Here is a 288,358-nt window from a genome sequence, read left to right as displayed (position 1 = left end):
ACACTTTTTGACTGTGAAGTAAATTATGCATTTTGATTTCCCCATGGCTGAATGATCAAAGAATCTAACCCAATCCTTCAGGTTTCAACATCCGATGACAGATTTTCACGTGGGATCTCCAGATGATCACTGATAATCAAATGTGACATTACCAACATTCCCAAGAATGAGTAGGGGGCTTTTCTGGGAATGTAATCACATTACAAATGCTATCAGTTTATAGTTAAGAGCCCAGGGCCACAAAATTGGAAAGGACCTACAAACAGGCGCAGATATTGCAATGTGCAATTAAACCGCAGTCATTGTTCTGATGCGGGCAGCATGCCTCAGCAGGGGTGCCCAAGTCTGTGCTTTGCTAGCACCACTTAAAGCTAGCTTGCACTACTTAAAGCCAGCCTGCACTTTTTAAAGAGGAGGTGCATTCTGGCTAGTGCAGGTGCTGGAACGGGTTGCAGCAGAGATGGTGAGTAAAAAGAACACTGAATTATGGAGCAACTGGACAGACAGAGTGCTTCAAGTTCTCTGACATTGCACTAGATGCTTTGGGGGAGTAGGTGAACAGGAAAAGGGAAGCTCTCTATCCACAAGGGGCCAGGAGGTCTTCCAGACAAACTGTGAGAAGGCAGTGGGACAAGATAGCGATAGCAGCAGTCTAGCTCTGAGGACCTGGATGCAGTGCCTCATGAAGTTCAATAATCTCTCATGAATGTTCAAGGGCAGTGAGTTCATCTTTAAATGTCATATCATTTGAGCAACCATGAATGAGACCATTGAAGATGATAGTACGCTTGTGCCTAATCCTCCTTCTCACATCCCATTTCCCTCTCATACCACAGCCTTTTCTGATTTACAAGATTCAGATGACATAAGCAAACACTTCTTGCTTTACCCTTCCAGCCACCCCTGGCCTAACCTTGTGCCTTTCATTTTTCAGATACCCAAGAATTGCAACCTGACCAGGTCGTGGTAGAAGAGCGAAAGGTGGAACAAGGAATAAGGTGGGTGAGCTTGCAGCATGGGTTGGTACCTGGGATCTCGATGTTGTGGCCATTTCGGAGACATGGGTAGAGCAGGGACAGGAATGGATGTTGGAGGTTCCGGGATTTAGATGTTTCAGTAAGAACAGAGAAGATGGTAAAAGAGGGCGGGGTGTGGCATTGTTAATCAAGGAGAGTGTTACGGCGGCAGGAAGGACGTTTGAGGACTCGTCTACTCAGGTAGTATGGGCCGAGGTTAGAAACAGGAGAGGAGAGGTCACCCTGTTGGGAGTTTTCTATAGACCTCCGAATAGTTCCAGAGATGTAGAGGAAAGGATAGTGAAGATGATTCTCGACAGGAGCGAGAGTAACAGGGTAGTTGTTATGGGGGACTTTAACTTTCCAAATATTGACTGGAAATACGATAGTTCGAGTACTTTAGATGGGTCAGTTTTTGTCCAGTGTGTGCAGGAGGGTTTTCTGACACAGTATGTAGACAGGCCAACCAGGGGCGATGCCACATTGGATTTGGTACTGGGTAATGAACCCGGCCAGGTGTTAGATTTAGATGTAGGTGAGCAGTTTGGTGATAGTGATCATAATTCGGTTAGATTAGAGTAGATTAGAGATACAGCACTGAAACAGGCCCTTTGGCCCACCGAGTCTGTGCCGAACATCAACCACCCATTTATACTAATCCTACACTAATCCCATATTCCTACCAAACATCCCCACCTGTCCCGATATTTCCCTACCACCGACCTATACTAGTGACAATTTATAATGGCCAATTTACCTATCAACCTGCAAGTCTTTTGGCTTGTGGGAGGATACCGGAGCACCTGGAGAAAACCCACGCAGACACAGGGAGAACTTGCAAACTCCACACAGGCAGTACCCGGAATCGAACCCGGGTCCCTGGTAAACTAGGTTTACCTTAGCGATGGGCAGGGACAGGTATATACTGCAGGGCAAGAATTATAGCTGGGGGAAAGGAAATTATGATGCAATTAGGCAAGATTTAGGATGCATAGGATGGGGAAGGAAACTGCAGGGGATGGGCACAATGGAAATGTGGAGCTTATTCAAGGAGCAGCTACTGCGTGTCCTTGATAAGTATGTACCTGTCAGGCAGGAAGGAAGTTGTCGAGCGAGGGAGCCGTGGTTTACTAAAGAAGTTGAAGCGCTTGTCAAGAGGAAGAAGAAGGCTTATGTTAGGATGAGACGTGAAGGCTCAGTTAGGGCGCTTGAGAGTTACAAGCTAGCCAGGAAGGACCTAAAGGGAGAGCTAAGAAGAGCGAGGAGAGGACACGAGAAGTCATTGGCGGATAGGATCAAGGAAAACCCTAAGGCTTTCTATAGGTATATCAGGAATAAAAGAATGACTAGAGTTAGATTAGGGCCAATCAAGGAAAGTAGTGGGAAGTTGTGTGTGGAATCAGAGGAGATAGGGGAAGCGTTAAATGAATATTTTTCGTCAGTATTTACAGTAGAGAAAGAAAATGTTGTCGAGGAGAATACTGAGATACAGACTACTAGGCTAGAAGGGATTGAGGTTCACAAGGAGGAGGTGTTAGCAATTTTGGAAAGTGTGAAAATAGATAGGTCCCCTGGGCCAGATGGGATTTATCCTAGGATTCTCTGGGAAGCCAGGGAGGAGATATTGCAGAGCCTTTGTCCTTGATCTTTATGTCGTCATTGTCGACAGGAATAGTGCCGGAAGACTGGAGGATAGCAAATGCTGTCCCCTTGTTCAAGAAGGGGAGTAGAGACAGCCCTGGTAATTATAGACCTGTGAGCCTTACTTCGGTTGTGGGTAAAATGTTGGAAAAGATTATAAGAGACAGGATTTATAATCATCTTGAAAAGAATAAGTTCATTAGCGATAGTCAGCACGGTTTTGTGAAGGGTAGGTCGTGCCTCACAAACCTTATTGAGTTTTTTGAGAAGGTGACCAAACAGGTGGATGAGGGTAAAGCCATGGATGTGGTGTATATGGATTTCAGTAAGGCGTTTGATAAGGTTCCCCATGGTAGGCTATTGCAGAAAATACGGAAGTATGGGATTGAAGGTGATTTAGTGCTTTGGATCAGAAATTGGCTAACTGAAAGAAGACAGAGGGTGGTGGTTGATGGCAAATGCTCATCCTGGAGTTTAGTTACTAGTGGTGTACCGCAAGGATCTGTTTTGGGGCCACTGCTGTTTGTCATTTTTATAAATGACCTGGATGAGCTTGTAGAAGGGTGGGTTAGTAAATTTGCGGATGACACGAAGGTCGGTGGAGTTGTGGATAGTGCCGAAGGATGTTGTAGGTTACAGAGGGACATAGATAGGCTGCAGAGCTGGGCTGAGAGATGGCAAATGGAGTTTAATGCGGAAAAGTGTGAGGTGATTCACTTTGGAAGGAGTAACAGGAATGCAGAGTACTGGGCTAATGGGAAGATTCTTGGTAGTGTAGATGAGCAGAGAGATCTTGGTGTCCAGGTACATAAATCCCTGAAAGTTGCCACCCAGGTTAATAGGGCTGTTAAGAATGCATATGGTGTGTTAGCTTTTATTAGTAGGGGGATCGAGTTTCGGAGCCACGAGGTCATGCTGCAGCTGTACAAAACTCTGGTGCGGCCGCACCTGGAGTATTGCGTGCAGTTCTGGTCACCACATTATAGGAAGGATGTGGAAGCTCTGGAGAGGGTGCAGAGGAGATTTACTAGGATGTTGCCTGGTATGGAGGGAAGGTCTTACGAGGAAAGGCTGAGGGACTTGAGGTTGTTTTCGTTAGAGAGAAGGAGGAGGAGAGGTGACTTAATAGAGACATATAAGATAATCAGAGGGTTAGATAGGGTGGATAGTGAGAGTCTTTTTCCTCGGATGGTGATGGCAAACACGAGGGGACATAGCTTTAAGTTGAGGGGTGATAGATATAGGACAGATGTTAGAGGTAGTTTCTTTACTCAGAGAGTAGTAGGGGCATGGAACGCCCTGCCTGCAACAGTAGTAGACTCGCCAACTTTAAAGGCATTTAAGTGGTCATTGGATAGACATATGGATGAAAATGGAATAGTGTAGGTCAGATGGTTTCACAGGTCGGCGCAACATCGAGGGCCGAAGGGCCTGTACTGCGCTGTAATGTTTTATGTTCTATAAGACAGTGATAATGAAGAAACACTATCATTTGCTCTCATGCTTGCAGCCACCAGCTCAGATATTAGCAATGCACATACTTTAGAGGATAGCTTTGAAGCTGGATTTGCACATGGTGAGACACTGGCCATGACTGGATAGCTGCTGGGATGGGGACAAGCATGGCACAGGTGCCAGCACGCCAAGGACGAGAGATCAACTCAGGGTTAAGCAGAATTCCAAGGTTGTAAACAGCCTGGTTCGGCTTCAGATAGTAGGCAGGGAAAGGGATAGCAGTCAATGGCTAGGGAACAGAGTTTGTGGATATACTTATACTTAAAGCAGGGTACAGTGCGACAGTAAATTATCTCTTCACTCAAAATAAAGCGTATTCGTTATATTGATTGTGACATTATACAACCTGTTTTATCAATTTTGCTCTTCAGTCAATGGGGTGGAGGGGGAATCGAGCCCTTCAGGATCATGTGCTACTGGCCAGCAAAATCACATGCTGCCATTGGGCTGGATTTAACAGGCCCTCCAGAGATGGTCTAGGAGGCGGGAAGGCCCATAGAATTGCATTGGGAGGAGGGGGGCAGAGGGCCTGTCACCTTCCCGTCGCACTGCAATTAAGTTGGGGGCAGGATGGGCCAACAACGGTCTTCCCATGCAGAAGCCAATTGTGGCCCTTAAGAAGCTTATTATAAGCCACTTCAGAGCCACTTGCCCCCGCCGCTGGCATTATGCCAGTGGCGGGGGTTGTGGGGGGTTCCTCTGCCACACAGGGAGGTCACCGTGTAAAGTGAGGTGACCTTCCCGCTGGCTTGGGGAGGGGACCCTCCTCTATGGGTAATCTGTGGCCGACGGAGGGCCCCCGGCAGAAAACAACCCATGTCCCTGAACCATCCCCCCCACCCCCCCCACGCACTCAATGCCCACCCTCCTTCTCTCCATTGCCTGGGCCTGCCGGACTGGCCCCTATGATCCCAACTCACCTACCTTTGGTCTGGGGCTCCAGCTCTGGGCCTGGTTCTCAGACCTCCTGCAGTACTGGCAGTGGCCACCACTTCCGGTAGTGTTGTCAATACTACTGAGCTGCCTGCTCTCTGATTGGCCAGCAGCTCTTGGAGGTAGGATCCCCGTCCTTAAAGGGGCATGGGATCCCGACACTGGGCAGTTAATTGCCCAAGTGTCATTAAATAGAGCCGTGGGGGGACTCTGAATGACTAAAGGGGATTTCCACCACCTTTTGGGCCAGCACCGGGAGCCCCGCTGGCTCCACTAAATCCTGTCCATTGTGTAAAACTCTCTGCCTGAAATGCAAAGTTAAAAAATCGCCTCTGTTATTGTTTGGTACACAGTTGTAATTTTGCTTTTTAAAATGTCTTTCACACTTCAGTTGCCCACTTAATGTAGGATCTATACTTAGGCCATTAATAGGACAAAGCTGTCTCTTAAATGACACTTCTAACAGCTCAATCTCGTATCATTTTTGATATGCTGATACTTATTTGTTGTAAATAGGACTGAAGAGCTTTTGCAAGGGATTATGCCCGGCTGCCTAAAGCAATTTGGCTGCTTTGTTTCATTTTAAACATGCATGCTCTTAAAGATATACATTTGCTTTGCAGCAGAATTATGAGCTTAATGATGTTAAGGTGTAGTGAGTCAAGTAACAGTATACTATGTAATGTGGAATGTTATCAGCTCAAAGCTGACTGCATTGTTTTCAAATATATGAGTAGAAATTATTATTGGTCATGCTATTTTACCAACACAGGAAGGGGTGACTTTCACATTCACTGCCTGGGTGGTATATGAGCAGAGAGGATCGCCTGTCCGCTATAGACCTACATCTGGCAACGAGTTTGTGGCATTCAGGATGACCGAGTATGCATGCAGCCCAAGCAGTTGTGTTTAAAGGGAGTACTGGAGGCCGTCACAAAAAAGGTATGTTTCTTAAAAGTTATTCACCTGAATGTAGAGCTGGGAGGAATGATAGTGTTTTTCCAGACTCCACAACGATCTCGAAGACTGTTACCAATTTCTGCTTAGCCTCCTCCCAATCACCTTCAGTCTCTCACTCTTGAATGCTGTCAGCAAACCCTCCCAGGAAATAGTGTAGGACCACTGCTGGCGACACAGTGACCAAAATTTACATCTGCTTGCTGGTCGAATTTAAACGAGGACAAAATCCATTGACTGTGCATCCTATAGATAGTACACACTGGAGGGGGTGAAGGTTTAGTCCGCTAGATTTCATGTTGATCAAGGATTAGTTTTTCCAGGTTACAAGCTTCTTAAGTGTTCTTGCAGCTACACCCATCCAGGCAAGTGGACAGTATTTAATCACACTCCTTATTTGTGTCAAGTGGCGAAGAGGCTTTGGGAGTCAGGTATTGGGTATCCAGCCTCTTACCTGCTGTAGGAGCTAGAGAATTTATGTCATTGGTCCAGTTGAGGTTTTGGTCAAAGGTAACCCCCAGGATGCTGATGGTGGGGGATTTGGCAACCGTAAGGCCACTGAATGTCGGGGGTGGCGGGGAGGTGGTTAGTCTCTTTCTTGTTGGAGATGGTCTTTGCCCAGCGTTTGCATGACACAAATATATCTGCACATATCAACCAAGCCTGGATGCTGAAATGAAAACGGAACATGCTGGAAATACTCACCAGATCTGGCAGCATCTGTGGAGAAAGAAACAGAGTTAATGTTTCAGGTCTGTGAACTTTCATCAGATCTGGCAAAGGTTAGAAATGTAATAGGCTTCGTGCAAGTGAAAAGGGAGAGGGGGGAAGCGGGAAGAAGAACAAAAGGGAAGATGTGTGATAACAAGGTTCTTACCTTCCGGGAGCGGAGCGGACCTGTGGGGAGAACGCCGGGAGCAGAGCGAAGCAGAGAGGAGAGGAGCTCTTCCAGCGCACTGGAGTTTTGAAAAAAAAGGCAAACAGTGACATCAGAGGAGAGCTGCAAGGTGATTGGTTTAGTTTTTAGAGATACAGCACTGAAACAGGCCCTTCGGCCCACCGAGTCTGTGCCGACCATCAACCGCCCACTTATACTAATCCTACACTAATCCCATATCCCTACCACATCCCCACATTTCCCTACCACCTACCTATACTAGGGGCAATTTATAATGGTCAATTAAGCTATCAACCTGCAAGTCTTTGGCATGTGGGAGGAAACCGGAGCACCCGGAGGAAACCCACGCAGACACAGGGAGAACTTGCAAACTCCACACAGGCAGGACCCAGAATTGAACCCAGGTTGCTGGAGCTGTGAGGCTGCAGTGCTAACCACTGCGCCACTGTGCCGCCTTGGCAGTTGGTGAGTAGCAGCTGTTAGAATATCTTAAAAAAATAAGGGGAAAGTTGTTTTTTTGTTGGAAAAAAATCCTCTGCTGATAAGGTGAGTTCGACTAAGTGTTTTTTTTTAAGGACTTTAGATTGGAGTGGGCAGAACAAGGCCCCTAGTGTAATTAGTATTTTTTAATTTAGGGAGTAACTAATTAACCTAAGGGTAGGTCATGGCAGGAGAGCTCAGCCCCATGATATGCTCCTCCTGTGCTATGTGGGAAATCAGGGACGCTTCCAGTGTCCCTGATGACCATGTGCGCAGGAAGTGTATCCAACTGCAACTACTGGCTACCCGCATTATGGAGCTGGAGCTGCGGCTGGATTCACTGTGGAGCATCCGCGATGCTGAGGACATCGTGGATAGCACGTTTAGTGAGGTGGTCACACCGCAGGTAATGGCTGCACAGGCAGAAAAGAGATGGGTGACCACCAGACGGAGTAGTAGGCGCAGGCAGGTAGTTCAGGAGTCCCCTGTGGCCATCCCCCTCTCAAACAGACATACCACTTTGGATACTGTTGAGGGGGATGACCTCCCAGGGGAAAGCAGCAACAGCCAAGTTCGTGGCACCACGGAGGGCTCTGCTGCACAGCAGGGTAGGAAAAGGGTTGGAAGAGCAATAGTGATAGGGGATTGTATCGTAAAGGGTGCAGATAGGCGTTTCTGTGGCCGCAAACGAGACTCCAGGATGGTATGTTGCCTGCCTGGTGCTAGGGTCAAGGATGTCTCAGAGCGGCTGCAGGACATTCTGAAAGGGGAGGGTGAGCAGCCAGAGGTCGTGGTCCATATTGGTACTAACAACATAATCAGGAAGAGCGATGAGGTCCTGCAAAGTGAATATAGGGAGTTAGGCAGAAGGTTAAAAAGCAGGACCTCTATGGTTGTAATCTCAGGATTACTCCCTGTGCCACGTGCTAGTAAGGGTAGGAATAGGAGGATTAGGCAAATGAATGCGTGGCTGAAGAGCTGGTGTAGGCAGGAGGGCTTCAGCTACTTGGATCATTGGGATCTCTTCTGGTGCAGAGGTGACCTGTACAAGAGGGACAGGTTGCATCTAAACTGGAGGGGGACCAATATCCTTGCGGGGAGGTTTGCTAGTAATACTCGGAAGGGTTTAAACTAGTCTTGCAGTGGGGTGGAACTCAAAGTAGTCGTCTCTCAGATGAGATGGTTGAGGAAAATGCAGAGGTTAAAGCAAGCAAGTCCAGTAGGCAGGCCGGGCAGAGGCAGGACAGGGAGAGTGGAAGGTCTGGTAGGCTAAACTGCATTTACTTTAATGCAAGAAGCCTTACAGGTAAGGCATATGAACTCAGAGCATGGATCGGTACATGGGATTGTGATATTATAGCTATTACGGAAACGTGATTGAGGGATGGGCAGGACTGGCAGCTCAATGTTCCGGGGTACCGATCCTTCCGGCGTGACAGAGGTGGAGGTAAGAGAGGAGGGAGAGTTGCACTATTGATTAGGGAGGACATCATGGCAGTACTAAGAGAGGATATCCCAGGAGGAATGTCCAGCGAGGCCATATGGGTAGAACTTAGAAATAAGAAAGGGGTGATCACTTTGATGGGATTATACTATAGGCCTCCCAATAGTCAGAGGGAAGTGGAGGAGCATATATGTAGGGAAATCACAGATAGGTGAAGGAATTATAGGGTTGTAATAGTTGGTGATTTTAACTTCCCTAAAATTGACTGGGATTGCCTTAGTGCTAAGGGATCAGATAGGGAAGAATTTATTAAGTGTGTCCAAGATAGTTTTCTGAAGCAGTATGTGGATGGCCCTACTAGAGAAGGGGCTACACTCGACCTCCTCTGAGGAAATGAGGATGGGCAGGTGGTTGATGTGTCAGTGGGGGAGCACTTTGGGACCAGTGACCATAACTCTATTCGCTTCAAGATAGTTATGGAAAAGGATAGGACTGGTCCTCAAGTTGAAGTCCTAAATTGGGGGAAGGCTAATTTCGATGGCATCAGACAGGAACTCTCCAAAGTTGAATGGGAGAGGCTGTTTACAGGTAAAGAGACGTCTGGCAAGTGGGAGGCTTTTAAAGATGATATGGGAAGAGTTCAGGGCCGGCATGTTCCTGTTCGATGGAAGGGCAATACTGGCAAGTTTAGGGAACCTTGGTTGACAAGGGATATTGAGGGTCTGGTCAGGACAAAGAAGGAGGCATATGTCAGGTATAGGCAGCTGGGATCGAGCGAGTCCTTCTAAGAGTATAAGGGATGCAAGAGTACACTTAAGAAGGAATTTCGGAGGACAAAAAGGGGCCATGAGATTTCCCTGGCAGATATGATAAAGGAGAATCCTAAAAGATTCTATAAGTATATTAAGAGAAAAAGGGTAGCTAGGGAGAGAGTAGGTCCCCTTAAGGATCAGTGTGGCAATCTATGTGTGGAGCCACGGGAAATGGCGAGGTCTTAAATGAATATTCACCATGGAGAAGGTCATGGAAGCTAGTGAGTTCAAGGGAGGGAACACCGATATCCAGGAGCATATCAACATTACAAAGGAGGATGTGTTGGAGGTTTTGAAGCGCATTAAGGTGGATAAATTCCCAGGGCTTGACCAGGTGTAACCGAGATTGCTGGGGCCCTGGCAGAGATTTTTGTATCATCGTTAGCCACGGATGAGGTACCGGAAGACTGGAGGATAGCTAATGTTGTGCTTTTATTTAAGAAGGGCAGCAGGGATAAGCCAGGGAACTACAGGCTGGTGAGCCTTACATCAGTGGTGGGAAAGTTATCGGAAGGGATTCTGAGAGACAGGATTTATATGCATCTGGAAAGGCATAGTCTGATTAGGGATAGTCAGCATGGCTTTGTGCGTGGGAAATCATGTCTCACGAATTTGATTGAGTTTTTTGAGGAGGTGACCAAGAGGATTGACGAGGGCAGGGTGATGGACGCTGTCTGCACGGACTTTAGCAAGGCCTTTGCCAAGGTCCCGCATGGTAGGCTGGTCTCGAAGGTTCAATCACATGGGATCCAGGGTGAGCTAGCAAATTGGATACAAAATTGGCTTGGTGATAGGAGGCAGAGGGTGTTAGTGGAGGGTTCTTTTTCAGATTGGAAACTGGTGACCAGTCGTGTGACGCAGAGATCGGTGCTGGGCCCTCTGTTGTTTGTCATATATATTAATGACTTGGATGTGAATGTAAAGGGCATGATTAGTTATTTTGCAGATGACACCAAAATTAGTAGTATAGTGGACAGTGAAGAAGGTTGTCTAAGGTTACAACAGGATATAGATAAACTGGGAAGTGGGCAAGGTAGCGGCAAATGGAATTTAACGCATACAAGTGTGAAGTGATGCATTTTGGGAAGTTAAACCAGGGCAGTACATATACAGTGAATGGCAGGGCCCTGGGGAGTGTTGTTGAGCAGAGAGACCTTGGGGTGCAAGTACATAGTTCCCTGAAAGTGGCAACACACGTAGACAGGGTGGTGAAGAAGGCATATGGCATGCTTGCCTTCATCGGCCGAGGCATTGAGTACAAGAGTTGGGACGTCATGTTACAGTTGTACATGACGTTGGTTAGGCCGCATTTGGAGTACCGTGTGCAGTTCTGGTCGCCGCAATACAGGAAAGATGTGATTAAGCTAGAGAGGGTGCAGAAAAGATTCACAAGGATGTTGGCTGGTTTGGAGGGCTTGAGTTATAAAGAAAGATTGGATAGGCTGGGTCTGTTTTCCCTGGAGCGAAGGAGGCTGAGAGGGGACATGATAGAGGTATATAAAATCATGAGAGGCATTGTAGGGTAGATAGCCAGAGTCTGTTTCCCATGGTAGGGGTGACTAAAACAAGAGGGCATAGATTTAAGGTGAGAGGGAGAAGGTTTAAAGGGGATCAAAGGGGTAAATTTTTCACACAAAGAATAGTGTGTATCTGGAATGAGCTGCCAGAGGAGGTGGTGGAGGCAGGAACAGTAATAACATTTAAGAGGCATCTGGACAGGTACTTGAAGGAGCACGGCATAGAGGGATATGGAATTAATGCAGGCAGGTGAGATTAGTATTGATAGGCATTATGGACGGCATGGACGCGGTGTGCCGAAGGGCCTGTTTCTATGCTGTACGACTCTATGACTCTTAGGTAAAAGAGACAAACAGAAATCCCGATGGTGAGAAGAGCAAAACTTCTTCAGCCTGGATGCTATCCCGCTCTTGCTGCATATAGGCATGAACTGTTTCATTATCGGAGGAATTGTGAATGGAACTGAACACTATGCAATTATAAGCAACTGGTACTATTTCTGACTTTATGACAGAAGAAAGGTCGTTAATGAACAGCTGAATCGAATCCAGCAGGCTGCACTGAGGAGCTCCTTCAATTATGTCCTTGAGTTAAGGTAATTGGACTCCAACAGCTACCATCATTTTTCTTTGTGCTCTGTCTAACTCCAGTCACCTACAAATTATCCCATGATTTTCACTGACAAATTTTACTAGGGCTCTTAGTGACACACTCACTTGAATGCTGCCTTGATATTAAGGGTAGTCACTTTCACCTTACCACTCAAATTCAGCGTCTATATCCATATTTGGAACAAGCCTTTAATGAGGTTTTGAGCTATGTGATCTGGTGAAATTTAAACAGTCGATAAGCATTCAGTGTCCTGTATGAATTAAGATTCAGCTTCCATAATGTGGTTCCTAATAAATATGATCCCACAAGATGAAATTTCTCCTAATTTACTAATAATTAGCACTCAATTTGTGGTACATAGATACAACAAAAGGATAATTCAGATAAGTGATGGAACAATGTTGCACTGATTCTGTCTGATGTAAGAGACCTTTTGGGTAGAAAAGTAAAGCTTTATTTTACACTTAACTTGATCAGGGAAATGTTGCTCCGACACTGGGAAAATGTTCCATATCCCATATCTCAGCATGAACATTGCTCACCCTCATCAGCATGAATTTACTGAAAAGAATCTCAATTTCTGTTCCCATATCATTGAATTTTTTCAATCAAACTTATTATGCTTATCTCTAAACTGTCCTGCATTTGGAGTGTGTCTCACAAATAACAGTCTGACTTGTCACCTCAAAATTGTGATCTCACACATATATATAATATACAAATATATATATAATATACAAATATACCTGGTTGTAAAGTTTACAGGAGGGACAGGGAAAATGGCAGAGGGAGTAGAATAGCCATTCTGATTAGAAATAATATCATCTCATTGGTGAGGGAGGATATAATGAGGGGAAAGCATCCAGGAACAGATAAGGATCTAAAACTGTAATAGGTGTTGTGTATAGACCCCCTGGTAGCAGTTCTGAGGTGTTAGATTGTATAAATGCACAAATTAGGCAGGTGACAGACATGCTGAACAATTACTTTGCCTCAGTATTTACAGTTGAAAAGAAGGATAACTTGCCGGAAGTCCCGAAAAAATTAATAGCCGATAGGGGTCAGGGACATAATACAATTAACGTAATGTAAATCATCAGTAACTAGGAAATTAATGGAACTAAAGAGTGAGAAATCCCCAGGACCTGACGGTTTCCATCCAAGGGTGTTAAAGGAAGTAGGGGAGCACATTGTAGATGCCAAAACTATAGTCTTTCAGAGTTCCCTAGATTCACGAGTGGTCCCTCTGGATTGGAAAGTTGCACATATCACTCCACTTTTTAAGAAGGGTGAAAGGAAATTACAGACCAGTTAGCCTGACATCTGTGGTGGGCAAGTTGCTGGAGTCTATAATCAAGGATAGGGTGACTGAACACCTAGAAACATTTCAGTTAATCAGGGACAGCCATCATGGATTCACAACGGGAAGGTCATGCCTGACAAATCTCATTGAATTTTTTGAAGAGGTGACTAAGATAGTGGACAGGGGAGTATCTATGGGTGTTATTTATATGGACTTCCAGAAGGCATTTGATAAAGTCCCACATAAGAGATTGTTAACTAAGGTAGATGCCCATGGAGTTGAGGGAAGATTATTGACATCGTTAGGAAGTTGGTTGAGTGGTAGGTGGCAGAGAGTGGGGATAATGGGTAAGTACTTCAGTTGGTGGGATGCAACTAGTGGTGTCCCACAGGGATCTGTGTTGGGGCCTCAATTATTCACATTATTCATTAACGACTAGGATGATGGCATAGTAAGTCATATATCCAAATTTGCTGATGATACAAAGTTAGGCAGCATTGTAGACAGTCTAGATGATAGCATAAAATTGCAAAGAGATATTGACAGACTAGGTGAGTGGGCAAAACTGTGGCAGATGGATTTCAATGCAGGAAAGGGTGAGATTATCCGTTTTGGACCAAAAAAGGATAAAGCAGGGTACTTTCTAAATGGGAAGAGGTTAAGTACAGTGGATGTCCAAAGAGACTTGGGGATTCAGGTGCACAGATCTTTAGAATGCCACGAGCAAGTGCAGAAAATATCAAAAAGGCTAATGGAATGCTAGCCTGTATATCTAGAGGATTGGAGTATAAAGACACAGAGGTTTTGCTGCAGCTGTACAAAACCCTGGTTAGACCCCACTTGGAGTACTGTGAGCAGTTCTGGGCACCACGACTTAGGAAGGATATATTGGCCTTGGAGGGAGTGCAACGTAGGTTTACAAGAATGATACCTGGACTACAGGGGTTAAGTTACGAGGAGAGATTACACAAACTCGACCTGTTTTTGCTAGAATTTAGAAGGTTAAGGGGTGATCTGATTGAAGTCTTCAAGATATTAACTGGAAAAGACAGGCTAGATAAAAATAAACTATTTCCACTGGTTGGAGATTCTAAAACTAGGGGGCATAGTCTAAAAATTAGGACCAGACCATTCAGGAGAGATGTTAGGAAGCACTTCTTCATGCAAAGGATGGTAGAGGTCCCACAAACAGCAGTTGAAGCTAGAACAGTTGTTAATTTTAAATCTGAGATAGATAGATTTTTGTTAAGCAAAGATATTAAGGGATATGGGCCAAAGGCAGGTATATGGACTTAGGCCGTGGATCAGCCATGATCTCATTGAATGGCGGGACAGGCTCGAGGGGCTGAATGGCCTACTCCTGTTCATATCTTCCTCTGTTCCTATGTTCCTATATGATGGACCATGCTGGTAATTCCAAGCACTTTTCTTGCTGTCTCTCTTAGGAGATGAAAAAACATTAGGGAAGCTACTTGCTGCCATGAAGTGTGAAAGATGGTCAGTTGAGCAGTGGGAGGACAGGTGGACTCTGTAGAATTGTACCCCAGTGCAAGTTGCCACCTTCAGTAGGCAGAGGAGAACTAAAAATTCTATTTGAAAAAAACTATTTGAATGTAGTTTTATACAGATAAAGTTTGCAGAATTGTGGTTCTACAACACTATTGCAATAATAATATCCAATAACAGAACTTGATGAAATTTTTATTTGTACAGTTTTAGTAACTGTTCCCTGTGGGGAGCTGAGTGAAAGAGAGTGTATCCATTTGTGAGGAATAATGTTGCATATAAATTTTTGGATCATTTTCACTGTGTGCAGTAATGACCGAATTTATTTTCAAGCCTGTAGAAAGAAATGATCCTATTAAATTATGCAGCCATCCCCCTCTAAAATGTAATTAATATTTCAGCACTGGAAATTAACCAAAATAAACTGAGCTGGATCAGCAGGGTGACCTTGTGCTTATCACTAATAAATAAAACATAATTTTAGCCCAATAACACCCTTAGTTGAAAGCACAGTGACATGCGAAAAGCCTTTGCAGTTTTTGGGGGAAAGGTTTGGGCTAGCTGAGAGGTCTTAAGTAATATGTTATGTTAGCCGAGGAAATAAAGTCCTCTTGTTCTCTGCAAAAATGACTGTCTCTTTGAAAGGGGGTGTGCATGGGACATGAATCTCCAAAGATAACTCACCAAGGTTACTTCCCTCCTCTGTGACCTGTACCACCTATACTGAACCATTTACCCATTTCATTGGTAGTCAACCAGGATGCTGCCTGGACTGGAAGGCATGTCTTACTAAGAAAGATTGAGGGAGCTAGGGCTTTTCTCATAGGAGCGAAGAAGGATGAGAGGTGACTTGATAGAGGGGTACAAGATGATGAGAGGCATCGATAGAGTGGATAGCCAGAGACTTTTTTCCAGGGCGGAAAGGGCTATCACCAGGGGGCATAATTTTAAGGTGATTGGAGGAAGGTTTCGGGGAGATGTCTGAGGTAGGTTCTTTACACAGAGAGTGGTGAGTGCGTGGAATGCGCTGCCAGCGGTGATCGTAGAAACAGATACATTAGGGACATTTAAGCGACTCTTGGATAGGTACATGGATGATAGTAGAATGAAGGGTAGGTAGGTAGTTTGATCTTAGAGAAGGTTAAAGGTTCGGCACAACAACGTGGGCCGAAGGGCCTGTACTGTGCTGTACTGTTCTATGTTCTACGTTCTATGTTCAGTTTCTTAACAACTTTTTTTTTGATTTGAAAAAACTTTAAAAACGTCCCTACTAGTACCGTTGCACCAAAGAAAACAATTCAATTTGAAGACCCTCCTCAAGCATCTGTAAATGGGCTCAACTGGTCGAAACACGGCATTCCAGGAACATAGGGACATTGGGGCAGGTGTAGGCCATTCAGCTCGTCGAGCCTGCTCTGCCATTCAATTAGATCATGGCTGATCTTCTACCTCAATGGCTCGTTCCCATACTATTGCCATATTCCTTGTTGTCAATCGTATCCAGATATATCGATTTTTGTCATGAACATGCTCAATGATTGAGCTTCCACAACCTCTAGGGTACAGAATGCTAAAAATTCGCCACCCTCTGAGTGAAGAAATTCCTCCTTATCTTAGTCTTAAATGGCCTACCCTTAATTCTGAGACCATGTCCCCTGGTTCTAGATTCACCAGCCAGGGGAAATATCCTGTCTACATCCACTCTGTCACGCACTGTAAGAATTTTCTAAGTTTCAATGAGATCGCCTCTCATCCTTTGAAACTCTAGAGAATGCAGACCCAGTTTCCTCAATCTTTCCTCATAAGACAATCCCGCCATCCCAGGGACTAGTCTGATGAACCTCCATTGCACTCCCTCTATGACAACTATTTCTTCCGTGGATGAGGAGACCAAAACTGTACACAATACTCCAGGTGTGATCTCACTATTTTGAGTGGGAGACATGGCTACAATTGTCAGCTTTGGCTGAAATGATTTTTAAACCAGCGTTAAAAATGGCGAGGACTCAATTTATGTGGATGTAATGTATAATATTCTGAGGGGGCTTGATAGGGTAGATGCTAAGAAGCTTATGGGGGACCTAGAACTCGGGAGCTTAGTTTCAGAATAAGGGATCGCCCATTTAAGACGGAGAAGGGGAGGAATTTCTTCTCTCAGAGGGTCGTGAATCTTTGGAATTCTCTACTCCAGAGAGCTGTGGAGGTTCAGTGATTGCATACATTCAAGGCCAAGGCAGACATATAGGGGAGTCAAGGGTTATGAGGAATAGGCAGGAAAGTGGAGTTGAGGCCAAGATCAGATCAGCCGATCTTAGTGAATGGCGGAGCAGGCTCGAGGGGGCGTATAGCGTACACCTGTTCCTATTTCTTATGTTTTATATAACTTGCACTTGAGTATCTGTTACCTTTTTTGCTGGTTTGGCTGATTTCATCCAGATTGCACTGATATAATTAAGGGAAACGCTGGGCCTTTTTGTCATTTTGTCTTCTCTTCATCGTTGCTGGGTCACTGAACCTACCACAATTGTGGGCGAACCATCATCACAAGAATCGCATTTGTTCAAGGAGAAGTCCCACCAACACCACCAACTTCTCAGGACAACTTAGGATTGGCTAATATGAATTTAGCCTGACCAGCATTGCCCATATCCTGAGAAAATAATTCAAAAAATAAGAGTTGCTTAAAGAAAGACTTGCACTCAGATAGCACCTTCATGACCTCATGATGTCCCAAAATAATTTACAGACAATGAAGTGCTTTTGAGGTGTAGCTACTGTTGCAATGTAGGAACACAGCATCCAATTTGTTCACAGCAAGTTTCTACTAACAGCAATGAAATAAGTGATCACATCATCTATTTTAGATGATGCTTGAGGGATAAATGGTGGATAGGATACTAGGAGAATTCCCCTGCTCTTCAAATAATGTTGCGGGAGCTTTATCATTCACCAGGGAGGCCTGATGGGACTTCGGTTTAAGATCTAAAAGATGGCATAATCGCACAGCATGGCCTCAGCGCTGAATTTAGTGTCACCCTAGATTATGTGCTCAAGTCTCTGGAGTGTGGCTTAAACTCAGAACCTTCTTAATTAGAGGTGAGAGTGCTACCGCTAGCCACGCCTGACACTATAGCCTGCATTTAACATGTCCACTACCTTAATCGGCAGAGGGCATAAACAATGGCGGTCCGCCGGCGCGGACTGCACATCGCAGAGCTGGTGCAATATTAAACACGACGGCTCAATTAAGTGGCCAGGGTGGACCGCACCCCCCTCCAATGACAAGGAGGGGGCAGACAGTCCATCCCCAGCACTGGCATCAGCAGCATTTATGCAGGCACTGATGCCATTTTTAAAGGGCTTCGAGCCTTTCCATTTAATTTCAACATTTAAAGATATGGTAATTTAAAATTGTTTTGAAAAAATTAAATAAATGTTTCTAGCCTCTCTTCCACCCCCCCCCAATAACCACAGAATTCATTCCTTTCCCTCTCCCCCTCCCCCACAAAATACTTACCTTTTGCACTGACCTGCCGCACCCGCCCCCCCCACACCCCGCCCCTCCATGTTCATAATCTGTGCATTTTACCCCTTCCCACCAACGCCTACACCAATCGGATGAGTTTGAATACACTCGCCCCCACTCCCCCCACCCCACACTGAAAAACATATCTGCTCCCCCCTCCCCACCAGTATTCTGCCTCAGTTTCCCAGACGGGGATCTGAAGGCGTGGGAGTGCTGGCCTCTGGCACCAATATCGCAGTGGGATGGAAGGCGGAGCCGAGCAGGTAATTATTTCCTTCATTTAAATGTATTTAAATATGTAAATTTTGCTCCTGTCACCAAACTGTGGGGGGGGGGGGGATGGGGAGCGGTGGGGGGGCACCAAGAGGCCTCGCCACCACAAGCAATATCAGGCCCGGCCTTCCTGCCGTCGAAGCCTATGACAGGCCTCTGATGGAGTCATGTTCCGTCATCTCCCCACCCCCTCCATGACCCCCGACATCAGGGTGGGCCTGTAAAATTCACCTCGATGTTGATTATTATTAGGGAAGGTAATAATGTCAATTGCAACCTTCAGGTTTGTTCTCAATTCATAAAGAAAAATATAAAAATGCACCGGTGACATGGATTTTTGACCTGAGTAAACTCTGTATCACTTTCTCGAGAACCAAAAGAACAAGCAAATTACACCACCTTCCAGGTTCTGCCCCGCACACGTTTCATTTTCATATATAGCAACTTCTCACATTACTGCTAATGAATTCAGAATGCTGACCTGCTATTGTGTCTCTATCTGAAAGAACAGATGAATTCCTCTTTGTGGAACCAGAATAAAGAATGTACTCACCCACAGGACAATTCCAGAGCCTTTTGGTGAGAGAGTTTTGAACAAATGTGCTGATCGAGCTAGTTACAGAAACCAAATTGGAGGCAAATCTATCATAATGGCATGGACAAAAGGGAAAAAGAAGAATTTAACTCATATTATTTGTTTGTGCACACATGCCTAATTTGACCATTTATTTTATCCACTCCCTCTTCAAATTTTCTGCCAACCTGAAGGTATTGACTCATGACGTACCTCGCTGAAGTAGCCATTCTATGTCATCAGGCAATTCTGCCATGGGGTGCATTATGATCAACCCAATCCTGGCGTTAACTGACATTCAAATACCTGTATTTTCTAGTAGTTGCACCTCATTTACTAGCTATCAGGAAAAGGAATAATGATCAGTTTTTTCCTCTCCCTTCTCCAGGAGCAGTGAAGCCAACTGTGACGGTCCCTGATGTTGAGATCACAAGATATTTATAAATTAGGAAGGCCAATCACCTCATCATAATTTTTCTATCCAGAAATATCTTACCATACTCCTGGTTCAGCATCCAATTATTTCTTAAAGGATTCCAGGGTTTTTGCCTCTGTTACTCTTACTGTGAGTCTATTCTAAACGTTGGTCACTTGTTCTGTGAAGAATTTCTCAATTGTCAGTCAGAAATTTGCCTTTCATTTTTTTTGGCCTATGTGCCTTCACTCTACTCTTGCAATATAATTTCTCGAGTCTTTTCTCATAACTCAGAGCTTTGACATGGGATCAGCCTCATGGCTCTTTTTATATTGCCTCGAGAATGAATATTGTGTCCTCGTGATGAGATGTTAAGACAAAGTATACTTCACCCATTGGTACCTGAAAATACTGTTATGGCCTTATAACCTGTATTGACCATCCATTTCAAAACTTACTCAAAAATCGATCCAGATCAGCCTTGGAGAGCTAGTGGATGGTAGGATTTTTAAACAAAGTCTGCTTACCCACCTATTTTACAATGTGCATAGGTCAATTTTACAATGGGAATGGGTAAATTAGCAGATGAAAATGTTTTGTTATCTATCAATCTATCCATCTATCTCACCATCTATTTATCTAGGACATCGATCATTTACCACTCATTTAACTATGTAACAATAGCAGCCAGAGATAACAAAATCCAATTATCAGAAAGATGTATATGTTTTGGTCTTTTGCTTTTTAAATTCATCACTTTTTTCTTGCTTCGTTGAATTCTCTTTAATAAGAGAGGCTAATGCTGCTAAGAGGATTTCTCACCCGAGGCTGAAATTTCCCCACGAAGGGGGGGAAACAGGAGTTGGGAGTGTTTTCGGGTTCGGAACTCAGCTCCAATGGGAAACTGAATAAAGTCATGATTTTCATGGGGGTAAGATCATAATTGATTTGGAGACGGGTTCCCTGTCCCATTAGAGCCAGTGGGGGTGGGGACAGAGGTGGGTCAGATGAAGTGAAGAATTGATATAGACTCCCCACAGCAGCCATCACTGAGGTTGCTGGTTGTCCTAAGGGAGAGATCTGCAGACTGTGTCAAAGCCTTCTACAGCACTAGAGGGAAGCAAGATGTCACAGGAGAGCCAGACACCTGACACCCAGGGCGGGGCTAGCCCCTTGCTTCATCAATGCTGACCTGGATCTAATGTTGGAAGCCATGAAAAAGAGGAGGGAGGACTTCTTCCCAAAGGGTGGCAGGAAGAGGCCACCAGCTGAAACCAAAGAGGCCTGGATCCAGATTGCTCTTATCGTCAGCTGCAGAATCGAGATTAGAAGAACCTGGATTCGGTACTGTAAAATATCCAACAACCTCATATGTTCTGGCAAGGTGAGTGCAACCCACAAGACTTCGGAAAGATCTCTGAGTTTCCACCCTCCAGCAGGCACACCACCTGAGGAGCCGTAGGGTGCATGCTGCTCCTGAACACGGGAAAGGTTTGTGCCCAAGCCACATACTGATCCCTCAAAATGGCTCATAACCATAGTGTCATAGAGTCATAGAGTTGTACAGCATAGAAACAGGCCCTTCGGCCCACCGCATCCATGCCTACCATAATGCCTATCTATACTAATCCCACCTGCCTGCATTAATTCCATATCCCTCTATGCCTTGATCACTCAATTACCTGTCCAGATGCCTCTTAAAAGTTCCTACTGTTCCTGCCTCCACCACCTCCTCTGGCAGCTCATTCCAGATACACACTATTCTTTGTGTGAAAAATGTACCCCTTTGATCCCCTTTAAACCTTCTCCCTCTCAACTTAAATCTATGCCCTCTAGTTTTAGTCATCCCTACCATGGGAAACAGACTCTGGCTACCTACCCTATCTATGCCTCTCATAATTTTATATATCTCTATCATGTCCCCTCTCAGCCTCCTTCACTCCAGGGAAAACAGACCCAGCCTATCTAATCTCTCTTTATAACTCAAGCCCTCCAAACCAGGTAACATCCTTGTGAATCTTTTCTGCACCCTCTCTAGCTTAATCACATCTTTCCTGTAGTGCGGCGACCAGAACTGCACACAGTACTCCAGGTGCGGCCTAACCAACTTTATGTACAACTGTAACATGACGCCCCAACTCTTGTACTCAATGCCTCGGCCGATGAAGGCAAGCATGCCATACGTCTTTTTCACCACCCTGTCTACCTGTGTTGCCACTTTCAGGAAACTATGTACTTGCACCCCAAGGTCTCTCTGCTCAACAGCACTCCCCAGGGCCCTGCCATTCACTGTATATGTCCTGCCCTGGTTTAACTTCCGAAAATGCATCACTTCGCACTTGTCTGCATGAGATTCCATTTGCCAATCCCTTGCCCAGTTTCCCAGTTGATCTATATCCTGTTGTAACCTTAGACAACCTTCTTCACTGTCCACTATATCACCAGTGGTCACCACTGGTCACCAGCTTCCAATCTAAAAAACAACCCTCCACTACCACCCTCTGCCTCCTATCACCAAGACAATTTTGTATCCAATTTGCTAGCACACCCTGGATCCCATGTGTTCAAACCTTCCAGATCAACCTACCATGCGGGACCTTGTCAAAGGCCTTGCTAAAGTCCATGTGGACAACTTCTATCGCCCTGCCCTCATCAATCCTCTTGGTCACCTCCTCACAAAACTCATCAAATTCGTGAGACATGATTTCCCATGCACTAAACCATGCTGACTATCCCTAACCAGACCTTGCCTTTCCAAATGCATATAAATCCTGTCTCTCAGAATCCCTTCCAATATCTTTCCCACCATTGATGTAAGGCTCACCGGCCTGTAGTTCCCTGGCTTATCCCTGCTGCCCTTCTTAAATAAAGGCACAACATTAGCTATCCTCTAGACTTCCAGTATCTCACTCGTTGGCTAACGATGATACAAAAATCTCTGCCAGGGCACCAGCAATCTCCTTCCTTGCTTCCCATAACATTCTAGGATACACCTGGTCAGGCCCTGGGGATTTATCCATCTTAATGCACTTCAAAACCTCCAACATCTCTTCCTTTGTAATGTTGATATGCTGCAGGATATCGCTGTTGCCACCCTTGAACTCATTAGCTTCCATGACCTTCTCCACGGTAAATGCAGACGAGAAGTATTCATTTAAGACCTCACCCATTTCCCGTGGCTTCACACATCGATTACCACACTGATCCTTAAGGGGACCTACTCTCTCCCTAGCTACCCCTTTACTTTTAATATACTATAGAATCTTTTAGGATTCTCCTTTATCTTATCTGCCAGGGAAATCTCATGGCCCCTTTTCGCCCTCCTAATTTCCTTCTTAAGTGTCTTCCTACATCCCTTATACTCCTCAAAGGACTCGCTCGATCCGAGCTGCATATACCTGACATATGCCTTCTTCTTTGTCCTGACCAGACCCGCAATATCCCTCGTCAACCAAGGTCCCCTAAACTTGCCAGCCTCGCCCTTCAATCTAACAGGAACATGCCGGCCCTGAACTCTTCCTATCTCACTTTTAAAAGCCTCCCACTTGCCAGACATCCCTTTACCTGTAAACAGCCTCTCCCAATCAACTTTTGAGAGTTCCTGTCTGATGCCATCAAAATTAGCCTTCCCCCAATTTAGGACTTCAACCTGAGGACCAGTCCTATCCTTTTCCATAACTTTCTTGAAGCGAATAGAGTTATGGTCACTGGTCCCAAAGTGCTCCCCCACTGACACATCAACCACCTGCCCAGCCTTATTTCTTAAGAGGAGGTCGAGTGTAGCCCCTTCTCTAGTAGGGCCATCCACATACTGCTTCAGAAAACTATCCTGGACACACTTAACAAATTCTTCCCCATCTGATCCCTTAGCACTAAGGCAGTCCCAGTCAATATTAGGGAAGTTAAAATCACCTACTATTACAACCCTATAATTTCTGCACCTATCTGGGATTTCCCTACATATATGCTCCTCCACTTCCCTCTGCCTACTGGGGGGCCTATAGTATAATCCCATCAAAGTGATCACCCCTTTCTTATTTCTAAGTTCTACCCATATGGCCTCGCTAGACATTCCCCCCGGGATATCCTCTTTAAGTACTGCTGTGATGTCCTTCCTAATCAATAGTGCAACTCCCCCGCCTCTTTTACCTCCATCTCTGACCTCTGTCACGCCAGAAGGATAGGTACGCCGGAACATTGAGCTGCCAGACCTGCCCATCCCTCAACCATGTTTCCGTAATAGTTGTAATATCACAATCCCATGTAACAATACATGCTCTGAGTTCATCTGCCTTACCTGTAAGGCTTCTTGCATTAAAGCAAATGCAGTTTAGCCTACCAGACCTTCCACACTCCCTGAGAACCTGTCACTACAGAGACAAGCAGCTCCTAATGGATAGGGGCAAATGACATTGGCCATAGAGGACATCACTGCTTACCTGCATTGACATCCATAGGCTGCATGAAGTGTTGGGTCGCGCGGACTGGTCAGTGGCACTGATGGCACAGAGATCTTTGGAGGGGTTGCCAGCTGCACCCCAACTGGTGTACTCAGCCAGGTATTTGGAGAGTTGGGCAAGGTCTGAGGATGTCACCAAGGAGGATGAGAGTGCTGCTCCTTCTGGGGTGCCTACATCACCCTCAGCCTCATTGGTCACGCTGACTGAGGGACAATCTGTGCAGCAGGGCCAAGTGACAGAGGATGCCCGTGCAATGAAGCAGGTGCAGCAGCCTCTGGAGATGCCCCCACGGGCAGCTCGACAATGAGGACAACCGCCACATGCATCTCTGCTGCAAGCCAAGACAAGTGAGCAGACTGCCTCCGCCTCCTCCGAGGCCACAAAGGGAGCACATAGTAGGAGTTGCCTAGTGCAGAGGCCACCGCCTTGCGCATTGCATTGAGTGGGTCACTGGAATGTCTTCTTACTGTCTCTGTCTACTGTCACGAAAACGTGCATTGTCGAGTGATGTTTTTTAATCCACTGGCTGGAAACCCAAAGTGAATTTAAAAAATCAGAGAATAAAGGTGACACGATGCTTGCATCTAAAGATGGCTACCCTAATTCGCATCACTGTACCTTCCACATTCCAATACATTGAGATGGAGACACTATGTCTGCAAAAAGCCATCAAGGACAATTACCTGGGAAATTTGAGTGAACCACGTATCCTAGTCCCATTAACAAGGTATCAAGGCCATCACCTGAGGTATTCAACTGGTGGAGACGAACCACTCAACCTAATTACTTGAACAATGGGATCCTAGCTATGAGACGGGGATTCCTAAACATGGACTAATTAAGTTGCAAGGGGAATACACTGGTAATGACTATGCTTGAATCAATGGGTGAAGGTCATGTGACAGGCCCACCTTTCGTGTGCTTAAGTTTCTGTTTACTCTGCAGCTAGACACTGATGAGAGAAGACCCGAGTGGGGTCCCTTCATCCTCCCTCTCTCGCTCCAACCCATCTTGCAAACTTTGAACCCTGTTTGCTGGCCGTGACGCCCCTGCTGCAGAAAATGATTCCTTGAATGAAATCAACCCTGCACTACTGTCTCCAGGAGAACAGCCAAATCAGCCATCTACATCTTCAAATTGGAAGCATTGGGCCCACCAAGGGAAAGTCGCATGACCACTGAATTCAGCCTGAAGCCAGCCAAGTCACCGACCTCCACAGACTGTATACTCCTTTTTATTGCTATGGACTCGAATTTGACCAAACTATCCTTCCCCTACCCTGAAAACTATTTGTGTGCATGCGTGAACTTTGAGTGTGTGCGTGCGAAAGTCAAAATAAATCTAACCTCTTTCTTTGTTAAATTCAAGAAAACTTATCTGATTGGTTCTTTTTATGGTCACAGTGCGAAAACAGTTAAAACTCACTGAATTGGCAAGTATATCTACTTCAAAAAGAAATAATCCTGTTGTGGTCAAAGAAGGACAGGGAAAAGAGGGGAACCATTCGACCCCTCCCCACCTGATCGTAGCCCTCCTCTTTGCCTGTCTTTGCACTGTATAAATGACGACACTTTAAGCCATACATAGGAGACTGCTTTTACTGCTGCTATGACAGGAAAAGTGTTATGAGGTGGTGAAAGCGATAAGAGGATTCTCAAGTGTGAGGGCAGATGTGCTTCCTTTATTGGCGGTAAATGATTCGATGTTCCAGCTGCATCTTCCACACATGTGGTAGTGCAGGTATCTCAGAGTCCCTTTCATGCCATGTCCCTCAACCTGAGTCAGAGGGGCTCAGTTGAAACCTTCCTGAATCAGGAGATCCTTGACGTTCATGGCATCCACATGAGCCTATCATGCCCAGGTTGTGTCCGGCCACTTCATTGTGCAGCAGGGGCACCTCTTCATTCAGTGTCATCTTTCTCTGCCTCCACACCCTCCTTTACTCTCACCTCCTACACTCTCACCTCCTACTCCTGCTCCTCCTCCAATGATCTGTCTCCTTCCAGGCCCTCACAATCTTCAAGGTCCACACCTGTCTGGAGGGCCATGTTATGGAGAATGCAGCAGACCACGACAATGACCGAGACCCTTGCAGGAGGGTATCGGAGGACCCGAAAGGTCCAGGCACTGGAATTGCATCTTCAGAAGCCCGATGGCCTGCTCAATGGTTGTCTGAGCGAGCAGGTGACATTGGTTGTATTTTCCCTGTGCCTCTGCCTGAGGCACCCTTAAGAGGGGTTAGTAGCCACCTAGGATCCATCCATGCACTTTTGGGGGTGGGAGGAAAGATCAGAGGCAGTGTGGACTGGAGGAAGATGGAGTCATGGCAGCCGCCAGGAAAGCAAGCGCATACATGGAGGAAGATCTTGTTGTGGTCTCAGACCAGTTAGCCATTAAGGGATCAGAAACATTTCCTGCTGGGGAATCTGATTGGGCAGTCATTGGGTGCCTTGATGGCCACATGGGTAAAATTGATGATGCCTGCACCTGGGGGAATCCAGCAATGGGTGGCGAAATCCAATGCCATCTGCGTCTGCACGGCCACACCTGTTGTGAAATGAATGTACTGTCCAGCTCTGGCAACGAGGACATCAGTGACCTGCGAGATTCAGTGGTGTGCTGCAATTTCCGAGATGCCGCAAAGGTCTGCAGCTGATCCTCGGAAGGAGCCAGAAGCGAAGAAGTTCAAGCCACAGTGACCTTGATGGCAAGCAGTGATGCAAGGTATGAGGTTCTCGGTGGTGAGGGCACAGATCTCTGTGACCATCTGCCTGGAAAGTTGCAGTCTCCTGTGGCAATGGATCTCAGTTATCTCCACGGAGCTCCATCTTCGACAGTAGATCCTGTGTCAAGGGTTTGGTTTTTGTTGCCTTCCTACCTTCTTTCATCTCTTGTGCCCTCCTGATGCCCAGGATTTCACCCTTCCTGTGAAGTGTGTTGCCCCTCATCACCACTGAGCCTAAAATCGAACAGTTCTGGCCCATTGCCAGCTGCAACCTTCCTTTTGGACTGGTGGCTGCCTTATTGTGATTATAGCCTTGTCCCCTGCTCTTCTGCCCCCATGATGCCAGGGTGGGAGTGATGACTCTGTTCAATGCCCAAGTGCTGAGTGCCCACTCTCCCTGTCACATGTGCAGCACCAAAGGCACCTCCTTTCCAAAGGCCAGGTTCCCCTCTGCCCTGCCAACTCTCCTATGGGGCTAGGGTAATTCCTTGGGGTGGCTTTGACTGGTTCCCCACTCTATATCCACCTCCCTTCAGCTGGTCAGCAACAGACAGCATGTTTAACCCATGCACCTCATCAAAATCTCGACCGGATACCTCTAACAAGATCTTAATGAGCTGCTTAAATACTTTAATTGGCCTCAGTCTGGAGGCGGGCAGGATTACTGTCCCGCTTTACGTCACACTGGTGAACATTGCTGCACCAGAAATGAAGTCTTGAACTGACACACCAGCTGGTGCCGGTATTTTCGGGTCCCGTCCACATCAGTTCCCTTGATGGGGGGGCCCAAAAATTCAGTATTTGTATCAAGCTCTCCTAACTCCATAGTGGTACTAGTTAGACGAGCAACAAAACTAACCTCTATGCTGCCCCACAACATATCTTGATGACAAGCTTTAGAAGATACCTCAGACTGTCACCCAATCATTTCACACATCAGTCATTCCTGTGGCCTTGCTGATTTAATTAACATAAGTTGATCTTAGAGACTTTATGCTCTTCAGTCATTTTCACCAAGAGCAGGATTGAAACTGACCAAACCCATCCACTTGAACCATTTTAGCTATAAGACCCATTAGTTTGTAGCAGATCCAGGCCCAGATACCAGGGGTGAAAAGATAAATGGTACCCATAAATTTGTGGAAACAAATCATTCTTTATGTGTTATATGAGACCACAGCACAGATTTTATTTGTAAGAGGAATTCAGGTAGGCGGTGGGGTGGGGTGGGGAGGGCTGAGTGTCAAATGTGTGTGAGGTCAGCAGCATGACGCCCGGCTGCTTTTAATGCCTGGACCTTATCTGCATGCTGCTGGTTAGCTGACTGCTTGGAAATGGCAACTGGTTGGTAGGTGGGAGTGGAAGTTTGTGTAGCAGAAGACTGACAGAAAGTATCAAAGAAAGGGTCACCAGCAATAGGGTAAGTGACAAGGAAGCAATTTTGTGAGGGTCTTGTGGGAAGGAAGGTAGAATACACCTGCTCCTCCTGGCCCCAAAACTTAAGTGGAAAAACTTATCTGTGTTTTGTAGTCCCAAGCTCCCTTCTCACTGTCTTTTCCTGATGGGAAAGCTACAGTGCCTTTCCCACTCAGGGCAGAGTTAAAATTGCAGTCAAGGCTTGATGATATTGTCTGACCCTGATCTGGATACATAAAGATGGGCCTCAATCTCTCAGAAGAGCAGGTTAAAATAGAAGATGGCAGGAACACAGTGTTATGGCCAGGCAAGGAGGGGGTCACAAGGCTCCCATCTTGTCTTTCCTCTTATTTGACAGCAACAGGGTTTTCTGGGAGACAGAATTGTAGGTGGCTTTCTTCCCTTGGTGTCTTTATCTTGCATTTAGCAACTGGCAGCTAGGCTTCGCATGCCCCACCAAGCCTTCAGGAGAGAGAAAGAGAGAGAGAGACAAACAGACAACCCTTCTGGCTCTGCCTAGTTTGAGTCACTGGTTTGTCTGTCTTTTCCCAGGGAAACTCCCAGCTTTCCTAGCAATGAACAGACTGCCTCAGTGTTTCTCTGGAACCTTCTAATGACATTCAAGTTCAGGAATTTCATTCTCTCAGGCCTCAGGATGTACTGTTTATGCCTGGAAGGATTGACCTTTTCAATGTTGTGTAATGCTTCAATTTTTTTTAATATTGCGTTTTTTTGAGGACTTGTGTTAAAACTGAAAAGATTCCATGGATGTGTTTTTTTAAATCAAGTTCACTGAAAGGACACTTGAGATGTTTATTTTTTTTATTTATAGATACAGCACTGAAACAGGCCCTTTGGCCCACCGAGTCTGTGCCGACCAAGAACCACCCATTTATACTAGCCCGACAGTAATCTCATATTCCCTACCACCTACTTACACTAGGGGCAATTTACAATGGCCAATTTACCTATCACTTGCAAGTCTTTGACTGTGGGAGGAAACCAGAGCACCCGGCGAAAACCCAAGCGGTCACAGGGAGAACTTGCAAACTCCACACAGGCAGCACCCAGAATTGAACCCGGGACCCTGTTGCTGTGAGGCTGCGGTGCTAACCACTGTGCCACCTGTGTTGGAAGTCATGTGCTTTGGGCTCAGTAAACTGCAGAACCCTTGGTGACCTGGGGAAAAATGATTACAGAGAAGCCACATGTCAAGGTTTATGAAGGTCTGGAATTCGACTCTCTGTTTGGAGTTTGGACATTGTTTCCAGTTTAGTTGATTGTGAACTGTTTCAAGACAGTTGGTGTTTTTCCTGCTAAGGAAAAAGAAACAACCCAGCTCACCTCTTTCTCTACCTCTTTGAAGAAATACTACGAAGATCCAGTGTGGGAGAACTAAAATCTCTGATGCTGCTTAGCTTCTGAGAAGCTGGAAAAAAACTTCCAATTCAAGTGTGTGCTGGCGGAAAACCCTGATGCCACATTTCTCTTTAGAAAGCTTACTATAATAATTCTCAACATCTGCAGAACAGACTGCATCTGAAACAATCCCAGTGACCCGTCTCCGTATACCCGGATGCCAGACCAATAAAAAGGACAACTGACATCCTTCCATATCTTGTCCTTTTTTTTCATCAAGAATTAGCAAGTATTTGGCCAAAGTTATTTTTTTTCGTAACAGACCTCTGCAGAGTGAATTTCTGTATTTTTTCCAGTGTGTGTGTGAGTGTAATTGGGGAATTTAAAAAGGGAACATTCATATTTCAATCAGTGTGTTAATGCATTGCTTCATTACTGGTTAAGCCTGGGTTCATAATAAACTGATAATTTTGTTGTTTATTAAAGAAACCTGGTTGGTGTATTTTATTCTGGGATAAAAATAGAGTATATGATTTGCTGTATCAGTAACCAGGTAAACATTTAAATATATTAGAACATTACAGCGCAGTACAGGCCCTTCGGCCCTCGATGTTGCACCGACCTGTGAAACCATCTGACCTACACTATTCCATTTTCATCCATATGTCTATCCAATGACCACTTAAATGCCCTTAAAGTTGGTGAGTCTACTACTGTTGCAGGCAGGGCCTGTGACCTGTGGAGAAGTGGAACTAAAAAAGGCAGTGCACTCCTCCTGCCTGGGTCGTAACAAATGTTAGTGTCCCAGGATGGTTTAGAATGTCTTGCTAATGAAAACAATCTCCGGTAGTTCAATCAATAGAGCAAATCATTGTTTTGGGTATAGACTCAGACATGCGTCTCCTCTTTTAATGCTTTGGAATGTGCAAGGTGTTCAAGTACAAATTGTGGTAGTCATCTTGGCTGCCAGAGTTTTAAAAATTTAACTGTAGGATTCCAGCTCTTTTGGTTTCATTAAAAGTTCAATGTAGGTGTCCAAGCGATGAATTAAAAGATTCCTCCTTTGGCATAGCAGGTTTACTTGACAACAGGCAGGTAAGTAAGACAGCCCCAGTCAAGGTCAGCTAACTGAACATAGACCAGGAATCAAATCTGTGATCTTGATGGCTTATATGACTTAGTTCCACTCCAAGCATTGCTTTTACCCATTGAGCCATCAGGAAAGCCAGTGACAGGAAAACCATTACCAGAGGAAAGCATTTTATCCATATTTTTATCCATCCAGACAGACACAAAACTCCTCCCTTGCAACATCCAATTGCTTCATAAATACTCCCAGAGTTTTCATTTCCACTTTATCCATTTTTGTATCGATCATGCTTTGTAACTTTGAAGTTAAAAGGCTGGGGTTGGACTCCAGTCAGTGATAACAAAATATGATTATCAAAGAGATACACCTTGCCTTTAATCATTTGCTTTTTTACTTCATCATTTATTCTTGCTGAGTTTAATTCTCTTCAATGAGAGATGTTAATGCCGGTGAAAGGATTTGTCACCCAGTATCTGTATCCTAGTTTCATTGTGGTATAGGTTAGATGAAGAACAAAGCTAACACCCTATTGTGCCCCAAAGTTTCCTGAAATTAATCCTAAATTTGCCTTTTACTTGTTTGAACCTGTGTTCTATACTTGCAATTTAATTTAAAGTAATATTCTGAATGTAACTTTCCCATTAATTTAACTATATTGCTTACATCAATGCAATCTCCTCTTAGGTGCCTCCTTTTTTTTATTTATTCAAGGGATGTGGGCATCGCTGGCCAGGCCAGCATTTATTGCCCATCCCTAATTTTCCTTGAGAAGGTGGTGGTGAGCTGCCTTCTTGAACCACTGCAGTCCATTTGGGGTAGGTATACCCACAGTGCTGTTAGAAAGGGAGTTCCAGGATTTTGACCCAGCGACAGTGAAGGAACGGCGATATAGTTCCAAGTCAGGATGGTGTGTGACTTGGAGGGGAACTTGCAGGTGATGGTGTTCTCATGCATTTGCTGTCCTTGTCCTTCTAGTTGGTAGAGGTCGCGAGTCTGGAAGGTTCTGTCTAAGGAGCCTTGGTGCATTGCTGTAGTGCATCTTGGAGATGGTACACACTGCTGTCACTGTGCATCGGTGGTGGAGGGAGTGAATGTTGTGCATGGTGTGCCAATCAAGCAGGTTGCTTTGTCCTAGATGGTGTCGAGCTTCTTGAGTGCTGTTGGAGCTGCACCCATCCAGGCAAGTGGAGAGTATTCCTTCACACTCCTGACTTGTGCCTTGTAGATGGTGGACACGCTTTGGGGAGTCAGGAGGTGAGTTACTCGCCGCAGGATTCCTAGCCTCTGACCTGCTCTTGTAGCCATGGTAAACGCCAGGGCATAAAAGTTCTCGAGTTTCTCTTACACAATAGCAATCAGCCTCATAATCTTAAGACTAAACTAGGCCATTCAGGAGCAAAATTAGAACAACAAAGAACAAAGAACAGTACAGCACAGGAACAGGCCATTCGGCCCTCCAAGCCTGCACCGATCTTGATGCCTGCCTAAACTAACACCTTCTGCACTTCCGGGGACGTATCCCTCTATTCCCATCCTATTCTTGTATTTGTCAAGATGCCTCTTAAACGTCGCTATCCTACCTACTTCCACCACCTCCCCTGGCAGTAAGTTCCAGGCACTCACCACCCTCTGTGTAAAGAACTTGCCTCGCACATCCCCTCTAAACTCTGCCCCTCACACCTTAAACCTATGTCCCCTAGTAACTGACTCTTTCACCCTGGGAAAAAGCTTCTGAAAATCCACTCTGTCCATGCCGCTCATAACTTTGTAAACCTCTATCATGTCGCCCCTCCACCTCCGTCGTTCCAGTGAAAACAATCTGCGTTTATTCAACCTCTCCTCACAGCTAATGCCCTCCAGACCAGGAAACACTTTTTCATACAAAGGGCAGTGGAAATTTGGAACCCTCCCCCAAAAGGCAGCGGATGATAGGATAATTGAAGACATTCAAGTCTAAGATCCATAGATTTTGTCAGGGAAGAGTGTCAAGGAATATGGAGCAAAAGCAAAAAAATTCAGTTGAGGTGCAAATCAGCAATGATCTAACTGAATGCCAGAATAGGCCTGACAGGCTGAATGGCCTACTCTTGTTCCGAATGTTTCTTCGGACCTTCTCTGTGCTGAGCTTGAATGGTTCCCTTGTATCTCAGTGATCTGAACTAGACACCATACTCAAGGGATGGCCTGACTGGGGCACTCTGCAGGTAGATTATAGCTTCCTCTGACTTGTGTTGTATCGACTTCTACTGTTTTGGTTACATAGTTTAACATTTTATTGTCTTTGGTGGGTACATTCAGGTTGAAACTACTAAGACTTTTAATTTTCTTTCAATGATCTTACTGAACCCTGAACGCATATTTCTGTTTCAGATGTTAATTGATTTGTAATGCATTTCTGTTTCTATTTTCAGATTGTCAGTAATTGCACTTCTCTAAAAGTAGATACTGGTGTCAATTATTAGATTGTAATCCCTGCTGTCATATATACAGCAAGTAACCAGCTCTGAAATACTGCTAGGGAAATGAGTACAACATAATTCATGACAGATTGTGAAGAGAGTAACATTTCTGCCAGCTAAGGTCTGAACAAATGCTTAATTATAGCTTTTACTTTTTTGATAAAACTATTGTGCTGCTAAAATAGCTTGGTTTCCTCTTTCTTAAATCCTCACTGAGCTGGGATGTTAGTGCTGGAAGCAGCTAAGTATAAGAACTGTCATCCATAGGAGCTAAAAAGGGAAATGCTAAACAGGCAGCATCTGACAGATTAACATTTCAGGTGGGATTTCTCATCGACAGAAATGTAAACTTTGTTTTGCCTTTCAGATACTGACTGACCCTCTGTGCTTTTGCAACATTTTTCATTTTTATTCCATCTTTTTTTTTTCATTTCTCTTACCAGTATTTGTTGGCAGCCTGTTTTCAAGAAGGAGTTAGATATAGCTCTTGGGTTTAAAGGGATCAAAGGGTATGGGGCGAAAGCGGGAACAGGTTACTGAGTTGGATGATCAGCCATGATCATAATGAATGGCGGAGCAGGCTCGAAGGGCCGAATGGACTACTCCTGCTCCAATTTTCTATGTACAGTGGTCCAGGTTTTTATCTTTGAGTCACAAAACTGGTCCTATTTCAAACTGGAGCAGAGAACTCCTCGTACAAAAGGTAGGTACCTGATAACATGAATTCGATTGCCTAAGGAGAATGGTGAGGAATTGTCCTGATTTTCTTCCTCCATTGCGCTTTTGTCTCTAAGTTAGAAAGATTTCAAGTCCCAATCGAGACTTTGGGAGAATAGAGTAGACTGATACTCCATAGATGCTTTGGATGAGACATTAAGAGCTGTTTTGGTTATTCAGGTGACATTAAATATCCCATGGCACCATTTGAAGAGGAGGAAGTTCCATGCGTCAGGAAGGCAATGGGAACTCCACCCGCTCCCCACCTTCCAACGCCATTTTATGCTCCCCTCTGCCTCTGAACCCATCCCTAGAGGGCTAGTAAAATCAGCCCAATGTTTATAAGAGATATGATAAAGCCTTATATAAATAAGTCTTTTTTCCAGGAAAGTGCCTGTGTGCGTTTAAAATTCTGCTTCACAGTTGAAGTTCCATCAGCTGAACATGGTCTCAAACCTCAATGGGGTGAAGGTCCATAGTGGAGTGGAGTGGAGGGGCGGGGCGGGGTGGGACGGTGTGGATGGAAAAAGGGCCTGCCCTAACTTTGTCAGGGAAAATGTGGAAACCTCTGAAAGACGGTATAAAGGCTGTTTTCCTGAGCTCTCTCCGACTTTCAAGTCGGAGCAATTCAGATCTCTTATTGTGCTAGCTGTAACTCCACAGTCGTATCATACTTTACAGCTCCTGTTGACACAAAACCAAAACCACTTTGCATGAAAAAAAATTGCCTAATACATTGGCCGAAGAGATGGAGATAAAATTGACAGCTATTTCTGCAATGTAACAACATGACCAGCTCATTTCCGCAAAGCAAGTGAGTCATATAGTGACAGTTAGTTCTGAAACTTGGGTTACAAATGCTGTAATTGCATGCTTTACGATATAATTTCATGCTTCCCAGAAAAAGGATTGAAACTGACCAAACTCATTTAAGTGAGGTCTCTTTCTCTCTATATCTGTGTCTTTATCTCCCCATTGCCAGTCCATGATCCTCCATTTGAAAATTGCCACAAACTTTCATACGAGCAGGAGTAGGCCACTCAACCCTTTGAGCCTGCTCCGTCATTCAATAAGATCACGGCTGAAATGATTACTCCACCTACCCCTGATAACTTTCAACCCCCTTGCTTATCAAGACTCCATCTAGCTCTGCCTTAAAAATATTCAAAGACTCTGCTTCCATCGCCTTTTGAGGCAGAGAATTCCAGGACTCACGACCCTCTGAGAGAAGAAATTACTCCTCATCTCTGGCTTAAATGGGCGACCCCTTATTTTAAACAGTGACCCCTAGTTCGAGATTCTCCCACAAGGGGAAACATCCTTTCCACATACAACCTGTCAAAACCCTTCAGGATCTTATATGTTTCAATCAAGCCGCCTCTTACTCTTCTAAATTTCAGGGGATACAAGCATAGCCTGTCCATTCTTTCCCTGTAAGACAGCCTGCTCATTTTAGGTATTAGTCTAGTAAACCTTCTCTCTACTGCCTCCAATGCAATTACATCCTTCCTTAAAAAAGGAGACCAGTACTGTACACAGTATTCCAGATGTGGTCTCACCAATGCCCTGTATAGCTGAAGCATAATGTCCCTACTTTTGTATTCAATTCCCCATACGATAAACAATAACATTCTATTAGCTTTCCTCATTACAAGCTGTACCTGCATACTAACCTTTTGCGATTCATGCACGAGGACACCCAGATTCCTTTGCATCTCAGAGCTCTGCAATCTCTCACCATTTAGATAATATGCTTCTTTTTTATTCTTCCTGCCAAAATAGACAATTCCCACTTTCCCACATTATATTCCATTTGCCAGGTCTTTGCCCATTCACTTAATCTATCTATATCCATTTGTAGCCTCCTTATGTCCTTGTCACAAGTTACTTTCCTGCCTATCTTTGTGTCATCAGCAAATTTAGCAACCATATCATCTGAGTCATTTATATAAATTGTAAAAAGTTGAGGCTCCAGCACAGATCCCTGCGGCAAACCACTCGTTACATCTTGCCAACCAGAAAATGTCCCATTTATGCCTATTCTCTGTTTCCTGTTAGCTAACCAATCTTCTATCCATGCCAATATGTTACCCCCTACACCATGAGCTTTTATCTTCTGCAATAATCTTTGATGTGCCACCTTAGCAAATGCCTTCTGGAAATCTAAGTACAATACATTCACCAGTTCCCCTTTATCCACAGCACATGTAACTCCCTCAAAGAACTCCAATAAATTGATTAAACATGATTTCCCTTTCAGAAAGACATGTCAAATCTGCCTGATTACCTTGAATTTTTCTAATTGCCCTGCTGTAACATATTTAATAATAGCTTCTAACATTTTCCCAAAGACAGATGTTAAGCAAACTGGCCTGTAGTTTCCTGCTTTCTGTCTCCCTCCCTTTTGGAATAAAAGAGTTACATTCGCTCTTTTCCAATCAAACGGAACCTTCCCCGAATCTAGTGAATTTTGGAAAATTAAAACTAACGCATCGACTGTCTCACAAGCCATTTCTTTTAACATCCTAGGATGAAGTCCATCAGGACCTGGAGACTTGTCAGCCCACAGCTCCAACAATTTGTTCAGTACCACTTCTCTGGTGATTGTAATTTTCTTGAGTTCCTCCCTCCCTTCCATTTCCTGACTTACAGCTAATACTGGGATGTTACTTGTATCCTCAATAGTGAAGACCGATGCAAAATATCTGTTAAATTCATCTGCCATCTTCTTATTATCCATTATTAATTCCCCAGACTCACTTTCTGTAGGACTAACACTCACTTTGTTAACTCTTTTCTTTTTTAAATATCTACAGAAACTCTTACTATCTGTCTTTATATTTCTAGCTAGCTTTCTCTCATAGTCTAATTTTACCTTCCTTATTAATCTTTTAGTCATTCTTTGCTGTTTTTTATATTCTGTCCAATCTTCTGACCTGCCTCCCATCGTTGCGCAATTATAAACTTTTTCTTTAACATTAGAACATTAGAATTAGAACATTACAGCGCAGTACAGACCCTTCGGCCCTCGATGTTGCGCCGACCTGTGAAACCATCTGACCTACACTATTCCATTTTCATCCATATGTCTATCCAATGACCACTTAAATGCCCTTAAAGTTGGCGAGTCTACTACTGTTGCAGGCAGGGCGTTCCACACCCCTACTACTCTCTGAGTAAATAAAGTACCTCTGACATCTGTCCTATATCTATCACCCCTCAACTTAAAGCTATGTCCCCTCGTGTTTGCCATCACTATCCGAGGAAAAAGACTCTCACTATCCACCCTATCTAACCCTCTGATTATCTTATATGTCTCTATTAAGTCACCTCTCCTCCTCCTTCTCTCCAACGAAAACAACCTCAAGTCCCTCAGCCTTTCCTCGTAAGACCTTCCCTCCATACCAGGCAACATCCTAGTAAATCTCCTCTGCACCCTTTCCATAGCTTCCACATCCTTCCAAAAATGCGGTGAACAGAACTGCACGCAATACTCCAGGTGCGGTCTCAACAGAGTTTTGTACAGCTGCAGCATGACCTCGTGGCTCCGAAACTCGATCCCCCTACTAATAAAAGCTAACACACTATATGCCTTCTTAACAGCCCTATTAACCTAGGTAGCAACCTTCAGGGATTTATGCACCTGGACACCAAGATCTCTCTGTTCATCTACACTACCAAGAATCTTCCCATTAGCCCAGTACTCTGCATTCCTGTTACTCCTTCCAAAGTGAATCACCTCGCACTTTTCCGCATTAAATTCCATTTGCCATCTCTCAGCCCAGCTCTGCAGCCTATGTATCCTACAACATCCTTCGGCACTATCCACAACTCCACCGACCTTAGTGTCATCCGCAAATTTACTAACCCACCCTTCTACACCCTCTTCCAGGTCATTTATAAAAATGACAAACAGCAGTGGCCCCAAAACAGATCCTTGCGGTACACCACTAGTAACTAAACTCCAGGATGAACATTTGCCATCAACCACCACCCTCTGTCTTCTTTCAGCTAGCCAATTTCTGATCCAAAGCTCTAAATCACCTTCAACCCCATACTTCCGTATTTTCTGCAATAGCCTACCATGGGGAACCTTATCAAACGCCTTACTGAAATCCATGTACACCACATACACTGCTTTACCCTCATCCACCTGTTTGATCACCTTCTCGAAAAACTCAATAAGGTTTGTGAGGCACGACCTACCCGTCACAAAACCGTGCTGACTATCGCTAATGAACTTATTCTTTTCAAGATGATTATAAATCCTGTCTCTTATAACCTTTTCCAACATTTTACCCACAACCGAAGTAAGGCTCACAGGTCTATAATTACCAGGGCTGTCTCTACTCCCCTTCTTGAACAAGGGGACAACATTTGCTCTCCTCCAGTCTTCCGGCACTATTCCTGTCGACAATGACGACATAAAGATCAAGGACAAAGGCTCTGCAATCTCCTCCCTAGCTTCCCATAGAATCCTCGGATAAATCCCATCTGGCCCAGCGGACTTATCTATTTTCACACTTTCCAAAATTGCTAACACCTCCTCCTTGTGAACCTCAATCCCATCTAGCCTAGTAGCCTGAATCTCAGTATTCTCCTCGACAACATTTTCTTTCTCTACTGTAAATACTGACGCAAAATATTCATTTAACACTTCCCCTACCTCCTCTGATTCCACACACAACTTCCCACTACTATCCTTGATTCGCCCTAATCTAACTCTAGTCATTCTTTTATTCCTGATACACCTATAGAAAGCCTTAGGGTTTTCCCTGATCCTATCCGCCAATGTCTTCTCATGTCCTCTCCTTGCTCTTCTTAGCTCTCCCTTTAGATTCTTCCTGGCTAGCTTGTAACTCTCAAGCGCCCTAACTGAGCCTTCACGTCTCATCCTAACATAAGCCTTCTTCTTCCTCTTGACAAGCGCTTCAACTTCTTTAGTAAAGCACGGCTCCCTTGCTCGACAACTTCCTCCCTGCCTCTTGAACCAAGGATGGCGGGTCCCACCCCTTGGAATTTTTCTTTCTCGTTGAAATGTAGCTATTCTGTGTATTCTGAAATATCCCCTTAAATGCCTTCCGCTGCATCTCTATTGACCAATCCCTTAACCTGATTTGCCAGTTTACTTTAGCTAGCTCTGCTTTCATGCCCTCATAATTGCCCTTATTTAACTTTAAAATACAAGTCTTGGATCCACTCTTCTCTCCCTCAAACTGAATGTAAAATTCAATCGTATTATGATCGCTGCTACCTAGGGGTGCCTTAACTATGAGGTCATTAATTAGTCCTATCTCATTACACAATACCAGGTCTAGTATAGCCTGCTCTCTGGTTGGCTCCAGAATGTATTGTTCGAAGAAATTATCCCAAAAACATTCTATGGACTCCTCATCTAGGCTGCCTCTGCCCATCTAATTTCTCCAGTCTATATGTAGGTTAAAATCCCCCATAATTATCGCTGTACCTTTCTGACAAGCTTCCATTATTTCTTCCTTTGTACACCGACAGTGTAGTTAATATTAGGTGGCCTGGACACCCCTCCCACAAGTGACTTCTTGCCTTTATGATTTTTCATTTTTACCCAAACAACTTCTACATCCTGGTCTCCTGTACAGAGGTCATCCCTCTCTATTGCGCTAATACCACCATTATTTAACAGAGCCAGCTCTCCACCTTTTCCTAGCTTCCTGTCCTTCCTAAATGCCATGTTCAATATTCAGGTCCCTATCTATGTCATTCTACAGCCATGACTCTGTAATGGCTATCATATCGTACTTATTTATTTCCATCTGCACTCTCAGTTCATCTGTTTTATTTCAAATTCTACGTGCATTCAGATACAGAGCTTTTAGTTGTGTCCTTTTTTTTAACCTCTTGCCTTATCTGTTGATTTACTCTTACATTTGTTCGCTCTGTTCCTTCCTGTCACAGACTGTTTATCATTTCCCATATTAATACTTTTCTCTCTTGCCTTGTCTTTACTCCTTGAATCACCATATCTTCCCAAATTTGATCCCTTACCCCACTATTCAGTTTAAAACCCTCACTACTAGCGGTTCACTCGCACACCAACCCCAGGTGTAGACTGTCCCAATGGTACAGCCATCACTTTCTGCAGTACTGGTGCCAGTGCCCCACGAACTGTAACACACTTCCACCACACCAGTCTTTGAGCCACGCATTAATTTCTCTAATCTTATTTGCCCTATGCCAATTTGCATGTGGCTCAGGCAATAATCCAGAGATTATTACCTTTGAGGCTCTGCTTCTTAATTTAGTACCTAGTTCCTCATACTGACTATGCAGAACCTCTTTCCTTGTCCTGCCTATGTCATTGGTACCGACATGAACCATGACGACTGGATCATCCCCCTCCCACTGTAAGCTCCTCTCCAGCCCTGAGCAGATGTTCCGAACCCGAGCACCAAGCAGGCAACACAGCCGTCTGAACTCTCGCTCTTTGCTGCAGAGAACAGTGTCACTCCCCCTAACTATACTGTCCCTTACTACCGCTACATTCCCTTTTTCTCCCTTCACTTGAATGGCTTCCTGTACCATGGTGCCATGGTCAGGTTGCACATCCACCCTGCAGCCCCCACTCTCATCCAAACAAGCTGAAAGAACCTCAAACCTGTTGGACAATCGCAAAGGCTGAGGCTCCTGCACTTCTGCCCTCTGTGTCCCTTACCTGCTTCAGCTGCAGTCATACTCTCCTCAGAGGTGTGATCGCCTCCTGGTACAAAATGTCCAGGTAACTTTTCCCTCCCGCTGTGTCGCAGTGTCTGCAGCTGGGACTCCAGTTCAATGAATTAGAGCCAAAGTGCTTCGAACCGCAAACACTTACTGCAGACGTGTTTGCCCTGGATCACACTGGCATCCAGGAGCTCCCACATGCTGCAGCCATGATGCATCACCTGTCCTGCCATCCTTAATGTGTTTTAATTAACTACTGAATTATTTTATTCAATTTTTTAAAATATATATATTAAGCTTGCCACTAGTTCCTTTACTAATTTAAACGTTAGGATTAGAATGGACCTTAATCACTTACCAGATACTTACCGAACAGGTAGCTTCTTCCCAAACTAATCACCTAACCTGCTTGCCTGTGATGTTTGATGCCATGTTTGATTTAAATTAAAATAAAATTAAAAGCTTACCTGTATACTCACCCCGACGGCTCTCTGATTTCCTGCTCTCACTGTTGTTTGTGATGTCACTTTGAGGTTACTTTTTGATTTTTTCCTGCTGCTCCCACTGTGCTCCCACCATGCTCCTCTCTCTCTTGTTCTGTCTCCAGTCTCCGACTCTGGGCTTCTGGCGTGCTTTTTAAACCTCCGTTCCCACCGTGCTCCTCTCTCTCTCGCTCTGTCTCTGGTCTCCGACTCTGGGCTTTTGACGCACTTTTTAAACCTCCGTTCCCACCGTGCTCCTCTCTCTCTTGCTCTGTCTCCAGTCCGGTTCCTGTTTATCCATCTGTAATTTGGTGGACTATATTCTCCTCAGGGATTTAATTCCCTTTCATAATAAGCAGCTGCATTAAAATAATGCATTCATTAAACCATTGTGGCAAAGTTAGCAGTAAAGTCTGTGGCCTGGGACTAATGTTGAACAGAGAGATGCATGAAGTCCTGAGATGTGGCTGGAAGGGAGAGAACTGCAAAGTTTGGGACTGATATTGGGAAGGAGAGTAAGGCAAGCTGGTGTGTAGGATAATAACAGACTTGGTGGAAGTGGGGTGCAAAGTCATTGTTGAAATGGAGTGACTGAGGCAGCGAGGAGTAGAGATGGTTCTGCATTGATTAAAGAAGCCCAGAAGCATGGGTTAGGAGTGGAACAATAGTCCTAAGAGCTTGATATACAGTATGGAATATTCATTGGTTGGAGAGGGAATTCTTCTTTGGCCTCCTTGTCTCGAGAGATGGTCAGTGGTTTGTGGAGCAGCGCCTGGAGTGGTTATAAAGGCCAATTCTAGAGTGACAGACTCTTCCACAGGCGCTGCAGATAAAATTGGTTGTCGGGGCTGTTACACAGTTGGCTCTCTCCTTGCACTTCTGTCTTTTTTCCTGCCAACTGCTAAGTCTCTTTGACTTGCCATTCTTTAGCCCCGCCTTTATGGCTTTCCGCCAGCTCTGGCGATCACTGGCAACTGACTCCCACAACTTGTGGTCAATGTCACAGGACTTCATATCACGTTTGCAGACGTCTTTAAAGTGGAGACATGGACGGCCGGTGGGTCTGATACCAGTGATGAGCTCGCTGTACAATGCATCCTTGGGGATCCTGCCATCTTCCCTGCAGCTCACAGAGAATTGATAAGGCCTAAGTGGGAAAGAAGTCACTTGGGCTTGTTGATTGAGCAGAAAGGAGCAGGGTCCAATTGAAATACATGGGGCAACTTGGGAGGAGGATAGTAGAACTTGAGATGAAGCAGTAAGAATGGACACAGAGGAAGCGAGCGGGGTGAAGTGGGAGCACAGGTGGCTTTAAGAGACAGCATGGGGGCTGTAAGTCAGAGAAAGGCTCTTTATAAAGCAATAAAGTAAGAGTTGAGATGAGGAGTGGGTTGAGAGAGCAAAAGGTTCACTTAGGAATTCATATCAGAATCAGAAACTATAAGAATCAGGAGAATTGCGGTGAACAAGAAAGCTCAAGTATGGGGGGAGACACACCGGCTAGGGAGAATGAGGAATTGAAGGAAATTAGTATTAGCAAAGAGGTTGCATTGGATAAATTAATGGGGCTGAAGGGTAATAAGTCCCCAGGACCAGATATTCCACATCCCAGAGTGCTGAAAGAGGTAGCTATGGTGATAATGGATGCATTAGTGATCACCTTCCAAAATTTTATAGATTCTGGAATGGTTCCTGCAGATTGGAAGGTAGCAAATGCTACCCCACTATTTAAGAATGGAGGGAGAGAGAAAACAGAGAACTACAGACCTGTTAGCCTTACATCAGTAGTAGGGAACATGTTAGAATCTATTCAAAAGGATATGATAAATGGACATCCTCTCTACGTCTACTTTGTCAATCCCCTTAATCATCTTATATACTTCAATTAGATCTAGAGAGTAAAGGCCTAAACTGCTCAATCTCTCTTCAGAAGACAAACCCTTCATCTCTGGAATAAATCCAGTGAACCTCCTTCGAACTGCCTCCAGTGCAACTACATCCCTCCTCAAGTAAGGGGACCAAAACTGTAAGCAATACTCCAGGTGCGGTCTCACTAATGCCTCTTACAGTTGCAGCAACACTTCCCTACATTTATACTCTATTCCTTTAGCAATAAATGCCAAAATTCCATTTGCCTTCCTTATTATCTGCTGCACCTGCATACTAGTTTTCTGCAGTTCATGCATGAGGACGCCCAGATACCTCTGTACCAAAGCACTCTGAAGTTTCTCTCCATTTAGATAATAATTTGCCTTTCTATTCTTCTAACTAAAATGGATAACCTCACACTTATCCACGTTAAACTTCATCTGCTAAATTTTGGTCCATTCACCTCACCTATCCATATCCATTTGTAATTTTCTTATTTCTTTATTGCAACTTACTATCCCACCTATTTTAGTGTCATCTGCAAATTTGGCTATAGTACCTTCTATCCCTGCATTCAAGTCATTAATATAGATTGTAATTAGTTGGGGCCCAAGGACCAAACTCTGTGGCACCCCACTAGTTACATCTTGCCAACCAGAAAAGGACCCATTTACCCTGACTCACTGTTTTCTGTTGGTTAGCCAATCCTCTATCCAAGCTAATAAATTGCCCCAACCCCATGTGATCTTACCTTGTGTATTAACCTTTTGTGTGGCACCTTATCAAATGCCTTCTAGAAGTCCAGATATACTACATCGACAGGATCCCCATTATCCACTTTACTTGTTACATCTTCGACGAACTCTAGCAAATTAGTCAAACATTTATTTTCATAAAACCATGCTGACTCTGATCTATTGCGTTTTGACTTTCTAAGTGTCCTGTTATTACTTCCTTAACAATGGTTTCTAACAATTTCCCAATGACAGATGTTAAACTAACTGGTCTATAGTTTCCTACTTTCTGCCTCCCTCCCTTTTTGAATAAGGGAGTTATATTAGCATTTTTCCAATCCACTGGAACTTTCCCTGCATCCAGGGAATTTTGGAATATTATAATCATTGAATTCACTATCTCCGCTGGCACTTCCTTTAAGACCCTAGGATGTACGCCATCAGGTACTAGGGACTTGTCTGCCTTCAATCCCAATAGTTTGCTTAGTACTTTTTCCCTAGCCCCAGCTGTTCACAATATCTATCAATGATTTGGATGTGGGGACCAAATGTATTATTTCCAAGTTCGCAGATGACACAAAACTAGGTGGGAATGTGTGTTGTGAGGAAGATGCAAAGCGGCTTCAAGGGGATTTGGACAGACTTAGTGAGTGAGCAAGAACGTGGCAGATGGAATATAATGTAGAAAAATGTGAGGTTATCCATTTTGGTAGGAGGAATAGATGTGCAGAGTATTTCTTAAATGGTAGGAGATTAGAAAGTGTAGATGTACAAAGGGACCTGGGTGTCCTCGTCAATATGTCACTGAAAGCTAACATGAAGATGCAGCAAGCAATTAGGAAGGCTAATGGTATGTTAGCCTTTATCACAAGAGGATTTGAGTACAAAGCCTTGCTTCAATTGTGTAGAACTTTGGTTAGACTGCACCTGGAGTACTGTGTGCAGTTTTTGCCCCCATACCTTAGGAACGATATTATTGTCACAGAGGGAGTGCAACAAAAGTTCACCAGACTTATTCCTGGGATGGCGGGACTGTCCTATAAAGAGAGACTGGGGAAACTGGGCCTGTATTCTCTAGAGTTTCGAAGAATTAGAGGTGACCTCCTTGAAACCTACAAAATACTGAAAGGGATAGACAGGGTAGATGCAGGTAAGATGTTTCTGCTGTTTGGGGAGTCTAGAACCAGGGGACATAATTTTAACATAAGGGAAAAGCCACTTAGGACAGAGATGAGTAGAAATTTCTTTACTCAGAGGGTTGTGAATCTTTGAAATTCTCTACCCCAGAGGGTTGTGGAAGCTGAGTCATTGAATATGCTGAAAGTAGAGATTGACAGATTTCTAATTTTTTTTAAATTCATTCATGGGATGTGGACGTTGCTGGCCATGCCAGCATTTTATTGTCCATCCCTAATTGCCCTTGAGAAGGTGGTGGTGAGTTGCCTTCTTGAACCACTGCAGTCCATTTGGGGTAGGTACACCCACAGTGCTGTTAGGAAGGGAGTTCCAGGATTTTGGCCCAGCGACAGTGAAGGAACGGTGATACAGTTCCAAGTCAGGATGGTGTGTGACTTGGAGAGGAACTTGCAGGTGTTCCCATGCATTTGCTGCCCTTGTCTTTCTAGTTGGTAGAGGTCGCGGGTTTGGAAGGTGCTGTCTAAGGAGCCTTGGTGCATTGCTGCAGTGCATTTTGTAGATGGTACACACTGCTGCCACTGTGCGTCGGTGGTGGAGGGAGTGAATGTTTGTAGGTGGGGTGCCAATCAAGTGGGCTGCTTTGTCCTGGATGGTGTTGAGCGACTTGAGTGTTGTTGGAGCTGCACCCAACCAGGCAAGTGGAGAGTATTCCATCACACTCCTGACTTGTGCCTTGTAGATGGTGAACAGGCTTTGGGGAGTCAGGAGGTGAGTTACTCGCCGCAGGATTCCTAGCCTCTGACCTGCTCTTGTAGCCACGGTATTTATGTAGCTACTCCAGTTCATTTTCTGGTCAATGATAGCCCCCTAGGATGCTGATAGTGGGGGATTCAGCAATGGTAATGCCATTGAATGTCAAGGGGAGATGGTTAGATTCTCTCTTGTTGGAGATGGTCATTGCCTGGCACTTGTGTGGTGCACAAGTAAATAACAATGACATAAAGAGATATGGGGATAGTGTGGGAAAAAGGAATTGAAGTGGGTGATCAGCCATGATCGTATTGAATGGTGGGGCAGGCTCGATGGGGTGAATGGCCTACTCCTGCTCGTGTGTTCCTATAGATAAGTGAAGGAGATCCATGTGAAGTTGTGCAGGAGGAAGAAATTGTAAATTATTCAGTGAATGATTAAAGGAATTTGCAGCTTTTTCATTACTTTGCTAATTGTTTGAAAATGTTTCTGCATTTAGACGTAGCTGACAGCACTTTGTTCTATCTGCTCTATATTTAAATTCAGGAAATAAAATCTGAATATGTGCTAATGAGCTGAAAGAAATTTGAGTCCAAACATATTAAACATGAGCCAATGTGCAGAAATTTAGGATTTTGACTATAAATAATTGGTACAAAACTGTGGTCAGAGAGTATTGTGTGATAGATAGCAGGTCCATCTCTGGCCAGGCATTAAACAGGAGTTAAATACCTAATGTGTGCTACCTGTGCCTAATCAGCCCCAGAATCACCAGAATTTCCTGTCTCAGTTCATTTCAATGCTCCAGGTGCAACCCTGGTGTATGCCTGATTCCTGCCAGCACCTAGCACTGATGGTAGGGACAGGAAAATTAGGGCAGCTGCAGATCTTGGATAGGGCAAACCCTGTAGCCATCGACCCAATCTGTACTCACCTTCCATTCATTGGCCAAGTTCTTGGACCTCTGTGGACCCTGCAGTCATAGGGGGTGTGGGGACAGGCTGTAGAGCTATCATTTCTAGGCAATACTGTGTTTCCTTCAATCCTTCAAACACAAACTCACCAATCACTCAGGTAGGACTGGCAAATTAAATTTATTTGAAGATTGCAATAGTATACACACATTGACAGAGAGCTCTTCCTAGTGCATCTTTCTTAGTCAACTAACACATTCCAACAATGGTGTCATGTGACAGACAATATTATATCCTGTCTGATGATGTATACAAATTATTGTCATATCCACTTGAAGACATATTACAACAGGTACCATAGAGGTTAGGAACATTTGTTCCTGCCTCATTCCGCAGATGTTTCAATTGTAGTTAAAAGATTCCCAGGATCTTCGCATTAACCATTGTGTTTGAATTGTTATTTGTTTTTTGTTATGAGATTTCTGAAGCAACATTTGAGGATGATAATGAAATTATTGGTCACAAGCTAATTATTTGTGTGAAATATCAAATGACATGGTAGTTGCAAGACACTTCAGTGCTTGATAAACTGCATTGCCTGGTTATTTAAATCTTAGATTGACATGGGTTTCATTATGGAACTATATAACACTTGTGATGAATGGATGCTTTGAAATAAATCAGACAGTTTGGGGTATATTTTGAGTTTATGTGATCGTGTAAAATGGGTGACAGCAAGCCAGCAGCCCATTTTACCTTTTTCCCAATTTTTATTTCCACTGAAGTCACTGGAATAGAAGCAAACATGCTCAGGCCAACTGGAAAACATGTTGGAAAGGTCTTAAAAACCAAACTTGGAACAATAAATTATGCCGTTGCCAGGTCATGAGCACCATTATTTTTCAGGCTAACTGGCAGCAGTTTCAACACTGGCATTAATCAATGGAAATCCCAAACACTATTGATTTTATTTGGGAGTGGAGCTATTAGGATTATCTTAAATTATTAGTCTCGGTGAGGGTAATTGCAGAGCGGTCTAAAAGTCCTAGGAAATTAATGATGCGGAGAAATTAATGGCATGACTCACGTACATCATATTTGCCACGGGATTTTGTGCCATAAATGGGCCCTGCAATGTAGATATGCGATTACAAGTGCAAAAGTCCAGGATATTCTTCGCTATTAACCCTAATTGGAAAAGGTGGGAGGAGGCAGTGTTCCACCAGGGACCTAGTGAGATCACTGAGTTTCTTTTATGTAGCGAGTGGTAATGACCTGGAACTTGCTGCTTATGAGGGTGGTGAAGTGGAGACGATTAATGATTTCAGAAGAACATGGATGGACACTTGAGGGGCATGGGGATAGAGCGGGAAAATAGGACTGACTGGATCATTCTACAGAGAGCCGGCATGGACTTGATAGGCCGAATGGCTTCCTTTTGTGTCACAATGACTCTATGATTCATTTTCTCGTCCTTGCACAGCTGATTCATTCTGGTGAGAAACTTGATGTGATTGTGTCCTCTGGCAACAACTATTATATTATATCAGAATTGGAATTTTGTCTTACACACATAGCCGAGATATTAGTGGAATAATGTTTAAAGTGTTTGTGGAACTTTGCTCTGCCCACTACTTCATATAGGCACGAGCCCATGACTTTAAGCAGGGTACACCTTAAAAAATATCAGAAGAATGTCGTACAAATCTGTAAGTGTTCATCCATTAATATTGGCAATATTATTTTTCATATGGTAAACTTGTGAAAGAAGGTATCAGAAATGGCCATTGAACTAGACTCAAACAGCAACCAGCTATGTTTCTGAAAATAGGGAGAATACACTGAGGTGGGCTTGAGATCAATCAAAAATGGACACGTTTGTGGATCCCCAACAGGAGAAAAGGAAAAATGGTGTAAATGGCTAGAAACAGCTGTTCTCGATTTCTCTCTGATTTTCTGCCGATCAAAGATCAAAGGAATAAAAGAACTAAGTCACAGTTTGAGGACAGTTCACTGGAAACATGGTCAAAATATGAGCTCTCCTGTGGCAATATTCACTGTGAATCCGACAATACACTGTGTTGTACAAAATAGTGTAAAATACATCGTCAGGGATTCTGATTTACAGTGATTGAATAGGTCACATGTGATTTGATTTTATTATAGAATATTGCAGAAGTGTTAATGATATTTATGCCTCATGTGATATGATTATGTGAATATTTACATGGAGACTGTAAATCACTGGTTTTAATTACCATGAGTAATTAGATTATCTATGTAGTTAATTTTATTTCATCTTTTCTTTAAAGTTCAGCATACAGTGAAAGCTGGGAGGATGTACGTTGTACACGTTCTGTATAGCAGAGGGTGGGGTTTATGTAGATTGGTAGTGTTGGAAGAGTGGTCCTAGGTTTTGGTAGTGGGATCATGAGGTGTGGGAGCATTGGCAGGAAAGTGGAAAAGTCTGGGAGAGCTAGGTAGTGGGAAGCAGGATGTGTAAGCACAGGAGAGACAGTCATGATTTCCAAGATCATTGGGAAGAGGTAGCAGTGTGCGAGGAGTGGAAGAGGGGTTTTAGGATTTGGGCAGAAATGCTAGGCATGGCAGTGGTGGGAGAGTAGATTTCGGGTGTAAAACCCATGTGGTTGTGGTGGAGGGAACATGGGCAGATTGGTCAAGGTTTGGGAGTATCGGGAGAGGGGTTGCTGCACTACAATGGGGGGAGTCTTTACAGATTGGTTTTCATCGGGCGGGTCAGCAGTGGGGAAGGCATGAGGATGGGAATGTGAGATGCCTAAGGAAGGAGTGGCGTAGGTTGGAAGGTACGGATGACACAGAGCCTAATCAAGGTAAGGGTTTGGCAGGGGAGGAGTCTGAGTCTGGATGGACGGGAGACTTTTAAAGGCTTTCCTGAGCAGTGAATTTAGGAAGCCTATGGTATTGCAAACACTGCTGAGTATTTTTTTAAATGATGCGATCTTACCCAGTTGACTGCAATCCTGCCCTGCTGTGGCACCCCTCCCCTTGCTATGACCAGTATGACTCCAGCTTTGATTTAGAGTGTCAGGGTTTGGTGGCTGGTGGTGCGGGAAGGGGTTTGGTTGCAGTGGGTTGCAGAGATTAGTGACTGAGGAAAACCTACATTATTTAAAATAAATAGTATTGAATATCTTAAGTAATACTGATAATGCCCCTCTTAAGAAATCTTATACCTGTGCATTTAGACTACCCTCCCCCACCACTGACACTCCCCTCATAAGGGCCATGCACTCTTGTGAGGTGACTGGATTCCAAACCATTCTCAAGATCATTGGGTGGTGGTCAGTGCCACATGTTGGGAGGGGAGAGGGTTCTGTTCAGTGGTGAAGGGATTGGCAGGGTTTGTATTTATTCTAACAGTCCTGAAATACTTGCATAAGGTTTCTGGCAACGGTTTGGAATATGTGCTTTTGCACTCCATGTGGGAGTCTGTCAGGCTTTGAGAGTTGACTTTTGAGATTAGACCTAGTTAGGTCGTAGCTGTGGAATGAGGTTGGCAGACTCAGGTCAAGTTGTTTGGATGTTGTTGTGGGAGAGGGTGCAGTGATCACAGTGTTGACAGAAAAGCATTCAGTTGAGGACAGGAGGTGGAGGCAATGGTGGTAGAGGATTTTGGCAGCAGTGACAGGAAGCAGCAGATGAGGGGTAGGGATTTATCTGTATTTTGGAGCTCCAAGTAGGATGGCATTGTGTGGAACAGTGGGAGGTGTTTGTTGTATCTTAGCAACAGTGCCATTTACCTTGGAGACCATGCTTGTAAGATTCAGTCAGCGGGTAAGTATAATTTTTGACAGATTAGCTACCCTGCAATTTAATGTCACAATAACAAATGTTAGGTAATGGTCGGGCCCCTTTGTAAATCAAAACACTTTTTTATTTTGTAATTATGGTTTATGAAATTTAATTATTGAAGCTGTTAATTTATTTTACGTCATTTTATTTGTCATGTTTGCTGTTTGTTTACCACAGTAGGAGATTTGGGATCAGTCAGAGAGGATTAAAGATGTATTCTTTAATTGGTGCTGTTGAATTGCTAATTTTGTAATTTTTTTCACCAGAAATCTGCCAGTTTGAAAAATAAAATTAAATTTTTTTTGTGTTAATTATTCTGTATGATTTTCCAACAAGGAAACAATGCAACTACTAGGTAGAACTGACACTTTTTCAGAGGCAACTTTCTCCCCTGTTGTTCTCCCATGAAGGTGTTGATTCTTTGCTGAGCTGTTATTCCCCAGTTAGTCAACTGTACAAAGCCCAAGTGATCAAACTGCACATGAACATCCAGATGGTGAGATTTGACAATCTATCAAACTGTAGAGAGGAAATCGTGTTCTAAATCTATGTCCATGTTTATATATTCTATACTAGAGGTCACAGGATACAAATCATTGGGTGGATTTTGACTGTGGGCTGCCTGTGAGTAGTGTGTTCGCACTGGCCACTCAATCAGTTGAAGGCCTATTTTGTATCTCATTGGGGAGCTATCCACATGTTTGTAGTGGTGATGATCAGCCTGCCCAACTAGAGGGCGGAATTTCAAAGAGAGGTGTCATTTCACCCATTGCAAATTGTGACTGATGCATTGATTTCTTCACAGCAGCACACCAAAGGCAAGAGCCCTTAGGTTCAGTGACATAGTGGTGGAAGTTCTAGCAGAGCAAGTAAAGGCACACAGGCAGGTCCTCTTCCCCTTGGATGGCAGGAAGGTCCCTAAACAGACTCACTGTGTCTGGAGGGAAATGTCTTGGCCATCATCCAATGGACTTGGCTTCAGTGATGTAAGCAGTTCAATGACTTGACAGGCAGCAAGGGTGAGATTGATGTCTTGTTAAGTCTATCTTTTTCCCTTCCCCAGGACTTCAAACTCTTTCTCCACTCCATATGTTTCTCCTCCAAATGCAGCAGGTCACTGCACCAACTCTAAATCTTGTTATAATCATACAGTCAGCTGGTGCTGATACTCTCACAACAGGCATAAACATCAGTCTGTCTTCACAGCTAACAGCTCACATATTTCTCACTGGAGCCCCTGTCTTGTACATAACCTTCTCCCATCCTTCCAACTACATGCTTCTCCCTCTCAGCATGCACATTATATTGAAGATGACTCACAGCTGCACAACACTGTACAAGAACTACATACAATACCACTTCAACTCTTTTTTTGCAGGACTATTTGGCTCATAACAAGAGAGAAAGCCTCCATCCTGGCCTTTAAAGCAGGAGGAGGAATTAGCTATGTGTTGTGTGTTGTCGTATTTAGTAGCGTAACAGGAACTTTCTGGAGAAAGTCTCAGACTCAGGATAAGGCCAACTAAGAACTATTTATTATTTACATAATACTATATACACTCTCATCATGCCTCCTAAGTTAGTATCCATCGTGCTGCTCTCTCTTCTCTCCAGCCTAACCTCATGTGACAATGACATGATCACTTTTACAGTGGGGGGGTTGCGCTCACTGTCTTCAGTATTAACCCTTTACATCCTTACACTACATCTCCCCCAAGTCTTTATCCAACATTTTATCAAATATATTTACATTGTTCCAACCAGGTCTTTTGCTGTCTTTACCTGGTCTTATTGTAACAGGATTTAATTTTAAACACACTGTGTTTTGAGCTCCCCCTTTGTGAATCCTTGTTCACAGCATTCCAATTATAAAGCAAATAAACCAATACACCAGGTTTTCTCAGGTTTAAAGGAGAAAAGTGAAATTTATTAAAACTTAGACTTTAACTCTAATATGGTTGAAGCCTATGGATATACGACGCACCCATGCTGGCATGCACACATGATATACACATGCAAATAGAGACAGAAAAGAGAAAGGAAAATATAATAGAGAGGGATTTGAGGCAAAATCAGAAGAGTTTCTTGTTTACTGTACTTCGAGCTCACTTGATTGTAAGTAGTCTTGCTATTCGTCGGGGCCCAGTGTTCTTCTTAAATCTTGTTCACGTAGGAGACTTTTCTCTCTTTGAGGTTCACATGTTTTCACAAGATTCAGTTCTGTGGAAAAGAGATGGAGACAGGCAGGACTGGAGAGGTTCTGCTTCAGTTCCAGGAGCACATGGCTTACTGATTTCAAATTCTGTTTTTCCAATTTAAAACTCCCCTAGTTGGCCAGCAGGTGGTCACGTGACTGACTGGTTTGACTAGGTCTCTTCTGTGTATCGGGGCAGGGACTGGTTCCTTTGTTTCAACACTGTCTGGTACTATGCAAATGTCTTTCCAGTCAGGGGCTTGCAATTTTAAGTTTTAATGTTCATGTGGTGAAATAATGTGTGCTTCAGTCTTGGTAGGTGGGGGGTTTGCCTGACACATCCACACCTAGGGGAATGAAAAGTGATTTGAAGAAAAATGACTCATTTCATGACAGAGTTTGAGAGAAATATAAGATACAGAAAGAAAAACCATGCATTTCTCTCATTCATTTCCATTCATTCACCAATCTTAAAGCTCATTAAAATTGGTCTGTTCTGGGTGCCAGGGTTGTTTTAATTTTTCCATTTTTTACTCAGGAGTGTAACAGTGGGTGGGTCAATCCTGAACCCTCTGAGTCATGCAAAGACTTTTGACTGCAGGTGATGGGTGGATCCCTTTTCCTCTGACTGTGGGTGAGGAGTCTTTGTTACTCTCCCCTTTGTTCTCGCTGGGTTGCTCCTACCTGTAGGTATTTGTGCAGACTTGGCTGCAGGCTCCTGAGGCACTTTGACTAGGAGAGGCATCACCCTCACGGTTTCTGTGTCCCTAGAGGTCTCTCTTTGTCTCTGCAGGTTCCTGTAAATGCTGTTAGCAACTCTGGTGGGGTGCTTCTAGAGTCTGCATTCACATAGGAGGATGTGGGGTCAATCCCATTTTTCAGGATCGGTTGACCATACAGTAGGGGTTTTCATCTCAGATTCTTCCTTTAACCTGCCCTCTTGGTCACTTTTTCCCCTTCTCTTTCTAAACTTTCACCAGCCATGTGCCTGCCTGTCCCCTTTTGTTCTCGGTGGGGTCCCTCCCAGTTCACCAGCCCTCTGCTGGAGGGTCCTCCTAACACTGGTACAGGACTTAGGGGTGCAGGTTTCACTGTAGGTTAGGGTTTCCCCTCAACCTGGCACATGTGGCAACTTCTGCAGTACTCCACCATATCTTCGTGGAGTTTTGGCCAATCAAACTGTTGTCTTTCGTATACCGGCATGTTCAGCTACTGTAGTCTCGTGGACCCTTCATAATATTTCTCCTGGTACCTCTGCGGCACCACTAACTGGTGAACTACTGTCCTCTCTTTGCCCTCAGGTCTGTGAAGAGAACTCCATTTCCTCATCAGTACCTCATTCTTTAAATAGTAGCAATCAGGGTCTCCCTCTGCTTCACTTTCAGACTGGACAGCCTGTGCTAATTCTCACAATACTGGGTCAGCTCACTGAGTCTCACCGAGAGAAAATCCATTTAATTCATTCCGTAGGTCTCCTAACTTTCCAAAGAAAGTCTCGGACAGGCAGACCTCATGGTCATTTGCCTGCAGTGCCAATTCAGCTCCTCTGGGGGAGTTGGTTTGATCATGGCTTGATCCACTACACATTCAGGGACTCTGCAGGGAGCCGTCTCCTGCCACTGCCCTGTCTCTCTGACCTCCTGCGTTCTTTCTTTCACTACTGGGCGGGGGGGGGGGAGCTACCAACTGTACCCCTGCCAGATCATTATCTAGGAGCAGGTCAGCCCCAACAATTGACAAACTAGGGACAATCCCTACAGTCACCGATCCCGAAGCTAGGTCGCACTCCAGCGAGCCTGGCAAGCAGCCGTTCTAACTGATGAGTTTGCTTTAATTTATTCCCAGGGGAGAACCATGTCCAAATCACCCCTACAACTCCCAAAAAGGACAAAGGGTGGGAAGGTGATACACTGCCTCCATTTTGGTGTTCACTGCACTCTCCAGGGGAAAGGTCAGGTCTTTGCCCAGTAAAAGGGATCTGGTATCCCCTGTGTCCCTAAGAATCACTATGGGCTTGCTAGCCCCTCTTGAGGGATATGGGGTTACTTTCCCTTCAAACACCAAACCTTGATAACCTTCAGGAATCCTTTTAACGTTTCCTGCAGTAGCCATAGTAAGCTTCCCAGGTTGCACTCTTACTGCAGTTAAAGCCACAGCTTGTTCTGTGCTTTCCTTCAGGGCCTTGTCTTCACTGAGTGGGTGTGCCCTGATTAACCCTACCAGTTTCCCCTTTAGTTTTCAGCAGTCAGCTTTTAAATGCCCTGCCTTATTACAATGGAAGCACACAGGTCTCCATGTCTCACTCTTGCTCACAGAACCTTCCTTTCTGGCTGGAGGAGGGCCCCCTGTGTCTCCTGCTTTCCTTTCTCTCAAAGGACTGCTTGGGCTCCTCTCACCTTCCCACCCTTTGTCCTTTTTGGATTTGCGGGGGTGATTAGGAAAGGTTCTCCCCTGGGAAACCGACTTATAAATGAAAGCAAACTCATCAGCCAGAATGGCTGCTTGCTGGGCTCTCTGAATCCACTGCTCCTCTACATGAGTTTTTATTGAGAATGGGGGAGAGTTTTTAAATTCCTCTACTTCTCTTACAGTCTCATAGCTGAGTTGTATTTATAAAGCCGTCAGACACTGGTCAAAAGCCAGCTGCTTGCTTCTTTAAAACTCCAGATAATTTTGACTGGCCTGCTTTTTGAGGGTTCTAAGCTTTTGCCGATAGGCTGCAGGTACTAATTCATATTCCCCGAGGATAGCATTTTTGGTCAGTTCATAATTTGATGAACTCTCATCTGGCAACAAGGAATAAACCTCATGGGCTTTTCCAGTTAGTTTACTTTGCAATAAAAGAGACCAGGTCTCAGCTGGCCATTTTAGCTGCCTTGCCATTTTCTTGAAGGACACAAAAAACTCTTCCATATCTTCTTCACTGAATTTTGGAATTAATTGAGCGAGTTTTAGCAATCTTGTACCCAGCCTTGAATTGTGCTCCTCCATATTGTCCATGCTTTTACTAGGGTTACTCTGTCGCCCCCTAGTTAACTCAAGGTGCTTCTGCTCTCTTGCTTCAGATTCTTTCCGGAATATTCTTTCTCTCTCTCTCTCTTGTCTCTCTCTTTCCCTCTCCTGTCTTTCTATTTCTTCACATTCCTTTTGGAAGGCTCTTTCTTTCTCTCTCTCCTGCCTCTCTCTCTCTTTTTCCTGTTTCTCTCTCTCTTTTTCATGTCTCTCCCTTTCTCTTTCCTTGTCTTCTAATTCAAGTTTCCTTTGTTCCAATTGTATCTTTGCGAACAATACCTGTTGCATTCTTCTTCTAAGACTGCTTCCGCTTCTTCAGATTCAAGTGAAAAATGGTTGGCCACTAGCCTTAGGAATTCAAACTTGCCACGTTCAGTGATCCCACACAGTTCAGCAATTTTCTCAACTCCTCCATAGACAACGTCCATCACCCTGCCCTTGGTCAACTCCTCAAAAACCTCAATCAAATTCGTTAGACATGATTACCCACGCACAAAGCCATTCTGACTATCCCTAATCAGACCTTGCCTTTCCAAATGCATATAAATCCTGTCTCTCAGAATCCCTTCCAATATATTTCCCACCATGATGTAAGGCTCACTGGCCTGTAGTTCCCTGGCTTATCCCTGCTGCCCTTCTTAAATAAAAGCACAACATTAGCTATCCTCCAGTCTTCCGGTACCTCACCTGTGGCTAACAATGATACAAAATCTCTGCCAGGGCCCCAGCAATCTCCTCCCTTGCTTCCCATAGCATTCTAGGATACACCTGGTCAGACCCTGGGGATTTATCCATCTTAATGCACTTCAAAACCTCCAACATCTCTTCCTTTGTAATGTTGATATGCTCCAGGATATCGCTGTTCCCTCCCTTGAACTCACTAGCTTCCATGACCTTCTCCACTGTAAATACAGATGAGAAGTATTCATTTAAGACCTCACCCATTTCCCGTGGCTCCACACATAGATTGCCACACTGATCCTTAAGGGGACCTACTCTCTCCCTAGCTACCCTTTTACTCTTAATATGCTTATGGAATCTTTTAGGATTCTACTTTTTTTTATCTGCCAGGGAAATCTCTTGGCCCCTTTTTGCCCTCCTAATTTCCTTCTTAAGTGTACTCCTCCATCCCCTATACTCCTCGAAGGACTTACTTGATCCCACTGCCTATACCTGACATATGCCTCCTTCTTTGTCCTGACCAGACCCGCAATATCCCTTGTCAACCAAGGTTCCCTAAACTTGCCAGCATTGCCCGTCCATCTAACAGGAACATGCCAGCCCTGAACGCTTCCCATCTCACTTTTAAAAGCCTCCCACTTGCCAGACATCCCTTTACCTGTAAACAGCCTTTCCCATTCAACTTTTGAGAGTTCCTATCTGATGCCATCGAAATTTGCCTTCCCCCAATTTAGGACTTCAACCTGAGGACCAGTCCTATCCTTTTCCATAACTATCTTGAAGCTAATAGAGTTATGGTCACTGGTCACTGATCCCAAAGTGCTCCCCCACTGACACATCAACCACCTGCCCAGCCTCATTTCCTATCAGGTTTTGTTTGGTTTAAAGGAGAAAAGTGAAATTTATTAAAACTTATACTTAAACTCGAATACAGTTCACGCCTATGGATAAACGACGCACCCACACTAGCGATATACACATGCAAATAGGGACAGAAAAGAGGAAAGGATAATATAGTAGAGAGGGGTTTGAGGCAATATCAGAAGAGTTTCTTGTTTACTATGCTTCGAGCTCACTTGATTGTAGGTAGTCTTGCTGTTCATCGGGACCCAGTGTTCTTCTTAAACCTTGTTCATGTAGGAGACTTTTCTCTCTTTGAGGTTCATGTGTTTTCACAAGATTTAGTTCTGTGGGAAGAAGCACAGGAGCCAGGACTGGAGAGGTTCTGCTTCAGTTCCAGGAGCACACGGCTTACTGATTTCCAATTTAAAACTCCCCTAGTTGGCCAGCAGATGGTCACGTGACTGACTGGTTTGACCTGGTCTCTTCTGTGTATTGGGGCAGGGTACCTTTGTTTCAACACTGTCTGGTACTATGCAAATGTCTTTCCAGTCAGAGGCTTGCAAATTTAAGCTTTAATGTTCAAGTGGCGAAATAATGTGTGCCTCAGTCTTGGTAGGTGGGGGGTTTGCCTGACAACATACTTGATTTGTCTACTACCCTCTCTCCCCCGAAGTCTCTGACTTCACAGATTTAGTCAGTTAGTTGGATTGACAACTCTCCCCGATCTGATTGTAGTCTGACTGGGACAATCAGTAGTCTTCCTTGTAAGTCTGGATCGCTGACTTGGTTGCTCTTAACTACGGATTGTAGCATTCTGTTCGGATTGGGTTTGTTCCCCTTCACCTGGATCATCCCAATGAAGGCATAGCTTTTGCATTTGAGGAATAGGGATGATAGTTCTCCTATTTCTCCTTACATTTCCTTCAGTCGTGTGCATAACATACGATCGCTGATGGTTGTCATGTACATTCTGTACATTCTCTTTCCAGGTCATGTGTCCATACTCTTTGAACATTTTTTATAGCAGTTCAGTTTCTTGCTCAAAATCTTCTATTATAATTCCGGGTTTGTTGCCTTCTGTAAAAGTTCTTACTTTTCGTAGTCCTGGACATTCAATCTGGGAAGCAAGTTCTTCGGCAACATAGGAAGCTGTATTCTTATCTTCCTGCCCATTAGTAATTCTGTTGGTGATAATCCACACATCAGCGGCGTCGATCTATGAATTAAAAGTGAAATTGGAAGCTCTTCATTCATTTTTAGTAATGACTTAATGGTTCTTAAACCTCTTTCCACCTTGACATTCAACTGTGGTATCTTGGTGAACTCGTGAGATGTTGAAATCCCATCTTTGTCGCAAAGTGAGAAAAATATTCATTCGCGAATTGTGATCCATTGTCTGATATTATTTTGGATCAGGAATATTGTACATCACAAAGATCTCTTGAAGAGTCTGATGATCGTTTCTGTTGTCATAGAATGCAATCTTCTGACTTCTATCCTCCTTGAGAAGTAATCGATGATGATCATGTATGATTTCCCACCGAACATAAATAAAACCAAACCCAGCCTTTGCCATGGTCTGGTTGGAAACTGTGCGGTTAGTAAAGGTTCACGTTGTTCTTGTCTCTGTACTGTGCATGTCTGACAGTTTTGGATCACGTTCTTGATATCCTTAGATATTCCAGGATACGATACAATGCCCTCACTCTGCACTTGGTTATACCCAATGGCCTTGATCTAAGATCTCTGATATCAGTGGACTGGAAATGAGTGGTCTATCGTTGTAAACTAACAAGTTGTCTACAAGGGTAAAGTATTTCCGATCCTCATAAAACATTTTCATTGTTCTCTCATTTGGATGTTCTTGTGGCTACCTTTGTATGTAATACAGCCTTACACGACTGCAGTCCTTGTCACACTTTTGGGCTTGGCGTATTTCCTGCAATTTCTGTGTGCTCACTGGCAATGTTGCGCTATATGTTGGGAATATGATCCTCTCTCGCATAGAAAATTCACATCCTGCTCTATTGGATGGTCTACCATCGCTCTAGAAAGTGCATCGGCTGGCGATTGCAACATCCTTTGGATGTATCCTGTCTCAAATGTATACCACATCAACCTTAAATGGAATCTTTGTACTTGTGGAGGCATTTTTGCAATCTTCTTCTCATAGAACAATGATACCAAAGGTTTAAGGTCTGTCTTGATGGCGAGACGCAATCCAACGATGTAGTTGGAAAATTTTTCACATGCCCAAGTAACGGCTGGAGCTTCTTTTTCTATCACTGCATAACGCATCTCAGTGTCTGACAAAGCTCTTGACACATATTATATTGGTCTATGGGAACCATCAGGTTGCTCTTGAAAAACAACAGCCCCTAAATCAGTTGAAGAGTCATCTACCGTTATCATCGTAGGTAGTATAGGGTTGTAGTGTGCCAAGATGTCCGGTGATATAAGCATCTCTTTATTCTCCTGGTGGGAATTTCAACACCACGCTTGCTGTTTTCTGAGGAGTTGCCTCAGTGGACCAGTTATCTGTGCTAAGTGAGGTAAAATTTTTCTAGTTGGTTTACCATTCCCAGGAATCTCTGGAGCTGCTGAATGGTAGTAGGAGTAGGAAATTCTGTAATGGCCCTTGTCATCTGTGGATCTGCCATTATGCCTTATCTGCTCACTATGTGTCCTAAGAAACAAATAGAGAGTTTGGAAAATTTGCACTTCTCGTCCAGAGTTATTCCTGCGTCTTAAAGTCTCTGTAAAACCGTTCAAACTCTTTGGTCATGTTCCACTGGTGACTGCCCATGTATCAGGATATTATTTATGTGACAAATAACTCCTTTGAGCCCTTCTAAGATGTTAAACATAGACCTTAGAAAGATCTCTGGTGCTAAAGTTGTTCCAAACAGTAACCTATAAACACAAAATTGCCCGAAAGACGTTATAAACGTAATCAGTAATCTTGAGGTCTCATCAACGGGTACTTGCCAAAACCCACTATTAGCATTGAGTTTTGTAAACATGGTACTCTGAGGGAGTTCCGCTAAGCTGTCATCAACTGTGGACATTGGGTGAATTTCACGCACTACTGCTTTGTCGAGCTGTGTTAAATCCATTATGTCAGCATGTTAGCACTCTTGAGATCCATTCAATCGGCACTTGCTGTAGTGCAAAAAAGTCAACTGGGACAGATTTCCCTGGCAGCAGCTGAGATGTCGCAGTCTGCAGTCAGATGTTCATGGCCTTGCAGTCCTAGGGCTGGATTTTGTAATTGCGCCAGCAGGAGCAGCGACAGGTGAGCAAAATGTCGGCCGTCTCGCACGTGACCCTTGCAGCCACGCCGTTGCGATTACGCAACTGTCTCCCCAATCGCGTGGCGTTACCTGATGTCGGATCAGGTGCCTGCACCATCTTTAAAAGGCTGCCAGCCCTGCATTCACTCACCTTCGAGCATTTCATTTCAGCAACGCTTCTTCGTTGTGGATTCATTTTGCATCTCAGCAAATATCCCCCTGGGCACCATGACCAATATGGCAGCCATAAGAGCAAGGGTGGCTCTATGGGTTCAACGATGCCTCCCTGCTTATTCGCCTCCGGGCTACAAAGGAAAGGTGGTAGGTCCTCTTCCCCAGCAAGGGCATGAAGAGGTCTTCCTGCCTGACCAAGCAAGCCTGAATGGAGATTGCAGAGGAGGTTAGCAGCTGTGGGGTCACCCTCATAATTGGGTCCAGTGCAGGAAACGAGTCAATGACCTTCTACGCTCAGCCAAGATAAGTTACGTGGTTCCAAATAGCTTGCTGCAATCCGCTTGCCCGCAAGTTTAAAAGCTAACAGTTGACACAGCCATTCTAATGTTAGGAAGGGCATAGTATAATGATAGCAGATTACTGATTGCATAAATGAGGTTAGTGCCCCTCATTTCTATCCTAGACCACTCTAGACCCATGACAGTTAGAGTCATTATGAGAGCAGCGACATGCCCCAGGTGCAGAATAGGGGTCCATGTTAGCATCCACGTGCTGCAGAGACGTTTGGAAATTAACAGTGACTGCATTCTTGATCTTTCAGGAGAAGAGGGTCCACAACAGCAGGAAGGTGTCCAGGACTGGTGGTGGGATGCCTGATCTGAGGCCTCTTTCAAAGGCTGAGGAGGAGGTGCTGGAATTAGCCGGGAGACAAGGAGCATATGCCATATTAGATGTCAAGCCCGGCGTCCCAGTTGAAGAGACTGATTATTGAAAACACAGAATGAATCAAAATTACATTTCATATGCTAATACTATGCCGTCATCATTGCGACATGTGTAGCACAACACCGACATGTCTGTTCTTCTCATTGTATCTTGCAGGGCGTGCTCACAAATGTTTGAATGACGACAATCTCTGAGGAAGAGATACACTTAGAGGATGCACCGTCCCAGGTGAGAGCACCACACATGCGCCCGAGTAGCTGGCTGAGGCTGAGACAGTCAGAGGACTCAAAAGGGATTACAAAGGTTGGAGAACCGTGAAACCCCTCTTTGAGTCTCCACTTCACTGGTGGGAGGCGATCAAGGAGAACATCAAGAAGTTCCTTATCTTCAAAGGGGTTCAGAGGGTGAGAGAGAGACAGAGGGAAATGTCCCGACTCCAGAAATGAATGCAAAATCTGCTCCGGCTGCAGTCGGTGGGGATCGAGGTCAAGGAGGATCTCCAAGAGGTGAAGAGCCAGCAGGCCTCGCTCTTTGCCACGGAGGCCTCCAAGATCATCTTCCGGTCCAGAGTCCGCTCCATTGAGCAGGATGAGACGTGCTCGCGTTACTTCTTCCAAAAGGTACACAGAGAGAGCTCTGTGATCAGAAGCCTGAAGGAAGAGGATGGCTCGGTAATGTCTTTGCAGTCCGACATACTAGGGATCAGCAAATCCTTTTATGCTGGACTGTACGACGTGAAGCCCACAGACAGCCTCCCAGTCCTTCTTGGCATCTATCACAGATGCCTTAGATGACAGCATGAGGGAGAGTCTGGACAAGCCGCTAACTCTAGATGAGCTGATAAAGGGCGTCAAGTCCTTCGAGACGAGTAAAATTCCCGGAAGTGATGGCTTACCGGTCGAGTTGTATTCGGCCCTGTGGGACTGGGTCAGCCCAGACCTACTGGAAGTATACGAGAGTATGCTTCTGGCCGGCAGCATGTCAGAATCCATGAGGAAAGGCGTCATCACCCTCATCTACAAGTGGAAGGGGGAGAGGGCAGAAATCAGAAATTGGCGGCCCATCTCACTGCTTAATGTAGACTACAAGATTCTGTCCAAAGTCATTGCCAGTTGAGTCAAATCTGCTCTGGATTTGGTGATTCACCCTGACCAGACCTGCACTGTACCCGGCAGGAAGATCTCTGATAGTCTCGCGCTACTCAGGGATGCGATCGTCTATGTACGGCACAGTAGGGTGGGCACCTGCCTCATCAGCCTGGACCAGGAGAAGGCCTTTGACAGGATATCGCACACCTACATGATGGACATGCTTTCCAAAATGGGGCTTGAGGAGGGAATCTGCAACTGGATCAAACTGCTCTACACTAACATCAGTAGTGCAGTCTCAATCAATGGGTGGGAATTGGAGAGTTGCCCAATCCAGTCTGAAGGCACACAGGGCTTTCCTCTCTCCCCTGTCTTGTTTGTTTGCTGCTTTGAACCCTTTGCTGAGTCTATTAAGAAGGATACGATCATAAGAGGGGTGACAATCCCAGGCAGTGGAGGCACTCAGGTTAAAACCTCTCTGTACACGGATGACGTCACCGTCTTCTGCTCGGACCCGCTGTCTGTGCACAGACTGAGGAGCATCTGCGACCAGTTCAAACTGGCCTCGGGAGCCAAAGTAAACCACAGCAAGGGCGAGGCCATGTTCTTTGGGAACTGGGCTGACCGATCCTTTATCCCCTTCACCGTCAGGTCAGACTATCTGAAGGTGCTGGGGATATGGTTCGGAAGGGCAGGGGCGTGCACCAAAACCTGGAGGGAGTGAGTAGCCAGGGTACACCATAAGCTGAGCATTTGGGAGCAGCGATCTCTCTCCATTGTGGGTAAGAACTTGGTAATCAGGTGCGAGGTGCTCACGTTGTTGCTGTACGTGGCGCAGGTCTGCCCCATACCCCACTCCTGCGCCGTGACGGTCACCCGAGCCATTTTCCGCTTCATCTGGGGATCCAAAATGGACCGGGTCTGGAGGGACACGATGTTCAAACCTTTGGATAAGGGCAGGAAAAATGTACCCAACGTCGCCCTCATCCTGATGACCACCTTCGTGTGTGGCTGCATCAAGTTGTGCATAGATACCTAGTACACAAACACCAAGTGTCACTATGTGCTGAGGTTCTATCTGTCCCCAGTGTTGCGAAGGATGGGCCTGGTCACATTGCCGTGGAATGCTCCATCCAGCTGGACTGTGCTATACCACTTATCCTTCGTGGAAAAGTTTCTGCGGAAAAACACCTTTGACCACCGGTCCATCAGGCAGTGGTCTGCACGGAATGTCCTCAAGGCCCTAAGGGAAAAGGAGATGGTGGATCCTGTCGGATGGTTCCCCGAGCAGACTGCCAAAGTCATTTGGCAGAATGCCTCATCACCAGAACTTTCAAACCAGCACCAAGATGTAGCTTGGCTGGTGGTGAGAAGAGCCCTCCCTGTCAAATCCTTCCTGCATGCTCGGAGTCTCACCCCCTCTGCACAATGCCCTCGAGGTGGCTGTGGTGGGGAAGAGACAGTTGCCCACCTCCTTCTGGAATGTATCTTTTCAAAGCAGGTGTGGAAAGAGATGCAGTGGTTTTTGTCGAGGTTCATCCCAAGCAGCTCTGTAACCCAGGAGTCTGTGCTCTATGGGCTGTTCCCAGGGACGCACACCGAGACAAACATCAACTGCTGCTGGAGGACCATCAATTCGGTGAAAGATGCCCTTTGGTCTGCCTGAAACTTGCTGCTCTTCCAGCGCAAAGAGTTGTCCACGACCGAGTGTTGCAGACTGGCACATTCCAAGGTCCAGGACTACGTGCTGAGGGACGCACTAAAGTTTGGGGCAGCCGCGGCAAAGGCTCAATGGGGAAAGACCACAGTGTAAGGTCCCCCCACCAAGGTGAACTGAGGGGCAAGACCCATTGAAAACCCCTCGGGATGTATCCAGAAAATATGGGTTTGCTGCAAAATGTACATGGCATGTAAAATGAAATGGAAGAGTTGTGAGGCAACTCACTCCTGTATTGAAGGAAACTGATCTCCTTTGCACCCTTTGTATTGTCAACTTCGTGCTGTTTTTAACTGTTCTGTAATGTATTTTTTACAGATTATGAATAAAGTATATTTTGGAAATAAAAATAAAAGAAAAGGTCGGAGGACTGTGGATGGCCAGGCCCATGCTGAGCACCAGGCTGATGAGGAACTTCTGGTGTTGATAGCACAGGGCATGCTAGAGCTGCAGGGAGTGGTAAGGCAAAATCTGGCTGAGAATCCAGAGGCAATATGGATGATGGAGGAGTCCATCCATGCCATGACCGCTGCCATGTCCCTTGCATGTGAGCTCACGGTTTCATCCATGGAGAGGGTGGCAACCCTCATTGGAGAGCCACATTCCACAGATGCGCCATGACCTGCAAACCCTTGCCTTGGCCATGACTTCAATTCAGCAGTGGCAGGGTGAGAGAAGGACCAGGAGCATGGGAAGTGATCCTGCTCCTGATCCTTCTCCGGAGAGCAGTGAAGTTCCAACAAGCCTTGAGAAGGAGGAGTAGGGGCTGCACTCCACATCTGGGGTTTCCTCTTCGGGCAATTCGAGAGTGGACACCGGCTCCTCAGCCCTTCCATCAGTGAGTCCAGCCCCAGCAGCCGCGATGCCTCAGGACAGTCTTGCACTAGTGCAGGAGGCCTTCAGGCAGCCGGGGCCCTCCAGGCCTCAGGCACCCAGAAGACAACTGCCGAAGTCATCACTTGTCAAGAGGCAGCCTGATCAGCAGCCTGCCTCCAATCCAGCTACCAGCTAAGAGGTAGCATCGCGAAGGAGCACCAACAAACGTGTTAGAAGACACTTGACACATATGGCTGTTCACGCCTGAGACAGATATGTCATGTTTACTTTAATTGAATGTATCTTCCTACCAATCATCAGCCTTTATTGTCTGAAAACCTCATTCCACCATGGAGTGATTATATGTCTTTCAATTAATTATAAGCCTTACAGAACTGCCAATCTGACCACTGATATCATCGGAATGCCAATATGCATGACGCATAGCTGCACGAATTATGTCACATGGACAATGGCTCAGTTTGTTGCTGCCAGTCATGCTGGAGAGACAGATGTTACTGCAGGCAACATGCATGATGGTGAGCTGTGTTTTCAAACATATTTGTTGAAGTTGCAGGCTTCTGGAAGCGCCCAATTATCAATCTCCCTTGCTTGCAGCTCGCCATGTTGGGCCTCCATCACTGTTCCCTGATTTCCCATGTGTGCTTGCTCTCAAGTTTCCTCTATGTCCTCATTGTTGGAGGATGTGTCATGCTCCCATACTTCTTCATCTGCGAGGCCTCCCCCCCTCTGTACTGCGATGTTATGCAGAACGCAGCAGACTACAACGATGTGCCAACCCTGTCTGTTACATACTGTAGGCCTCCACCAAATCTATTGAGGTAGCAAGACCATATCTTCAGCATACCAATGGCCTGCTTGATGGTTGCTCCGATAGAGCTGTGGCAGGTGTACTAATGCTCTTCCTCATCATTGGTGAGGTTCCTCTCTGGTGTCAGAAGCCATGTCATCAACGGAGATCCTCAAGAATCCAGCCCTGAAGGTGAACGAGGTGGCAGTGATGGAGGGGGTGGGGAGCAGTGAAAAGCAGTGGCACTTGGCACTGGCAAAGTATGTACAAGTCATGGCAGCTGCCCGGGAAGCGGGCACACACTTGTAGGAAGCAAGTTCTGTGGTCGCACACTCGTCAGACATTGATGGAATGAAACCCCTTTCTGTTTATGAAGGCAACTGGTTGGTCCGTGGGAGCCTTGATGGCCACATGCGTGCAGTCGATGACACCTTGGACCTGTAGGAATCCTACAATGGCCCCAAATCAAATGGCCCTCTCAGCCTGACTCTCAGGGTCAGTCCTGTAGCAGACATAGTCCTCGGCTCTCCTGAACAGAGCATCAGTCACCTCCTTGATGCAGGGGTGCATTGCGAATTGAGAGACCCACACATGTCATTGGTGGATCCCTGGAATAGAGGTTTAGGACCACAGTAAGTTTGAGGGCCAGAGGCATAGGGTGACCACCAAAGCCCATTGGTTGCAAATCATCATTCAGCAGTACACAGAGGTGTGTGGCGTCTCTCTGGTCATCCGCAATCATATCCGGCACTGATGCTCAGACACCTGGAGGTATGTCATCCGAGTCCTATAGATTCATTGACATCTCTGGACTCCTCTGTGCCTTGGTAGCTGCTGTTGCTCGCATTTGAGAGCTACCTCCTGGGCCACACCTGCCTCTTGGGCCTGCCTCCAGAGGAGATGCCTCATCACAGCAATGGGATCCAGGAAAACAAGGTGGATCATACCCATCTGTATGCTCCTGGTAACTTTGGATTCCTTCAAAAGGTCAAGTACACCTATCTGGGCAATGATTTGTATTAATTCCCGCTTCAGCAGTATTCCAGCATGAGATCTATGGTATGGCCTGACATTACCTGCACAACCTTTGAATAAGAGCGAGCCATCATGACCAACAGAATACCATTTACGTTGCTTGCACTGGACCCGCGACAAAAGCAGTCTTTACAGTTTCCCTGTTCTGCCCTCCACCTCCCCCAACAGTGTATCCACTTGCAGAGTTCACCCCCTTCCCCACAACAATATACAATTGCAGAGTTTACCCCCTTCTCCCCCACAATAATATACAATTTCAGAGTTCACCCCTTCCACCCCCAACAGTATGCACATGCAAAGCTCCCCTCCTTTCCCCTCCCTCAAGAATAACCACTTGCATAGTTCCAACTTCTCCTCACTTCTGAGGATTAACCTTAGCGACAGTGTCCGTTGTTTCAACAAATTCTGCATGATAGCAAGGCAAACCTTACCGAACCTTTGCAGGCATCGAGGACTCTTGTCTCGGCGGTGCCAGCTTTACAAGGATGGGAAAGTGAAGGCACGTGAGTGACGCATGTCATACAGAAGATTGCGAATGGCTGGTCAGATTCCAGCAAATTGCATTCTAATTAATGCAAAAAGGTATTTAACATATTTAAAGTACAGCCTCTGCTGCCACGTAACCCGCCTTCAGGCTGAGCACAAGATCCAGCCCCTAATGTCCAGACCACAAGAATGCCCATGGGCCTCATCTGAAAGCCAACAATTTTTCACTGCACATACACGAGCCACTGGGGAAGCATTTCATTGGAGCAGTAGTCTCGGCAGTAAATCACTTAAGAGAAACACTGTAGTGATACACATGACATTTATTGATGTAGTCAGGCAGAAGGCAGCAATATCCTTGTATTGGTCACCATCGACTTTTTGAAAGAACTATCTAATTAGTCACACTCCACTGCTCTTTCCGTGTTGTCTTGAAAAGTTTTCCCTTTGAAGTTTATATCCAATTCCCTTTTGAAAGATACTATTGAATCTACTTCCACCACTCTTCCAAGCAATGCATTCCATATCATAACAATTTGATGTGTGAAAATAAAAGTACTCATTTCCCCTTTGGCTGAAATGTAGATACCAATGTCTGCCTAGAGTAGGACCTGAAAAGTCTTTGTCGATTCTAACTTTAGCTTGTGAACAGTCCTTCAGGACAGCGTTGAAGGATCGCTGCAACAGGCCAGACTAGACTTACAGGCCAGAGTTTTACATTGGGACGGAGGCCCCACCCATCGGCTTAAAAGTCAGAAGCAAGCCCGCCTATACCAGGCCTGGGAGCCAGGCAGAGAATTTACGTGGCCTAGGCCCTTAGTTGGCCTCGGGCGGGCCTTCCACCCCTCTGAGGCAGGAAGAACAGCCTCCAAGAGCTGCCAGCCAATCAGAGGATTGGCAGCTCCTCAGTCCCAGCAGCACCATCAGGAGCGGTGGCCACTGCTGGGACTGCATCCAACAAGAAGAGGACGATCGACGTTGCCCTTCAAAGAGATAAGTGGGGTCAATCGGCTGGGCCCTGGCGAGGTAGGGGTGGGTTGGAAAGCAGAGTGGGGGGTTAGTTTTAGAAGGGGTGGTACATGCTGCGGGGTGGCTCTCTGTGGAACACAGGGCACCTGATCAGGAGGGCCTCCACCAGCCCACTTGGAGACAGCCAGGTAATACCAGGTAGCCTCCTCAGGTGCTGACATGCCCATTCGCCACTGGTGGTGGGAAGAGGCCCTAAAGGGCCTCAATTGGCCTGGGGTGGGTGGGCCATTTTCCTCCTCCCCCATCGCTGGTAAAATAGCAGCGAGGGCAGGTCGGCAATGGGCAAGACACCTACCTCCCACCTCGCACCTAATTTTGCACCACCTCCCCCACCACCACCCCCCCACCAAAACCATGTCCTTGCCCACTCCCAGTGGATGTTAAATTCCGGCTATAGAATCATTATGCCACAGAAGAAGGCAATTTGGCCCATCGAGCCTTTGCCAGCTCTCTGTCAAGTAATCTAATCAGTTCCATTCTCCCACTCTATCCCTGTAGCCCTGCAAGTTTATTTCCCTCAAGTGCCCATCCAATTTCCATTTGCAGTCATCCATGATCCCCTCTTCCACCACCATTGGAGGCAGCGCGTTCCAGGTCATTACCCTCCCTGCAGATAAAAGTTCTTCCTCACATCCCTCCTGCATCTTTTGCCCAAAACCTCAACCTGTGTCCCCTAGTCATTGTACCATCAGCTAATGGGACCACCTTTTCTTTGTCGATCTTATCTAAATCTGTCATAACCTTGACACCTCTAACAAATCTCCCCTCAATCTCCTTTGCTCCAAGGGGAACAACCCCAGCTTCTCTAACCTAACCTTGTAGCTAAAAACCCTCACCTCTTGAACCATTCTGGTATATCTCCTCTGCACTCTCAAAGATGCTCACATCCTTCCTAAAGTGTGTTGACCAGAACTAGATGCAACACCTTAGTTGTGGCCTAATCGGAGCTTTATAAAACCACCGTCTCAATATGGTCTGCCACCTTCAAAGATCTATGCACATGAACCCAGGTCCCTCTGTCCCTGTATACACTTTAGAACTGTGCCATTTAATCTATATTGCCTCTTCCTATCCATTCTGGCAAAATGCATCACCTGATCCTTCTCTGTATTAAATTCCATCTTCCACATTTCTGCCCATTCTGCCTATCTATGTCCTGTTGCAGTCGACTGGTATCATCTTCACTATCTACCACACCTCCAAGAAATAATAGCAGTAGTAGACCTTATCCTAGTTGAACCTGCTCCACCATTCAATACGATCATGGATGATCTTGGGCTTCAACTCCACTTTCCTGCCCACACCCTATATCCCTTGATTCCCTGAGAAACCAAAAATCTGTCCAACTCAGTCTTAAATATATTCAGTGATGGAGCATCCACAACTCCCTGAGATAGACGATTCCAATGATTCACAAACCTTTGAGTGTAGAAATTTCTCCTCATCTCAGTCCTAAATGATCAGCCCCTTATCCTGAGACTTTGTCCCCTTATTCTAGATTCCCGAGCCAGGGCAAAGAACATCTCAGTATCTACTCTGTCAAGCCCTTCATAATCTTGTATGTTTCAATGAGATCACCTCTCATTCTTCTAAACTCCAGAGAGTATAGATCCAATTTACTCAGCCTCTCATCATAGGGCAACTCTCTTATCCCAGGGACCAATCCAATGAACCTTTGCTGCACTGCCTCCAACGCAAGTATATCCTTCCTTAAATATGTCACATTTGCCACTCTCCAATCCTCTGGCACCTCCCCTATATCTAGGGAAGATTGGAAGATTATGGCAAGCCCTTCCATTATCCCCACTCCCACTTCCTTTAGCCAGCTGAGCTGCAAGCCATCCTGACCAAGGAACTTATCCACTCTAAGCATAGCCAGCCTTTCTAGCGCATCTTTTCTATGAATTTTCACCCCATCCATGACCTCTACCATCTCCAATTCTACCAATATTTTATCAGCATCCTCTTCCAATACAAATGCTAATACGTTAAGTATTCTAGCCTTTCCCTGTCCCCTAAGCATACATCATCCTCTTTATCCCAAATAGGCCCCACCCTGCCTTTTACCACCCACTTTCTATTTATATGCCGGTAGAAGATTTTTGGTTCCCTTTTATGTTAACTGCCACCCTATTCTCATATTGTTTCTTTCCTAGTCTTATTTTCCTCTTCACTTCCCCTCTCAACTTATTGTATTTGGCCTGGTTCTTGCTTGAAGAATTCACCTGACATGTATCATACACTCTTTTTATGTTTCATCAGATTCTCTATCTCTCTGGTCATCAATGGAGCCCTGGCTTTGGTTCCCTTACCTTTCACCTTTTTTGGAATGTACTTAGCCTGTATCTGAAATAGCTTCTCCTTAAAGATCACCCATTGTATTCTTACAGATTTTCCTGTCAATCTTTGGTTCCATTTTACTCTGGCTAGATTCCCTCTTATCCCATTGACGTTAGTCCTCTTCCAATTTAGAAGTTCTTCTTTGGATTGTTTCATTCTCTTCTCCATTGCAAATATAAACCTTGTGTTACAATAATCACTCTTACCCAAGTGGTTCTTCCACAGGCACTTATTCCCCAGCACCAGATCCAGCAATGCCTCCTTCCTAGCTGGATCAAGAACATACTGGTCAAGGGAATTCTTCTGAACATTTCAGAAATTCCTCCCCACCTTTCCCTTTACTCTGACATTATTCCAATCAATATTTGATAACTGAAGTCCCCCAGTATCACCACTTTATATTTCTTGCACACCTCTGTGATTTCCCTGCAGATTTCCGCCTCTATCTCTCTCACACACTTTTTGGAGACTTATAGAATTCCCCTAGTTGTGTGATCATACCTTTTTTGCTTCTCAACTTTAACCAAATGGATTCTGTCTTTGCCCTCTCAAGGATATCCTTTCTTTCCAACATTACAATGTTTTCCCTAATCAGTACTGCCACTCCACCTGTCATTTTTCCTTCCCTATCTTTTCTGAATACTTTGTACCCTAGAATATTAAGTACCCAGTCCCCACCATTTTTAAGCCATGCTTCTGTTATTGCCACTACATCGTATTCTCATACAGCTATTTGTGCTTGTAGCTCACCAATCTAATCACCATACTTTGTGCATTTACATACATGCATTGTAATCCTGTCTTTGTATTCCTTGTAGTCCTGCTTTGTCTGCTCCTATCTAATATGGTACTACTTCCTTCTCCAGTACTATGCAACATTCTCACTCCTTTATGCACCTTATTCCTCTTTTCTACTTCTATCAGCTGGTGCACATCCCCTGCCAATTTAGTTTAAACCCTCCCCAATCACATTAATGAACATCCCTGCGAAGACATTGGTCCCAGTCCTGTTGAGCTGCAGCCTATCCTTTTTGAATAGGTGCCTCCTGCCCCAGAACTGGTCCAATGTCCCAAGAATCTGAAGCCCTCCCTCCTGCACCATGTACCTCCTTCCTCTTCACACTCTTCTGGATGGTCACCCATCTACTGAACTGTGACTGCCTGTGATATGAGCACCTCCTAGAGTGTATGATCCAGGAAGCATTTATCTTCCCAGATGCTCCACAGTGACTCCAGCTGCCCCTCAAGCTCGGAAATCCTGAGCTGGAGCTGAAGTAGCTGGAGACATTTCCTACACACATAGTCTCCCAAGGCACGTGATTGTCCTGAAGTTCCCACATGGTGCAGGAATTGCAAGCAACAGGTAGCATCTGCCCATCCATGATCTAAAAAAAAAATCACTACTTGCTCTTTCTAGTTAGTACCTTGTCTAACCTATTAATTTTAATTAATGCCTGTAGACCTGCTCTATGCTAATACTCATTAATTCCCTTCCTGTTATACTTAACCTGATTGAGCTGTACATTTGATATAGTACATTATAGTTTCCCAGTCCTAGTTTAGAGAGAATAAAAATCTTAAAACTGACCAAGCAATCACCTAACTACTTTCCTCTGAATTCACTGCTTGCTTTTTTTTGGAAATCACCATGGAAGGTCTACACTGTTCCCGTGCTCTGATTTATCAGCTGCTGCTGCTGCCTCCAATCAGGTTTGTTCACCGCCACCTTCTCAAAGGCAAGTAGGGATGGGCAATAAATGCTGGCTTTCCAGCAATGCTCATATTCCATATATGAACAGAAAAGAATAATTTAAGAAACAATAGAGAACTTTATTCTGGAATGGGTATGTTAAGATGTGCCAAATGAATTTCCTCGTTGTGCCTAATGTGACGGAAACCACACCTGCCAAATGGAAACAAATTAATTTTGTCATATGGAACACTATTTGAACGCTTACTGGACATTGAAAATAACTTGTTTAAAAAGACCACAAAGCAGAGGCTGAAAAAATGGCTGCACATTTGAATTCTGAGAGACAGTTGTACAGAGAGACAATGGAAGTACTCCCTGATTCAATTAGCTGGATGGGTTTTGTCAATAGTGATGATGAAAAGACATTGAGAGTCATTGTCTGTGTAAGAGCCAGCATTCCACCCCACTGAGTGTGTCTGGTAAGCTTTGAATAATTGAAGAATCATCAAACCTCGCAGGCGATGCTGTCTCAAACAAACAGCTAGTAACATGACTAACCTGTTGGTTAACCTGGGAATTGATTGAATTGTGCTCACAGTAAAGTTTTGGAGCAGACTGCTTTTGAAGACCAAAGAGAAGCAAGGTCTCTCTCTCTCTGTCTCTCTCTCACACAAAGTTCTCGGGATCTGGAAGTAACTTAAGCCCCAAGACAGAAGACCCCTGCAGCCCCATCTGGTACCAACAAAACAAGTTTGAAAGTGTGCACTGGGCCCCAATGAGAACTACAAGACATAACTTCAATCAAAGACTTCACAGCCAAACCAACAACAGTAACTGAATTCCACCTACTACTTCAAACCTTCACTGTGTGTTTATCATGTATGAATGCCAGCATGGCTGCGTCATGTATTCTTAGTAGTTTTAACTGATTTAGAGTTTTAAGGTTAATAAACTTGCACCTTTCTTATTTAACATGGATAAATGTGAGGTTATCCACTTGGTTGTAAGAACAGAAAGGCAAATTATTATCTGAATGATGATAGATTGGGAAAGGGGGAGGTGCAACGAGACCTGGGTGTCCTTATACACCAGTTGCTGAAAGCAAGCATTCAGGTGTAGCAAGCAGTTAGGAAGGCAAATGGTATTTTGGCCTTCATTGTAAGAGGATTTGAATACAGGAGCAAGAATGTCTTACTGCAGTTATACACTGTCTTGGTGAGACCATATCTGGAGTATTGTGTGCAGTTTGGATCTCCTTATCTGAGGAAGGATGTTCTTGCCATGGAAGGAGTGCAAAGAAGATTTACTAGGCTGACTCCTGAGATGGCAGGATTGACATATGAGGAGAGGTTGGGTTGACTAGGCCTATATTCACTAGATTTTAGAGGAATGAGAGGGGATCTCATAGAAACCTATAAAATTCAAACAGGACTAGACAGGCTAGATGCAGGGAGGATGTTCCCGATGGCTGCGGAGTCCAGAACCAGGGGTCACAGACTCAGGATACAGGGTATGCCATTTAGAACTGAGATGAGGAGAAATTTATTCGCTCAGAGGGTGGTGAACCTGTGGAATTTTCTAACGCAGAAGTCAGTGGAGGCCAAATCATTAAATATATTCAAGAAGGAGATAATATATTTCTTAATGCCAAAGGGATCAAGGGATATGGGAAGAAAGCGGGAACAGGATACTGAATTAGACGATCAGCCATGATCTTTTTTGGATGGTGGAGCAGGCCCGAAGGGCCGAATGGCCTACTCCTGCTCCTATTTTCTATGTTTCTATGTTAAACCTGAGAAAACCTGTCTGGTTGATTCCTTTACAATTACAATTGGAGAGTAGTGAGCAAGGACTCACTGAGGGGAAGCCAAAAAAACACTACGTTTTAAAAGTAAAACCCTGTTATGGCCAAACCAGTAAAAGGCTGAGAGGGGAGCCCTAGACCCTATCCTCACCAGGTCGTAACACTATCTTGTGAATTGCAGGTCCCAGCACTTCTGGTGCTAAACTTGCTATAGAGGAAACTCTAGGCTAACAGCAACAACTTGCATTTTAAGAGAGTAAAACATCTCAAGTAGCTTTGCAGGAGGATAATCAGATTAAAATTGACACCAAGCCAATGAAGGAGCCATTAGGACAGGTGACCACAATCACAGTTAAAAGGTAGATTTTAACGTCATTGTGTCATTTTCTTTCCTTGTAGCTACAAAAGACATCTAAAGCCACTGGCATGAAAGAACATTGAGAGCTGCAGTTTCCAGAGAGTTTTTTTCCCCATTGCAGTCACGTACAGTTAGAATTTCAAGTTTGCTTTCAAAAGCCAAAATCCAGGTGGCTTCCAACTGCACCATTTTTTATCACAATTCTGCAAGCATGTAGGGGGCGATTTTTGACTGTGTGGGTCTTCAGCTGAGGCTCCGGTTTAGCCATTAATTAATGCAAAGCACCATCTTGATAAAGGAATTGAAGCCTGTATAGGGAACAGTTGCCCGGAGACTCATTAATGAGCTGATTGCCACTTATAATTATTGCTAGTGCCCATTAAAGAGGCTGCATGGCATCTTGGTGGCTTTCACTTGTCTTACTGCCCTCTCATAGCAGTGATCAGCTGTCTGGTAGTAAACACGGCATTGATGTTGATTTCAAGTGCTACCTAAAGGGGTGCTCACCATTCCATGCTCATTTCTGATAGAGCTGTGAAAAGAACCTCTGAAACACAGTGGGAGACCTTCTGGGATACTTTCCCAATACTTGCTAACACTCAAGTACATTTATTCCACAAATTCTCTGAGGACTTCACCTAAAAACCATAAGTGCTATGCTTCTCCACTTTATAGGAGTCATCAGCAGAAACGGAATGCTTACTCATGGGAATTTTGCTTGGTGCTCCCTTTGAACTGGGCAAAGAATGGGAGGAGGACAAGGCCAGGCAGAGCAGCATGAACTGTGCGAGAGAGGGGCAGGAGGTGACATCCTTCATCGCTGCATGTACAGGACATCCCTCCTCTTCTGAGCCTCCCCACCAGGGTCTTCAGAGCTATGTCCGAGCTCCTGTGCACCCTTTCCCTTGGTTCCTGAGCCATCCTGCAATATGTGGCAACCAGTACACTCCACACCTTCAGTGAAAAATGGATGAGAGGAGGCCACATTTACTGCGTCTACTCAGCACTTGAGTGCTAAACCTGCAGATTTCTGGTTTAGCATCTCCAGGCAAGTTCATTTTATGGTAATCAGCAATTGGACCAAAATTGTGTACAAACAGGCATGTCTTATATCGTATAGCACTGTAAGCATTTAGCACCTATTTTTTCCCATTGGCCAAGATAACCCCTGTAATGCTTGAGGATAAAGGCGTCCCAGAACTTAAAAGATGACTTTGCCTGACTCATTCCGAAACTGTCATGTTTCAGTGTTTGCGTCATTTGCTACAAAGCACCGCTGTCTATCTTCCCCTCGAATGAGGAACTAGTTTCCACTAGTTATTTACTCAACCTAATAGATATTGTATCCTTTTGAACTCCAACAGTAACAATCAATATTATTACACTATAGAAGCATGTTCCCTGCAGTTGAACTGATTGCTGTCATTTGAAAGGATTTAAAGATCAAATTCTCAGTGATTAGGAAGGATAGCTGTGGCGGCTAAATGGGTCATCTGATTGGCTGGTCATTATGTCAAGCTTTAAAATGAGCTTTATAATGTTAGCAACGACAGTCTTTATATAGAGCTGAGTGTCACCAGGGAAAGGGTTTTATTAAAATACTAAACTGCTGCGAAACCAATCGAACCTTAGTGAGGAGGAGTAGGACACTGCTCTTCTTTGAATAGTGCTTGGGACCATTTACTTCCACCTGACAGAGAAAATGGGACCTTGGTTTAACTTCTCATCTAAAAGATAGCACCTTTGACAATGTAGACAAATTGATGTGCCCAAGTCTCTGGATCAATACTTTTTTATGATTTATATCTTCCTGACATTTTTGTAAGTATTTTAAAGTGCATAGGGCAGTGTTTTATGCTTGGCGTAAAGTGGGGCAAGAATGGCAGCTCAACATCCCTGGATATAGAGTTTTCAGGTGGGATAGAGAGGGGGATAAAAAAAGGAGGGGTGTAGCATTATTGATTAAGGAATCAATAACAGCTGTGAGGAAGGATGATATGCTAAATGAATCATCAAATGAGTCCATATGGGTGGAGATCAGAAATAAAAAAGGGGCAGCCACACTGCCAGGAGTGTACTATAGACCCCCAAATAGTGAGAGGGAGACAGAAGATCAGATATGTAGGCAAATTTCTGAGTGTAAAAACTATAGGGCAATAATAGTTGGGGATTTCAACTACTCTAATATCAAGTGGGATACAAACAGTGTGAAGGGCACAGAAGGCACAAAATTCTTGAACTGTATTCAAGAGAACTTTTTTAGCCAGCATGTAACAAGCCCAATGAGAGGGGGCACAATTCTAGATTTAGTCTTCGGTAATGGAAGCTGGGCAAGTAGATGAAGCAGCAGTGGGTGACTATTTGGGAGATAGTGACCATAATACAGTTAGTTTTAGCATAATCATGGAAAAGGACAAAGATAAGACAGGAGTTAACATTCTAAACTGGGGGAAGGCAAATTTTACGAAACTGAGAGGCGATCTGGCAATAGTGACTGGATACAGCTACTGGAAGGAAAATCAATGGCAAACCAGTGGGAGGCATTCAAAAGTGAGATTCTACAGGCACAGAGTAGGCATGTCCCCAAAAAGATAAAGGGTGGTATGGCCAAATCTAGAGCCCCTTGGTTATCTGGAGGCTTGCAGGTAATGCTGAAGCAGAAAAAGAAAGCTTATGATGATCACAAAAAACTTAATACTTTAGAAAGCCTAGAGGAGTACAGAAAGTACAGGTGTGAAGTTAAAAAAAGGAAATTAGAAAGGCACAGAGAAGACATGAAAAAATATTAGCCGTTAAATCAAGGAAAACCCAAAGATGTTTTATCAGTACATTAAGAGCAAAACGCAAGACGATAACTAAGGAAAGTGTAGGGCCTATCAGAGATGTACAAGAGAACTTGCAGGTGGATGCAGATGATGTGGGCAGGATTCTTAATGAGTTTTTTTGCCTCTGTCTTCACAAAGGAGAGGGATGATGCAGACATTGTAATAAAGGAGGAGTGTGAAATATTAGATACGATAGCATAATGAGAGGGTGTGACATCCTAGAAAGTGGATAAATTGCCAGGGCCAGATGGATTGCATCCCAGGGTATTAAAGGAAACCAGGGAGGAAACAATAGATGCGCTGAGGATCATCTTCAAATCTTCACTAGATATGGGCAAGTTGAAGAGGATTGGAGGTCTGCGAACGTTACACCATTGTTTAAAAAGCGTGTGAAGGATAGGCCAAATAATTATAGGCCGCTCAGTCTGACTTCGGTGGTGGGTAAATTATTAGAATCAATTCTGAGGGGCAGGATAAACTGCCACTTAGAAAGGCACGGACTGATTAGGGATAGTCACCATGGATTTGTTAAGGGAAAGTCATGTCTTACTAACTTAATTAAATTCTTTGAGGAAGTAACAAGGAGGATCGATGAGGGTAGTGCAGTGGATGTGGTCTACATGGATTTTCGTAAGGCATCTGACAAGGTCCCGCATGGCAGACTGGTCAGTAAAATGAAAGCCCATGGGATACAGGGGAATGTGGCAGGTTGGATCCAAAATTGGCTCAGTGACAGGAAGCAAAGGGTAGTAGTCAACAGATGCTTTTGTGAATGAAAAGCTGTTTCCAGTGGATTTCCACAGGGTTTGGTGTTGGGTCTCTTGCTGTTTGTGGTATATATTAATGACTTGGACTTAAATGTGGGGGGCATGATTGGGAAATTTGCTGATGACCTAAAAATTAGTTGTGTAGATAATGAAGAGGATAGCTGTAGACTCCAGAATTATATCAATGGTGTGGTTGAGTGGGCGGAAAAATGGCAAATAGAATTTTATCCTGAGAAATGTGAGGTAATGCACTTGGGGAGGGAAAATAAAGTGAGGGAACACACAATAAATGGGAGGATATTGAGTGGGGTAGAAGAAGTGAGAGACCTTGGAGTACATGTCCACAGGTCCCTAAAGGTGGCAGGACAGGCAGATAAAGTAGTGAAGAAGGCATATTGGAATGGTTTCCTTTATTGGCTGAGGAACAGAATACAATTAGGGTGGCACAGTGGCGCAGTGGTTAGCACCACAGCTTCACAGCTCCAGTGACCCGGATTCTGTTCTGGGTACTGCCTGTACGGAGTTTGCAAGTTCTCCCTGTGACCGTGTGGGTTTCCTCTGGGTGCTCTGGTTTCCTCCCACAGCCAAAGACTTGCAGGTTGATAGGTAAATTGGCCATTATAAATTGCCCCTAGTGTAGGTAGGTGGTAGGAGAATGGTGGGGATGTGGTAGGGAATACAGGATTAATGTCGGGTTGGTGTAAATGGGTGGTTGTTGGTTGGCACAGACTCAGTGGGCCGAAGGGCCTATTTCAGTGCTGTATCACTCTATGACAAAAGCAAGGACGTCATGCTGGAACTGGATAAAATGCTGGTTTGGCCACAGTTGGAGTATTGTGTACAGTTCTGGTCGCCATGTTACAGAAAGGACATAATTGCTCTGGAGAGAGTGCAGAGGAGATTTACAAGAATGCTGTCAGGGCTTGAAAATTGCAGCTATGAAGAAAGATTGGATAGACTCGGGTTGTTTTCCTTAAAACAGAGGAGGCTGAGGGATAACTTAATTGAAGTGTACAAAATTATGAGAGGCCTAGATAGAGTAGACAGGGAGGACCTATTTCCCCGATTAGAGAGGTCAATTTACCAGGGGGCACAGACTTAAGGTAATTGGTAGAAGGATTAGAGGGGACATGAGGAAAGCCTTTTTCACCCAGAGGGTGGTGGGTATCTGCCAGGAATGGCGGTGGAGGCAGAAACCCTCAATTCTTTCAAAAGGTACCTGAACATGCACCTGAAGTGTTGTAACCTGCAAGGCTATGGACCAGGTGCTGGAAGGTGGAATTAGATTGGGCGGCTAGTTTATGTTTTCAGCTGGTGCGGAGACGACGGGCTGAACGGCCTCTTTCTGTGCTGTAATTTTTTTATGGTTCTATGGCTCTATAAGAACCATGTATAATTGTTTGCGACACAACAACCTCTATTAGTAAGTGCAGCATTTTATGTTGAAGGTCACCATACCAACAAAGACAAAGGTCCAACGCTCAATCACCTGATTTCTAATTAATGATTCATATTTACAAGAAAAGTTCATGTGTGTGGTTTCAAGGTGAGGATAGGATTGGGTTTGATTCCAATGTTGTTTATGGTTGAATAGTTCACTGATGCTCACCATGTGGGTTCACACATGAAGTATAACCAAATGAATGGGGTGCTGGAGGGCAGCCAGTGAATACAAACTGAGCACCTTCTGGGGAGTGAAGGTAGAGGGAAGAAACTGGGAGAGAAATCAACATTGATATTTTCAACATTTTGTGTTCACTCAGAGAAAAACATAATGAAATAGTGTTTTTACCTCTTTCAATCCTCAGCTTTGCAAATATTGGCAAACCATGGCGGGTGGGGGAGCCAGGGGTGTGAGGGAGGCAGGGAAACAAAAGATTTGCCAGGACTCAACATTCTTTGACAAATTCTGCAAATTCTGTTATGTTGGAGATTATTATCTGAGATCTTGTGTTACATAGGAACATAGAAACAGGAGTATGCCATTCAATCCTTAGAACATGCTTTACCATTCAATTATAAAATATTACAAAGTACTATGGCACAGAAGCAGGCTATCTGGCCTAACATGCCCATGCTGGTCTTTATGCACCCCCCACCCCCCTGTTAGCCTCCTCCCACTCTTCTTCATCTGACCCCATCAACATATCCTTCTATTCCTTTCTCCCTCATGTGTTTATCTAGTTTCCCTTTCACTACTGATCATTGGATTATCTTAATTCCATTTACCCACCTTTAATTCATATCCCTTTATACCCATACCTAACAAAAATTTTCCAATCTCAGTCTAGACAGCTTCAATTGACCAGCATCCATAGCCTTTCAGAAGAGATGGTACCATAATTCTATACCCTTTGTGCAAAGAAGTGCTTCCTGATTCCACTGCTGGAGGCCCTGGTTCTAATTTTAAGAATGTCCCCCTTGTTCTGGATTCCCACACCAGATGAAATAATTTTTCCTTATCTACCCTATAGAATATCTTTATCATTTTAAGCACCTTGATTAAATCACCTCTCAATCTTTTATACTCAAAGGAATACAAGCCAAGATCATGAAACTTATCCTCATAATTTACATACGAACATACGAATTAAGAGCAGGACGAGGCCACTCGGCCCCTCAAGCCTGCTTCGCCATTCAACAAGATCATGGCTGATCTGACTGTAATCTCAACTCCACATTCCTGCCTACTGCCAATAACCTTCCACCCCCTTGCTTATCAAGAATCTGTCTACCTCTGCCTTAAAAATATTCAAAGGCTCTGCTTCCACCACCTTTTGAGGAAGAGAGTTCCAAAGATTCATGACCCTCTGAGAGAAAAAAATTCTCCTCATCTCTGTCTTAAATGGGTGACCCCTTTTTTTAAACAGTGACCCCTAGTTCTAGATTCTCCCACAAAAGGAAACATCCTCTCCACATCCACCCTGTCAAGACCCCTCAAAATCTTATATGTTTCAATCAAGTCGCCTCTTACTTTTCTAAACTCCAGTGGAATCAAGCATAGCCTGTCCAACCTTTCCTCATAAGACAACCCACCCATTCCAGGTATTAGTCTAGTAAACATTCTCTGAACTGCATCCTTCCTTAAATAAGCAGACCAATCTTCTCTTCTTTGGCCTCCTTATCTCGAGAGACAATGGATACGCGCCTGGTTTGTGAAGCAGCGCCTGGAGTGGCCATAAAGGCCAATTCTAGAGTGACAGGCTCTTCCACAGGTGCTGCAGAGAAATTTGCTTGTCAGGGCTGTTGCACAGTTGGCTCTCCCCTTGCGCCTCTGTCTTTTTTCCTACCAACTACTAAGTCTCTTCGACTCGCCACATTTTAGCCCCGTCTTTATGGCTGCCCGCCAGCTCTGGCGAATGCTGGCAACTGACTCCCACGACCTGTGATCAATGTCACAGGATTTCATGTCGCGTTTGCAGACGTCTTTAAAGCGGAGACATGGACGGCCAGTGAGTCTGATACCAGTGGCGAGCTCGCTGTACAATGTGTCTTTGGGGATCCTGCCATCTTCCATGCGGCTCACATGGCCAAGCCATCTCAAGCGCCGCTGACTCAGTAGTGTGTACAAGCTGGGGATGTTGGCCGCCTCGAGGACTTCTGTGTTGGAGATACGGTCCTGCCACCTGATGCCAAGTATTCTCCGGAGGCAGCGAAGATGGAATGAATTGCGACGTCGCTCTTGGCTGACATATGTTGTCCAGGCCTCGCTGCCATAGAGCAAGGTACTGAGGACACAGGCCTGATACACTCGGACTTTTGTGTTCCGTGTCAGTGCGCCATTTACCCACACTCTCTTGGCCAGTCTGGACATAGCAGTGGAAGCCTTTCCCATGCGCTTGTTGATTTCTGCATCTAGAGACAGGTTACTGGTGATAGTTGAGCCTAGGTAGGTGAACTCTTGAACCACTTCCAGAGCGTGGTCACCAATATTGATGGATGGAGCATTTCTGACGTCCTGCCCCATGATGTTCGTTTTCTTGAGGCTGATGGTTAGGCCAAATTCATTGCAGGCAGCCAATAAGCAGACCAATACTGTCCACATTACTCCAGGTGTCACCAATGCCCTGTATAACTGAAGCATAACCTCCTTACTTTTGTATTCAATTCTCCTTGCAATAAACAACAACATTCTATCAGCTTTCCTAATTACTTGCTGTACCTGCTTACTAACCTTTTGTGATTCATGCACTCGGACACCCAGATCCTTCTGCATCTCAGAGCTCTGTAATTTCTCATCTTTTAGATAATATGCTTTTTTATTCTTCCTGCCAAAATGGACAATTTCACATTTTTCCACATTATACTCCATTTGCCAGATCTTTGCCCACTCACTTAACCTATCTATATCCCTTTGTGGCCTCCTTATGTCCCCTTCACAACTTATTTCCTACCTATCTTTGTGTCATCAGCAAATTTAACCATTTAAACCCCACTATCATTCTGGTGAATCTGTGTTGTATCTCCCCACAAACCATATACTTCCTGAGGCATGGTGCCCAGAACTGAATGCTGTTCTCCAGATGGGGTCTGGCCAATGCTTTATACAACTGAGGTATCATTTCCTCTCCTTTGTATTCCAGCCCTTTTGATATAAAGGCCAACATTCCCTTCGACTTCTGATTTTTTTTTTCACTGTCCACTAGCTTTTAATGATTTGTCTACATGGACACCCAAATTTCTTTGCTCCTCCACAGTTTCTAGTTTCCCACATTTAGAAAATACTCCCATTTATCTTTTGCAGAACCTTATAGTTCTCCACTTTGAACTCCATAGTTTTACCCAGTTACTTAATCTGTCTATACTGCTTTGGAAGTTCTTGTTCCTAGACGCACCGCTCAACTTCGTGCCTCCCAACCTAGTGGCATATTCAAATCTAGATATACAACATATTTCATTTTGAATGCATTGAGGACAAACAAACGTAAGTGGTTATAATTGTATATTGTAAGTATGTCCCAGGTAATAGACTTGGTTCAAATCACTTTTTGATATTTTTTTCTTTCATTAAACATTAATAGAAGGCCTCAGGCAAAAGATTAATCTACTGTTTGCTTAATCAAAATGTTACACCAGGCCAGTATAAATCATGAAATTGCATGTATGAAAAGGGTAAACACTTTTGACATTTAAAGTTGGGCATATCTCTTTGATTACTGTGTACACTCACTGGCAGAGATGAATTAGCTCTCTGATTTTAGCTTGTTATTAAATATCCATTTAAGTTAATATTAATATCAAATTATATGTATAGGGGTCTTTGAAATTAAAAGTATGTAAAGTTCTTATCAAATGGTTTCCATCGGAAAGGCTTCTGGAGATGCTGAATTAGATGTAAAAAGTTTTACACTTTTTCCATTAACATTGTGCTTTATCCCTGATTTTCAACAAAAAGAGCTTGCATTTATATAGCTTCTTTAACACAGAAAAGAAGTCTCAAATGTTGTACCAAAGTTATGCTAATGAGATGAAATACCCCTCGGAAATCCACCCCAGAGTGCTAGCAGGTCATTTGCTTCTGGGAATTTATCACAACCAAGCTTGATTCCATCCATCATCAACTACAACTGTATTTATATAGCACCTTTAACATAGCAAAACATCCGAAGCCTCTTCACAGAAGCGTGATCAGACAACAGTTGTCACAGAGGAAAATGGGATTCTCAGCTGCTTTCAGATAAAGATGTTTAGGGCTTTTGGAGACATTTTTCCTGTGACTTTTTGTGAGTTTTTTCACCTTAAAGGAATTGAAAGAGTTTTAGTTGCTGCTGTAAAATCTGAACTCTGTTCTGCCTGTTGCACCGCAGGTCACACAGTAAAATTTCACATCTCCTTCAAGATACTGGTGAAGTGGCTGCATCAATGTACTTTCCACCTCCAGATCAGTAAACTGCTTATACGGAATACCCTTGTGCCAGCACCCTGTTCCTGTTTCCCACATGTTAATGAGGAGCAACCCAGAAAAGGTCCCCCTGCCATGTCTACCACTCTTGCCCCAACTATCACCACTTATTTAGGGCTCGGACACAAGGAGATACGAGATAATGGGAGATAAATGGAATTGCGGAAAAGGAGTGATTAATGTAACATTTTAAGCGGCTAATAACAATTTTCCTAACTTTCTCCCCACTTCCCCTAAGGGTTCTTTCAAAGCCCTCAGTAGCCTTGCACATAAACCCACACTTTGTCTGTGTGACAGACATTGTTAATGGGCTATTCAACTGAAGAGGGCATCACAACTAAACCCAATCTTGGACTTGTTTGATGTCCATCACATATACTTTCCAGCAAGGATAACTATAGAAATTTGGAATACAAACACTGGCTAATTGCAACGCATCCCTAGCTAGAGTTACTGAAACCAATTATTGTGATGCTAACTTAGCATCAGTGATGCATTCTTATTTGGATTTTTTTTTCTGATTTCGTCTCTGTGAAGCTCCTTGGGTCATTTTTTTTCGACATTAAAGGCACTATATAAATACAAGTAGCTGTTATTGGATTCCATCATGCTACAATAGATAGTGACTTTACCAATGGGCCATCAGTAGAACACTGTCTGCTGTTACTATTAGCAACAACACTGTCCAACACAGCTGGGAGAATATGACTTTGTCCCTCATCACATTATTTTTCTAAAGGGTCCCACAGCATAATTCTGATAAGAAAATGGCCGCCCACTAGGATGGCAGTGTTGTTTAACCTCAGAAAACTGAGCACTGACGAAAGAATTCGCAGCAGATTAGCAGCCCAACACATCACATCAGCTCGTGCCAAGTGAACACAGTCTGTTTACATCTTGAATTTCCGACTTGTAAGCCAGAGACGGCAATTCACACAGCAAATCTCCACAGACTGTGGATCCCATATCATTATCACCTTCTTTTAGCACCCTTAGTTTGACAGGAACTCACTGTTTGATTTTTTTGAATTTCTGTTGAGAAATGCTTTGCTATTGGGCCAATGCTCAGCTCCTCACAATGCTTTTAAAACCCAATTCACGCAGCTTGATTTTTATGTCTAGTTTACAGCACATGACAAGCATAGGAGCATGAACTTATTCTTCATGCCCACGGCCATTGCTAAGCCAGAATATTGTTTTCAGATATTTAAATTCAAGTCATTCAAATAACACTAGCTTCAAAGGAAATATTATAGGCTGTACACTGTACTCACTTCACATTAAACTATGATTCTTTTCAGTTAGCTCTCTTTCAGCATTGAAGATTTATTTTTCCTCTGTGCTTTTTCAAGATGAATGATACGAATGATACAAGCAGATACGATAGCGATGTTTAAGAGACATCTTGACAAATACATGAATAGGAAGGGAATAGAGGGATATGGGCCCCGTAAATGCAGAAGGTGTTAGTTTAGGCAGGCATCAAGATCGGCGCAGGCTTGGAGGGCCGAATGGCCTGTTCCTGTGCTGTACTGTTCTTTGTTCTTTGTTCTGTGTTCTTTGAAACACGAAATTCAGTCTTGGCTTTGAGCATTTCCAGGTCAAGCATAAACCACTTCGAAACAACAACTGCAATGCTCTTCATGTACTGGGAAATATCTCAAAGCAATTTAGATTAAGGGAAAGGCTTTGAGGAACTTTAAGAAAGTGGGAGGAAGATGCCAAGGTGGAGAGATCTAGGCAGGGACTTCCAGAGGGTAGGATTGTAGTGGTTAAACAGTAGACACCAAAGGAGTAGCCTGGAGGTAGAGAAGCAGCTGGTATATGTGGCGATGCTGGTAAAACTAGAAAAGGTTGCTAAGGTGGGGTAAGTTTGTTGAGAAGTTTGAATGCAAGGATGGGCCTCGGGTAAGATATTGGTAATTGGAGCATGGGACACTTCAGGGGAGGATGCTGCCTGAGGCATTTTATGTAATTTGCACTGGGCTGAGGTTGAGTCAGAGATAGTTTTCAAAGTCAATGCCTCGACATGATGAAAGTATTGGACTAAGTACTCTATGAGTGTGGGGGAGAGGTAGGGTTGGAGTGGGTGTTGTCGTGGAGCCACAGAAATGTGAGGATGAGTTTTAATCCTGAGTGGGTATTGGGCGGGTGGGGGGTAGTGCCAGTGCAAAATGCACTTTCTGCCATAAATTTCAGACTTGGAGTATTTTAACTCCCAGGTCTCATTGAGGTGTTTCCAGTCAGCTGCTCACCCCAAAAGGGAGAAAAACAGCAGCTGGCCAATAGGAAGAGCAGGGGAGTTATCCCTGGTGTCCTGGCCAATATTCATCCCTCAATCAAGATCACAAAAACAGATTATCTGGTCATTATCACATTGCAGTTTGTGGGAGTTTGCCGCGTGCAAATTACCTGCCGTAATTCCTACATTACAACAGTGGTTACACTTCAAAAGTACTTCATTGGCTGTAAAGTGCTTTGTGATGTCCTGTGGTCATGAAAGGTGCTATATAAATGAAAGTTTTCTTTTTCTTTTCCTGCAGACCTGAGCAAAACAGGCATAAGTTTAATTGTGAGAAAACAAGGAGAGAACTGTTCGCAAAGCTATTCTCTGTCAATTCTTTCATCTAAAAACAAACTACTGATTTCCAAATTTAACACCAAACCCTGCATTTTTTTAAAAATCAAAAAAGCTGACACTTCTGTGTTAGCAATTTCCAAATCACCAATACCCAAACAATTTTCCCTGCTGTGCCTATTTTATGCTGCTGCTGGGCTTTCAATTCTGCAGCAACATGTAATTTCCTGCCCTGCCCAAAAGGTGAGCTCTCGGAACTCAAAAGTTAAAATCAAAATCCGACTGACCCCACAAAATGACGCAGGGCCAGCCCATTTTAGTTTGCGGCTAGTGGCATTCGCAGCCTTCCACTATTCTTCTGAAGTTTCTTTCCCTGGTCATGCTCGCACATGAAAAGCGGCCACTTTGAAGGAGTACCAGGAGCCTTTTGGCACATGTGAAACCAGGTATTACTAACAAACAGGGTCTTGTGAGAAGTGAAGCGAAAGGGCTGAAAACAATTGTCAGGCAAGAACTGATGTTCACCCACAGCTTCTTTAACTCATATTGCCAAGCACAATACCACTTAAACAAAATTCTGAAAATGAATTGATACATCTGGAACATATTATTAATAACATTGCAGAAGTGATTCAACTACAAGACTGTCATTTAATCCCACGTCCAGACTCTTGCATCTTTCCTGTGGTTTAGGATAAGATCTGATCCCCTTAAATTGATGTTGCCATCATTCTCCATCAATCATCATTCTATATCTTTAATGGTTGTGGTCCCATGTTTCAAAATTTTCCATTCTGGCATTTTCCTGCCACATAGTTTGGGAATGTCAAATGCACTGGGCATTTGTGTAGAATCAACCGAAGTGTTGAAAAGGGAGTTAGAGATGCTTAAATAAAAACTGACAACGCAGGAAATGCCCAGCGGGTCAGGCAGCATGTGTGAAGAAACAGAGTTCACGGGGGAGGGCTGGAAAAAGAACAAAGAGAAAGACTGTGATAGGGTAGAAGACAGGAGAGATTCAATTACAAAAGAGTTGGTGGTGTAAGTCCAAAGGGAGTGGTAAAGGAACCAGTAAAGAAACAAAAGATATGTCTAAAGGAGGTGTGAATGGCAGACTGATGAACAGCTACAGTCCAAAAGCAAAAACAAGAGAAAAATGAGAGGAACCAAAACGTGCAAAGCGAAAGGGAATAAAATGGGGAGTAGAGATTACAGTCTGAAATTGTTGAACTCAATGTTGAGTCTGGAAGGCTGTAGAGTGCCAAATTGAAAGATGAGGTGCTGTTCCTCGAGCTTATGTTGAGCTTCATTGGAATACTGCAGGACGGAGAGGTCACCCTGAGAGCCAGGTGGAGAATTAAAATGATAGATGGCCAGAAGCTCAGTGCCGCACTTGTGGACTAAATGGAGGTGTTCTGCAAAGTGGCCACCCAATCTGCATTTGGTCACCCCAATGTAGAGTAGACTACATTGTGAGCAGTGGATACAGTATACTAAATTGTAAGAAGTACAAGTAAATCACTACTTCACCCACCAGACCCAGCAGAGGTGGTGACACAGTGGTATACAGTAGGGAGGGAGTTGCCCTGGGAGTCCTCAACATCAACTCTGGACCCCATGAAGTCTCATGGCATCAGGTCAAGCATGGGCAAGGTAACCTCCTACTGATTACCACCTATCGCCCTCCCTCAGCTGATGATTCAGTACTCCTCCATGTTGAATACCACTTGGCATTGCGATTGCTGAATCCCTCACTATCAACATCTTAGGGGCTACCATTGACCAGAAACTGAACTGGCGTAGTCATATAAATACCGTGGCTACAAGAGCAGGTCAGAGGCTAGGAATCCTGAGGTGAGTAACTCACCTCCTGACTCCCCAAAGCCTGTCCACCATCTACAAGGCACAAGTCAGGAATGTGATGGAATACTCTCCACTTGCCTGGATGGGTGCAGCTCCAACAACACTCAAGAAGCTCAACACCATCCAGGACAAAGCAGCCCGCTTGATTGGCACCCCATCTACAAACATTCACTTCCTCCACCACTGATGCACAGTGGCAGCAGTGTGTACCATCTACAAGATGCACTGCAGCAATGCACCAAGGCTCCTTCGACAGCACCTTCCAAGCCCACGACCTCTGCCAACTAGAAGGACAGGGTTGCAAATACATGGGAACACCACCACCTGCAAGTTCCCCTCCAAGTCACACACCATCCTGACTTGGAACTATATCACCGTTCCTTCACTGTGGCTGGGTCAAAATCCTGGAACTCCCTTTCTAACAGTACTGTGGGTATACCTACCCCAAATGGGCTGCAGCGGTTCAAGAAGGCAGCTCACCACCACCTTCTCAAGGGAAATTAGGGATGGGCAATAAATGCTGGCCTGGCCAGCGTCACCCACATTCCATGAATGAATTTTTTAAAAAATCACCTGGAAGGAGTGTTTGGAGTCTTGGACAGTGTGGAGACAGGAGATAAAAAGGTCGGTGTTGTATCTGCTGTGCTTGCATGGAAAGCTGCCATTGGAAAGGGAGATGGTGTTGTGGATGGTTGAGAAATCCATATAGACTTTCCTCTCCATTATGGCCTGTTTACAGGCAATAGCAGGGATGATGGAGAAAGGGAGCCTAGATAGCCACCCCATAGATCTGCCAACATTCCTCTCCACTTCTGGGATATTCTTCCGAATGTGACAGCAGGTGCACTCAAGAAAAATGTGGGCAATAAAGCATGCAATATATTTTTCTTCATTAACACTTCAATAGCGTTACTGCTCTGAAAGGGTGCTCCAATAGGCATTCGGATATTTATAGTTTCCAAGGAGACAGAGGGAAGTTCTAAAAATGTACAGGGCTGTTTCAACTAATGCAATTGATCCTGGCGCCTTTTTCAAAGCAGGAGATTTCCAAACATGTCATTAATCTTCAAATGGTTTCTTCCACTATGTTACTCTGTGGCAGACATCCCAGCAACGTTCCTTCCCCTCACCCCCAACCGACATGCGTGCTCCAGCAGTATCATCACTTCAGTGCCCAATTTGTGCTTACCTTACCTTGACCCCAGCAAATGGGATCAGGATGAGGAGTGGAGACTAGAGGGAGGCGGAGTATCGCTCCACCAAAGACCTCCCAGCATTGCAACAGAAGAGGAAAATCTATCCTTCTATGCCTGTAAAGAAAAAGGTATTTTCAGTGGCGAAAAGTCAATCTGTTTAATTTCCCTTGTAAGTCTTCATCTCCTTGGAGCATATTGCTGGCATCAAATTGACCCCACAAGTAATTAGCTCAGGCCAATTTTTCAACCCTAGTAATCTTATAGAGTTTGCTTTTCTCAAATTATTATTGTGCTTGTCCATGACACACAGTCACTAGTGCACACCCCCCAAAAAAAACAGTTTTAATTAAATTCAACTCCAATGTGCAAACCAAAAGCTCACTTTATCTGCAAATTTATATTCTTGTCTCCTCTTTCTGCTGACTACTCCTTAAAGCTATTTTCATCCTCATTTTCTGATCTGCTTCTATTATCAGTATAATCCGTTCCATTCCTTAACTTTATTTTTAAACATTTATTTCTATTATCAGGCATCAAATTGACCCTTAGTTGAACATTTTAAAAATGCTGTTACAAACAGACTTGCTGTGCACATTGATAAAAAGAAAAACTGATTGCTTGAAATCTGCTGTGCTTTTTAATGAGGTATTATAGTTGTCATAGTTACTGCATAGCCAATTAGTATGATGCGTTGCTTGTCATTGTTTCCAATTTAAAGATAAATACAATATATATTTATAAATGTTTAATAAAGCAACCCAATTATTTTATCAGGATAAAAATGTTTAAGTTTAACCTTTAAACACTCTGGGGGTGAAATTGGTTTCTCCAACAGTGCGAAAGCAGCTCGTACTAAATTAGCAACCAATTTTTCACTGCACCAATATTTATTTTCCATTAACTTGTAAAATATTGTCAAGATTCTTTTTAAATTTCAAAACAGGTGAAAATGATAGTGAACCTAGGAAACGAGTCACCAAAAAGAGTTTGAACTATGGTTTTGTGAACTTCAGTAAAAGAAGATTGGGCATGGTGAAAAACAGCTGCCGATTCACTACGAGCCTGTTTTGCGCTGTTGCCCAAGACCAATTTCACCCTTTTAAGTTTGCAATACTTAGGGTAGTAGTTCCTTGTTCTGACACTCTCTGCTGTACAATATTATCAATAAAATATTTACCAGTAGAGAACCAAATGAAATTACCAATATAACATGCTGCTCTTTGGATTTGTATCAGGCTAAGAGTCTTCACTGTATCTGAGCTGTAATTATGGTCAACCATTTTGACCCAAATATCTAGATGAGAAAATTAATGAGCATTTAGCGATGCATGGGATAATCTCAAGCAGTCAACATAGGCTTGCTAAAGGTAAGTCATGTCTGACAAGCTTAATAAAGCTTTTGAAGTAACTTATTGTGTAAAGGAAAGTGGCTGAGTGACAGGAAACAGAGAGTATTGGTTAATGGATGTGTTTTGGCCTGGAGGAAGGTTTGCAGTGGAGTTCCCAAGGGATCAGTGTTGGGATCCTTGTTGTTCCTGATAGATATTAGTGACTTAAACCTTGGTGTACAGGAACAATTTCAAAATTTGTGGATGATACGAAATTGGAAGCATTGTGAACTGTGAGGAGGATAGTGTAGAATTTCAAAAGGAGATAGACAAGTTGGTGGAATGGGTGAACAAGTGGCAGCTGACGTTCATTGCAGAAAAATGTGAAGTGATTCATTTGGTAGGAAGAACATGGAGAGACAATATAGAATAAAGGATACAATTCTAAAGGGGGTGCAGGAGCAGAGGGACCTGGGTGTATATGTGCATAAGTCATTGAAGGTGGCAGGACAGGTTGAGAGAGCGGTCAATGAAGCATACAGTATCCTGTGCTTTATTAATAATAGCATAAAGTACAAGAGCAAGGAGGTTCTGTTCAACTTGTATAAGATACTAATTTGACCTCAGCTGGAGTACTGCATCCAGTTCTGGGTGCCACACTTTAGGAAAGATGCAAAGGCATTGGAAAGAGTGCAGAAAAGATTCACAGGAACAGTTCCAAAGATGAGGAACTTCAGTTATGAAGATAGAAAGGAGAAGTTAGGATAGTTTTCCTTGGCGAAGAGAAGGCTGAGAGGAGATTTGACAGCGGTATTCAAAATCATGAGGGGCCTGGACAGAGAAGATAGGGAGAAACTGTTCCCACTAGCAAAAGGTTCAAGAACGTGAGGGCGAAGATTTAAAGTAATTGGCAAAAGAAGTGAAAGTGACATGAGGAAAAGCTTTTACATGCAGTGAGTGGTTAAAGTCTGGAATACATTGCCTGAGAGTGTCGTGGAGACAGGTTCAACTGAAGTATTCAAAAGGGAATTAGACTGTTGTATGAAAAGGAAGAATGTGCAGGATTATGGGAAGAAGGCAGGGGAATGGCATTAGCTGAATTGCTCATTCGCAATTCGATGGGCTTCCTTTAGTGCTGTAGCAATTCTGTGATCCTGTGATTCTATAAAATGAAGTAGATGTAACCTTAATCCTTTGTTTCCTGTCTGTCAACTAGCTTTGTATTCATAGAACATAGAACATAGAACAGTACAGCACAGTACAGGCCCTTCGGCCCATGATGTTGTGCCGAACCTTTAACCTACTCTAAGATCTAAGTAACGACCTACCCTTCATTCTACTATCATCCATGTACCTATCCAAGAGTCGCTTAAATGCCCCTAATGTATCTGCTTCTACTACCACCGTTGGCAGCGCATTCCACGCACCCACCACTCTCTGTGTAAAGAACCTACCTCTGACATCTCCCCGAAACCTTCCTCCAATTACCTTAAAATTATGCCCCCTGGTGATAGCCCTTTCCACCCTGGGAAAAAGTCTCTGACTATCCACTCTATCTATGCCTCTCATCATCTTGTACCCCTCTATCAAATCACCTCTCATCCTTCTTCGCTCCAATGAGAAAAGCCCTAGCTCCCTCAATCTTTCTTCTTAAGACATGCCCTCCAGTCCAGGCAGCATCCTGGTAACTCTCCTCTGCACCCTCTCTAAAGCTTCCACATCCTTCCTATAATGAGGTGACCAGAACTGAACACAATATTCCAAGTGTGGTCGAACAAGGGCCTTATAGAGCTGCAGCATAACCACGTGGCTCTTAAACTCAATCCCCCTGTTAATGAAAGCCAACACACCATACACCTTCTTAACAACCCTATCAACTTGGGTGGCAACTTTGAGCGATCTATGGACATGGACCCCAAGATCCCTCTGTTCCTCCACACTACCAAGAATCCTGTCTTTAAGCCTGTATTCCGCATTCAAATTCGACCTTCCAAAATGAATCACTTCACACTTTTCCATGTTGAACTCCATCTGCCACTTCTCAGCCCAGCTCTGCATCCTGTCAATGTCCCCTTGCAACCTACAACAGCCTTCCACACTATCCACAACTCCAGCAACCTTCGTATCATCGGAAAACTTGCTAACCCAGCCTTCCACTTCCTCATCCAAGTCATTCATAAAAATCACAAAGAGCAGAGGTCCCAGAACAGATCCTTGTGGAACACCACTGGTCACCGAGCTCCATGCTGAATACTTTCCATCTACTACCACCCTCTGACTTCTGTGGGCCAGCCAATTTTGTATCCAGACAGCCAACTTCCCTTGTATCCCATGCCTTCTCACTTTCTGAATGAGCCTACCATGGGGAATCTTATCAAACGCCTTGCTAAAATCCATATACACCACATCCACTGCTCTTCCTTCATCAATGAGTTTTGTCACATCTTCAAAGAATTCCATAAGGCTTGTGAGGCATGATCTGCCCCTCACAAAGCCATGCTGACTGTCTCTAATCAAACCATGCTTTTCCAAATAATCATAAATCCTGTCTCTCAGAATCCTCTCCAACACTTTGCCCACTACCGACGTAAGACTGACTGGTCTATAATTCCCAGGGTTATCCCTATTCTCTTTCTTGAACAAGGGAACAACATTTGCCACCCTCCAATCATCCGGTACTACTCCAGTGGACAGTGAAGACGCAAAGATCATCGCCAAAGGCGCACCAACTCCTCCCTCGCTTCCCGTAATATCCTTGGGTATATCCCGTCTGGCCCCGGGGACTTATCTGTCCTCATATCATTCAAAATTTCCAGCACATCCTCCCTCTTAACTTCAACCTGTTCAAGCATATCAGCCTGTTCCACGCTGTCCTCACGAATGACCAGTTCCCTCTCACTAGTGAATACTGAAGCAAAGTATTCATTTAGGACCTCCCCTACCTCCTCCGACTCCAGGCACAAGTTCCCTCCACTATCCCTGATCGGCCCTACCCTCACTCTGGCCATCCTCTTGTTCCTCATATAAGTGTAGATCGCCTTGGGATTTTCCTTCATCCGACCCACCAAGACTTTTTCATGTCCCCTTCTAGCTCTCCTAAGTCCATTCTTCAGTTCCTTCCTGGCTACCTTGTAACCCTCTAGAGCCCTGTCTGATCCTTGCTTCCTGAACCTTAAGTAAGTTTCCTTCTTCCTCTTGACTAGCTGTTCCACATCTCTTGTCATCCAAGATTCCTTCACCCTACCATCCCTTCCCTGCCTCATCAGGACAAATCTATCCAGCAGTCGCAGCAAGTGCTCCCTAAACAACCTCCACATTTCTGTCGTGCATTTCCCTGAGAACATCTGTTCCCAATTTATGTTCCCCAGTTCCTGCCTAATAGCATTGTAATTCCCCCTCCCCCAATTAAATATTTTCCCATCCCATCTGCTCCTGTCCCTCTCCATGACTATAGTAAAGGTCAGGGAGTTGTGATCACTATCACCGAAATGTTCTCCCACCGAGAGATCTGCCACCTGGCCTGGTTCGTTGCCAAGCATCAATTCCAACAAAGCCTCCCCTCTAGGCGGCCTATCTACATATTGAGTCAGGAAACCTTCCTGGACACACCTGACAAAAACTGCTCCATCCAAACTATTTGCACTAAGGAGGTTCCAATCAATAGTAGGGAAGTTGAAGTCCCCATGACAACAACCCTGTTACTTCTGCACCTTTCCAAAATCTGCCTCCCAATCTGTTCCTCCATGTCTCTGCTGCTATTGGGGGATATGCTGCTATGTTTTCTTCTCTACTGTACAGCAGCATTTTATAATAGGAAGTGTTTTAGTAAAAGAGTGAGGCGAGAGATTTAGAGAAATTTCTTTATGCAGCAAGTTTATAGAACAATGGCCCTGAAATCCTGGGCCAAACAGGTGGAGAATTCAGAATTAGACTTGGTTCCATCGCGACTTCTCAGATACTGAAGCAGTCCATGTAGGAATGCAGCAAGACCTGAATAATAACCAGGCTCAGGCTGATAAGTGGCAAGTAATATTCATGCCACACAAGTGCCAGGCGATGACAATCTCCAAGAAGAGAAAATCTAACCATCTCCCCTTGACATTCAATGGCATTACGATTGCTGAATCTCCCTGCTCCTGGGGGTTGCCATTGACCAGAAACTGAACTGGAGTAGCCATATAAATACCATGGCAGCAAGAGCAGGTCAGAGGCTAGGAATCCTGCAGCGAGTAACTCAACTCCTACTGTGCATGCTGGAAATCTGAAATAAAAACAGAAAATGCTGGAAATACTCAGCAGGTCAGGCAGCATCTGTGGAGAGAGGAACAGATCGTTGACCTGAAACATTAACATTTTCTCTTTTCTCTGCTATAAAATTTCAACTGGAGGGTGAAACGGGCAATTCTTGCTCCTACCTGCCCTTTGGTGTGGATGTTAGAGGAGGAGATGGGACTAGATGAAATCATCTGCCAGAAATCCCGCCAGTTTTACCTCCAATTCAATTTTTTTTTAAATTCTTTCATTGGATGGGGGCATCGCTGGCTAGGCCAGTGTTTATTGCCCATCCCTAATTGCCCTTGAGAAGGTGGTGGTGAACTGCCTTCTTGAACTACTGCACTCCATGTGGGGTAGGTAAACCCACAGTGCTGTTAGGAAAGGAGTTCCAGGATTTTGACCCAGCAACAGTGAAGGAACGGCGATACAGTTCCAAGTCAGGATGGTGTGTGGCTTGGAGGGGAACTTTTAGGTTGTGGTTTTGCCATGCATCTGCTGCCCTTGTCCTTCTAGGTGGTAGAGGTCGCGGGTTTGGAAGGTGCTGTCTAAGGAGCCTTGGTGCATTGCTGCAGTGCATCTTGTAGATGGTAACACTGCTGCCACTGTGTGTCGGTGGTGGATGGGCTGCCAATCAAGTGGGCTGCTTTGTCCTGGATGGTGTTGTTGGAGCTGCACCCATCCAGGCAAGTGGAAATTATTCCATCACGCTCCTGACTTGTGCTTTGTAGATGGTGACATACTTTGGAGAGTAGGAGTTGAGTTACTTGCCACAGGATTCCTAGCCTCTGACCTGCTCTTGTAGCCATGGTATTTATACGGCCTTCCAGTTCAGTTTCTGGTCAATGGCAACCCCCAGGAGCTGGGGGATTCAGCAATCGTAATGCTGTTGAATGTCAAGGGGAGATGGTTAGATTTTCTCTTCTTGGAGATTGTCATTGCCTGGCACTTGTGTGGCATGAATATTACTTGCCACTTATCAGCCTGAGCCTGGTTATTGTCCAGGTCTTGCTGCATTCCTACATGGACTGCTTCAGTATCTGAGAAGTCGTGCATAGTGCTGAACATTGTGCAATCATCAGCGAACATCCCCACTTCTGACCTTATGGTCGAAGGAAGGTCATTGATGAAGCAGCTAAAGATGGTTGAGCCTAGGACACTACCTTGAGGAACTCCTGCAGTGATGTCCTGGAGCTGAGATGATTGACCTTCAACAACCACAACCACACACAATCTTCCTTTGCACTAGGTATGACTCCAACCAGCAGAGAGTTTTCCTCCTGATTCCCATTGACTCCAGTTTTGCTAGGGCTTCTTAATGCCATACTCGGTCAAATGCTGCCTTGATATCTCACCTCACCTTTTCAGTTAAGCTCTTTGGTCCATTTTTGAACCAAGGCTGTAATGAGGTCAGGAGCTGAGTGGCTCTTGCAGAACCCAAACTGAGCACCAGTGAGCAGGTTATTGCTAAGCAAGCGCCGCTTGATAGCACTGTCGACGACACCTTCCATCACTTTACTGATGATTGAGAGTAGACTGATAGGGCAGTAATTGGCTAGGTTGGACTTGTCCTGCTTTTTGTGTATAGGGCATGATCTCTTTGGCCTCCTTATCTCGAGAGACAATGGGTAAGCGCCTGGAGGTGGTCAGTGGTGTGTGGAGCAGTGCCTGGAGTGGCTATAAAGGCCAATTCTAGAGTGACAGGCTCTTCCACAGGTGCTGCAGAAAAATTTGATTGTTGGGGCTGTGACACAGTTGGCTCTTCCCTTGCGCCTCTGTCTTTTTTCCTGCCAACTGTTAAGTCTCTTCGACTCGCCACACTTTAGCTCCGCATACCTGGGCAATTTTCCACATTGTCGGGTAGATGCCAGTGCTGTAGCTGTACTGGAACAGCATGGCTAGGGGCACGGCAATTTCTGGAGCACAGGTCTTCAGTACTATTGCCGGAATGTTGTCAGGGCTCATAGCCTTTTCAGTATCCAGTGCCTTCAGTTGTTTCTTGATATCACATGGAATGTATCAAATTGGCTGAAGTCTGGCATCTGTGATGCTGGGGACTTCAGGAGGATGCCGAAATGGATCATCCACTCGGTACTTCTGGCTGAAGATTGTTGCTGAGGATAATGCTTCGGCCTTATCTTTTACACTGATGTGCTGGGCTTCCCCATCATTGAGGATGGGGTTATTTGTGGAGCCACCTCCTCCAGTTAGTTGTTGAACTGTCCACCACCATTCACGACTGGATGTCACCGGACTGCAGAGCTTAGACCTGATTCTTTGGTTTTGGGGTTGCTTAGCTCTGTCTGGCGCATGCTGCCTGTGTTGTTTAGCACACAAGTGCAGGACGATACAGATGGGCTGGTAAGATGGGCGGAGCAGTGGCAAATGGAATCTAATTCTGAGAAGTGTGAGGTGATGCATTTTGGGAGGATTAACAAGGCCAGGGAATATACAATGGATGGTAGAACCCTAGGAAGTACAGAGGGTCAGAGGGACCTTGGTGTACTTGTCCAAAGATCACTGAAAGCAGCAGCACAGGTAGAGAAGGTGGTAGGAAGGTATATGGGAGACTTGCCTTTATTAGCTGAGGCATAGAAAATAAGACCAGCGAGGTTATGATGGAGCTGTATAAAATGCTAGTTGGGCCACAGCTGGAGTACTGTGTACAGTTCTGGTCAGCACACTATAGAAAGGATGTGATTGCACTGGAGAGGGTGCAGAGGAGATTCACCAGGATGTTGCCTTGGCTGGAGCATTTCAGCTATGAAGAGAGACTGAAAAGGCTAGGGTTGTTTTCCTTAGAGCAGAGAAGGCTGAGGGGGGATATAGAAACATAGAAAGTAGGAGCAGGAGTAGGCCATTTGGCCCTTCGAGCCTGCTCCACCATTCATTATGATCATGGCTGATCATCCAATGCAGTAGCCTGTTCCCGCTTTCCCCCCATACCCTTCGATCCCTTTAGACCCAAGAGCTATATCTAACTCTTTCTTGAAACCATACAATGTTTTGGCCTCAACTGCTTTCTGTGGTAGTGAATTCCACAGGCTCACCACTCTCTGGGTGAAGAAATTTCTCCTCATCTCAATCCTGAAAAGTTTACCCTGTACCCTTAGACTCTGACCCCTGATTCTAGACTCCCCCACCATCGGGAACATGACTGAGGTATACAAAATTTTGAGGGGCATTGATAGGTTCGATCGAAAGAAACTTTTTCCCTTAGCGGAGGAGTCAATAACCAGGGGGCATAGATTTAAGGTCAGGGAAAGGGGGTTTAGAGGAGATTTGAGGATTTTTTTTTTCACCCAGAGGGTGGTTGGAATCTGGAACGCACTGCCTGAAGCGGTGGTAGAGGCGGGTACCATCACAACACTTAAGAAGTATTTAGATGAGCACTTGAAACGCCATAGCTTACAAGGCTACAGGCCAAGTGCTGGAAAATGGGATTAGAATAGTTCAGTGCTTGATAGCTGGCACAGACACAATGGGCTGAAGGGCCTGTTTCTGTGCTGTATATCTCTATACTGTATGAGTCTATGACTCTAGTGCTGGGTTGTAGCTTCACCAGGTTGACGCTTCATTTTGAAGTATGCCTGATGCTGCTCCTGGCATGCCCTCCTGCACTCTGCATTGAACCAGGGTTTATCCCCCAACTTGATGGTAATGGTAGAGTGGGGCATATGCCGGACCATGAGCTTACAGATTGTGATTGAATACAATTCTGCTGCGGCTGATGGCCCACGGTGCCTCATAGATGCCCAGTTTTGCATTGCTATATCTGTTCGAATTCTATCTCATTCAGTATGGTGGTAGTGCCAAACAACACAATGGAGGGTATCCTCAATGTGAAGACGGGACTTCGCCTCCATAAGGACTGTGCGGTGGTCACTCCTACCAATACCATCATGGACAGGTGCAACTGCAGCAGGCAGATTGGTGAGGACGAGGTCAAGTATATTTTTCCCTCTTGTTGGTTCCCTCACCACCTGCCGCAACCCCAGTCTAGCAGCTATGTCCTTTAGGACTCGGCCAGCTCGGTCAGTAGTGGTGCTACCGAGCCACTCTTGGTTTTAGTTCCCCACCCAGAATATAGCAAATTGCTACTTTGGGAGGGGCTGAAGAGCATCAGTGTAAGCTTGGTGGAGATGTGAAATGGTTCAACATAAACTGGAATGAGGGAGCTCAGGGAAGAAGCATATCCGCATTAGACTAAAGGCGAAAGGGTAAGAGAACTGCCAGAAACTCAAGTGGGGTAGAATACCAGAATAAGCTGGGAGAATGGAGGTGAAGAATGCCAGTGTAAATTTGTGGTCTGGGGACAGAAGAGCACCTTTGTGCACTGTGAGAACAGGGGAGATAATGCCTATGCATCACTGTGACAACAGTACCATCAATGTTTAATCTACTATTGTATGGTCATAGTAACCAGTTTCTCCACAACTAACAAGGGGAAATTATTGTAACATTTGCCACAATCTTCACCTGTACAATCAATGGACTGTTAGGTATCCTTGGAGCTTATGTTATGACAATCCCATATCCTATTTCACTTTCAACGTACATATAATAGTCCTGGATTCAGGGATAATCTTGAGTTGTTAGCCATTTTGAAGCTACTTGTCATTTTTCTGCTAGTTTTCTTGGTCGACAAGTATTATGTTAAGGGATATGGAAAAAAGGCCACACAATTGGCATTAAAAAGATGAAAAACTACCATGGTTAACAAAGTAAAAGATAGGCTAGATAGCTTGAATAATCTGTTTTTGTTCTTCATGCTCATCCCATAGTTCTATTGGAAACAACAGGGCAGATGTTCCTCTTTTGCTCTTGGACATTGAACAATTGCCTTGATGAAGTGTGTAGAGGAAAATCAGGCGGGATCTGTTGTGTGATCTTCCGAATTGAATATTTCTCTCTGTGGTCCACTCAGGTGATTATTTAATATCCAAGTACAACACAAGAAAATCTACTCCATTAATTCGTCAGATATGCCAGGAATCTTCTTCTTGGTTTAAGCATTTAACCGGATTTAGCTGCCATACATGAGGAACAGCTATTGTAAATTGTTCACCCTTCTCTCTGGCCTCCTCACCTCTATCAGAAAAAGAAAAAAGAAGACTTGCATTTATATTGTGCCTTTCATGACCGTAGGACATCCCAAGCACTTTACAGTCAATAAAGTACAGATGAAGTGTAGTTACTGTTATAATGTAAGAAGCACAGCAGCCAATTTGCCCACAGCAAGCTCCCACAAACAGTAACGTGATAATAACCAGATAATCTGTTTTTGTGATGTTGGCAGAGGGATAAGTATTGTCCAGGACTCCTGGGATAACTCCCCTGCTCTTCTTCAAAATAGTACGATGGTATCTTTTAAGTCCACCTGACAGAGCAGACAGCATGTCAGTTTAACGTCTTATCTGAAAGGCACCACCTTCTGCAATGCAGCACTCCCTCCTAAGACCTGGGACCTAAATCCACAACCTTATGGGCTGGATTTTTAGGAGCCCTCGATGTCAGGATCCATGGTGGGGGGGTGGGGCGCCTGAAGATGGCCCCAGATGAAGCCCACCATGGACCTCGACACTGGAAGGGCCCGGCTCGATCTTCGGCCCGGCGGCTGGCACTCCCATGTCTTCGGATCCCCTTCCGGGGAAACGAAGCGCAACACTCGTGGGGAGTGGGTGGGGGGGGGGTGGGGGTGGTAGGTAGGTTTATCAGTACAGTGGAGGGGGGTGGGGGGCGGCAGTAACAGGATCAAATTAACGTCATGGATGTAGGGGATGGTGGAAAGGGTTGTAGTTTAAAGCTTGTGCAGTTTGCGGGGATGTGGGGGTGCAAGGCCAGATGGTAAAGCTAATTGTTTTGGGGAGGAAGGGCAAATAATTAACTTAATTGTTATTAGAGAGGTGGGAGAGGGATAAAAGAAATATATTTATTTAATTTCATTCAATCTATCTTTAAATATTTAAATAAGCCAGTAGGGCTAACAGCCCTTTAAAAATGGCGTCAGCGCTTACGCAAAGACAGCTGACACCATTGCTGGAGACGGACAGCTCACCCCCTCCACGAGATCGGGGTCGGAGGAGGGGCTGGGGGGCGGCCCACCCTGGCTATTTAAGTGATAAATGAGCCGTAATGCTTGTGGCGGCTTTTTGGCAGGCGGGCTGCCATTTTTGAAGTGACGAGCTTATAAAATCCAGCCCTATAACGCACAGGTGAGAGCACTACCAAATGAGTTATAACAACAATGATACAGCAAGTCAGTTCAGTTGAATGTCACCAGGTCTCCCTGTGATTTCAGCAATCCAGGATATAATTTATGAGACATCTGGTGTTGTTAAAGTTGACTCTGGCTGCACCTTCCTGTTTTCCCACCTCACATCAAAAACAAAATCCAGCATGACAAGCTATCTTTTGCATTTATTTTTGGACACATTCAGAGAGCCTTTCCAATTATTTCAATTTCCTTATCTTCCAGCCTTGCCTCAATTCTTTGGCTGCATTTCATCTGCAGCACTAAGCAAATGCCTGGCCTTCTGCAATGGTTTACTGAATTTATATAGTGAGTAGCTCAGCCATACAGACGGTGAACATGTCAACCCAGAAATTTAGTATTGACTTCATAAAAACTGACAAAGGCCCCAAAATGCTGACAGCTCCTGAAAGGCCCTTGATTATATCCAATAACATGCCAACACAAATACTTACACAGGCTTTATACCTTAAGCTGTAGGTATACACCATATTCCTTACTAAATCAGAGAAAAACAAAATCTAAATGCATGAAATCCCAAAGGAGGAAATCCAAATATTGAAACTCTCAGATTGGCCATGCATTTCTAGTGAGTTTAGGGGGTCCCCATAGGATTTACATTTTTTTTATGCATTGAAAATGATTGTTCATTTTAAACACTATTGCATTTTACAATTAAAGGATTTTAATCTGAAAAAGAGAATACAAAGCGACCCAGAGATCATTTCCCCGCAGTTACTATTGTATATTATTGCTAGCATTTCAGATGCTGGGTTGAGCTTGGTTAACAGAGATCTCAGAGTTGTTGTAAATCTAAACAGTAACTCATTTATTACATTTACATGGACTATGTACACTTTCCATAACCTGTCTAGCTCTTACTCTGCATGATGCTTCTTGCTTCTCCCCAAGCCCATTACACATGTGATCTCTTACATCATCATCACAGTGGGAGGTGTTACTCTCACTGCCCCAAACATTAACCTTTTCAGACCCTTATACTACATCTCCCCTCAAGACTTTGTCCATATTTATTTTTTACATATATACATTCATTTTTACATTTACATATTACCCCATCTCCCCCCAAGTCTCTAACATCACAGATTCAATCTGTCAGGAGGCTTCATGACTCTCCCTGATCGTACTCTTGTTGGACTTGGACGATCAGTAGTCTTTCTCTGAACTCTTGGTCATTGACTTGGATGGCCTTCATTGAGGTTTCTGGTATCTGATTTTCTCTGAACTTCAGGGTCAACATCTGGTTCATCCAAATATATAATTGATTCATGTCTTTGAGGAATAGGAATAAGGTTTCTCCTATCTCGTTTTATAGTATCTTCTGGAGAATGTACTAAATAAGATCTCTGAGTTTCATCTTGCTGGATAATTACTCCTTCCCTGCCTTGGTCTCATATCCATACCTTTTATCCTCCATCAACTTTGGTAGGTTTCTGATACAATATCTCCTATTGCAATTCTGAACTTGTTGTTTCCTATGTGACCTCTCTGTCTTGAACTCTCTGATAATCCTGGACTTCTAGCCCTAGAAGTAGTTTTTTTGGTTAAGATAGGAATTTGAGTTTTGAGCTTCCTCCCCATCAACAACTCTGATGGTGATAATCGACATTGCAATGGAGTAGATCTGTAGTTTAAGAGTGCAGTTTGAAAATCTTTGTTTTCTTCAACAACGCTTTAATAGTTCTGACTCCTCTTTCAGCCTCACCATTAGATTGAGGATATCTCGGGGAACTTGTAAGATATACAAATCCACATTTTCCCACAAATTGTGTAAAGTTTTTTTTTATTCATTCATGGGATGTGGGCGTCGCTGGCCAGGCCAGCATTTATTGCCCACCCCTAATTGCCCTTGAGAAGGTGGTGGTGAGCTGCCTTCTTGAACCACTGCAGTCCATGTGATGTAGGTACACCCACAGTGCTGTTAGGAAGGGAGTTCCAAGATTTTGACTCAGCGACAGTGAAGGAACGGCGATATAGTTCCAAGTCAGGATGGTGTGTGACTTGGAGGGGAATTTGCAGGTGATGGTGTTCCCATGCATTTGCTTCATTTGAAAAATGTGGTCCATTATCTGACACAACCTCGTTAGGAATGCCATGCGTTGTGAAGATCTCCTGTAAAACTCGAATGACAGATTCAGTAGTTATTGTATACAACCTTTACACTTCAATCCATCTTGAAAAATAGTCAATCACTATCATGTAGGGTTTCCCATGGAACCTAAATAGATCCATCCTTTGACATTCCCACAGTCTGGTTGAAAATGGTGTCAATATAAGGGATTCCCTTTGGTCTGGTCTGTGCACTATGCATACCTGGCAATTAGAGATCATTTATTCTATATTTCTGGATCTCGCTGGCCACCAGATGGATGACTGTACCCATATTCGACATTTCGTGATACCCATATAGATGTAATCTTTCCAAGATACCTGTCCGGAGTGAGACAGGAATCACAATAGTGAAGTCTTTCCTGAACTTGAAGATAATTTTCTTTTGACTTTACGACTGGGTCATTGCTGTGGCCAACCTAGTGTGCAATATTGGTGTATTCAGATGCATTCCTCATCTCAGTCTGAGCCTGATGAATTTCTTGGAGTTTTTGTGTACTTGCTGGCCATTGCGATGCAGTGTATGCTGAGTACGACTCAATCTTGCCCACGACGTTAACATCCTGTTGTGCAGGATAATCAACAGTAGCTCTTGATAAAACATCTGCAGAAGTTTGCATCTTGACTTGTACATACACCGTTTGGTATGTGAATCTTATTAGCCTCAACCAGAATCTCTGAATTCTCAGAGGCATTCTGGTGAGTTCCTTTTCGTCCAGTAAGGAAACTAGGGGATTGTGATCTGTCTCAATGACAACTTTTAAACCAATAATATAATCTGAGAACTTTTTGCAAGCCCACATGAGCTTCTTTCTCTATGACAACTGTCATGCAGACCCCCCACCTGCCAAGAATGAGGCTTATTAATTTTGTGATATGAACATTGATTTGAAACTGTTGCTGGAGCGAGGAAATGACTTGTTAAACAGATCAGCCATGGGTGGAAAAAATAATTATACATAACAACAGACAGAGCTTGTGGAGACAAAGGACCATTCCCTGACACATTCAACCCACAATGGACTTTAATCACCAGACATTGAAGGTGAAGAAGCTCACATTCCAGGATGACTGCTAAGATGGCTGAATCCACAAACAGACATGGTCAAACCTGACATAACTAACCTGTTGGGCAACCTGAGTTTTTTTTGAATTGTACAAACAGCTTGAGAGAGAGAGACTGTTTGCTCCTGGACTGTGAAGACCTCTCCTGTCTGCTCCCATTTCTTTCTCAAGGAACTCCAAATCTACTGAAAACGTGAACCTCAAGAGAGAAAAGTCTATGACATCGAACAAGGTTTAAGAAGAATACTGGGCCCCAACAAAAAAGCAAGACCTACCTACAATCAAGTACTCTACAGTGAGCCCCAAGAACAGTAACCAAAACCATCTTCAGATATTGCCTCAAACTTTTCCACTTTATTTCTTCTGCTCTTTTCTGTCTCTATCTGCATGTGCATATTGTGTATGTATGCTAGCATAGGCACATCACGTATCCGTAGGCATTAACTAAATTAGAATTTAAGTTTAATAAAGTTCAACCTTTCTTCTTTAAACCTAAGAAAACCTGTTTGACTGGTTTCTTTCCCTTACAATTAGAAAGCAGTGAACAAGGATTCACCAAGGGGGAGCTAAAAAAAATGGTCTGTTTAAAATAAAGCCCTGATCCGTTAAGACCAGGTGAAGGCTGAGAGGGAACCCTAGATCCCTTTCTCACTGGGTCGTAACACAACATACCTTCTCTCAGTCTCAAACAATACTCGCGATGCATAATAGATCAGTCTTCTACATCCATCCAACTATTCTTGTAAAAGGATTGCCTCTTGCCCTGTAGATGAGGTGTCTGCTGCAATTGTGGTTGGAAGTGAAGGGTTATAATGTACTAAGATCTCTGAAGAAACCAACATTTCCTTGATCCTTCGAAATGCCCGCTCTTGTCTTTTGCGGGTCTGCCAATGCTACTTGGTACTAACAATGTGTCCTAAGAAATGAAGCGACGTTCTTGAGAATTCACACTTTTCATTAAGTGTCAGGCCTTCTTCCTGTATACGATTCAAAACTTCTCTAACCCTCAGGTCATATTCTTCGATGGATTCACCATGAACTAAGATGTCATCCGTAGCATATTACTCCTTTAAGGCCCTGTAAAATGTTTGACATAGTCCTTTGGAATATTTCAGGTGCAGATGTTATACCGAATAGTAAACAATTGAAACAAAATCTTCAAAACGGAGTGATGAGGGTTGTCAGTAATCATGACTTCTCATCCAATAGAACTTGCCAAAAGCCATTATTTGCATCGGGTTTCGTGAATATAATGCTTTTGAATATCTTTGCCAAGCTTTTGTCTAGTGAGGACATTGGATGAATTTCCTTTGTGACAGCCTTATTAAACTAAGTTAGGTCTACACAAATGCGAAGAGTACTCTTTGGTTTAGGAACTGGAATATTCCCGAACACCACTCCGATGGTTTGATGACAGGAGAAATGACTCCCATCCTGGTCATCTCTTCTAGATGTATTTGGACTTGCTTCAGCAGTCTAACAATCTGTATCACTTTCTCTAGAGTGAGGTCTTCTTTAGACCTCCAATACAGATTCATCTGCAATGCCCACAACTCTTATCAATTCTGTCTTTAGTTCTCCATATTCACATCCTTCAGCCAGTCTACACAAATCATTAATGAAAGTATTTTCCTGGTTTCTGGACCCTTCTATTCTAAGATCTTATCATTCTTAAATTAAAATAGTTATCGAAGGCTTGTAAAATATCATCAAACATTGATGCCCTACCTTATGATCATATCATCAGCAATTGTACTATTGAGTACAGCAATGTGTTAACTTGTTCAGTTTCAGACTTGCTGTGCAGCTGGGAAGCAATTCTGTATCTTAAAAGTTTTCTCCTCCACAGAGACCAATGCTGAAACTGGTTAGGTCCTTCCAAATTCTCAAAGCTTTCAAGCATCATATACTTTCGATCCATATCCTTCCTGAACTCCATAGGTCACTTTCTTCAATAAATTTTCGTTCTCACTATGGAAGTGTTCCCATGTTTTTCGGAGGTTTCCCATGCTTTTCCCTCACGGTCTGTTCAAATAATGGCTGCCGACTTCAGATCCACCCTTTGTGAGGATTCGGCTTTTCTCCATTTTGCCTGCTCAGTGCGCCATTAGACAATGTTTCTACCCTTTTCTAAAGGTTGCTCCCCCAATCCCTGACCATCACTTGGCTCTGCGACTCAATGCCTGCGATCACTGGACTTGGATTTTACGCACAGACCACCACATTTCTGTGGTGCAGCCTGAATACCTGTGCAGCTGACTAACTGACTCTCTGTGTCTTTTCCTCATCTATGGAGCAGCTCTGGAGCTTTTCACAGCTTCTCCATGTGATCTGCAGTCTTTTGGCACGACTGTACCAGGTTAGGCTTCTTAAAATCTTCTGGGTGTGCTCACCGTTGCCACCATGCTGTATATTTTTGTAAGCATTTCAGATGCTAGGTTGAGCTTGGTTTACAGAGATCTCGAGGTCATTGTAAATCTAAACAGTAACTCATTTATTACATTTACATGGATTATATACACTTTCCATAAACCTGTCTAGCTCTTACACTGCATGATGCTTCTTGCTTCTCCCCTAGCCCATTACACATATGATCCTTTACATCATCATCACAGTGGTACACGCTGTCCAAAACATTAGCCCTTTCAGATCCTTATACAACAGTTACCTCAACAGTCACTGTTCCACGTCCAAACTCCATGCCCAAGTCCACAGCTATTCTACTCCCTCTGAGCCCAATTTGTTCATCCAACTCCACATGCTTTCATGGAGTTCTATCTCCTCTTCCAACCCTTTCTGCTGTTGCTGGGGTACTTTCTCTCCAATTAAAATTGATATTCTTCCCTGATGTACATCGCACTCCCCACCACCGCACCCCCCCGCCATTAATGTTGTCACTCTCCCTCCCCACTCTCTGTCAGTTAATACCATCACTCTCATTCTACCTGTCACCTCAAAGGGCCTTTAATCCTTCTCTCTTCACTTTCCCTCTCCCCACACATTTCCAACCTGTTCCACCAGCTATATGGCCTAGATTTTGCGGTCAGCAATGAAAGAATGGCACTCACTATTAATCATGCTTACAGCTGCCCACAGGTTTCCACGGGCTTTGGAGTGGCAATCTACAGCTACAAGAGATCTTTTTTTAGCATGATGCCCTCCACAGGGGATCTGGAACTTGTGTGAGGACGTCAAGCCATGCTGTGGCTCTTCAACAATCAGAAGAATCCTCACTGAGACATACATGGGGAAAAATTAGATTGGGCCCATTATTAGGCGAGGAGACTTCATGTTGCCAACATGATTGTCACGTGCAGCCCAGTGTGAAGCACACTGCTGACTGGCTGCATGTTCAGCAGGGGCCCAGTGTGCATGGCTAACATGATGTATAGCTAGCTTGCACCTCTTCAAGGCTACCTGAACCTCTTAAATGGGAACTGCAGGGTTTAAACTAATGTGGCAGGGGGATGGGAACCAAATGAGGAGGTCAGTGGACAGTAAGGAGGTAGTAACTAAAGCCTGTAAGGAACTAGATAATGAAGTCAGCGTGACTAAGAGAAAGAGTAGGCAGGGAGCAGATGATGAATGCAAAGGGACTGGTGGTCTGAGGTGCATTTGTTTTAATGCAAGAAGTGTAGTAGGTAAGGCAGATGAACTTAGGGCTTGGATTAGTACCTGGGAGTATGATGTTATTGCTATTACTGAGACTTGGTTGAGGGAAGGGCATGATTGGCAACTAAATATCCCAGGATATCGATGCTTCAGGCGGCATAGTGAGGGAGGTAAAAGGGATGGAGGAGTTGCATTACTGGTCAAAGAGGATATCACAGCTGTGCTGAAGGAGGGCACTATGGAGGACTCGAGCAGTGAGGCAATATGGGCAGAACTCAGAAACAGGAAGGGTGCGGTAACAATTTTGGGGCTGTACAACAGGCCTCCCAACAGCGAGTGTGAGATAGAGGTACAAATATGTAAACAGATGATGGAAAGATGTAGGAGCAACAGGGTGGTGGTGATAGGAGATTTTAATTTTCCCAACATTGACTGGGATTCACTTAGTGTTAGAGGTCTAGATAGAGCAGAATTTGTAAGGAGCATCCAGGAGGGTTTTCTAGAGCAGTATGTAAATAGTCCAACTCGGGAAGGGGCCATACTGGACTTGGTGTTGGGGAATGAGCCCGGCCAGGTGGTTGAAGTTTCAGTAGAGGACTACTTTGGGAATAGCGATCACAATTCCGTAAGTTTAGAATACTCATGGACAAAGACGAGAGTGGTCCTAAAGGAAGAGTGCTAAAATGGGGGAAGGCCAACTATACCAAAATTCAGCAGGAGCTGGGGAATGTAGATTGGGAGCAGCTGTTTGAAGGTAAATCCACATTTGATATGTGGGAGGCTTTTAAAGAGAGGTTGATTAGCGTGCAGGAGAGACATGTTCCTGTGAAAATGAGGGATAGAAATGGCAAGATTAGGGAACCATGGATGACAGGTGAAATTGTGAGACTAGCTAAGAGGAAAAAGGAAGCATACATAAGGTCTAGGAGGCTGAAGAAAGACGAAGCTTTGAAAGAATATCGGGAATGTAGGACCAATCTGAAACGAGGAATTAAGAGGGCTAAAAGGGGTCATGAAATATCTTTAGCAAACAGGGTTAAGGAAAATCCCAAAGCCTTTTATTCATATATAAGGAGCAAGAGGGTAACTAGAGAAAGGATTGGCCCACTCAAGGACACAGGAGGAAAGTTATGCGTGGAGTCAGAGAAAATGGGTGAGATTCTAAACGAGTACTTTGCATCGGTATTCACCGAGGAGAGGGACATGACGGATGTTGAAGTTAGGGACAGATGTTTGATTACTCTAGGTCAAGTCGGCATAAGGAGGGAGGAAGTGTTGGGTATTCTAAAAGGCATTAAGGTGGACAAGTCCCCAGGTCCGGATGGGATCTATCTCAGGTTACTGAGGGAAGCAAGAGAGGAAATAGCTGGGGCCTTAACAGATATCTTTGCAGCATCCTTAAACACGGGTGAGGTCCCGGAGGACTGGAGAATTGCTAATGTTGTCCCCTTGTTTAAGAAGGGTAGCAGGGAAAATCCTGGTAATTATAGACCGGTGAGCCTGACTTCAGTGGTAGGGAAGCTGCTGGAGAAGATACTGAGGGATAGGATCTATTCCCATTTGGAAGAAAATGGGCTTATCAGTGATAAGCAACATGGTTTTGTGCAGGGAAGGTCATGTCTTACCAACTTAATAGAATTCTTTGAGGAAGTGACAAAGTTGATTGATGAGGGAAGGGCTGTAGATGTCATATCCATGGACTTCAGTAAGGCGTTTGATAAGGTTCCCCATGGTAGGCTGATGGAGAAAGTGAAGTCGCCATGGGGTCCAGGGTGTACTAGCTAGATGGATAAATAACTGGCTGGGCAACAGGAGACAGAGAGTAGCAGTGGAAGGGAGTTTCTCAAAATGGAGACATGTGACCAGTGGTGTTCCACAGGGATCCGTGCTGGGACCACTGTTGTTTGTGATATACATAAATGATTTAGAGGAAAGTATAGGTGGTCTGATTAGCAAGTTTGCAGACGACACTAAGATTGGTGGAGTAGCAGATAGTGAAGGGGACTGTCAGAGAATACAGCAGAATATAGATAGATTGGAGAGTTGGGCAGAGAAATGGCAGATGGAGTTCAATCAGGACAAATGCAAGGTGATGCATTTTGGAAGATCCAATTCAAGAGTGAACTATACAGTAAATGGAAATGTCCTGGGGAAAATTGATGTACAGAGAGATTTGGGTGTTCAGGTCCATTGTTCCCTGAAGGTGGCAATGCAGGTCAATAGAGTGGTCAAGAAGGCATATGGCATGCTTTTCTTCATCGGATGGGGTATTGAGTACAAGGGTTGGCAGGTCATGTTACAGTTGTATAAGACTTTGGTTCGGCCACATTTGGAATACTGCGTGCAGTTCTGGTCGCCACATTACCAAAAGGATGTAGATGCTTTGGAGAGGGTGCAGAGGAGGTTCACCAGGATGTTGCCTGGTATGGAGGGTGCTAGCTATGAAGAGAGGTTGAGTAGATTAGGATTATTTTCATTAGAAAGACGAAGGTTGAGGGGGGACCTGATTGAGGTGTACAAAATCATGCGAGGTATAGACAGGGTGGATAGCAAGAAGCTTTTTCCCAGAGTGGGGGATTCAATTACTTGGGGTCACGAGTTCAAAGTGAGAGGGGAAAAGTTTAGGGGCGATATGCGTGGAAAGTTCTTTACGCAGAGGGTGCCTGGAACGCGTTGCCAGCGGAGGTGGAAGACGCGGGCACGATAGCGTCTTTTAAGATGTATCTAGACAGATACATGAATGGGCAGGAAGCAAAGAGATACAGACCCTTAGAAAATAGGCGACATGTTTAGATAGAGGATCTGGATCGGCGCAGGCTTGGAGGGCCGAAGGGCCTGTTCCTGTGCTGTAATTTTCTTTGTTCTTTGTTCACTCAGGCTACAGCAGCTGGTGGAACAGTCTCAGGGAGGGTTTGATAGAGGGTAAAAGACTGGTAATGGAGCAAGAGGCCAGAGAGGGGGCTCCCAGGTTCTTGGGTACAGCAATGGAGGCCTTAGCCTAGGAGGTTGACTGGAGAGGAGACTATGCTTCCACAGAGGGTCATGAGGCCCTCAAGGCACACCCTGCAAAGACGATGGGAGCAGTTGGCCAAGGAAATGAATTCCTGGAGTCTGGCTGGCGGTGACCTGGTTGCAGTGCTGGAAAAAGTTCAATTACCTCACATGGGTGGCCAAGGTCAGTGAATACAACCTCCAATGACATCTCCCGCCCATGGCACCACCAATGTCACATGCTGTTCAATGCACCACTCAATGCACAATCCCAACATTCACTCATCAGCACTCAGGACTCATGCCTAACATTCAGGTACTCCACCTTACCCTTCTTCTTCTTTGGCCTCCTTGTCTCGAGAGACAATGGATAAGTGCCTCGAGGTGGTCAGTGGTTTGTGAAGCAGTGCCTGCGCTGGCTATCAAGGCCAATTCTAGAGTGGCAGACTTCCACAGGCACTGCAGATAAAATTGATTGTCGGGGCTGTTTCACAATTGGCTCTCTCCTTCCGTTCCTTTCTTTTTTCCAGCCAACTGCTAAGTCTCCTCGACTCATGTTAACCAATACTGCCAGCCTCACACTCGCTTGTTGTTGTTTCCACACAATTCCTGCTATTCAGCTATGATAGTCACATCATCCAAACACATGGCAACACACTCACTGATACTCTTCCCTCTTTTTTGGAGGACAAGATCATACATAAATGCAAGGAAATACAGAGAACTGTCAAGGGACAGGGACACTGACATCTCCTGAGCGCTTTGGAGGAAACGGTGCTCCACACCATGGAGCCAGCAGTGGCTGAGGCCGTTACATCCGACGTCTGCGAGATATTCAGGGTGACAGTATGTTCCTGCCTTATGCACGTTCTCAAATCTCACTTCACCCTCATTCTACTAACTGGCATGAAGTGCAATCTGAAGATGGTGTGACCATGGACCTCTTGCTTTCCATCCACCATCCCACTTCCCTCACAACAAACCTCCCCTTCTGCATTTATGCTTTCAGGTACCCAAGAACTGCCCCCTAGCCTGCCAGTGCAGCCGAACCAGGAAGGGCACGAGGAAGATTAAATGTCTGATGAAGAAGCACCATCATTTGATCTGGTACTGCGTGTGCGTTAGAGGGTAGTATAGATTTGGGATCAGCATGTGGTGAGTCACCGGACATAAGTGGGCTGCAGCCAGGCTGGGGAAAGGATCACACAATTGCCAGCTCACCGGAGGGTGAGCTTGCAGGCGGATTCTGCTGCAACGGATTCAGATGAGAACTTTGATAGGGCAGCATACAGGAGAATGCTGATGGGCCTGCACACAGAAATGCTTGGTGCTTTGGTAGGCCTGCCACAGAGCCTGTTGTCACTGGTAAGGAGCATGGAGGAATCCGGCTCCAACTTGACACAGGGCTTCATGCGGAATATGGAGCATGAAAGTGGTGACCACTCCATGATCGCACTTGTGGACCCAACCATGATGGAGCATCTGATGACCAATGTCTCAGCTTCCATTGTGGCATAGGCAGAAGCCACACAAAGTCTGAGCATTGCAGTGGAAGCTCAGTTTGAGGTCTTGAGATTCATGCTTGTTGCCATGCAGGCTCAGACTGTTGCCATAATGGCTATGAATACTAGTGTTCAAAGGGGCTTGTAGGGTCTCAGACCAGTCCAGCAATCCATGCTCCAATAGATTGCCAGGATTGCTGAGGCACTGCCCTGGGGGAGTGGCAGTGACTCTGTGGGTCACGAACCTGCTGTATTCTCTCAGATTGACAGTATTTGTGCTCTCACCACTACCACTCCACCAGTGCCCGTGCTGTTGCCTTTCAGCCAAACCCGACTGCTGCCCCCCTTGCAAAGATGGTGCGGTACTAAGTACAGCCCTCAAGGCCTAGAACCGCTCGAGGGTGCTCTGCAAGGCCATCTGCAGTCTCCACCTGTGAAAGTCAGCAGCCTTCCACCAACCATGCTGCAGCCACTGGGTAGGCGCACGAGGACAGGCAAGGCAGGAAGATAGGTACTAAGGAATGCATAAGAGTGATTAGTTGACTTTTGTATGGAATATTAGACAGCTTGTTTTACAAAGTTCATTTGTTTTGTTTGTATTGTGGTGGCTTTTATTTCAAAATTGTGGCCAAGAAGATGCTGTGAAGGTTTGTAACAGAGAGAAAGTAAGGCTTCATGGCATTGAGGTAAATGATCAGCCAAGATCTAATTGAATGGTGGAGGGGGCTCGATGGGCTGAATGGCCTACTCCTGCTCCAATGTTCCAATGAACTGTTGTTGAATGGGGAATTTAATGTTCACTAATACCGAAAGTGGATGAGCTGATCAAGGACAACCCAGCTGGATTGGAGATGTGTTTTTGCCTCTTCCTTTCCACCTTGTCCTGCCCCTCCTCCTCCTCATCCTCCTGCTCCTCCTCCTCAGCCAATCACCATATGCCTGGTGGCAAGCGCTGTTCCCTCCTGTGGTTAAGATTGTGCTGTGTAACGCAAACCATGACGAATCATGTGATGTGCTCTGGTAGGGCTCCTCCAGTGCAGTCCAGGCAGCAAAAACATTCCTCAGCACCCCAGTGGTCTGTTCAATGATATTTCGTGTCAGCATGGTTCTGGCAGGACAGACCCATCAAAGGTGGTAGCACAGTGGTATACAGTCGGGAGAGAGTTGCCCTGGCAATCTTCAACATTGACTCCCGACCTCCATGCAGTCTCATGGCAACAGGTCAAACATGGGGAAGGAAACCTCATGCTGGTTACCACCTACCGCTCGCCCCCCCCCCCCCCCCCACCCCACCTCAGTTGATGAATCAGTACTCCATGTTGAACACCACTTTGAGGAAGCACTGAGGGGGGCAAGGGTGCAGAATGCCCTCTGGGTGGGGGACTTCAATGTGCATCACCAAGAGTGGTTCGGTTGCACCACTACTGACTGAGCTGGCCAAGTCCTAAAGGACATAATGGCTAGATTGGGTCTACAGCAGGTGGTGAGGGAGCCAACAAGAGGGAAAAACATACTTTCTCTCATTCTCTCCAATGTGCCTGCCGCAGATGGATCTGGCCTTGGCAGTAGGAGTGACCATCGCACAGTCCTTGCGGAGACGAAGCCCAGTCTTCAAATTGAGTATACCCTCCATCATGTTGTGTGGCATTACCACCATGCTAAATGGGATAGATTTTGAACAGATCTGGCAATGCAAAGCTGGGCATCCATGAGGAACTGTGGACCATCAGCAGCAGCAGAATTGTATTGAACCACAATCTGTAACCTCATGGCATGACATATCCCCCACTCTGACATTATCATCAAGCTGGTGTTCAACCCTGACTCAATGAAGAGTGCAGGAGGGCATGCCAGTAGCAGTACCAGGCATAGCTCAAAATGAGGTGTCAACCTGGTGAAGCTACAACCCAGGACTACATGCATGCCAAACAGCAGAAGCAGCATGTGAGAGACAGAGCTAAGCGATCCGACAACCAATGAATCAGATCTAGACTCTGCAGTCCTGCCACATCCAATCGTGAATGGTGGTGGACAATTAAACAACTAACTGGAGGAGGAGGCTCCACAAATATCCCCATCCTCAATGATGGGGGAGTCCAGCACATCAGTGCGAAAGATAAGGCAGAAGCATTTGCAACAATCTTCAGCCAGAAGTGCCGAGTGGATGATCGATCTCGGCCTCCTGAAGTCCCAGCATCACAGATACCAGACTTCAGCCAAATCGATTCATTCCATGTGATATCAAGAAACGATTGAAGGCACTGGATACTGCAAAGGCTATGGGCCCTTACAACATTCCAGAAATAGTACTGAAGACCTGTGCTCCAGAACCTGCTGAGCCCCTAGCCAAGCTGTTCCAGTCCAGCTACAACACTTGCATCTACCCGGCAATGTGGAAAATTGCCCAGGTATGTCCTATACACAAAAAGCAGGACAAATCCAACCCGGCCAATTACTACCCCATCAGTCTGCTCTCGATCATCAGTAAAGTGATGGAAGGTGTCGTCGACAGTGCTATCAAGCGGCACTTGCTTAGCAATAACCTGCTCACTGGTGCTCAGTTTGGGTTCCGCAAGGGCCACTCAGCTCCTGACCTCATTACAGCCTTGGTTCAAACATGGGCAAAAGAGGTCAACTCAAGAGGTGAGGTGAGAGTGACTGCCCTTGACATCAAGGCAGCAGTTGACCGAGTATGGCATGAAGGAGCCCTAGCAAAACTGGGAGTCAATGGGAATCAGGGGAAAACGCTCCACTGGTTGGAGTTATACCTAGCGCAAAGGAAGATGGCTGTGGTTGTTGGAGGTCAATCATCTCAGTTCCAGGACATCACTGCAGGGGTTCCTCAGGGTAGCGTCCAAGGCCCAACCATCTTCAGCTGCTTCATCAATGACCTTCCTTCAATCATAAGGTCAGAAGTGGTGATGTTTGCTGATGGTAGCACAATGTTCAGCACCAGTCGCGATTCCTCAGATACTGTAGCAGTTCGTATAGAAATGCAGCAAGACCTGGACAATATCCAGGCTTGGGCTGATAAGTGGCAAGTAACATTTGCGCCATACAAGTGCCAGGCAGAGCATCTCCAACAAGAGAGAATCTAACCATCTCCCCTTGACATTCAATGGCATTACGATCGGTGACCACCCCCACCACCCCACCCCCCCACCCCACCCACTATCAACATCCTCGGGGTTACCATTGACCAGAAACTGAGTTGGAATAGCCAGATAAATAGCGTGGCTACAAGAGCAGGTCATAGGCTCGGAATGCTGCAGCGGGTAACTCACTTCCTAACTCCCCAAAGACTGTCCACCATCTACAAGGCACAAGTGATGGAATACTCTCCACTCAAGGAGCTCGACACCATCCAGGGCAAAGCAGCCCACTTGATTGGCACCCCATTGACTAACTTTCACTTCCTCCACCACTGATGCACAGTGGCAGCAGTGTGTACCATCTACAAGATGCACTGCAGCAATGCACCAAGGCTCCTTCGACAGCACCTTCCAAGCCCACGACCTCTGCCAACTAGAAGGACAGGGTAGCACATACATGGGAACACCACCACCTGCAAGTTCCCCTCCAAGCCACACACCATCCTGACTTGGAACTATATCACCGTTCCTTCACTGTCGCTGGGTCAAAATCCTGGAACTCCCTTCCTAATAGCACTGTAGGTGTACCTACCCCACATGGACTGCAATTGTTCAAGAAGGCAGCTCATCACCTCCTTCTCAAGGGCAATTTGGGACAGGCAATAAATGCTGGCCTGGCCAGCAACGCCTGACTAGCAATCCCATGAAACAAATAATAAAAAAAATCATACTGTGCTGTTCACCTTCATGTTATGAGATAAGTGGTCAGCAAATAGCCCTTCTTGTCCAATAGCTACCTTCAGTTTCTCATTATGGTACAAATACTGATGGTACAGCAGACTGCCGCAGTGTAAAGACATCATGCTTGCTGCCAGAGTACTGCACATTGACTTGCACGATGCATTATGTATGGTTGCACACCAGCTGGACAATGAGGGAGCAGAATCCCTTCGTGGTTGTGGTACGCTGCTGAATTTGCATGCGGTGCCCACAGAACAATATGTGTGCAATCAAAGGCACCTTACACCATGGAGAAGCGGTGTATGTTCTTCTCCTGCTTCTCTCCGGCATGAAATGCAGTCAGCTCTCCTCGCTAACGGAGCCTCAGTGACATTCATTATACAACAGTGGATAGCGAACAGCAAGATGTTGGAAATATCACCTGCTCCATCCTGGAAGGAGCCTGGCATGACAAAATTTCATGGTCGCAGTCACCTCACAGCCACTGACAATGCCATCCTTACCCTGCTCTGAGGCTACAGGTCTTTGTGCAACAGATGGCAGATTTCAGTGAACACCTCCTTACTGAATGTTCTTTTTCCTCCTTTGTGTTGCCTCAGGTCATCCTCACTGTCATTGCTGCAAGCCTGGAATGACACAAATTACTGCATTCACGTCTGGGAGCAAGTCATCTAAGCAGAAATCTTGAAGTCAGAACTAAGGCCTTCACCATGTGTCGCACCACTCCCTGTAGACTTTAGCAACTTTAAGTAGCAGTACAAACATCCAAGCACTTTTATGAACTCAACAATGGCCTGTATAAATCAATCAGCATCAAATCCAAAAGTGAGTGAGGATCCCCTTAAATATCACTTGTGGGTGGCAGGGATCCTTCCTGCGGCTGAATGCATGTTCAGCTGTGTGAAATTAAAAGAGGCCATTAGCTGGAGCTTTGAAGTTGAAAGTGGCACCGCTGCATTCAAATCAGCATTACATGCTGATTGGCATGACGATCTGACTCTGCATACTTCCAGCTCACTTTCCCATCACCTGCGCCAGCGATCTCGCCAAACTGACCCCAGACACGGCCCACACCAGAAGTGTGTGTGCGGCATGAATGCCATTTTGAAGTCCAAGTGGCACTTGTAGCACTGGAAGTGCTGGCACTACATAACCAAATTTTGTGACCATATACTATTGAAAAGACTACAAGCCCAGCAATGAATGTAAGGAGCAGCGCTGAGGTTAGAGGTGCCTGTTTTGAATTATGGTTGAAGCAGGACAGAGAGAAAGTGATGCAATCTGAATTTATTTCTGTCAGCAAATGTCACTTGGCTCCCAAAGTGTTGACTGTCAGTTTAAAATGCTTATGGAGGTCAAGTTTGATCTCAACTGGGGGAACTGCAATTGGCTTTGTCTCCCTTGGTACGAGGAAGAAAAAAATCATCCAGAATTTACATCCTGAATGCAAGCATCACTGTTGAATAAACTTCTGACACATTTAGGCTCACGGATGATTAATGGGTGCTTTGACCAGGAATTTCCCAATCCCCACTGTGATTGGGAATTGGGAAACATGGAGTCAACACTTTCAGAAAAGGAGGGAAGATAATTGGTGATAAAAAATTACTTTGTTTCTGATCCTTAGCAGCAAGAGATATTCAAAACTAGGTGAGCCTTCAGTCAAATATTTGGTAATCAAACTATAATTAATGTCCTCTTTAAAATACAGAGTTATTCCTGTTTCTGTAATAACCTGGTAGTATGAGTGCTTTGAAATGTATTTATTTACATTGGAAAGTGCTTGTGCGATGGCAAATTTGGCTCAGCTCCAAGGCCTCCTCATGGTGCAGTCTATATTCACACATGAAGAATGATCATTTACACAAGGCATAAGAGCAGGGGTGTAAAATATGTAGTCCACAACAGTTTTATTAGCTGGCAGTGTCCTGTTGTTAGTGTTGCTGAAATGGGACATAAATCTCCTGGGCACTGCTTCTCACAACTTCTCCAATGGCCTTTTATGAAACATCAACAGTCCTTGATAAACACCTAACCATAGATTTATTAAAACAATCTCCTAAATTGCCTTTCAGCCAGAGGAAGATTGCCCATGATAATTCAATTAGATCATGGCTGATCTGTACCTCAACTTCATTGACTTGCCTTCATTCCATAATCCCTTCATACCCTTATCTAATATAAATCTAGGGATCTCAGTCTTGAAAGCTTCAATTGTTCTAGCATCTGCAGCCTTTTGAAAAAGAGAATTCCAGATTTCAATTACCCATTGAGTGAAAAAGTTCTTCCTTATTTCCCTCCTAAATGCCCTCCAGCATTAAAGGTTTCCCTGTATCTATTTCACTGAATCCGTTAAAATTTAAATGCCTTGATCAGGTCACCACTCAGTCCATTTACAGTATGAACATATGAATTAGGAGCAGGAGTAGGCCACTCGGCTCCTTGAGCCTGCTCCGCCATTCAGTAAGATCATGGCTGATCTGATTGCAACCTCAACTCTACATTCCTGCCTACCATTGATAGCCCTTCACCCCCTTGCTTATATGAACATACGAATTAGGAACAGGAGGAGAGAAAAGAAACTGAGTTTTTGGTCTTTCCCCCTTACTCCTCGTCATTGACATTCAAAACTGGCACTGGAAGATGTGTAAAAGCCTGATATTAAATGGTTTTCAGATTCAATGTGCACAGCTGTTCAGAGTTTCTAGTGCTCATTTCAAAAACATTTTCAAAAGCATTTCAAGATTTGCACAGTGAGCACGGTTATTTCCAACATGTCACTTTACAGCTGCATAATCAGAAATTGCAGTTATACTTTGCAACAAATTTGTTAAACATCAGAAAGTACATAATTTCTGTCCTAGTTAACACTCACTGAGCTGCAGCCAATCTGTCCAAAGATGAATATCAGTTGCTTAAGAATGTGAGAATATGGGAATTTTGACGAATAGGAAAAAGCAGTTTGGCTCTCTATTTTTGAAAGATCAACGTCATTTGCCTACCATATTTCTCAATCTTCCTTTCTCTAAAATGTAATTTATATTGTCCCTTGAATCCATTTTCACTGACTGCTCCAAGTATGCATCATACATGCGTGAACAAAAAAAACTATAATATGCATAATATGTATGAATATGATGTTGTGGTAATAACAGAGACCTGGCTCAACAAAGGCTAGGTCTGGGTACTAAATATTCCTCGATAAAAGGGGCTGAGTTTTATGAGTGCGCCGCAAATTGCAGCGACATGCTTTGAGTTCACCGGTCTTCCCAAGCAGATGCGCCATCGCTGAGCATCCGCAATATGGAGGGAGCGGAGCAGCTGCCCCTGATGGCATAGAGAGGGTGGCTGCTCCGCCCCCGGCAACAGTGTCTGGCACCACCTCACCGGCGCCAGTGCCATTTTTAAAGGGCTTCAAGCCCTTCAGTTGGATTTAAATTTTTAAAGGTGCCACCACACTGAAATGGAAAATAAAACTGTAGTGATACTTTCAATCCCATTTCCAACCCCCCCGCCCCCAATGGATTTATCAATAGATAAAATAACCTATTCCCCACCCACCCCCCAGAAACCAATTCTTTAATGAGGACCTTTCACCCCACAACTTCAGCACCTTTGACCCTCAAGAGGAGATATTAGGTCAGATGACCAAAAGCTTGGTTAAAGAAGTAGGTTTTAAGGACGCTCTGAAAGGAGGAAAGTGAGGTGGAGAGACGGAGAGGTGTTGAGAGGAAATTGCAGATCTTAGGGCCGAGGCAACTGAAGGTGCACCCAACGATGGTGAAGCAATTAATATCAGGGATGACCTAGGGGCCAGAATTAGAGGAGCACAGATATCTCAGAGGGTTGTGTGGCTAAAGGATTTTACAGAGATAGGCTGGGAAAAGGCCATAGAGGGATTCGAAAACAAGGATGAGAATTTCAAATCAAAGTGTTTCTTGACTGGGAGCCAATCGAGGTCAGTGAGCAGAGGGGTGATAGGTGAACTGGACTGGTGTGAATTAAGACATGGGCAGCAGAATTTTGGATGACCTCATGTTTACGGAGGGTGGTACGTGGGAGACCAGTAAGGAGGATATTGGAAAAATCAAGTCTAAAGTTAACAATGGCATGAATGAGGATTTTAGCAGTGGTTGAGACGGGGCGAAGTTGGGTGATGCTATAGAGGTGGAAATAGACAGTCTAAGTAATGAGTCTGAAAGCTTAAATCGGGGTCAAGTGTGACACCAAGGTTGCAAAGAGACTGGCTTAATCGCCAACTGTGTGTTAACATAGAGAAATGTGAGGTAATAAACTTTGGTAGGAAAAATAAAAACATCACTTACACCTTGAAAATTAGAAACTGAATGAGGGAGAAGAGCAAAGGGATCTAGGGATACATGTAAATAAATCATTAAGAGCAGATGAATAAAGCAATTAAAAATGCTAACTAATCACTAAGATTTATTTCTAGGGGTATAGAATTCAAAAGTAGTGAAGTTATGTTTAATATGAAACTGACTCTGGTCAGGCTGCACTTGGAGTACTGTGTACCGTTCTGGTTTCCATTCTATAAAAAGGACATAGCATTGGAGAAAGTGCAGAAAAGATTGACGAGGATGGTATCAGAACTGAGAGATTATAGCTATGGGGGAAGATTGAACAGGATGAAGTTTTTATCTTTTGAGAAAAGACTTAGAGGAGACCTGGTAGAGATCTTTAAAATGATGAATGGGTTGGACAGGATAGGTGTGGACAGAATGCTTCCACTTGCGGCAAAATCCAAAACTAGGGGCCATAAATGCAAGAGAGCTTCTGATAAATCCAGCAGGGAAATAAGAAGAAATTTCTATACTCAGAGAGTGATTACCACAGCTACCACAGGAAGTGTTTGAAACAAATAGCTTAGATGCTTCAAAAGGAAGGTAGAAGAGTACATCATAGTAAAGGGAAAAAATAAATCTGAAAGGCTCAGATGTGGTAGATGGAATGGGAGGAGTCTCGTGTGGGTTATGAACACCAACACAGATTAGTTTAGGTGAATGGCCGACTTCTGCACTGTACATTTTGTGTAATTCTATGTGAGCCCACCTAGACATAACTAGAACTGTGCTAATTTTGTGCGTCTTCAGGCTCTTGCACATCTTTATTAAATATGAAAGGACAGTAAATCTTTCCTCAGGTGGTCCTTAATATTTTCTCAGTCTGCAGTGACCTAGAAATAACTTTGTAAAATCTTTATATCTATGGTTTGGAAATTCATAACTTTTCAAAATTGATTGCTGTCTTCAGGGTAAATGGTATTGTCTTCATTAATGAACTAGAGGTTGAAGTTATAAGATTATTGAAGTGCCTCAAGTGAGACTCAATATGAGAAGATTTTTTACAGTGTTGTGAAAATTGACTCTGAGCAAAAATGATTAGTGGCGTGCCCATTAACTCTTTCAAAAGTTGAATCGATACCTGACTCGCAACAGAATTGAATGTTACAGAGGTAATTAAAGAGTGAGATGATCAAATGGAATTTGATGACTACACTGCTGGGTCCGGAGGAGTGGGGGGAGTGGCGGTTAGCAGTGAGGAGGTAGTGGGGTGGTGGTGGAGTGGGGCGCGGGAGGAATAGACAAATATTCTGGGGCATCATTTCCCTAGTCAGGTTGGCTAAGGGAATTATTAGCTTGGCTCTTTTGGTTACATTTTGAGGTAAAGGATTGTAGATTTGAGCCCCAAACCAGAATTGAAGTGCTTGAACTAGACTGACAAATCCAACAATGTATTAGGAAGTTTTGCATTTCCACAATTAAGCAGAGCCATTAAACAAGGTCCTATTTGGATGTTCACATGGGTATGTATTTAAAAAGCAGCAATGAAAATGGCGTAGAGTTAGATGAGAACAAATGAGCCAAAAAAATCTTCTTCAAGTGAGCCAATCTTATGGTACTTTAGATATTAGAGAGCATTGTTGCAAAGTGGAAGGTTAACTCGGTGCAATAGAGTCCGTGACCCTGAAATTCCACGCAGTGAGTTGCACCAGATTTGCGCCCAAGAATAAGGAGTTGCAGTCACTGATGATCTACAGAGTGAAACCTGCTACAATTCTACAGGGCTTTGGTGAGACCACACCTGGAGTACTGTGTGCAGTTTTGGTCTCCATATTTAGGGAACGGTATGCTTGCATTGGAGGCGGTACAGCAAAGGTTCACTAGATCAGTTCCTGGGAGGGTTATCCTATGATGGGAAGCTGAGTAAATTGGGTTCATATTCTCTGGAGTTTAGAAGAATAAGAGGTGATCTCATACAAGATTCTGAAGGGGCTTGACAGGGTAGACACTGAGAGGTTGTTTCCCCGGCAAGGGGAATCTAGAAAACATGGGCACAGTCTCAGAATAAGGGGCCAATTTTATAGGTCTGAGATGAGGAGAAATTTCTTCACTCAAATGGTTGTGAATCTTTGGAATTATCTACTCCAGATGGTTGTGGATTCTCCAATGCTGAATACATTTAAGGCTGAGATAGAGGGAATCAAGGGATTTGTGGAGTGTGCAGTAAGGTGAAATTTAGGCCACAGATCAGCATGATCATATTGAAAGGCAAGCAGGCTCGACAGGCCATATGGTCTACTCCTGCTCCTATTTCTGATGTTCTTAAAATTTCTTGGTTCGACATATTTGTATGTCCATTGGAATGTATCCAATGTCAATCTGACTTAAATATGTGCAGACAGTGCTTGAAAATTAGCATGTTGCCTTAACAAGCCAAATCTAGCTAAAGATTGCAGTGGCAGGCAGGGGTAGCAGCAAGTAAGCAGCAAAGTGTTGGATCACTGAGTTCGCAGTTAGGTATCTGTATTGGATGGTTCATTTGAGCTTCTGTCCCACTTTTCAGGAAGGTCATCCACTGGAGGATGTGGCAGAAGTAGATGAACCTAAAACAACCTAAAAGTGCCTCTCCAAGTCACACACCATCCCGACTTGGAACTATATCGCCGTTCCTTCACTGTCGCTGGGTCAAAATCCTGGAACTCCCTTCCAAACAGCACTGTGGGTGTACCTACCCCACATGGACTGCAGTGGTTCAAGAAGGCAGCTCACCACCACCTTCTCAAGGGCAATTAGGGATGGGCAATAAATGCTGACCTAGCCAGTGACGCCCACATGCCAGGAATGAATCAAAAAAGAATGGCCTGTTTTTGTGCTGTATATCCTATGTAAATAATTAAATGAGAGCAGATATCTCGGAGGGTTGCGGGGTTGGAGGAGATTGCAAAGATATGGAGAGGCAAAGTCATGGAGGGATTTGAAACAAGGATGTGACTTTTAAAATCAAGATACTGCTTGACCGGGAGCTAATGTAGGTCAGCGTACACAGGGTTGATAGATGAATGGGACTTGGTGCAAGTTAGGACACTGGCAGCAGAGTTTTGGATGACCTCAAATTTACAGAGAGTAGGAAGTGGGAGACCAGCCAGGAGTATGTTGGAATAGCCATGTCTAGAGGTAACAAAGGTCACGGAAGGAGGAGGAGCATCATGATATGCCGTTGGAAGCTGCAGGTGCAGACCTGCCTGCCAGAGAATCCCACAATGCCCTTCTCCAGCCATGCTTTACTTGATAAGTGTGCTTGTAAGCTTTTCTTTCCATTAAAACCCCAGTGTAACCCCCCCCCCCACCCCACCCCAAAACCACCATAACCAACACCACTACCACCAACAAACCTCCTCCCTACAGTCAACCAACCAACCATGACTTTCACAAGCTTACCTCCTCATCATGGTGGGTCATTCCATTCACTGGAATGAAACTAGCCAGAATCAACGTGAGAGCTTGTAAGTGCTTCAGCAAAGACTGCTCCACCTGCGCCTATGTAGGTGCAGACTCGGTTATCGGGGAAGGATGTAGCATGTGTGGCTCTGTCAAAGAGTGACAGGGTAAGTGCCAAGAAGTGGTGGAACCTTGAGAAGAGCCCCCACTGCCATCAGCCCTTTCTCCATCTTCCCTCTCAGGGTCCACCTGCAATTCCCTGCTAACTAAAAGTGGGTGTGCACTTGGCTGCATGTGAGTGAAGCATTCTGCCACCAAGGTGAGGCTTTGATTGATGTTGTGTCAATTGGCAGCCATATTGTGTGTGAAAGCCATTAGTGTCACCCAGCATGCACTTGGTGGCCTTTCACATCTGATTCTCCATGATGTTGGCCACTCTTTAAATTGAAGTAGCCATCAGCACAAATGCCTGAGAGATCACAACACTCATGCTGGAAATGGTCTCCTCCATTTTCTGTGCAAGGGTGCCTCTGGAAATTCTGACAGAAGCACACACATTTCCTGTTACTGCTCCACAAGTTCCTTTATCATTGATCAACCCCAAGGCTCAGCATCTATGTGCAGCTGAGCAGAGCTTTAAGTGTCCTGCACCCTCCGATGGGGACTTCTCACTGCTGTCCCTGCTCCAACACCGACTCGTGCTTGCTGCAATGTGCTGCTCACCAAATGCCATCCTACCTGTCTGAGATGCTGGACCCATGAGATGTGTGTAGTGCATGGAAAAGTGCATGTAGTAAATGGAACAGTCCTGGGGAAAATTGATGTGCAGAGAGATTTGGGTGTTCAGGTCCATTGTTCCCTGGAGGTGGCAACACAGGTCAATAGAGTGGTCAAGAAGGCATACGGCATGCTTTCCTTCATCGGACGGAGTATTGAGTACAAGAGTTGGCAGGTCATGTTACAGTTGTATAGGACTTTGGTTCGGCCACATTTGGAATACTGCGTGCAGTTCTGGTCGCCACATTACCAAAAGGATGTGGATGCTTTGGAGAGGGTGCAGAGGAGGTTCACCAGGATGTTGCCTGGTATGGAGGGCACTAGCTATCAAGAGAGGTTGAGTAGATTAGGATTATTTTCATTAGAAAGACGGAGGTTGAGGGGGGACCTGATTGAGGTGTACAAAATCATGCGAGGTATAGACAGGGTGGATAGCAAGAAGCTTTTTCCCAGAGTGGGGGATTCAATTACAAGGGGACACGAGTTCAAAGTGAAAGGGGAAAAGTTTAGGGGGGATATGCGTGGAAAGTTCTTTACGCAGAGGGTGGTGGGTGCATGGAACGCATTACCAGCGGAGGTGGTAGACGCGGGCACGATAGCGTCTTTTAAGATGTATCTGGACAGATACATGAATGGGCAGGAAGTAAAGAGATACAGACCCTTAGAAAATAGGCGACAGGTTTAGATAGAGGATTTGGATCGGCGTAGGCTTGGAGGGCCGAAGGTCCTGTTCCTGTGCTGTAATTTTCTTTGTTCTTTGTTCACACTGGTGGAGGTGTGTGCAGGAGTCATGTGAGTCATAGAGTGCTGGTCCTCATCTGAGTACACCTGTTCTCATCCTTCATCTCCTCTCCTCTGTCGGTAACATCAATGCACCTGTGAGAGATGGAAGACGTAAGTTAGTGCTGAAAGAGGGTGAAATAGGTTCCAAGGTAACATACTTAAAATCATGAGCTTTAATGCATTGGTGACATTGGCTGGAATTTTCCATTGGGCGGGAGGCCCTGTCCACTGACCAAAAAGTCAGTGGCGAGCCCGCCTCCACTGGGACTGGGGAACCAGACTGGTATTTTTTGCTTCGCAGGCCTTTAATTGGTCTTGGGTGGGACTTCCACCTCCTTCGCCGGTAGCTCTTAGACCCAGCAGCACCACCAGGAGTGGTGGCCCCTGCTGGGACGACAGCCAGCTTCAGCGGGAAGAGGAAGGACGACCCGGTAAAGGAGGTACGTTTTTTGGGCCTCGCCAGGGACAATTGGTCAGGCCCTGGTAAGGCAAGGGGGTGTTAGTTAGGGGGTGGTGGGAGGGTTGTGCATTGGGGGTGGTTGGGGCTTCAGGGGCAGCCCTCTGTTTGGCACAGGGTGCCCGATCAGGAGGGCCCCCCACCAGTCCACAAGAAGACGGCCTGGTTTCACCTTGTGGGGTTTTTGAGGCCTTAGCCGCCCGCCAACCAAGGGTAAAATACCTGTGGCGGCGGGCAGAGGCCCTTAAGTGCTGCATCTAGCCGCCGCTGCCCAATTTAAAATTACAGCAGCAGTGGGAGGGGGTCAGGATCTGCTCCCTGCCTCCCACTCAATTTTACACCCCGACCCCACTACCAGCCCACTCGTTCGGGGGGCGTAAAATTCCAGCCATTGATTCAACATGAGTGACAGTTAAGTGCCAAGTGGCAGTATGATAGCTATTGCTGTCACCAGGTTTTTTTTTTAGAATTAGAATATTACAGCGCAGTACAGGCCCTTCGGCCCTCGATGTTGCGCCGAGCTGTGAAACCATCTGACCTACACTATTCCATTTTCATCCATGTGTCTATCCAATGTCCACTTAAATGCCCTTAAAGTTGGCGAATCTACTACTGCTGCAGGCAGGGCATTCCACGCCCTTACTACTCTCTGAGTAAAGAAACTACCTCTCACATCTGTCCTATATCTATCACCCCTCAACTTGAAGCTATGTCCCCTCGTGTTTGCCATCACCATCCGAGGAAAAAGACGCTCACTATCCACCCTATCTAACCCTCTGATTATCTTATATGTCTCTATTAAGTCACCTCTCCTCCTCCTTCTCTCCAACGAAAACAACCTCAAGTCCCTCAGCCTTTCCTCGTAAGACCTTCCCTCCATACCAGGCAACATCCTAGTAAATCTCCTCTGCACCCTTTCCATAGCTTCCACATCTTTTCTATAATGCGGTGACCAGAACTGCACGCAATACTCCAGCTGCGGTCTCACCAGAGTCTTGTACAGCTGCAGCATGACCTCGTGGCTCCGAAACTCGACCCCCCTACTAATAAAAGCTAACACACCATATGCCTTCTTGACAGCCCTATTAACCTGGTTAGCAACCTTCAGTGATTTATGCACCTGGACACCAAGATCTCTCTGCTCATCTACACTAACAAGAATCTTCCCATTAGCCCAGTACTCTGCATTCCTGTTACTCCTTCCAAAGTGTATCACCTCACACTTTTCCGCATTAAACTCCATTTGCCATCTCTCAGCCCAGCTCTGCAGCCTATCTATGTCTCTCTGTACCCTACAACATCCTTCGGCACTATCCACAACTCCACCGACCTTAGTGTCATCTGCAAATTTACTAACCCACCCTTCTACACCCTCTTCCAGGTCATTTATAAAAATGACAAACAGCAATGGCCCCAAAACAGATCCTTGCGGTACACCACTAGTAACTAAACTCCAGGATGAACATTTGCCATCAACCACCACCCTCTGTCTTCTTTCAGCTAGCCAATTTCTGATCCAAAGCTCTAAATCACCTTCAACCCCATACTTCCGTATTTTCTGCAATAGCCTACCGTGGGGAACCTTATCAAACGCCTTACTGAAATCCATATACACCACATCCACTGCTTTACCCTCATCCACCTGTTTGGTCACCTTCTCGAAAAACTCAATAAGGTTTGTGAGGCACGACCTACCCGTCACAAAACCGTGCTGACTATCTCTAATGTACTTATTCTTTTCAAGATGATTATAAATCCTGTCTCTTATAACCTTTTCCAACATTTTACCCACAACCGAAGTGAGGCTCACAGGTCTATAATTACCAGGGCTGTCTCTACTCCCCTTCTTGAACAAGGGGACAACATTTGCAATCCTCCAGTCTTCCGGCACTATTCCTGTCGACAATGACGACATAAAGATCAAGGACAAAGGCTCTGCAATCTCCTCCCTAGCTTCCCAGAGAATCCTAGGATAAATCCCATCTGGCCCAGGGGACTTATCTATTTTCACACTTTCCAAAATTGCTAACACCTCCTCCTTGTGAACCTCAATCCCATCTAGCCTCGTAGCCTGAATCTCAGTATTCTCAACAACATTTTCTTTCTCTACTGTAAATACTGACGCAAAATATTCATTTAACACTTCCCCTATCTCCTCTGATTCCACACACAACTTCCCGCTACTATCCTTGATTGGCCCTAATCTAACTCTAGTCATTCTTTTATTCCTGATATACCTATAGAAAGCCTTAGGGTTTTCCCTGATCCGATCCACCAATGACTTCTCGTGTCCTCTCCTTGCTCTTCTTAGCTCTCCCTTTAGATCCTTCCTGGCTAGCTTGTAGCTCTCAAGCGCCCTAACTGAGCCTTCACGTCTCATCCTAACATAAGCCTTCTTCTTCCTCTTGACAAGCGCTTCAACTTCTTTAGTAAACCACGGCTCCCTCGCTCGACAACTTCCTCCCTGCCTGACAGGTACATACTTATCAAGGACACGCAGTAGCTGCTCCTTGAATAAGCTCCACATTTCGATTGTTCCCATCCCCTGCAGTTTCCTTCCCCATCCTACGCATCCTAAATCTTGCCTAATCGCATCATAATTTCCTTTCCCCCAGTTATAATTCTTGCCCTGAGGTATATACCTGTCCCTGCCCATCGCTAAGGTAAACCTAACCGAATTGTGATCACTGTCACCAAAGTGCTCACCTACATCTAAATCTAACACCTGGCCGGGTTCATTTCCCAGTACCAAATCCAATGTGGCATCGCCCCTGGTTGGCCTGTCTACATACTGTGTCAGAAAACCCTCCTGCACACACTGGACAAAAACTGACCCATCTAAAGTACTCGAACTATAGTATTTCCAGTCGATATTTGGAAAGTTAAAGTCCCCCATAACAACTACCCTGTTACTCTCACCCCTGTCGAGAATCATCTTCGCTATCCTTTCCTCTACATCTCTGGAACTATTCGGAGGTCTATAAAAGACTCCCAACAGGGTAACCTCACCTCTCCTGTTTCTAACCTCAGCCCATACTACCTCAGTAGACGAGTCCTCAAACGTCCTTTCTGTCGCTGTAATACTCTCCTTGATTAACAATGCCACACCCCCCCCTCTTTTACCATCTTCTCTGTTCTTACTGAAACATCTAAATCCCGGAATCTGCAACATCCATTCCTGCCCCTGCTCTACCCATGTCTCCGAAATGGCCACTACATCGAGATCCCAGGTACCAACCCATGCTGCAAGCTCACCCACCTTATTCCGGATGCTCCTGGCGTTGAAATAGACACACTTTAAACCAGGTTCTTGCTTGCCAGCGCCCTCTTGCTTCCTTGTAACCATATCCCTGACCTCACTACTCTCAACATCATGTACACTGGCACTACAATTTGGGTTCCCATTCCCCTGCTGAATTAGTTTAAACCCCCCCGAAGAGCACTAGCAAACCTCCCCCCCAGGATATTGGTACCCCTCTGGTTCAGGTGAAGACCATCCTGTTTGTAGAGGTCCCACCTACCCCAGAAAGAGCCCCAATTATCCAGGAAACCAAATCCCTCCCTCCTGCACCATCCCTGCAGCCACGTGTTCAACTCCTCTCTCTCCCTATTCCTCGCTTCGCTATCACGTGGCACGGGCAACAACCCAGAGATAACAATTCTGTTTGTTCTTGCTCTAAGCTTCCACCCTAGCTCCCTAAATTTCTGTCTTAAATCCCCATCTCTCTTCCTACCTATGTCGTTGGTGCCTATGTGGACCACGACTTGGGGCTGCTCCCCCTCCCCATTAAGGATCCCAAAAACACGATCTCTGGGCCACCTCCATTGCTCCATTGGCAACAGCCTGTACTTTTACCACTGCCGACCTTCAGGGCTTCCTCCTCCATTGTGCTCAGAGTGACCACTCCTGAGGCTCACAACCCTGGTTCTCTGCCTCTCCTGGAGTTGTGGGCTGTCTCCCCTTCAATGATAAAAGTTGGAGAATTAAGAGTATGAGGAGTGAACTGATGGCTCATGATGGAGAGTAAACCTTTGAGGCAGGTGACTGTGAGGAGTGAGAATGAGATGGTAAAAGGATGAGGTTGAGTGTGAATGCTGTCTGTTGAGATGGAGATTGGAGGAGGAGGCTGGGGTGAAAGGAATGTGTGAAATTGCAAGGTGTGTCATCAGAGGAGTACTGTACAGGACAATGCTAGGGAAGTGAGAGAGTGATTGCTGCCAGCTGAGAGTTGCAGGAGACTCACCTTGCCGGAACTCATTGAACCTTCACTGGCACTGGATCCAGATCTTCGCCACTGCACTTCAGCTGCTGACAGCCTCTGCAACTTGCAGCCACGCCTGCTTGACGATTGGCAGTCATACACTGGTTAACTTGTCTAATAATTTCACTTTGACTTATGTTCTTGCACTCCTCATTCAATTAATGCACTTCTTTTGGTGCACAAACAAATAAAACCAGCACCTGGTAGCAGTAACATCACTTCCTTCCAACTAAATAACAGCCTGTGTTGTCTGGCAGATGGATAGGAAATATGCAACAACATGACAGAAGAACGATTTGGCAAATTTTAGCTATGCTGCCTGTGAGCGTTCATGGAGACAAATGATAATTGGTTTTTAACATAACACAGCAAAAGCAAGTGGTCATCAAGTAGTCAATCTTCTTAAAACATGGGCTGCCACCTAAGCAGATCATTTTTACAATCTTGAAGATGGGTTATGACTTGATTTGAAAAAATAAAAATTATTAGCTCAGATTCAATTGCATAAATCTGTGCTGTATGCTCACTGAGATGGGTAGGAAGCTTTCAACTTACACACTGCATGAAGGACACAACAGAACACCTTTGTAATGTATTAAAGCTCATAGAAGCACATGGTGATGAGCCGTGACTTACAATAATTTATTTTAGCTACTATTTACTAAAATATTACTGGCTCATTTTGTGAAAAGCTGTTCAGTTACTTTAGAAAATTGTATAACACTCTGCGAGGGATTAAAATATGCTCTGGAAGTTTCACAGAACAGTTAGAAAAATTCCAATAATCTCCCTTTCTGAGCTAAATGACTCTATACAATAGTATAATTCTTCCACATGATGCCGGGTTATTCCAATGTGATTACTCATTTGGTGGGGGGGGGGGGGGGGGGGGGGTTGTGAGGCAGTGCAGTAAGCTAGTCCCTCCGCAAGATAAATTGTAAATGTTGGGGTTGAACATGCTTTTTATTTTCATCATGTATGCAATGCACAATTGAAACAACTACATTTTTGTGATGGAATATTTGGGTAGAAACAGTTTTTGTGGGTTTTCCTGCATTAAGTCATCTCCTATAAATTCCTTTACACTGTTTGTCTCAACCAGCAGCTCACACCTGGTTGTCATGATGCATTTATCCTTCGAAATTTACCCACCCATCTCCCCCATCCTGATTTCTTCAGGGATGAAAACCAGGTGAACAATGACGTTTGTTTATCAATACCCACTTACCTCTTGCTCACATGGAAATGACCTTCTCTCAACCCACTACGAATGCTACACAACAACAATACATCAGCCCTTTTTGTTCCTACACGAACTTGCCAGTAATCATCGTCAAATCAATACACTTTCCATAGATAACAAAGAGCAATTTTGAGGCACACTTTATTCTATTACAATGAATTACATAAGTGTACACAAGGCAATTTACTGTTTTCTACCACCGTACTCCCCTGGATGCCTTCACATACCTTTCTATAACCCTTCTAATGTTTATTCTAGGTGCAACCTGAGGGCCAGTATCACAAAAAGGTCATGGGATTGGGGTGGTCCTTCTCTCATGGTGGCTTACTCTTGCCAGGAAGTTTCTGGCTGCATCACTGGAGCTGGTTACTGGGCATCCTGAGCTAACCCCCTATGTTCCACTGGTGTGCTATTCTGAGTAGGAAGGCTGGAGGTTTGGTGTGTAATCTGTAGTCTGTAATTAATGGCAGAATCAGGTAAATGGACTAAAGCCATCATCATTACACTTGACTCTGGATCTGTGTCTCCACTGATTGACAGAATGGCAACTATCATATCCTGATAGACCTGAGAGACATCAGCATCACGGTTTGGAAGCTGCGATTCAGGGTACTTTCTATTTCCTCCCCTCTTACCATCACACTTGCAGTCCATTTTTTACCATGGTAGTAGAGGCACAACTCATTCCTGGCCACTACTGATTTACTCAGATTCTGATGATGCTGCCATTCACTCCATTGCTGCCTGTAATGGAGGAAATGCTTCCCTGATGTTGTTGTAAATGGGAACTGTGAGCTCAGAGTTGCAACACATCCTAGGAGACTGACTTCCGAGCTTGCATATATGTATGATATTTCTCAAACATCTTTTTTCAGGCATTCGCCCCGGCCCCCTCCCCCCCCACCCCCATCCCCACTAGACTCTGGGTCTTATTACTGCACAATCATCACAGCCTTCTCCTCCTGTTTCCACTGAGAAGGTGGCACATTCTTAGCCATTTAATTACTCCTCTGTTTCTTTGGTTCTCTGTGAATTAACGGGTGCCACATCCTCACTCGTACTAGCTAATTACCCCAGGTGATTGTTGTAAGGACCCTGCTGGTTCACTAATGTCCTTAAGGGAAGGAAATCTGCTGTCCTTACCTGGTCTGGCCTAAATGTGACTCCAGACCCACAGCAATGTGGGTAACTCTTAACTGTCTTCTAGAATCGCCTGAGTTGTCAAGGACAATTAGGGATGGGCAACAAATTCTGGCCTTGTCAGTGATGCCAACATCCCAGATAAGAATAAAAGAAAACATTGAACAGGTACCATGGTTAGGCCCATACTTCATTTTACATTGTTGCCTTACAATGCATCTTAACATATATTGTAAGCTTGGTAGAGCATCATAGAGGAAGAATACACAACACTCTGGCAGCTTTTGATCTATTTTCCAAATGCGCAGGACTGTCCATGTTTTATAGCTGTACTCTGTGCTGCTGTTACATCAACACATCTGCACTGAGGTCCATGAAGGAAACAAACACGAAACATGCAACCAATGCAAGACACCTGCAAACTCACATAAAGTGATGGCCAGGGGCCTATTCTGCAAAAGGCTGAGACAAGTTGCCTTCTTCACCCGCTGCTCCATCACAGTGGTACATTGCCAGGCAAGGTTGTAGAGGACCCATCGCTTACAATCACATTGGGTACCTTGACTGGCACACTTCAGGGATTCCTGTCTTTTCATGGTTGTTGAGTATGACATTATCAGTCACATGGTTCTTTCTTTGCTAAGCTTTTCAATGAAATCTCCAATTTTATTTTATGTCAATTCATGAGTATCTGTTAACTATAGAACACAACAGGGATAAACATCAAAAGATTTTGGATTCACAATCCTCAAACAACATATTGAGACAAAGTGAGATTTAAATCTTGATATAAATTAGTGATACCGGGATGGAGCCTCGCTAAACATGAATGCAGGTTGCGGGTAGGGCTTTAATAATGTAGTGAAAATTTTGTAACTCATGTGTCTGTCTAGTGAAACCTTAAGCTGAGCTAACATTATAAAATTCTTCTTCACATCTGATGCATACTCTGCACACTTGACCTGGCAGTGTTTGAAGAAAAGCAACAGAAATTGTGAGAAATACATAACGAGTCTGTCAGTCTTTGCTGTCCCACTCAAGGACAAAGGAGGAAAGTTATGCGTGGAGTCAGACAAAATGGGTGTGATTTTAAACGAATACTTTGCATCGGTATTCACTGAGGAGAGGGACATGACGGATGTTGAGGTTAGGGACAGATGTTTGATTACTCTCGGTCAAGTCGGCATAAGGAGGGAGGAAGTGTTGGGTATTCTAAAAGGCATTAAGGTGGACAAGTCCCCAGGTCCGGATGGGATCTATCTCAGGTTTCTGAGGGAAGCGAGAGAGGAAATAGCTGGGGCCTTAACAGATATCTTTGCAGCATCCTTAAACACAGGTGAGGTCCCGGAGGACTGGAGAATTGCTAATGTTGTCCCCTTGTTTAAGAAGGGTAGCAGGGAAAATCCTGGTAATTATAGACCGGTGAGCCTGACATCAGTGGTAGGGAAGCTGCTGGAGAAGATACTGAGGGATAGGATCTATTCCCATTTGGAAGAAAATGAGCTTATCAGTGATAGACAACATGGTTTTGTGCAGGGAAGGTCATGTCTTACCAACTTAATAGAATTCTTTGAGGAAGTGCCAAGTTGATTGAGGAGGGAAGGGCTGTAGATGTCATATACATGGACTTCAGTAAGGCGTTTGATAAGGTTCCCCATGGTAGGCTGATGGAGAAAGTGAAGTCGCATGGGGTACAGGGTGTACTAGCTAGATGGATAAAGAACTGGCTGGGCAACAGGAGACAGAGAGTAGTAGTGGAAGGGAGTTTCTCAAAATGGAGACGTGTGACCAGTGGTGTTCCACAGGGATCCGTGCTGGGACCACTGTTGTTTGTGATATACATAAATGATTTGGAGGAAAGTATAGGTGGTCTGATTAGCAAGTTTGCAGACGACACTAAGATTGGTGGAGTAGCAGATAGTGAGGGGGACTGTCAGAGAATACAGCAGAATATAGATAGATTGGAGAGTTGGGCAGAGAAATGGCAATTGGAGTTCAATCAGGACAAATGCAAGGTGATGCATTTTGGAAGATCCAATTCAAGAGTGAACTACACAGTAAATGGAAAAGTCCTGGGGAAAATTGATGTACAGAGAGATTTGGGTGTTCAGGTCCATTGTTCCCTGAAGGTGGCAACGCAGGTCAATAGAGTGGTCAAGAAGGCATACGGCATGCTTTCCTTCATCGGACGGGGTATTGAGTACAAGAGTTGGCAGGTCATGTTACAGTTGTATAAGACTTTGGTTCGGCCACATTTGGAATACTGCGTGCAGTTCTGGTCGCCACATTACCAAACGGATGTAGATGCTTTGGAGAGAGTGCAGAGGAGGTTCACCAGGATGTTGCCTGGTATGGAGGGCGCTAGCTATGAAGAGAGGTTGAGTAGATTAGGATTATTTTCATTAGAAAGACGGAGGTTGAGGGGGGACCTGATTGAGGTGTACAAAATCATGCGAGGTATAGACAGGGTGGATAGCAAGAAGCTTTTTCCCAGAGTGGGGGATTCAATTACTCGGGGTCACGAGTTCAAAGTGAGAGGGGAAAAGTTTAGGGGGGATATGCGCAGAAATTTCTTTACGCAGAGGGTGGTGGGTGCCTGGAACTCGTTGCCAGCAGACGTGGTAGACGCGGGCACGATAGCATCTTTTAAGATGTATCTAGACAGATACATGAATGGGCAGGAAGCAAAGAGATACAGACCCTTATAAAATAGGCGACATGTTTAGCTAGAGGATCTGGATCGGCGCAGGCTTGGAGGGCCGAAGGGCCTGTTCCTGTGCTGTAAAAAAAAAACATTTTCTTTGTTCTTTGTTCTTTGTTGAGATAAGTCCCTCAGAATAGGAAGCGATCAAGATTGAGACTGAGTACAGCTAGTGGAGCAATGTTTAGTTCTTCAGCACTTAACGTCTTTCATCTTGATTAGAGCCAAATTTCAGAAATGTACTTTAAATCGTGCAATTTTACACTGAAGACTTTTAAAGTAATGGTAGATTTATAAGGATACAATGCCTTCATTGTACACTGGTATCATTGCTGCAACAAAGAAATACACATTCCAATGTATAGTAGTGTGCCATGGGATTATCTGAAATGTCACATTTTGGTGTAGAAACAGCTGTCTGCATGATATTATTGTCACATGTATGTGTCCCTCCTGGAATTCTGACATTCACATCGGAAGAACGACTACCATTACTACCAGTGGTTATTACCATTACCATGCTCTTCTTTGCAGGCTTTAATAATGACCACTCAAAGTGCAGTGATGCTGCAAGTGGAAGAAAACCCATTATAGTTCAGGCACATCACTAGAATGTCAAAATAAAATGGCTTCATGACTATTGTGAAAAGTTACAAGCTCAGGACTGCATGTAAATTTACTCAGTTGATAGCATTTCCTCCTCTGAGTCATATGGTCTAGAAAGTGAGCAGGTCAACTGTGGACAAAATTATGCTTGTATAAGTGCTTTCTAAAGAAATTAATATCTAAGGACAGTTAAAATATTAATCTTCACTTCTCATTTTTAAAATTATTTATTACCATTTTTAGGACATGGGCATCACTCTCAAGGTCAGCATTTATTAATCATCTCTAGTTTGCCTTGTTCGACTGAGTGTCATGCTAGGCAGCTTCAGAGGGTAGTTACTCGTCCACTATATTGGTGTGGAACTTGAGTCACATATTAACCAGACCAGGTAAAGGGTATTAGTGAATCAGTTGAGTTTCTACAAAAGAATCTGACAAATGTGTGGTCACAGCTTTTTATTTCCAAGTTTTTAAAAACTGATTCCAAGCTCTCAAGTTTCCATGGTGGGTTTTGAATTAACATTCTCTTGACCATGAATTTTTCTATGATTTTATTGCTGGAAAGTGGGATTAGGCTGGGTGGCTCGTTTATCATCCGGTGCAGACACAATGGGCCAAGTGGCCTCTTTCTGTGTTGTAAACTTTCTGATTCTATGATTCTATTTGGCCAAACCTCTAGATTACTAGTTCAGTAACATAATCAATACACTACACCACTAACTCGCACAGGTGTAAGTTCGTGGATGGTAGTGGCTATCCATTGCCAAATTGGCCATTCTTAATGGGAAAATGATTGTCAGTGCCTTTTATTTTTAGTTTGGGAGCCATTACAGATGATCCTAAGCCTGTTTGCACCTAACATCTACGCACTTATATAGATGTTAACATGTGCGATAATTCTTAATGGAAGCAGCTTGCACATCATATCATTATTGTCTGGGGAGACTTTGAAAGAAAGTTTGGTCATACTTAGAAACCACAAATAACTCACCAGTTGTGACACTGAGCTTAAGGACATAAAAAAGTTCTCAGCAAGAAAAGGTCATTTACTGAATACTGAGTACTGAACCCAGCACATTTTAGGGTCCATGTATGATTATTCCATCATCAACTTTCCATCGCCTTCATTCCCAATACCTTTTGGTTCCTTTCTTTAAGGAGTGCTAAGTGCCTTCACCAGTGCTATTAATATGTTCAATAGCTTTAATTTATTTCTTAACAGATATAGATATAACTGTTTTTTAAAGGTCACATACAGACAGACTTGTATTTAGATAGCACCTTTCACAACATCACTGTGTCAAACTGCTTTACAGCCAATGAAGTATTTTTCAAGTGTTGTCACTGTTGTAGGAAACATAGCAGCTAATTTGCATATATCAAGCTCCTGCAAACAGCATTGTGATAATGACCAGATAATCTGTTTTTTTGTGTAGTTGATTGAGGGATAAATATTGGTGTGGACACCAGGGATAACTCCCCTGCTCTTCTTTGAAATAGTGCCATAGGATTTTTTATGTCAACTTGAGAGAGCAGACAGGGCCACGGTTTAATGTCTCATCCAAAAGACAGCACGTCCAGCAATGCAGCAGTCTTTCAGTACTGCGCTGGAGTGTCAGCCTTGATTTTTGTGCTCCAGTCCTGGTGTGAGACTTGAATCAGAATCTTCTGACACAGGTCCTATTTGACCTTGAATCAAGTACCACCTCTGAAAGTCTTTTCCACATGTTTACTATCCTGTTGGGAATATGAAGTTGTCCTCATTCTGGTAAACTTTATATTGTTAGAACTGTGGCAGAATTAAATTGACTGTAAATTAAATACACTACAGTGAAGAGTAGAATTAAGACTGCATTTTCCACTTAGAATTTCAAAGTCAAAACAATCTTTTTACTTTGCCAAAAAGTGAAATTTTGGATCCACGGTCTATAATTATTTTTACATGCTGAAGATACAATGCAAGTAAATGGAACAATTATTCAAAAATGCTTCCAAAGTTATGGTGGAGTGACTTTCCTGCTTTGCTATCAGGCCACAGATTTCCAGGTTATTTGACAATCGCAACATTTGGCTCAACCAGCTTTCTAATGCATAGCACAGTCTTTCCAAACTGACAACCTTTGCAAATTGTATTTACTTACACTGTCAATGGCCATAGCAAGCCAATGGATAAAAAACAATATGCATCTCCAATATTTAGTCCTCAGTAGGTGCTGCAGAATAGTTTGACATTGTAATAACTGCAAAAGCTCATTTTGTGAAAAAGAAGAATAAATGATAGTGAACACGTTTGCAACCAGATGGTGATGTTATATAAAAATTAGACCTTTAGGTTGCAATCTAGTCTTTTGGGAAATGACTCATTGAAAATAAATGCTACTATTAAAACATGAACAGAGAACCACACATAAAATACATTATTGTAATAACAGTGATGATTCACAAAGTTCCATTCAGATATTAACACCAAGCCTATGTAAATTTCTGTGGATTTTAGATGAAGGGTTTTTGAAAATTGCCCCTACTCATAAATATTACAGGGACTATAGCATTCTTTAAAGTGATTTCTCTTTTCTTATCAAAGGGAGGGCTGTTAACACCAGGAAACTGGTACTCAGTTTCAGTGTCAAATACTCCTGTGTATATTGGAGCGCTGCACAAATTTGATAAAGATTAAAGCTGTCTCTACTCTGCTTCAATAATGTGCCTCAACCCCAATCTCAGAAGTGTGTCTCATCTGTCTCTACTACACCGATGTGAATGTTTCCATTTCCCCCACCAATCATCCTTATGGCATCTCTAAGGGTGACTTTTAGCTCAGGGCCAATTTATCAAAAGTCTGGGAATGGTGCCTGCAATGTGGAAACCTCAAGCAAAGAAAACCCTCTAAAAGTGATCTGAGCAGGTTGTGACTCAGTGAGTAAGGTGCATGTACTTATTTCAGGGTACATTCAAATCCATGATTGAATAATAAAGGAATATGTTTAAGATACAAAATAACTTTAAGTACAATAGCATCCAACTGATCCTGGTAGCTTCCAAACTCCATCTTACAGGACAACTGATTATTCCAGTCTAGATATAACATGTTTGAATTGCAAAATTTAATATAAAACTTATTGATATTAAGGGAACGTCAAACTCAAACGAAAATATATTACATGGTGCTCTAGAATGGTTGCATAACCTCTAGTATCTCATGTGTTAGTACATGAAAACATGAGAAGCAGACTCATCTTCTCTTGTAAAAACAGTTTCAGATGCTGGAAAGGCAAACATATGGATTCTCCTACCTCTGCTTCTTAACACACTAACTGCAAAACGGTATTGGTTCAACAAACGTATGGTGATGAGACAGATATTCAAGTGTTCCATCTGGATCCCCAATCACTGCTACAGCTTCAACTGGAGAAGTAGGTGAATCCTCCCTTCATTTATTGCAATAGCTATCTCTGTCCATGAATAGGATAATCGGATCCCAATCAGCGCGATCTCAGAGACATGTGAAGCAGTTTGTTTGGGTTAGCCAAAGTATGACTGAAACCACATTATAAAATAGAGGATGAGGAGCTAATGAGGAATCATACTGCTAAAATGTGTACATCTACAACTGGAATTGCAGTTGTTTAATTGATAACAACTTGCGTGCCAGCTCCGTGAAATAGATGGAAGTGTTGTCGGATGTGTGGCGGGTCCTGAACATCTTGGTCTGTTGGTGAGTGACAGAGGAATGAGAAGAAGGGTGGTTATTGAGTTCAGTGGCACAGGTGCCACAACAACTTGTATTTATATACCTTTCCCACAGTAAAACATTCCAAGGCACTTCACAGGAGCATTATCAAACACACAATTAATCTGCTTTGCCTTGGAGAGTAGTGAGCCTTTTGAGTATTGTTGAAGTTGCAGAGTATCGAGCTTCTGCCCTACTCCGGCAGCTGTGGTGTTAAGCTCCTGATCAATAGTAACCCCCAAATGTTAATGGTGGTGAAATGACTTTAATGATGCTTTTGAATGCCATGGGAAGGTGACTGGGCTTTCCCTTTTATGAACTGGTCATGACCTGGCAAATAAATCTCTGAGCAAGCAAGTTGGTATATGCAACCCAACAATTTGGGAGCAGGGCCAGTTATATGGATGGGGATGTGTTCGGGTGGAGGGATTGGTAGATGCCCATAAAAGATTGAAGAGATTTAGGAATATTGTAGTTATAATTGTAACTCACTTATTCTCAAAAGCCTGGAATCTTTTAGGCCACATTACTGGTTTTCCCTCAGTTATGCATGTCTCAGGGAACGTGCCCCGGCACCATTTTTGCGTCCTCCATTTACTGAAGCCAGGACCTGCCCATATGTGGATGAACCATTAGGAGGAACATGTGAATGAGTGAAGTACTGTCTCTGATGTATTTCCTGGTTTTCGCTCTATTTGAACATTGGATACAAGGGAGACACAGGCATTAATTTGAAAGTCAAGGTGTGGTCTGAGAATTGTTTTCTGTCCCAATTTCCTCAGAGTATTGCTTTGCACAGACTCCAGGAGTATGAAAACTGAAAACAAGATTGCAGTTTTAATGGCTGCTTGGTGGTTGCTGGTATCCCCAGGTTGCAAAGCCTGAACTAGGCATCAGAAGTTAGGAGCTGACCTCTTTTGGGCCTCCTTATCTCGAGAGACAATGGTTTTAATGGCTGCTTGGTGGTTGCTGGTATCCCCAGGTTGCAAAGCCTGAACTAGGCATCAGAAGTTAGGAGCTGACCTACTGTTTTTATATTACTAGGAGGCTAGAGTTCTTGCCCACCAGAAAAGCATCAAATGCAGGTATAAAATCTCGAACCACTGCTCTTCCATTCAAGGACCACAACCTTCGAAAACCCTTCAGCTGCTTCTTTTGTTCCTTCTTCTTCTCACTTTCTTTTGACACCCATCCCTCCTTTCAATCTTGCCATTTATCGTGTATTCACTATCCCCTCTGATCTTTTCCTCTCTGACCCTGAATGAACGGAGTTCTGATGAATGGTCATCAACCTGAAATGTTGGCCGGAATTTTACTGGCACGCTGAGGGTCCCACTGCCGGGACTAAATGTGGGTCCTGAGCCCGTGCAGGTGAACAGCGGGAGCACGGAGGGGACATTATCAGTGTCGGCCAATTAAGAGGCCACCGCCGGGGCCGTCATCCCATTAAGGATGGAGGCCTGCCTCGCCGAGCTGGGAGCCTGTATATTGAGCCGCCTTTGAAGGACCGGTAAGAATTTTTTTTAATGAACTGTGGCTAGGCAGGCAGGTCCCAGCAATCAGAGGGGTGAACTCTTCAGCGGTGGCACCCAAAATTCTCAACCTCAAATTGAATGTGAAATTCTATCGTGTTATGAACACTCTTGCCTAGAGAATCCTTTACTATGAGGTCATTTATTAATCCTATCTCATTACACATTACCAGGTCTAAAATAGCCTGCTCCTGGTTAGGTTCCACAATGTATTGATCGAAAAAAACCTGTCCCTAATACACTCTAAGAACTCATCCTCCAGGCTACCTTTGTCAATTTGATTAGTCCAATCTATATGAAGATTAAAATCATCCACAATTATTGCAGTACCTTTCCTACAAGCCCCATTATTTCTTGATTTATATTTTGTCCGACAGTGTAGCTACTGTTGGGGGGGTTTATAAACTACTCCAACCAGTGACTTCTTTCCTATGCTATTCTGTATCTCTACCCAAACTGATTTTACATCTTGATCTTCCATGCCAAGATCATTTATTACTATTGTACTGAGCTCATCCTTTAACAACAGAGCCTCCTTCTCCTTTCTTCCTATCTTTCTGAAATGTCAAATTCTCTTGAATATTTAATTCCCAGCCTTGGTCACCTTGCATCCATGTCTCTGTAATGGCTCTCATGTCATACCCATTTATTTCTATTAGTGCTATCAATTCATCCACCTTGTTATGAATGCTGAAGGCATTCAGATAAAGAGTTTTTAATTCTTTTTTACCATTTCTCCCTACTGTCACCTTATTTGCTGGTGCATTCTTTTGTTTGTACACTCTGTCCCTTCCTGTCACAATCTGGCTATCATTACCCTGCATTATTGCCTTGTCCCTTCCCCCAACTATTTATTTGAAAGTCTACTTTACAACCCTAGTTATACGATTCATCAGGATACTGGCCCCAGCACAGTTCAGGTAAATGCTCCCTCTTTCCCCAGTACTGGTACCAGTGCCCCATGAATTGAAACCAACTTCTCCCACACCAACTCTTTGCTCTTATTTACCCTATGCCAATTTGCTTGCAGCTCAGGTAGTAATCCAGAACTTATTACCTTTGCGGTTATGCTTTTTAATTTAGCTCTACCTGCTCATACCCCCTCAGCAGGACCTCTTTCTTAGTCCTACCTATGTCATTGGTACCCACATGGACCATAACAACTGGATCCTTCCCCTCCCACTCTAAGTTCCTCTGCAGACCCAAGGAGATGTCCTTAACTTTGGCACCAGGCAGGCAACAAATCTTCCAGACTTACGATGTCGGCTGCAGAGGACAGAATCTATCCCCCCAAATATACTGTCCCCTACAACTACTACATTGCCTTTTATTCCTCCCATTTGAATGACTCCCTAAACCACAGTGGTGTGGTCAGTTTGGTCATCATGCCTGCAGTCCCTGCTCTTGTCCACACAGGTTGCAAGAATCTCAAACCTGTTGGACAAGTGCAAGGCCTGAGGCTCCTGCATTGCCAGCTTCTGGATCCCCATAACTGCCTCACTCATAGTCACACTCTCCTGTCTCTGACCACGGACCAATCTGAAGTACCTAGCCGAAGGGGTGTGACTGCCTCCTGGAACAAAATGTCTAGTTCACTTTCCCTCTCCTGATATATCGCAGTGTCCAAATCTCAGATTCCAGCTCATCAAATCTGAGCCAAAGTTCCTTGAGCTGCAGACACTTACTTCAGATGTGGTTGCAGTGGATCACACTGCACTGTTGGAGTTATTCTGAACCACACACTAGCCATCTAGCCAACTGAGCTAACCAGCTCCCACATGCTCCACTTTCAACACATCACCTGCCCTGCCATCTCTATTGAGTTTCATTTAATTAATTAGGTTTCAATTTTAGAAATATCACTGATAATTTGTAGTTATATTAAGAAGGTTAATTAGTTAAGCTACAAATTTAATACAATACTTATATCTCCCCAGCACCAGTTTAAACAACTGCTCCAGTTTAGAAAGATTAAAAAAAACTTCAAACTCACCAACTAATCACCTACCTTTTCACCTAATTAATGCCTCTGGGTTTCAGCTCTCAGGTCTCACTGTCTCTGGTTCCATCTCTCGGATCACTGCTTGTTCTGTAAAAGACCTGAACGGCACCTCCTCCTTCTCTGCACCAAGTTCCCACACTTACCAAATTCTCAAGTTAAGCACCCTGTCACACAGAACGTCATGCTACTTACTTTGTGCATTAGGAAAACTTCCTGCATTTATACTAGCTGGAATTCCAGACACTTGAGTATGCAGATACACAGGTCATTAAAAGTGGCAGCACAGGTAGATAAGGCAAAATAATCCATGACTTTGTATCTTAGAAGCAGGATTTTCAAAAGCAAGGAGATAATGTTGAACTTGTGTAAGTTGCAAGTTAGGCTGCATTGCAGTATTGTTAAAGTTTTGGTTACTCAGTTATAGAAAAAATGGGAAATCTGTAGGGTAAATTCACTTGGAATGATGGATAATGATATGAAGATAGAGACATAAGAAACTGGGGCTCTTTGCATTGAGCTGAGATGCTTGAGGAGTACCATGCTAGTGGTATGAAGGGCTTTGATAAGGTAAATAGTGATAGATTGTTTTCATGAAAGGGCACAACAATCAAAGAAAAGTTAAATGGGAGTTTGGAAAAATGTGTGCAGAGCATGGGTAAAATATGAAACTCTGCTACAAGACATTATTAAAGAGAAATAAATAAATTGCATTGATACAGAGCTTTTCATGACCTCAGGACATCCCAAAGGGCTTCACAGCTAATGAAGTACTTTTGAACGGTTGTCACTGTTGTAATGTAGGAAAGATTTGCACACAGCAAGGTCCTACAAACAGCAATGAGATAAATGATCAGTTATTAATGTTGGTTGAGGGATAAATATGAGTCAAGATACCAAATAGAACTCTCCTGCTCTTCTATTACATCCAATTGAGAGGGTAAATGGTTTAACGGTTGAAGATATGTCTATAAATTCTTTAAGAAATATGTTGGATAGTTGATGAAAAGTGCAATATTAAAAGATATGGAAAGCAATCAGGAGAGTGAGATTGGATTGGGTGGCTCATATGTAGACTTACTTGGCCAAATAGCCTGTTACTGTAATGCAACATTCTATGATTTTACTTGGATCTCAGCTAATCACAGAACAGCACAGAAGGTAATAATGGAAATTCCATGCATCTATCTCACTGTCCCACTGTGGGTAAATGAAGCTTCATGTAAGGGCAGTCACTCTCACCTCACCTCTTAAGTTCAGCTCTTTTTGTCCATGTTTGGACAAGGCTTCAATGAGGTCAGGAGCTGAGTGGTCCTAGCGGAACCCAAACTGAGCATCACTGAGCAGGTTATTGCTAAGCAAGTGGTTTTTGATAGCTTTGTTGACAACACCTTCCATCACTTTGTTATGAAAATGCAATTTTGGAAGTTTTACTCCTTTTATTCGAACAAATTCTAAAGTCATAATAAAACATGAAAGATGTAAGAAAAACATTGCAGGACTCAGTATGGAGAATCACAAAGAAAATTGTTTTAAAAATGTTTTATAGAAAACATAGAAAAATAGGAGCAGGAGTCAGCCATTCGGCCCTTCGAGCATGGCTGATCATCCAAACTCCGTAACCTGTTCCCACTTTCTCCCCGTATCCCTTGATCCCATTAGCCCTAAGAACTATATCTAACTTTTTCTTGAATATATTTAATGATTTGGCCTCAACTGCTTTCCATGGTAGCGAATTCCACAGGTTCACCACTCCCTCCTCATCTCAGTCCGAAATGGCTTACCCCTTATCCTTAGATTGTAACCCCTCGTCCTGGACTCCCCCACCATCGGGAACATCCTTCCTGCATCTAATCTGTCCAGTCCTGTTAGACTGTTGTAACAGCAGAGGTAGTGAGTTCGGGTCCTACTGTGTCTAAAATGTTAGATGATCATTTATACCCTTTCAAAACTGGCATGAATGGAGGAAACTTCCATTCTTTGGTCCTTTGCATGGGAAGGCAGAGCTATGTTAATGAGCTAAGTGGAATTTTAGTGGAAGCAACTTGAGAGTGGCATAAATCATAAAATTCAAAAGTAGTAAGCTTCTTTTGTAAAACTAGTAGAAATCACACAAGTTTTGGCAGAAAAACTTGATGTAACGTGATGTTGAGGCACCAAAAATTATGATGGAATTTAAGGCCCAAGCAACCTAATAGCCTGCATGTTATTTTATTTGTTGATGGGATGTGGGCATCGCCGGCAAGGCCAGTATTTATTGCTCATCCGGAATTGCTTGTGAGAAGGTGGTGGTGAGCTTCCTGAGCCGCCGCAGTTTTTGTGGTGTAGGTATACCCAAGGTGCTGTTAGGGAGGGAGTTCTAGGATTTTGACCTCGCTTGGCTTATGCATTCCTATTTTTCATATCAGTGTCAATTCATACAATGAACCATGATGGCAGTTGAATAAGGCCAGGATAAGAAATTTAATCAGTGTTTTTGAGAAAGCTAGGTGAAGGCCCAAGGTTCATAACAATCCCATGTTGAAAAGAGTCGGACAGAATATGAGGTAATAGAATTAGTAACTGGTGAATGAAAACCTGTAAATTGTAGGAGGGAAGGGAGCCCTCATAAACATTCAGTGGGTTGTGGAGAGGCTTGTGGGGCATGGTGTGGGGGGAATGCATGATCGCTCCACCCACTCGATTGCATTGGCAGGAAGCCCAATCAGTTTCATGGTTGTGACAAATTTAAAATAAACAGGGGAACTGCCGGATCTTATTGTTCTTCTTCTAGGCTGCTCATTATTTGAGAGGGTGAGAAACCCAATGGGCTTAGACTGATATGGCCTGCAGCAGCACCTTAAATTGTAAGTTTCAAAGCCACCGGTTCTCCACTCCTCAGGCCTCTGGTTAAAACCGACGATCAGCTCGACTGATGTCATCAGAGTCTGACCTGCATATTTAAAGAGGACCCCACCAGCTTAGGACAGATTGGGGGCAAGAAAGTAGTGGTCATTTTAACTATTGCTCCACCCCCCCACCCCCCCCACCCCCGCCCCGCCTAATTTCCTGCCAGGTGAGGGAAGTTAAAGTCGGGGACAAAAATCTTGGCACAGAGAACACGGCTTCAACCTGGTTTCTCTAACAGGAGTAATTAACTTCACATGAAATGGATTCTTTAATAAAACATTTCCTGTTGGAGTTCCTAGAAAGGGCCCATCTGTAAACAAGAATGGTGGATTTTCCACCATCAGACGCCACTTCTTTCTCTTGAAATTTTCAGCTTGTTACCTATAGTAGGACAAAAAAACAGCCCCAATAAGCTTTGAGGTTCTGGGAAAGAAGATAATTAGTGAACGACAACATGCAATAAGTCTTGGTTTCAACATAGTAATGATACAGGGAGGAAAAGCATGCAGAAATGTATATTTCAGATTTAATCAGCTTGGCTATCTTGCAGTGAAGCGATAGAATTTAAGCTGACATGTGGTTCCTCATAAATAATGATTCTATTTATACTGTGATGCATTTGCACATAGAGTACAGAACACTTCTGTTTACTGCAACCATCCTGGAACCAACAAATTCACCTGATAATCAAAAGAAAAAAAAATGGCAGATTTAACTGTTCAGAGAACACAGATGTTGTTTGAAAGAAATAAATCTAATAATTCACTGTTATATAATAAAAGAGCTTATAAAAAGAGCCTTATCCTTGACAAAATGTGTAATTATGAGTAATTGTTTCTGTCTGTATACAGCATCCATCTGTTCTTAAAACAGCTGGAGTTTCTAAAGCTTAACAAGATAGAGACTGGTGTGAAACCAATTTAAAAATATTGGGACAACAAAGTGGTTGGATATATCCTGCAATGTGCCATATGGCAACTGCTAACCTCCTGACCTTGGCCAGGTTATCAGGGAAATTTCCCGAACAGAGGACTGCCATTCCCAGATTGGAGAGAGGAGCACTGAAGGATGTCACCTGGGCCACTTTCATGTACTACTTAGTGGGGTGTATTTGCAACAGAGTTCTCCAACTCACGTGCTACATTTTTGGTCGTAGAGCTGTGGGAATGCTGGCTAATTGACACAAGTGGTGTTTACAGAAATTCCATAGGTTTTCTGCTGCCTAAATGATGTGAGCTTCTGCCCACGCTTATTAAACAGCTGATCGGCAGTCATTGAAACAGTTGTATTTTTAGGACCAGTGGAGGGATTTGTGCTGCAAAGTTGAATGGAAGTGGAGGCTTGTCGGTCTTGAACTGCCTCCTTTTGTGATTCAACATTGGAGCTGCTGAAACCAAAAATTGTGGGAACAAAGGGCTGTTTTGTATTGGATAGAAAGGTACTTTCCTCGAAAAAAACAAATTTGCTGCTGTCAAATGCATTCCAGAAGATTTGAATGCAGGTCAGAAAGAAGCTACAGTAAAGTTATAGAACAGCTCATTGCACTTATATCTGCCTCCTATCAGCACATTTCTGGCATTCTACCCCCCTATTTCTTATTTTAGAGCATTTAGATTGGACAATATACTTAAAAGAGTGGGCGTAATTTTAACCTAACCAAATGTGACTGCCCATTTTACACTCCACTTGATATAACTTTGCATTGACGTCAATGGAAACTAAAATCAGGCAGTGTATAAGACCAATCTAATCCAATATAATAAAAGCAAAGTACTGCAGATGCTGAAAATCTGAAATAAAAACAGAAAGTGCTGGAAATACTCAGCAGGTCTGGCAGCATCTGTGGAGAGACCAATCTAATCCAATCAGGTTCTCATTGTATGTATTAGGTTCAAATGACCCCTTATGAGGTGGCCATGGAATGGGCACAAAGGAAATACTCCCTTCCACACCCTCAACTCTCCCCCTTCCTGATGAATAAGATTTCAAACTCCTGATGAGCAGTGTTTTGACCCAGTACCCCCACCCCACTCCCACTGCCCAAGCTAGCTGTATTTCCTGTTCCATCCCACTGGCTATTGGTGCCCATCAACAGCTACTTTTTTTTTCCCTCCTGAAAGGCAGCACTTGTTTACAGTGGCGTCGGACTTTGAAGCCGAGTGGACTTTTGTCTGAAATATATACATAAAAATATAATTAAGTCTAACTGACCTTTAATGGCTGTGGGGTTTTAGCAACGCGTGAGGTGAGGACGGAGATTGGTTGATAAGGCCGGCTGTTGCTGCTGTGGGTGTGCAGGGTAAGTAAAAACTTATATATTTGGGCAGTGGCTGAACCCGAGACACGACACATGTAGTGTCTCCCACCCGCCCTCCTTCTCTAACCAAAAAAAAGGACTCTGGTGTGTTGATAAGGTAAGCTTTTTTATTTCTTCTGTATCGTGTGATTGGTTAAAAATTTACTTTCTTTTTTTACTTTTTTTTGATTTATCAATTGGTTATTTGAAAAATACCATAGCAGAGAAGTATCAAAGTATTTAACTCATAAATTTATATAAAGTAATAAAGTAATTAACTAAGTAGAGATGGCTGGGCAGGTGATGTGCTGTAGCTGTATGATGTGGGAGCTGGCTGTCCCCATTGTGAGCGGCAGGGACCACATCTGCAGCAAGTGTTGGTTGCTGGAAGAGCTCCGGCTCAGAGTTGATGATCTGGAATCTGAGCTCCAAACACTGTGGCACATCCGGGAGGGGGAGAGTTATCTAAACGTTTTGTTTCAGGAGGCAGTCACACCTGGTAGATTAAGTAATTCAAATTCAGGTAGTGATCAGGGACAACAGGGTGTGATTGCAAGTGAGGCAGGTAGGGGGATCCTGAGTTCAGGAGTGGAGGAGCCTCAGCCTTTGACCTTATCCAACAGGTACGAGATACTTGCTCCCTGTGTGGATGAGGAAAAGGGCTGCGGGGAGGATGAGCCAGCTGACCTTGGCACCACGGTGCAGAAGGCCATTCAAGAGGGGGGAGCAAAAAGACAAGTGGTAGTTATAGGGGATTCTATAATTAGGGGGATAGATAGTATCCTTTGCAAGCCGGATCGGGAGTCCCACATGGTGGGTTGCCTGCCCGGTGCCAGGGTGCAGGACATCTCTGACCGGCTTGAAAGGATATTGGAGCGGGAGGGGGAGGATCCAGTTGTTGTGGTCCACGTTGGGACTAACAACATAGGCAAGCCTAGGATGGAGGACCTGTTTGGGGATTATAAAGCACTAGGAATTAAATTAAGGAACAGGTCCTCGAGGGTCATAATCTCCGGATTACTGCTCGAGCCACGTGCAAATTGGCTTAGGGATAAGAATATTAGGGAAGTAAACACATGGCTAAGGGAGTGGTGTGGGAAAGAGGGGTTCCATTTCATAGGGCATTGGCATCAGTTTTGGAACCGGGGGGATCTGTACCGATGGGACGGTCTCCACCTGAACCGATCTGGAACCAGTGTTCTAGCGAAACGGATAAATAGGGTGGTCTCTAGGACTTTAAACTAGTGACTCGGGGGGAAGGGAAAGGGAAAACGACAGGGAGTATGATAAATAAAAAGGTAAGCAGCAGGCTAACATGTGTGCAGGAGGGTTTAAGTTCAAGGCAGACGATGAAAGAAGCAGAAAGGAAGGATAACTCAGGAGTTATTATTAGAGATGTTGGAAATCATGAGGGTAAGAAAGCTAGCATAAAGGCACTTTACCTGAACGCTCGTAGCATTCGTAACAAGGTTGATGAGTTAACGGCACAAATCATCGCGAATGAATATGATTTGGTAGCCATTACGGAGTCATGGTTGCAGGTTGGTCACGACCGGGAGTTAAATATCCAGGGGTACCAGACTATTCGGAAGGACAGACATGAAGGTAAGGGAGGTGGTGTAGCTCTGATACTCAAGGACGACATCAGGGCGGTGCTGAGAGATGATATAGGTTCTATGGAGAATGAGGTTGAATCCATTTGGGTGGAAATTAGAAACTCTAAGAAGAAAAAGTCATTGATAGGCGTAATCTATAGGCCACCAAATAATAACATCACATTGGGGTGGGCAATAAACAAAGAAATAACTAATGCCTGTAAAAATGGTACGCCAATTATCATGGGGGATTTTAATCTACATGTAGATTGGTCGAACCAGCTCAGTCAGGGTAGCCTTGAGGAGGAATTAGTTGAGTGTATCCGTGATAGTTTTCTTGAACAGTATGTAATGGAACCGACGAGGGAGCAAGCTATCCTAGATCTAGTACTGTGTAATGAGACAGGAATAATTAATGACCTCATAGTTAGGGATCCTCTTGGAAGGAATGATCACAGTATGGTTGAATTTAGAATACAGATGGAGAGTGTGAAGATAAAATCCAATACCAGGGTCCTGTGCTTGAACAAGGGGGACTACAATAGAATGAGGGAGGACTTGGCTAAAGTGGACTGGAAACAAAGATTTTATGGTGGGACAGTTGACGAGCAGCAGAGGACTTTTAAAGCAATTTTTCAAAGTGCTCAGCAAAAGTATATTCCAGTGAAAAGGAAGGTCTGGAAGAAAAGGGGTAATCTGCCATGGGTGTCTAAGGAAATAAGGGAGGCTATCAAATTGAAAAAGAAGGCGTACAAAGTGGCCAAAAGCAGCATGAAACTAGAAGATTGGGAAAACTTTAAAGGTCAACAGAAAGCTACAAAAAGAGCTATAAAGAAAAGTAAGATGGAACATGAGAAAAAACTAGCACAGAATATAAAGACAGATAGCAAAAGTTTCTATAAATATATAAAACGAAAAAGAGTGGCTAAAGTAAACGTTGGTCCTTTAGAGGATGAGAAGGGGAATTTAGTTATGGGATATGATGAAATGGCCGAGGCATTGAACAGGTATTTTGTATCGGTCTTCTCAGTGGAGGACATTAATAACATGCCAGTAATTGACAAAGAGACGAACGTAGGTGAGGACCTGGGAACAATCATTATTACGGAAGAGGTAGTGTTGGGCAAGCTAATGGAGCTAAGGATTGATAAGTCTCCTGGCCCTGGATGGAATGCATCCCAGGGTACTAAAAGAGATGGCGGGAGAAATAGCAGGTGCACTGACGGTAATTTTCCAAAATTCGCTGGACTCTGGGGTAGTCCCAGCTGATTGGAAAACAGCAGATGTGACGCCACTGTTTAAAAAGGGAGGTAGACAAAAGATGGGGAATTGTAGACCGATTAGCTTAACCTCTGTAGTGGGGAAGATGCTTGAGTCTATTATCAAGGAAGAAATAGCAGGGCATCTCGATAGAAATTGTCCCGTTGGGCAGACGCAGCATGGGTTCATGAAGGGCAGGTCATGCTTGACAAATCTTTTGGAATTCTATGATGACATTACGAGCAAGGTGGACAATGGGGACCCAGTGGATGTGGTGTACCTAGATTTCCAAAAGGCCTTCGACAAGGTGCCGCACAAGAGGCTGCTGCATAAGATAAGGATGCATGGCGTTAGGGGTAAAGTATTAGCATGGATAGAGGACTGGTTGATGAACAGGAAGCAGAGAGTGGGGATAAATGAGTGCTATTCTGGTTGGCAATCAGTCACTAGTGGTGTGCCTCAGGGATCGGTGCTGGGACCGCAATTATTTACAATTTATATAGATGATTTGGAGTTGGGGACCACATGTAGGGTGTCAAAGTTTGCAGATGACACTAAGATGAGTGGCAGAGCAAAGTGTGCAGATGACTGTGAAACTTTGCAGAGGAACATAGATACATTGAGTGAGTGGGCAAAGGTCTGGCAGATGGAATACAATGTTAATAAATGTGAAGTCATTCATTTCGGTAGGAGTAACAGGAAAAAGGATTATTACTTGAATGGTAAAAAGTTGCAGCATGCTGCTATGCAGAGGGACCTAGGTGTCCTTGTGCATGAATCGCAGAAGGTTGGTCTGCAGGTACAGCAAGTAATTAGGAAGGCAAATGGAATTTTGTCCTTCATTGCTAAAGGGATTGAGTTTAAAAGCAGAGAGGTTATGTTGCAGCTGTATAAGGTACTGGTGAGGCCGCACCTGGAGTACTGTGTGCAGTTTTGGTCTCCTTACTTGAGAAAGGATCTACTGGCACTGGAGAGGGTGCAGAGGAGGATCACTAGGTTGATTCCGGAGTTGAGGGGGTTGGCTTATGAGGAGAGACTGAGTAGATTGGGATTATATTCATTGGAGTTCAGAAGAATGAGGGGGGATCTTATAGAAACATATAAAATCATGAAGGGAATAGATAAGATACAAGTAGAGAGGATGTTTCCACTGGCAGGTGAAGCTAGGACAAGAGGGCATAGCCTCAAGATTAGAGGGAGCAGATTTAGGACTGAATTAAGAAGGAACTTATTCACCCAGAGGGTTGTTAATCTATGGAATTCCTTGCCCAGTGAAGTAATTGATGCTTCTTCAGTAAACGTCTTTAAAGCTAAGGTAGATATCTTTTTGAACAATAAATGAATTAAGGGATATGGTGGGAGCGCGGGTAAGTGGATCTGAGTCCATGAAAAGATCAGCCATGATCTTATTGAATGGCGGAGCAGGCTCGAGGGGCCGGATGGCCTACTCCTGCTCCTAGTTCTTATGATCTTATGATTATGATCTACTCCAACCCCATTTTAGTTTCCCTTTCACTGCAAGCTCCCCCTGCCTGCTTTCCCATCCACCGTACAGTGACTATATTTCTCCTCTCCTAATGACTGTTTCATGCCTCAATACCCCTACCCACTAGGCTTTGAATTCCTCTTTCTCAGAACTCCTGCCCTCATAAGAACATAAGAAATAGGAGCAGGTGTAGACCATATGGCCTCTCGAGCCTGCTCCACCATTCAATATGATCATGGCTGATCTTCTACCTCAACTCCACTTTTCTCCTTCATCCTCTCTCCTTATTTTCTCTTCCTCCCCCTCCTCTCCCACTGTCTTGGCTGATGGTATGTTATTATTTGAACAGCATAGGTGTCAAGACAGCAATCAATGGCTATTGATGATTGCTGTTAAGAGGCAGAGAATAGTATTGAGAAACATGCTGTGAGACACTTTATGGTTACACATTTTTGGAGGGTTTCTTAAGCAGAAATTTGAGTACTGAGTGAACTTTGAATATGCATTTGGTGTAGCAGTCTGGTTGCACTGGTATTTCTGCAGGTACATCTATCAGTGTTTGCATGCTAAGTTAGCCTTGATTCTGGGTTGGTCTCCTTTCTCTATGATAAGAGCTCTTGCAATAGCATGCTGCAGATGACAATAGTTTTGGGAGACCTGAAGCGAGGGCCGCAGCATAATGCATGCACCCTGATTTGTTCAGATATCTAAAGCAGTGCTTCGAAATACAAATGATATGCTCAGTAATGAAATTGGATGTCACAAGGATGTCATTAACAAGGCTGATCTTTAAGGATCTATTCTTTCAGCCTCCCTTCTGCTTGAAATAAACCTGGTGCAGATTGTCGCAAAATAAGAGCATACACTTGCTGCCCAGTGGACTGGCATTGCCCTGTAAAACACAGAGTAGGTTATCACAGAGCAGCTGCACATTGACAAGAGTATCTATTGATGCAGGCCATTGCATTGTGCCTCAGCCCTGGATGGCTATGTGGGTGTCATTGATCATTCCTCGACAGTTGGAAAGCCAGCAGTTTGGTGTGCTTAGGTAGCCCTATCATGCAGATGTTGCTGTTTAGCAGAAATGTTCTGGTTTAACTCCCTCTGGTACAAACTTCCCTGGTCACAACTCCTGCAGCAAATGATCTCTCACTCTGCAAAGTTTTCACAACTCATGGTCGACATGTTGACAGATGCTAGCAGGATGACTCTGGTGCCATCTAAAATTCCTAACAGCCTATCTCTACTTCTGGTCATTTTCCTTTATTTAACTGAGCGATAGCAATGCTTTCAAAGTTCCCCTAAGAGCTGTGAACAGTTTGCCAGCAAAGACTGACTGACACTGCTGCTGATAGCTTCAGATTCCCAACATACAAGAGCTCTAAACCTCATTTCATGTGGCGAGATTAATGCATCATGTGTGTATTGGAATGTTGCAGGCTTCTCTCATTTAATTACCAATTACTGGATTGTATTGCAAATTGTATTACCACACACTACGGGGAGTAAAGTACACTGCCTGTGCACTGGTGCTCAGTGTTCACAAAGTGTGTCAGACTCAGATCTCAAATTGTTATCACTGATGGCACAATTACAGGTGGTGTAAGGCATTACATTATCACCAATTAAAAATGGATAGTAGGATCCTGACAGAGTGCTGAAGACTTGCTCTCAATCATCAGCAAAGTGATGGAACGTGCTGTCGACAAATGCTATTAAGCGACACTTACTCACCAATAATTTGCTCACCAATGCTCAGCATTGGTTCCGCCAGAGCCTCTTGACTCCAGAGCACATTACAGCTTTGGTTCAAACATGGAAAAAAGAAATGAATGCCAGAGGTGAAGTGACAGTGACTGCCCTTGACATCAAGGCAGCATTTCACTGAATGTGGCATCAAGGAGCTCTGGTAAAATTGAAATCAATGGGAATCAGAAGGAAAATAATCCAGTGGCCGGAATCATGCCTAGCACAAAGGAAGAGGGTTGTGGTTGTTGGAGGCCAATCATCCCAGTCTCAGGACATTGCTGCAGGAGTTCCTCAGGGCGGTGTCCGAGGCCCATCTACCTTCATCTGCTTCATCAATAGCCTTGCCTCCAAAATGATCAGAGGTAGAAATGTTGACTGACAATTACACAGTGTTCAATTTCATTTGCAACTCCTCAGGTAATGAAGTAGTCCATGTCTGCATATAAGAGGACCTGGACAACATTCAGGCTTGGGTTGATAAATGGCAAGTAATATTCACACCACACAAGTGCCAGACAATGATCATCTCCGACAAGACAGAATCTAACTACTTCCCCTTGACATTTAATAGCATTACAATTGCTGAAATCCCCACCATCAATATATTGACTAGAAACTTAATGGATGAGCCACAAATATACTGTGGCGATAAGAGTAGGCCAGAGGCTGGGTATTTTGTCATGAGTGACTCACCTCCTGATCCCCCAAAGTATTTTCACCATCTAAAAGGCACAAGTGTGATGCAACACTCTCCACTTGCCTGGATGAGTGCAGCTCCAACAATGCTCAAGAAACTCAACATCATCCAGGAAAAAGCAACCCCTTAATTGGGATGCCATCCACCGCTTTAAACATTCGCTCTGTCCACCACCAGCATGCTGTGACTGCAGTGTGTACCTTCTACAAGATGCACTGCAGAAACTCACCAAGGCTTCTTTGACTATACCTCCCAAACTCGCAACTTCTACCAACTAGAAGGACAAGGGCTGCAGGCACATGGGAAACCATTTACTTCATATTCTCCTCTATCTCACAGACCATCCTAACTTGGAAATATAGAGTTATAGGGCAGAATTTAAAGGGCCCCCCGAAGGCACAGGGAACGGGGTGAGTGGGCACTCAGCACTCGGGCATTGAACAGGGTCATAACCCCTTGACATCACAGGCAGAAAAGCAGGGGAAAGGCTGTCAAGGACAATTGGGCAGGCACCAGTCCACCAGGAAGGCTGCAACTGGCAGTGGGGTTGCGATTGTCAGATTTTGGGCCATGTGGTGATGAGGGGCAACACCCTCCACAGGAAAGATGGATCCCCGAGCATCAGGAGGCTATGGGAGAGGAAAGAGGGCTATGAAGACAATGGAGGCCATAGGCTCAACACAGGATCTATCACCTAAGGCGGAGCTAGAGAGGGTACAGTGGAGATTTACAAGGATGTTGCCAGGACAGGAAAAATGCAGCTATGAGGAAAGATTGGACAGTCTGGGGTTGTTCTCCTTGGAACAGAGAAGGCTGAGGGGAGATCTAATTGAAATGTACATAGTTTTGAGGGGCCTGGATAGAGTGGAGGTGAAGGGTCTATTCACCTTAGCAGAGAGGTCAGTGATGAGGGGACATAGATTTAAAGTGATTGGTAGAAAAATTAGAGGGGAGCTAAGGAAGAACTTTTTCACCCAGAGGGTGGTGATGGTCTGGAACTCATTCCCTGAAAGGGTATTTGAGGCAGAGTGCTTCAACTCATTCAAAAGGAGTCTGGATATGCACCTCAAGTGCTGTAAGCTGCAGTGCTACGGACCAAATGCTGGAAGGTGGGATTGGAATAGGTGGATCATTTTTCAGCCATCACAGACACGATGGGTCAAGTGGCGTGTTTCTGTGCCTTAAACGTTCTATGATGTTACCTGGAGATGACTGAGAACCAATGCCTCAGGAGACTGCGAATCTCCAGGCAGATGGTCACAGACATCTGTGCCCTCGTCACCAAAGACTGCGCATATCGCAGCACTTGTCATCGTGCCCTGCCTGTAGCCATTAAAGTCACTGTGGCCTTGAACGTCTTCACTTCTGACTCCATCCAAGGATTAGCTGCGGACCTTGGGGGCTCAAAAATGGATGCACACCATTGCATTGTGATGGAATATAGGTAAAATAGGCTTATTTAGGTAGCATTTAGATATAGTTAATATATTATACCTTTTAGAATTAAAGATAGAATAAATGGTCAGTTTTCAAGACTCACTGGCATTCCCCTTTAAGAAGGTAGAGTTCAAAATTTCAAGGTCCCTGTTCGAATAGAATTTCTGTTGCCAGGGAATTGGGAGATAAACACCCACATTGAAATATTCTGTGTGACATCAGTAAGAGGTAGCAATAAACTTAATTAGCTTAAGGGGTTGTTGATGCAGACAAATCGGCTCAAAAGGTTGCTTTAAAGTACCATAAAAAAGGCAATTATAGAAAATAAAATGATAAATGGAATGGACTTACAGGAACAAGAAATCAAATAAACCCAATTATAAACATTTTGACCAGATAAATGCTCACAACTTCAAGAACAGAGGATTTCCAGTAAAACATTAAGTGGAGAGTTAGTTAATGATACTACCAAATATGGATCTTGAAAGCAAGAAAAACACACATATGCTAAAAAGTCAGATGATACCTTAGCAACAGTATAAGCATGAGAGGTTCTAAAGCAAAAAATTCAAAGTTTTGAATTCCTCAAACAATATTTCTCACCCTATGCCTTACTCGGGGAATTTAAGATAAAAGTTTACTTTAAATTTTGATGGATATTCTAAGATATTTTGCTGTAACATTAGCAAGGTTAAACTTTTGTATTCTATGTTAGAAATAAGATTATGCACTACATCTCTGAGTGACATTTGATATTGTGATATACTTATCCACTTAAAAGTGCCTTGTATGTTAAATTATTTAGTAAATCTATAAAAGTTAATAAATCATCTCATGTAGTATTCTGTATACAATTACAAGAACCCCCTCTCTGTGTGTCTTTAAATGGTGAGATACGTGTTGAAGAGAGATTCCCAGACCCTTATACTATCTGGGATATTGATGACTTAGCCATAATTATTACAAAAATAGGCTATCCGAAATATGGTAATATTCTCTGTTAATTTTCTTTCTTTGATGGAAAGCTAGTTCAATTGTTTGGACCCAAATAAGTGTCTATAAGAGTTTGTCTGGTTTGAACTTAATTAAAGGAGATTCATAGGGATGTACTCCTGATTTGGTTTAGTCCCTATAAGGGGATAAAGTCATAAATCACTTCAGCATCTCACTGACCACTGATGCTCCCTTTGCCAGAGCTGGACAGCACATTCATTTCCTGACAGACATGGCCTCGCAGACACAGAGGGCATTGGGTTTTGCCTCCATCACTGGATACCCCCAGGTACAGGGCACCAGTAATTGCACCTGGCCATCGAAGCACTCAGTGACCAGCCAGTGGGATTCATCTACAGGAAGGGCTTCCACTCCCTCAATGTCCAACTGGTCTGCGACCACAACAAGAGCTTCCTCCATGTATGTGCTCACTTTCCTTGCAGTTGCCATGATTACTTCATCCTCCACTAATCCAGCCTGCCTCAGAACTTCACTCCAATACCCTAAGTGTGTGGATAGATTCTAGGGGAAAAGGGATATTCCTTGAAGAGATGACTACTGACCCATCTCCGGGAGTCCCAGCCAGAGGCACAGGGATGACACAATCAATGTCACCTGCTCAGTAGGACAACCATTGAGCAGGCCATTGGGCTTCTCTAGATGCGCTTCTGGTGCCTGGCCTGGTTGGGTGGTGCCATCTAATTACCTCCTGCAAGGGCCTCAGTCATTGAGGTGGTCTTATGCATTCTCCATAGCATGGTCCTCCAGAGAGGTGTGGACCTTGAGGATAGTGAGGTCCTAAAAGGAGACAGATCACTGGGGGAAGAGCAGGAGCAGTAGCTGAGAAATGCAGAGGAAATGGAGGAGGAGAGAGATGACGCTGAACAGAGAGGTTCCCTGGCTGTCCAACAAGGTGGCCGGGCATGACTTGGGGTGCAAAGGGCCCATGAGGATGCCATGAATGTCAGAGATCTCCTGATACTGGAATGTTTCAACTGAGTCCTCTGACCCAGTGTCAAGAAAACACTATATGCAAAATTAGAAATATTAATTCATTGGTTGGAAACTTATATTAAAATTTTAATGGAAAGAATCCTACAGTTACCTTTAAAATTAAACTGACAACCGAAATGGCCACCGCAATTTGCATCTGAAATACCAGGAGATTGAATCAGAGCCACAAATTTAACAGGAAGCCCAGTCAGGACAATGCTTTGGCGAACTGAGTAGATTATCCAGATCATCTTCGTTAGCAGGACATTCAAAGCCATCTTGAGGCATTAATGACTGGAGACGTCCCTCCAAGTGGTAAACACTGACAATGCCACCTGAGAGAGGTCTTGGGTTTTAGACTTTGGGCCTCCTTAAAAACAAAGGGGATTGAGAGAGCCATATGACCAGGCTGTGAAAAACTGGGAGTTTTGTTACACACAAAGAGATAAGCAGTAACTGAATGTGCAGCAGCAGAGAAGGCTATTTGCTTCCCTTTCTCTCTCTCTCTCCAGAAAACATCAAGTTTGAAAACCGTCTGCAACTGTGGACACTCCAAGCCCACAGACTGCTACAGCTAGAGACCAGGGGAAGAGAGCCACCTACATTTCTGCCCCCAAGAAAACCCTGAGCAAAGTGGGCCAACCACAAATTGTATTTTCACCAGCCAAAGACTTCAAGAGTACATCTCCAACCAGAAAACCACCAAAATATCCAACCTCAGATTGTGTATTTAACTTTTATTAATTCTGGACTTTAATCCAACCAAAAAACTTACTTTTCACTTTGTAATCTACTTCTGTGTGTGATCCTCGTGTGAATGTGTGCGTGAATATGTAGTTTTTTTTATAATTTTAGATTGCATTTAGCTTGTTGAGTACAATAAACTTACCTCTTTCCTGTTTAAACTCAATAAAACCTGTCCGATTGGTTCTTTCACGATCACATTAAAGATAAAAGGTAAAACACTCACTGTGGTGGTAAGCACAACCACTGTTTTAAAGGAATAAACCCCGTTGCGGTCAAATGAGAGGAAGGGCAAGAGGGGCGACTGTGACCCCCTCCCTCACCTTGGCCTTAACACCCAGGTTGATGGGCATGGCAAGGAAGGGACTCGGAGGTACACATACATGGAAGATGCAGCATGCAACATCTAATCACTTACCACAAATGAAGAAAGCACATCTGCCCAGAGGCTTTTCCCTCACCGTGGAGAATCCTTTATCTTTTTCACCACCTCATACCACATTTCCTCGCACAGCAGCAGGAAAAGAAGTCCCAGATGTGTGACTTAAAGTGCCATCATTAATACAGTGCAATTAAAGGAAAACAGTAGACAAAGACAGCAAGAAGACACCCCAGTGACCTATTTAGTGCTCCACGTGATGCAGTGGCCTCCTCCCGCCACCCTCCAGGAAGAGGAGCTCCCTCCTTTCCTTGTGGCCTCCAACATTAGATCCAGGTCAACATTAAGGAAGTGAGGGGCACCCCTTCCCTGGTTGCCAAGCCTTCGGCTCTCCTGCGACATTTCGCTTCCCTCTGTTGCTGTGGAAGGTTTTGGCACAATCAGCAGAATTCGCCCTGAGGAGAAGCTGTGGCTGCTGTGAGGAGTTTAATCAGTCCGACACTTCATCTAACCTGGCTCTGTTCCCACTCCCACTGGCACCCATGTGAAAATCTTAACTTTAATCAGTTTCCCATTAGAGGGGAATTTCTGAACTGAAAATCGCCCTGGCTCCTGTTCCCTGCCACCTCGGTAACAATTCAGCCCGTGGACTCGGAATCAAGGAGGCTGAGTTACCTTTCCTCATTCTGAATTTTCAAATAGTTCAATTTTTCCCAGACCCAATCCACCTGTTTGCCCCTCCCTATTTATTAACACTCTCAGGCAAAGCCATCAGTTAGATACTATAAAAACTGAACTTCCTTACCAGGACATTAACAAAATGTCTTATTGAAATTATTTCCTGTGATGGGGTATGAAAAATGAAGAATAAGGAGAGATAATCTAAAAATTAGAGCTTGAGCATTCAGGAGCAAACTCAGGAAGCAGTTGTCCACTCAAAGGGTAGTAGAAATCTGGAACTCTCTCTCCAATACATTGTGGATTTTGGAACAATTGGAGCTTTCAAGATTGAGATATAGCTTTTTGTTAGGTAACAGTATCAGGGGATACAAAGCAAAGGCAGGGAAAATAGTTGCTGTGTATTCAGAGTAGATTAAACATGAGGTCTTAAATGGGAGCAGCCACGTTGGAGACTTTATTTACATCTCCCAACAGAGAGGGCAGCAGAGAGGCAGTATACAAAAGATATTATAATACACCACAGTCCCTCCCCACTTAAAAAAAACAATTTATACAGTAAATGTAAAATGGTACTTGTACATAATTTTCAAGAATACAATAACAATACTCTGAAATTTAACAGGTTGGGGTGCATGACTGTTATTACTATTATCACAACAAAAACATATAAAACCAATACTCCCAGAGTAATTTACTTGTTTAAAAAAAAAGTTTTCCTTAACCCAGCATGTCTTTAACAAAAATATCATCATCTGACAAAAAGTAATGAAAAGAACAAATTATTTCTTCTTCTGTCCCACATACTTTCAATTCGCCTATCTGGCCTCTTTCTCTTTCTGTCTGGGTATCTTTTTCGATTTCCCTTAGCATGACTCTGCTCTCCCAACATCTCAGACAGTGTCGACCCTAAATGTTGACTTTGACTACCAACTCCACTTAAAGGTTAGGTCTGTGAAATTGATTGATTAGTCTTATTCCATGGATAAGCTGGACCAACAGCCAACAAAATCAGAACTCAGTGATGCCGTTGATTCTCTAGCCAGTGGAAAAGCCCCTGGAAAGATTGGCATTACCCCTGAAATAATCAAGAGTGCCAAGCCTGCTATACTCTCAGCACTCCATGAACTGCTTTGCCTGTGCCGGGATGAGGGAGCAATACCACAGGACATGCGCGATGCCAATATCATCACCCTCTATAAGAACAAATGTGACCACGGTGACTGCAACAACTACCGTGGAATCTCCCTGCTCAGCAAAGTGGGGAAAGTCTTTGCTCAAGTCATTTTAAACAGACTCCAGAAGCTGGCTGAGCATGTCTATCCTGAGGCACAGTGCAGCTTTTGAGCTGAGAGAGCCACCGTTGACATGCTGTTCTCCCTTCATCAGCTACAGGAGAAATGCCGCAAACAACAGATGCCCCTAGATTTCACTAAAGCCTTTGACCTCATCAGCAGACGTGGTCTCTTCAGACTACTAGCAAAGATCGGATGTCCACCAAAGCTACTAAGTATCATCACCTCATTCCATGACAATATGAAAGGCACAATTCAGCATAGCAGTGCCTCATCAGATCCCTTTCCTATCCTGAGTGGCGTGAGACAGGGCTGTGTTCTCGCACCCACACTGTTTGGGATCTTCTTCTCCCTGCTGCTCTCACACACGTTCAAGTGCCCAGAAGAAGGAATTTTCCTCCACACAAGATCAGGGGGCAGGTTGTTCAACCTTGCCCGTCTTAGAGCGAAGACCAAAGTACGGAAAGTCCTCATCAGGAAACTCCTCTTTGCTGACATACTGCATTAACATCCTACACAGAAGAGTGTCTGCAGAGACTCATCGACAGGATTGCGGCTGCCTGCAATGAATTTGGCCTAACCATCAGCCTCAAGAAAACGAACATCATGGGTCAGGACTTCAGAAATGCTCCATCCATCAATATCGGCAACCACGCTCTGGAAGTGGTTCAAGATTTCACCTACCGAGGTTCAACTATCACCAGTGACCTGTGTCTCGATGTAGAAATCAACAAGCGCATGGGAAAGGCGTCCGCTGCTATGTCCAGACTGGCCAAGAGTGTGTGGGAGAATGGCGCATTGACACGGAACACAAAAGTCCAATTGTTTCAAGCTTGTGTCCTCAGTACCTTGCTCTACGGCAGCAAGGCCTGGTCAATGTATGTCAGCCAAGAGCGATGTCTCAACTGATTCCATCTTCGCTGCCTCCAGAGAGTCCTTGGCATCAGGTGGCAGGACTGTATCTCCAACGCAGAAGTCCTCGAGGCGACCAGCATCCCCAGCATATACACCCAACTGAGCCAACGGCGCTTGAGATGGCTTGGCTATGTGAGCTGCATGGAAGATGGCCAGATCCCCAAGGACGCATTGTACAGCGAGCTCGTCACTGGTATCAGACCCACCGGCCGTCCATGTCTCCACTTTAAAGACGCCTGCAAATGCGACATGAATTCCTGTGACATTGACCACAAATCGCGGGGGTCAGTTGCCAGTGATTGCCCGAGCTGGCGGACAGCCGTAAAGGCGGAGCTAAAGAGTGGCGAGTCAAAGAGACTTAGCAGTTGGCAGGAAAAAAGAGAGAAGTGCAAGGAGAGAGCCAACTGTGTAATAGCCCTGACAACCAATTTTATCTGCAGCGCCTGTGGAAGAGTCTGTCGCTCTAGAACCGGCCTTTATAGCCACTCGAGGCGCTGCTTCACAAACCACTGACCACCTCCAGGCGCTTACCCATTGTCTCTCGAGACAAGGAGGCCAAAGAAAAAAAAAGTCTTCTTCCAAGTTCCTGACTCTAGTGAGCTAGTGCTAGTGAGCATAGGAATAGAATTAAGCGATTTAATACGTGGCTGGAGAATTGGTGCAGGAGGGAGGGCATCAGATTTCTGAGGCATTGGGATCTGTTCTGGGGTAGGTGGGACCTGTACAAGATTTATTCATACTATTGGTAAGAATTTAAACTAAATTGTCAGGGATAAAAACAAGAAATGCTGGAAATACTCAGCAGGCCTGGCAGCATCTGTGGAGAGAGAAGCAGAGTTAACGTTTCAGGTCAGTGACCCTTCTTCAGAACGAGCAAATATTAGAAACGTAAAAGGTTATAAGCAAGTAAAGCGAGGTGGGGCAAGAGATAACAAAGGAGAAGGTGTAAATAGGACAAGGTCACAGATAGCTGACCAGAAGGTCGTGGAGCAAAGGCAAACAATATGTTAATTGTGTGTTGAAAGACAAAGCATTAGTACAGATAGGGGGTTAACAGACTGAAAGTTGAACAGCCGCAAGTACAAACATGAAAAAAAACAATGGGTGAGCAAACTGAACAAACTGAGATGAAATAAAATAAAATAAACACACAAAAAAATATATTAAAAAAAGGAAAAAGAAAAAAATAACTGAAAATAAAAGTAAAATGGGGGGCTGTCATGCTCTGAAATTATTGAACTCGATGTTCAGTCCGGCAGGTTGTAGTGTGCCTAATCGGTAAATGAGATGCTGTTCCTCGAGCTTGCGTTGATGTTCATTGGAACACTGCAGCAATCCCAGGACAGAGATGTGAGCATGAGAGCAGGGGGGAGTGTTGAAATGGCAAGCAACTGGAAGCTCGGGGTCCTGCTTGCGGACTGAGCGGAGATGTTCCGCAAAGCGGTCACCCAGTCTGCGTTTGGTCTCCCCAATGTAGAGAAGACCAAATTGTGAGCAGCGAATACAGTATACTATATTGAAATAAGTACAAGTAAATCGCTGCTTCACCTGAAAGGAGTGTTTGGGGCCTGGGATAGTGAGGAGAGAGGAAGTAAATGGGCAGGTATTACACCTCCTGCGAATGCAGGGGAAGGTGCCGTGGGAAGGGGATGAGGTGGTGGGGGTAATGGAGGAGTGGACCAGGGTGTCACGGAGGGAACAGTCCCTTCGGAATGCTGACAGGGGAAGGGAGGGGAAGATGCGTTTGGTAGTGGCATCACGCTGGAGGTGGCAGAAATGGCAGAGGATAATCCTTTGGATATGGAGGCTGTTTGGGTGGAAAGTGAGGACAAGGGGAACGCTGTCACGGTTCTGGGAGGGAGGGGAAGGGGTGAGGGTAGAGGTGATGGAAATGGGCCGGACACGGTTGAGGGCCCTGTCAACCATAGTGGGGGGGAATCCTCGGTTGAGGAAAAAGGAAGACATATCAGAAGTGTTGTCATGGAAGGTAACATCATCAGAGCAGATGTGTCGGAGACGGAGAAACTGGGAGAATTGAATGGAGTCCTTACAGGAGGCAGGGTAAATTGTCAGGGAGTTGGGAACCTAAGAGGGAGCTCAGATTGGAGGGAAGCAAAACTGGTAACAGGAAGTAGAGAAGTAATAAGCGAAATTGGAAGGCAGACCAGATGAAGGCAAAAATCAAATAGGATCAGAATGAGGAATAATGTGAAGGCAAAGTTAAGGGCACTCTATCTGAATGCACACAGAATTCACAACAAGGTAGATGATTTGAAAGCGCAAATAGAGGTAAATGGGTATGATTTAATTTACAGTACTGAGACATGGTTACAGGGTGACCAAGACGGGATCTGAATATTTAGGGATATTCATCATTTAGGAGGGATAGGCAGAGGGGGATGAGGTGTGGTAGTGCTGTTAATGAGGGATGAGATCAATACATTAGTGAGAGAGGATCTTTGATTGAAGGAGCAAGATGTAGAATCAGTTTGGGTGGAGCTAAGAAACAGCAAGGGGTAGCAAACATTGGTGGGAGGTTTTTATAGGTCACCAAACTAGTGATAATGTTGGGCATGGTATAAATCAGGAAATTAGAGCTGCAGGTAGCTTGGGCAATACAGTAATAATGGGTGATTTTAATTCACATACATATCGGGTAAACCTAATTAGCACTCATGCTGTGGAGGATGAATTTCTGGAGTGTGTACGAGATGGATTTCAGGAGCAGTATATTGAAGAACTAACTAAGGATTGGGCTATTTTAGATTCAGTATTATGCAATGAGAAAGGGCTAATTAGTAACCTGGCTGTAAAGGAGCCATTAAGAAATAGTGACCACAACATGATAGAATTCTAAATTAAGTTTGAAAGAGATATACTCATTTTGAAACTAGGGTCTTAAATCTGAACAAAGAAAACTGTGAAGGTATGAGGGGCAGGTTGGCTATGGTAGATTGGGAAAATACATTAAAAGATTTGAAGGTAGACGAGCAATGGCTAGTATTTAAAGAAGTATTATACAGTTTACAATAAATATACATTCCTCTAAGACACAAAAAAAACAACACGGAAGGTGAATCAACCGTGGCTAAAAAAATAAGTTAAGGATTGCATTAGGTCAAAGGAAGTGGCTTATAAGGTCGCCAGAAAAAATGGTAAGCCTGAGGATTGAGAACAATTTTGAGCCCAACAAAGGAGAACCAAGAATCTGATAAAAAAAAGGGAAAAGAGATTATGAATCTAAGCTAGCTAGAAACATAAAGGTGCACTGTAAAAGCTTCTTTAGCTATGTGAAAAGGAAAAAAAAATAGGAAGGATGAATGTGGGTCCATTGCAGGCAGAGACAGGAGAATTTGTGGTGGAGAATAAGGAAATGGCGGAGAGACTAAACAATTACTTTGTATTTGTCTTCATGGAGGAAGACAGAGAAAATCTCCCAGAAATACTAGGGAACCAAGGGACTTGTAAAAATGAGAAACTGAAAGTAATTAATATCAATAAAGAAGTAGGACTTGAAAAATTAAAAGTTGTTAAATCCCCTGGACCAGATGAGCTACATCCCAGAGTATTGAAGGAGGTGTCTATAGAGATAGTGGATGCATTTGTGATTATCATTCAAAATTCTATAGATTCTGTAAGGGTTCCTGCAGACTTTGAAGTAGCAAATGTAACCCCACCATTTAAGAAGGGAGCAAGAGAGAAAACAGAGTCCTACAAACCTGTTAGTTTGATGTCAGTAGTAAGGAAAAATAATTAGGACTATGGAAGGTTTCTCATGCTCTCCCTTTGTCAGATTTCCTCTTTCAAGCAAATGATCGACATGACACTGACAGAGTTTCTCACCACTCTTCACTAGATATGTGAATACATCTCGTATTTTACAGCAACTCTAAACACATACTTCTTTTTCATCCCCTCGGTGGTTGTTCAACATCATCTTCTGACCAGCACTGAGCTTTCTAAGTTTCATGCCTCGAATATCATGACTCATATTCACTCTATCTTGCTTTTCTCTAACCTTGCTATTGATGTCTGGCTTAAGCAAACTAAACCTTGTCCTAGGAGCATGTTTAAATAATAACTTGTCAGATGAGCAACCAATTGTAGACTATGAGATTATTCTGTAAAAAAATGGAAAATTGTTTAGCCTGTGTCAAAGAGAAACATGGAGAATACTGCCTATCTTGTCCCTAGCAAACACTTCTGCAAAGACATCTTCACAATTTGTACACTTCTTGCTGCAGCACCAGTTGATGCTGAGTAATACAGAGGTACTAGGGTATGTTTGACTCCATTCTTACTCAGAAATATTTCAATATTTTCTGAAATAAACTGTGAACCATTACCTGACACCAACACTTCTGACAATCCATAAATTGCAAATCAACTTCTCAAAAGCTCAATAATTTTGCCACTTGTGGTATTGGGCATAAACTCAACATTTATTCACTTCCTATAGCCCTCAACCAAAACAAGATACGCTTTACCTTCCACTTCAAAGAAATCGACATGTACCCAATCTTATGTTTGACCATGGAATAAAAGGAACTTTGGTTGGATCATTTCTCATTCTGAGGCACTCTTTCCAACTTTTCACCAACTTTTCAATATCTCTGTCTACCTTCATTTCTACATGTGAAATACTCCTGCAATTTCTCATCATCACACTCTTTAGACCAGCCATACATGACATAATTGAATCCTTTGCTGAGCACCACATCCTTGCGAGTTTCTTCAAAAATTTCTCTGAAAGACACTGGCATGTCATTTGTGTATGTAAAATAATTTAAAGATATATCATCAGATAAAAATAAAGTAGTCTTCACTTCCTCAATGTCAGACGTATTATTACTGATCCCTACTGTAAAAACACTCAGCCCAGTTTAAATGTATTTTGTTAGTCCAATTTCTTCCCATCAGGGTGACTTTGTTCCCTCCTACTACTACCGATAGCAGATAATAGGATGCATCATTGTATCCCACTTTAACACTCACATTATTTAATACTAGAATACTGTTATTGGAATAACTAGTCAGTTTCACACCAGTTTCCTGTAAGGAAATGTGACTTAGGGACTTCTTGTACTCTTCTTCTGAGATAGAAGACACTGCTGCAGCTCTATCAATGAAGAAGGTAAGTTGTGAATCTCCGACTTTCATTTTTACTATTGGAACTGGAATTATATCTTCAGTCCTTTTTCTCTCAACTTCCATATTCTGTTTTTCTTGCTCTCTGAGTACAATTCTTGTTCTTCCCGCTCAGTAACATCAACTTCTGTTTTCATATCTACCATATGCGTATTTGAGTGCTTCCAGGCTCCTGAACTAGCTTTAGGTCTACCATTACCTTGACCTGGTTCATTGCTGAGAAATGGAGCTTTTCTGTGGCCTAGAGCATTACTGATTCCTCTACTCCTGCATGCCCTCTATATATGATCGACTTTCCCACAGGCATAGCACTTTGACTGGAAATGGGAGCATTTGGATGGTTGGTGGCTACCCTGTGAATAATAACATCTAAATTTCTGACTCTGAGTCTGTGAACATGGCTGCCTGGTTCCTGCTGAAATCCCCTGCAGGCTTAGGAAATGAACTTCCTTGCAATCTGCAGCAATCTCCTCCTGCCATTTCCATTGCTGACCTCCTTCCACATCAGCTTATTGCCTGGATTATACTGTTCTTTAGACCTCCAATTTACGTGTCTCTAAAGTTGGCTCCTAAGTTGGCACAATAACCACAGTGACGAGATAGTTTCTTTAACTCAAGAATATAATTTGCAAAGACTCATTTGGCAAATGCTTCCTTCCATGAAATGCAACTTGGAGTGCAATTTCATTCTTAGTTGTCCCATAATATGAGTCCAGAATCTCACTAATTTCCAAATAGTCCAAAGTACTGGGGTCACTTAGGCAATGTTCATTGAAAACTGTCGGAGAGAGATTGGTCGTCTCAATTTCTCTGCCCCCCTCACTCACTCTAACCTGTCCCTCTCTGAACTTGAGGCACTCCGTTTTCTCAGGTCTGACCCCGACATGGTCATCAAACCTGCAGACAAGGGTGGTGCTGTTGTTGAATGGCGTACCGACCTCTACCTTGCAGAAGCTCAACGCCAACTCACAGACACCTCTTCCTACCTCCCTCTGGACCATGACCCCACCACCGAACATCAAGCCACCGTCCAAAGGACTGTCACTGACCTCATCTCCTCTGGAGATCTTCCCTCTACAGCTTCCAACCTCATAGTCCCACAACCCTGGACAGCCCGCTTCTACCTCCTTCCCAAAATCCACAAACGGGACTGTCCCGGCCGACCCATTGTGTCAGCCTGCTCCTGCCCCACTGAACTTATTTCTTCCTATCTTGACTCTATCTTTTCTCCGCTGGTCCAGTCTCTTCCCACCTACATCCGTGACTCTTCTGACGCCCTACGTCATTTTGACAATTTCCAGTTTCCTGGTCCCAACCGCCTCCTCTTCACTATGGATGTCCAATCGCTCTACACCTCCATCCCCCACCAGGATGGTTTGAGGGCTCTCCGCTTCTTCCTGGAACAGAGGCCCAACCAGTCCCCATCCACCACCACCCTCCTCCGCCTGGCTGAACCTGTTCTCACATTGAACAACTTCTCCTTCAACTCCAAGCACTTCCTTCAAGTAAAAGGTGTCGCTATGGGTACCCGCATGGGTCCTAGTTATGCCTGTCCTTTTGTGGGATATGTCGAGCATTCTTTGTTCCAGTCCTACTCAGGCCCTTTCCCCCAACTCTTTTTCCGGTACATTGATGACTGTATCGGTGCCGTTTCCTGCTCCCGCCCCGAACTAGAAAACTTTATCAACTTTGCTTCCAATTTCCACCCTTCTCTCACCTTTACATGGTCCATCTCTGACACTTCCCTTCCCTTCCTCGACTTCTCTGTCTCCATCTCTGGGGATAGGTTGTCTACCAACATCCATTATAAGCCCACCGACTCCCACAGCTACCTCGACTACACTTCTTCACACCCTACCCCCTGTAAGGACTCCATTCCATTCTCCCAGTTTCTCCGTCTCCGACGCATCTGCTCTGATGATGCTACCTTCCATGACGGTGCTTCTGATATGACCTCCTTTTTCCTCAACCGAGGATTTCCCCCCACTGTGGTTGACAGGGCCCTCAACCGTGTCCGACCCATTCCCCGCACCTCTACCCTCACCCCTTCCCCTCCCTCCCAGAACCGTGACAGCGTTCCCCTTGTCCTCACTTTTCATCCCACCAGCCTCCATATCCAAAGGATCATCCTCCGCCATTTTCGCCACCTCCAGCGTGATGCCACTACCAGTCGCATCTTCCCTTCCCTTCCCCTGTCAGCATTCCGAAGGGATCGTTCCCTCCAAGACACCCTGGTCCACTCCTCCATTACCCCAACCACCTCGTCCCCGTCCCAGGGCACCTTCCCCTGCAATCGCAGGAGGTGTAATACCTGCCCATTTACCTCCTCTCTCCTCACTATCCCAGGCCCCAAACACTCCTTTCAGGTGAAGCAGCGATTTACTTGTACTTCTTTCAATGTAGTATACTGTATTCGCTGCTCACAGTGTGGTCTCCTCTACATTGGGGAGACCAAGCGCAGACTGGGTGACCGCTTTGCGGAACATCTCCGCTCAGTCCGCAAGCAGGACCCTGAGCTTCCGGTTGCTTGCCATTTCAACACTCCCCCCTGCTCTCATGCTCACATCTCTGTCCTGGGATTGCTGCAGTGTTCCGGTGAACATCAACGCAAGCTCGAGGAACAGCATCTCATCTACCGATTAGGCACACTACAGCCTGCCTGACTGAACATCGAGTTCAATAATTTCAGAGCATGACAGCCCCCCATTTTACTTTCATTTTTAGTTATTTTTTCTTCCTTGTTTTTACATTCTTTTTTACATTTTTTACAATCTTTTTTTTGCATTTATTTCATTTCATCTTAGTTTGTTCAGTTTGCTTACCCACTGTTTTTTTTTCAGGTTTGCACTTGCTGCTGTTCAATATTCAGTGTATTTACACCTAATCTGTACTAATGCTTTGTCTTTCAACACACCATTAACATATTGTTTGCCTTTGCTCCGTGATCTTTTGGTCAGCTATGTGGCCTGGTCCAATCTACACCTTCTCCTTTGTTATCTCTTGTCCACCCCCACCTCACTTGCTTATAATCTGTGACTTTTCTAATATTTGTCAGTTCCGAAGAAGGGTCACTGACTCGAAACGTTAACTCTGCTTCTCTTTCCACAGATGCTGCCAGACCTGCTGAGTGATTCCAGCATTTCTTGTTTTTATTTCACTTAGGCAACATTGGTAAACACCACCTCAAATGCATCCGGCCCCATCATGGTGAGGAAAACATTCACCTTATCCTCATCCAGGATTTTATTAGCTTGCAGCCAAATGTGCAACCTTCATTCATAATTACAGCAGTCCTCTTTGTCAGGGTGGAATTCTCCGATTGTCCCAAAATATGTCTTCAGTGCTACATTTTTAAAAGTATGTACTCTCTGAAGCTGAACACAAATTGCAAATGCACAAAGCAATCTTTCAACTCAGACTTCCTCAAAATCGACTTTGGGTGTTCCAAAAAGTGTGTTTGAATTTTCTTCAGACTGTAATCTCTTGAATGAAATCCAAAAAAAAATAATCCCGTCCTCATGGTTGTTTCTGTTGTGTATTCAGAGGAAAACTAACATGAAGAAGGGAATTTTATGCTGGCGGTGGGGTCATAACGTCGGGGGAAACTGACACCGAGATCCCCGCGTTACCTCTTTTCCAGAAGGCCCACTACATTTAGTATAAATCAGGCACTTAAGTGGACAGCAGCGGGCCTTCTATCCTTGTAGAACTGCTGGCCAATCAAGGGCCGGTAGCTGCGGCGCCACGGTGGAGGCAGTGGCTGCTGCTGGTGGTGACCCTCCTAGAGGTCAAAGAGCATCGCTGGAGCCAGGCCTCAGATCGGTCAGGTCTTGAGGGGCCTCGCGAGGAGGGGATGACGGGGGAGGGCGAGGGAGTGGGGTCGGCAGCAAAGGCTCCCTCATCCAGGTACGAAGTGCTTTTGAATGTGAAACACCCCTGCCCCCCTGGAGCCGGGAAGCAGCCCACATGGTTTTTCTGACCATGCTTCCCGTGTGGTACTTTTTTCAATTTAGTACACTGTATTAGCTGCTCACAATGCGGTGCCTCTACACTGGGGAGACCAAACGCAGATTGGGTGACAGCTTTATGGAAAACCTCCGCTCAGTCCACAAGCATGACTGCGAGCTTCCGGTTGCTTGCCAATTTAATTCAGCTCCCTGTTCACAAGCCAACATTTCTGTCCTTGGCCTGCTGTAGCGTTCCAGTGAACATCAGTGCAAGCTCAAGGAACAGCACCTCAGCTTCCGATTAGGCACGCTACAGCTTTCTGAACTCAACATTGAGTTCAACAATTTCAGAGCATGACTGCCTTTTTTTTTTTACTTTATTCCATTTTACTTTATGCCATTTTATTCTATTTTTTAACGATGTGTCTGTTGTAAAATTGTTTTGCAGGTTTTTGCTTTTGGACAGAGCTGTTCATTATTCTGCCATTAACACTCTCTCTGGACTAATACTTTGTCTTTTCTTTCAACTATTAGCACTCCTTTTGCCTTTGTTTCATGACATCTTTGTCATTTAATCCCTCCTGCACTCTGCCCCATCACACACCTTCCCTTTTGTTCTTTTACTCCCCTTCCCCTTGCGCAAATTCTCCAGAACTAGCCATGCGCCTAGCCAAGCTGTCCAGTACAGCGACAACACTGGCATGTGAAAGATTGCCCAGGTATGTCCTGTACACAAAAAGCAGGAAAAATCCAACCCGGCCAATTACCGCTCCATCAGTCTACTCTCAATCATCAGTAAAGTGTTGGAAGGGTCATTGAGAGTGCTATCAAGTGGCTCTTGCTTAGCAATAACCTGATCAGTGACACTCAGTTTGCATTCCGCCAGGGCCACTCAGCTCCTGACCACATTACAGCTTTGATTCAAACATGGACAAAAGAGCTGGACTCCAGAGATGAGAGTTACTGCCCTTGACATCAAGGCAGCACTTGACCGAGTATGGCATCAAGGAGCCCTATCAAAACTGAAGTCAATGGGAATCAGGGAGAAAACTTTCTGCTGGTTGGAGTCATTCCTAGCACAAAGGAAGATGACTGTGGTTGTTGGAGATCAATCATCTGAGCTCCAGGACATCACTGCAGGAGTTCCTGAGGGTAATGTCCTAGTGTCTTGAGTTGCTTCATCAATGACCTTCTTTCAATTAAAAGGTCACAAGTGGGGATGTTTGCTGATGATTGCACAATGTTCAGCATCCTTCGCGCCTCCTCAGATACTGAAGCAGTCCGTGTAGAAATGCAGCAAATCCTGGACAATATCCAGGCTTGAGCTGATAAGTGGCAAATAACATTCGTGCCACACAAGTGCCAGGCAATGACCATCTCCAACAAGAGAGATTCTAACCATCTCCCCTTGACATTCAATGGCATACCATCGCTGAATCCCCCACTTTCAACATCCTGGGGGTTACCATTGACCAGAAACTGAACTGGAGTAGCCATATAAATACCGTGGCTACAAGAGCAGGTCAGAGGCTAGGAATCCTGAGGCGAGTAACTCACCTCCTGACTCCCCAAAGCCTGTCCACCATCGGCAAGGCACAAGTCAGGAGTGTGTGGGAATACTCTCCACTTGCCTGGATGGGTGCAGCTCCAACAACACTTAAGAAGCTCGACACCATCCAGGGCAAAGCTGCCTGCTTGATTGGCACCCCATCCACAAACATTCACACCCTCCACCACCGCGCACAGTTGCAGCAGTGTGTACCATCTACAAGATGCACTGCAACAATGCACCAAGGCTCCTTAGACAGCACATTCCAAACCCACGACCTCTACCAACGAGAAAACAAGGAAACAGCAAATGCATGGGAACACCACCACCTGCAAGTTCCCCTCCAAGTCACACACCATCCTGACTTGGAACTATATCGCTGTTTCTTTACTGTTGCTGGGTCAAAATCCTGGAACTCCCTTCCTAACGGCACTGTAAGTGTCCCTACCCCACATGGACTGCAGTGGTTCAAGAAGGCAGCTCACGACCACCTTCTCAAGGGCAATTAGAGATGGATACTGTTGAGGGAGATGGCTCACCAGGGGAAGGCAGCAGTAGCCAGGTCCATGGCACCGTGGCTGGCTCTGCTGTTCAGAAGGGCGGGAAAAAGAGTGGAAGGGCTATAGTCGTAGGGGATTCGATTGTAAGGGGAGTAGATAGGCGGTTCTGTGGTCGAAAACGAGGCTCCCGAATGGTATGTTGCCTCCCAGGTGCACGGGTCAGGGACGTCTCAGATCGGCTGCAGAACATTCTAAAGGGGGAGGGTGAACAGCCAGTTGTCATTGTGCACATAGGCACTAATGATATAGGTAAAAAACGGGATGAGGTCCTACAAGCAGAGTTTAGGGAGTTAGGAGCCAAGTTAAAAAGTAGGACCTCAGAGGTAGTAATCTCAGGATTACTACCAGTGCCACGTGATAGTCAGAGTAAAAATGAAAGAATAGTCAGGATGAATGCGTGGCTTGAGAGATGGTGCAGGAAGAATAGGTTCAGATTTTTGGGACATTGTGACCGGTTCTGGGGAGGTGGGACTATTACAAATTGGACGGTCTACACCTGGGCCGGACTGGAACCAATGTCCTTGGAGGTGCTTTTGCTAACGCTGTTGGGGAGGGTTTAAACTAATGTGGCAGGGGGATGGGAACCAATTGAGGTCAGTTGACAGTAAGGAGGTAGTAACAAAAGCCTGTAAGGAACTAGATAATGAAGTCAGTGTGACTAAGCGGAAGAGCAGGCAAGGAGCAGATGATGAATATAAAGGGACTGGTGGTCTGAGGTGCATTTGTTTTAATGCAAGAAGTGTAGTAGGTAAGGCAGATGAACTTAGGGCTTGGATTAGTACCTGGGAGTATGATGTTATTGCTATTACTGAGACTTGGTTGAGGGAAGGGCATGATTGGCAACTAAATATCCCAGGATATCGATGCTTCAGGCGGGATAGAGAGGGAGGTAAAAGGGGTGGAGGAGTTGCATTACTGGTCAAAGAGGATATCACAGCTGTGCTGAAGGAGGGCACTATGGAGGGCTCGAGCAGTGAGGCAATATGGACAGAACTCAGAAATAGGAAGGGTGCGGTAACAATGTTGGGGCTGTACTACAGGCCTCCCAACAGCGAGCGTGAGATAGAGGTACAAATATGTAAACAGATTATGGAAAGATGTAGGAGCAACAGGGTGGTGGTGATAGGAGATTTTAATTTTCCCAACATTGACTGGGATTCGCTTAGTGTTAGAGGTCCAGATGGAGCAGAATTTGTAAGGAGCATCCAGGAAGGTTTTCTAGAGCAGTATGTAAATAGTCCAACTCGGGAAGGGGCCATACTGGACCTGGTGTTGGGGAATGAGCCCGGCCAGGTTGTTGAAGTTTCAGTAGGGGACTACTTTGGGAATAGTGATCACAATTCCGTAAGCTTTAAAATACTCATGGACAAAGACGAGAGTGGTCCTAAAGGAACAGTGCTAAATTGGGGGAAGGCCAACTATACCAAAATTCGGCAGGAGCTGGGAAATGTAGATTGGGAGCAGCTGTTTGAAGGTAAATCCACATGTGATATGTGGGAGGCTTTTAAAGAGAGGTTGATTAGCGTTCAGGAGAGACATGTTCCTGTGAAAATGAGGGATAGAAATGGCAAGATTAGGGAACCATGGATGACAGGTGAAATTGTGAGACTAGCTAAGAGGAAAAAGGAAGCATACATAAGGTCTAGGCGGCTGATGAAAGACGAAGCTTTGAAAGAATATCGGGAATGTAGGACCAATCTGAAACGAGGAATTAAGAGGGCTAAAAGGGGTCATGAAATATCTTTAGCAAACAGGGTTAAGGAAAATCCCAAAGCCTTTTATTCATATATAAGGAGAAAGAGGGTAACTAGAGAAAGGATTGGCCCACTAAAGGACAAAGGAGGAATGTTATGCTTGGACTCAGAGAAAATGGGTGAGATTCTAAACGAGTACTTTGCATCGGTATTCACCGAGGAGAGGGACATGACGGATGTTGAGGTTAGGAACAGATGTTTGATTACTCTAGGTCAAGTCGGCATAAGGAGGGAGGAAGTGTTGGGTATTCTAAAGGGCATTAAGGTGGACAAGTCCCCAGGTCCGGATGGGATCTATCCCAGGTTACTGAGGGAAGCGAGAGAGGAAATAGCTGGGGCCTTAACAGATATCTTTGCAGCATCCTTAAACACGGGTGAGGTCCCGGAGGACTGGAGAATTGCTAATGTTGTCCCCTTGTTTAAGAAGGGTAGCAGGGATAATCCAGGTAATTATAGACCGGTGAGCCTGACGTCAGTGGTAGGGAAGCTGCTGGAGAAGATACTGAGGGATAGGATCTATTCCCATTTGGAAGAAAATGGGCTCATCAGTGATAGGCAACATGGTTTTGTGCAGGGAAGGTCATGTCTTACCAACTTAATAGAATTCTTTGAGGAAGTGACAAAGTTGATTGATGAGGGAAGGGCTGTCGATGTCATATACATGGACTTCAGTAAGGCGTTTGATAAGGTTCCCCATGGCAGGCTGATGGAGAAAGTGAAGGCGCTTGGGGTCCAAGGTGTACTAGCTAGATGGATAAAGAACTGGCTGGGCAACAGGAGACAGAGAGTAGCAGTAGAAGGGAGTTTCTCAAAATGGAGACGTGTGACCAGTGGTGTTCCACAGGGATCCGTGCTGGGACCACTGTTGTTTGTGGTATACATTAATGATTTGGAGGAAAGTATAGGTGGACTGATTAGCAAGTTTGCAGACGACACTAAGATTGGTGGAGTAGCAGATAGTGAAGGGGACTGTCAGAGAATACAGCAGAATATAGATAGATTAGAGAGTTGGGCAGAGAAATGGCAGATGGAGTTCAATCAGGGCAAATGCGAGGTGATGCATTTTGGAAGATCCAATTCAAGAGTGAACTATACAGTAAATGGAAAAGTCCTGGGGAAAATTGATGTCCAGAGAGATTTGGGTGTTCAGGTCCACTGTTCCCTGAAGGTGGCAACGCAGGTAAATAGAGTGGTCAAGAAGGCATACGGCATGCTTTCCTTCATCGGACGGGGCATTGTGTACAAGAGTTGGCAGGTCATGTTACAGTTGTATAGGACTTTGGTTCGGCCACATTTGGAATACTGCGTACAGTTCTGGTCGCCACATTATCAAAAGGATGTGGATGCTTTGGAGAGGGTGCAGAGGAGGTTCACCAGGATGTTGCCTGGTATGGAGGGCGCTAGCTATGAAGAGAGGTTGAGTAGATTAGGATTATTTTCATTAGAAAGACGGAGGTTGAGGGGGGACCTGATTGAGGTGTACAAAATCATGAGAGGTATAGACAGGGTGGATAGCAAGAGGCTTTTTCCCAGAGTGGGGGTTTCAATTACTAGAGGACACGAGTTCAAAGTGAAAGGGGAAATGTTTAGGGGGGATATGCGTGGAAAGTTCTTTACGCAGAGGGTGGTGGGCACCTGGAACGCATTGCCAGCGGAGGTGGTAGATGCGGGCACGATGGAGTCTTTTAAGATGTATCTAGACAGATACATGAATGGGCAGGAAGAAAAGAGATACAGAACCTTAGAAAATAGGCGACATGTTTAGAGAGAGGATCTGGATCGGCGCAGGCTTGGAGGGCCGAAGGGCCTGTTCCTGTGCTGTAATTATCTTTGTTCTTGTTCTTTGACAATAAATGCTGGCCTGGCCAGCGACGCCCACATCCCATGAATTAATTTTTAAAAAATGGACAAAAGAGCTGAGCTCAAGAGGTGAGGTGAGAGTGCCTGCCCTTATCATCAAGGCAGCATTTGAACGAGTATGGCATCAAGGAGCCCTAGCAAAACTGGAATCAATGGGAATCAGGGGGAAAATGCTCCACTGGTTGGAATTGTACCTAGCGCAAAGGAAGATGGTTGTAGTTGTTGGAGGTCAATCATCTCAGCTCCAGGACATGACTGCAGGATTCCTTAGGGTAGTGTCCTAGGCCCAACCATCTTCAGCTGCTTCATCAATGACCTTCCTTCAATCATAAGGTCAGAAGTGGGGATGTTCGCTGATGATTGCACAATGTTCAGCACCATTCATGATTCCTCAGATACTGAAGCAGTCCATGTAGAAATGCAGCAAGACCTGGGCAATATCTAGGCTTGGGCTGATAAGTGGCAAGTAATATTCATGCCACACAAGTGCCAGACAATGACCATCTCCAACAAGAGAGATTCTAACCATCAAGGGTGACAGAGTGGTGCAGTGGCTGCCACCGCAGCCTCACAGCTCCAGCAACCCGGGTTCAATTCTGGGTACTGTCTGTGTGGGTTTGCAAGTTCTCCCTGTGACTGCGTGGGTTTTCGCCAGGTGCTCTGCTTTCCTCCCACAGGTACATTGAAAAGTAAATTGGCCATTATAAATCGCCCCTAATATAGGTGGTTGGATGTGGTAGGAATATGGGATTAGTGTAGGATTATTATAAATGGGTGGTTAATGGTTGGCACAGACTCGGTGGGCCGAAGGGCCTGTTTCAGTGCTGTATCTCTAAATAAAAAATAAATAAAAAAATCTCCCCTTGACATTCAATGGCATTATAATTGCTGAATCCACTATTATGAACATCCTGTGGGTTGCCATTGACCAGGACTAACCGTATAAATGCCATAGTTACATGAGCAGGTCAGAGGCTTGGAGTCCTGTGGCGCGTAACCCACCTCCTGACTCCCCAAAACCTGTCCACCATCTACAAGGCACAAGTCAAGAGTGTGATGCAATACTCTCCACTTGCCTGGATAGGTGCAGCTCCAACAACACTCAAGAAGCTCAATTCCATGCAGGCCAAAGCAGCCCACTTGATTGACACCCTATCTACAAACATTCACTCCCTTCACCACCGATGTACAGTGGCAGCGGTGTGTACCATCTATAAGATGCACTGCAGCAATGTACCAAGGTTACTCAGGTAGCACCTACCAAACCCATGACCTCTACCAACTAGAAGGACAAGGGCAGAAGATGCATGGAAACACCACCACCTGCACGTTCCCCTCCAAGCCACACACCATTGGCACTCGTGTATACTATCTATAAAATTCACTGTAGCAGATGGCCAATCCTCCATCAACAGCACCTTCCAAATCCAAGATCTCTACTACCTGGAAGGACAATGGCAGAAAACACATGGGAGCACCATCACCTGCAAGTTTCCTTCAAAGACATACACCATCTTGACTTGGAACTATATTGCCATTCCTTCACTGTCACTGCATCAAAAACCTGGAACTCCCTTCTTAACAGCACTGTGTGTGTACCTACACCAAATGGGCAACAGTGGTTCAAGAGGTGACTCACCACCATCTTCTCAAGGGCAATTACGGATGGGCAACAAATATTGGTCTTGCCAGTGATGCTCACATCCCATGAAAGAATATTTTTTTAAAAATTAAAAGTATATTGTATTATCAATTATCTTGTGATATTTTATCACAGAATTTCTTGTAAATATAAAGCAATTGTATAGTTGTATTTCTTTTCTCATTATGTTCTGTACTGTTCTATAAAAAATCAATTTCAGATCTACAGATAGTTGTTATAGGTCTAAATATTAGGATAGTTTCTATAATAAATTGTCACCTTATTTGGCTCTTGACGACTGCAGCACACAACCTAGTGTGTAACAGAATGAAGGAATGAAATAACCATATCATACCACTGCTATCAATTGTAATGTGCTGCCTTGTAAATCAATGAGTGATAAAGTACAAGAACTTTTTCTCAACTACTGCTGCCAATTGGATACAGACTTTGCCAGTGAATAAAAAATTATGTTGATTTTGCCCAAATAATGTCGCCTTATTTGCTCAGTGAATTAAACAACAGCAATAACTCAATCGCATTACTGCTATCAGTTGTAATTTGGTCAGTGAACAAATAAAGAAATGGAAGTTCACATTAGGTGGAAGGTTATTTTCTTGGATTTTTCTGAGATTTATTTTTAAATTGAGAAATCGAGGTGAACGGCAATTTTGCAGGACACTACCAAAGTTAAAAAATAGCAAGTTAGAAGATGAGATATATTAAATGGATAGGTGATGCCAAACTTGAATTTTCTATCACTGAAATTATGAGACGAGGCAAGAAGTTTCACAGTTTTGAGGTCCTGAGGAAGAACGAGTTAGAGTAGAAAGCAATGTTATGAATCTTAATTTCAACACAGTGAGGAAGCAGGGAGAAATCAAAGCTTTTCCAGGTACAATTAAAAGTCAAACCTCATACAGAAACTCCACATCAATGCTGTCATCCCAGTCTATGAGATAAAGGCAATTATTAGCCTGCCTTCACTCCTTTTTAACTCCTCTGCTATTGTTCCTCTCTCAGTTCAATAGTTGTCAAGCAATATGATCATTTTGTCAGCACCAGTCTGCACAGTTTTCTACCCGTAGTTTGATCTCTTTGGAATAAAGCAGGCTTGTTTTCCCAACTTTTCTGGTGGTTCTACATAATCCTAGTTTCTAAATTGTTAACTATATTTCCAACAAAGGACATAACAAATTATCATTTTGGATCACAAAATTGGTTTGCACTTGGAAGATCACAGTAGAAATAAAGTCAACGAATCGCAAGTGATCCTAAAGTCCCTTATCAGAGGGTCAGTCAACTGCTAAACCCTTTCTTACGAGAAACTGACAGTGTTTTTTTTTGATCAGATGCAGGTCTGAAGGTCTAAATGCAGGCTGAAGGCTTAAGCGCAGACATCAAAAAAGAAAAGACCAGTGCAATGTCGTGTTCTATGAAGGCTGTAAGTTGGAGAGAGTAAACTTCATATTTCAAGCTTTTCTGGCTTCAACATTCTGTATAACTATGAGTTTCACATTGTTTTCTCTGAAGCATCAAATCGGAAAGCACAGATGGATGTCATGCGGCCCATGGTGCCTGAGCTGGCTCTTTGAAAAAGATATCCAACTAGCCTCACTCCCCTGCTTTTTACCCATAAGCCTGCATAATTTTCCTTTTTAAATATATATACAATTCCATTTTGAACGTTACTACTTAATCTGCTTCCATCATCCTTTCAGGTAATGCTTCCAGATCATAACACCTCATTGTGTAAAAAATATGTCTCTTTTAGGATCATAGGATCACAGGAAATAGGAGCAGGTGTAGGCCATTTGGCCCATCGAGCCTGCTCTACCATTCAAACAGATCATAGCTGATCATCTACCGCTACACCATTTTTCCCCACTATCCCCATATCCCTTGATCTCATTAGCATCATTTATCACCCCACTTGTTCTTTCAACAATTATTTTAAATCTGTGCCATTTGGTTACCAATCCTCCTGCCAGTGGAAATAGTTTCTCCCTATCTACTCTATCAAATCCCTTCATAATTTTGAATATCTCCATAAAGTCTACCCTTAACCTTCTCTGTTCTATGGAGCACAATCCCAGCTTCCATAGTCTCTCCACATAACTCAAGTTCCTCATCCTTGGTACCATTCTATTAAATCTCCTTGACACCTTCTCCAAAGTCTTGACGTCATTCTTAAAGTGTGGTGTCCAGGCTTGGACACAATACTCCAACTGAGGCCTAATGAATAATTTAGTGCATTAGCATAACATGCTTGACTTTATATGCCTCTATTTATAAAGTCCCGGATCTCTCTCTGCAGATGCTGCCAGACCTGCTGAGTATTTCCACCATTTCTTGTTTTTATCCTGGATCTCATACACTTGTTAACAGTCTTATTAACTTGGCCTGCCACGGTCAAACATTTATATATGCAAGCCTCTGCCTCTCTGTCCCTATAATTTATTTAATGTTTACTTAAGCAAAGCCTTTAGATTTCCAAGATGTAATGATCCCAGAATATTCTTAAAGTACCACGACCAACAGATTCAACATTACGGTCATAACATAATAAAGGCTGGATTCTCCTTTTTGCAGGGTAGCAACAGAGCTCTGCTAGTAACCCAGTTAGCTTTCCTCCCAGAGACATCATTTACTATTGTGATGCCCACATAAACTGCAGTGATTGAAACTACAAGAACACACCCTGAAGAGTCATAAAAATAGACTTTTATTTTTAAAAGTGGACGATGTGCAAAGAAAATGGCCACCATAGGTTAAAAGATCTGGCTTCGTATGTTCAAACTGTCTGGCAAAGACAAAAGAACACAATCAAAATGAAGAGGTGTCATTTACACCCATCCTGAACCCATCAAGAGACATTGTTGAATTGAATTGGTTCTTCTGAAACAAAGAAGGTGTGAAATAGCCACAAATAAAAACAAGAAATGCTGGAAATAATCATCAGGTCTGGCAGCATCAGTGGAGAGAGAAGCAGAGTTAATGTTTCAGGTCAGTGACCCTTCATCGGAACTGGCAAATATTAGAAATGTAAAAAGCTTTAAGCAAGTAAAGCGGGATTGGGGCAAGAGATAACAAAAGAGAAGGTATTGATAGGACAAGGTCACAGAGAATAACTGAAGAGAAGGTCATGGAGCAAAGGCAAATGGTACGTTAATGGTGTGGTGAAAGACAAAGCGTTAGTATAGAGAGGGTGTAAATTGACAGAAATTTGAACAGCCCTGGTCCCAAGCACAAACATGGAAAAAATAAATAGCCACATCCTGGGCCATTGTTGGTCACCCCAGAGAAGATCTATGTCTCCCAAATACAGAGACAATTGTATGAAACCATTTTTAAGATAGCTCCCTGAAGAGAGAGGGAAGACCCAGAAAGATGCATTACCAAAATCTTGTCCAGCTAAGATCTGGTAAAAAATCCAACAAGACAAGAAGGAAGGCACCTTGCTGTGAATTCTACATTTTCAACTTGTGCAGCAAAGAATTGAAAGTAATCCCCTGTCTTCAAACTGAACTTTCAACCAAGAGAGAAATCTTCAAACACCTCAGGCTTACAACCAAAGAGAACTTGAACTCCGTGAACATTCCTGTGAACCGTGAAACCCTACCTCACTTAAAGCCTTTTCCTCTCTATCTTTCTCTTCATAGTAACACTATGTAGAGTGGGTTTGGAGAATAGTACTCCTCCATAGGGAGTTACAGTTGCTGAGACAAAGAGAATTCAGTCCTGATATAGCCCTTGAATATTTGCAGCTGATTAAGGGACCATCATTCTCTGAGCAACAGAGAGGGCACAGTGTCTGAAAGAGTGTCAGAGTTGGGGAAAGTGGGGTCAGCAGCAGAGATGTTATCATTTGCATTTTATAAAGACATTGTTGGATGAATTAGAACAAGAAAGGATCAAATGTTGGGTATTGAAGGCAGGAAGCCCCATGATGTATGGAGGAAGGTTGCAGAAGCAGCCAATTCAAAATTTATTATTTATTAGGAACAGCTACAGAATGTAGGGAAAGGCCCAATGACCTCTCAGAACAGCCAAGGTAAGTCAAGGCACTGTTATCAGTCCAAATCCACTGCCACAGATATAGCCTTCACATATCTCCTTACCTCTGAGACTCTTTCTCTGTCATCATCTGCATATCACAGAAACTCAATTATGCAACAGCAATCTCTGCAAACATTCGTATGTTATCTAAACTCACAACCACTCTGTCAACTCACATAGCCAACCAAAAGAAAACATGTATTTATATAGGAACTTACACAACCTCTGAATGCGTCAAAGTGATTTATACCCAATGAATTACTGAATAATGTCGAAGACATGGCAGGTAATTTACGTACAGCAAGGTCGTACAAACAGCAATGTAATAATCTAAAAATGACCTTTTTTGCGATATTTGCTGAGGGATAAATATTGGCCAGGACACCATGGAGATTTCCCCTGCTCTTCTTCAAAATAATGCCATGGAACTTGTCACGTCCAATTGAGGGCATACAAAACTGAATTGCTTTACCTTTGACAGTGCAGCATTAGAGTTACATTTAAGTTACTGGCATGGAACTTGAATCCACAGCCTTTTGATTCAAGGGTTCTACCAACTGAGCCAAGGCTGACACCAAGGCTCAACCCTATACATGCCTTGCTTGCATTACTGCCTTTGTTTCTCTAGTTCCATCAGGAAAGATATGAAGTGCACATCCATTTGAGTGGTACTTCAATCACCTCTTGATGCACTGGTGAGCTGCTCCCTAATTAAAGTGGTAAAGTTCACCAGATGCTGCCTTGAAAGATAAAGTGGCAAAGAAATTGAAATTAGTATTGACTTTGACTTATCCAGACAATGTTGTTTTCCTCTTGGAAGTTGACATATCACCCCAGTAGCCTCAAGGGAAATGTGGTTTTCTGAGCCATTGATATTTGAAAACGTCTAGGTATGACATTCTTATCCAGTAGACCCTGGTGAATCCTATGTGTGAGTCAAGATCAAATGACAATCATGATATCTCACTCCAATCTAAACATTTCCTGCTCCTCATCCATATACACAGGGAGATTCCCAGTCCAAAACTGTACTGATTGCAGATCTGTCTAAAATAATAGCAAAACTCCTGATAAAACCTCCAAAGTACAAATAGATCAATAAAAAGGTAAAGAAATGCTAGCTTTCAGTTACAGTAAACCAAATTATTCATCAATGAAGTTAAGTAATGATAGTAATAATTTGGAGCAGGAGTTGGGGAAAATAGGTCACAGGGATTAGATATACCTACTTGATCCCATTAAATTGGACTTAATTACAACATTATAGTCAAAGGGACTTAAAGGAGACTGGAAATTGTTTGGGTTAAAATAGTTCTGTTGCAATGCTAGACCGGTGGTTTGAAGAACTCCATATCACTGACTCATTTTGCTATGTTTACTATCCCCAAACTGCCAGAAAGTAGGCATTCTTCAAAGGAAAATCCAGCTCAAGAAGTCAAGAAGTTGCCAAGCTTGGATTGTGAAAGCCAATAGATTGAGAAGAACAAATAGCTGCCCAATAGCTTACAAAAGAGCATTCTTATATCAGCTGTGGCTCAGTTGATAGCACACTTGTCTAAACCAGAAGGTTGTAGGTTCAGGTTCCACTCCAGGACTTGAGTGCAGACAGAAAAGTACTGAGGGAGTGTTGCACTGTCAGAGATGCTGACTTTTGAATCTGACATTAAATCAAGGCCCTGTCTGTCCTCTCAGATGGACATCAAAGATCCTGCGGCACTATTTTGAAGAAGAATAGGGGAGTTATCCCCAATGTCCTGGCCATTATCTATCCATCAATCAACATCATGTTATCACATTATTGTTTGTGGGAGCTTGCTATGCACAAATTGTCTGATGCATTTCCTACATTAAAACAGTGATTACACTTCAAAATTACTTAATTGGCTGTAAAGCACTTTGAGATGTCCTGTGGTTATGAAAGGTGCTTTATAAATGCAAGTCTCTCCTTTGTGTCTATTAGTTATTCTACATTTCTAATCTCCATTCATAAAGCTGGTATGGAGAGATAAGTGTTTTCAATTGTTAGCAAATATTGAGCAATTTTCTGCAATAGCCTTTTACAAATATGTGTAACTCAAGAACAATAAATTTGCAGAAATTGTATCTGGTTGCAGGGATTCTGTTGAATACCTATATTAATCACTTAGAAGCACAATGAATTAGAATGTAATATTCACTAAAGTTTGATGACTTGCTAAAAGCCACTTTGTAGGACATCAAGTTACAGTATTTTTAAGTGCTATTCCTTCTCTACAGACTGGATAGATATACAACCAATTTTCTCTTTCAAAATCCTTTTGGGAAGATTGTTTTTCATGTGCAGCTGTATTCTAGGCATCTTGCATGCTGAGAATAAAAACATAAGAAAGCGTGGAAATAGAAAATATTATTGGTCTCCACCAAGCATCTCCATGTACAATGGAGTTTACAGTATTAGGGCTTGAAAGGGTTTATGTTTGAGACAGTGTGAGGAATACCTCCCACCACGATGATGAAAGGGATCACACGTGAGAGACTGGAGGGAGATGCAGCATGACTACAGAGCGGTCATGCAGACTTAAGTAAAGCTGTGTATAGTTAAAGTGTAATAAATGAGTTGATGTTAAAATTACTGAAGACTCAGTAATCTATCCTGGCGAGACTAACCAAGTATACAACTGAGTCTATCCAGCCTATTTCCTCTTCTGAGAAAGGATTATTTCAAGATACTTCCTGCTCCCCTTTAATATCAAATCAAGATAAATATCCATCTAACCTTACATTTCTTCATCCTTAACCAGTTGACTTGTTTCACATAATAGATGCAGTTGAAGATGTTTCAAATATAGCTTCAGTGGTGTCAGTCACTCCTATAAGAAATCTGAGCATCGAACTTTTAAAGGAGTTGACTCCCACTGCTCTATATCTAATTGTATGATAACTGGTCCTAAGACAGTTAGATCTTGTCATGAACTGAGCCAAATGTTCATGTCTTTGCACTCTTATTTCTTCATTCTCTTCGCAAGTGGACTGAGTTAAGATGAGGCAAAGATTGGTTCAAATCTTTAAGCTGCCGTATCCCATAGAAAGATAAATACACAGAGCAATAGTGGCACTGCTGGGACTGAGCAGCTGCCGGCCCTCTGATTGGCTGGCAACTCCTGGAGGCAAGACTTCCTGCCTCAGAGTGGCGGAAGTCCCGCCTGGGGTCAAGTAAGGGCCTGAGTCACTCAAAATTGCTGCGTGGCTTCCAGGCCTGGCGGAGGTGGGCTCACCCCCGACTTTTCAGCTGGTGGACGGGGCCTCCACCATCATGTAAAATTCTAGCCGTTCTCTCTGTCTCTCTCCACAGAATCTGCCAGAGCTGCTGAGTATTTTCAGCATTTTCTGTTTTTATTTCAGATTTCCAGCATCTGCAGTATTTTGCTTTTGCACCACTACATTTTCACGTTTTGAGTTTACCTTTACGGGTGGTGGGGGGCACTTTTCCTTATATGAAACTTCTGTTGCATAAACTAGACTGCCTTTAGATGTGACATTCTGCTTTATTCCTGACTCTTCACAGTCAGAGAGAGATTCAAAAACTTGTTACATAATAGGTGTACCGTGCTTACCAATTATGGAGACGAGCATTTATTATTTACAGTCTATGAGTAGGCACTTTCAAATGGCCTCCTTCTGTACTGTAAAATGCTTTGATTCTATGAACACCAAGATTAGATAATCCTAACTACCTACCTATCTCAAATCCTCCCTTTTATTCTACTTGGAGTAGTGCACTATGCTTTTAAACACAACATTCTGGAGCAAAATCTTTAGAAAAATTCCTGAAACACGACAAAACACCTCAAGGGAGGATCTTCAGGAATGGAATCAGTTTTCTAAATGCGGCAGATACACAGGTCTAATAAAGCAAATTTAAAAACCACACACAGAGTTCTGGACCTCTGTGATCAATTAAAGATTGAATTGCCTGCCAAGATTGCATACAATCATGAATTACCAGTATGTCTAAAGGTTCTGTAAGGTATACAGAGAAGAGAATGGGGCTAAATCTATTTCGTAAGACTTAAGCCGTGATTTATTAAGTCATATTTGCAAACCTCTATACTGGCAGTGAGGCCAAATATTCGACAGCAGTTCTGGACACTGGTGTACCAGACCGGGTACAAAATGTAAACCGCTCCAACAAGTGCTGCATGCGTGCTACCGACAATCAATGGACCAGACCAGGAAGAACACAAGAAATAGGAGCAGAAGTGGACCATTTGGTCCATTGAGCCTGCTCTGCCATTCAATACGATCATGGTTGATCTTGGGCTTCAATTCCACTTTCCTGCCCGCTCCTCATATCCCTCAATAATACGTATACCGTTCTGGATACGGTTGGGGGGGCCGACCTACCAGGGGAAAGCCACAGCGGCCAGGTCTCTGGCACTGAGCCTGGCTCTGTGGCTCAGAAGGGAAGGGGGGAGAATAGGAGAGCAATAGTGATAGGAGATTCAATGGTTAGAGGAACAGACAGGAGATTCTGTGGTGGTGAACGAGACTCCCGGATGGTATGTTGCCTCCCGAGTGCCAGGGTCAGGGATGTCTCGGACTTGGATGAGGAAGTGGAAGGCTGGGTTAGTAAGTTTGCCGATGACACGAAGGTTGCTGGAGTTGTGGATAGTGTGGAATGCTGTTGTAGGTTGCAACGGGACATTGACAGGATGCAGAGCTGGGCTGAGAAGTGGCAGATGGAGTTCAACATGGAAAAGTGTGAAGTGATTCATTTTGGAAGGTCGAATTTGAATGCAGAATACAGGCTTAAAGACAGGATTCTTGGTAGTGTGGAGGAACAGAGGGATCTTGGGGTCCATGTCCATAGATCGCTCAAAGTTGCCACCCAAGTTGATAAGGTTGTTAAGAAGGCGTATGGTGTGTTGGCTTTCATTAACAGGGGGATTGAGTTTAAGAGCCGCGAGGTTATGCTGCAGCTCTATAAAGCCCTGGTTAGACCACACTTCGAATATTGTGTTCAGTTCTGGTCGCCTCATTATAGGAAGGATGTGGAAGCTTTAGAGAGGGTGCAGAGGAGATTTACCAGGATGCTGCCTGGACTGGAGGGCATGTCTTATGAGGAAAGGTTGAGGGAGCTAGGGTTTTTCTCATTGGAGCGAAGAAGGATGAGAGGTGACTTGATAGAGGGGTACAAGATGATGAGAGGCATTGATAGAGTGGATAGCCAGAGACTCTTTCCCAGGGCGGAAAGGGCTATCACCAGGGGGCATAATTTTAAGGTGATTGGAGGAAGGTTTCGGGGAGATGTCAGAGGTAGGTTCTTTACACAGAGAGTGGTGGGTGCGTGGAATGCACTGCCAGCGGTGGTTGTAGAAGCAGATACATTAGGGACATTTAAGCGACTTTTGGATAGGTGCATGGATGATAGTAGAATGAAGGGGATGTAGGTAGTTTGATCTTAGAGTAGGTTAAAGGTTCGGCACAACATCATGGGCCGAAGGGCCTGTACTGTGCTGTACTGTTCTATGTTCTATGTTCTATGTTCCCTTAATTCTCTGAGAGACCAAAAATCTATCTATCCCAGCCTTAAATGTATTCAATGATGGAGCATTCACAACTCTCTGGGGTAGAGAATTCTAAAGATTCACAACCCTTTGAATGTAGTAATTTCTCCTCATCTCAGTCCTGAATGATTGACCCCTTATCCTGAGACTGTGTCCCTGTACTCTAGATTCCCCGATCAGTGGGTACAATCACTCAGCTTCTACCCTATCAAGCCCTTGTATGTCTCAGTCAGTTTGCCTCTCATTCTCCTAAACTCCAGGGAGTATAGGCCCAAATTACTCAGCCTCTCATCATAGGACAACCCCCCTCATCCCAGGGGCCAATTTAGTAAATCTTAACTGCACTGCCTCCAGTGCAAGTATATCTTTTCTTAACTGTGGAGACTAAAACTGCTCAAAGTATTCCAGGTGCGGTCTCACCAAAGCCCTGTACAATTTTAGTAAGACTTCTTTATTCCTGTACTCCAATCCCCTTGCAATAAAGGCCAACATGCCATTTGCCTTCCTAATAGCCTGCTGAACTTACATGTTAACTTTGTGCACTCCTTGTGCGAGTGCTCCCAAGTCTCTCTGAACATCAACACTTACCAGTTTCACACCTTTTAAAAAATATTCTGCTTTTCTATTTTTACGACCAATGTGAACAATTTCACACTTCCCTACATTATACTCCATCTGCCATCTTGTTGCCCACTCACTTAACCTGTCTATATCTCTTTGCAGCCTCTCTGTGTCCTCCCCCACAGCTTACCTTTCCACGTACCTTTGTATCATCAGCAAACTTAGATACATTACTCTCTGTCTCTTCATCCAAGGCGTTAATATAGAGTGTAAATAGCTGAGGGCCCAGCAATGATCCCTGTGGCACCCCACTATTCACTGCCGGACAACTTGAAAAGGCCCCATTTATGCTCACTCTCTGCTTCCTGTCTGTTAACCAATCATCTCTCCACGTTAATATATTACCCCCAACCCCATGAGCCCTTATCTTGCCAAGTAATCTTTTATGTGGCACCTTATCGAATGCCTTTTGAAAATCCAAGTATACTACATCTACTGGTTCCCCTTTATCTAGCCTACTAGTTACATCCTCAAAAAACTCTGATAAATTTGTCAAACAGGATCTCCCTTTAGTAAAACCATGCTGACTTGTTCTCATCATACTATGCTTTTCCAAGTGCAATGTTAAGACTTCCTTAATAATAGTTTCCAGCATCTTCCCAATGACTGATGTTAGGCGAACTGGCCTGTAGTTACCGGTTTTCTCTCTACCTCCTTTCTTGAAAAGTGACATAGCATTTGGCAACTTCCAATCTGATGGGGCCATTCCTCAATCTAAGGAATTCTGAAAATCATAGCCAGCACATCCACTATCTCTGTAGCTATCTCTTTTAAAACCCTCGGATGTAGGCCATCTGATCCTGGGGGCTTGTCAGATTTTAGTTCCTCAAGTTTCTCCAATACATTTTCTCGACTGATATCAATATCCTTAATTTCCTCACGCTTTTTAGCCCCTAGGTTACTGCCTATTTCTGATGTGGAACTTGTGTCTTCTACTGTGAAGACAGACACAAAATATTTGTTCAGTGCCTCTGCCATTTCCTCATTCCCCTTGATGATTTCTCCTGTCTCTGCCTCTCAGGGACCAATGTTTACTAGAGCTATTCTCTTCCTTTTTATGCACTTATAAAAGCTCTAGATTCAATGTATAGTTTATGTTGAGTTAGTTGTTCCCAGTCAGAGTGACAGAGGAGTGTTACAAAACATACAGTAAGCTTGGGTCCACCACAATTCTTCCAAAGGGAGTTGGATGAGGTCCTGAGAGTTGAGAACCTCTCAAGTAATAGAAGGTAGATGAAGAGTGGTTGCAATTATTTCTATGTAATTACTATTCCCATAACCTCTTAGAGCTTACTTTATTGCCTTTAGGGATTAGAGAAGAATTTCTCAGAGTTTTTTCCTCTGTGTTTTTGCCTCTCTCAAGAGATTGCTAGGGAGGGCAGGGTTGATGGGGCAGGCCGCATCATAGGTGGAATTGGCTGGATGGAACAGTTGGCCTTTTCCAGGCCCTTTTTATGTGTTCATAATATGTTTGCACTCTCGATTAGAGAAGGTAGAACTAGCCACTGCTCCCACTCCTAATTGCTAACATGACCTCTGCTGAAAACATGTGTCAGATGTCAGATGAGGAAAGTCCCCGATGGCCTGCCGATACTCATTATCAGTAATCACTCACCGAGGTACTAGAGGGTATATAGTGCTCACGTGGCACTGTATTAGATTGATCTGAATCATACGATTCTGGCTGTTTGAAAGATTTTGTTTGATCAGGCAATTACTGGCTTACTTCCACCCATGGCTTATCTGTTCATTTAGATGGTGACAGAAGATAAAGCCTCAAGATGTTATAAAGCATATCATAAGCAATGCAGTATTTCAAAGCAATAACATATTTCAGGGTTAAGGGAACATTGACAAACAGCTCAAGCTTCTGTGGTTCGTGACCATCATCTTGACCCTTTAATACCTTGAGGCTCATCCAAGATTATGTGCTCTATGTAACAGGCTCCAACCTATGTATCATCTTATACCTTCATTCGATCACTGCCTCAACTACAACAGAAATGCTCTACTACAAAAATGGCAGCATTACTGCTTCCAGAGCAACCAAGAATCACTTCGAGCTGTGACTTTCAGAGAATCCTTTTCAATGAGTGCTGCAGTCTGAGATTTTTTTTTGGTTGTGCTGAGATTTCAGTCTGCTGGTAAAGGGAAGGCAAGCCATTTCTTTGCAATAAATTATTGGAATCAATTCTGAGAAAGAGGATAAACTGCCACTTAGATAGGCACAGATTAATCAGGGATAGTCACCATGGAAGGTCATGTCTCACTAACTTGACTGAATTTTTTGAGGAAGTAACAAGGAGGATTGATGAGGGTAGTGCAGTGGATGTGGTCATAGATTTTGGATTTTAGTAAGGCATTTGACAAGGTCCTGCATGACCGACTGGTCAGCAAAATGAAAGCCCATGGAATACAGGGGAATGTGGCAGGTTGGATCCAAAATTGGCTCAGTGACAGGAAACAATGGGTAGTCGTCAACGGATGTTTTTGCGAATGAAAAGTGGTTTGCAGTAGCATTTCACAGGGCTCAGTGTTGGGTCCCTTGCTGTTTGTGGTATATATTAATGATTTGGACTTAAATGTGGGAGGTATGAGTGGGAAACTTGCTGATAAGAGAAAAATTGGCCATGCAGTTGATAGCGAAGTGGATAGCTGTAGATTCCAGAACGATGGGCTGAATTTTAATCGCAAGCCGTGCACTGCGGCAGTGCGCTTTCAACTCAGCGGTCTTCTGACGTGACTGTGCTGCCGAGGAGCCCCCATGATATGATGCACGGGTGCTCATTTAAATAGAGGGGGCAGAGCAGCCGCCCCCGGTGATGGAGAGAGGGCGACCGCCACGTCCGTGGCAACGGCGTTGGGCGCCACCGTGCGGGTGCCACCGCCATTTTTAAAGGGCTTTAAGCCCTTAGCAAAAGTGACAATCTTTAAAGGTGTAGCATTATTAATTAAGGCTATTCTGATGGAGGCCCTTCCCCAACCCCCCTCCCCAGTGGTCATTTCATTGCCCAGGATAGCCAAAAACTACCTTTTTCCCAAACCGAACTTTACCCCCAACCTTCAAACTTTTGCCCTTCAACCCCTTCCTACCATTCACACAACCAATCAAAATTGTTTTCCCCACTCCCCTACCCCTCCTTCCCTGAAAATTTTATTCCTCCCCATTTCCGCACCAGGTTCTTGCGAAGCACGAATGGCAGCCTTAAAATCGGCGTGGGACAGCCACCGCCTGCAGGTAAATTTACATATTATTAATGTTAATTTAAATATGCAGATGAATGGCCTGCCGCCAGACAGCGGGGAGGGGGCCGCAACGAGTTCCCGCCGCCACCGGTAATATGTGACGGGCCCTTCTCGACGTTGCGGGTCGAGTCGGGCCTCTCCCTGCAGAATTTTACCAGCCCCTGCGCTGCAACCCACGGCATCGAGGGACCGGTAGAATTCAGCCCGTTATCAGTGGTTTGCTTGAGTGGGTGGAAAAGTGGCAAATGGAATTCAATCCAGAGAAGTGTGAGGTAATGCATTTGGGGAGGGCAAACAAAGCAAGGGAATACACAATAAACAGGAAGATATTGAGAGGGGTAGAAGAAATGAGAGACCTTAGAGTGCATGTCCACAGGTCCCTTGAAAGTGGCCGTACAGGTAGATAGAGTGGTGAAGAAGGCATATGGAATGCTTTATTGACAGAGGTATAGAATTCAGAAGAAGGGATGTAATGCTGGAACTGTATAAAATGCTGGTTAGGCCACAGTTGGAGTATTATGTACAGTTCTGGTCACCACATTACAGGAAGGACATAATTGCTCTGGAGAGAGTACAGAGGAGATTTACAAGAATCTTAGAGTCATAGAGTTCTATAGCACAGAAACAGGGTCTTCGGCCGATCGTGTCCGTGCCGGCCATCAAGCACCTGTCTATTCTGATCTCATTTTCCAGCACTTGGCCCATAGTCTTGTATGATATGGCGTTTCAAGTGCTCATCTAAATATTTCTTAAATGTTGTGAGGGTTCCTGCCTCTACTACCAGTTCAGGGAGTGTGTTCCAGATTCCAACCACCCGCTGGGTGAAATATTTTTTCCTCAAATCCCCTCTAAACCTCCTGCCCCTTACCATAAATCTATGCCCCCTGGTTATTGACACCTCCGCTAAAGGAAAAAAGTTTCTTCCTATCTACCCTATCTATGCCCCTCATAATTTTGAATACCTCAATCAGGTCTCCCCTCTGCCTTCTCTGCTCTAAGGAAAACAACCCGAGCCTATCCAGTCTCTCTTCATAGCCAAAATGCTCCAGCCCAGGCAACATCCTGGTGAATCTCCTCTGCAGCCTCTCCAGTGCAATCACATCCTTCCTATAGTGTGGCGACAATGTTGCCAGGGCTTGAAAGTTGCAGCCATGAGGAAAGATTGGATTAGCTAGGGTTGTTTTCCTTAGAACAGAGGAGTCTGAGGGGTGACTTAATAGAAGTGTACACAATTATGAGAGGCTGAGATAGAGTAGACAAGAAGAACCTTTTTCCCCTAGCAGAGAGGTCAGTTACCAGGGGGCACAGATTTAAGGTGATTGGCAGAAGGATTAGAGGGGCATGAGGAAAAACCTTTTCACCCAGAGGGTGGTGGGTATCTGGAATTCATTGCCAGGAATCGTGGTGGAGGCAGAAACCCTCAACTCATTTAATCGGTACCTGGACCTGTACCTGAAGTGCTGTAACCTGCAAGGCTATGGGCTAGGTGCTGGAAGGTGGGATTAGATTGGGCAGCTTAGATTACATTACTGACAATGTCCCAGACACCGCCATTACCATCCCCGGGTATGTCCTGTCCCACCGGCAGGACAGACCCAGTAGAGGTGGTGGCACAGTGGAATACCGTCAGGAGGGAGCTGCCCTGGGAATCTTCAACATTGACTCCGGACCTCATGAAGTCTCATGACATCAGGTCAAACATGGGCAAGGAAGCCTCCTGCTGATTACCACCTACTGCCCTCCCTCAGTTGATGAATCAGTGCTCCTCCATGTTGATCATCACTTGGAGGAAGCACTGAGGGTGGCAAGGGCACAGAATGGGTGGGGGACTTCAATGTCCATCACCAACAGTGGCTCGGTAGCACCACTACTGACAGAGCTGGCCAAGTCATAAAGGACATAGCTGCGAGACTGGGCATGAGACTGGTGGTGAAAGAACCAACTAGAGGGAAAAACATACTTGACTTCGTCCTCACTAACCTGTCTGCCGCAGATGCATCTGTCCATGACAGTATTGGTAGAAGTAACCACCGCACAGTCCTTGTGGAGATGAAGTCTCACCTTCACATTGAGGATACACTCCATCGTGTTGTGTGGCACGAACACAGTACTCAATGGGATAGATCTCGAACAGATCTAGCAATGCAAAACTGGGCATCCATGAGGCGCAGCAGAATTGTACTCAACCACAGTCTGTAACCTCATGGCCCGGCATATCCCCTACTCTACCATTACCATCAATCCAGGAGACCAACCCTGGTTCAATGAAGAGTGCAGGAGGGCATGCCAGGAGCAGCACCAGGCATACGTCAAAATGAGGTGTCAACCTGGTGAAGCTACAAACCAGGACTACTTGCATGCCAAACTGCGGAAGCAGCATGCAATAGACAGAGCTAAGCATCCCAGAACCAACGGATCCGATCTAAGCTCTGCAGTCCTACCACAACCAGCCATGAATGGTAGTAGACAATTAAACAACTAACTGGAGGAGGTGGCTCCACAAATATCCCCATCCTCAATGATGGGCGAGCCCAGCACATCAGTGCGAAAGATAAGGCTGAAGCATTTGCAACAATCTTCAGCCAGAAGTGCTAAGTTGTTGATCCATCTTGGCTTCCTCCTGAAGCCCACAGCATCACAGATGCCAGACTTCAGCCAATTTGATTCACTCCGCGTGATATCAAGAAACGACTGAAGGCACTGGATACTGCAAAGGCTATGGGCCCTGACAATATTCCGGCAATTGTATTGAAGACCTATGCTCCAGAACTTGTTGCGTCCCTAGCCAAGCTGTTCCAGTACAGCTACAACACTGGCACCTACCCGGCAATGTGGAAAATTGCCCAGGTATGTCCTGTGAACAAAAAGCAGGACACGTCCAACCCGGCCAATTACTGTCCCATCAGTCTACTTTCAATCATGAGTGAAGTCAGCTCGAAGGGCCGAATGGCCTACTCCTGCTCCCAATTTCTTTGTTTCTAAATAAGGGATGGAAGGTGTCATCGACAATGCTATCAAGCGGCACTTGCTTAGCAATAACCTGCTCAGTGACGCTCAGTTTGGGTTCCGCCAGGGCCACTCAGCTCCTGACCTCATCACAGCCTTGGTTCAAACATGGACAAAAGAGCTGAACTCAAGCGGTGAGGTGAGTGTGACTGCCCTTGATATCAAGGCAGCATTTGACTGAGTATGGCATCATGGAGCCCTCGCAAAACAGAAGTCAATGGGAATCAGGGGGAAAGCTCTCCACTGGTCGGAGTCATACATAGCACAAAGGAAGATGGTTGTGGTTGTTGGAGGTCAATCATCTCAGCTCAAGGACATCACTGCAGGAGTTCCACAGGGTAGTGTTCTGGGCCCAGCCATCTTCAGCTGCTTCAGCAATGACCTTCCTTCAATCATAAGGTCAGAAATGGGGATGTTCGCTGATGATTGCACAATGTTCAGCACTTTTTGTGACTCCTCAGATACTGAAGCAGTCCTTGTAGAAATGCAGCAAGACATGGACAATATCCAGGCTTGGGCTGATAAGTGGCAAGTAACATTCACGCCACACAAGTGCCAGGCAATGACCATCTCCAACAAGAGAGAATCTAACCAACTTCCCTTGATATTCAATGGCATTACCATAGCTGAATCCCCCACTATCAACATCCTAGGGGTTACCATTGACCAGAAACTGAACTGGAGTAGCCATACAAGTACCGTGGCTGCAAGAGCAGGTCAGAGGCTAGGAATCCTGAGGTGAGTAATTAACCTCCTGACTCCCCAAAGCCTGCCCACCATCTACAAGGCACAAGTCAGGAGTGTGATGGAATACTCTCCATTTGCCTGGATGGGTGCAGCTCCAACAACACTCAAGAAGCTCAACACCATCCTTTACCATCAGTGTTACCCCTCCTTCTTTGCTATTCTGTTTGTTTTTCCGAAATATTACGTATTACTCTTGGATATTTATTTACCAACTTTTATCACCATGTAACCATATCTCTGTGAAGGCGATTAGATCTAAATCATATACCTCATGCTGGCCAAGTGCCAGCAGAATTTGATAATGGTCAAGATTTCCTCTCCTCCCCAACAATTCCTCAGGGATATTTCAATATGAATGTACAGATATAAAAATGTCAACCAAATCACTTGATAATAAAGGAGAAAGGATTATATTCTAGGGACACATTATGTAACAGATTTTAATGCTGCTCCAATTGAACTGTACAGCTTATCAAAATAAATGGAAAATACAGCTGGAAGGTAAATATTTTGTCAAAATTTAGCAAAATTTGCAAAGGACATTTTAATCATCATAAAGATCAACACTAAAAATTTGCTGTGACACCTTCTTTCATTTGTTGTTCACTTGCCTTCCTGCAATGGCATGTGGCCATTTTTAGTCCTTAATTCATGTCGCAGAATGAAATTTTGGCTCTTTCAATGAGAAGAATACTGAAAACCATGTTACAATTATTTAACTTACTTAGAATTGTATCTTTTCAAAACAGAGGGTTATGTTTTATTTCCTTTTAATACTATATTGATAAAAGACCCAAAGATTTAGGTTGGCAATGTCTGGCTTGTAGTCATGTTTTGAGTCTCGATTAAGGATGAAGAAACCGACTCAGGCCATGAAAATCATAACATAGCATCAATAGGGAATAAACAGTCAGTTTTATAAATAAAAATTAAAAATTGCGAACACTGGAAATAAAAGTAGAAACCACTGGGAATGCATAGAAGAATGATCAGCTGCTGAAAACGAATAATTGAGTTGTAATAGTCGGAGCTTGTAGATATAATCTGAGCTATAAAAATCAGATTGTACATCCTCTTGCTCCCATCACATTCATTTTCTTCTCACCTCTCCTGTAGGCACTGGCTCAACAACAACTTGCATTTGTAAAGCACCTTTGATATAGTAAAGCATCCTAAAGCACTTCATAGGAACATTATCAAACAAACCTTGACAACAAACGTACAAGAAGATATTGGGACTGGTCACAGAGGTAGGTTTTAAAGAGCATCTTAAAGGAGGTGAGAGAGGTAGAGACATTTAGGGAGGGAATTGCAGAGCTTAGGACCTTGATAGCTGAAGGTATGGCTACCAATGGATGAGCAATTAAAATCATGGATGTACAAGAGACCAGAATTGAAGGAGCACAGAAATATCGGAGGGTTGTAGGGCTGGAGGAGCCTACAGTGATAAGGAGGGATAAGGCCATGGAAGGATTTGTACATAAAGATCAGAAGTTTAAAAGCGTAATGTCACATTGGGAGCCAATGTAAGTCAGTGAGCACGGTGGTGATGGATGATCAGGATTCGGCTTGACAGGATATGGCAGCAAAGGTTTGAGTGAGTTTGGGTTTATGGAGGGTAGAAGGTGGGAGGCCATCATGAGACCATTGGAATAGTCAAGTCCAAAGCTAATGAAGGTATGGATGAGGGTTTCAGCAATGGATGAGCTGAGATAGGAAAAGGGATATGGAAACAGGATGAGTAGATGTCATTAAAACAAAGTGTGGATGTGGAGAGTGACGGCCGATATGGACTGGTCAATTCTGATGGTTAATTTCTGTAGTGTGACTTATATGTGCTTCTAAGAAATGGCATAAATGGCCATTTATGTCATTTCTGAAGGGTTTTTGTCAAAATTATGTAAAAATTCTACCCATATCCTTTTTGTATTTATAAAATAATCTTGGACGTTTAACCACTTCTGATGAGGGGACACAAGAGGTGTCCTCCATAACTGATTAACAACTTTGTCACTTCTGTGAGTGGAAGAGCACCCACTGTTCAAACACAACAGAAGAATGCCAATAGAAAGCATGAACACCATCTGTACAGAGACATGGAACCCTGGCAACATCCCGAAGGTTTGGACGAGTGTTGTTATACACAGCAAGGAAACTATCACTAAATGTGAGAACTAAAGTACCACTGACCTCATCTGTCACGTTAGTAGGATCATACTGGAAAGAATAAGCCAACTCAATCTTCGCAGAAAGTAGCAGATGTCAATGGACTGATTTGGTTTCAGAACAGGAAGACATACTATGCAGCAGATTTTTCTTTTAACTCCCTACGTAATTTCTGAAAAGCAGCTAGAAATCCAAGAAAAATAATTATATAATATTGTAATCAACTTAGCAATATTCTAAAGAGTATCACAGAAGGGCTGTCTAAAAATCTAAATTCACTTAAACATACAGTCAAAACTCAACTCGATTTAAAATTTCTTGAGAATACAGAGGGAATCGGAGAAAATAACACTGAACAATTTTATATCTTGGTTACTGTTTAAGAAAGGAGGTCTCATCAGTAGATCCTTCAACTATAGATAACTATGAATATAATTTAGCATATTCAAGTTGAAGATTGATAGCTTTTTGGATAATAAGGTGTAGCTGAGGTAGAAGATCAGCCATGATCTTTTTTTTAAATTCGTTTTAATGCAAAGTGAGCATCGCTGGTTGGGCCAGCATTTATTGCCCATCCCTAATTGCCCTTGAACTGAATAGCTTGCTAGGCCATTTCAGAAGGCATTTCAGAGTCAACCATATTGCTGTGGGTCTGTAGTCACAAGTAAGGACTGTGGATCTCCTTCCCTAAAGGACATTAGTGAACCAGATAGGTTTTTACAACAATCAACAATGGTTTCATGGTCACCATTAGACTAGCTTTCAATTCCAGATTTATTAGTTGAATTCAAATTTTACCATCTGCCATGGTGGGATTTGAACCCATGTCCCAGAGCATTAGCCCAGGCTGTGGATTGCGGAGCAAGTTCAATGGACCGAATAGCCTACTCCTGCTCGTATTTCTTACGTTTTTATGTAATGTGACTATATTCCTCAAGTACATGGAGATACTGGCACTCAAATAGCAAACTGAGCTTGGAGATAATATCACTGGAAAATATTAATAACTAGAGAGTTATGGAGGTGCTGATTGATCAAGTGAGCAGCAGGAAGAAGGTCCTCTTCCTTTATATGACTGATGGGTGCCAAGACTGATTAGTCAGCAAACATGGAGAGAGGTGGCAGAAAATATGTCACCAGGACTTAGCTGCAATGCAGGAAAAAGTTTAGTGACCTGACCAGGACTTTAATGTAAGACTCCTCTTCACATCTCGTATTCTGTGCACAATCCTGCAGGACCCTAGTTTAAATTAGATTAGATTAGAGATACAGCACTGAAACAGGCCCTTCGGCCCACCGAGTCTGTGCCAAACATCAACCACCCATTTTTTATACTAATCCTACACTAATCCCATATTCCCAACAAACATCCCCACCTATCCCTATATTTCCCTACCACCTACACTAGTGACAATTTATAATGGCCAATTTACCTATTAACCTGCAAGTCTTTTGGTTTGTGGGAGGAAACCGGAGCACCCGGAGAAAACTCACGCAGACACAGGGAGAACTTGCAAACTCCACACAGGCAGTACCCGGAATCGAACCCGGGTCCCTGGAGCTGTGAGGCTGCGGTGCTAACCACTGCGCCACTGTGCCGCCCTTAGTCTTAGCACTATCAATCCTTCCCTTCCTTACTTACTATGACGTCACCTGAAGTCAGCATAGAAAACTTTGCTGTACCTCCTTTCTGCTTGCACTCACATCAATAAAACCTGCCACTGCTCTCACAGCGACTTCACCCTCTTTGCCACACTTGCTGCTTCTTTCTGTCATCAAGCAAAATATGTGAAGCTGCCACATACATCTTGAAACTGTGTACATATCAATTCACTTCCACTCTTCTGGCAGGAGAAACAAGCAGACCGCATAAGATTACCAGAACAGAAAAAGAAAACAAAGATTTGCATTTATAAAGCACTGCTCACAACCACCAGGCATTGCAACATATTTTACAAACAATTAAGTACTTTTTGAAGAGTAGTCACAGTTGTCATGTTGAAAATGAAATGAGAAGCTTTTGATGTTGTATGATGCAATATAAAATGAGATGTGTGGTGTTCAGTTGATTGACGATCTCAAACGGGTTTATTAAACAGCTAACTAGTATATAGAGTGCAGAGCTAACTACACGACTTGCCTCGAGGTGTTACAGTAGCAGAGTGAGAATGGCATGTAGCCACATGACTGTATCCGAGTACTCAGCTCATTAGCATACTAAGATCTTAAAAGGACATCACTCTTAAAGGCAATCACACAACAGCAAACACAGCAGCCAGTATGCACACAGCCAACTCCAAGAAACAGCAAAGTGATAACAACCAGATAATCTGTTTTCTAATGTGGGTTGAGGGATAAATACTAGCCAAGACACAAGAGATAACTCCCCTGCTCTTGAAATGGTGCCATGGGATCATTTACATCCATTAGAGCAGGCACGTGGGGCCTCAGTTTAACATCTCATCTGAATGATGGCATTTCTGAAAGTGCAGCATTCACTCAGTGCTGCACTAGAATGTAAACTTTGAGTTCTGAGCTCAAGCCATGGAGTGGGAGTTGAACCCAGAGCTTTGTGATTCAGAGGCAAGACAGCAAATAACTGAGTCACAGTGCAGACATAATGCGTTGAATTTAATCAGCCCCTCGACCGGGGGTCATGGCAGGGGGGGCTCGTAAAATACTTGCAGGAGCGACATGCCACGACCCCCGATGCTGAGAAGGCCCTGCCGCATTTTACCGGTGGCGTTGAGGCCTCAGTGCGGCGCCACCCCTCCACCCCAACCCCCGCAGCTTGGCAGCAGAGCCAACATTTAAATATTAAAATTAACTAAAAACAAATGCTAATTAACTTATCTGGTCCCGGTGGCCGTCTCACGCTGATTTTAAGGTCACCGGTCGCAACTCGCACGTCTTCTGAGGAAGTAACTAGTAGAATAGATAAGGGAAATCAGTAGTTTTTTTTATTCATTCATGGGATGTGGGCGTCACTGGCTATGCCAGCATTTATTGCCCATCCCTAATTGCCCTTGAGAAGTTGGTGGCGAGCTGCCTTCTTGAACCGCTGCAGTCCGTGTGAGGTAGATATACCTCCACAGTGCTGATAGGAAGGGAGTTCCAGGATTTTGACCCAGCGACAATAAAGGAACGGCGATATAGTTCAAAGTCAGGATGGTGTGTGACTTGGACGGGAACTTGCAGGTGGTGATGTTCCCATGTATCTGCTGCTCTTATCCTTCGAGGTGGTAGAGGTCGCAGGTTTGGAAGGTGCTGTCGAAGAAGCCTTGGTGTGTTGCAGCAGTGCATCTTGTAGATGGTACACACTGCTGCCACTGTGTGTCGGTGATGGAGGGAGTGAATGTTTGTCGATAGTGTGCCAATCAAGCGGGCTGCTTTGTTCTGGATGGTGTCAAGCTTCTTGAGTGTTGTTGGAGCTGCACCCATCCGGGCAAGTGGAGAGTATTCCATCACACTCTTGACTTGTGCCTTGTGGATGGTGGACAGGCTTTGGGGAGTCAGGAGGTGAGTTACTCGCCTCAGGATTCCTAGCCTCTGACCTGCTCTTGTAGCCACGGTATTGATATGACTACGCCAGTTCAGTTTCTGGTCAATGGTAGCCCCCAGGATGTTGATAGTGAGGGATTTAGCAATTGTAATGCCATTGAATGTCAAGGGGAGATGGTCAGATTCTCTCTTGTTGGAGATGGTCATTGCCTGGCACTTGTGTGTCGCAAATGTTACTTGCCACTTATCAGCCCAAGCCTGGATATTGTCCAGGAATTGCTGTATTTCTACACAGACAGCTTCAGTATTTTTGGAGTCACGAATGGTGCTGAACATTGTGCAATCATCAGCGAACATCCCCACTTCTGACCTTATGATTGAAGGAAGGTCATTGATGAAGCAGCTGAAGATGGTTGGGCCTAGGACACTACCTTGAGGAACTCCTGCAATGATGTCTTGGAGCTCAGATGATTGATCTCCAACAATCACAGCCATCTTCCTTTGGGCTAGGTATGACTCCAACCAGCAGAGAATCTTCCCCCGATTCATATTTACTCCAGTTTTGCTCGGGCTTTTTGATGCCATACTCAGTCAAATGCTGCCTTGATGTCAAGGGGAGTCACTCTCACCTCACCTCTTGAGTTCAGCTCTTTTGTCAATGTTTGAACCAAGGCTGCAATGAGGTCAGGGAGCTGAGTAGCCCTGGCGGAACCCGAACTAAGTGTCACTGAGCAGGTTATTGCTGAGCAAATGCTGCCTGATGGCACTGTTGATGACACTTTCCATCACTTTACTGATGATTGAGAGTAGACTGATGTGGCAGTAATTGGCCAGGTTGGACTTGTCCTGCTTTTTGTGTACAGTACATACCTGGGCAATTTTCCACATTGCCAGGTAGATGCCAGTGTTATAGCTATACTGGAACAGCTTGGCTAGGGGTGCGGCAAGTTCTGGAGCACAGGTCTTCAGTACTATTGCCATAATATTGTCAGGACCCATAGCCTTTGCAGTATCCAGTGCCTTCAGTCGTTTCTTGATATCACGCGGAGTGAATCGAATTGGCTAAAGTCTGGCATCTGTAATGCTGGGGTCTTCAGGAGGGGGCCGAGATGGATCATCAACTCGGCACTTCTGGCTGAAGATTGTTGCAAATGCTTCTGCCTTATCTTTCGCTCTGATGTGCTGGGCTCCCCCATCATTGAGGATGGGGATACTTGTGGAGCCACCTCCTCCAGTTAGTTGTTTAATTGTCCACCAACATTCACGACTGGATGTGACAGGACTGCAGAGCTTCGATCTGATCCATTGGTTCTGGGATCACTTAGCTCTGTCTATTGTATGCTGCTTCTGCAGTTTGGCATGCAAGTAGTCCAAAGTTGTAGCTTCACCAGGTTGACACCTAATTTTGAGGTATGCCTGGTGCTGTTCCTGGCATGCCCTCCTGCACTCTTCATTGAACTGGCTTGATGGTAATGGTAGAGTGGGGAATATTCCGGGCCATGAGGTTACAGATTGTGGTTGCTTCGCAATTCTACTGCTGCTGATGGCCCACAGCGCCTCATGGATGCCCAGTTTTGTATTGCTAGATCTGTTCGAAATCTATCTCATTTAGCACGGTGATAGTGCCACACAACACGATGGACTTTACCCTCAATGTGAAGATGGGACTTCGTCTCCACAAGGACTGTGCAGTGGTCACTGGTACCAATACAGTCATGGACAGAAGCATCTGCGGCAGGCAGATTGGTGAGGACAAGGTCACGTATGTTTTTCCCTCGTGTTGGTTCCCCCACCATGTGGTGTATTTGGATTTTCAGAAGGCTTTTGATAAGGTCCCACATAAGAGGTTAGTGTGCAAAATGAAAGCACATGGGATTGAGGGAAATATACTGGCATGGATTGAGATTGGGTTGAAGACAGGTAACAGAGAATAGGAATAAACGGGTCTTTTTCCAGGTGTCAGGCAGTGACTAGTGGGGTACCACAGGGATCAGTGCTTGGGCCCCAGCTATTCACAATATATATTGATGACTTGGGTGAGGGAGCTAAATGTAACATTTCCAAGTTTGCAGGCGACACAAAGCTGGGGGAGGAAAGTGAGCTGTGAGGAGGATGCAACGAGGCTCCAATGTGATTTGGACAAGTTGGGTGAGTGGACAAATGCATGGCAGATGTAATATAACGTGGATAAATGTGAGGTTATCCACTTTAGTTGTAAAAACAGAAAGGTGATAGATTGGGAAAGGGGGAGGTCCAGCGAGACCTGGGTGTCTTTGAACACCAGTTGCTGAAAGCAAACATTCAGGTGCGGCAAGCAGTTAGGAAGGTGAATGGTATGTTGGCCTTCATTGCAAGAGGATTTGAGTACAGGAGCAAAGATATCTTACTGCAGTTATACAGGACCTTGGTGACACCACATCTGGAGTATTGTGTGCAGTTTTGGTCTCCTTATCTGAGGAAGGATGTTCTTGCCATGGAGGGAGTGCAAAGAAGATTTACTAGACTGATTCCTGGGATGGCAGGATTGACGTATAAGGAGAGATTGGGTTAACTAGAACAATACTCACTAGAGTTTAGATGCGAGAGAGGGGATCTCATAGAAACCTATAAAATTCTAACAGGACTAGACAGGCTAGATGCAGGAAGGATGTTCCCGATGGCTAGGGAGTCCAGAACCAGGGGTCACAGGATACGGCAGATGCCATTTAGAACCGAGATGAGGAGAAATTTATTCACTCAGAGAGTGGTGCACCTGTGGAATTCTCTACCACAGATGGCAGTGGAGGCCAAGTCATTAAATATATTCAAGAAGGTGAAAGATATATTTCTTAATGCCAAATGAATCAAGGGATATGGGGAGAAGGCGGGAACAGGGTACTGAATTAGATGATCAGCCAGGATCATTTTTGAATGGCGGAGCAGGCCTGAAGGGCCGAATGTCCTACTCCTGCTCCAGTTTCTCTATGTCTCTATGCCTTCGGAACTCCTCCAGTTCCAGTTCCGAGGTGAGACACTGGTGGGGAGAGGGAAGGAGTGAAATTATCAGCGTGGCGGGGGTGCGGGGTGGGGGAGCAGGGTAAACCTTTTCTATTGGTTGTGGGGATGATGGGAAGGAGTTGAGTGTCAAAGGTTATTAAGTTTGGGGGGGAAAGTTCAGAACCTGAATAAAACTTTTTTTCGGGGGGGAAAGGGCCATTTAGACATTTATTACTCATTGGGGGTGTGGGACAGGGAATTGAAAACGTGAATAAATGTATTTCTGCATTTTTAACCAGTCTGTCACTTTAAAACTTTTAATGAGGCTGAAGGGCCTGAAGCCCTTTAAAAATTGTGCCGACGCCTACATGGTGGCACCGGACGCCATTGCCAAGGACGGAGCGGCCGCCCCCTCTACATTACTGGGTGCGGCTGCTCTGTCCCCTCCATTTAAATGAGCTCCTGTGTGAAATATTGCGGGGGCTCAGTGGTGGCGCTTCCGGGTCTGAAGGTCGCTGAGTTCAAGGCAGGCCACCACGATGTGCGGCGCCTACAAAATTCAGCCCAACAAGTGCATGTTCTACTACCATACAAATGCTGACACCCATCGAAGGCCAAACATTCATGGATAGTTACACAGTTACAGTGAACCCCCTATCAACATCCTGGGGGTTACCATTGACTAGAAACTGAACTGGAGTAGCCATATAAGTACTGTGGCTACAAGAGCAGGTCAGAGGCTAAGAATCTTGTGGTGAGTAACCCACCTCCGACTCCCCAAAGTCTGTCCACCAACTACAAGACACAAGTCAGGAGTGTGACGGAATACTCTCCACTTGTCTGGATGGGTACAGCTCCAACAACACTCAGGAAGCTTGACACCATCCAGGGTAAAGCAGCCCGCTTGATTGGCACCCCATCTACAAACGTTCACTCACTCCACCACCAACGCACAGTGGCAGCAATGTGTACCATCTAACAAGATGCACTGCAGCAATGCGCCAAGGCACCTTAGATAGCACCTTCCAAACCCGCGACCTCTACCACCTAGAAGGACAAGGGCAACAGATGCATGTTAACACCACAACCTGCAAGTTGTCCTCCAAACCACACACCATTCTGACTTGGAACTATAACGCCGTTCCTTTACTGTCACTGGGTCAATATACTGGAACTCCCTTCCTAACAGCACTGTGGGTGCACCTATCCCACATGGACTGCAGCGGTTCAAGAAGGCAGCTCACCACCACCTTCTCAAGGGCAATTAGGGATGGGCAATAAATGCTGGCTTAGCCAGCGATGCCCACATCCTATGAATGATTAAAAAAAAATTGGTCTTTATCTCAAGGTGGTTGAATACAAAAGTGAGGAAGTGTTGCTTCAGTTTTATACAGCCTTAGTCAGACATCATCTGGAGCACTGCAGCTAGCTTTGTGCACTGCACCACAGGAGTGATATATTCGCCTGTACTGAACATATTTTCCAGAATTATCCTAAGGCTTAATGGGTTAATTTATGAGGACAGGTTACCTAAGCTTGGGTTGTATTGGAGTTTAAAAGATTAAAGGGTGATCTAATCATGGCCTTTGAAATAAGAAATGAGTTCAATGGACAGTGAACAGAAAAACTATTGCTCTTGGTAGGGAAACCTAAAATAAGGGAGAATGATCTTAAAATTAGCGTGAAAATTAGGAATGGAATCAAGAAACACAGTGTCATGGAAATCTGCAATTCTCTCTCCCAAAAGACTGTAAAACTGGGTTAATTGGGTAAAGAGAGTTCAAGCAGGATCTAATTGAATGGTATAGCAGTCTTGAGCAGGTGGTCAACCTACACTTGTCCTAGGTTTCTAAGAGGCTGCTGACTAAATTACTGGCAGGTGGAGTGCTCAGAATATCAGAACTGGCCGGGCTGAAGGCCCTGCACAACAGGACGCTCGGGGAAACTTCCCATTCTTTTCTCTTTCTACTTAGTTATCCCACTCAGCTGATCATACAATCAGTATGATCAACCTGGTGGTGCTTTACACTGCCACTGCTGTGCTTAGGCAAAGAGCTAATGGGGTGCTGGTGGGGGTGTTGAGGGGACTATGGAGGATTAGCACAATATAAAACATCAGGGCAGCTACCAAGAAAGTGACCTGCAGTGCTAATGATCATACTAGGTGAACCTGATTTGGGTGGACTCCCTTGCAATTCATGAAGGTGGTGGGTTCATCCTAAGGAAACAGTAGAGTATAGTGGGTGCAGTGAGTGAGGCCCTGGATTTGACGGGATCCTGCAATCTGTTCAAACCCCAGTGCCCTATTTTACTGATTTCTGTTGCTCATGGGGCAACTGATGGAACCTGTATCTCTAACAGAGCTGGCATCCGTCACCTGCTTAAAGCAAGCATAAACTGCAGAGTGATTGATGTTACTGATACCCCCTGCAGCAGCCTGGAAAGAGCCAGAGGCAAAGAAGTTGAGGGTTGCAGTGACCTTCACTGCAACAGGCAGTGCGCTGCTAGCTGAGGTAATTGGTTGAAGTTCTTGTTGCAGAAGGTAACTTCTTGTTGTGAGAGCTCATTAGAGAAACAAAGGGGGAGAAATTTGAAATAGAAGCGGCTTTATGCAGACCTATGTGGTTTCCCTGGGGCAGACAGCATCATGGACCATTCCTTCTGTGGCCCTGGTGGAATGCTTCATTGATATCAGGGCACTGCCTGCCCTGTGGAATCGAAGCAGAGCTACTCAACAAGTTTCTCCCCCAAAAACTGCAGGTATATTGACCTGGCCTGATAAACTTTGTTGGGAGGTTAAGGATTCCTGCAAATACACCTCCTGTTACTCGGTCTCCCTCCAGCTGCTAATTGAGTTGAGGCATACTGGCCCCTCAGATGAAATATGCTTGCCTGTCTCTGTAGATGAGATTATGTTAGCACTGATATGTGACCATCTGCCTGGTACCTCGTCATTGATCCTCTTCTTTTTCCAAACACTTAAGATTATGGGATTCTTATTGGATAACTCACGAGAACCAATGTACAATGAACAATTGGTCTAAAGTCTTGAGAAAATGTAAGTATGTATCAGAAAACAACGAAGAAAAATTGCTAAGAAATGACTGAAATACACTTGGCTTAAAATGACTACATCCTTTCCATAACCTTGCACGTATTTACTGCTGACTCGCAGCTGCAGATTACCATTTCATTTGGGCATGAATTTTAATCAGATCTCTACATGTCAGAATAGTACGAAATGATCTGCAAAAGGTCCCCACCTCTATGTTAATCTTTAACTGAAGATCCCACTTGTTTGAGGTCAGCTCATTTTACAGTGCCAGTCCAGGAACCCCAGACACTATGCTGCAATGTAAAGTGGGCAGTGCTTTCTGCAGCTTATTTTCTGCAACCAGCCACTGCTGCACCAAAAGTGGAAAATTTAGGCTAATAATTCAATATCCAACAAAGAGACTACCATTCTGGACATGTAATCCAGAAGCTTGGACTAATAATACAGAATTTCAATTCATTTTTTAAAAATCTGGAATTAGAAAACTAGCAATAATAATAAAAAGGTGAGTGTGAAGCGTTTGAATAGTTGTAAAAACTCAGCTGGACCATTAATGTCATATCATGAAGGAATCCTTCCATCTTCACCTGGTAGGACCCACACATGACTCCATTCCCACACAAACAGGCTTCATGACCAATTTTTAAAATTCTTTCATGGGATGTGGGCATCGCTGGCCAGGCCAGCATTTATTGCCCATCCCTAATTGCCCTTGAGAAGGTAGTGATGAGCCTCCTTCTTGAACGGCTACAGTCCATGTGGTGTTCGGAAGGGAGTTCCAGGATTTTGACCCACCAATAGTGAAGGAACGGCGATATAGTTCCAGTCAGGATGGTATGTGGCTTGGAGAGGAACTTGCAGATGGTGGTGTTCCCATGCATCAGCTGCCCTTGTCCTTCTAGGTGGTATAGAAGGTGCTGTCTAAGAAGCCTTTGTGCATTGCTGCTGTGCATCTTGTAGATGGTGCACACTACTACCACTGTGCTTTGGTGGTGGAGGGAGAGAATGTTGAAGGTGGTGAATGGGGTGCCAATCAAGCCAGCTGCTTTGTCCTGGATGGTGTCGAGCTACTTGAGTGTTGTTGGAGCTGCACTCATCCAGGCAAGTGGAGAGTATTCAATCACACTCCTGACTTGTGCCTTGTAGGTTGTGGACAGGCTTTGGGGAGTCATGAAGTGAGTTACTCACTGCTAAATTCTCAGCCTATTTAGATTAGATTAGATTAGAGATACAGCACTGAAACAGGCCCTTCGGCCCACCGAGTCTGTGCCGAACATCAACCACCCATTTATACTAATCCTACACTAATCCCATATTCCTACCAAACATCCCCATCTGTCCCTATATTTCCCTACCACCTACCTATACTAGTGACAATTTATACTAACCTATCAACCTGCAAGTCTTTTGGCTTTGTGGGAGGAAACCGGAGCACCCGGAGAAAACCCACGCAGACACAGGGAGAACTTGCAAACTCCACACAGGCAGTACCCGGAATTGAACCCGGGTCCCTGGAGCTGTGAGGCTGCGGTGCTAACCACTGCGCCACTGTGCCGCCTATGACCTGCTCTTGTAGCCACGGTACTTATATGGCTCGTCCAGTTCAGTTTCTGGTCAATGGTCATTCCCAGGATGTTTATGGTGGGGGAATTCAGTGATGGTACTATTTTATCAGCTAAAGCCTGGATGTTGTCCAAGTCTTGCTGTATATGGACACAGGCTATTTCAGTATCTGAGGAGTTGTGAATGATACTGAACATTGTGCAATCATTAGAAAACATCCCACTTCTGACCTTATGATGGAGGGAAGCAGCTGAAGATGGTTGGGCCGAGGACATTACCCTGAGCAACTCCTGCAGTGGTGTTCTGTGACTGAGATGATTGACCTCCAACAACCACAACCATCTTCCTTTGTGTTAGGAATTACTCCAATTAGCAGAGAGTTTTTTCTCTGATTCCCATTGGCTCCAATTTTGCTAGGGCTCCTTGAAGCCACCCTCATTCAAATGTTGCCTTGATATTAAGGGTAGTCACTCTCACCTCTCCTCTGGAGTTCAACTCTATTGTCCTTGTTTGGACCAAGGCTGTAAATAGGTCAGGAGCTGACCAGCCCTAGCAGAACCCAAACTGAGCATCAGTGAGCAGGTTATTGCTGAGCAAGTGCCGCTTGAAGGTGTCAATGATACCTTCCATCACTTTAGGCCGAAGGGCCTGTTTCTGTGCTGTATAACTCTATGATTTTACCGATGATTGAGACTGATGGGGCGGTAACTGGTCGGTTTGGACTTGTCCTGCTTTTTGTGTACAGGACATACCTGGGCAATTTTCCACATTGTCGGGTAGATGCCACTGTTGTAGCTGTACTGGAACAGCTTGGCTAGGGGCGCAGCTAGTTCTGCAGCACGAGTCTTCAGTCCAATTGCCGGAATGTTGCAAGGGCCCATAGCCTTTGCAGTATCCAGTGCCTTCAGTCATTCCTTGATTTCACGCAGAGTGAATCGAATTGGCTGAAGATTGTTGCAAATGCTTCAGCCTTGTCTTTTGCACATATGTTCTGGGCTCTCCCATCATTGAGGATGGGGATATTTGTGGAGCCTCCTCCTTCTTTACTTGTTTAATTGTCCACCACCATTCACAAGTAAATGTGGCAGGACTGCAGAGCTTAGATCTGACCAACTGGTTGTGGGATTGCTTAGTTCTGTCTATCTTATGCTGCATCTGCTGTTTGGCTTGCATGTAGTCCTGTGTTGTAGCTTCACCAGGTTGACACCTCATTTTGAGGTATGCCAGGTGCTGCTCCTGGTATGTCCTCCTGCACTCTTCATTGAATATATTGGAGGGAAGGTCAGCGATGAAGCAGCTGAAGATGGTTGGACCCAGGACACTACCCTGAGAAATTACTGTAGCTATGATCTGAGGCTTAGAGAATTGGGCTCCAACAACCATAACCATCTCCCTTTGTGCTAGGTATGACTCCTCTCGTGATTCTCATTAACTTCAATTTTGCTAGGGTTCCTCGATGCTACACTTGATCTTGATGCCAAGGACAGTCACCCTCACCTCACCTCTGGAATTTAGCTGTGTTGTCCATGTTTGCACCAAGGCTGTAATGCGCAATGGAGCTGAGTGGTCCTGGCAGAACCCAAACTGAGTATCAGTGAGCGGATTATTTCTGAGTAAGTGCTGCTTAATAGCACTGTCAAAGACACCTTCCACCATTTTTTCCTGCTTTTTGGGTACAGGTCATAACTGGTCAATGTTCCACATTGTTGGGTAGATTCCAGTGTTGTAGCTGTTCTGGATCAGCTTGGATAGAGATGCAGCTAGTTCTGTAGCACAAGTCTTCAGTCCTACAGGCCCCTCTGTTCCTCTACACTTCTCTGAATCCTACCATTTATTGTATATTTCCTTGATTTGTTGCTCTTCCCAAATGCACTACCTCACCCTTCTCCAGATTGAATTCCATTTGGCACTTTTCTACCCACCTGAGCAGTCTGTTGACATCTTCCCGCAGTCTACAGCTTTCTTCCTCACTGTCGACCACACAGCCAATTTTTGTATAATCAGCAAACTTCTTAACCATGCTGCCTACATTTAGGACTAAATCAAAAACAAGAAATGCTGGATTCACTCAACAGGTCTGGCAGCATCTGTGGAAAGAGAAGCAGAGTTAACGTTTCGGGTCAGTGACCCTTCTTCGGAACTCAATCATTAGGACTAAATCATTGTTCAATACCATGAACAGCAAGGAACCCACTACTGAGCCCTGTGGAACCCCACTGGAAAGAGCCTTCCAGTCACAAAAACATCTGTCGATCATTGCCCTTTTCTTCCTGCTACTGAGACAATTTTGAATAGGGTGACAAATTTGTTACTTTTAAAATGCGAGTGACAGAGGAAATCAGAGGGAATTGAGAAAGAAAATTCCAATAGCCAGCAGCACAATGGCTGAAGGCTCTGCCACCATTTGCAGAATAGAGGAAGGGAGGATAGGTTTGAAAAGTATAGCAGAAGAGCAAGGATGTAAGGTGGGATACCAGGATGGGGTAGGTCAAAAATAAAATTTTGCAGAACTATAGAAGGATAAAATCACTGGTTCAGCTTTTTTTTAATTCATTCATGGGAGGTGGGCATCACTGGCCATCATTTATTGCCCAACCCTAATTGCCCTTGAGAATGTGGTGGTGAGCTGCCTTCTTGAACCGCTGCAGTCCACGTGGGGTAGGTACACCCACAGTGCTAGTGGTTAGATACAACTGAGTGGCTTGCTAGGCCATTTCAGAGGGCATGTAAGAGTCAACCATATTGCTGTGGGTCTGGAGTCACATGTAGGCCAGACCAGGTAAGGACAGCAGATTTCCTACCCTAAAGGATATTAGTGAACCACATGGGTTTTTACAACAATCGACAATGGTTTCATGACCATCATACACACAGTGGGCTTGATTTTATGAGCCCGCCAAAGAGCTGCCATGATCTTAAGCGTGGCAGATCATTTAAATAGCCAGGACGGCCTGCACCGCACCGCACCCCCCCCCAGTCACATGGAGGGGGCGGGCTTTCCATCACCAGCAATAGTGTCATCTGCCTGTGTGCAGGCGCTGGCATCATTTTTAAAGGGCAGACAGCCCTGCCGGCATATCTACATTTTTAAAGAACGATCCTCCCAAAAGTAAATAAATAAATTTCTTATGTCCCTTTCCTAGCCCCCCAATAACAATTACAATAAGTATTTGCCCTTCCCCCCAAAACCTTTTACATTGCCCTTTCGCCCCTCAAACTGCACAAAGTTTAAGGTTCAACCCTTCCCAGCATCCCCTACAACCATTATGCGTATTTAACTCCAGTCCCGCCCACTGCACTGATAAACTTACCTCCTCCCCCCTCCCCACCTGTGTCACGCCTCATTTCCCTGGATGGAGATCTGAAGGCGCGGGACCACTGGCTGCCGCACTGAAGATCGCAGCAGGCCCTCAAAGTTTCAGGTAAGTGTATTTAAACGTATTAATTTTACTGATTTGAATATGTTAATTGTGGTCCCATTGCCCAGCGGGGGTCGGGGGGGAGCCATCGCGGAGCCTCACCGCTGCCGGGAGGATCGGGTCAGGCCCTGCTGGTGTCAAGTTCTGTTGGGGGACTCATCCGGACCCATCTTCAGGCCCACATGCATCCCCCCCACCACCTTACCACAGATTACAACGTTGAGGGCTTCTCAAAATCCAGCCCAGTGAATTGAATAGCTCCAGAATTGGAAAGCTTATGGTTACGGCCAAGTGTTAAGGGGTGTGGGTGGTTCCCACTGTTCAACTCCTGACTGACAGCAATCATATTTTGTTTAAAATGATGAGTAAGCCCCTGAGTGTTTTACTTGCCAAATTAGCGGGCAGTGACAGGTTTTCTTGTAGGTTTACAACAGAAGATTAACTTATTTTCTATTTGTTTGATGGGGATGTGGGCATCGCTGTCCAGGCCTGCATTCATTGTCCATCCCTAATTGCCCTTGAGAAGGAAATGGTAATCTTCCTTCTTGAACCGCAGCAGTCCGTGTGGGGTAGGTACACCCACAGTGCTGTTAGGAAGGGAGTTCCAGGATTTTGACCCAGCAACAGTGAAGGGATGGCAATATAGTTATGCAGGATTAACAGGGCTAGGTTTGCCATTGTCATTGCTGGTGCCTCAGTCGATGCCAGGTGGTCTGTCCGGTTTCATTCCTTATCGACTTTGTAATGGTTAGATACAACTGAATGGCTTGCTAGGCTGTTTCAGAAGGCATTTAAGAGTCAACCACATTGCTGTGGGTCTGGAATCACATGTAGGCCAGACCAGATAAGGACAGCAGATTTCCTTCTCGAAAGGACATTAGTGAACCAGATGGGTTTTTACAACAATCGACAATGGTTTCATGGCTATCATTGGACTAGCTTTTAAGTCCAGATTTATTAATTGAATTCAAACTCCACCTTCTGCCGTGGTGGGCTTCAAACCCATGTTCCCAGAGCAATACTCTGGCTTTTTGGGTTACTAGTCCAGTGACAATACCACAACACCACTGCCTCCCCTTATTGTTTATTGAGCAATATTCATTCCTGAAATGTTCGCAACACCATTCGCACATGTATTGACTCTCATAGGCTCTCTCAAGAGAAGATATATAGAAGGTAAAGGGTAAGAGTTCAACGTGTGGTAAATGTTTGTGGTTTATGGTAAACTGTTGAATCTTCTAAGTAGAACAGTCTCTTTTAAAGGTACAGGCCTGGTTGTTTGTCATCTTAAATTTGTTGCGATGTTGTAGATTTCTAGTGGTTAAGATTTCAGATTGGAGGCAGCAGTCACTTTTAGTTCTCTACGGCACACCAGGTTAAAGTGTAGAATCAGCAGCAGGGCTTCATCTTTTTGTTTAGGCTGGGTCTTTCTACAGCCTCTGGCTGGACTCCTTCTGTGAGGTTGTTGTGAACTCCCCCATCTCTCCAGGGAGTTGCCTTTTTAAGGTCAAATTCCATCAAATTAGAATCTTTGTTAGTGGACACATGGCCCTTTTCCCTTGTGTGACCACACATTGGACCAGGATGTGGAATCCATGATCATCCATTGATGTCTGGATGGGTATAATCCTGTTTTGATGTGGCTACTTCACACTTTCTTTGTTTCAGAAGAATCCATTCAATTCAGGAATGTTTCTTGATCATTTTAGGGTGGGTATAATTGACACCTCTTAGTCTGGAATGTATCCCTTTGTCCTTTTGAGACCTTCAGCAGCCATCTTGCAGCACATTGTCCATTTATGAAAGGAAAAATCAATTTCAAAGTTTCCACATTGAATACAGTTCATATCTTAAAAGCAGGAATATGATATATCTTTACTGGGCATGACATTGTCTGTATTATTGCCTCCCACCCCCAACAACACCCAAGAATTATGTATAGTATTGGTTGAGCAAAAGACAGCAGCAAATTGGTCAAAGCTTTGTAAAATGTGAGAACATTTTAAAAAATTAAATATTACTTTAGTTTGTTTGACGGAGAAGAGACTGACTATTTTAGTGGCAGTGAGGAACTACAATAATACTTTCACTAACATTTTAATTGTAAAGGGACTGTATAGTCTCTGCATAGTGGCCTAATCACTAAAAGATAAATTCACTGATCTCATGGTCCCAGTGACAAGTGTCACTTGAAGGTGCCAATGTTAACTTTGGGAAATGGTATAAAATGGGCAATATCAAATTAGCTGGCCATTGAAACCATTGGAAGCAAGATGCATAATAGGCAGCCAAGTCAATGGCACCCATTTTACACCATCATCCACAGTTAAAATTACCCCTGAAGACAGTGTGAGTCAGAGATGATTGCACAATGTTCAGCACCATTCGTGACTCCTCAGATACAGAAGCAGTCCGTGCAGAAATGCAGCAACACCTGGACAATATCCAGGCTTGGGCTGATAAGTGGCAAGTAACATTCGCGCCACACAAGTGCCAGGCAATGACCATCTCCAACAAGAGAGAATCTAACCATCTCCCCTTGACATTCAACTGCATTACCATCGCTGAATCCCCCACTATCAACATCTTAGGGGCTACCATTGACCAGAAACTGAACTGGCGTAGTCATATAAATACCGTGGCTACAAGAGCAGGTCAGAGGCTAGGAATCCTGAGGTGAGTAACTCACCTCCTGACTCCCCAAAGCCTGTCCACCATCTACAAGGCACAAGTCAGGAATGTGATGGAATACTCTCCACTTGCCTGGATGGGTGCAGCTCCAACAACACTCAAGAAGCTCAACACCATCCAGGACAAAGCCGCCCGCTTGATTGGCACCCCATCTACAAACATTCACTTCCTCCACCACTGATGCACAGTGGCAGCAGTGTGTACCATCTACAAGATGCACTGCAGCAATGCACCAAGGCTCCTTCGACAGCAACTTCCAAACCCATGACCTCTACCAACTAGAAGGACAGGGTGGCACATACATGGGAACACCACCACCTGAAAGTTCCCCTCCAAGTCACACACCATCCTGACTTGAAACTATATCACCGTTCCTTCACTGTCGCTGTATCAAAATCCTGGAACTTCCTTCCTAACAGCACTGAGAGTGTACCTACCCCACATGGACTGCAGCGGTTCAAGAAGGCAGCTACCACTACCTTCTCAAGGGCAATTAGGGATGGGCAGTAAATGCTGGCCTGGCCAGCGACGCCCACATCCCATGAATGAACAAAAAAAAAGAATCAGCAGTTACAATTTTGTAGCCCTATCTTTTGAGCATAGCACTGCATTGGGATCCGGAATTGGTGGATTTATCATAGACATCCAAAACCAGACTATTTCACCGTACCCTCTTTTTGACTGCCGACTGTATATCCTACTAGGCAATGGTAGCTTCTGTGGGTGCTTCTTTAAACTGTTTTTTCTGTGTTTTGCTTCCATAAATCTCTCTTTACAAATTAAATATCATTGCATTGCTTGGTATGGTAGAATGGAGTCTTCCATCCTAAAAATATGACCTAGCCAATTGAGACACTTTTTCCACCTGCCAATCCTAGGTACTGAGTGTGGCAATAGTTGCCAAAAGAAAGAAATTGCAGTCATGGTATTTTAAAGAAATAAAGCCCATATTAAAACATTGTAAAGAAAACTATATCAAAGTCAATGAGATCCCCTCAATTCGACCTTTTTGAGTCTTTGTCCTCGAACACAATTTTACAATATGATAGCATCCCTTTAAAAAAAAAGCAGAACGCCTGTTACAAACAAATGGACACATTTTTATTTTCACCATCTGTCTTATTTTGATTAAGCAAGGTAACTTTGTCAATAAAACTACAGGGAAATTCAAGGTGAGAACACAAAAATACTCTCCTCTTGACTGTTATTTTTTTATGAAGTGTATCCAAATAAGAACAAAAAATAGATTGGTTAGTCTCTGTGAGTTGGGCAAACCAGAAGTGAAAGTCATGGAGACGAAAGGGTCAAGAGATGAAGAAATACAGTTTGATTAATGTTGAGGGCAGCAGTAAAAACAACAAAATGTTTTGTACAGACCTTTACTTTTAGAAATTAGAAATAAAATCATACAGCTTAGATTGAGGTCATTTGGCCCATTGTTTCTTTGACAACTACTTGAAAGAGTTATGCAATTAGTTCCATTCCTCTACTGTTTCCCCAGAGCCCTATAAATATTTCCTTTTCAAATATATATCCAATATATATATATATATATATATGGGCCAAGTAGCCTCTTTCTGTGCCTTAAACTTTCTATGATTCTATGAATTCCCTTTTGAAAGTTACTATTAAATCTGCTTCCACCATCCTTTCAAGTAGTGCATTCCAGATTACAACAAAAAAATTCTTCTCATCTCCCCACAATCTCAAACACCACCCCACCCACACCCCTCCACTGCTGCCCACCCGCACCTCCCCCCCCCCCCAACCTAGCCACGGCTCATTTGTCAATTATCTTAAATCTATGTCTTCTGGTTATTGATCCTTTTCCTATATACTCTATCAAAATGCCGCATAGTGAGAGTTAAGAAAAAAAGGCACACTGCCACCTACTGCTGTTCTGTTTATTTAAAATTTGTGCGTGGGTGCCATTTCTATGCTACGAACGATTGCACACCAATGGCTGCGACAGTCAGTAGTACATCAAGCCAGTCTATAGTCCAGCACATAAGATTTTGCCTTGTTTCAAAGTTTCCATTGGCAAAGGAATGTGTGAATGACTCTTAGTCTCAATTACATACCAACTCATTCACATCCTTCCTTAAATAAGGAGACCAAACTGCACACTGTATTCGAGATATGGCCTCACCAATGCCCTGTATAACTGAAGCATAACATCCTTACTTTTATTTTCAATTCCTCTCATAATAAAGGATAGTATTCCATTAGCCGTCTTTATTACTTGCTGTGACTCATGCACGAGAACATTTGGATCCCTCTGCACCTCGGAATTCTGTTGTCGTTGCCCATTTAAGAAATACTCTGCTTTTTTTATTCTTCCTGCCAAAATGAACAACTATAAATTGTAAAATTTAAAAGAAAACACAAAAAAGAAGGTAAATCAGCTTGGATGCTGAGTGCTTGGAGACGTAGTGATCTTCAGAGGAGTGCTTGCAGACCATTGCAAACAGCTTGGGCTCTTTGCTCAGGCACTGTTTGGACAGCGGCTATGATCAGAAGTTACATAGAAACATAGAAAATAGGAGCAGGAGTAGGCCATTCGGTCCTTCGAGCCTGCTCCAATATTCATTATGATCATGGCTGATCATCCAACTCAGTAACCTGTTCCCGCTTTCGCCCCATCCCTTTGATCCCTTTCGACCCAAGAGCTATATCTAACTCCTTCTTGAAAACATACAATGTTTTGGCCTCAACTGCTTTCTGTGGTAATGAATTCCACAGGCTCACCACTCTCTGGGTGAAGAAATTTCTCCTCATCTCAATCCTGAAAGGTTTACCCCATGTCCTTAGACTATGACCCTTGGTTCTGGACTCCCCCACCATCAGAAACATCCTTCCTGCCTCTACCCTGTCAAGCCCTGTTAGAATTTTATAGGTTTCTATGAGATTCCCCCTCACTCTTCTGAACTCCAACGAATATAATCCGAACTGACTCAATCTCCCCTCATACGTCTGTCCCACCATCCCAGGAATCAGTCTGGTAAACCTTCGCTGCATTCCCTCTATAGCAAGAACATCCTTCCTCAGATAAGGAGACCAAAACTGCACACAATATTCCAGGTGTGGCCTCACCAAGGCCCTGTATAATTGCCATAAGACATCCCTGCTCCTGTACTCGAATCCTCTCACTATGAAGGCCGACATACCATTTGTCTTTTTACCACCTGTTGCACCTGCATGCTTACCTTCAATGTCTGATGTACAAGAACACCCAGGTCTCGCTGCATATTGCTCTCTCTCAGTTTATAGCCGTTCAGATAATAATCTGCCTTCCTGTTTTTGCTACCAAAGTGGATAACCCCACATTTATCCATATTATACTGCATCTGCCATGCATTTGTCCACTCACTCAACTTGTCCAAATCACCCTGAAGCCTCTCTGCATCCTTCCCACAACTCACCCTCTCACCCAGTTTTGTGTCATCTGCAAATTTGGAGATATTACATTTAGTTCCCTCATCTAAATCATTAATGTATATTGTGAATAGCTGGGATCCAATCACCGATCCCTGCGGTACCCCACTAGTCACTGCCTGCCATTTGGAAAAAGACCCATTTATCCCTATTCTTTGTTTCCTGTCTGCCAACCAATTTTCTATCCATCGCAATACATTACCTCCAATCCCATGCACTTTAATTTTACATGCTAATTTCTTATGTGGGACTTTGCCGAAAGCCTTCTGAAAGTCCAAATAAACCACATCTACTGGCTTTCCCTTATCAACTCTACTAGTTACATCCTCAAAGAATTCTAGTAGATTTGTCAAGCATGATTTTCCTTTCATAAATCCATGCTAACTCTGCCCGATTCTACCACTGTACTCCAAGTGCTCTGCTATAAAATCTTTGATCATGGACTCTAGAATTTTCCCCACTATCGTCGTCAAGCTGACTGGTCTATAACTCCCTGCTTTCTCTCTACCTCCCTTTTTAAATAGTGGGGTTACATTAGCTACTCTACAATCTTTAGGAACTATTCCAGAGTCTATAGAATCTTGGAAGATGACAACCAATGCATCCATTATTTCTAGGGCCACTTCCTTAAGTACTCTGGGGTGCAGACCATCAGGCCCTGGGGATTTATCGGCTTTCAATCCTATCAATTTCTCCAACACCATTTCTCTACTAATACTGATTTCCTTCAGTTCCTCTCTCTCTCACTTTCTTTCAGTTCCTCTCGCTCACTAAGCCCTGTGTTCCCCAACATTACTGGTATGATATTTGTGTCCTCCTTTGTGAAGTCAGAACCAAAGTATGCATTTAGTTGGTCAGCCATGTTTTTGTTCCCCATAAAAAATTCCCCTGTTTCTGACTGTAAGGGACCTATATTTGTCTTCACCAATCTTTTTCGCTTCACATACCGATAGAAACTTTTACAGTCAGTTTTTATGTTCCGCGCAGGCTTGCTCTCGTATTCTATTTTTCCCTTCTTAATCAATCCCTTGGTCCTCCTTTGTTGAATTCAAAACTGCTCCCAATCCTCAGGTCTGTTGTTTTTTCTGGCGATTTTATATGCTTCTTCATTGGATCTAATGCTATCTCTAATTTCCCTTATAAGCCATGGTTTGGCTACCTTTCCCGTTTTACTTTTGCGCCAGGCAGGAATAAACAATTGTTGCAGTTCATCCATGCGCTCTTTAAATGTTTCCCATTGCCTATCCAAAATCGTCCATTTAAGTAATGTTCCCCAATCCGTCATAGCCAACTCGTGCCTCATACCTTCATAGTTTCCTTTACTAAGATTCAGGACCCTAGTCTCAGAATCAACTACTGCACTCTCCATCTTGATGAAGAATTCTATCATATTATGGTCGCTCATCCCCAAGGCGTCTCGCACCACAATACCCAGTCTAGGATGGCCTGTTCTCTAGTTGGTTCCTCAACGTATTGGTCCAGAAAACCATCCCGTATACACTGCAAGAATTCCTCCTCTACGGTATTGTGACTAATTTGATGCCCAAGCTATCTGCAGATTAAAGTCACCCATAATTTCAGATGTTCCTTTATCGCATGTATCTCTAATTTTCCTGTTTAATGCCATTCCCAACATCACCACGACAGTTTGGTAGTCTATATACAACCCCCACTAACTTTTTTTCCCCCTTAGTGTTTCTCAGCTCTACCCATACAGATTCCATATTGTCAGAGCTAATACCTTTCCTCACTATTGCGTTAATTTCCTCTTTAGCCAGCAATGCAACTTCACTGCTTTTTGCTTTTTATCTGTCCTTCCTAAATACTGAATATCCCTGGTGGGGATTTGGTGGGGAGGCTGGGAAATCCTTCCTGTCTGGGGCTGGGGAAGAATTAAGTCCCATGGACATGGAGCAGGTATGCACCCCAGATCTTTCCCATGTTATGTTTGCACTCATTTTCTCCAAGTTAATGAGGTATCCTTCAACTGATCTCACAAAGCTTAGTGGAGTCAGTGCTGAGAACCACCAGGATTTCAAGGACTTAAAAACAGAAAGTGCTGGAAATACTCAGCAGGTCTGGCAGCATCTGTGGAGAGAGAAGCAGAGTTAATGTTTCAGGTCTGTGACCTTTCATCAGAACCTGAAACGTCAACTCTGCTTCTCTCTCCACCGATGCTGCCAGACCTGCTGAGTATTTCCAGCACTTTCTGTTTTTATTTCAGACTTCCAGCATCCGCAGTATTTTGCTTTTATTTTAGGATTTCAAAGACATGGAAACATAGAAACATAGAAAATAGGAGCAGGAGTAGGCCATTCAGCCCTTCAAGCCTGCTCCACCATTCGTTATGATCATGGCTGATCATCCAACTCAGTAACCTGTTCCCGCTCAGTTCCTGACGCTCGATGCCACATTGTCTTAAAAAGAAATAAAAATAATAATTTCTGCGTGTTGAAGAGAATGAAGGAGATTAAGATGTAGCTGTTCACTGCAGGTGGAATGGAGGATCCAATGGACACAGCAGCAATAAATTGCAATTTGGTCATAATGGTTGAACAGAACAGAGAAGTAGAGACAAGTTATTTGACAAAATCATTGGGAGGATAAAAGCCAGCTTTTCCTTGAGGAAAGATAGGGCTGGATTTTGTTGAGGTCCGGACGTTGGGATCCGTGGCTGTGGGCGCCGGAAGATTGTACGAGTAACGACCCACCATGGAGCCCAACGCCAGGATTGCCGGGCCCGATCTTCCCAACGGTGGCAAGGCTCTGTGGAGACTCCCCTGCCACTGGGTAACGGGACCTGACTTTTAATATGTAAATTAAGAAAATTAATACAGTTAAATAAAATGGTCAGTGATCTTACCTGCTGCCTGGGATCTTTGAGGGAAAGCTGGCGCCATCGAGGTGGGGAAGGGGGGTTAGTTCGGATTTTAAGTGTAGTTTAGTTTAGAGATACAGCACTGAAACAGGCCCTTCGGCCCACCGAGTCTGTGCCGACCATCAACCACCCATTTATACTAATCCTACACTAATCCCATATTCCTATCACATCCCCACCTGTCCCTATATATTTCCCTACCACCTACCTATACTAGGGGCAATTTATAATGGCCAATTAACCTATCAACCTGCAAGTCTTTGGCATGTGGGAGGAAACCGGAGCACCCGGAGGAAACCCACGCAGACACAGGGAGAACTTGCAAACTCCGCACAGGCAGTACCCAGAATCGAACCCGGGTCCCTGGAGCTGTGAGGCTGCGGTGCTAACCACTACGCCACTGTGCCGCCCCATTGTAGTAGTGGGGGGGAGGGTACGTGGTCAAATGTGTATTAATAGTGTAGGAGAGGGGGCAAAGAGGTGACCTCTGCACTTTGAACAGTTTGTCGGGGGGGTGGGATGGTCAAGTCTTCCATCCAAGTCATTTGAGGGGGCGGGGGGGGAGGTGAAAGGACAAACTATTGTCTGTAAGTATTATTGGGGGTGAAAAGGGGCAATATCTTTTATTGCTGTGTACTGTGGGGTACAGTTTTAAATATTTAAATTTAGCGGCAGGTCTGGCTGCCCTGCACACAGGCAGCTGACAACATTGCTGGCATCGTAGAGCCCACCCCCACCACATGATTGTGGGGTGGTATGTGGTGCGGGGGCGGTCCAACCGGCATATTATCATGAGCCGCTGCACGGTAGATCGTGCCGGCACGGCGGCGCGCAATGCGTGTGTGCGGGCTGCCATCTTTTTCGCCTGCTGCTGCTCCCGGTGGCGGGAGAATAAAATTCAGCCCATAGAAACTGAACTGGCAGCCATTGGTTCCCAAAACAAGTGGCAAAAGGGAAGGTGTTGAAAGGACAGAGGGTCACAGAGAATAACTGACAAGGAGGTCATGGGGCAAAGGAAAAGAGTATGTTAATGGTGTAGTGAAAGACAAAGCATTGGTGCAGAGAGGATATTAAATGACAGAATAATGAAAGCCCTAGCCAAAAGCACAAACATGAAAAAAAAACAATGGGCAGATACATGGTTAAAAAAAAAGAATGATGAAACAAACTAAAATAAAATAAAAATAAAAAATAAAAGGGGGACCAGTCATGCTCTGAGATTATTGAACTCAATGTTCAGTCCGGCAGGCTGTAGTGTGCCTAATCGGTAAATGAGATGCTGTTCCTTGAGCTTGCGTTGATGTTCATTGGAACACTGCACCAGGCCCAAGACAGAGATGTGGGCATGAGAGCAGGAGTGTGTGTTGAAATGGCAAGTGACAGGAAGCTCGGGGTCAAGTTTTCGGACTGAACAGAGGTGTTTCGCAAAGCAGTCACCCAATTTGCGTTTGGTGTCCCCAATGTAGAGGAGACTGCATTGTGAGCCGCGAATACAGTATACTACATTGAAAGAAGTACAAGTAAATCACTGCTTCACCTGAAAGGAGTGTTTGGGGCCTTAGTTAGTGAGGAAAGAGGAGGTAAAGGGGAAGGTATTACACTTCCTGCGACTGCATGGGAAGGTGCCATGGAAAGGGGATGAGGTTTCGGGGGTAATGGAGGAGTGGACCAGAATGTCACGGAGATAAATCCCCAGGGCCTGATGGTCTGCATCCCAAAGTACTTAAGGAAGTGGCCCCAGAAATAATGGATGCATTGGTGGTCATCTTCCAAGATTCTATTGACTCTGGAACAGTTCCTACAGATTGGAGGGTAGCTGATGTAACCCCACTATTTAAAAAGGGAGGTTGAGAGAAAGCAGGGAATTATAGACCAGTCAGCCTGACGTTGATAGTGGGGAAACTTCTCGAGTCCATTATCAAAGATTTTATAGCAGAGCACTTGGGGTACAGTGGTAGAATCGGACAGAGTCAGCATAGATTTATGAAAGGGAAATCATGCATGACAAATCTCCTAGAATTCTTTGAGGATGTAACGAGTAGAGTTGATGAGGGGGAGCGAGTGGATGTGGTTTATTTGGACTTTCAGAAAGCTTTCACCAAAGCCCCACATAAGAGATTCGCGTGTAAAATTAAAGCACATGGAATTGGAGCTAGTGTATTGTGATGGATAGAAAATTGGTTGGCAGACAGGAAACAAAGAATAGGGATAAATGGGTCTTTTTCCAAATGGCAGGCAGTGATAGTGGGGTACCGCAGGGATCGGTGCTGGGACTGCAGCTATTAACAATATATATTAATGATTTCGATGAGGGAATTAAATGTAATATTTCCAAATTTGCAGATGACACAAAACTGGGTGAGAGGGTGAATTGTGAGGAGGATGCAGAGAGGCGTCAGGGTGATATGGACAAGTTGAGTGAGTGGGCTAATGCATGGCAGATGCAGTATAATGTGGATAAATGTGGGGTTATCCACTTTGGTAGCAAAAACAGGAAGGCAGATTATTATCTGAATGGCTATAAACTGAGAGAAGGGTATCTGCAGCGAGACCTGGGTGTTCTTGTACACCAGTCACTGAAGATAAGCATGCAGGTGCAACACGCGGTTAAAAAGGCAAATGGCATGTTGGCCTTCATAGCGAGAGGATTCGAGTACAGGAGCAGGGATGTCTTGCTGTAATTATACAGGGCCTTGGTGAGGCCACACCTGGAATATTGTGTGCAGTTTTGGTCTCCTTATCTGAGGAAGGATGTTCATGCTATAGAGAGAGTGCAGCGAAGATTTACCAGATTGATTCCTGGGATGATGGGACTGACGTATGAGGAGGGATTGAGTCGGTTAGGGTTATATTTGCTGAAGTTCAGAAGAGTGAGGGGGGATCTCATAGAACCCTGTAAAATTCTAACAGGACTTGATAGGGTAGATGCAGGAAGGATGTTCCCGATGGTGGGAGAGTCCAGAACCAAGGGTCATAGTCTCAGGATATGGGGTAAACAATTCAGGACTGAGGTGAGGAGAAGTTTCTTCACCCAGAGAGTGGTGAGCCTGTGGAATTCGCTACCACAGAAAGCAGTTGAGGCCAAAACATTGTATGTTTTCAAGAAGGAGTTAGATATCGCTCTTGTGTTTAAAGGGATCAAAGGATATGGGGCGAATGCGGGAAAAGATTACTGAGTTGGATGATCAGCCATGATCATAATGAATGTTGGAGCAGACTTGAAGGGCCGAATGGGCTACTCCTGCTCCTATTTTCTATGTTTCTATGCTGCCAATAATCTGGGAGAAAAGTCTTCAAGAATAAATAATCTGGCAAAAAATGAGTTCAGTTTTCAATAATCTAAAATTAAAATCCACTTCTCTGAATGAAATTACAACTAACCCACCTCCTCAAAACACTGTTCTAGTCTTCCCAGAATATGGCAGACCCTCAGAGACTATATTATGTGAGCAAACGAAACACACGGTAAATTCCGAGTGAGAAAGCCAGGGAATCACTTCTCTGTTGATTTGCACATTATTTGCAGTATTTTAAAATTAAAATGAACAAGCACGAAATACTGCAAATGCTGGAAACCTGAAATAAAAGATTACAATGAAGCTTTCACCCATTTTGGGCCTGTAAAGGCTAGCTAGAAGATTACACTTTATATAAAATGGATGGAAAAACAGGGAGACTGAATTAACTTGATTTTGTAGTCAATGATTACCTAATCGAGTCTAGTGCTATCAGCTATATTAAACAGGAAATCTACCCCATAATATTTGTCACAAAATAGGTAAATAAAGTAATGAATGATCCTTATGGCATCAGGGAAAGGACAAAGCCCCCTTTTCTCAGTTCTCAGGTCTGAAGGAGTAATTACTAATAGGAGGCTAACGTGACTTTAAACGAAGGAGCTGCAGCAGGAAAGGAGAGTCACACCGCAACAATCTCTGTCCTCTGGACCAGAAATGTCAGGCCACAGACCCCAGGGAAAAATGGAAAACAAGGAAAGTTATCCAAGCATTTTAATAACATTTTATCAAAAGAGTTTATTTGTACTGAAATACAAAATGCAATGTAATTTTTGATAGAAAGCAAAAGTAAATCAAAAACTGTAGTGAATATACATAAATGATAATTATGGTGAGGGAATAATTTATACAAGACACAGTAGAATCCAGAAGAATGCAGTTTTAATCTGATTCTACACATGAAGAAGTGCTGTGACCACAGTTCAAGACATTTTTCCAGTTTGTAGAAGTCTTTTTGTGTAAGGGACCCTCAGGCACTGCTATAAATTTTACTGTTCTGATTAATGAGATTTGGGCATTGGTATCTCCATCTTGTAGTCTCGAATAATTGTTGCCATTTTATAGTGATATGTATTTATGTAGTGATTAAGTATGAGATTTGGTGAACATTCTTTGTAAGGGAATTTAACAGTCAATTTTTTCATTGAAATGAAGTGAAGAGAGGAATTGTGTCATGGGGGATGATGGAAATATTTTGAAAATATTATGTTAATTTATGCATAGTTGAATGGCAGTTCCAGCAAAACTAAAAGAAAAACAAATTTAATACTGTAAGGTCATTGAACAATGTTGTGAATGATTTTTTCACATTCTTAAGAAATGTGAAATTTGCTAAGTGCTTTTTACAGTATCTTGGAAGAGCAAAACACAAATAGAAAAGTGCTAAATTTACTTACAGCAGAGAAAATGTGTTCAAGATTAGAATCATAGCATGGCACAGCACAGAAGACCATTCAACCCATCATACCTGTGTTGGCTTTTTGTAAGAGATATCTAATTAATTCAATTCCCCTGCCCTTTCTCCCGTAGCCCTGCAATTTTTTTTCCCTTCAAGTATTTATTCAATTACCTTTTGAAAATTATTATTGAATCTGTTTCCACCAAATATTGAGTTACATGAGCCAGGTTTGAGCACTGGTTCTTATTGGGTTAGCTGATCCCACTGAGGATGCTACAGTTGGCCTCAGTGGCCTTGAGCTAGTGAAACAAGCAGAAACAATGTTAGCTTTCCTGTTCTTGACCACTATTTCGTGTCCTTTGCTGGAAATGTATGTGTGATGGATGTTGTTAGTGGATTTCTTTTCCATAAAATGACAGTGTGAGGTTCTGTTACCCTGTTTTAGTTTAAATAGCTCAACATTAAAAAGCAAAGCTGATAACAGCATCAACCAACAAATATTGCCAATTTTTTGCAAATTTGTGAGATATCTTCCTCTGCGATGTCTACAATGGTTGAACTGGTTAAATCAAAGCCTAAGTCCAAATATTAGCTTGACTCAGCAGCAACATTCTCACCTCTGAGTAGGAAGGTTAGAGGTTAAAGATTTAAATAGGATTTGAGAATATTGGGGTGATGATTTGGGCGCATTCTGCAATCTGGGTGTAAATAGTGCTCAAAATCACATTTGTTTTCTCAGTTGATTTTATGGCTCAAATTTTGCTTCTCACAGCACAGTAAATAATCAATGCATTACAGCATTAAAATTCCAGATTGATGTCTTTTCTTTCATTCATTGGTGTCATCGTCTTTCTAAAAGGTTGACTGCCATGGATCTCCACCTTTGTCTGTCCTGCGCTGCCCTTACACATCCCGCATTGGTCAACTGCATCCAGTCCATTATATCCATCATCCATTTTCTCCTAAGTTTTCCGTCAATCTGTCCTTCTAATAATTGTCTCTGTCTATCTTCTGCTTGAATGTGAACACGATATTGTATCTTTCGCCCTTTGATGTTATGCAATAATTTCCTCTTTTCTCCAGCAATTTCCAACACTTCCTCATTAGTCTTTCTGTCTGTGACGGATATGCAGAACAACCTCCGATATGCCCACAGTACAAAAAAATTACGGAAAGTTGATTTCCACTGGATGTAGTTTGCACTTGAAGTTCTTCAAACTTTTCACACTGGCTTAGTTAATTTTGGGCAAATTGTGCTGGAAACAAAGCAGCACAAATAAGCAGAGATTCTAGGCCATTTTCTAGAGTGGCATTTCAATGCAATACTGTGGGTCTTTTGCATAGTTGCAAATACTGTCTTTCAAATAAGAACTTGAATTGGAGCGCAATCTGCCTATTCATGTGAACGTAAAAGATCCCATGATACAATTCAAAAATTGTGGCACAGTGGCGCAGTGGTTAGCACTGCAGCCTCACAGCTCCAGCGACCCAGGTTCAATTCTGGGTACTGCCTGTCTGGAGTTTGCAAGTTCTCCCTGTGTCTGCGTGGGTTTTCTCCGGGTGCTCCGGTTTCCCCCCACAAGCCAAAAGACTTGCAGGTTGATAGGTAAATTGGCCATTATAAATTGCCCCTCGTATAGGTAGGTGGTTAGGAAATATAGGGACAGGTGGGGATGTGGTAGGGAACATGGGATTAGTGTAGGATTAGTATAAATGGGTGGTTGATGGTCGGCACAGACTCGGTGGGCCGAAGGGCCTGTTTCAGTGCTGTATCTCTAAACTAAACTAAACTAAACTACTCCTCAGACTCTGGCTGTCAACACCATCCAAACAAATCCAGTTTCCTGGCTCTAACCGCCTCCTCTTCACTATGGACGTCCAATCTCTCTACACCTCCAATCCCCACCAGGACTGTTTGAGGGCTCTCCGCTTCTTCCTTGAACAGAGGCCCGACCAGTCACCATCCACCACCACCCTCTTCTGCCTGGCTGAACTTGTTCTCACATTGACCAACATCTCCTTCAACTCCACTCACTTACTTCAAGTAAAAGGTGTTGCTATGGGTACCAGCATGGGTTCTAGTTATGCCTGTCTTTTTGTGGGATATGTCGAACATTCCTTGTTCCAGTCCTACTCAAGCGGGAACCCTCCCCCAACTCCTTTTCCGGTATATTGATGACTGTAACGGTGCCGTTTCCCCCGCCCCAAACTGGAAAATTTTATCAACGTTGCTTCCAATTTCCACCCTTCTCTCATCTTTACATGGTCCACCTCTGACACTTACCTCCCCTTCCTCGACTTCTCTGTCTCCATCTGTGGGGATAGGCTGTCTACTAATATTCATTATAAGCCCACCGACTCCCACAATTACCTCGACTACACTTCTTCACACCCTGCCTCCTGTAAGGACTCCATTCCATTCTCCCAGTTTCTCCATCTCCAATGCATCTGCTCTGATGATGCGACCTTCCACAACAGTGCTTCGGATATGTCTTCCTTTTTCCTCAACCGAGGCTTCTCCCCCATTGTGGTTGACAGTGCCATTTCCCGCACCTGTGCCCTCACCCCTTCCCCTCCTTCCCAGAACCGCGACAGGATTCCCCTTGTCCTCACTTTCCATCCCACCAGCCTCCACATCCAAAGGATCATCCTCCGCCATTTCCACCACCTCCAGTGTGATGCCACTACCAAATGTATCTTCCCCTCCCTTCCCCTGTGAGCAATCTGAAGGGATGTTCATTTTGCATCCCTGGTCACCTTGCAGCCATGTCTCCATAATCCCAACTATATCATACCCCTTTACATCTATTTGCCCAATTAATTCATCCACTTTATTGCGAATGCTCCACATGTTAAGGCACAAAGCCTTATGGCTTGTCTTTTTGACATTATTTGGTCCCTTCCCACTATTTTTCACTGTGGCGCTGTTTGATTATGTCCCTTGATTTCTCTGCCTATCACTTTTCTTATTTCCCTCAGTGTCTTTTGTTCTTGACTTTGATCTCCCCTCTCCTGACTTCATGCAAAGGTTCCCATCCCCCTGCCATTTTAGTTTAAACCCTTCCCAATCACTCTAGCAAATACTCTCTCGAGGACATCAGTCCCGGTCCTACCCAGATGTAACCTGTTTAGTTTGTACTGGTCCCACCTCCACCAGAACCGGTCCCAATGTCCAAGGAATCTAAAACCCTCCCCCTCACACCATCTCTTCAGCCACGTATTCATCTGATATATACTGCTATTTCTACTCTGACTAGCACGTGGCACTGGTAGTAATCCTGAGATCACTACCTTTGAGATCCTACTTTTCAACTTACTTCCTGACTCCCTATATTCTGCTTTGAGGACCTCATTTTTTTTACCTACGTTGTTTGTACAAATGTGTACCACGACCATTGACTGTTCACCCTCCCCCTTCAGAATGTCCTGTAACCGCTCTGAGACATCCTTGAACCTAGCACCAGGGAGTCAACACACCATCCTGGAGTCTCTTTTGCGGCCACAGAAATGTCTATCTATTCCCCTTAAAATTGAATCCCCAATAACTATTGCATTCCCACACTTTTTACTCCTCCCCTGTGCAGCAGAGCCAACCATGGTGCATCGAATTGGGCTGTTGCTGCTTTCCCCTGAGAGGCCATTTCCCCCCAACAGTATCCAAAGCTGTATATCTGTTTTGCAGGGGAATAGCCACAGGTGATTCCTGCACTGCCTGCCTAGTCCTCTTGCTCTGCCTGCTGGTCACCCATTCCCTTTTTGCCTGTGGAGTCTGAGCCTGCGGTGTGATCACCTATCTATCTGTGCTATCCACGATTTTCTCCACCTCATGGATGCTCCAGTGTCCCCAGCTGCCGCTCCAGCTCCAAAACTCAGGCTTCCAGGAGCTGCAGCTGGAGACACTTCCTGCACACGTGCTGGTCCTGGGCACTGGAATTGTTCCCAGCTTTCCACATAGTACATGAGGAGCACACCATAGCTTTGAGCTCTCCTGCCATGACTTAACACTTTAAATTAAACCTTTTGGAAGATCTTAATATCAAATAATATCAATTACTCTTGGGCCCTTCTTCCCTGGCCCTCGTTACTGCAGAATTCCCTAAAAAACACTACTTACTATATCTGAAAAAAGCTGTCGACCTTTCTTACCTTAGTTACTAAGCCAGCTATTTTGAGCTATTCTCTAACAGCTGTTACTCACCAACCAATCACCTTGCAGCTTTCCTGTGACATCACGGTTGGCTTTTTTTTTTCCTTTTTTCAAAACGCCAGCGCGCTGGAAGAGGTCTGACTGCTCTCCGCTCCTGAAGGTAAGTGAAGGCGCCGAGCCTCGCGTTGAAGTTAGCCGCTCCCGGTTCTGGTTGTTTCCACACAGGTCCTACTGCTCTCCCCTCCTTTAGGTCAATATTTATTATTGCTACAGTTACAAATCTGTATATAGATATTATTCACTCATGTTATTTGAAAGAGGAACAAGAGGTGAAAGGAAGAATGTGGGGCATATTTATTTTGCACCAGATCCAGACTGTGTTTACCCACTTTTACTCATGCAACCATGTCTATAGACCCAGGCATGCCAACCTGGGAATGTCCAAGAAAAACTGCCTTTGCATGCTCTGTGTCACCAGGTAGCAAGGACAGAGTTGGGCTCTCTGAGAGGATCTGAGCTGAAGGCAATCTGTACCAAAGAAATCTCAAGGTCACCACATCTCTAACCTAATTATGGTTCTGGCTCATTCCTGGCCATCACAAGGACAGTAGCAGCATCAGTCAACCCATAATACACAAATCAAGAAGGTCACCAATCATAGAAGCAGAGAAATTAACAACACAGAAGGTCCTTCATGCCTGTGCTGGCTCTTTGAAAGAGCATGCGTGTTTAGTCTCACACCCCGCTTCTTTGTCCGTAACTGTAAGTTACTGTAACTGTAAGTTCCGCATCCTCAAATACTTGCCCAACTTCTTGTTGAAATTATTTATGGAATCAGCTTCCACCATCTTTTCAGGTAGAGCATTTCAGATCTCAACAACTCCCTGAGTGAGAAAATTTCTCCTCATCTTTCCTCTAGCTCATCAATTATCTTATTCTATGACCTCTGGTTAGTGACCCACTTAACAGAGGGAATAACCTCTACTATCCACTCTATCAAAAGCTCTCATCATCTTGAAAACCCTCTTTGTTCCAAGGTGAACAGTCTTAACTTTTCCAACCTCTCCTCACAACTAGTGTGTACATTATTTGGGCAAACAATGTTTTTTTTATTTCTGCTTTGGATATTCAGCAGCAGATTATAGGCCACCACACTAGCTTTTTTGCATCCTAGGGTTCTCAAAATTCAGAAAATGATTGATGATACCTATATCACTACAGACTCCTTCACATAATCCCAAAGACTTCATAGATGGCATGGGCTTCCACTCCAACAATATGGGCTGGTTTTTAACAGCCCACCACTGAACTCAGTGGCAAGCTCAAAAAATGGCAGCCTGTACGCCAAAGAGACTGCCTTGATCTTAAACTCAGCGGCTCATTTAAATAGCCGGGCGGCCTGCACCACCACACCACCCCCCAATCTTGTGGAGGGGGCTGGCTGTCTATCCCCGGTAATGGGGTTAGCTGCCTGTGTGCATGTGATACGCTATTTTTAAAGGGCAGCCAGCCCAGCTGTCCAATTTAAATTTTTAAAGCCCTATCCCCAAAATTAAATAAATAAATTTCTAACACCCCTTTCCCACCACCCCCAATAACAATTACAATAACTATTTGCACTTTCCCCAAAGTTTAAGGTTCAACCGTTCCCACCATCCCCGACACCCATTGCATGGATTTGACCCCGTCCCCACCACCCGTCGCACTGATAAACTTGCCTTCCGCTCAGCCCACCCCACCAGTGTGGAACCTTGTTTCCCCGGACGGGGATCCAAAGGTGCGGGAGTGCCGGACCCCGCGCCGAAGATCGTGGCGGACCCTCAAGATCGCTGGTAAGTCTAATTGAATTTATTAATTTTAAACATTTGAATATTAAATTGTGGTCCTGTTGCCCAGCGGTAGGGGGGCCGCCATGGAGCCTCGCTGCCAACAGGAGGATCAGGCTGGGCCCTTCTGGCATCGAGAGCCGTGGCGAGCCTCATCCGGAACCTTCTTCAGGCCTTCCCCCCACCCCAACCACGGAACCCGATGCCTGGGAGAGAACAAATTCCAGCCCTATATGTGGGTGATCAGTAACCAACTGCACAAACTCATGCAGATAGATGACTACACACTTTCCAGGCCGCAGATATGAGGTCTTTAAAACGATCCCTTTTTCCAGAGCTTTTGAAGGTGAAGCAAGAGTGGTTTGTCAGACACCAAGGCTACTCTCCAGCCAAGGTTCTGATATTGTTCAAGCTGACATGTACAGCACTTGAGCAAAGATGCAGCAAGGCCAAAGGTTTCTTGAAGTACGAGGAGCCCACCTGCAGTCAAGACCCTGAAGATGAACCAGAAAATATCCCAATGGAGAATATCCTTTGCAGACTTGGAGCTACGATGTTGTGGCCATTACGGAGACGTGGATATCACAGGGGCAGGAATGGATGTTGGATGTTCCGGGGTTTAGATGTTTCAAAAGGAATAGGGAGGGAGGTAAAAGAGGTGGGGGAGTGGCATTGCTAATCAGGGATAGTATCACAGCTGCAGAAAGGGAGGTCGTCGAGGAGGGTTTGTCTACTGAGTCATTATGGGTGGAAGTCAGAAACAGGAAAGGAGCAGTCACTTTGTTGGGAGTTTTCTATAGACCCCCCAATAGCAACAGAGACACGGAGGAACAGATTGGGAGGCGGATTTTGGAAAGGTGCAGAAGTAACAGGGTTGTTGTCATGGATGACTTCAACTTCCCTAATATTGATTGGAACCTCCTTAGTGCAAATAGTTTGGATGGAGCAGTTTTTGTCAGGTGTATCCAGGAAGGTTTCCTGACTCAATATGTAGATAGGCCGACTAGAGGGGAGGCTATGTTGGACTTGGTGCTTGGCAACGAACCAGGCCAGGTGGCAGATCTCTCGGTGGGAGAGCATTTCGGTGATAGTGATCACAACTCCCTGACCTTTACTATAGTCATGGAGAGGGACAGGAGCAGACGGGATGGGAAAATATTTAATGGGGGAGGGGGAATTACAATGCTATTAGGCAGGAACTGGGGAGCATAAACTGGGAACAGATGTTCTCAGGCAAATGCATGGCAGAAATGTGGAGGCTGTTTAGGGAGCACTTGCTGCGACTGCTGGATAGGTTTGTCCCGATGAGGCAAGGAAGGGATGGTAGGGTGAAGGAACCTTGGATGACAAGAGATGTGGAACAGCTAGTCAAGAGGAAGAAGGAAGCTTACTTAAGGTTGAGGAAACAAGGATCAGACAGGGCTCTAGAGGGTTACAAGGTAGCCAGGAAGGAACTGAAGAATGGACTTAGGAGAGCGAGAAGGGGACATGAAAAAGTCTTGGCGGGTAGGATGAAGGAAAATCCCAAGGCGTTCTACACTTATGTGAGGAACAAGAGGATGGCCAGAGTGAGGGTAGGGCCGATCAGGGATAGTGGAGGGAACTTGTGCCTGGAGTCGGAGGAGGTAGAGGAGGTCCTAAATGAATACTTTGCTTCAGTAGTCACTAGTGAGAGGGACCTGGTCGTTTGTGAGGACAGCGTTGAACAGGCTGATATGCTCGAACAGGTTGAGGTTAAGAGGGAGGTTGTGCTGGAAATTTTGAATGATATGAGGACAGATAAGTCCCCGGGGCCAGATGGGATATACCCAAGGATATTATGGGAAGCGAGGGAAGAGATAGCTGCGCCTTTGGCGATGATCTTTGCGTCCTCACTGTCCACTGGAGTAGTACTGGATGATTAGAGGGTGGCAAATGTTGTTCCCTTGTTCAAGAAAGGGAATAGGGATAACCCTGGGAATTATAGACCAGTCAGTCTTATGTCGGTAGTGGGCAAATTATTGGAGAGGATTCTGAGAGACAGGATTTATGATTATTTGAAAAAGCATGGTTTGATTAGAGACAGTCAGCACGGCTTTGTGAGGGGCAGGTCATGCCTCACAAGCCTTATTGAATTCTTTGAAGATGTGATAAAACACATTGATGAAGGAAAAGCAGTGGATGTGGTGTATATGGATTTTAGCAAGGTGTTTGACAAGGTTCCCCATGGTAGGCTCATTCAGAAAGTGAGGAGGTATGGGATACAGGGGAAGTTGGCTGTCTGGATACAAAATTGGCTGGCCCATAGAAGACAGAGGGTGGTAGTAGATGGAAAGTATTCAGCATGGAGCTCAGTGACCAGTGGTGTTCCGCAGGGATCTGTTCTGGGACCTCTGCTCTTCGTGATTTTTGTAAATGACTTGGATGAGGAAGTGGAAGGCTTGGTTAGCAAGTTTGCCGATGACACAAAGGTTTCTGGAGTTGTGGATAGTGTGGAAGGCTGTTGTAGGTTGCAAGGGGACATTGACAGGATGCAGAGCTGGGCTGAGAAGTGGCAGATGGAGTTCAACATGGAAAAGTGTGAAGTGATTCATTCTGGAAGGTCGAATTTGAATGCAGAATACAGGCTTAAAGACAGGATTCTTGGTAGTGTGTAGGAACAGAGGGATCTTGGGGTCCATGTCCGTAGATCGCTCAAAGTTGCCACCCAAATTGATAGAGTTGTTAAGAAGGCGTATGGTGTGTTGGCTTTCATTAACAGGGGGATTGAGTTTAAGAGCCGCGAGGGTATGCTGCAGATCTATGAGGCCCTGGTTCGACCACACTTGGATTATTGTGTTCAGTTCTGGTCGCCTCATTATAGGAAGGATGTGGAAGCTTTAGAGATGGTGCAGAGGAGAGTTACCAGGATGCTGCCTGGACTGGAGGGCATGTCTTACGAAGAAAGATTGAGGGAGCTAGGGCTTTTCTCATTGGAGCGAAGAAGGATGAGAGGTGACTTGATAGAGGGGTACAAGATGATGAGAGGCATAGATAGAGTGGATAGTCAGAGACTTTTTCCCAGGGTGGAAAGGGCTATCACCAGGGGGTATAATTTTAAGGTGATTGGAGGAAGGTTTCGGGGAGATGTCAGAGGTAGGTTCTTTACACAGAGAGTGGTGGGTGCGTGGAATGCGCTGCCAGCGGTGGTAGTAGAAGCAGATACATTAGGGACATTTAAGCGACTCTTGGATAGGTACATGGATGATAGTAGAATGAAGGGTAGGTAGTTAGTTTGATCTTAGAGTAGGTTAAAAGTTCAGCACAACATCATGGGCCGAAGGGCCTGTACTGTGCTGTACTGTTCTATGTTCTATGTTCTATGTTCAGACAACAGAAGCTCTCATAAACAAGATCTTTAACTAAGAGCCACATGCTGGGATAGCTTTGATCAGTTACACTGAAGAGCTCCAACTATGACTAGGTGAGAGTCTGCAAGGAATGGTGGGCCTCCAGTGACAGGCAACTTTGGGCCATTGGCAATGCATGCTCACCTAGTCCACTGGGTAGATGGTCTTGTTCCAGGAAGTTGCAGATGTCAGCAGTGACCTTCCATGAGAGCCTGAGCCTCCGATGCTCTGACATATTGAGAGTGTTTTCACTGCTTGACAAATGATTGCCAAATGCTTAGAAGGTACTTTACCTGACCACCTTCAGCCACCTTCAGCTGCACTTCCTTGCTGCCAGCTTTCAGAGCAGCACTGGAACAGCTAAAGTAGCTCCACCACCCATCTCTGCTGAGGGTCAAGGGCAGGGGGCCTGACACTGCTAAATGCTCATAGCGGAGATGGTGGTGTAGTGATAATATCACTGGATAAAAATCCTGGAACTCCCTTCCTAACAGCACTGTGGGTGTACCTATACCCCAAGGACTGCAGTGGGTCAAGAAGGCAGCTGACCACCAGTTTCTCAAGGGCAGTTAGGAATGGGCAAGAAATGCTGGCCTAGCCAGCGATGCCCACGTCCCATGAAATAATTTTTTAAAAAATCATCAGCAGGAGCAACACCAACTGCCTTCTCCTCAGCCACATGCCCATCCACAGGGCAAAGAGGATGGACACCAAGATCCAGCTGGAAGGAGCAAAGACCCCCAATCGAGGGTCTGCAAGCCAAGGCACAACTCTCTCAATATGTCTGAGCATTAGAGACTCAGGCTCTCATGGCAGGTCGCTGCTGACATCTGCAGCCTCCTGGAACAAGACTGCCTTCCCAGTGGAACTGGTGAGCATGCATTGCCAATGACCCAAAAGCTGCCTGTCACTGGAGGGCCACCACTCACCCCTTTGCTTCCCCTTACTCATGTCTCTGCCTCTTGCTAAATTGTGCACTCTCCTTTCTTGCAAAAAGAGAAAGCAAGAAGGTATGAGTATTCGGATTGGTTTTTGTGCATTTATAAGAGCTGACTGTGAGGCATGGGTGCGAGAGGGCAATAGGCTGAGGGTGAGTGTGAGTGTTGGCTGCTCAGTTGGGGATGGAAGGTGCCTGCAGAGAGAGGAATGAGTGGAGCAGGAAGATATGTTGACCTGAGGCGTGCTGTGCAGGAGATTGCTGGACAAGTCAGAGTCTGGGGCCATTGGCACCTGAAAGTGTTACACCACTCACCTGCCATGCCATCTGGAGGTCCTCAATTCTCTTGGTACAGGGACTCTAGTCTGGAGGGGACAAATTGCTGTTGCTCACTTCCTTGGCCACTTCCATTCATGCCCTTAAGAGAACTCACCTCACTGCAGACCCTAACCCTAACCCTTAGTTGAACTTCCAGGAACAAGGTTTCCTCACCATTCCTAGAGATGCTGCAGCCTGAAAATTCCAAGTGCTGATGAGCTTTCCGGAGACATGTCATGGTCCCTTTAAACAGAAATTCTTCCTCTGACAAAATGGCTGCATCATCCTGCCACCCTCCCTAATTGATCCAGAAGCTTGGAGTTGGCTCTTAATTGGTTTGCTCTGGAAAAGAGCAACTGGAAGGCCCACTATTTTTATTTTTTTAGAGATACAGCACTGAAACAGGCCCTTCGGACCACCGAGTCTGTGCCGACCAACAACCACCCATTTATACTAAACCTACAGTAATCCCATAAGTGATGGAATGCTCTCCACTTGCCTGGATGGGTGCTGCTCCAACAACACTCGACACCATACAGGACAAAGCAGCCTGCTTGATTGGCACCCCATCCAGAAACATTCACTCCTTCCACCACCAATGCAAAGTGGCAGCAGTGTGTACCATATACAAGATGCACTGCTGCAACACACCAAGGCTCCTTAGACAGCACCTTCCAAACCCGCAACCTCTACCACCTAGAAGGACATGAGCAGCAAATATTTGGGAACACCACCACCTGCAAGTTCCCCTCCAAGTCACACACTGCCATTCCTTCACAGTCGCTGGGTCAAAATTCTGGAACTCCCTTCCTAACAGCACTGTGGGTGTCCCAACACTGATCCCTGGGGAATTCCACTACAAACCTTCCTCCAGCCCGAAAAACATCGATTAACCACTACTCTTTGTTTCCTGTCACTCAGCCAATTATGTATTCATATTGTTACCGTCCCTTTTATTCCATGAACTACAAGTTTTCTCACAAGTCTGTTGTGGGGCATTGTATCCAATGCCTTTTGAAAGTCCATGTACACCACATCAACAGCATTGCCCACATCAACAGCATTGCCCTCATCAACCCCCCTCTCTGTTACCTCCTCAAAAACTCCAGCAAGTTAGTTCAACATGATTTTCCCTGAAGAAATCCATGCTGGCTTTCCTTAATTAACTTGTATTTTTCCATGTGACTATTGATTTTGTCCTGTATTATTTTTTCTCCAAGTTTTCCCTCCATCGAAATTAAACTGACTGGCCTGTAGTTGCTGGGCTTATCTTTACACCCTTTTTTGAACAAGGGTGTAACATTTTCAATTCTCCAGTCCTCTGGCACCACCCCCGAGTCTAAGGAAGACTGAAAAATTATGGCCAGAGCTTCTGTGATTTCCATCCTCATTTTCCTCAGTATCCTTGGATGCATCTCATCTGGTCCTGGTACTTTATCCATTATAAGTACAAACAGCCTATCTAATGTTTCCTCTTTATCAATTTTAAACCTCTCTAGTGTCTGACATACCTCTGCTTTCAGCATTGCCTGGGTTGCATCTTTGTCCTTGGTAAAGACAGATGCACAATATTAATTTAATACCTCATCTATGCCCTCTGCTTCCATGTATAAATCCCCTTTCTTGTCCCTAATTGGCCCTGTTCCTCATTTTACCAGCCTTTTACTATTTATATGCCTATTGAAAACTTTGACATTTCCTTTAATGCTAGCTGCCAGTCTCTTTTCATGTTCTCTCTTTGCTTCTCTTCTTTGCTTTTTCACTTCCCCTCTGGACCTTCTATATTCAGCCTGGTTCTCAATAGTATTTTCTACCTGGCTTCTGTCATAAGCACACTTTTTCTTCTTTGTTTTAATCTCTACTTCTTTTGTCATCCAGGGAGCTCTGGATTTGTTTGCCCTACTTTTTCCCTTCAAGGGAACATACCTTGACTGTGCCCGACCTATCTCCTCTTTGAAGGTAGCTCATTGTTCATCTACATGTTTTTCTGACAGCTTTTGACTCCAATTTATTCGCCCCAGCTCCATTCATACCCCATTGAAATTGGCCTTCCCAAAGTGAATTATTCTTACCCTGAATTGCTCATTATCCATTTCCATAGTCAGCCTTAACCTTATGATACAATGATCGTTATCCCCTAAATGCTCTCCTACTGATACTTGATCCACTTGGCCCACCTCATTCCCAAGAACCAGGTCTAGCAGTGCCTCCTTTCTCGTTGGGCTAGCAAGATGCTGTTGTAGAAAATTTTCCTGAACACACTCTCGGAAGTCTCACCCCTCACGGTCCTTTACACTGTTATTATCCCAGTCTATGTTTGGATAATTAAAGTCTCTATTTTCACTGCCCTATAATTTTTGCACCTCTCTGTAATTTCCTTGCAAATTTGTTTCTCCACATCCTCCCCACTAGCTGGTGGCCTATAGACAACACCGAGTAATGTAACCACGCCTTTTTTGTTCTGTAGCTCTAGCCAAATTGATTCTGTCCTCAACCCCTCTGGGCATCCTTTCTCCCCAGCACTGCAATGCTCTCCTTAATCAATACCGCCACCCCTCCCCCTTTTTCCCCTTTCCTATCTTTCCAGAATACCTTGTATCCAGGAATATTTCACACCCAGTCCTGCCCTTCTTTGAAACAGGTCTCTGTTGTCACAACAACATCATATTTCCGCAGGGCAATCTGCGCCTGTACCTCACCAGTCTTATTAACCACACTCTGTGCATTCACATGCATGCACATTGACCCTGATTCAGATTTTGTTACTTTCTCTCTTACTCTGACCCCACCTAATAACTTACTATTGCCTACTCTTGTGCTATTTATCTCCCCCAGTATTCTGTGCTCCTTGGTATTCCTCTCTGATGCTTACTCCTGGTTTCCACACCCCTTACCAGTTTTGCTTCCCTCCAATCTGAGCTCCCTCTCAGGTTCCCAACCCCCTGACAATTTAGTTTAAATCCTCCCAAATAGCACGAGCAAATCTCCCTGCTCAGATATTTGTCCTACTCCTGCTAAGATGCAACCCGTCCATTTTGTACAGGTCCCACCTGCCCCAGAACTGTCCCAATGTCTCAGAAATCTGATGCCCTCCCTCCTACACCAGTACTCCAGCCATGTGTTCAATCGCTCAATTCTCCTATTCCTATGCTCACTTGTACGTGGGACTGAGAGTAATCCTGAGATTACTGCTTTTGAAGTCCTTCTTTTTAATCTCCTTCCTAGCTCCCTAAAATCTGCTTTCAGGACTTCATCCCCCTTCTTACTTATGTCATTGGTACCAATGTGGAGCATGACCTCTGGCTGTTCACCCTCCACCAGAAGAATGTCCTGCAGCGGCTCAGTGACATCCTTGACCCTGGCACCAGGGAGGCAACACACCATCCTGGAGTCACGTTTGCTGCCACAGAAACACCTATCTGTTCCCTCAACTAATGAGTCCCCTATCACTACTGCTTTTCAACTCTTCTTCCTCCCCTCCTGTGCAGCTGAGACACCTGTGGTGCCACAAACTTGACTCTGACTTCACTCCTCTGAGGAACCAACACCCTCACCAAGATCCAAAATGGAAAACTGATTCGCGAGTGAGATCATATCAGGGGAGTCCTGCACTACCTGCCTGGTTCTCTTAGACTGCCTTGTGGTCATCCATTCCCTATCTGCCTGTATGCTCCTAACCTGCGGTGTGACCACCTCCCTAAACATGCTATCCATGTAGTCCTCCGCCTCGCAGATACACAACAGTGACTATAGCCACTGCTCGAGTTCTGAAACCCGGAGCTCACGCTTCTGCAGCCGGTGACACTTCCTGCAGATGTGCTTGTCTAGGTTACAAAGTGCGTCCATGACTTCTCACATGTCACAGGCTGTACTTTCCACTCGATAGAGCTGCCCTGCCATACCTTAACTTTACAGTCTATTTATTATAAGTAGAATAGCTTACCAGTTAAACCAACTCCTTCCACTGCACCAAAGCAAGAGCCAAATACTGGACTGAAAAAAAAGTAGAAAAATGGAACACCTCCTCCCCCCAACTCGCCACTCACCAAACTCGAATCTGGCTGCACCTAGACCTCTGTATTTATACCTTTTAAAGCTGAAACTGCAGCAACTAGATTTGACTGGTCAGCTACCTAACTATTCTGCTACTCTGCAGTAGAACCTGTTAATCCCTGCCTAAGACTGTAAGAAACTTACTTTACTTTCTTAACCCTACTTTATCTAGAGGGTAAATCCCAGTTAAATGCTAACTGGGACAGCTTCTGAAACCCGTGTTCCCCCTTCAGAATTCCACCCTCCCTCTCCAACAAGCTCTTTACAAGTTTTTTGACTTCTTTATTTGGCCTCAATGGGCAGGAGAACAGGATCCCTGTCCCGCCCTCTCTTAGCCCTGGTGAACATTGCTGGCAGCGGGAATGGCATCTTGAAACTGGCACGCCAGCTGACACCAGTATTTCAGGTCCCCACCCCGCCTCCTTTTCCGACCTTGGGTGGGGCCCAAAAATTCAGCCCCTTATATTTTCCCATCTTTATTAGTATCCCTTCACTATTCTTCCTTATTCTGAGATCTGCAAGGTTGGTTTGATTGACTTCCAGAGCTAAATTTTGCTTTGTGTTTCTGTCCCATCTCCTGTCCTTTCATTTCATGAGATCGTCCAGCAACAAAATCCTAGTGGACTATACATCACTGAGGTATTATATTAATACCCTATTTACTTTATTGTACTCCTGTTGACACCATTTCTGACTTTGGTGGCAATACAGTGAAGCAGTGAAGCAGAAGCTCTGAGACCCACTTAAGTAGCTGGTTCTCAGCAGCATCTCTGAAGGCAGCAATGCATCAGAAGTGTTATAAACAGTGGCAAAGATACAGGCCACCTTATTTTCTGACAAGTTGCAGGCTGAGCACAACTGTGAAAGCAAGTGAAGTTTTCTGCTATATATATAGCCATTAGGAAAGGTCCACAGCCAATTCCAAAGTCATGAATCATTATGTTAAAACAAATGTGCTGTTGTTTTTTTCTGTTGCTCTTGCGCTATGGAATCCAGGCATATTACAAATGGAGTGATTTCCACAATACTGGATCCCTCAGGCAATATTGCAGAACTGTTTCATAAAGCAGTTCTGCAATATAAATAGGCCATTAATTATTTCTCTCTTCACAGCATCCTGCTGATAAGCTTTGGTTGGTGAACAAAAGATATGTTAGCAAACTTAGAGTTCAAAGAGCCGACTTTCCCATCTGAAATGCCTTATTGCCCCAGATGTTAGTAAAGGGAGGTAGGGATGGAAACCCAGGATGCCAGGCCTCTTCACCTTTACCTCTTCCCATGATTTTGAGGAAATTCCCTCCACTCCTACCTTCAAAAGGCTTGCTGGCAAATCATAGTCATGCAAATGAGGTGGGAAAGGTCATTCCCACCACTCCACTGCATTTTTCTGTAGTTTCAGTGGCAGGGCATCAATCTTAGAGGGGACACCTAAAAGATATCGGCTTTAATGCCTTTCATCTAGTCCATCTCTGATGGATGTTAAAATGGGGACATCTCCGTTCCCTGGCCCACTCTCTAATACTGCTTCACCAGAAAACCGTATCAGTCTTAATTCGCTGTATCCAGCAACATAGAAGGTCAACTGATGTCTATATATGAAATAACTACATTAAAAAAGATGTGTAGAATGTACATCATCACATACTTCTTTCAACACTTCTTTGGAATGTTTCAGTGTACTGTTTCTTGCAATACATTCGTTTTGCACATAATCAGAGTCAGATGTTCTGATTTATAAATGCATCTGGGTATAGTAGCAGAGTGGTTGTGATACTGGACTTGTAATGCAGAGGCCTGGACTAATCATCTGGAGGCATGAGTGCAAATCCCATCATGGCAGCTGCAGAATTTAAATTCAGGTGGCAGCACAGGGGTATACAGTCAGGAGAGAGTGACCCTGGGAGTCCTCAACATTGACTCCAAACCACAGGAAGTCTCATGGCATCAGTCAAACATGGGCAAGGAAACCTCATACTGTTTACCTCCTTCACTCTTCCTCAATTGATGAATCAGTGCTCCTCCAGGTTGAACATCACTTGGAAGAAGCATTGAGGGTAGCAAGGGCACAAAATGTACTCTGGATAGGGGACTTCAATGTCCATCACCAAGGGTGGCTCGATGGTATTACCACTGACTGAATTGCCTCAGGACATCGCTGCCAGATTGGGCCTAAAGCAGATGGTGAGAGAACCAAACTGAGAGGACTTTGTCCTCACCAATCTACCTGTCACAGATGTTTCTATCCCTCACCGTAACAGTAAAAATGATGACCGCACAATCCTTATGCAGATGGAACAACATTGTGTTGTGTGACATTGTAGTGTTGGAAAAGGAGGGTGCTTTTCAGGGGGCAAGGACAAAGTCATTTGATTAGAGTTGAGAAGCAAAAAGGGTATGATCACACTACTGGGAGTGTCCAATAGGTCCCCAAAGGTGAGAAAGACAGAGAGATGAAGGAGAAAATCTGCAGGGAAATCACGGAGATCTGCAAGAACTGTGGAATGGTGAGACTTCTATCTATGGGGGAACAGGTAAGAGTGATCATTGTATCATAAGGTTTAGGTTAGTAATGGAGAAGAGCAAGTAACAGTATAAAGTAGAACTTCTAAATCAGAAGTGGGTTAAATTCAATGGGATGAGTCTTTAATTACCCAAATATTGTTTGGGATATTGTTAGAGTCAAGGGAAAGGAGGGAAAAGAATTTCTGAAATGTATTCAGGAGAACTTCCTGACTGTCTGCTCTTGGCCCAACTAGGAAGGAGACATTGATGGATCTTGTGCTGGGGAATGAGATAGGCCAATTGGACCAAGTATCTATGGGGGAACACTTAGGTAAGAGTGATCATTGTATCATAAGGTTTAGGTTAGTAATGGAGAAGAGCAAGTAACAGTAGAAAGTAGAACTTCTAAATCAGAAGAGGGTTAACTTCAATGGGATGAGAGGGGATCTAGCCAGGGTAAAATGAAGCCAAAGATGGACAGGAACAAACTGTAAAGGAACAATAGGTGATCTTAAAGGAGGAGATGTTTCAGGTAGAGGCTAGATAAATTCCAACAAGAGCAAAAGATAAGTGAACCAAAGTTAGGGCTTGGATGGCGAGGGAGATAAAGATGGGCATGGAAACCTCCTGGCTGATTACCACCTACCACCCTCCTTCAGCTAATGAATCTGTACCCCTCCATGTTGAATAACACCTGGAAGAAGCACTGAGGGTGGTGGGGCACAGAATGAACACTTGTTAGCGCCACTACTGACCGAGCTGGCTGAGTCCAAAAGGACATAGCTTCTAGACTGGGTCTGCAGCAGGTGGTGAGGAAGCCAACAAGAGGGAAAAACCTACTTAGAACATAGAACATAGAACATTGCAGCGCAGTACAGGCCCTTCGGCCCTCGATGTTGCGCCGACCTGTGAAACCATCTGACCTACACTATTCCATTTTCATCCATATGTCTATCCAATGACCACTTAAATGCCCTTAAAGTTGGCGAGTCTACTACTGTTGCAGGCAGGGCGTTCCACGCCCCTACTACTCTCTGAGTAAAGAAACTACCTCTGACATCTGTCCTATATCTATCACCCCTCAACTTAAAGCTATGTCCCCTCATGTTTGCCATCACCATCCGAGGAAAAAGACTCTCACTATCCACCCTATCTAACCCTCTGATTATCTTATCTTATAATATATTATCTTATTAAGTCACCTCTCCTCCTCCTTCTCTCTAACGAAAACAACCTCAAGTCCCTCAGCCTTTCCTCGTAAGACCTTCCCTCCATACCAGGCAACATCCTAGTAAATCTCCTCTGCACCCTTTCCAAAGCTTCCACATCCTTTCTATAATGCGGTGACCAGAACCTCGTCCTCATCAATCTATATGTCGTAGATGCATCTGTCCATGACAGTATAGGTAGGAGTGACCACCGCACAGTCCTTGTGGAGACTAAGTCCCGTCTTCACATTGAGGACACTGTTACGACCAGGTGTGAAAGGTGTTTAGGGGTCTTTTGCTGTCTTCACCTGGTCTTATTGTAACGGGGTTTTAATTTTAAACACACTGTGCTTTCAGCTGCCCCTTTGTGAATCCTTTTTCACAGATTTCCAATTATAAGATAAAGAAACCAATTCACACAGGTTTCCTGAGGTTTAAAGAAGAAAGATGAAATATTATCCAAACTTAAACTTAAACTCTAATAGAGTTAATGCCTACCGATATATGACGTGCCCATGCTAGCATGCACACGTGATACACACATGCAAATAGGGATAGAAAAGAGGAGAGCATCATGGTCCTGTAGTTTTTTTTTTCCGAATATGTGCTTTGCCTTTAAGGCTTGCAAGGGATTAGTATTGCTTTAAGAGCTGGCAAGCCTGAGGAGTTATAGGAAGGTGCATTTCCGTTGCCTTAGAAACAGCCATTAGGAGACTGCGCCTCAAAGGGTGCATTCTCATTACCATAGATATAGCCACTGGGAGTGAGCCTGATGCGATACGTTTGTTACAATTCCGTTTTGAACTGGCTTATGAGTTGAAGACAGTTTATCCTAACAGAACACACTGACAGAGACACAGGACACAGCACCTGGAAACAGAGTTCTCAACTATTTAAACTGAAGAAAGAGGATTTTAGTCTGTTTACTATTATCTCTCAAAATTCTAAAAAAAAAGTCAAGCCAAAACAGAGATCTCTGGTAATTTAAATTGAAGAAAGGGAAGTTAGACTGTGACAATCGTTTATCCCTCAAAAACTCCAAAGTCAGATTGATTCAATTGGAAGTATTTGCAAGTCATTAATTGCTGAAATTCGCTGGAGAAGGAAAGCAACATTCTGTGAGGACTTCGAGCAACATTCTGTGAGGACTTTGAGCAACATTCTGTGAGGACTACAAGCAACATTGAACTGTAAATTTGCATGGACTCTAATTCTTTCTATTTTAAATGTTGTTTATATCTTTATAGTGTTTAAGAATTTAGTTCTTCTAATTAAAGAGTTAATTTGTTGATTTAAAGATACCCGGTTTGGTTAGCCTCATTCGGGGGTTAATAGATGGTATAATTTGACTGGGTCGTTCTTTAATTTGGAAAGTTTTAAATGATATGTTAGCCAATCTGTGGAGCGACAGGATTGAATTAACAATGCATTGGTCCCACCACAATCAGAATCATATATTTTGATTGGGAGCTTTGACTGGAGCGGTCAGTTGTAACAAGAGTAAAATGTAGTAGAGAGGTGTTTGAGGCAATATCAGAGGAGCTTCGAGCTCTTTTGATTGTAGGTGGTCTTGTTGTTCATCGGAGCCCAGTGTTCTTCTTAAACCTTGTCCATTTAGGAGACTTTTCTCTCTTTGAGGTTCACGTGTTTTCATAAGATTCAGTTCCATGGGAAAGAGATGGAGGCAGGCAGGAGTGGAGAGGAGGTTCTGTTCCAACTGGAAGCACACGGCTTACTCAGTTCAAATTCTGTTTTTCCAAGTTAAAACTCCCCTAGTTGGCCAGCAGGTGGTCATGTGACTGACTGGTTTGGCCAGGTCTCTTCTGTTTATTGGGGGGTTCCTCATTGTTCCAACACTGTCTGTTACTATGCAAATATCTAACCAGTCAGGGGCTTACAATTTTAAATTTGAATGTTCATGCGAAATCATGTGTGCCTCAGTCTTGGCAGGTGTGGGGGTTTATAGGAACATAGGAAGATAGGAACAGGAGTAGACCATTCAGCCCCTTGAGCCTGTCCCGCCATTCAATAAGATCATGGCTGATCCACAGCCTAACTCCATACACCTGTCTTTGGCCCTTAATATCTTTGCTGACTAAAAATCTATCTATCTCAGATTTAAAATTAACAACAGTTCTGGCTTCAAATGCTGTTTATGGGAGAGAGTTCCAAACCTCTACCACCCTTTGTATGAAGAAGTGCTTCCTAACATCTCTCCTGAACGGTCTGGTCCTAATTTTTAGATTATGCCCCCCAGTTTTAGAATCTCCAACCAGTGGAAATAGTTTATCTTTATCTAGCCTTTCTTTTCCTGTTAATATCTTGAAGACTTCGATCAGATCGCCCCTTAACCTTCTAAATTCTAGCGAAAACAGACCTAATTTGTGTAATCTCTCCTCGTAACTTAACCCCTGTTGTCCAGGTATCATTCTTGTAAACCTACGTTGCACTCCCTCCAAGGCCAATATATCCTTCCTAAGGTGTGGTGCCCAGAACTGCTCACAATACTCCAAGTGGGGTCTAACCAGGGTTTTGTACAGCTGCAGCATAACCTCTGTGTCTTTATACTCCAATCCTCCAGATATAAAGGGTAACATTCCAGTGGCCTTTTTGATTATTTTCTGCTCTTGCTCATGGCATTTTAAAGATCTATGCTCCTGAACCCCCAAGTCTCTTTGGACATCCACTATACTTAACCACTTCCCATTTAGAAAGTACCCTGTTCTATCCCTTTTTGGTCCAAAACGGATAATCTCACCCTTTCCTGCATTGAAATCCATCTGCCACAGTTTTGCCCACTCACCTAGTCCATCAATATCTCTTTGCAATTTTATGCTATCATCTAGACTGTCTACAATGCCGCCTAACTTTGTATCATCAGCAAATTTAGATATATGATTTACTATGCCATCATCCTAGTCGTTAATGAATAATGTGAATAATTGAGGCCACAACACAGATCTCTGCGGGACACCACAAGTCACATCCTGCCAATCAGAGTACTTACCCATTATCCCCACTCTCTGTCGCCTACCACTCAACCAACTTCCTAACCATGTCAATAATTTTCCCTCAACTCCATGGGCTGCTACCTGAGTTAACAATCTCTTATGTGGGACTTTATCAAATGCCTTCTGGAAGTCCATATAAATAACATCCATAGACATTCCCCTGTCCACTACCTTAGTCACCTCTTCAAAAATTTCAATGAGATTTGTCAGGCATGACCTTCCCGTCATGAATCCATGCTGGCTGTCCCTGATTAACTGAAAATTTTCTAGGTGTTCAGTTACCCTATCCTTGATAATAAACTCCAGCAACTTGCCCACCACAGATGTCAGGCTAACTGGTCTGTAATTTCCTTGGTTTCACCCTTTCACCCTTCTTAAAAAGTGAAATGACACGTGCAACTTTCCAATCCAGAGGGACCACTCATGAATCTATGGAACTCTGAAAGACTATAGTTAGGCATCTACAATGTGCTCCACTACTTACTTCAACACCCTCGGATGGAAACGGTCAGGTCGTCGGGATTTCTCACTGTTTAGTTACATTAATTTCCTTGTTACTGATGTTTCACTAACGTTAATTGTATTAAGTCCCGTCCCCTATCGGCTATTAATTTTTTCGGGACTTCTGGCAAGTTATCCTCCTTTTCAACTCTAAATAGTGAGGCAAAGTAATTGTTCAACATGTCTGCCATTTCCCCATTATCAATGACAATATCTCCAGTTTCAGCTTTTATTGGGCCGATGTTGCTCTTGACCACCCGCTTTCCCTTTATGTAACTATAATATTTCTTCTTATTGATTTTGATGTCCCTTGCAAGTTTCCTTTCATAATCTCTTTTAGTAGCTCTTATAAGCTGCTTTGTGACCCTTTGCTGGTCTTTGTATCGATCCCATTCGGCCGGATCTGTGCTGCGTTTTGCATCTTTGTAAGCCCTTTCTTTTTGTTTTATGCTATCCCTAATCTCTTTAGTTGTCCATGGCTGTTTTTACTGTGAAGTGGATCTTTTTCCTTTCAGGGATATATACTCGTTCTGTATTTCGTTAAATGTTTCTTTAAATATTCTTCACTGTTCTTCAGTCGTTTGACCCATTAACTGATCTACCCAGTTTACCGTGGACAGTCTCTGTCTCATCCCGGTAAAGTCAGCCTTACCCGAGTCTAAAATTCTAGTAGCTGATTCATGCTGTTAGCCTTCCACCTCCACATCCAGGAGAATGAAATGCAATTTGAAGAAAAATGGCGCATTTCATTACAGAGTTTGAGAGAAATATAAGATACAGAAAGAAAAAGACATGCATTTCTCTCATTCATTTCCACTCATTCACCAATCTTCAAGCTTATTTAAAATGGTCTGCTCTGGTTGCCAGGGCTGCTTTACAAAGACATTTGACTTCAGGGGATGGGTGATTCCCTTTTCCTCTGACTGTGGGGGAGGAGTATTTGTTACTCTCCCCTTTATTCTCTGGGACCCCCCTACCTGCCGGTATTTGTGCACACTCTACTGCACTCTCCTGTGACACTTCGAGTAGGTGAGGCATCATCCTAACATTTTCTATGCCCCCCAGAGGTCTCTCTTTCTCTCTGCAGGTTTCTGTAAATTCCATTAGCAACTCTGGTGGCGTGCTTCTAGAATTTGAATTTGCATAGGAGGATGTGGGGTCTAACTTTTCACATTTTTTGGGGTTGGTTGACCAGACAGCAGGGTTTTTATCCAGAATTCTTCCCGGACTTCCTTTAACCTGCCATCTTGGTCACTTGTTTACCTTCTCTTTCTAGACTTTTGCTAGCTGTGTGCCTGCCTGTCCTCTTTTGTTCTCGGTGGGGGTCCTTTACAGTTCACCATCCCTCAGCTGGAGGGTCCTCCTAACACCGATACAGGACTTAGGGGTGCAGGTTTCACTGTAGGTTGGGGTTTCCCCTCAACCTGGCACATGTGGCAACCCCTGCAGTACTCCACCACATCTTTGTGGAGTTTTGGCCAGTTAAACTGCTGTCTTATGCGGGCTTTGGTCTTTCGTATACTGGCGTGTGCACTGTAGTCTCGTGGGCCCATCTTAATATTTCTGCCCTGTATCTGTGGGACCACGAACTGGTGAACTACTGACCACTCCTTTCCCTCAGGTCTGTGAGGAGAACTCAATTTCCTCATCAGTACCTCATTCTTTAAATAGTAGCACTCAGGGACTCCCTCCCTTCACTTTCAGACTGGGCAGCCTGTGCTAACACTCGTAGTACTGGGTCATCTCACTGAGCCTCAGCTAGGGAAAATCCATTTAATTCATTCCCTGGGTCTTCTAACTTTCCAAAGAAAGTCTCGGACAGGCAGACCTTATGCTCATTTGCCTGCAGTGCCAATGCAATCTCCTCTTGGGGAGCTGGTGTGATCATGGCCACATTCAGGGAAACTGCAGGCGACCGTCTCCTGCCACTACTCTGTCTCTCTTACATCCTACGGTCTTTCTTTCACTACTTGGGGGGTTACCACCTTCACCCCTGCCAGATCATTACCTTGGAGCAGGTCAACCCTGCCTACAGGCAAACTAGGGACAATCCCTACAGTCACCGGTCCCGAAACTAGGTCGCAATCCAGGTGCACACAATGTGCAGGTACAGGCATACGCTGCCCTCCAATACCATTCACCACCATTCTGGTGTTCACTGCACTCTCTGGGGGAAAGGTCAGGTCTTTTCCTAGTAAAAGGGATCTGGTGGCCTCTATGTCCCCGAGAATCACTCGGGGTTGCTTGCCCCACTCGAGGGATATGGGGTTAGAAACATGGAAACATAGAAAATAGGAGCAGGAGTAGGCCATTCGGCCCTTCAGACATGCTCAGCCATTCATAAAAGATCATGGCTGATCGTCTAATTCAGTACCCCGTTCCCAGTTTCTCACCATATCCCTTGATCCCTTTGGCATTAAGAAATATATCTACTTCTTGAATATATTTAATGACTTGGCCTCCACTGCCTTCTGTGGTAGAGAATTCCAGAGGTTCACCACCCTTTGAATGATGAAATTTCTCCTCATCTCAGTTCTAAATGGCATATCCCATATCCTAAGACTGTGACCCCTGTTCTGGACTCCCCAGCCATCGGGAACATCCTCTTTACATCTAGCCTGTCTAGTCCTGTTAGAATTTTGTAGGTTTCTATGAGATCCCCTCTCATTCTTCTAACTTTAGTGAATATAGACCTGGTCGACCCAATCTCTCCTCATACATCAATCCTGCCATCTCAGGAATCAGCCCAGTAAATCTTCTTTGTACTCCATCCATGGCAAGAACATCTTCCTCAGATAAGGAGACCAAAACTGCAGACAATACTCCAGATGTGGTCTCACCAAGGCCCTGTATAACTGCGGTAATACATCCTTACTCCTGTACTCAGATCCTCTTGCAATGAAGGCCAACATACCATTTGCCTTCCTAACTGCTTGCTGCAACCTGAATGCTTGCTTTCAGCGACTGGTGTACAAGGACACCCAGGTCTCACTGGACCTCCCCCTTTCCCAATATATCACCTTTCAGATAATAATCTACCTTTCTGTTTTCACAACCAAAGTGGATAACCTCACATTTATCCACATTATACTACATCTGCCATGCATTTGCCCACACACCCAACTTATCCAAATCACATTGGAGCCTCTTTGCATCCTGTTCACAGGTCACATTCCCCCCCAGCTTTGTGTCGTCTGCAAACTTGAAAATGTAACGTTTAGTTGCCTCACCCAATCATTAATATATATTGTGAATAGCTGGGGCCCAAGCACTGATCCCTGCAGTACCCCACTACTCACTGCCTGCCACCCCGAAAAAGACCCATTTATTCCTATTGTTTCCTGTCTTCAACCAGTTCTCAATCCATGCCAGTATATTACCCCCCAATCCCATGTGCTTTAATTTTGCACACTAACCTCTTATGAGGGACCTTATCGAAAGCCTTCTAAAAGTCCTACTACATCACATCCACTGGTTCTCCCTTATCTATCCCTTACATCCTCAAAAAACTCCAGTAGATTAGTTAAGCATGATTTTCCTTTCGTAAACCCATGCTGACTTTGTCCAATCCCGTTTATGCTTTCCAGGTGTTCTGCTATCACATCCTTTATAATAGACTCTAGCATTTTCCCCTCTACTGATGTAAGGCTAACTGGTCTGTAATTCCCTGTATTTTCTCTCACTCCTTTTTTAAATAGTTACTTTCCCTTCAAATATAAAACCCTGGTAACCTTCAGGAATCATATTAACTTTTGCTGCACTGGCTGTAGTAAGCTCCCTGGGTTGCACTCTTACTGCAGTTAAAGCCACGGCTTGTTCTGTGTTTTCCATTAGGGCCTTGTCTTCACTGAGCAGGTGTGCCCTGATTAACCTTACCGGTTTTCCCTTTAGTTTCCAGCAGTCAGCTTTTAAATGCCCTGCCTTATTACAATGGAAGTACACAGGTCTCCAGGTCTCACTCTTGTTCACAGCACCTTCCTTTTTGGCTGGAGGAGGGCCCCCTGTGTCTGCTGCTTTCCTTTCTCTTCCAGGACTGCCTGGACGGATATCACCTTCCCACCCTTTGTCCTTTTCGGATTTGTGGGGGTGATTAGGAAAGGTTGTCCCCGGGAAACCAACTTATAAATTAAAGTAAACTCATCGGCCAGAATGGCTGCTTGCCGGGCTCCTGTACATGGATTTTTATTGAGAATTGGAGAGAGTTTTTAAATTTTTCTAACAGGATTACTTCTCTGAGAGTCTCATAGCTGAGTTGTATTTTTAAAGCCCTCAGCCACTGGTTAAAAGCCAGCTGCTTACTTCTTTCAAACTCCAGATAAGTTTGATTGGCTTGCTTTTTGAGGGTTCTAAATTTTTGGCAGTTGGCTTTGGATACTAATTCATATGCCCCAAGGTCAGTTCATAATTTGATGAACTCTCATCTGGCAGCAAGGAATAAACCTCATGGGCTTTTCCAGTTTGTTTGCTTTGCAACAAGAGAGACCAGGTCTCAGCTAGCCATTTTAGCTGCCTTGTCAGTTTTTTAAAAGACAGAAAAACTCTTCCACATCTTCCTCATTGAATTTTGGAATTAATTGAGTGAATTTTAGCAATCTTGTACCCAGCACTGAATTGTGCTCCTCCCTATTGGCCATGCTTTCACATGGGTTACTCTGTTGCCCCCTAGTTAAGTCAAGCCACTTCAACTCTCTCTCCTCGCATTCCTTCTGGAATATTTTTTCTCTTTCTCTCTATCTCTCGTTCCTTCTCCTGTCTTTCTCTCTCTATCTCCTGCCTTTCATTTTGTTCATGTTCTTTTTAGAGGCTCTCTTTCTCTTCCCATTCCTTTTGGAAGGCTCTTTCTTTCTCCCTCTTCTGTCTGTCTCTCTTTCTCTCTATCCCTGTCTTCTAATTCAAGTTTCCTTTGTTCCAGTTGTAATTTTGCTTACAGTACCCTGTCTGGGTCTGCTTCTAACACTGCCTTTGCTTCTTCAGATTGAAAGAAAAAATGGTTGGCCACTAGCCTTAGGAGTTCAGACTTCCTGGCCTTGCCACGTAGAGTGATCCCACACTGCTCAGCCATTTTTCTCAACTCCTCCATAGTCAGTGCATTTAACTTATCCTAAGTTACTTCACCCTAGTTTGGAGAGCTACTCGCTTCAGTTGCTGACATGTTAGTTTTCAATCACACACAACCACAAGAAAACCTGTATTAAAACCTTGCTCGTTTTGATTGGGAACAATTTGGCTTCCTTATTCTAATTTCACTCATTTGTCTGTGGGTAAAATTCTGGGTACTAACACTCAAATTTCTGTTATGACCAGGTGTGACTGACAACACCCTCCATTGTGTTGTGTGGCACTACCCTCGTGCTAACTGGGAGAGATTTCGAACACATCTAGCAACTCAAAACTGAGCATCCATAAGGTACTGTGTGCCATCAGCAGCAGTAGAATTGTACTCAACCACAATCTGTAAACTCATGACTTGGCATATCCCGCACTCTACCATTACCATCAAGCCGGGGGACCAACCCTGGTTCAATGAATAGTGCAGGAGGGCATGCCAGGAGCAGCACCAGGCATACATAAAAATGAAGTATCAACCTGGTGAAGCTACAACACAGGAAAACATACCTGCCAAACAGCGTAAGCAGCATGTGATAAACAGAGCTGAGCGATCGCACGACCAACGGATCAGATCTAAGCTCTGCAGTCCTGCCATATCCAGTCGTGAATGGTGGTGAACAATTAAACAACTTACAGGAGAAGGAGGTTCCCAAACATCCCCATCCTCAATGATGGGGGAGCCCAGCACGTCAGTGCAAAAGACAAGGCTGAAACATTTGCAACCATCTTCAGCCTCAACTGCTGAGTGAATGATCCATCTCGGCCTTCTCCTGAGGTCCCAGCATCACAGATGCCAGTCTTCAGCCAATTCGATTTTCTCCACGTGATATCAAGAAACGACTGAAGTTACTGGATACTGCAAAGTCTATATCTTCTTCTAATCTTTGGCATGCAAATAGTCCTGTGTTGTAGCTTGACCAGATTGACACCTCATTTTGAGGTATGCCTGGTGCTGCGCCTGGAATGCCCTCCTGTACTGTTCATTGAAGCAGGGTTGGTCCACCGGCTTGATGGTAATGGTACAGTGAGAGATATGCCAGGCCATGAGTTTACAGATTGTGGTTGAATACAATTCTGCTGCTGATGGCCCATAGCAACTCATGGATGCCCAGTTTTGAGTTGCTAGATCTGTTCAAAATCTATCCCATTTAGCACGGTGGTAGTGCCACACAACATGATGGGGGGTACTGTCAGTGTGAAGACTGGACTTTGTCTCCACAGGACTGTATGGTGGTCACTCCTGCCAATATTGTCATGGACAGATGCATCTACGATAGGTAGATTAGTGAGGATGAGGTCAAGTAGACTTTTCCCTCTTGTTGTTCCCTCACCACCTGCTGCAGACCCAGTCTAGCAGCTATGTCCTTCAGGACTCAGCCAGCGGTGGTGGCACCAAGCCACTTTTGGTGATGGACATTGAAGTCCCCCACCCAGGGTACATTTTGTGCCCTTGCTACCCTCAGTGCTTCTCCCAGTTGGTGTTCAACACGGAGAAGCACTGATTCATCAGCCGAGGGTGGGCGATAGGTGGTAATCAGCAGGAGGTTTCCTTGCCCATGTTTTTTGCACTGATGCCATGAAACTTCATCGGGTCCAGAGTCAATGCTGAGGACTCCCAAGTCAACTCCCTGACTATATACCACTGTGCCGCCACTTCTTGTGGGTCTGTCCTGCTGGTGTGACAGGACATACCCAGGGATTGTAATGGCAGTGTCTGGTTGATTCAGTGGTTGATTCTGGTATGATTCGGTGAGTATGACTATGTCAGGCTGTTGCTTGACTAGTCTGTGGGACAGCTCTCCCAACTTTGGCACAAGCCCCCAGATTTTGGTAAAGAGCTCTTTGCAGGGTTGACAGGGTTGGGTTTACTGTTGTCAGTGCCAAGGTCGATGCCTGGTGGTCCATCCAGTTTCATTCCTTTTCTTAGCCTTTGTAGCAGTTTATACAACTGAGTGGCTTGCTAGGCCATTTCAGATGGCACGTAAGAGTCAACCACATTGTTGTGGGTCTGGAGTCACATGTAGGCCAAACCAGGTAAGGACAGCAGATTTTCTTCCCTAAAGGAAAGTTGGGTTTTTACAACAATTGACAATGGTCTCTTGATCACCAGCTTTTTAATTCCAGATTTATTAATTGAATTCAAATTCCACTATCTGCCCTGGTGGAACTTGAACCCATGTCCCCAGAGCCTGGGGTTCTGGGTTGATAGTCGAGTGACATTACCACTATGTCACTGCCTCCCCTAAAGAGAGAGAGTAGTTCGCAAAGCATGTGGATCTTGGGCTTGATAAATAAAGTTATTGAGTACAAAAGCAGGGAAGTTATGTTGAACATTTATAAAGCACTGGTTAGGCCACAACTAGAGTACTGCATCTATTTCTGGTCACCACACTTTAGGAAGGATGTGACAGTCTTTGAGAGGGTGCAGAGGAGATTTACCAGAATGGTTCCAGGGATGAAGGATTTTAGGTACAGGATTTTAGCTACAGGATTATATTGGAGAAGCTGTGGTTGTTCTCCTTGAAGCAAAGCAGATTGAGGGTTGATTTGATAGAGATGCACATGATGATGACAGGTTTATATAATGTAGACAAAGAAAAGCTGTTCCAATTAGCAGATGAAACAATTACTAGGGGACAAAGATTAAAGGTTTGAGCAAGAGATGCAGGGGGATGTGAGGAAGAAATTTTTTATGTGGTGAGTGGTAATGACCTGGAACTCGCTACCGACGAGGGTAATGGAAGCGGAGATGGTGAACGATTTCAAAAGGAAATTGGATGGGCACTTGAGAGAAATAAACTTGCAGTGCTGCGGGAATAGAGCGGTGAATGGGAGAGATTGGATTACTGTCCAGAGAACTGCCATGGACTTGAAGGGCCATATGACCTCCTTCTGTGCCGTAATGATTCTGTGATTGAATAGGAATAAAGTGGAAGACTTTCCACTGGCTGGAGTTATACCTAGCATGAAGGCAGATTGTTATGGTTGTTGGAGGCCAATCATGTCAGTCCCAGACATTGTTCCAGGATTTCCTTTGGGTAGTGTCCTAGGCCCAACCATTTTCAGCTGCTTCATCAATGACCTTCTCTCCATCATAAGGTCAGAAGTGAGGATGTTCATTGATGATTGCACATTGTTCGTAATTCCTCAGATAATGAAGCAGTCCTTGCCTGTACGCAGTAAGACCTGGGCAACATTCAGGTTTGGGTGGATAAGTGGCAAGCAACATGCACACAAAAGTGTCAGGCAATGACCATTTCCAAAGAGAGATTGTCTAACCATCTTCCTTTGACATTCAACAGTATTACAATCATTGCATCTCCATCATCAACATCCTGAGGACGTCATTGACCAGAAACTTAGCTAGACTACGTAAAGCGGTTTCTCTGGAATTTTGCATTCGATTTATTGGTGGCCATCTAATTTTTATAGCCCCTAGTTTTACACTCCCCTACAAAAGGAAATTTTTTTTCTATGTCTACCCTTTCATAATCTTAAAGATCTTGATCAGGTCACCCCCTCAGCCTTCTCTTTTCCATATAAAAAAGCCCCAGACTTCAATAATTCCAACTATCACTGGAGTCTGGGTTTTAATAGCCGGTAGATAGTAGGAGTAAGGGAAAGCTGAGGAATATAAGCAGCTCAAACATATTCACTTTGAGGTCTTAGTAATTTTTAATTTTTAATTAGCCAACTTTGCTATGAGCATGTTTCACGCTGCTGGCGAAGACCAATTGTATCCCCAATGATTTTCTACTAAATGTGCCAAGCATGATATATCAGAAAACTCTCCTAATGGCTCAGTAATTAATCCACTGATTAATATGATGGTGAGGCTCAATTCACAGAGTGTACTTAGTTAGCTGATCTCACCTGGGGATATGTGAGGGGTGTTACAATTGGATCTTAAGTCCCTGGCTAGACTGTTGAAACATCAGCCAGGATTTGGTCCCGATATGGCATTCAGTGATCACTTAGAAAATGGATGTGCAGAGAGAGACGTTGACAATAAAATCAGATGTGATGATCAGATAGCCTGCTGACACTTGCTATCTGAGCACACAAGTGAAGATTTCCTATTTGGACAGGTTATAGAGTCATAGAGAGATACAGCACCGAAACAGGCCCTTCGGCCCAACGAGTCCGTGCCGACCATCAACCACCCATTTATACCAATCCTACATTAATCCCATTTCCCCTCTCACATCCCCACATTCCCTCAATTCCCCCAGCACCTACCGACACCAGTGGCAATTTTTACAATGGCCAATTTACCTATCAACCCGCAACTCTTTGGCATGTGGGAGGAAACCGGAGCACCCGGAGGAAACCCATGCGGTCACAGGGAGAACTTGCAAACTCCGCACAGCCGCACAGGTTGCCAGAGAGCTTCCAGCATTCAGGGTCCAAGTCCAACCAAGAATCAGTACTCAGAGTGTTGTGAGTTTAAGGTCCACTCCAGGACTTGAGCACAAAAATCTAGGCTGATATTCCAGTGCAGTACTGAGAGTGTGCTGCATTTTCAGAGGTGTCATCTTTCAGATGAGACGCTAACCCGAGACCCTCTTTGCTTTCTAAGGTGGATATAAAAGAACCCATGGCACTATTTTGATGAAGAGAAAGGAAGCTACCATAATGTCCTGAACAATATTGATCCCTCAATCAACATCACTAAAACAGGTTGTCCAGTCATTATCACATTGCTGTTTGTGGGATCTTGCTGTGCGCAAATGGGCTGCTGAATTTCCTATATTACATCAGCAACTATGCTTCAAAAGTATTGCATTGGCTTTAAGGTGATTTGGAATTGCCTGAGGTCATGAAAGATGCTATATAAATGCAAGTATTTGCTTATTCAAGGAGCAGCTACTGCGTGTCCTTGATAAGTATGTACCTGTCAGGCAGGGAGGAAGTTGTCGAGCGAGGGAGCCGTGGTTTACTAAAGAAGTTGAAGCGCTTGTCAAGAGGAAGAAGAAGGCTTATGTTAGGATGAGACGTGAAGGCTCAGTCAGGGCGCTTGAGAGTTACAAGCTAGCCAGGAAGGATCTAAAGGGAGAGCTAAGAAGAGCAAGGAGAGGACACGAGAAGTCATTGGCGGATAGGATCAGGGAAAACCCTAAGGCTTTCTATAGGTATATCAGGAATAAAAGAATGACTAGAGTTAGATTAGGGCCAATCAATGATAGTAGTGGGAAGTTGTGTGTGGAATCAGAGGAGATAGGGGAAGCGTTAAATGAATATTTTTCGTCAGTATTTACAGTAGAGAAAGAAAATGTTGTCGAGGAGAATACTGAGATTCAGGCTACGAGGCTAGATGGGATTGAGGTTCACAAGGAGGAGGTGTTAGCAATTTTGGAAAGTGTGAAAATAGATAAGTCCCCTGGGCCAGATGGGATTTATCCTAGGATTCTCTGGGAAGCCAGGGAGGAGATTGCAGAGCCTTTGTCCTTGATTTTTATGTCGTCATTGTCGACAGGAATAGTGCCGGAAGACTGGAGGATAGCAAATGTTGTCCCTTTGTTCAAGAAGGGGAGTAGAGACAGCCCTGGTAATTATAGACCTGTGAGCCTTACTTCAGTTGTGGGTAAAATGATGGAAAAGGTTATAAGAGACAGAATTTATAATCATCTTGAAAAGAATAAGTTCATTAGCGATAGTCAGCACGGTTTTGTGACGGGTAGGTCGTGCCTCACAAACCTTATTGAGTTTTTCGAGAAGGTGACCAAACAGGTGGATGAGGGTAAAGCAGTGGATGTGGTGTATATGGATTTCAGTAAGGCGTTTGATAAGGTTCCCCACGGTAGGCTATTGCAGAAAATACGGAAGTATGGGGTTGAAGGTGATTTAGAGCTTTGGATCAGAAATTGGCTAGCTGAAAAAAGACAGAGGGTGGTGGTTGATGGCAAATGTTCATCCTGGAGTTTAGTTACTAGTGGTGTACCGCAAGGATCTGTTTTGGGGCCACTGCTGTTTGTCATTTTTATAAATGACCTGGATGAGGGTGTAGAAGGGTGGGTTAGTAAATTTGCGGATGACACTAAGGTCGGTGGAGTTGTGGATAGTGCCGAAGGATGTTGTAGGGTACAGAGGGACATAGATAGGCTGCAGAGCTGGGCTGAGAGATGGCAAATGGAATTTAATGCGGAAAAGTGTGAGGTGATTCACTTTGGAAGGAGTAACAGGAATGCAGAGTACTGGGCTAATGGGAAGATTCTTGGTAGTGTAGATGAACAGAGAGATCTTGGTGTCCAGGTACATAAATCCCTGAAAGTTGCTACCCAGGTTAATAGGGCTGTTAAGAAGGCATATGGTGTGTTAGCTTTTATTAGTAGGGGGATCGAGTTTCGGAGCCACGAGGTCATGCTGCAGCTGTACAAAACTCTGGTGAGACCGCACCTGGAGTATTGCGTGCAGTTCTGGTCACCACATTATAGGAAGGATGTGGAAGCTTTGGAAAGGGTGCAGAGGAGATTTACTAGGATGTTGCCTGGTATGGAGGGAAGGTCTTACGAGGAAAGGCTGAGGGACTTGAGGTTGTTTTCGTTGGAGAGAAGGAGGAGGAGAGGTGACTTAATAGAGACATATAAGATAATCAGAGGGTTAGATAGGGTGGATAGTGAGAGTCTTTTTCCTCGGATGGTGATGGCAAACACGAGGGGACATAGCTTTAAGTTGAGGGGTGATAGATATAGGACAGATGTTAGAGGTAGTTTCTTTACTCAGAGAGTAGTAGGGGCGTGGAACGCCCTGCCTGCAACAGTAGTAGACTCGCCAACTTTAAGGGCATTTAAGTGGTCATTGAATAGACATATGGATGAAAATGGAATAGTGTCGGTCGGATGGTTTCACAGGTCGGCGCAACATCGAGGGCCGAAGCGCCTGTACTGTGCTGTAATGTTCTAAAATAATGTTCTAATTTATTTATTTATTTCTCTTTCAGCAGAGAAGGGTGGAAAATTGGAAAATAAAAAATACTTTGTAGTGGGATACACTGTCAGTTTTGATATGGTATTTATCTAACTGAATGACACAAAGCAGACACACAGTAGGAATATCCATTGTGCATCATTTGGTAAAAGGCTGCAGCTCATAGAACATCCACTGGCAAGAATGCCAATCTCAACAATTGCCTTGATGGACAAGTTGACAGTGTGAGGATCAGGTTCCCATTCAAGTGCAAAACAACAGATGACTCCCATAAAAGTCATAAGCAACATCATGAAAGACTCTTCAATGAAGATGTCACTATGAAGAAAAGTATTCTTACCCATTTAATTCTATAGAATCATTTGTTTCTGCAATCACTTATGCAAGCAAATTGCAAAAATATGGTTTTTAATAAATTTGCAATTCTCATTGGAGCATCACATATGTATTCTGCCATAGCTGATCAAGACAGCTGGCTTTCAACACACTCATCTAACACATATGCAAATAGCAAGCCACACAGGGTTAGAGCAGCGATGTAACTCTCTATTTGTTTTAGCATAATTGCATATTCATAAACAGCTACAGACATTTCTAATTAATTTTGTATGGCATAAATGATGCCTAATTGTAAAGTCCTATTAAGTGGAAAAAATGACTGCCAAATAGCTTCAGATGCCTTGAAAGCGAATGGCTTAGGAATGAAAACACTGACAAAAAAGTCTTTATTTACATTGCTTGGAAAGAATTATCATCACTATGAGTAAAAAGGCTAAAGTTCACATTTATTCATATTGTCCAACTTTCTGTCATTCTCTCCCAAAGGTGGCAGCTCCTGCTGGACCACAGGACACAAATTGGAGCAGCACCAGTCATTGGTGCAAAATGGGTGACATGATTAGGCAACATGGACAAAGACGTTGACTTGAGGCCTGATGGAAATTGGTCGTCAGCCATCATCCGCACGCAACTGAAGCTCGCTCGTCAATCGGCCCAATTCTTTTTTTAAACTGACTTACCAGGCGTCTGCGGATGACCAAAAGGAGAGGGAATCCTGGCTGAGTTTTCTTCCTTCCCTTGAGCAAGAACACTGATACCAATTACAGCAACTCAACTGCAATCCCATTTGGGATTAGTTAGTAAGGAATCAAAGCTGGGACTTTCCGATCTGTGTCTTTTAGTGCCACACTACCAATACCTTTACCCACTCAGCCATTAGGATGCCATTCAGAGCTTTCCACCATGGCAACGATACCACTATTTGCACTATTGCTGTGCACCAAAGGTAGAATCCTATAGAAGAGGGCACCAAGGAGCCCTAACAAAACTTAACAATAGGGGTCAAAGGGGAAAAAGCTTCAGTGACTGGAGTCATTCCTGATGCAAATGAAGATGGTGGCCATGGCCTAACATCTGCAGCTGCATCATCAATTTCTGGCCCTTTCTGCCAGGGCTCTATGTGATCAGATTATTTATGAATGATACCAGTAGCCTCAGCCATTCACTAACAATTTTGTGCTCCTTAACTTCCCTCTCTCACTGACCATTACATTGTCTTCTTTCTGACAGCACTTATTGGTTCCTCCCTCAGTTCACGGCGGAAATAAAGACTACGAACAAATACAAATTCAACTTTGGATGTAACAATTCAATTGTTAAATAATGCAAACGAAATGTAACTAACCACCCTTGTGTATTTCCTGTCTTTCATGTGCCATACCGTTCCTAATGCTTCTATGAGGTGCTTCCCCAGTGGCTGCAGCATGGGAGGTGGAAGGCTGCTGGCCTTCAATAGAAAAGGTTTGAGATGGCCATGGAGGATGATTTAAACAACTCTGGGTCGAAAGAAACTGGCTTCTGACTCTACCATCTCAGGCTGGTCGAGTCTGCCTGCTGACAGATAACCACCAAGGAATCAGAGAAGAATGCTGTCGTCCTGAGAGAGGGCAACAGGTTCCTGTACCATAGAACCACAATCACATTCCCAGGGCAGCACCTCAGCAATTGCGGTGATCTATTGGAAAACAGATTGTTGGACTGCTGTGATGACTTGGAAACCCCTTTGAACAGTGTTACCCAGAGTCAGGATGGCAACAGTCTGAGCTTTTAAGGAAGCAGTGTGAGATTCTAATGTGTAGTATAAGGGTCTGATAGGGTTAATGTTTGATGTACAAAGAAGAACAAAAACAGTACAGCACAGGGACAGGCCATTCGGCCCTCCAAGCCTGCGCCTATCTTGATGCCTGTCTAAACTAAAACCTTCTGCACTTCCGGGGACCGTATCCCTCTATTCCCATCCTATTCATGTATTTGTCAAGATGCCTCTTAAACGTCATTATCGTACCTGCTTCCACCACCTCCCCCAGCAACAAGTTCCAGGCACTCACCACCCTCTGTGTAAAGAACTTGTCTCGCACATCCCCTCTCAACTTTGCCCCTCGCACCTTAAACCTATGTCCGCTAGTAACTGACTCTTCCATAATAATATAAAAGCAAAATACTGCGGATGCTGGAAATCTGAAATAAAAACAAGAAATGCTGGAACCACTCAGCAGGTCTGGCAGCATCTGTGGAAAGAGAAGCAGAGTTAACATTTCGGGTCAGTGACCCTTCTTCGGAACTCTGCGGATCCTTTTATAAATGTTGCCCTTTCTAAGATCTTATTGCTTTTTAACTGAAAATATTGATCAAAAGCTTGTAATACATCCTTGAATTTATCTGAAGTTTCATTGATGCCTTGTCTCACAACCACATCATCAGCTATTTCACCTATGGAGTATGGTAAAGTATTTGCTTACTCCTCTTCAGATTTGGTAGGTAATTGTGAGGCTTTTCTAAATCTAAATCAGTGGATGCTTTCATGAATAATTTGTACAGATTGGCTAAAGGATGTCAGGAAGTCTGAATTCATTAGAGACTGTATAGTTGTGGGAATAGCTGATGAGTCTTTATCAGATCTTTTACAGTCAAAAGAGGGCCTCACACTGGAGAAAGCGATTCAGATTGTGCGACAGGCAGAAGTCAGAAAACAAAATACAGCCATCCTGCGAGCTGAAGAGAAGCCTTGGAATGGAAGAAATCTGGCGACAATACAGTTCCTTAAGCCTAAGACGGGAAAAAACAATGTAGAGAAGAAGGTACTTCCTGGGGGAAGGTGCAAGACACCATGAAGCCCTGTCAGACATACTATCAATTTTAAATTGGACGCAGGTGCAAGTGGCACAGTGTTGTCAGACCAAGAGCCATGGGTGTCAATGTATTGCTTACAACCAGCAGATATTCAGTTACAAGGCCCTGAAGGGATTTAACTGAAGTTCAAGGGGAAGCTATAAGCAATACTGAAATACAAAGGAAGGAAGATAAAGGAAACTCTGAACATTTTGAAAAATGAAGCATTCTCATTGTTAAGCAGAAAAGCATGCTTAGACCTGCATCTAATTCAAAAAGTGGATGAAATTAAATGGCTAGAGTCCAACAGTAGCTTTCAAGCAGTTTTTCCAAATATATTTTCAGGTCTAGGAAGACTGAGGACCGATTATAGTATAACGTTAAAAGAAGATGCCAGACCCATTGATGAACCAACTTCAGCAGCAGCTGGAGGAGATGAATAGGATGGGAGTCATTTCTCCAGTCACGAAGCCAGCTGAGTGGTGTTCAGCTATGTTTACAGTTACAAAACCAAATGTTATTCTTCATATCTGTATGGACTTAACACAGCTTAACAAAGCTCCGGCAAGGAAAAGTCAGCCTCTGCCTTCGGTGGACGAAAGCCTGGAAATGTTATCCAAAAGCATCATGTTCACGAAATGTGATGCAAACAGTGGATTTTGGCAACTTCCATTCGATGAGAAGTCAAGATTACTTACAACAAGTATCACACCATTCGGAAGATTTTACTTCAATCATTTACATTCGCTATAACATCTGCAACTGAAATCTTCCAAAGGACCATGTTCGATATTCTACAAGGACTAAAAGGGGTGATTTGTCATAAGGACAATATCCTAATCCATGGAGGATCTATCAAAGAACATTATGAGAGAGTCAAAGCAGTTCTACATCATCTTCAAGAAGAAGGGCTGACACTCAATGATAAGTGTGAATTTTCAAATATGTCTATTTGTTTCTTGGGCCATTTTGTGAATGGTCAGGGCATAATGGCAGTCCCACAAAAGAGAAGAGCTATTAGTGAATTCCCAATCCCAACTTCAATCCAACATCTCCAAAGATTCCTAGAAATGGTGAATCAGTTGGCAAAATATTTACCCAATTTGGCATCGGTAACAGAATCATTAAGACAACTTTTGAAGAGAGATCAAGCCCAGTGTTGGAACATATATCAAGAGCAGGCATTGCGCAGAATTAAGGAGATGTTAGTTTCACCAGAGATATTAGTACACATTACAACCCTTCATTTCTGACTATAACTGCAGAAGATGTTTCATCTACAGGGTTGGGGGCAGTCCTCTATCAAGAGCAGCCAAATGGATGTCGAAGACCGATGTAAAGCTTTGTCTGAGACAGAGACAAGATATGCTGTCATTGAAAAAGAGGTCACATGGACTTGTGAGAGATTTTCAATTTACATTATTGGCCTGAAAGTGGTTATTGAGACAGGCCACAACCCCTTGGTTACTGGAGGAGAAGGAAATTGCAAGGATGCCTCTGAGAATTCAAAGATTCTGATTGAGGTTGATGAGATATACCTACAAGATGGTATTTGTGCAAGGAAAGACATAAACTTCCACAGATGCATTATTGAAAGCAACTGTTGACCATCTTACGCAACAAAATGTTAACTTTGTTGAAGAGATAGAGTCGTATTCACAGTACACAGGTCACAAAGGCCGGCAGTTACACAGAAACGTCAATAAACTCGTCACACTTAAAAGCGTATACAGTATATTCGGATACACCAGTATTGTACGAAAGGTTGGCTACAGGAATGTCCTGATGGGAAAGTAATGAAAAATTCCTCCAAAGTCAGGAGACACTTCACAATCGAAGACGATTTGCTGGTGTATAACGACAGACTGACCATTCCGATTTCTCTTTGATCAGCTATCTTGGCAAGAATTCATCAAGGCCACATGGGAATTACAAAATTCAGAGCACGAGCTCAATGATTTGTTTGGTGGCCAGGAATATCTAAAGACATTGAGGATATGACATTTTCAGAGATGTGTGGTACATAGACCAGAACAGAGGAACCTCTGATAACAACACAATTTCCAACTAGACCATGGGAATGACTAGGAATTAATTTATTTATGTACAAAGGAAAATCTTACATTATGGTGATCGATTATTTTTCATGATGGATCAAGTGAAAAGATTGCACTCGACAACAACAGAATCTGTTTTTAGATCTTCACAGGAGATCTGTGCAATGCATGATATTCCTGATAAAGTTGTGTCAGACAATGGACCACAGTTTGCAAATCAATATTTCACACAGTTTGCGAGGAAGTGGGGATTTGAACATCTCACAACAAACAAAGAACAAAGAACAAAGAACAGTACAGCACAGGAACAGGCCATTCGGCACTTCAAACCTATGCCGATCTTGATGCCTGCCGAAACTAAAACCTTCTGCACTTACGGATACGGATCCCTCTATTCCCATCCTATTCATGTATTTGTCAAGATGCCTCTTAAACGTCATTATCGTACCTGCTTCCACTATCTCCCCCGGCAGCAAGTTCCAGGCACTCACCACCCTCTGTGTAAAGAATTTGCCTCGCACATCCCTCTAAACTTTGCCCCTCTCAGCTTAAACCTATGTCCCATAGTAACTGACTCTTCCACCCTGGGAAAAAGCTTCTGACTATCCATTCTGTCCATGCCGCTCTTAACTTTGTAAACCTCTATCATGTCACCTCTCCACCTCCGTCGTTCCAGTGAAAACAATCGAAGTTTATCCAACCTCTCCTCATAGCTAATGCCCTCTATACCAGGCAACATCCTGGGAAACCTCTTCTGTACCCTCTCCAAAGCCTCCACGTCATTCTGGTAGTGTGGCGACCAGAATTGCACGCAATATTCAAAGTGTGGCCTAACTAAAGTTCTGTACAGCTGCAGTATGACTTGCCAATTTTACTCTGTGCCCTGACCAATGAAGGCAAGCATGCCATATGCCTTCTTGACTACCTTATCCACTTGCGTTGCCACTTTCAGTGACCTGTGGACCTGTACGCCCAGATCTCTCTGCCTGTCAATACTCCTAAGGGTTCTGCCATTTACTGTATACTTCCCACCTGCATTAGATCTTCCAAAATGCATTACCTCACATTTGTCCGGATTAAACTCCATCTGTCATTTCTCCGCCCAAGTCTCCAACCAATCTATATCCTGCTGTATCCTCTGACAATCCTCATCACTATCCGCAACTCCACCAACCTTTGTGTCGTCCGCACACTTACTAATCAGACCAGCTACATTTTGCTCCAAATCATTTATATATACTACAAAGAGCAAAGGTCCCAGCACTGATCCCTGCGGAACACCACTAGTCACATCCCTCCATTCAGAAAAGAACCCTTCCACTGCTACCCTCTGTCTTCTATGACAGAGCCAGTTCTGTATCCATCTTGCCAGCTCACCTCTGATCCCCTGTGACTTCACCTTTTGTACCAGTCTGCCATGCAGGACCTTGTCAAAGGCTTTACTAAAGTCCATAAGGATAACATCCACTGCCCTTCCTTCATCAGTCATCTTAGTCACTTCCTGAAAAAACTCAATCAAATTAGTGAGACACGACCTCCCCTTCACAAAACCATGCTGCCTCTCGCTAATAGGTTTGTTTGTTTCCAAATGGGAGTAAATCCTGTCCTGAAGAATCCTCTCGAATAATTTCCCTACCACTGATGTAAGGCTCACCGGCCTATAATTTCCTGGATTATCCTTGCTACCCTTCTTAAACAAAGGAACAACATTGGCTTCCGAAGAAGGGTCACTGACCCGAAACGTTAACTCTGCTTCTCTTTCCACAGATGCTGCCAGACCTGCTGAGTCGTTCCAGCATTTCTTGTTTTTATTTCAGATTTCCAGCATCCGCAGTATTTTGCTTTTATAACATTGGCTATTCTCCAGTCCTCTGGGACCTCACCTGTAGCCAATGAGGATGCAAAGATTTCTGTCAAGATTCCCCTTGTTACCCTCAAGCAAACAATGAAGCAGAGAGAGGAGTACAAACTATTAAATTGTTGTTGAAGAAGAACGATAATCTTCTAACCGCATTTTTGAATTATCAATCTATTCCATTAGTGTATGGACTTTCACCTTCAGAGCTGTTGATGAGCAGGAAGTTAAAAACCCAACTTCCTATTCTACCCAGAAAACTACTTCTAGGGATAGATGTACAAGACTATGAAAAAGTTCAAAACAAAGAGAAGTCTTACAGGAATCAAAAAGCTCACAATTATAATAAGTGATTTTGTACCAGAAACCTGCCAAGGTTAAAAGATTGTGAGAAGGTATGGATACAAGATCTAGGACATGAAGGTAGAGTTATCTAGAGAGATGCAGTTCATCCAAGATCTTAGGTAGTACACACATCTGAGGGTACTATGCGCAGAAATAGGAGAAACCTTATCCCTATACCTCAAGAACAGCAACCAGTCATATATCTGGAGGAGCCAGATGATGATAAAGAAACATTGATAAAAGCCATCCAAGTCATCAAGCAAGACTTTCAAGAAAGACTACTGATCTTCTGAGTCTGACAAGAAACATGATCAGGGAGAGCCGTGAAGCTTCCTGAACATTTAAATCTGTGATGTCAGAGGCTTGGGGGCAGATGAGGTCGTATGTAAAGTCAAAGTGAGTGTGTATATATATATATAAGGACAAAGACTTGGCGGGGAGATGTAGCATAAGGGTCTGAAAGGGTTAATGTTTGTGACAGTGAGAGTAACCCCTCCCATTATAGTGATGATGTAGTAATAGTCACGTGGGCAGTCGGCTTGGAAGGAGCTAGAAGCACCATGAGAAGTGTTAGCTGGAGATCCTAATGGAGAGTGTCAATAGAATGTAAAAATAAATAAAGAGTTTATGATTAGCCATCCAGAGACTCCCAGACCTTTATGAAGAGCGCTATAACTACGTTACCAACAACATACATTATTGTGACAGCAATATACAACACAATGCAGAAGTTAGAGTTTCCATGGAATCTGTTTGGAAACTATTTGTGCTGCAATGGAAGCTATGGTCTTAGTTATCACAATGAATCTTGGTGGGCTCCTTAGTGTGCTGATGGAGGTAATTAGCCATTCCATGATGGAACGGATGGGCTCCAAGCTCTGTGCAAAGGTGGACTCTTCCATGATGTTTGCATTGTGTACAGTTTTTTCAGGCCGTGTTTCCAGTGCACCAAGCATTTGGTTTTGTATGCCCACCAACCTGTTTCTGTAGTCTGGGCCATTGAAATCCTCACCTGACTTCTCTGCAGCAGAACTAGTGTGCAACCCCACCCTCCGATGAGCTGGCACCAATAGTACCCTTCCCCCCCTCCCCTGATAGATTGTGCCCAGTGTGTCACCACTTGCAAATTTCTCCTCTATCCTAACGTCTAAATGAATATCAGTCTCTGAGATGGTGCATATGAATATAAGATCGAGCAACAGCATCTCTTCATCATCACTGCCTTCTTCCTCTTCCTCCTCTGGCTGGGAAGATTCCAGATTTTGGCTATCTGAAATGTAAAAAAGAACAAATGATTTGTTTTACAAAGGGAGAGGAGAAAAGTAAGAAGCACATGTTTACACCATCTGCAGCCAGAAGAGATACTGGGATGAGGGAGAAGTGGGAAGAGAGGAGGAGGATTAGGATGCAGAGACCTTCATCATCAATCCCTCTCGTGCAACCAATGGCCACGGTCTCAGCGACTCCCCTTTCTATGATGGTTAGCACTCCATATGGGTTGACTCATGCAGGCACACTTGTCTTCCTTCAGTTTCTTGCTGCTGCCTCCTGTTGGGCACCACATTCTCCTGCAAGAAAGAGGGGAGTGTATCAATGAGTGTCCTGCAATATGTGATTTGGCTATAAAGTTGAATAGCTATAAGTATGTATAAGCTGTGAGTTGCAGCTGTGAGAGTGAGGTAAAGTTTATGAATAAAAGAGTCGAGTGCTGACTGATAGAAATTGGTGTTATGTGGGTGACGGGAATGTAGTGATTTAAGCATTGAGTAGGATAAGCATAGAAACATAGAAAAATAGGAGCAGGAATAAGCCATTTGGTCATTCGAGCCTGCTCCGCCATTCAATACAATCATGGCTGCTCATCCAAACTCAGTAACCTGTTCCTGCTTTCTCCCCATATCCCTTGATTCCATTAGCCCTAAGAACTATATCTAACTCTTTCTTGAATATATTTAATGATTTGGCCTCAAATGCTTTCTGTGGTAGAGAATTCCATAGGTTCACCACTCTCTGGGTGAAGAAATCCCTCCTCATCTCAGTCCTAAATGGCTTACCCCTTATCCTTAGACTGTGATCCCTGGTCCTGGAATCCTCTGCATCTAGCCTGTCCAGTCCTGGTAGAATTCTGTAGGTTTCTATGAGATTTCCTCTCATTCTTCTAAACTCTAGCAAATACAAGCCTAATCGACCCAATCTCTCTTCATACGTCAGTCCTGAAATCCCAGGATTCAGTCTGGTGAACCTTCGCTGCACTCCCTCCATAGCAAGAACATCTTTCCTCAGACAAGGCCACCAAAACTGCACACAATACTCCAGATGTCGTATCACCAAGGCCCTGTATAATTGCAGCAAGACATGTGGTAGTGGTAGGGAATATGGGATTAGTATAAATGGGTGGTTGATGGTCAGCACAGACTCAGTGGACCGAAGGGCCTGTTTCAGTGCTGTATCTCTCTATGACTCTATGACATCCTTGCGCCTGTACTTGAATTGTCTCACTATGAAGGCCAACATACCATTTGCCTTCTTAACTGCCTGCTGCACCTGCATGCTTACTTTCAGCGACTGGTGCACAAGGACACCCAGGTCTCGCTGCACCTCCCGCTTTCCCAATGCATCACCGTTCAGATAAAAATCTTCCTTTCTGTTTTTGCCACCAAAGTGGATAATCTCACATTTATCTGCATTATACTGCATCTGCCATGCATTTGACCACTCACTGAACCTGTCCAAATCACACTGGAGCTTCTCTGCATCCTCCTCACAGCTCACACTCCCACCCAGCTTTGTGTCATCTGCAAACTTGGATATATTACATTTAATTCCCTCATCTATATCATTAATATATATTGTGACTAGCTGGGGTCCTAGCACTGAACCCTGTGGTACTAGTCACTGCTTGCCACTCGGAAAAAGACCCGTTTATTCCTACTCTTTGTTTCCTGCCTGCCAACCAGTTCTCGATCCATGTCGGTACCTTACCCCCAATCTGCAATGTGCTTTAATTTTGCATGCTAATCGTTTATGTGGAACCTTATTGAAAGCCTTCTGAAAGTCCAAATACACCACATCCACTGGTTCTACCTTATCTATTCTACTAGTTACATTCTCAAAAAATTCCAATAGATTTGTCAAGCATGATTTCCCTTTTGTAAATTCATGTTGACTTTGTTCGATCCTGTCACTGCTTTCCAAGTGCTCTGCTATTACATTTTTTAAAATGGACTCTCGCATTTTCCCCACTACTGATGTCAGGCTAACCAGTCTACAATTCCCTGTTTTCTCTCTACCTCCTTTTTTTAAATAGTGGGGTTACATTACTACCCTCCAATCCGTTGGAACTGTTCCAGAGTCTATAGAATTTTGAAAAATGACCAGCAATGCATCTACTATTTCTCGGGCCACTTCCTTAAGTACTCTGGGATGTAGATTATAAGGCCCTGGGGATTTATCGGCCTTCAATCCAATCAATTTCCCTCACACCATTTCCCTACTAATACTGATTTCATACAGTTCCTCCTTCTCACTAGACCCTATGTTCCCCAACATTTCTGGAAGGTAATTTGTGTCCTCCTTTTTGAAGACAGAACCAAAGTATGCATTTAATTGGTCTGCCATTTCTTTGTTCCCCATTATAAATTCCCCTGTTTCTGACTGTAAGGGACCTACATTTTCCTTCACTAATCTTTTTCTCTTCACATAGCTATAGAAGCTTTTACAGTCAGTTTTTATGTTCTCTGCAAGCTTACTCTCATACTCTATTTTTGCCTTCTTAATCAATCCCTTTGCCCTCCTTTGCTGAATTCTAAACTGCTCTCAACCCTCAGGTTTGCTGCTTGTTCTGGCCATTTTATATTTGTCCTCCTTGGATCTAACACTATCCCTAATTTCTCTTGTAAGCCATGGTTGAGCCACCCTTCCTGTTTTATTTTTGCACCAGACAGGAATGAATAATTGTTGTAATTCATCCATGTGCTCTTTAAATGCTAGCCATTGCCTAGCCACTGTCAACCCTTTAAGTAATGTTCCCCAATCTGTCATAGCCAACTCACGCCTCATACCTTCATAGTTTCCTTTATTTAGATTCAAGACCCTAGTCTCGGAATCAACTCTCTACTCTCCATCCTGATGAAGAATTCTATCCTGTTATGGTGGCTTTTCCCCAAGGAATCCCGCACAACAAGATTGTTAACTAATCCTTTTCCATTACACAATACCCAGATTGTGAAATCCTGCAGATGTCACCAGAAGATCCCAAGAAGTGGCCGGAAGTGAAGAAATTCAGGGCTGAGGTGACCTTGACGACGATTGGCAATGTGTGTCCATCTGGCCATTTTGGAAGGAGGGATTGTACCAGGATTGTTCAGATGTCAGAAAAAACCTGCTGTGAAGGCCTGAGCTTCCTTGAAGCATTTTTGCTCTGTCATGTTGAGGAAACTGATCCTCTGCCTGTATACCCTGTGCTGGATGTATCAACTTCTTTGAGCTGGAGCTCTGACCTGTGGAATAGCATATGGATGTGGGAAAGCAGTTGCTCTTGGTGATGTTCCTGTTCCTGTTCCTGCTGCTGCTGGTGCTGTTGGTGTTGTTATTGCTCCTACTGCTGCTGGTGTTGGTGCTGCAGCTATTACTGCATAAGTTGTCCCCACGCTGCAGTGCAAGCTGACTGCAGGGAAGTGCAAATCAAGATGAGTAATGTCCAAGGTAGGTGAAATGACTTCCAAGGATTCGGAAATCATCTGCAAAGCAGTGAAATCAGCTCTCAGAACAAGTGCTGAGAGCACAAGCCTTTCCTATAGACAGGGAAGCAGCTATGTAGTTTCACTGTTTAAAGGCTTTTCAGCCTGTCAATTTCATTGATCATCTACTCACCACTGTGCGTTCATCTTGTTGACCCTGATGAGTACCACACAGCTCGGGAACCCCCTGTGCTAGCTGTTAAAATCAGAAACCAGGATTAAAGCCACAATTAATTCCATGTTTGAATGTTTAAATCACTGACCCGAAAGCTCCACAGGGGGTTTCCTGATCATGCGGAACATGGTCTGGTAAAACCCCCAGGTGCATGGGATTATGTCGGGTTTCCAACACGCTGGCATTCTTTGCCTACTTAACCTGTCAAAACCCCCTCCCTCTGCCCTCGGCAGTTAAAATTCCACCCAAGATCTCCATGCCTGTTTTTGGGGGATTATTCAATTTAACCCCCTTGCAGTTTTATTAACTGCTGCCTTAGCTGTGAGATGAGGCACTGTGTGACAGCACAGCAGTTTGAAAAGAAGTTATCTGGTCAACTTTCCGATTGCCTAACTAAAGAATGACACTGACTCCGACCGTGCTCCACAGACCAGACCTTCCTGAATAGACAAAACCATAGAACAACAGCTCCAAATCATGAATGAGGCAATCTAACAAAATGGAGCTTAGAGGAAGTGCAGCTCATTCTGAAGCTGTAATAATTTTAATCTTTCCAATTTGTTGAAATTTTACTGTAAGTGCACTGTGTTGTTAACAATTATCTAATTAATCAGGATCAATTACAACAAATATGGTGGGTATGTGGAGTTTAATCAGATTTAAAGACGGGATATAACACAGTAGTTATACAGCAAAAACATATGACTGTGACAAGTAGCAAGTACCGGTCCAGTCAGGCAGGATGGTTGGCATGCATGAACAGATCTTTCTTTCCACTTCTTTCTCTTTTCCTCTCAGTGCCTCACATTTTCATGATTTTTCAAACTACCCAAGAGTGTTAGCATGGATTTACCCTTCGGAGTTGCTCTCCACCACTGAGATCTCCCAAAGTCTTTTACTTTATACCCTTTTTCAGGATTGGACCTGGATGGGTTATTGATAGGGCTTTATGATCCTATAAAGATTTACTTTTTTTACAAAATTCCCAATAAAATGTTGAGTTCTTTGTCTGAACCATGGGGTAAAAGCCAGCCTTATTGTCATCCACCTGCCATTAGCTTCTTGAGCTTTTGCACCTACCTCCTGTCCTTGATCAACCAAGCCTTTACATCATCTTTTCCTTATCTCATCTCAGGTAATTCCCCGATCAACTTCATCCTCCCAAGAAACAGTCCACATCCAGCCTTCAAAGCTAACTTGCAGAAGTTTCATTATTTGTATCTGTTCTATTAATTGCAGTGTGGTTATTTGTTTGGAGTATCTATCCAGTTGCTCTCCCACTGACCATGGCCCCTTTCTGGGTTTGCTCACCACCTAAGAGTAAGTATTCCACTGCTTTTGTTTTCTAGAGAAACAAAACTTTAAGCTCGTTCCAGTAAAATGGAACTTACAGCACTAACCCATTTCAAGTTGATGACTAAATGGTATGCTCATTCTGAGCATATTTCTAATTTCTAACAAGCATCATCAATTGCACTAAGTAATGACTCAGGGTGAGCAGGAATGTTAACTGCATTAAATATTATTTTGAAAGTTATTTTTGAAAGTTATGTTCAATATTCAGTGTATGAACAGCTAATCTGTACTAATGCTTTGTCTTTCAACACGCCATTAACATATTGTTTGCCTTTGCTCCATGACCTTTTGGTCAGCTATGTGGCCTGGTCCAATCTAGACCTCCTTTGTTATCTCTTGCCCCACCCCCACCTCACTTGCTTATAACCTGTGACTTTTCTAATATTTGTCAGTTCCGATGAAGGGTCACTGACCCGAAACGTTAACTCTGCTTCTCTTTCCACAGATGCTGCCAGACCTGCTGAGTGGTTCCAGCATCTCTTGTTTTTATTTTTGAGGGAAGTTTGGTTAGGTATTATGTCTCCCAGATCCTAAAATGCCTAATATCCAATGAATTGTTTTTCAAAGTTAGATTCAGATCTTTGAAGGTTTAATGGGAAAAGGAAGAGCATCTTTCTGAGTCAGTAAAGATCCCCAGAGCATATGGGGTAAGTATCTAAAGCCATGAATATATAACAACTCAAAAAGCTCAGCTGTTGGTGAAGGTCGACTGAGGAAGATATATCCACCTGAATATTTAATAATACATTAAAAACACACAGGTGACTGCATCTTGTCCGGCACTAAGCCCTGGTTACCCATAAATACTGCCCTTGCCAATCTGCAGTGGCTTCCCCCTTTCCAATATATTGAATTTAAAATGTTTATCTTCAAATCGCACCATGGTGTTAACTGACCTTATTTTTGGAACTCCTTTCACCCTTACATCCACTCCCTTTCAATCTCCAACTCTGGCCTTCTGTACAACTCTCCCTCCTTTTGTCAGACCAGGCAAACATTGCCATCCAGGTAACTTGACCCCACTCTATGGAACTCTCTAGCCCGAAACTCTTTCGCTTCTCCTCTTTGTCTAACTTTTCACATCTCCTTAAATTGTAACTTTTCATTCAAGTTTTCTATTGCCACTCCTAAATCTATCACCATGGTTCAATATCCATTCCTTTTTCTGTAAAATATCTTGGAATATTCTTCTACCTTAAAGATGCACTGTAATATATAATAGAGATGGGCTGATCTCTGAGCCTTTAAATGTTTATGGGCTGTATTTTCTTCTTTATTTGAAAGAAAGATTAATAATGTATAATAACTGATGTCCTGTTAACAAAATGGCTGCTGTGCATCATCTGTAAATGGGTGATTTCATGCTGTACAATTTCATTAGCTCATGCTGCAAAAAATCACCCCATCACAATGCACCTGTAATAATGATCCTTTAACACTTCTCAAGCAACTAATGAGCCACTTAGCCAGTACGAGCTATGAAAAGATCATTAATTCAGCTGGGTTGTGAACATCTTTTTTGTGCAAAAGCTGAGTAGAAAAGTTATCGTGGACTAGACCTTGACTGTCTTAGTGGACTACTTACAAGAGAACTGGTAGCAATCTTCTGTTATGGACAGAAACTGTGAATTCATTCACCACCTCACAGAAGTCTGGGAGAGTTTGTACTATTTGAAAAAGATCACTGGTGAAAAGAGGTTTATATATCATTAAAAATTATATCTTCGCACACACATGTATGTGCTGAGCTGTAATGTGCAATAATACCTATGCATTCGTTTTGGGCTCTTTTTTAAGTTGTGCAATTTCTTTCTCATTTATGTCTGGGTGCTACTTACTGATGATTGATATAGAAAGGGTAATTTGCCTGTTGGGATAGAGTGTTTTTAACTTTTTACTATGTTAGAGCAGTGCTATAGGTACAAGTTGTTGTTGAGTACATAGAGTCATAGAGTCAAAGAGTTATACAGCGCAGAAACAGGTTCTTCAGCCCACCGAGACCGTGCCGGCCATCAAGCACCTAACTATTCTAATCCCATTTTCCAGCACTTGGCCGCTTAGTCTTGTATGCTATGGTGTTTCAAATGCACGTCTAAATACTTATTAAATGTTGTAAGGGTCCCTACATCTACCACCCCTTCAGGCAGTGTGTTCCAGATTCCAACCATCCTCTGGGTGAACATTTTTTTCCTCAAATCCCCTCTAAACCTCCTGCTCCTCACCTTAAATCTAAGCCCCTGGTTATTGACATCTCTGCTAAGGCAAAAAGTTTCTTCCGATCTACCCTATCTATGCCCCTCATAATTTTGTGTGCCTCTATCAGGTCCCCCCTCAGCCTTCTCTGCTCTAAAGAAAACACCCCTAGCCTATCCAGTCTCTCTTCATAGCTGAAATGCTCCAGCCCAGGCAACATCCTGGTGAATCTCCTCTGCACCCTCTCCAGTGCAATCACATCCTTCCTTTAGCGTGGTGACCAGAACTGTACACAGTACTCCAGCTGTGGCCTAACTAGCATTTTATACAGCTCCAACATAACCTCCCTGCTCTTATATTGTATGCCTCAGCTAATAAAGGCAAGTATGCCATATGCCTTCCTACCTTATCTACCTGTGCTGCTGCCTTCAGTGATCTATGAACACGTACACCAAGGTCCCTCTGTACCTCCTATGGCCCTACCATCCATTGTATATTCACTTGCTTTGTTAGTCCTCCCAAAATGCATCACCTCACACTTCTCAGGATTAAATTCCATTTGCCACTGCTCTGCCCATCTTACCAGCCCTTCTATATCATCCTGTAATCTAAGGCTTTCCTCCTCACTATTTAGGACACCACCAATTTTCATGTCATCTGCGAATTTACTGATCATACCTTCTATATTCACGCTTAAATTATTAATGTACTCTACAAACAGCAAGGGTCCCAGCACATATCCCTGCGGTACAGCACTGGTCACAGGCTTCTAATCACAAAACAACCCTCGAATATCACCCTCTGCTTCCTGCCACTAAGTCAATTTTGGATCCAGTTTGTCAAATTGCCCTGGATTCTATGGGCTCTTACCTTCTTGACCAATCTACCATGTGGGACCTTATCAAAAGCCTTACTGAAGTCCATGTAGACTACATCAACTGCTTTAACCTCATCTACACACCTCATCACCTCCTCGAAAAATTCAATCAAATTTGTTAGACATGATCTCCCTCTGACAAAGCCACGCTGTCTATCCTTGATTAATCCCTGTCTCTCCAAGTGGAGATTAATCCTGTCCCTCAGAATTTTTTCCAATAGTTTCCCGACCACTAATGTTAGACTCACTGGCCTGTAATTACCAGGTTTATCGCTACTCTTGAATAATGGTACCACATTCGCTGTCCTCCAGTCTTCTGGCACTTCTCCTGTGGTCAGAGTGGATTTGAAAATATGTGTCAGAGCCCCTGCAATCTCCTCCCTTGCCTCACTTAGCAGCCTGGGATACATCTCATCCGGGCATGGAGATTTATCCACTTTTAAGCCCACTAAAACAGCTAATACTTCCTCCCTTTCAATGCTAATTTGTTCAAATATATCACAATCCCCCTCCTTGATCTCTACACCTATATCATCCTTCTCCATAGTGAACACAGGTGAAAAGTAATAATTTACAACCTCACCTATGTCCTCCGGCTCCACATACAGATGGCCACTTTGGTTCTTAATGGGCCCTACTCTTTCTCTGGTTATCCTCTTGCCCTTAATATACTTAGAACACACCTTGGGATTTTCCTTTATCTTGCCCGCCAGTGTTTTCTTATGCCCCCTCTTTGCTCTCCTAATTACTTTTTTAAGTACAGTCCCCTACACTTTCTGTACTCCTGTAGAGCCTCCACTGTTTTCAGCACTCTGAATCTGCCATAAGCCTTCTTTTTTCCCTTATCCAATGCTCTATATCCCTTGACATACAGAGTTCCCTGGACTTGTTGGTCCTACCTTTCACCTTTACGGGAACATGTTGGCCCTGAACTCTCACTATTTCCATCTTGAATGACTCCCACTGGTCTGATGTAGACTTCCCACAAGTCACTGCTCCCAGTCCATTTTGACCAGATCCTGTTTTATCACATTGAAATTGGCCTTCCCCAATTCAGTACCTTTATTTCCAGTCCATCTTTGCCCTTTTCCGTAACTACCTTAAATCTTACAGAGTTATGGGCACTATCCCCGAAATGTTCCCACACTGACAGTTCTGACACTTGTCTGGCTTCATTCCCTAAGATTAGGTCCAGTGCTGCCCCTTCTCTTGTAGGACTTTCTCCGTGCTGGCTCACAAAGCTCTCCTGGATGCACTTTAAGAATTCCACCCCCTTTAAGGCTTTAGCACTAAGACTATCCCAGTTAATATTGGGGAAGTTGAAATCCCCAACTATTATTGCCCTATTATTTTTACACCTATCTTCTCCTCTATCTCTCCCTGACTGTTTGGAGGCCTGTAGTGCACTCCCAGCAAAGTGATTGCCCCTATTTGACATTGTCTATGTGAACTTTAACAAGGCCTTTGACAAGGTCCCGCATGGTAGGCTGGTCCAGAAGGTTCGAACACATGGGATCCAGGGTGAGCTAGCAAATTGGATACAAAATTGGCTTGGTGATAGGAGGCAGAGGGTGGTAGTGGAGGGTTGTTTTTCAGATTGGAGGCCGGTGACCAGTGGTGTGCCGCAGGGATCGGTGCTGGGCCCTCTGTTGTTTGTCATATATATATATGACTTGGATGTGAATGTAAGGGGCATGATTGGTAAGTTTGCAGATGACACTAAAAGTAGTGGTATAGTGGACAGTGAAGAAGGTTGTCTAAGGTTACAACAGGATATAGATCAACTGGGAAAGCAGGCAAGGGAGTGGCAAATGGAATTTAATGTAGACAAGTGTGAAGTGATGCATTTTGGGAAGTTAAACCAGGGCAGGACATATACAATGACTGGCAGGGCCCTGGGGAGTGTTCTTGAGCAGAGAGACCTTGGGGTGAAAGTACATAGTTCCCTGAAAGTGGCAACATAGTATACAGGGTGGTGAAGAAGGTGTATGGCATGCTTGCCTTCATCGGCTGAGGCATTGAGTACAAGAGGTGGGACGCCATGTTACAGTTGTACATAACGTTGGTTAGGCCGCATTTGGAGTACTGTGTGCAGTTCTGGTCACTGCACGACAGGAAAGATGTGATTAAGCTAGAGAGGGTGCAGAAAAGATTCACAAGGATGTTGCCTGGTTTGGAGGGCTTGAGTTATCAAGAGAGATTGGATAGGCTGGGTCTGTTTTCCCTGGAGCGAAGGAGGCTGAGAGGGGACATGATAGAGGTATATAAAATTATGAGAGGCATAGATAGGGTAGATAGCCAGCGTCTGTTTCCCATGGTAGGGGTGACTAAAACTAGAGGGCATAGATTTAAGGTGAGAGGGAGGAGGTTTAAAGGGGATCAAAGGGGTAAAGTTTTCACACAAAGAATAGTGGGTATCTGGAATGAGCTGCCTGAGGAGGTGGTGGAGGCAGGAACAGTAGCAACATTTAAGAGGCATCTGGACAGGTGCTTGAATGAGCAGGGCATAGAGGGATATGGAATTAATGCAGGCAGGTGGTATCTGGAATGAGCTGCCTGAGGAGGTGGTGGAGGCAGGAACAGTAGCAACATTTAAGAGGCATCTGGACAGGTGCTTGAATGAGCAGGGCATAGAGGGATATGGAATTAATGCAGGCAGGTGGGATTAGTATAGATAGGCATTATCGTAGGCATGGATGCGATGGGCCGAAAGGCCTGTTTCTATGTTTGACGACTCTATGACTCTGACTATTTGTTTTTAAGTTCCAACCATAAGCCTCATTTGAGGAACCTTCTAAGATATCATCCCTCTTTACTGCAGTAGTTGACTCCTTGAGCAATTGTGCAGTGCCATCACCTCTTTAACACCACCCCGACCCCCCACCCCCCACCCGCGTCATGCCTGAAGATTCTATACCCTGGCATATTAGGCTGCCAGTCCTGCCCTTCCCTCAACCATGTCTTTGTGATCGTAATAATATCATATTCCCATGTGTTAATCAACGCCCTCAATTCATCTGCCTTACTTGTAAGACTCCTTGCATTAATATAGATGAAATCCAGCCTTGGATTATCCGCTTGTGCCTTCACAGGTCTATATTTGCTCTGCCTTCCAGACAGACTTAGTTCCTTTTCTATATTTGGCTGTGCATCATCCTGTACTGCACCTCCACTCTATATCCCATCCCCCTGCCAAATTAGTTTAAACCACACCCCCACCCCTCCCCCACCCCCGCACCCCCACCAACAGGCCTAGCAAACCTCCCTGCAAGGATATTGGTCCCATTCCAGTTCAGGTGCAACCCGTCCGACTTGTACAGGTCCCACCTTCGCCAGAAACAGACCCAGGAAACTAAAGCCCTCCCTCCTGCACCATCTCTCAAGCCACGCATTCATCTGCTCTATCCTCCTATTCCTATGCTCACAAGCATGTGGCACCAGGAGTAATCCAGAGATTACAACCTTTGAGGTCCTACTTTTTAATCTGCTTCCTAGCTCCCTAAATTCTTGTTGCAGGACCTCATCCCTCTTTTTACCTTTGTCGTTGGTACCAATGTGAACCACGGCCTCTGACTGTTCATCTTCCCTCTTCAGAATGTCCTCCAGCCACACCATGACATCCTTGACCATAGCACCAGGGAGGCAACATGCCATTTTGGAGTCACGTTTGCAGTCACAGAAATGCCTATCTGTATCCCTTACGATAGAATATCCTATCATTATAGCTCTCCCACTCTTTTTCCTTCCCTCCTGTGCAGCTGAGCCACCCGTGGTGCCACAGACTTGGTTCTTGCTGCATTCCCCTGAGAAGCTACCTCCCCAACAGGATTCAAATTGGAAAATCTGTTAGAGAGGGAGTTGGACCCAGGGGACTCCTCCACTATCTGCTTAGTTCTTCAACTCTGCCTGGCGGTCACCCATTCCCTTTCTGTCTGAGCAGTCTTTACCTGCGGTGTGACCACCTCCCTTTAGGTGCTATCCACGATGATCTCAGCCTCATGGATGCTCCACAGTATCTCCAGCTGCTGCTGCAGATCCGAAACGCGGATTTTGAGCAGCTGCAGCTGGAGACACTTCCTGCACACGCGTTCGTCCTGGACAGTGGAAGTGTCCCTGACTTCCCACATTGCACAGGAGGAGCACTCCATGCTGCCAAGCTGCCCTGCCATGCCTTATCCTTAATTTACTCCCTTAAGTTACTCAAAAATTAGAGATATTGGGAATTAAACACATACCATACAGAGCTTTCTGACCATTAACTTAAGTGAGCAGAAAATGATATGTAAGTAATGTTGAATTTCAGATGTGCACTTCCCATAAGTGGGACACTCCACCAAAAACGGAAATCTGGAAAATTGCACTTAGCATGACCAATATGCTTGTCACCTCCTTGGCTGAATTGATGGCTTTCCTCTGGCATCAAGAATGCCTTCACAATATGCAAAGACAGAGATCAGCAATGCTTGTTGTAGAAATGAGATTTTTTTCTGCTACTATGCTATTATTGTCTACTGCAATTCCTCGCCCTGTTTGATGAACTTTGTGGCATTCATGCCAGCTAGGTGGTTTGTTAGCTATTTAATCAATGTTAAAAGATCATTATTATAGGGATATTTAACATTGGCTGCTACTTCATGTCACAGTTAATGAAATTGATTTTTCAGGCATTGCATATATTTAAAAAAATCATTCCCATTATTTCTTTAGTGGCTCATTAACTTCAACAAAAATCAGGCAGTTTAGCCATTTTTTTGGAAAGAACAATAGAAATGCTGTTATCTATATAGGACCATTAATAGGAAGGTGCTGCTTCTGACAAATCCAACAGTGCGATTGAAGTAATACATAACACAGGTAGTTCTAGGATACAGACAGATAAGGAACTAGCCAGAGGGCATTTTGGCCAGTAGACCTTCTCTATGGAGATACTGTAGAAAAGGAAAAGCAGTTAGACAGAGAAGCAAGCAAAGGCCAGAATATTTATATGGATATAAGAGTGTTATATAAATCTAATGGTGGAAGTTAGATGAAATGAGCTTTCTGTGACTTAAGCTCCTGTAATGAGATAAACCTAATGCAAATTAAGATATAAAAACTCAGGCCAATTTGGGAAAAATTGCTCTCCGACCCCTTTAGGTAATCAAAACTCATCCTGGAGGCCACATTGACCCTCATTTATATTACAGGGTAGGTACTTTTTGTACAAGATGATCTCTTCCCCAACCAGAAACCTGACCAGCTCTCACCTGAAGGAATACAGCAAATCTGCGATCACCGGACAAGCTAGCATCCTGTTCCATAGGCCCTCTATTCTCTGGGAAAAGAAGAACCTCCTCGCAACTACCTAGTTCTGCCCTTACATAACTTGCAAGCATGCTCCCTGCACCTACTTTACCCATCCAGTTGAAATAATTGGTTCACTTAAACACAATAACCCTTTGTTATTTTATAAACCTCAATTCAATCATCCGAATCTAAGTTTCTCTGATGTATACAGACACAATGTTTTCAGCCTATTTGGGTAGCTAAGGCATTTTAATTTTGTGGCCCTCTTCTGCACCCTTTACAAAGCCTCAATATCCCTCAACAAGTAAGGAGACCAAACTGGACACAATATTCTAAAGCAGGCCTAAATAAGGTCTTGTACAAGGGCAAAATGGTATGTTTGTTTTGTAGTGAATTATTCTGTCAATATAATGTAGAACCCTGTTTGTTTTAGCTATAACTTCACAGCATTGGTCATTAACCTTTCGGGTGTGCGGCACTATAACACACAGATCATATTTTCACTACTGGCTTCAATTCAGTTCTATGTTGGATGTATGCGTATTTAGAATTAGGCCTACCTATATGTGTAACACCACACTTTTGAGCTCTGTTTGCAATGGTTTAACATCTTCTACAGACCTAACACTTGTGCACAGTTTGTTATTGTCTACAAATTTTCCTCCAACACCTGGGAGCCAGTATTTACAGGAAACTGAGATTGAGCAATGGGTGAAATTGATGTGATTCTATGTTTTTGACTGCTAAGGAGTTTGTACTTAAGTTCCAGTTCATGTTCCATATTATGGAGTCAGAATCCCTCTGATTGGTATATATACTGACATAAAAGTGTGTATGATGATTTCTTCTATTATCAGTAATGAAATCGTAAATTCATTTTAAAAATTGGCATTTATGATTTCATTAAACAAATCTTGAAGAATTTAACATATTAGCATGGGTATCCAGATGAACTCTTATCCCTGACCAGTTTAAGACACTTTGTCCTAGGTTGACACCTAAAACAGGCATTAGGCCCCTTGAATCTGTTAATCAAGCCTGTCCCACTGGATTCTTCATTGGCTTCCATCACAACTGACTAAAACTGAATTTATTTTAGACTTTAAAAATAATCTTTTCGATGGATCCAGGAGTGCTTTCCCCAACTCTGCTTTCCTAGCAATCGTGGCGACCACCCAGCTACCTGCTTCCAATCCACTCCCTTACCTGAGGGTCGCTGTTAGCCAAGCTCGTGGCCAAAAAATTCAATCCTGGATATGAGCAAATGACCTGTGGAAGAATAACAGCCACCAGCAGCTCAATTAAAATATTTAGATGAGGCCCAATTTCAGACTCACACAGCACTGAGTCTCAGCCAAAAGACTGGCCCAGATGAATTTCTACCACATCATTTCCTTCCACTATTCTGCTAGACTCGTTCCTTTATTGCACTGTTGTTCAATACATTAGCTACTTGACACATGTGGCAGGCGAATTGGGAATCCTTAGATGGCAAATTGCATTTCTGATTAGTAAATTTTAAAAGAATGAGTAATACACACTGCCATTGGACTATTGTATGGCATATGCATGAATGTTTTAATATCCACTTGCATTTGTTGGTAAAATGATAAAACAAAAAGCTGAATGTTTTTTGATTGTTGTGAATGCTTTGTATCCTCAGTTACTGAATGGTGGGAAATTGTTATTGAATGATGGTCAATGGTTGTTAGCTAAATATGCACATATGCATTACATTTACCTGTATTGTGTGAATGTATGCAACACGTTTTCGAGTCAAGTCAGCTTATAAAGTTAAAATGATGTTGTTGTAGCCAGACCTTTGGCTAGTCAGTGAAGTTCTCAATCTCATACTACAAGGAGTGGGGCAAAGGAGGAAACTGAAAAGGAAAACATCAAAATACACATTCTGAAAATGAGAGCAGCAAAATATAAGAGTTGATGCAAGAATTTGTGCTGGTCTCGGGAAACTGCAGTCACTTTCTTGATTGACTTTTCTACCTATCAGGAATACACTTCATTCCAACTGTCCCATTAGACCCAATCAAAAGAGTCTGATATTTAGCAGTTTTGTGTCTTTTAGAGACAGTGTGGAGCAATGACCCTTGATGCTCATCATATTAAACTCAATGCATGCTTACAATACATAACACTTGTAATGATACATTTAGTGAGTTACAACAGCCATTGCAATTCAGCACAGTGGGATGCCACCTCCTGTGACACCACAACCTGCAATTATGATATTAAAATGACTACACCTTGAAATTACAAACATTAGGGGGTAATATTTGGAAAATTTTCGTGATTCAAGTGTTTACAATGGTAATGTCTTTAATATTCATATTTCATATTATCTGGCAGTTGAAAAACCTTTATGAAATTTAGCAGTGGACATGATAATATAATCATTGCAGTGAAAGTTTCTGGAATTTCTAAAAGTATTTTGTCCCATAATTTAAAGAGCTATTTTCAATTGTTTTATTTTGGCAGTATTATTCGTCTATCTCGATATATTTAAATCCTCGAGTCGGTAACACTGTCAAGCTCCGGCTACTTTGAAATCATTGGGTAATGGTGTAATGATAATGGAAAGGCCCATTTTTCTTACTTGCTCCAGGGCGAGTGCTATCACTTCACTCAGCTGTAATATCAATCAAACATAGCAGATTTTAAGTCCCTTCGCGCAGTTTGGAGAGGGCAGTAGTCTCGATGAAAATCATGTTGCTATGCTTACCCCTCTGTTCCTGCTTCAGTCCTGCCCAGTGCCATTTTCTAACTGTCTCTGTATGAACAGCCTCGGCTTCCAGCAGTTTTAGGCAGGAACTTGAATCTGGTAGTTGGAGGTCCCATGGCGGAATTTTGAGGTGTCAAAGTATGAGCTCCATAATTAATACCAGGTGTGGAGTAGTTCAATCAGTGGTCCGCAATGCGACCAATCTCGAAAAGGAAAGTTTGTGTTTTTAAAGGACACGAATGGCCCCACAAAATTTTTCCAGTTCCGCTGCTGGCCCAGCTGCATGCCCCTCTTCGTGATTACCTCCCACCATCCATCTTTCAGGATAAACTTTCTGGCTCTGCTTCACATCAGGACTGCTGGAATGCTTGCCTATCATCCAACCAGCGAGCTACCTGTGAGCATTGGTTATATGGAAATGAGAGCCAGCCCACAAAATGGCTTCAGCCTTACACTGAATCAGGCTTATTGGATGAACGCTTAGCAACATCCCACTTAGCAGCATTCTTCAGATATATTCAATACATTTCTTTTAGTTGAAAGGAAGGTAAAGGAACTACTGTTTATGTACTGGATAGTATATAACTGCATTCAACATATAAAACAGTTTTATCCTTGTAATCACATAAGCATATTTTTACAGCCTTCTTGCATTCCAGTAACCATAGCAATCAACTGGCTCATGTTTTTTTTTAATGACCATTAAACACTTTGAAATACATTACATGGGGACACTGAATTTTCTGTTATTTCGGTCATAGTCGTTTAAACTCAGGGAGTTTGGCTGAATCCAACTATAAACTGTTAGAATCTCCAGTGACAGTGGGAATCCCAAATAAAATAAGTTTGGTTTATAGCAATCAATTTTCTCGCAGAAATGGGTTTACAACAAATTGGCAGTCTCATTCAGAGAGGCACAAGGTGTGGGAAGCAAAAAAAATCAGATTGGTACAGTAAGCAATCGCAAGATAAATAGTGATGATTAAAGCCATATAACCCTTCTTAGCTCATCCATCCACAAAACTTTACACCATCCCATCAAAGCATACAACTCTACTGTTGTGACTCCAAGGTTTTGGCTCCAATATGCTATATGGAAGTCCTTTCCAAGCCATGCTTGCTCTTTGAGTGAAGAAGAGTTTCCTGACATCAGTCCTAAATTTGTTTATTGACAAAAACAACTTGCAATAATATAGCACCTTAAATGTAGTAAGATTTCAAAGGTACTTCACAGATGCATAATCACATGAAATTAGACACTGAGCCATTTAAGGAAATATTAGGAAACGTGACCATATGCTTGTTCAAAGAGGTAAGTTTTAAGGAGTGCCTTAAAGGAGAAGAGACAGGCAGGGAGGTTTAGGGAAGGAATTGCAGAGCTTAGGGCCTAAACAGATGAAGGCACTGCTGTCAATGGAGCGAAGGAGGGTTGAATGACTTTAATCATTGCTACTTATCTTACGATTGCTTCCTGCACCAATCGGAGATTTTTTTTGCTTCCCACACCTTGTGGACTCTCTGAGTGAGACTGCCAATTTGTTGCAAGCCCATTTCTGCTAGGAAATTGAACATGTGGAATTTGGTAGAAAATTGCTTGGGAGTTGCTCCACCAGTAGTTGAGGATGGTATAGATTTACATATCCTTCCATATATAGCCAGGTGCATTCAAATACTAATATCATAGGATGAAAATAATCCAGTACAGCACTGAGACCCTTTAATGTACAGGCTTTCAGAAATGATGTGAAACCAAAGTCCCATCTGCTCTCTCAGCTGGATATAAAAGATCTCATGGCACAGCAACGCACCAAGGATCCTTAGACAGCACATTCCAAACCCGCGACCTCTACCACCTAGAAGGACAACAGCAGCAGATGCATGGGAACATCATCACCTGCAAGTTCCCATCCAAGTCACACATCATCCTGACTTGGAACTACATCGCCATTTCTTCACTGTCGCTGGGTCAAAATCCTGGAACTCCCTTCCTAACAACACTGTGGGTGTACCTACCTCACATGGACTGCAGCGGTTCAAGAAGGCATCTCATCACCACTTTCTCAAGGGCAATTAGGGATGGGCAATAAATGCTGGCATAGCCAGTGACGCCCACATCCCATGAATGAATAAAAAAAACTGTCGGAAGAAGAGTAGGAGAGTATACCTGACATTCTGGCCAATATGTATTCCACAACCAACATTACTAAAATACTGCAGATGCTGGAAATCTGAAATAAAGACAAGAAATGCTGGAAATACTCAGCAGGTCTGGCAGCATCTGTCTGAAGAAGGTCACTGACCTGAAACTTTAACTCTGCTTCTCTCTCCACTGATGCTGCCAGACCTGCTGAGTATTTCCAGCATTTCTTGTTTTTATTACTAAAAGAAAGATTATCTGGTAACTGATTTTATAGTTGTTTGTGGAACATGGCTGTTTCAACAGAGACGACACTTCAAAAAGTTTTTCATTGGCTGTGCAGCCCTTTGAGATATCCTGAAGTCGTGAAAAGAGCTATCTAAATGCATGTTCCCTTTTTTTCTTTGATACAACATAATGGGCTGAATTTTACTAGCCCTCCGGCGTCAGGGCTCGTGGTGAGGAGTCCCAGAATATTCTTCCGGGAGAGGCCTGCCTTAACCCCCAATGCCAAGAAAGCACATGGCGGCGAAGCCATCATTTGCATAATAAAATTAATATCGCTTGGTTCCGTTGGTAATTCTGAAGTTAATGAACTTACCTGGACCGGGGGGCCGTCCCATGCTAATATTCTGGCTGCTGGCCAGAGGTCCCGTTTGGTGAACCGAGGCGAGACACTTGTGGGGAGCGGGGAGGAGTGTAATTTGCAATCGGTGTTGGACCGGGGGTGGTGGTGAGCAGAGAAAACTGGTTCCATTGGCTGAGGGGGTGGTGGGAAGGGGTTAAAGGGCAAAGATCTTTAAGT

Source organism: Heterodontus francisci, chromosome 5, assembly GCF_036365525.1.
Source record: "Heterodontus francisci isolate sHetFra1 chromosome 5, sHetFra1.hap1, whole genome shotgun sequence".
NCBI lineage: Eukaryota > Metazoa > Chordata > Chondrichthyes > Heterodontiformes > Heterodontidae > Heterodontus > Heterodontus francisci.
Note: the sequence above shows the minus strand (reverse complement) of the source record.